This window comes from Neopelma chrysocephalum, unplaced genomic scaffold (genome assembly GCF_003984885.1).
Source record: "Neopelma chrysocephalum unplaced genomic scaffold, ASM398488v2 Primary Assembly neopelma1_70, whole genome shotgun sequence".
In the NCBI taxonomy this organism is placed as follows: Eukaryota; Metazoa; Chordata; class Aves; order Passeriformes; family Pipridae; genus Neopelma; species Neopelma chrysocephalum.
The window spans coordinates 4,951,151-5,239,508 of record NW_020897730.1 but is presented as its reverse complement, the minus strand read 5'-3'; the positions used below and the strand labels follow the sequence as shown (position 1 = coordinate 5,239,508).

The 288,358-nt window shown below is 40.5% G+C and overlaps 4 protein-coding genes and 2 long non-coding RNA genes across 21 annotated transcripts in view; 1 reads left to right on the top strand and 5 right to left on the bottom strand.

Annotated features, from left to right (window-relative positions):
- Positions 1 to 26,841, bottom strand: part of CUL3 (cullin 3) — a 56,625-nt gene extending 29,784 nt beyond the window's left edge. The window contains exons 1-3 of the mRNA XM_027686269.1: positions 26,708 to 26,841; positions 8,101 to 8,298; positions 1 to 15 (exon numbers count right to left, since the gene is read on the bottom strand). The exon at positions 1 to 15 is cut by the window's left edge and continues 99 nt beyond it. Of these exons, the coding sequence (XP_027542070.1) occupies positions 1 to 15; positions 8,101 to 8,298; positions 26,708 to 26,773 (279 nt within the window). The 5' untranslated portion in view covers positions 26,774 to 26,841. The remainder of the gene's footprint in view (positions 16 to 8,100; positions 8,299 to 26,707) is intronic.
- Positions 26,842 to 36,386: 9,545 nt separating this feature from the next.
- On the bottom strand, positions 36,387 to 48,022 carry LOC113969090. The gene is made up of 4 exons (XR_003534743.1): positions 47,939 to 48,022; positions 43,928 to 44,092; positions 39,665 to 39,790; positions 36,387 to 37,325 (listed from the first exon to the last, which is right to left on the bottom strand). It is a non-coding gene; the product is annotated as an uncharacterized LOC113969090 (long non-coding RNA).
- Positions 48,023 to 49,601: 1,579 nt separating this feature from the next.
- Positions 49,602 to 65,332, top strand: LOC113969087 (guanylate cyclase soluble subunit beta-2-like). Of its 3 annotated transcripts, XM_027686266.1 has the most exons (16): positions 49,602 to 49,644; positions 50,375 to 50,448; positions 51,367 to 51,461; positions 51,641 to 51,801; positions 52,189 to 52,288; positions 53,414 to 53,634; positions 53,717 to 53,822; positions 55,462 to 55,565; positions 56,679 to 56,895; positions 58,468 to 58,788; positions 59,511 to 59,659; positions 61,881 to 62,027; positions 62,314 to 62,468; positions 63,969 to 64,183; positions 64,272 to 64,394; positions 65,132 to 65,332. In XM_027686266.1, exons 1-16 carry the CDS (start codon positions 49,642 to 49,644, stop codon positions 65,281 to 65,283), a joined length of 2,343 nt encoding a protein of 780 aa, XP_027542067.1. In that variant the 5' UTR covers positions 49,602 to 49,641; the 3' UTR covers positions 65,284 to 65,332. The 3 variants fall into 3 exon arrangements, with proteins under 3 accessions (XP_027542067.1, XP_027542068.1, XP_027542069.1); XM_027686267.1 differs by lacking the exons at positions 49,602 to 49,644; positions 50,375 to 50,448; positions 51,641 to 51,801 and having other exon boundaries at positions 51,394 to 51,461; XM_027686268.1 differs by lacking the exons at positions 49,602 to 49,644; positions 50,375 to 50,448; positions 51,367 to 51,461; positions 51,641 to 51,801 and adding an exon at positions 51,820 to 51,829.
- LOC113969089 lies at positions 50,860 to 58,535 on the bottom strand. Of its 2 annotated transcripts, XR_003534741.1 has the most exons (7): positions 58,449 to 58,535; positions 57,663 to 57,747; positions 57,540 to 57,570; positions 56,722 to 56,838; positions 55,922 to 56,067; positions 53,234 to 53,351; positions 50,860 to 51,447 (listed from the first exon to the last, which is right to left on the bottom strand). It is a non-coding gene; the product is annotated as an uncharacterized LOC113969089 (long non-coding RNA). The 2 variants fall into 2 exon arrangements; XR_003534742.1 differs by lacking the exon at positions 57,663 to 57,747 and having other exon boundaries at positions 58,449 to 58,500.
- Positions 65,333 to 69,763: 4,431 nt separating the features above from the next.
- Positions 69,764 to 75,064, bottom strand: LOC113968972 (putative coiled-coil domain-containing protein 195). The gene is made up of 3 exons (XM_027685983.1): positions 74,723 to 75,064; positions 73,069 to 73,330; positions 69,764 to 70,231 (listed from the first exon to the last, which is right to left on the bottom strand). Exons 1-3 carry the CDS (start codon positions 74,985 to 74,987, stop codon positions 70,099 to 70,101), a joined length of 660 nt encoding a protein of 219 aa, XP_027541784.1. The 5' UTR covers positions 74,988 to 75,064; the 3' UTR covers positions 69,764 to 70,098.
- A 12,471-nt stretch (positions 75,065 to 87,535) lies between these two features.
- DOCK10 (dedicator of cytokinesis 10) lies at positions 87,536 to 210,247 on the bottom strand. 13 transcript variants are annotated; one of them, XM_027686079.1, is made up of 57 exons: positions 210,033 to 210,244; positions 177,746 to 177,865; positions 170,417 to 170,506; positions 161,971 to 162,053; positions 157,921 to 157,993; positions 157,458 to 157,592; positions 157,064 to 157,198; positions 152,533 to 152,716; positions 150,841 to 150,926; positions 149,846 to 149,929; positions 148,650 to 148,805; positions 146,942 to 147,163; positions 146,057 to 146,179; positions 145,359 to 145,441; positions 139,622 to 139,744; positions 138,220 to 138,299; positions 136,974 to 137,161; positions 136,281 to 136,346; positions 135,342 to 135,434; positions 133,357 to 133,480; positions 133,083 to 133,204; positions 132,320 to 132,406; positions 131,698 to 131,790; positions 129,567 to 129,685; positions 126,651 to 126,720; positions 123,464 to 123,577; positions 122,179 to 122,250; positions 121,620 to 121,766; positions 120,481 to 120,564; positions 117,736 to 117,832; positions 117,112 to 117,156; positions 116,509 to 116,684; positions 116,277 to 116,393; positions 115,167 to 115,278; positions 114,330 to 114,451; positions 114,130 to 114,244; positions 113,896 to 113,962; positions 113,095 to 113,142; positions 112,332 to 112,433; positions 111,425 to 111,549; positions 110,926 to 111,038; positions 110,087 to 110,224; positions 108,347 to 108,529; positions 107,711 to 107,821; positions 106,494 to 106,709; positions 105,728 to 105,785; positions 105,308 to 105,406; positions 103,567 to 103,673; positions 103,018 to 103,140; positions 101,972 to 102,085; positions 101,257 to 101,262; positions 95,959 to 96,105; positions 95,267 to 95,477; positions 92,262 to 92,452; positions 91,492 to 91,592; positions 91,007 to 91,145; positions 87,536 to 88,254 (listed from the first exon to the last, which is right to left on the bottom strand). In XM_027686079.1, exons 1-57 carry the CDS (start codon positions 210,195 to 210,197, stop codon positions 88,135 to 88,137), a joined length of 6,624 nt encoding a protein of 2,207 aa, XP_027541880.1. In that variant the 5' UTR covers positions 210,198 to 210,244; the 3' UTR covers positions 87,536 to 88,134. The 13 variants fall into 13 exon arrangements, with proteins under 13 accessions (XP_027541880.1, XP_027541883.1, XP_027541881.1 ...); XM_027686082.1 differs by lacking the exon at positions 210,033 to 210,244 and adding an exon at positions 189,259 to 189,438; XM_027686074.1 differs by lacking the exon at positions 87,536 to 88,254 and adding an exon at positions 88,292 to 89,094 and having other exon boundaries at positions 114,330 to 114,424; positions 210,033 to 210,247.
- Positions 210,248 to 288,358: the final 78,111 nt, after the last annotated feature.

Here is a 288,358-nt window from a genome sequence, read left to right as displayed (position 1 = left end):
CACATCTTCTCGCACCTGAAGCAAAAAAAATAATACATTGCCATAAACTCAAGTCAGTTTCTCCTGCAGCATTTAAATCTTAACAAATTTAGCTTCAGCACAAATTTCCTTGCTCCTCTATGAACTTGAATACTGTGAACAACTTCTTGCTTTCCCTGGGTCCTGACCATTCCTATCTTGTACTTCCACTTTTCTGTGGAAAAATATGACTTCACACATGTAAGAAAAATCAGACTAAAACCAAGAAGAACAAAATAAACATGGGTATTAAATTTCAAAGGAATTCCTGAAATCTCAAATGTTACAAGTATTTTTTTACAACTCTTCAAAGGTTTTATCTCCTATGTTATAGTGTTTAAAGTAATGCTAACTTTACTATCACAAGTAATTTCAGAATACTGGGTAGTAGCAGTCAATATTACAAACAGGAACAAGTACAGGTGGAAAATTGGCCATGATGACATTCAGAGAGACAAATTGAGATAGCATAAAGTTACAGCAAACAACCATCACTTGGTAAAGACCAGATTCTTACACTGACAGTCCATACTCTCCAACAATGAGAAAAAAAAGTCATCTTTGTTTATACAAATGTATTTGCTCATTGATTCATCTGTCTCAACTTCAGACTTTATGCCTCTTTGCCACTACTACTCCTGCTAATAAAAAAAGAGTATCCAGTTTCATATTTTGATTTTATGCAGCAGAAATATACTACAGTGCTCAAGTTTTAAACTCATGTAAAGGAGAAACCCATGGGAATGTAAAAAAATTATTCCAGAGTTAACAAAATGCAGGAATTGATTTTTGACATAACATGAAGAATATATTCTGCCCTCGTTGTAACCCGACAGAATGTATTCTCACATTTACAGATCTGCACTTATGGTTGGGTGAGTGCAAATTTCAGCACAGAGAATTCAAAGAGAAAAATAAAAGACACACAGCAAGCAGCCACAAGCTGCACCAACATCACATTCAACCACCTGAGAGACTTCATTCTGTTAAAGTTTTATGAAGTTATTAGGCCAAACCAGCATAACAAGGAATTCTGTCTGCCACACTACTATATATATACTCCATAAACTTAGATAAGCAAACCAGAGACAGAGCATGGCACATCACACAGACACAATGGTCTCTTCTCAAGAACCTCTGGAAGCTTATCCCAACAATATTGACCTTGTTCCTGAATCTAGGCAATATATTTATCTGTAGGTTGTTCAAAGCTTTCTGAAATCTTCAAACACCCACTCTGCAGACCTGAGCAAGGCCTCTCCTTTTTACTTTTGGAAAACATGATATGTAGTTATAAGCACTGCTTAGCTGCCTCATTCTTTCTGATCACGATCATCATTTACCCTTTGGTCTCCCAGATGTGTGCTCTGTTAACATCCAATCTATGTAGTTTTTAGCCAGAACATAAATATGCATTAAAAACTTCAGCAGACATACTTGTGAAGAGTATCAGAACCTATCAGAACAAGAGAAACACATGTGACATGGTTGCTTTCACTTCTTTGGCCAGTATGTCATAACATCGAAAACATTGTTTGGTAGATCACCCGCACAGCTAAAATTTACCAAAGCATGACTGGCTTTTAAGCACAGATAACCAGGGACACTACCTTTATGACACTTTTTTCCGAACAACAAAGAGTCAGTGTGCCTTTGTGATTGCACAAATCCATCACACTAATGCTACTGGGCCAGCCAGTGCCAAATCCCGCACCAACTGGGAGCAAAAGGGGGTTCTTGCCACCAGGTAGCAGTGATGAATTGCTTCCAAGCAGACACCTGAACACTCAACAGCAGTGCCACCTCTGCTCCATACAGAATATTATGTGGCTTTCTGGAAATGTGTTTTAAAGTCAGGAATGGGTGCTGTACAACAGAACTACTTTAAGAGTATCTCTTCTCAGTGACATCCTCCAAGGTTTATTTTAAGCTGCAGAAAGGTTTGGGAAGCTGTTCTTTTAGTTGCTACGAAAACCACCCAAATTATTGCTTACAGCAGCTGTCTAGTTAATAAGTGCTCAAAACATTCCTTGTATAGCCCATGAATACAACAATGTTACAGGAAAACTACTATAACACACATAACATCTTAGCTATGCAAAGATGCAGAGTCAAACCACCTCGATAGAATAAATGATTTGAAGTAAAAAAACCTGGATATCCACACTCTTCTACAAGAGAAGACAGCCCTTCAGAGAAACAGCTGCTACTCTTCCAAAGCCTTAGGAAAATCTCAGTCTCAAAGATTTTTATCAGCAGAATGTTACTATGAATTAGTGAAGCTTGTAGTGATTTCTATGACAATATTTGCAGCTATACAGTAAATTGGCAAGGGAAGTCAGTTTAAATAGGAATGTCCATATAAAGACTTATTTGAAAATAAATTAGCCGCTTCATAATCTATGTAAGGTCTTCTTATAGTTGCAAGGATGAAATTCAGTGTACAACTTCAGGCTCAACTGCATTTTGATACAGATCTTCAGGAAATACAGAACCCTCCCCCCACTCTCTTAAGAATAGTTGGCAGAAGCTTTCAATACCTTTAAATAACTCTTTATCAAGTGTACACAAAGCAGACTTATGGCCTAGTATTTTCTCTCTTACAGTGCCTGGCCTGATGCAGCAGCACAAATAGTTCAATTATGTAATTTCCACTACTGTAAGGACAGCCAAAACCTTCTATGGGGAGCAGCAGGAGAGAACAGCACTTTCTGAACTAAGGTCTCAAGCCTTCAAAACTTTTATTATGGAGTTTCTTTACCTTCTACAAAAATCCAAGTAGTCTAAAAGACCATTCTAAAATCTTAAGAGTCCCAAGTAAGATAACAGATTAACTATGACTTTACCAGAAATGTCTGTTCATCCCTGCAGCTGCTATCCTACTGCTGAAAGAAAAAAAAACAACCCAACACTGAAGAATACTGATGATTCTGAACTGCTACTTACTTTCTGGCAATTCCCTCACATTCTTTTGCCCTCTATATAATAGTAGACTTGCAAAAGATCATCTGAAAACACCATTAAGAAAATATAAAGGCAGATAACACTTCATACATTGTCAGTCAGGCTTACAGTACAACCTAATGCTCAATGGGTAATTCACCTCCTACACAACTTCTTGTGTCATTCCTCCCTATTCACTGATGTTATGAAAATAATTTCAAATTCACTGTAGGAGATGCCTCTCTTATCTCTCCCCTTCTCTCTGTGACACCACAATAGCAAATTTTAAAGCTTGCAAAGGATCCCAGACATAACTTTGAGTCCCAGAGCAGACATGTTTCCTTCTGCACCAGCATCCCACACAATTCCTTCTGCATTTAACACTGCCACAGAGACCAGCTCTGTGCCCTCCCCAAAAAACGCTTTCTTGCATGCTTGCCTGTATTATTATTCTGAAATAGCAGGTACTGTCCCTACCAAACTCCACCAGCTGTATCAATTCTGGCACAGCAGCAGAGATGTTTGGTAAGAGCAAGACATATTGCAGGACATGAGGATACCCCAAGCACCTCTTTCTTTTCAGAAATGCTCTAGTGTCTCCCCAAATGAGCATATTTCAGTCCATTTAAGTTTAGGACAGTCCTTTACATCTCTGAATCTGATGTACACTGCACAGAAAAATCAACAAGACTGTACTGGGCTTGGCCAACAAATCACTGAACTCCTTTGTCACACACACACAGTTTATAGAATGTTTATGGTATGTTGCATGTCATGGGTTTAGATTTCACTAGACTATGATGTGTGCATAAAAATCATAGAATGGCTTCGGTTGGAAGGGACCTTAAAGACCATCTCGTTCCAAACCCTCTGCCATGGGCAGGGACACCTTTCACTAGACCAAGTTGCTCAGACCCCCATCTAACCTGGCCTTGAACACTTCCAGGGATGGGGAATCCACAGCTTCTCTGGGCAACCTATGCCAGTGTCTCACCAGCCTCACAGTAAAGAATTTCTTCCTAATATCTTATCTAAACCTACTCTCTTTCAGTCTGAAGCCATTATCTCTTGTCCTGTCACTACATGTCCTGTAGTGTAAAAAGTTCCTCTCCATCTTTCTTGTAGGCCCTCTGCAGGTACTGAAGGTCACAATTAGGTCACCCCAAAGCCTTCTCGAGGGTACATACAATTCCTTTGTCTGTGTCATTAATGAAGATATTAAATAACCCTGGTCCCAATATGGACCCTGAGGGACACCACTTGTCATTGATGTCCATCAGCACTCTGAGCCAGCGACTGCAACCCTCTGGATACAACTGTCCAACCAATTTCTTATCCATATAACAGTCCACTCATCAAATCCATCTCTATCTAATTTAGAGAGGATGTTGTGGGAGATCATGTCAAAGGCTTTACAGAGGTCCAGAGAAATTATATCTGTAACCCTTCCCTTGTCCACCAAGGTAGTCACTCCATCATAGAAGGCCACAGGGTTGGCCAGGCAAGACCTGCCCTTGGTGAAGCCATGCTGGTTGTCCCAAATCACCTCCCTGTCATCCATGTACCTTAGCATAGCTCTTAGGAGGACCTGTTCTATGATCTTCCTGGACACAAAGGCGAGGCTGACAGGTTGGTAGTTCCCAGGGTCCTCATTTATACCCTTTTTAGAGATGGGTACAATGTCTCCCCTTTTCCAGCCACCTGGGACTCCACCTGACTGCCATGACTTCTCAAGTATCAGGAAGAGTGGCCTGACAACTACATCAGCCACTTCCCTCAGGACTCAGGATGCATCTCATCAGGTCCCATAGACTTATGTATAAAAGGAACTTCAAGAATATTATCCTGTAAACTTTTTAACATTGAGATTTTTGTTTATTGTAACACAAGTGATGTTGCTCATTGTCAAATGGTTTAGAGAACTGTAAATTAAGCTCTGTTTAAAAAAAAACATTTAACATTTGTATGAAGAAGAAACAAACTAGATTTGAGAGCTGTGAAGGAAGACCGTCCACATCAAGTTACAAGACTACCAATGGGCAAGAAAGGGAGAAATCAGTGATGTACCTGATAAACAGGAATTAAATACTTGAATTAAGATGAAAGGCTTCAGTACTTTCAAAATTCAACTGTATTTTTAAATAGGTCTACTTGTACCCTACTTAAATAATGATGTCAATACACAGGTAAAGACAAGTTTTAGCATGTCCTTACCTCGTAGTAAAAACAGGGTAGTTCAGGACAGCTGACTCCTCTCAATGATGCAGAGTACCTGCCTTTCTATTGCCCTCATCATGAAGCCAGAACCTGGTGATTAGTACTTACAAGCCATTAGGGTGTGCGAGTTCAAAACCAAGTACACTTGACAGTAACTTGCTTGCTGGAATGTACCTTGTATTGATTCCATCTGCACCTATCATTTTATTTACAGTTAAACAGGCTGTAAGGACAGTACACTGTGTTACGTCCTGTTGTTGAGAAGTTAAATGCTTATAAGAAAAGTATTTGGTTTCTAATTAAAATGCTGAATAAGCACAACTTTCTACTAATGGTTAAATAAGCATACAGTGTAAATACAGCTCCTAACCATGCCTCACCAACAATACAAGCCTGTGCTTTCCAAGCTTTAAAGCTATTTGTAAAAACATCTGAACATACATGTTGCCTCTACCCAGTCTCTTCATCTATTCTAAATTAACCAGCATGACAGGAATACCACAGGAATGTAGCTTTTTTGTAAAAAGATAATCAGCAGATGTCGACAGCAAAGGACAATAATGTTTCAAGGATTCCAGCAATTTCAAATTTGTGTTTGGCTCCTCAGCAGTGCTCCCTGAATTGAGTGCAGTTCTTCAGTAAAAACTGACTCACTTCTGCACATTTTTATTTTTATAGAAGTTATGAAATTTAATGAACATTTCAGTTGGCAAAATCTCCCTCTCCTAAATTCTAGCATTCACCATTGAGTCTCTGAATAGAAGTTTACAAAGACTTGTGATGAGAGGATTTATTGTTTATTAGGTACTTAAAATTTAACAGAGAATTGCCCTTGGGAAGAAACAGTGAACAGAAAAGATTATTCTAAATTTTCTGTGACAAAGTGTGAGGTTAAACAAAACTTTTTTTAATCTATCTTACCACAAGTACTAATGGCACAAATATAAGATGTCATTATAGAACGGATCCTATTCTTAGTAAACAATGCACTATTTTTCCATACTTCCATCTATAACTACCTCAACATAATATCCCTAAGTAAATACTCAAAAGGGACAAGAAGTAGCTTTGAGCCTACAGAAGTTTTCTTTATTGTTCAGAAATTTTTGGCAAAAGTCACTTTTTTTTTTTTTAAAGTCTGTTCCTGGGATTATTTAATTTATAGGACAGCATCATCAGAATAATTTAGCCTTTTAAACTTTACAACAATTAACTACTAAAACTCAGTAGTTAGCCTTTTTATCATGGCTAACTATGGTCATCTATGTTTATGATACCCATACACACGGTTATAATTTGCTGAATCACACTAAAGATCAGAATACTAGGTCATTGGAAAAGACTTTTTTTTAAAGCATAAGATATGATAGTATTAAGTGTCAGAAAGGCACTGGTCTACACTGCTATTTGTGCAGTCCTCTCAGCCAGTGCAGTGAAAGTACAAACTCAGGATCTTCTGCTCTTTTGTTAATTTTCCACAATCAGCACTTCAGAATAATTTATTTTGCAAATTGATAATTTTTAATATGCAAAATAGCTAGGAACTAAGACAAGAAGTTGCAGAATACCTAGTAACAAAGCAGCTCCCCTCAAATTAAACCAGGATAAACTAAAGCCTAGGAATAATAAAAATTTAGTGTCATATTATCACATACAGACTGTAAACATAGGCATATAAAGGCACAAAAAGTCTCAGACATTTGCCACATTTTATATGAATAGTACAGATTATGCATGCACAGATTATGAAAAAAGAAGAGTTTGAGAGTCACAGATGTGCTACAATTATAGAAAAGAGCCATAAATTATCCAGCCACTTCATACAGGATGTGTCCTCTCGTGCAACAGTAAAAAAGTCCATGTTAGAAGCAGTTTTAGAGTATACTAGTTCAGAGCACACCTTTGAAACGAAGATTTTAGAAAGAAAATAACACATTTCAGTAACTCCAGTTGGAACGTACAAAAAACTCCCAAGAATTCTGCATTATTTAGACATAAACCTCGCATCCATTCCCTGTAATTCAGCCATAAATAATCATCCAACACACATGATGGTGTACGACTTTGCTTTTCAGATGTTGTAAAAACAGCCAGTATATGAGATCAGAGTGATATGGAGCAAGGCAGGCATCTCTCCAGACTTGGAATTCCTATTATCCCTAAATATTACATGGACTCCTAAAAAGTGTGTTTTAACTTCTTTCAATTACATACTTATTAAATCAATTCTAAACTCTTCTCTCAAAGACAGGAGAGGTGGTTCCATGGTTTAACAGGAGACCTAAAGAGTCCTTTTCTCCGACGATACCTCTTCAGAAACAAGAAGTTTCTGCATGTCATTTTGACCGAATTACATGGTTTTGCAAGGGCCAAAATGATAGAATACAGACTACTCAGGACTTTTGTTGTTGCTGAGCTGATGTTTTTGAACAGTGCCTACTGCCTCTTTAAATAGCATAATCCTAGCACAGCTCTCTCATTAACTTGTGAATTAGTTCATTAGCCCATAACAAACAGGTTCTTACGCTGGTATTTATTTTGTTCCACAAATGAAAAAACTGACTCAAAACCAACCCAAAATTTGGCCTAAGAAAATCACAAAATGCCACCAAAAAGGCCACAAACCTTAAAAAAAAAAAAAAGATCTCCAGCTCTCAACAGTTATTCTTCAACAAAAGTTGTTTCCTGTTATACACTTTCACACACTTTCTATGGTCTGTCCTCCATTAGTAACTCACAAAAAACAGTACCTGGAACATGAAGTCATTTGAGCTGGGTGTTAGCTCTATGCTACTGTTTCTGAGAGAAGCTACACAATTGCAACACAAGGCAACATAACAGTTAGATTTTTTTTGTCCTTTAAATAACTGTTCAGAATTCTTTCCTATAAGATACTTCATTTTAATTAATAAAATGACAAACCTTGTTTATTAGATGCTCAGTGACCACTTCTCTTAGTCCAGTGTAGAGTTTTTCACCATGTTTATGTAACACCATTGTATATGCATTCCTATACAGCTCCTCAAAACTGAGACCGCTATTGTTCTTACGCTGGATCTCTTGGATTGCATTTTTCAGAAGATCCCAAATGCTGTTCACATATTTCTCATCCATAGTCATCTGTAAAAATAAAACAATATGTTATTGTTTAGAATCAAAAAAGAATATAGATAATAGAAGGTAATTGTTCTGCCACATCTTGTTGATTTTATTATCACAAGGTTTCTCAAGCTTTATTAAAATAGTGTTTATGAAACTAGCAAGGATTTAAAGAAATAGTTACGAAAATTGTAATTTGTTAAAGTTTAATGCTTTTTTCTTTCAGAGCTGCAAATCCACAGAACCCAACTCCAGAGTCTTTTTAGCTGGAAAGGCAGGTATTCATGGACATGAGTCTCTTCCCTACTTTTCCTCCACAGTGCTAACAATGATGGATGGTTAACTCTCATCCCATATTACATGTTACTTGGTGCCTCCTAAATTGTACTGCAACACTAATCTGCTTCACCAGACCCCAAATGAACCTGTACGATAACAGATAATATCTGACACAGAGTTAGCAAACTTAGTCATCAGCTTGATCCAACTAGGTGCTTCAAAATATGATAGATAAAACAGTGTCTGGGATTGCAAGTAAGTGTAGCAAAAAATTATCAGATGTCAGTATTGCTTAAAGTTTTTGAGTCAGTTTGGTTTAGTTTATACAAAAACAGGAACTGAGTTAGCATTTTACATCTAAAGAAAAAGGATGAAGAGTGATGAGAAAAAAAGCTGCTATTCCCACAGTTACTGCGGAAAAAGAAAATATCCCCCACACCAATCTACCAATATCCCAGATACCAGTCTACCAATAACGTCAAAGTAGCCTTTAAAATAAGAGCTAAAGTAGTGAAAGAGTAAATAATAATGGTATGACATTACAGAGGAAAATCATGACCAGCTGTAATCTACCTCTCCTTCCCCTTCCACTCAAGAACCACTAATAGAAGAAAAATATGGAAAACTAGATTTGACTGCATTTGTAATCAAACACAATTAGCAGAACTTTTTTCATAACAAGTATATTTTTACACGTATTTTCAAAATATCATATCAACTTCTCTAGGCATTACAAATAAAAGTACAGCTCATAATAAAGAGAAGCCATTCATTGCCTTGGGAGGGAATGGGCTGCTGAACAAAATCAAAACAAGACACACAACACACAGCCTTCCATCCTGCTTGTCTTCTGGACTTTTGGTTAAATACAAAGATTTTAATGATAAAAATAATCCTATCACTACTTTTTCCACTTCTCTGATACCAGATCCACTAGACTACTCAACTCTATGTACCTAAAACTTGAGATATGGTGTTAGATATCCAAAAATTCTTAGCTCCCCATCTCCCAAAAGTAAAGCCTCAAAGTAACGGAGGAATGGTGGATGGAATGCCATGTGTCCCTCCACACTTTTTGCTTATTCTGCTATGTGTAATACTGAAAGGTCAGTAATTCTGTTTTTAATTTGCATTTGCTACATTGGTGCCTCTTCAGGGAAATTATTTTCTAAAGCCTTCCTGAACCATCAATTTTACAAGTACTGATAATGAAGGCAAGCATTTAGATTTGCAGACAGCAATCCAAGTAAAAGCTTTTCAGCCTTCTTTTCAAAAAAAATGAGGTTTTGTTTTCAAACAAAGCATAGACTCAAACCAACACCTCCCAATGTCCTTTCCTCCCCTTGCTAATCAAGAATCTCCAAGCCAACACGACCTTTTTATCTCGACTGCAATTTAATTGCACACTGTATTTTAAAAAAGGTGTGATCTGTATAAACCCGGCAAATCACCGGGTGCTCCTTCGCAGAGATGTTACAGCACTGCTGCTTCTGGGTTGGTCACAGTGAACATCTGTGTGTAAAAGATAAAGCGGCACTTTTGATAACTCAGATCTGTTCAGGAAAAAACTAAAAGTAAACTGTTTAATTCTTCTACTTTTAATCCAAATGCTATAAAAACAAAGGAAAGACTGTAATGTTATTTGCTCCAAACTCACTGAATACAAACATGAACATAGAGCTTTCTGTCACTTAACAACTGACACACCACAAGCTGCTCTGCTCTGGAAGCACAAGAAAGGTCCATAAAAGGTAATTTTAAGGAGTACACACCTCCAGGGGATAAATATACAGAAATATTTGAAAAAGTATTATATACTTATTACCTTTCAGGATTAAGCATGAAGGACTCTGCTTTTCAGTGCAGCTTCCTATTCTGCTGATGACTTAGATCAACATATGTGAGGTTTTATGGGAACAGGTCTGCTCAAGTTCTAGGATATCAAGTTAGAAGAGCACTGTCTTCCAAAAAAGCTCTAGCACAGCTGGCTTGTTTGCAGCAGTGTTTTCTAACAAAGCAAAGACTCCTAACACTTTAAATAATTCCATTCTATTTGGCAGTAAGTCACTGCAGTAAAGTTTGAGCAAAAATGTATTATTTCCTCTCCACTGCTGAAAAATTGTGTAGCAATTGAACAGAAGAGGTCTTCCTGTATTCTCAAAGGTACCTAAGATTTGCAATGACTAAATCTACCCTTGGATTATTTAAGTCACAGGTTCACCTCTTTTCATTCCCTTTCCTTAAGTCAGGCTTGTATGGAGATTTAAAATCCAAACAACTAACCAATAAATACGTTTTTGGTACTACTCGAATACTTTGCCATTTTTCAAAATTCTGTACAAAAGCATCTCTGAAAACACTATTAGAGAACTGTGACTCAACAGGGAAAATTTATGCAACTCTCTGGATCCCTACTCTATGAGTGATAGACTTCCACAACTATGAATACAGAATCAGAGCCCTGCTGTTTTTCCATGTTCATTCCCAGATTTCTTTTAATGTCTATATTTTAAAAGTGAACTCCACATTTTTAATACAGTTGCCTTGCTCATGTCATGTATTGTTGCAGATTTAGCAGAACCCAGATTGCTGCTTCTGCTGGTGCTTTGAAAAAAAACACACAGGTCTGGAAAGGCTTTCAGAAGCAAAATCCCATTAACTTCAGTAGTGTCTACACCCAGATTCACCAAGATAGTAAGAAGCCAGTGTCCAAATAGAGGAAATGTGTTAATGTACTCCTGCTTATCTGAACATTACCTTTCTTGGGGAATGGGAGAGAGACCAAGTCTGTTATTGGCAGGAGAGAGAGCTGTTTATAAGAAGCCGCTAGTTGGAAAACTTCCACAAACCGCTGCCCAAATGCTAATGATTCAAAGATGCAACTCAAACACAAACATCTGAACTCAGAGCACAGCACAAGTACATCTTGAGGAAATTAGACTAAAATGTCAGTGTACATGAAAGTGCAATCATTTCACCAAAAAAAAAAAGTCTGCAAAGGACTCAAAAGGTCCTTTATTCCACAGTGCTGCCATAGTGCAGGATCAGACACTTTCAAGCCCCTTCCTTTAACAGTGTTTGTCTATCATATTGAAAATCACCAAGGCCAAATAAACAACCACTGCCAGCACTCTATTGCCATTATCACCCAAAAGGCAGGTAAAGCTGGTAACAGTCCTGAATAGACTTCTCAGTGTCTCCCTCCCAGAAGCTGACACTACAGGCACCTGTTTGAGTAACTTACTGGCATCAATCACAACAGAACAACTCAATTCTAGGAGTTTTCTGATTAACATACAACTTCATACAAAATATTATCACCCTCCTTCTAGTCATGTAGGTCAAAGAGAAGTGCAACATCCTGTCCCTAGGGAGCAGGAACAACCCCATGTGTTAAGACCTGCTGAGGCCAACTGGCTGGAAAGCAGATTTGGCAGAAAAGAATCCAGAGCACTTGACAGACATCAAATTGAAGATGAACCAATAGGCCTCTGAGGCAAAGAAGATTAATGGTATTGTGGGCTGCATTTGGAGGAGTGTTGCCAGTAGGTCAAGGGCTCTGTGCAGCACTGGAGAGACACGTGGAGTACTGCGTCCAGTTCAAGGCTCCCTCCCCAGTACAAGAGAGACATGAACATGCTGGAGAGAGTCCAGTGAAGGGCCACTAACCACCCTCTGGAGTACCTCTCACATGAGGAAAGGCTGGGAAAGACAGCCTAGGGAAACCCTGCAGGGATCAAATCAGTGCATACAAAAGCCAGTGGGAGGGTGCACTGAAGAGGGAGGGAACCAGCCTCTTTTTGCAGAGGTGCCCTGTGACAGGACCAGGGAACAAACTGAAACAGGAGATTCCCCCTGAACATCAGGAAAACTTTATTGTGAGGGTGACCCAAGCACTGGCACAGAGCTCAGAGAGGCTGTGGAGTCTCCATCCTTGGACATGGATTCAAAAGCCGTCTGGATACAGTCCTGAGCAACCAGGTCTAGGTGACCCTGCTTAAGCTGTGGGGCTGGACAAGGTGACTGAAGTGGCTTCCAACCTCAATCCCTGTGTGATCTGGTGATACACGTTACAGCTGTACACTGAGGAAGCCGGAAAACCAGGGCTCCTTGAGTAAATTGACCTTTAAAAACTGCCAGTACCAGTCTTCCAAAGGAAATGCATTGAGGGATAACAAAGGTGAGCAACAAAATACTTGTGGTCCCCAGTGGAACCAGGCATTTGTTCCCTGGCTTATACCAACTACAGTCAAAGAACAACACTAAAACTCCCAGACTCACAAAAATCCAACAGATCTACTGCTAGAAATCCTTTGCATAGAAATAAATGCTTTGGAGTGTAATTTCCATTCTGTACACTTTAACTTTTACAGCAGTTCCGTTTGGATGCAACTTCATTTCATGTTCTTGTCAGTTGATCATTTCACCCTTAACACTACAGAGCTTGCTCCTCTTACTTATATAACCATGCTCCAAGTGCTGTGAACTGCAAGGAAGAGTTACGGGGTAAACTGCTAAGAGCCTGCTAGAAGGTTTACGCCAACTTACTTTTACTGAAAGCAGCTATTTAGTCTTCTTACCAAGAGGTGGTTAAGAAAGAAGTGAGGAAGAAGTAAATAGATGTCCCACAGAATCCCTGTAGGAGTATCCACAGAGGTTTACCCATCAGCAGAAACAGGAGACATACGAACTAGTACTCTCAAGACTAGTGACCACAGACAGCTTCTTACCCTTCTTGAAGAAGAAATTTCTAGACAAATTCTATGAAGTTCCCACAAAGATCTCAGACCAGACAGGCCATTGTTAATTCTCAGAGGTTCTAAACAGACTGTCAACACATTTGCAGGACATTTTTACTTTCAAAAAAGTCACAAACACCACTACTCACTTTTTCTACAGAGTATCTGCAGTGTTTATCACCATTCTACACACTACGAGGTAAAACATGTCGATCCGAAAGGGATTACTTTTACAGAACAAAGTTTCTCAAAGTTTTCAAAAAATGCAACCATCTGCCTCATTCCTTTCCATGACATCATTTACAGGTCTAACACCACAGAGCACTGGAATGAGAACCAACAGAAATTACAGAATGCAGGTGTTTACCCTCTCTACCTTGAAGGAAGTGAGTAGATACCAACAATTATAGTTAGTCAGCAGTGCTGGGAGTAAACATTTGCACCTAATAATTGCAGCCTATTCTCACTCCCCCTGTTCCCATCCCTCAGCAGACAAAATGAGCAGGGTCTGATTGTCATCTAAAGCTGCCACCACGAGGTCCTGACCCACAGTCCAAGAGGCAAGGAAGACTCCCACCAATGGTCTTCAGTTCCACTGCAAGACAGGGCATTCATCAAGATGGTATTAAATAGTCTGTTACACAATAACTCAGCATCCTTAGCCCGTATCCTTCATTCTGAATGAGATTTGGCTGAGGTTATCCAGAAAAGGGCAAGAGCAGCCCATTTCCTGCCTCAGAATCTAATCACTACTTGAATTTTTATAAACCCTTTGAATATTGTTAATTTAAAAGACAAGAATTTACAGTGACAGAGATATATTGTCTAGCGTTTGCTCCAAGAATATCTCTGAAAATGGCATATTAAGATATGGAACTACATATTCTTCAACTACAGGGCAGATAAAATGTATTTCTATTAATGACAAATGAAGAGCTCAATATTAACACTTTTCTGAAGTTTTCATCACTGTGTAAAAACGAGCATATCTGGAAGATGTTGGCTCACAATCTCTTGCTCTCACATTGGCTACACACACTTTCTCACAAATAAAAACAACCCATCTCTGAACAACTAAAAACATCAGGCACAAAGTTCCTCAATAGCCTTGTCTGAACAGGTTGACCGTTACACACCAAAACATGACTGGAAACTAAGAGAAGGAGCATGAAGAAAGTAAGGGTCACATTGTCTCACTGCTGTTCTCCTGCATCTGGGCTATTACTTCACTTTGGACATCTGTTGAAAGAGTCACAGGGAAGTCAGAGAAATGTGCTACCAAAACTAGCCCTATTAAGTAGGCTTTGCTCCTAGGTGACCTTCAGCAAGCAATCGAAGATGACAATACAGTGTTATCCACATCTCCTAAGGAGTGTCAGGAAATGCCTATTACACTATTACAGTCCCTCAGAGGGTGTGTAGTGGGGGAGGATCTATACCTACAGATTCCCCTGACACCTGCCAGTTATCATTTACAAGATTAAATATTGGCACCATTTTTAGGATCTGTGTTTTCTTCTTCACTCATCCCTTGATATTCAAGCCTTACCCGTGTTTGGGTAGGCAAACACTACACTAAACTTCTCCAAATTCCTCCTGCAAGGAAAACTCATGGCACCGTGTTCCTTCCAGGCTCAGAAGATGAGCTGAGCAACCAGTGCTGAGAGTAATCCCCTAAAGGCCAAGGGAAGAATCAAGTTTAGTCTCACCCTCAAAGAGGCTCGAGTCTCTGCAGGGAGGGCTCTATGACAATACTCTACCACTAACAGAAATACAAGAATTGTAATATCCAATTCTCCTTCCCAGGTTTACTCAGCAGAAGCAAGCAGAACATGCATTTAAATCAAAAAGGAATTCTTTCTGTCAACTGAAACATCTAAGAGCTGTAGGATTTTAGGTAAAACACTTTCCTTATCCACTTTGCTTGAATGGGCTCTGCAGCACCAAAAAGCTACTGGGCTAGCACGGGGTGGGGTGGATGGGTTAAGTGAACTAAAAAGTGATTGCTCCTTAAAAGAAAGAGTTGTACCTCCTGCACAAGGATTCACAGATTTGGTTTACCTCCATGGCATTGTCTCAGAGCATGCTGGTCTCATCACAAAACAAGTGCTGCTTTGGGTGGAAGCTTGAAGAGGAATGGAATTGGTTGGTTGGTCTAAAGCTTTATAGCAAACTGTAATATGTTCCAAAAGCTTCCTTTTTCAAGTAAACTTAAATCCCAGAAAAAAAAGATTTGTTCCTCCTCTCAAAAGGTAACACTTGCCTGCATTATAGGTAGGCCTGACAGGAGTTTCACTACACAACAGCAATTTAACAGCCTATACGAAAAGTTTAAAACAAGTCTTTAATAGAAAACGTCACACTGCAGCAATAGTTTTGACATGTTTACATGACAACTGAACAAATTTAAGGATCAGATATTAATTTATCTTTCCTATTACAGGAACCAATTCAGAAGAATGATCCTGAACTCATCTTGAACTGTCAACACACCTCTCTTACTCTAGATTTCAACTTCTGTTTAATACAGTTTCTTCGCTTTTCCCAAATGCCCCTCCTCAACTTCAGTCTTGCAAATATGTGGAACATAATTTGCTAAAAGGGAAAAAATGAGAAAAACAACTCCTCCCAAACACCTGCTTCATCTGAACTGTGACTATGAACTATGTAAATCTGAGCAGCCATCTCTTACAGATAAACACAAGGTAAAAAAATAATCTAAAGGTTTTTGTTTCATTTCTTTAAAAAACAAAAAAAAAACAGTCTGAAGAGGCAAACAAATAAACATAAAGGTACACAGTGGTGATTCTGTGAACATAAACAACTTTCCTCTTACAGACCTTCGCACACTTCCCCAACACTAACTCATACTAAGTGTTTGTGACTACTAATGAGGAACTACAAACTCAGTTACACTATCCAAAAATCAACTTACGGGTTTAATTTGCAACTTATGATGCTCAATTTACAAAATGCACCTTCAGTCATTGATATAAAGAACTCTCAATAATACAGACAAAAGCAGAATATTACTTGTCTGAGTGGGTCAATGAAAAATGAATGCTAGCTCATTAATCTCATTTTTCATCCAGTTTGTATATGGATTTACAGAGTCTTTAAGTTTCTGTATAAAAACTGTATCAGCTAGTTAAGTAACAACATGGCATATTCAGTCAGTAAACACTGCATCTACAATCACTTATACAAAGCTTAACAGTCTTTTACACACTCATCTGTCTTACTAATTATTTTCCGCAGGACCTAAGTGCCTTGAAATACACCTGTGCTTTAGTCAGCAAGGACTGACGGATGTTGTCCTCCAACAGGGTTGGATACTGAGGAAAAGCAAAGAAAACACACCAAAATTAACTTCTTCTCAACAAACTTTCTAAGGTGCTACTAATTACACTAGAGACTTTATTCCACAGTTGCAAGCTTTGCCCAAAGAGGATTGCAAAACAGGATTTAATAAAATACAGAAATCCAAGTTTTTAAATTACCTCTTCTTCCCCAGCATCTGTGGACAAATCCAAATGCCTTTCCAAATATCAGAAGACATCAGGTGTAAAATTAGCAAATCCCCCCTGCCATCATGCAAGCTTCTCCCCATTCTGACATTACAGTATGAAAGTTGTTTTTAAAAAAGTTGTATTTAACAGACAACAATTAACTGGTTTTGTTCAAGCTTCTAGAAGAACTGAACTGGTAAGAGGCTAAATATAGGAAGTTCTAGTTCAAAAGATAGTTGTCACTGCCATAGAATGGAAGTGCTTATACAGCCAAAATAGCAACATTGCCTGTATTATTAACCAAGGTTCTTTTAAAAACATTCAATGACATTTCTACAGTGTTCATTACTATGGCACCTGAAAATGGAGGAGGATTATAAAGCACCCATAATGAAACTACTTATTTCCTGAGAACACTTCAAACTAACAATAGTAAAGAAGAACTGTCTATACTGCTGAAACCTCTCTTACTTATTTGGAAACTGTTAGAGCTGAAGTCTAGATCTAAGTTTACAGTTCAAAAAGTCTGATCTTTCACGTTTAGCTTTGCAAATTAACAAAGTCATTTTCAGACGTGAAGTTAGTTCTTGGTTTATTTCAGTATATGTACTGAACACTTACGGTGCAAATTACATGTGTGGGGGAAAAAAGAGTGTATTGGGCCAGGATTGCTTAACTCAAGAAAAGCCTATTCTGAATGACACAGAGGAATAAACACAAGGATTTTACACCAAAAATCTACCAACTCCCTCTCTCCTGCCCCAAAAGAATAAAAATTAGTATCAGTATTTTGAAAACTAATGAGAATTTCACAGTCTTCTTGATTCACTTTAGAAGTAGTAATCCTAAATCAACTTTCCTCAAATTAAAGCAATGGGACAAAAAGAAAAAAAAAAAGAAGAAAACCACCAAAAAAGGCTAATGTAACAGCAGGAAATATGTTCCTGAAAGTAATACCATAGCTTTGTTTCTATCCTAAACAAAGTTGGTATTAAAAGAAAATATTTGAACCTAATTAGAAAAGCAGAATATGGAACAAAGAAAAGCTGAATTTCTGGGAGTGAATCACCCCTCCCATATGTCAGTAGGATCCTGGAGGTTTAGAAGGCATGGGGAGGGACAGGTAGTTCTGCACTTGAACAGATCAGCTGTTTGTCTGTGGCTGTCAGACAGGCTTTTATCAAAGGTGAAATGACAGACAGTGGGAACAGTGACACAAAATTTTATAAATTACTCGGCATACCTTTCCCCTTTTACAAACAGAGCCAAATCCTAAACATTTCATTCAAGTAATTTAGCATTCCACTGCAATAAAAGCTTGTAACAGCCAAGGACATGCTTTTCAAAATCTGAGGACTATGTGACTACAAGCAAACTACCACAGAGTACATTCAACTGCAAATTTCCTCAAAGCAGCTTACTCGGGATCACGGGCCATGTGCCGGCTCTTACGCTGCAGGAAGAAGGTGGCTCAGTCCTCTTCCACTGGAACTACTTCCAATTTACTAAAGACTGAAAGCAGAAAGGGAAGTTGTTTGCTTATCTATAACCTAACAAGATTTACTAGCTGAAAATTGCTGAAAATCTCAAATTTCAATGGGATTTAGGTCCCTGACTCTCTTAATTTCCTTTTACAACAGTGTGGGACTTCAGCATTCCAGGTGATGTGCAGGAGGTTGTCTTGAAAGTGCCATAACTGACAATGGGTCACTGTCAGCAGAAGCAGCATCATTACACCCCAGACAACTACTCATATCATTCCAAACTGTAAACCAAGAGAAATATTTACTTTTGTTGTTGTTTTTTGGGTTTTTTTTTAGCCCAGTCAAAATAGCTTGAAACTTTGATTCAGTATGTGATCATATGTCTATTAGTTTTAAGACCATCACCTAATAAACACTACAAAGCAAAATTAAAAAGCCTTAATTTAATAAGGAAAAAAATCATGAGGTTTTTTTAGCAAATCTTTTTTATTGATGACTTGTACAATATTAACATTATAATAACCTTAAAGAACAAGAGAGATGCTGCACGTCTCAATCCCAGCTAAGAACTGCCAGAGTGCTGCTCTGCACATCCATGCCTTCTGTGGATGGCACAAAGTCTCCTCAGGGGTATCATCTCTCCAAGTGAAAAAATCCATTAGTTCATTAACTTTCCAGCCTTGATGACCTGAATTCAGAAAGCTTCCCTGAACCACAAATGGCCCATTCCTTGCTTACCCAACACTCCATGCAAATCCCACAAGAATTATTTCTGGGTTTTTTCAATTACCCTACAAGTTAGCTCAGTATTTTACAATTGTTTAAAAATCAACACTAAAGAGGAAATCAGTGAAATACACATGAACTTATACAGACTATAAACACATTTCCTGTAGTCATTTCAAAACAAGGAACACAATGAACGACTTGAGGGGGATGAAGGAAGAAAGGGGGATGGTGGGGCTGAAGGACCTTCAGAGGCTTTGGGGAGTTTGTGACAACTCCTCCTCCATAATAACAACAGCATAACAATTTGAGAACTTGCACAGGAATAGAAAAATAAAATTTAATGGTAGTCAGAGGCCAACAGAGGATAATTTTTTCCCCCTTCAGCTTACTTCAGTGAGGGGAAGGAAGATACACTTAATAAATCACTTACAGATTTACAGATAATCAATACCCCTGCATTCTGACAATAACCTCTCTCGGGGGGATTTTTGCACCACAGTGCAAACACCATGACTGGATGCACAGATTAGCAGTGCCTGGAACACTAAGACTAACACTGAAACGACTGCAATAGAAAAAATTCAGAGCTACATAGGAAATTAAAGCCATATATATAATATAAAAAAAAAAACCAAAAAGAAAAGGCCCACTCAGATGCTACCAACACTTTAAAAACAAAAGTAGTGTAAAAGTAAAAAGTATTTATTTCAATAAAGATTCTTCACATACAAAATGTAAGACACACAATCTATACTCAGACTACACAGTCTAAGAAATTAACATATGAATTTTGTATTGTATAATTTTGCCCAATTTCATAGCATTCACATGTATAATTATTGTCTTCATTTATGTTTATTACCATTAGCATTAAACAAAAATTGGCATTTCCACAAATGCATCTCATCCATAACCATAAACAAATAAAGCAAGTTATTTGTGCACATTTTGCATAGTATTATACCTTATTTAAACTACACGCAAAGCAGTTTCAGCCCTCAAACACTAATTTTACACACAGCTAATTAAAGAATTTAGGCCACTCCACTGCAAACACCATCCAAATGTAAGTGTTTATTACAGTTTTGTCCTCCTTGCTGTACTCAGGTGCTAAATGCACTTTTTTTCTTCCCTAAAACATTAAAAATGTCAATATGGAGGTTCTTTTGTTAAGTCATCTAACAGTATTTACTTATGCTGAGATGCCAGTACTTGTCTCCTTTACAAAGGAGACATTAGTGATTTAAAAATTCTGCTAGCTTTAACTGACCTTCAGAAAAATAAAACAACCCTGTGATTAAAAGCACAGTTTGGCCATGGTGTAGTTTTCTACTACACCACTTTCATGCTCTATGTTTCCACAAAACCTGACTCAGACTGAAAAACACGAGCTTACTTCTCTAGAGCTGTTCTTCCGCTAGTGCAGCTACTGGAAATCAGAGATAAAATCCAGTGATCATATGCACAAGGTCAAGAACCTATTTTAGACTGTAACACAATCACTGTGAGTTTTATGAATGGACTCAATCAAACTATCTTAAGAAAAATCTGTCCCAGTCTATCACAAAATGTTTTCACCACATACAGAGAGACTATCTGACACTGCACATCAGTCATGGTGATGAAAGTCTAAAAGCACCTGCACTAAGACTACCTGCCCTACAGATCAAAGCCAAAGGCTTTACAATACCTGCTTGAAATTGTGAAAAATGGGGTCACTTATGCTGTGTATACCTGCCCAGAACAGATTAAAGGAAAAATTATTAACTTGTATAGAAAAAAGTCTGTTTTTATGTTACATACTATTATTATAACTATTCATGTAGAATATTGAAAATTCTTTATCAGTTTTACAGCAACTCTCAAAGTTCTTTTACCTACCACTACCAGGGAAAAACAGTAATTCCTGTTTAATAATCCATTACTATACAACACAAGAGTGAAGGGATGGAGATGCCTAATGAAGCCATTTGAAAAAGCTCAGATTGAATTAACCAGCAACAAAATCTCAACAGAACACTACTGGCATTAGCTTTATACTCCTGCACAAAAATCAAGCAAATTTCAAATAAAGGCAAGATCCATAAATGGCAGTACTCTTTCCAGTACCACACAGAGGCACTTGCTCAAAACTCTAGACCAACGGGAACACTCATTGCTCAGAACTTCAGACCCAGTTAACACGGAAAACCAAGAAAAATTGCAACTGAAACCTGAACATCTACAGAACTCAGGAATTCTGAGATTAGGTTAGACAAAAACTAAAAGGTTATATGCACAGTGTTACAAAACCCCCAACCAAACAAAAACCTACCTACGACTACTCAAAGAATAGTTGGAATTAGTGCTATCACCCCTTAAAAATTGTAAATGTATTATTAGGACATGCTCACCACATTTCATTAAAGAAAAAGAAATCTGTGAAAACTGGAAGGACTTAATAAGATTAACTGTCCAGTAAACAGCAAGTATTTCTATACTTTTCTTAATTTGCACCAAAACAACACTTTCTTCCTTTGAATAAGATAAGCAGTGCTTTAGTTTTTTTGTTTATTTCTAGGTTTTAAGTCTACTAAAATTTTAGTTGTGAATATTAACTTATTATTACTGTGAACACTGCATGGGTTAATAGCTAACATGCTCTTAGAAATATATTTGATAATATAAAGCCATCAAGATTCACAAGCCAACCACGTAAAACATGGAGTTAACTAAGTGATCTTGCAGAACTTGGTGGTTCATATTATTTTATTCAGACCTGAAAAAGCCTGCAGTAAACCATCCCCTAATTCCATCCTTGTCCCACCCTCCATGCATCTCCATTCCCTCACCAACACAGCATGAATGCTCTAGGGGTTATAAGCCAAAGCAGAAATACACGTACTGCTTACATAACTCGAATGCTTAAAAATTTAACCACAGTTCAATGTTTTTTTTATGGTCTATCTGCTCTAAGATGCTCAAGGTGGACAAAATTTACATCAACTTCTGGAACTGACAGATCTGCACACTACAGGTTGAAGCATAAATTTAACAAACCTCGTCTTCAACTTGCATCACCAATTCCCCAAGACTCAAAACAAACCACGGCAGCAGCCAGCACTCCCTGAGAAGAAAAAAAGCCTTCTGCCTACACAAAGCCTAGAACAAGTGGCTGTTAGATCCCAGGAGAAAGGAACACTGGCAATGAAAATATGAGTCTTAATACTTCCTCATGGAAGAGCTGGAATTATTTACTTCTAAGTTTACATAACTTTCTTGGAGGAAGAACATGAATTGATAAACGGAACTGAAGGAAAGGGAAGGCTGCCTGTCTTTCTGCACAAGATCCAACAAAATGAGAATTTTCTTGGGCACAAGTATTTCAAATAAAATTAGTCAATGAAGCTTATATATATATAAGCTTATATATATATATATATATATATATATATATATAAAGACTCCTTCTATCACAAGTGCATGTGTAGAATCTCCCCAAATGATGTCCAGAATTCACACTGTAACCATGTAGCACTGAGGCACCAAAATAGTTCTGAGGACTGGCAAAACACTACTTTGTAGTAGTACTCCAGAGAAGAAAGACAGCTCTGCAGGAAAGCAAAATTATTGAAAGCACTCAAAAAACCCCCTCCAACTATAATGATCAAACCCTACATTGGGTCATGCTGGTTTTCAGAAGGATCTGTCCAACCAATTTTATGGTGACACCTGCATTGAGAGAAGAATGAGTTCTTGCAAAAAAAAGTTCATTCAATGCAGCTTAATGTTACTTAAATTTTGAAAATTAATTCCTCAAATGCTTTCTGAATTCTCACATACTGTTTATTTCTGTTAGAAATGTGGATTTTTTTTTACTTTCTACAACTTTTCCATTAAAGCACATTTAAGGCTACTATCTTCCACTAGCTAACCAGTCACAGCAAAAGAGCTCAAATACACTTGCAGGAAACATAATTTATACATGTTAGATCTCCCTTACAGAAATCATATCTCTCCAAGTTTTAACTGCAAATCTAGCATTCTCTGGCAACACTTCTCACAGATCAAATATATCACCTTAAAATTAGATTTGCAGCAAGCTTGTTTGAGAGCTTTGAAGGTATTCCTCTAGGCAGTAGTAATGGGCTCACTGAGAGTTAAGCAGTGAGAGCCAATCTGAGACCCTGAGAGTACTTTAAACTAAACCAGGGAAGAAAACAACCCCCTACACTTCTCCAAAACAAGTTCAATTAATTCATATTTTGTAGGAATATCAAACCTGCATTTTGTGTAATGCACATACTGTGTATTGAGTAGACTACTGCACTCTTCCAAATAATTAAAAAAACCCCAACTTACTAATTATAGTCAACTCACATCACAGACAATTACTCAACATTTCAGAAATTATTTTGTTATTTTTAGCATCTGTATTCATATCTGCTGCATGTTTATGAATCTGAAACAACAGGGTTTGAACACTGCTTAAAAAAAAGGAACCTACAGTCACTAAAAAGCCCTCTTACACTGTTCCATCTCCTGCTTTACCACCACCCTGAATGCTCTCTGGATAGACCTTAGATATGGAACAGCTATATTTTATGAAGGTGTTAAAAGTACCAGAAGTGGTTATTGAAAGTAGCACACTGGAAGTCTTCTGTGGTGGTACATAAGGATACTTAAGCTTAATCTCATGAGTTTGCTCTACTTAATATAAAGTAAACTTTCATAAAAATGTAGTTTTATTACACTTCCCAAGTTTGAAATAGGCTCAAGTCTGAAGTCTCAGAGAATGCATTCTCATTTGGACTCCTTCTGATGCAACGATTATCACTGCCTTTAAGTCACAAAGAACAAGAGAACACAAGAAAGTTCTTTTAAGTAAGACAGTTTATAAATTAGAAAAAATGCATTTTTTTTCCTATTACGAACAGAAAAACAGAAAACTGTTTTTCTCAACTACTTTTGTTTACTGTACAACCCACTTCAGCAAAACAGTGCACACCATGTCACTGCCCTTGAGGTAAGAAAAAGCACCATCACAGCACATACCAGGAGCAAGTATTAAGAGACACTTGGGATGGCAGATAATCTGTCACCAATTACCAGAAATAACAAAGAAGAAATGTAGAATAAAACTAATTCCAAGGTATTAGGATCTCTAGGTAGAACACTCCTGGTTTTCCAATGTTTTGGTCAATTTCTACTTAATTTCTAGTAAGGTAGGAAAAGTGAACTTTAGTAATATTTTGCAAAGTACTATTTCTCCTTTCCTTTAGTTACTGTAAAATATAACAATAATAGAAGTATGAAAGATACTACAAAATATAAAATATTAAAGGAAAAAAAAACTACATGGAGGAAGTTACCCTAATATTGCTATGCTCCAGGAACATTAACTCTCCAATTTGGCTTCTTGTAGCTTAATGTAATAGTAAATAGCTACCTCCCATGCAAGCAGCAAACTAATCTAAAACAGGTAGACCTCCTGAGGAAAGATGATCAATAAGAAGACAAATTGAAGCAGCCTACAAAGTCACCTCTGGAAGTACTTTTAATTCAGAACCAAAGCACAGAACTACCAAATTTGGGATAAAAGAGTGAAGAAGCTGCTGTAGGAATAGTACATTTTCTAAATATGGACTCTACCCCCCACAAAAATGCTCCTTGCTGATACGAATTTATATCTCCCTACAGTCACTGGCACCATTCACAGGACCAAAGCTCTACAACCACTTAGGCCTCCCCAAAATTTGCAATAGGATCTTTACATGAACTAAAGCTACAGACTTCTGCAATTAGGGCAGGTAAACCCCTCCAAATCTCTCAACAAAGTACACGCTTCTTTTCTGTAAACACTTGATCAACACACACTTGTAGCAAATGTGGGTAGAGCCCTTCCCAAATCTTCATTCCTGAAGCCCAGCCATGATGATCAACAGCACTGTCAACAAAATGTCTCAGAACAGAAAATCTATTGGACAGAACACCTGTGAAGTTGCTCTCAACAAATGTCACCAAACAGTTGTAGGCCTTGATGACCAGTTACTTACTGAATTATTTTAGGAAGGAAACATTTTTTTTTTTAAAGTTTTAACCTAGATATTCTTTAAGCAACTGAAAAGAAAGACAATGCTAGTAAAAACAGTTTCAGATGAAAAAAACTGATTCCAATGTTTAACTTTATGTAAGAACAGGGGTCCCTCAGAGCATTCTTCACCTTCCCAAAACAAATTTCATATGCTCACATACAAAAGTGGTGAAAAACACAAACCTAACTTTATCCCATTGTTAAGTCTGCCTTTGTTGGCTGACTCATAGCTACATATTCACAGTTGGAATACATGAATCTGTTTATCAAATTAAAAGACTGATATCTTTTGGTGCAGTTTGTTATAAAACATACACATTGGGTTTGCTATGGTTTATTTTTGTACAGGTTTTTCTACTGCTTGCTAGTAAAACCCTGGCTACATTGCAGCAAGTCTTTTTCTTTATTTCTATAAGCTAACATGTCTTAACAAAATTGACATTCTTGGAAAAGGCTATTTAAAGGAATAAATGAGATCTAGAGATCAAAAACTCTCATCAGCTAAAATTCCTAATTTCTTAGCCCACTTTTTTCTTTTTACTTTTCCCACTAAATGCAACTGTCAGTGATTAAAAGTAGAGAAAATAGTAAAACAGTGTAACTCAGATTGCTATGATTAAGCTGGCTGCTGAGAATATAAAGAAATCTCTCAATTTCATCAGCAAGGGTTTTGATGAAGCAAATATATTGATATATTCCTTGCCAGTGAAGTGAGATAAACAGGTATGTCCAGTTCCTTTATAAAGGCAAGGCACATTAGTTCTACACCACTGCCTACTGGGATCAGACGCAGCACTGAGAAGTTAACACTAAACCTTAAAAGCCAGAGACTCGACTAAGTGTCTTCTTTATAACACACACTCCACTGAACACATACACACTTCCTGGCCATCCTCTGGCAGGCTGAAGCTTTTCTGTTTCTCTTGTTCTGCAACACCATTACTTGTGCTGTAGTTGTTACTCTGTTGTAAGCTTTAATTGAAACAACTGTCAAAACACAGCCAGCTACGGCACTTTAAATTAATAATCTGGCTCCTTCCCCTCTGTAACTCAAAGGGAAGGCACGCTCTCGGCTCTGCCGAACCTGCAACGAAGTTACCTATGCCTACATGTTTATAGTAGCACCTTCCGAACCAGCTGGCACTGTGCCACCTAAATCTTATAATCATACGACTTATAGCCTCTTTTACGGAGCGAAAAGCGAAATAAATTTTCTCGAAAAGGAAACTCTGCAGAAGACATAAATAAATACTCCCCCCGCCCCTCTTCCCCCTTCCGGGGCTAACTAATTTTGTTGATGTAGGCGTATATAACCTTCGGCTCCTTCTTGGAGGCCTTTTCCTTGAAAACAAAGAAACCCAGCTCCCCCCCTCCCCCCCAACCCGTACGTGGATTTTCATAATTGATTTGTTTGATGAGGGGGGCGATAATCGCGGGGGCCAGTTCCTCCCGCCTCCCGCTGGAGGAGCTCCCCCGAGGGGCAGCTCCCGCACCTCTCCCGGGGTGCCGCGGCCGCTGACAGCTCCCCCCGCCGCGCTCGCACCCGCACGGCCCCGCTGGCGGGGCGGCGGGGCCTGCGGAGGCCGCCCGCCGCGGCCCGGGGTGCCCGGTACTCACGGGGAAGGCTCGGATCCGCATCTTGGTGTCCTTCCGGCTGCCCGTCCCCTTGCTCAGGTTCGACATCTTCGGGCCCGGCGGCGCCTCCCGCGCGGGGCGGCAGCGCCGGGGGACTCGCGGCGGGGCGGCGGGCCCGGGCGCGGGGCCGGGGCTGCGGGGGGGAAAGGCCGCCGGCGACCTTCGGTGCGGGCGCGGCCCCCGGGGGTGCCGGGCCGGGCCGGGCGGGGGCGGCGGCGGCGCGGGCCCCTCGCTCCGCTGGCGGCGCTTCCCTTCAGCCTCCGCCGCGATGGCGGACAAACATCGCTCACTGCGCAGGGTCGGGCGCCCCCCCCGCTTCCCTTCGCTTCCTTCCCTTCTCTTCCTTCCCTTCCTCTCCTTCCCTTCCCGTCCTTCCCTCCCCTCCCACCGCCCGGCGCGCTCGGATCCGGCCGCGGCGGGGCGGGGGCGGCGGGAGGGCCGGGGGCGGGGGGAGGCCTCCGCGCCGCTCTCGCGAGGCTTCCGCCGCTCTCGCGAGACGTTCCCCCCCTTCCTCAGGCGGGCTGTCGGGGCGGGGAGGGCGGGGAAGGTACGCGCGCGGGGAGGGCGCCGCTGATTGGCGGGAAGCGGCGCCGCGCGGGGAGGGGCGGGGCCGAGGGCGGCGGGCGGCCCGGCCCGGGAGGGTCGGCGGGGACGGGAGTGCCCGGGGCGGTCGTGAGGGGGGAATGTCCCGCCCCGGCGGTGTCACGGAGCCGTGGCCTCGCAGAGTCACACAGTCATAGAGACATCGAGGTTGGAACAGACCTTTGGGATCATCCAGTCCAGCCGTCCACACTGTAACAACCCCTAAGCCACTAAACCACGTGACCCAGCTCCAGATCCAGATGCCTCTTACAGATTCACAGAATCGATTACGTTGGAAAAGACCTCTGAGATCATCGAGTCCAACCTTTGACCTAACACCACCTTATCTAGTAGACCATGGCACTGAAAGCCACATCCAGTCTCTAATTCTTAAACACCTCCAGGGATGGTGACTCCACCACCTCCCTGGGCAGCCAGTTCCAACGCCCAACCACTCTCTCTGTAAAGAACTTCTTAGAAGTGCCACATCCAGTCTCTTCTTAAACACCTCCAGGGATGGCGACTCCACCACCTCCCTGGGCAAATTTTTCCAACGCCCGACCAATATCCCACTTGTTGGACTTGTGGCAGGTGTTTTATGAGGTTTAAAGTGCAGGTTTTGGCATTGACAGGGAAGCCTCAGATGGGCCTTGCAGCCGCAAACGGGACACAGCCCCAGGTGGGCAGCGCCTGCCCTGTGCCCGGCACCCGGCGGTAACCTGGCTGGGCACTGCTGGAAAGGGAACAGCAGACCCTTCCTGTTCCTTGCCCTTGGAAGTCTCCCGGTCCCTGTGAATCATGTCAGCAGCAGGCGGGTCCCGCCGCAGGGTGCCGTGTTGCAAGGCAGGTGTATGTATTGATGCTCCGTGTTCACAGGGTGCCGTGTTGCAAGGCAGGTGTACTTATTGATGCTCCGTGTCTGTGTTGCAGCACATGCCTGAGAAATGACGGTGCCACCTGAGGCAACACTTACATATGCCCAGAGTTAAATATAGGTCGTTCAGCAAAGGGCAGTTGCTTTAGAAGGGAAGAATGTTTAGAAAATGTCACATTCTGCAAGTTAGGAGCGTGGCACCTCTGAAAGTTAGGCTGGTAGGCCAGAAAAAAATCTAGATCCCAGATGCCAGGGGACTGACTGAAAAGTTAGTGGATTTTGAAAATGACATCTGGGTCAAAACATGTCTTGCTCAAGATTCCCCAGAGGAAGTGCGTGGCATAGCCAGGAAGAGAATTTCTTTCTGGTGACTCTTAAACTGGACTCTGAATACCAGGGCATCGTGTGATGTACGTTTTTCATCCAGCTCCATGTACCTCCATCATTGTTGTTTTCCTTCAGGTCCCTGTACACCACACATGCCTTCAGGGAACAGATGCAACACACCTTCTCTGAGCTAGTTTACCTTCTGTAACAGTAATGTCACCGGTTTTGTCTCTTTGAGGTTTTTTACAAACACTTCCCATTGGGACGATATGTGTTCATAAATGACATATTTTTTAATCTCCTGATCAAAATTAGGCACATACGCCTAGAGTAGGTGTTATATAACAGCAACACAATAAACAACGATTGCAACATGACTATGCAATAGGAACCAGTCCTTTTCAAAATTACAGTATAGTCAAAATGCAGATGAAACAAAGATGAGATGAGAAGGGAAAGATTGCCAGTTGTTAATATGAAGAATATGGCTTACACATTGTCTCAATATAATTTCAATCTCATTTCTCCTTCTAAGTACTTCCTTTGCCAAATGAGGACAACCTCTTATGCTAGTATTTTTTTTTCCATTCCATGACAGTTAAGATCAAGTCATTTGAAAAGGTTTAACTTTGACTCTTGCAAAAACAGTTTGCAGAACTAAAGTAAAAGTCAATCTGTATTGAAACACAGAGTTTTCATTTTGAAAATGTTATAAGAGTACCTTTCAACAAATTTAGTGCTGTTTCAAAACCCAAAACTTTCCCCACAAACCATTTCTGAGGAACTGGCATTTCTTCTTTCAAGAAAGAAGAAAAAGAACTTTTACTGTACCCATTACTGCAGATTGCTCTAGATTAACTTCTCTAATTACTGCTTCTATGTTTCCTGATATTGGCCTTATGCTTATGGCAGCCCTGGACCATCAGCCTCTTGCCTTCTGTTCATCTAAGTTGCTTTTAATGCACATTTATATCTTAAAGTGGAAAACTGCTGACTCACGCTCAGACATTGTTCAGTCCAGCACACTCAACAAAAAATAAAATTGTTCTCCTACTAAGTGATGTCAATTCTCATGTCAAATAGCTTTATTTTACGTGTGAGTGTGTAGCTATCACCCACTAGCACAAGTATAATGATAGTTCTAACTTTATTACTGAAAGCAGAATTTCCAGTCTGAGGCTTCTTTTTGTGCAGCTTTATGACCCAGTGGGTCACACCTGCTATCCACAAATTCCTCTGTAGCTCCTCCTTTCATGTCTGAGGTCTGTTCTGTGACTGTCCAAGGTGGAGACAATCACTATTTTTTTAGTGCAAATTTTCTATTTCCATACATAATATACAGAATGAGGTTTCACTAAAAATTAGACTTTGAGCTTACACAGAGAACTAATTAAATGCTTCTTAAGTGCTTATAATGTTAATTCCAGGTGGGTCCAAGCCAGAAGGAAGGCAGGCCTGTGGAGGAGGACAGACTAGCATAAGAAGAGTTAGCCACCCTAGGGCTTAACTGGGTCATCCCAACTATCTCCCATACATCTCATGCCCTTCTGGTAGTCCAGCCACGAGGTAACGGTTCTTGTGCACAGTAGTGGTCACCCCTGTTGGAAAGTTCATATCTGTGCATTGCAGCAGCCTTAAACCCACCCTGTACCAACCACAACAACATGCAGAGTTGTGAAGAACCCCAAAATAACTTGCACTGTGCAGAGAAGAGCTCAGCAGTATCCAATGCAGTCATTTACTGTTTGTTTTTATTTTTTCCTGAGGTCCTATCAGTCCTCTGATTTTAGATACTGATGATATCCCTAAATAACAGTGGACATTGCTCAGGTGCCTGCCAATCCACACAAAATATCTCCCCCTGAATGACATCACCATCTCTGCCAGCAGAAGAAGGATGGTCCTTTACATTGACATGTGTACCTTGAAGGTTACAGCAAATCTTTAATTATTTAAACACTGGGTTTATAACCTGATTTACACCTTAATATAAAATCTTAATCACGTGAAAATATATAATCTTAATCATGTGAAGGGCGTCAGAAATTTTAGAAGAATGTAAAGTGCACATTACATTAAAATCAATCTAAATTTACATTTTTATAATCAGGCCCTTAAAAGCTTTAAGAACCTTTAAAAGAACATAGCTCTTGTTTAACTTTCAGAAAAACGTGCTCTATATCCCTAAAGGAATATGATTTCAAATGGTGACGTTTTGCTTGATAAGGCTTAATTGTGCTTCACCAAAGCCAGGAATAATTTTTTTTTTAAAGTAACCATCCTTTCTAAGGAATCATACATACATATTCTCAGGCCTTTCTTACATATTTCCTCACCCCTGCAACCATCAGTGATGTTTGACCATTGAAATACAAAAGCCTAAAAAAAAAAAAGGTATTTCTATCACAGCAGGAAACAGACTGACCACATCCTGGTCTGCAGAGCACCTAAATGCCTGACTGCAAACACAGGGGTGAGCATTTTAGGGGTTGAACTCACTGTAAGCACCCCACCCCCCCCCAAAAAAAAAAGAAGCTAAATAACCTTTACTTATGTGGTGGGAAAACAGTGAGATCCCTCTCTGTAAAGCCCAGAATTCAGGGGAGAGGGGGGAGGGAGGGGCCTCCACTCTTTATTTTTTTGCCTTTTTTTTTAATGTAAGTGCCTGCATCACTTTGCATATGATGGTTGCTTTGAGATTTGCATGACTGATATGTGACACAGTAACCGTATGTATAAGACAGTTCCTTCACTTTCCCATGTTACTAATTTGGGAGGTTCAGTAAACAAACCATTCTCTTCATCACAATTCCTGCAATCTGAAGAGAAATGTGTGTGTGTATATATATATATACACACACACACACACAAATATATATATACACTTTTTTTTTTTAACATTTATTTTTTTAACAACACAGAGATGCACACCAGCAAAAGAAGCATATAATGAAAGAAGCACAGAGCAGCTTTTAACAGATCATATTGAGGATTCTGCCAAAAGCAGAATTTTACTCCAAGTCACTGAAAGAACAAAAAAAGCTCAGGACAACCAGATAAATGTATACTTTTAGTACCTTAATTCCTCCCCTGCAAATCAAAACGCACTTGTACTGACTGTACAAGTTTCATAGATTTCAAGAGGTACAAGGACAATGGGGTCCTGTAAAAACAGGATCAATATTCAGAAACATGATTTACCAGGACACTATTACGAAGAAACAGAATGATTTCAAGGCGTAGTGATTCACATAATTCCTATCCATTTAGAAACTTTTTCTTTTCTTTCCTATATGTCCTGGATGAAGAAAAAGCTTGTTTTTATTTTCCTCTGTCACCGCTTCAGAGGATTAGGCAGAGGTATAATTCACCATAATAAAGCTACCTGAATATAGGTAGATCTGTAAGTTTGGAATTGTTGTTTTGTTTTGGGGTTTTTCCTCATTTCTTCCTTCTATGGAAATAACAAATACACCATTTTATTTGCTTTAAAAAGGAGCATAGTTGGGTTTTATTTTGTGTTTGGTTTGGGGTCTTTTTTGACATGTTGGAGGCAGCAGGGGTGGCTGAGAGGCCTGGAGGTGCAGTGAAAGGCAGTGGAGTGGCAAGACAAGAAGGAAAACAAGCAGCATAAAGTTATTTGCTTGCTCCCTCATGGAAGCTTGTTGCCTGGAACATGTGGCTGGGCTGTGTTTAAATTTAATTTCTGTTGCATTTAAATGTCACCACAAACAGAGTAAATGCTGAAATATGACAGTCTAAACAGCTCAACAGCTTCAAAATTAAACCAGACTAAATTACTTTCAAATATTTTTGCGAGCAGGAAGAAAAAGAGATGTTGAGGTACTGTCTCAACACTATTATCTCTCTTACTGACCTGACTTACAGACAAAACCCTTGCTGATGGGCACAGCTTAACCTAGGCTCTCCCTCAGAGCTCTGTATCGCTTTCCATCCCACCAGCCAACCCAACAGCAGGCTCCTCCACCACCGGTTGCACAAGATCTGCCTCCAGCACCAGCAGACTCAGAGTGGACTGTTTACAGGCAGCGTGCTGAGGACTGGCAGGAGAGATGATGAGGTTGCTGTAATGAGCACATCATGTAGTGGCACATTTCAAAAACAGGTCTAACCAGACAATGCACATCATAATAACCAAAATTAATGCTGTCCAACCAGCACTGGCTTCCCTTTCAGTACCTGACCCACTTCAAGATTGTTGGAATAATACTGAAGTTCTTAGCAAAGTCAAGCCTCAGTTCAAGTGCAAACTCACATCTCTAATGTGTCTTTGACAGTGATCTTGCACAACGTGACTGCAAATGACACAAGCAATGGCCTGTAATTCACCTGCACTGCAGCTTCTCTTATAGCAGCAACTGCTGTAAGAACTGTACCATCAGCTTCTTTCACACCCTGCCTTGGTCTCTGTCAAACAGGGACTAGAGCAGTACATTGTAGCTGTATGAATACCTGTGACCTCACTACACTGTGACTGCTACAACAGGGGAGGCTCTCACATCAAGAACAGGCAGACTCTTAGGTTACAGCCTCATTTTCTAGCTTTGAAACCACTGCTTCACTGTCAAGTGGAGAGTTTAAACAGGTTTCAGTAGTGTGACAGGAGATCTGGCTGGAACAAACCTTTTGTTCAAGGCTCACATTAGAAAAAAAAATCATGGTACAGTAGTTTTAACCAACAGTGAAAGCTGCAGTGGTGTGGTTAGACAAATAGTTCAGGTTCAGAAGTTTTTTTATCGCATCACAACAACCTGCTCTTAGAGGTGAACGCGTGGGTACCTATTGTGTCAGAAGATAGCCTCAAAGAGCCAGATGCTTCAAAACACTCAAGGCAAATTTTCAGGAAAAAAAAACAAAAATAGTTTCTGTCACAAATCATGGAAGAAAATATTGTGCACTGACCCAAGTAAAAGCTAAAATGCTGCACCAGTACCATCATATTACACCAACACCTACCAAAAGGTTAGTGTTGTTTGGTAACCCAGAAGGTTAGGGGTCACCCGGTTTTGGTGTATAAAGCACCCACATGGGAAAGTGTTTTCTAAGAGTACTGCCATTCCAATCAAGTAGGAAAAGACAGCCCAACAAATTGGTTGGAAACTGAAGCAAGATCAAAAACAATGCAGCACCAAAGATAATTATTCCTTACAACTATTTATCTACATATGTGACAGATCCTTCATTATTTAACCTGTCAAATGAAGCTTAGTAACTTGCAAAATACCAAGTCAGAGTCCAAATGGGGTGAGTTTATTCAGGACTAGCCAGTAATGCCACGTTCTTCCAGAAGCTCTGGATTTACTGAGGCACTCCAGTAGCAGTACCATCAGCAGCTCTTGGCACCATCTGCAGATGTGGGTGGGTAATGTAGCCTTTTGGGAGCATTCACCTGCTGCTTTGCTGTGGCACACACAGTGCTGGTGGAGAATGTCTGAGACAGCTGACAAATTTTTATTCTTATGAGATCTAGTGTCTAACTACCAATTTAGTTTCTGTGGGACTGGAGGAAGTTGCTTTGATGATTGAGAGAGAAACACATTTCACATTTTTCATGGTTACACTCACCAGAGATTACTTTATTTGTGGCTGTTAGTGACTTTCACGCCTCAGCTATTTTGACGTTTCCTGTTTGCTAAGTGACAGAGAATTGCTTGCCTTGCATACTTAAAACACATGATGTTTTGGCCTTTTCACATCTAAGTAAAAACTCTAGGTTTCCCACACAGGAGTTTTTTTTCTTCTAGAATATATGCATTGTTTCAAAAATTACTTCTGCACAGGACAAGCCTCTTGCCAGATGTAGTTTGCATCCTTTCCAGGTCCTTTACACTGCCATAGAAAGCCTTGCACAGCAAAGTGACTAATTTTCAGTCTCGGGTCAGGTATTTAGTGGAGAAGCAGCTGTGCCAGTTATAGATGTGACCAACATCCAGGCGTTTGTCATTGCTCCACAGCAGCTGTACAGTCAGCCCCGTGGCAGAGGATAAAGGGCTGTGTAAAAAAATTGGTGCTTAAATTCCAGTGGAATGTCAGGTGGGTAAACTCACATCACTCCTACCAGCACTTACTAACCTGATGCCTCTGCACTGAAACACATGATGAGTGCCCAGATGATTTATTCTGACATCTAAGCTGTACCAGGAAAAGGGTAATTTCCAGTGTATGGCTGGGAATGGACATCTTCAAGTGCCACAAAGCCATTTCTACAACGACCATGTGACTGTAGCCTCAGAAAACAGTCATTATTTTACAGACAGCTGGTAAACATCCTCTTCCAGACCTGGTTCTGCAGGCTAAAGATGCCAGGCATCTGGATGGACATTCCCAGAAACCAAGGCTCTCCCTGTAGCTCACTAAATTGGAATTGTTCTACTCTTTTCCTAATCTGCCTGAGACAAAGCATACTGGTTAGTGCAAGCCTGCCTTTGTCAGCCGTTTGATCTGACCCAGCAGAACTCGCCTGAAACAGAGGAGTGTGCATTTATTCCCTGGATACACCTTTTGGGCAGAGTTGTGCATGTGGTAACTCCTGGCTATGGTGGTAACTCCTGGCTATGGTGAAAATGCAAAACCAGAGGTAGAGAGAGCAAGACTTTCAGCAGTAAAAGGGGTTTGCAAAATGGTAATGGCACACAACTACCAAGTAGTCAAGCAAGTTGCATAGTACAAATGCCCATTTTTTTAGTTCTGCTTAAAAAATGTGAAACATCCATGAAAAACACAAGTGTCCTTCAGCCTTTAAACAGCTCTCAAATCACAATGTTGAGTTCAATGCAAAAAGTGATCTTTTAACAGATTTTATACCATGACAATAAATTCAGACAAGATGCCTCTTCGAACCATGAGATTATTGCTACTATCTTTACTACCCTGTTATCTAAGAGCCAACAAACAGTACTTATATCTGGCACTAGACAAGCACAAAAAAATAAATAAAAAGGCTTGCAAATGATGCAGGAAAGGCAGGTTATGGGGAAGGTGTGGTGGGAAGGAAGGTGTGTTTTCAGGAACAGGATTATGGTTCTTGGACTTTCAGTCTGAAAGGAGACCTAAAGCAAATGAGGGAAAACCCCAAAAAGATCACATGCCAGATATCTTGAACCTGGTGTGATCATCCATGAGAACCCCTATGTATGCATATACCTCTCAAGTCCAGTGGGCTTGGCAAAGCAGGCCCACGTGTGCTGAGCTTGGCTTTTTTAAGTCATGACATGGATGCAAGGTAAAAGCAAACTGTTGATGCCAATGAGTTATTTGTTTGACCTTCAGGAAATACCTAAATAAAGAATGTCCTTGGTGAGAGGATAATAATTGGTAGCACAGACCCACTCCCATGAAATGGCTACAGTTTCTCAAGAGATTAAAAGACAAAATGCAGAAAAAAAACATGGATGAAGAGCTACATACACTAGAATAAAAATCTTTATGCAAGACTATTTTTCCAGGATGGATGGATCAGATGTATGGCAAAATCTTCCTAATGCGAATGCAGTGTATTAAGAAAAGTTCATTGCTACAGATGTACTTTACACAAGCCTGCTGTGCTGATAAAAACAAAACCAAAAACAAAACAAAAAAAACAACTGAGAAAACAGTGACACCTTTTCCAGGCGATACTCATGTTGGCAATCACATTCCTTGGTGTCTCTCTCTGACCCAGATTCTTTCTAGGGATTGAAATCAGCTGTGGTCAAAACGTAAGGTTTATTTGGCTCCAGCTTCATGGCTAGGGGATGTTTTATTCATGTCATTACTAAAATCACTACTTCCATTTAAAATGCTGTCAGACAGCCTGCAGATTCTGCCCATATAGCACAAGCAAAGCAATATTCCTCAAATGAGCTGCATTGCACATAGCACTCTTGAAAATCAATTTTTATTGCACATACCATTGATATTTCTTAATTTGAGCAAACAGAAAGTTCAATACCACTATAAAAAAAATCTGAATCTGTAAAACACTTCTGTTTCAATACAGAGAGAGAATACGAGTAGTAATTTTAAGACAGGCAATAAGAATTATTTCTGGAATCTAATTATCTTCTTCTCAGTTCAATGGGATTCTGCCAATGTCTTGCTGTGAGTGGAGGAATAAAAGAAAAAAAATCCTACAAACTGCTCAACTATAATCTCCCTCACCAACTTTTTTGGTTCTTCTAATTGAGAAATTATAACAACTAGGGATAGGTACATGTTATTATAAGAAACCTTTTGCGTTCTGTAATATGGATTCAGTTGTATGCTTCATTATTTTCTATTGGTTTCATGAGTGTAGTATAAAAAAAAAACACAAAAAGGAGGTGAAAATACCAAACAAACCAAATATTCTGGCATTTTTCAAATTATACAATTGTAGTTTTTGGTCAATACTGCTTGAAATTTCCTTCCATTTTCCTTTAAAGGCTATTACAAGGGACATTTCTGATGTCTCCAGTAGCAGGACAACTGTACATATGCACATATATTGGAAACACTTCCCACTCATTTGCCTGTGAAAAAAGAGTTTATTCCTAAAGCTCCAGCCCCTGTTCCCTGAGTCACTGGCAAACATTTCCTCCAAGTTGAAGAGGGGCAGCAGCAGGGCCAGTCCCCTGCTGGAAAGGCTGTTGGAGGAGCACCAGGGCAGCAGCATCCATGGTCACTGACTCGCTGGGAGGCAGCAGGGCTTCCTCTCCTGACACCCCTCACCCTGAGCCTTGAGTCCTCACAGTGGGAGGCAATGGCAGAGGGGTCCAGCTCCCCTGTCTCCCAGCAGCAGCTTAGCAGAGGAAGGGCCACCTTTACTTCCTCTTGGCCCTGGGCAAAGGTATACAAAGGTACTGAGCAGGATTTTTTTTTTTTCCTTTCATTTTCTTGAGCATAATCTTTGATCTACGCACCCAGAGTTCCCCCCAAAAAGGCTGGTGTTCTTTTGTGACCTTGCCATCAATCCACATGCCTTTAAGAAGGCTCTTAATTAACTTGCAAGGGTTTGGGTTCACCTTAGCTGAAGACCTTCAAGAATTCCCCTCCTCAAAGACTTTCTGCTTTTTAAATCAAGTAGGCATCTTAGCAGAACAGGAATTTAACAATCGTGTGCATTACTGAAGTGCATGTGGGATGACTGTGAACTGCAAACCTTGCCTCCAGTACCAGGTTGTTCAGAAAAATATAAATAAGTAAATTCTAGGGTTGTCCTGAGGTGTTTTGGAGATTACAGGAGCAACACTTGTGCTATTTTAGCCATTTTGGTGTTGAAACGCTATCACAGTTTAGCAGCTCCTAGACATTAGGCAACAGTTCAGCAAACCTCTCTTAGTTTGCAGATTTCTTAAAACCAGGAATGCCAAAGAGTTTTCCTCTGCCAAATTAGGCAAAGTCAGCCAAATGGAAAGGTGTAAATCCTGTTCTCTTGTGTCCCCAGCGTCTCTTGCCATTCTCAGGGCCTGGCAGAGATGGAAGTTGACTGCTATTAGCAACTGTAAAGAGCAGGAGGCATAATGCCAGCTTCTAAATTAAACAAACAAAAATCCTTTTCTTGTTAGCTTTTAAAGACATGTATATTTCTTTCACACCTAGTGCTCAATACATGATCTTATTTAAGTGAGTAGTTGGAAAAGTACCAAAGACTTATACATACTTAGATTGGCAAAGAAACCCCTGCATTTTTGAATGCAGGATTTATGAAGACATCCCCCACTCCATCTCTGGGCCAGCTGGACTATTAGGAGTTGGGAAGATTTTTGACCAGAGTGGAAAGTCCTAAAAATCATTGCATAAGCCCCATCAATCAGCCCAATGCTGGGCCAGTGGCCCTAGCAGAAACACGTCTAAAGAATTTTTTGATTAGTTAAAATGGTGAGTCATTTAATTGTAGATTTTCACTCAGGGAGAGTGGCATGTGTTTGGGATTTTTTTGGTTTGGTTTGGTTGGTGGTTTTTTTTGGTTTTGTTTTTGTTGGTTTTTTTTTTTTAATTTAATTTTTATCTAATGCTGCTTTCACATTTCAGAACTACTCTGACTTCTAGGATTTATCCCAATTAACAGACATCCCTTATTCAAATACATCTGTTACTCTTAAGAATATATTACAAACACTTTTTCACCATGGGTTAGAGAACACATATACAAATGCACTTCTGAAAGGGACAGAAATGATTAAAAGTTACTTGTTTACTGGAGTTTTGTGTAATGGTGCATCATATACAGGAGCTGTGGTATTACCACACACACTTGGGTAAATACCAAATAAATTTACCACACAGTAAATACAGTGCTGGGCTGTTGAAAGAGTGACATGCAGTGCTTACTAACAAGAAAACATATACAGTTACCTATGAGAGCAAAATGCTAGGATATTCCAGAGTTGCTTTCTTTCCTACACTTTCCCGTTGTAAGAATGCATCCAGAAAGAAGAGACGTGCAACAAAGTCTGGCTCAGCATACCTTCTGCCAAACTCCTAAAAAACTCATGTGATCTGAAGAGGGCTAAATGGCTGAAAAAAAAACATGTGATGAAACAGGTGCAATTCTTTCCATAGGGAACAACATTAATTTTCTAGTCACATGTTTCCAGAGCCCAAACCATTAACACTTTCTATCTCTCTCGTTGTGTCCTCTTCCATGTCTCTTTTCCCTAGATATTCATCACCAAAAAAACCCCAAGCAAGCCAACCTTCCCTGCACAGAAAGCTATACCACACCAATTAGTCCTGTACATAACTCTGCCAAGCTCTTTCCATGCATCTCAGCATTAGATTATGACATTATTTTTAGGATTTTTCCTTGTGATTGAAGCTCTTTGCACCAGCAGAGACTCCCTGCTCCTGGGTGAGCTGCCCCAGCCATAAAGGTCTGTGAAACTGCTGCAGCACTGAATGCAAACCAGAGCAAGGCAGGAGGCTCTCCTTGCTGCAAAGGTGCTACTGTACCAGATGTCTTTAAAATATATATATATGTGTATATACACCCCCTCCCACATACACATGTATGTATAAATTTATTCTCACTAGGGAGTTTTAGTTTGCTTACCAACAATACATAGCTTAAGAACTACCTCCTCATTCATACATATTACTGAGACATATCTTGAGGAAGCCTTCCAAACTTGAAAGTTCAACATTTAATTAAAAATTAATATGCCTTTCAGGCCTACTTGCTTGTGGAATCCATTGGAGCCCTGTTGCTGCATGTGGTGAGGTGGTGCCAAGCTGGCTGTCAGATGCACACAGTGCTTGATCAGACTCAACTGCTGACAGGAGCTTCATCCAAGGTCTTGTATCTGCAGCCATAAGGAAAAAAGATGTCTACTTTAGGTTGGGAGGAATTTAACCATTAGAGCAGGATTTTTACTCACTGTGTTTTCTTCTCAGTATTACACAGCGGGTGGAATACAGAGGATTTTGCTCTGCATTTTAATGAAGATCTGTGGCAATGGTAGAAATTTTCATTCAAGGATTTCCCAGGCCTACAAGAATGATTTGGCTTGAAGGATTGTGTGTCCAAACACAGAGATTACCCAATACAATTTGTACTTTACTGGTGCTCATTAGTCCCAGTCCTATGAATCAAGAGCTCTATTGGGTAATCTTAATTATATTTTGGTGACATGCATGGATTCAAAAGATTCTTCAGGATTAATTTGAGTACAAAGTGGTACTGGATGGCAAATCAAGAGCTCTGCATCATTTTCCCTTTCTAAAAGATTGTGCAAGGAATATTTGCAACTTGCAAGAAGACACAGGAATTACAGGAACAATCCTTAACATTGGATGGATTTTCAGACAGTCATTCCATAAGCAGTACTTCTCAGAAGAGCCCAAAGATCAGGGAGCTTGCATGACAGCAGTGACCTTTCTGCTCAGTGCCAGTCACTGTTTTGGCATCAGAATATTCCATTGCTATTCCCACCTCTTTTCCCCAAAGCATGGGAACCAAGGCATATAGCTGAGGATGTTAGCCAACATTAGAAAAACAGCCTCAAAAGATATAAATATGTCTTATTCAATTAAAAATTCTCTCACTTTAGGCATAGAAGCAGGCAATGATATCTTCTCTTTGATCCCATCGAAGAGATCACTCTTTCATGTGCGAAAAGAGGTGTTGCCTGAGAACCCCAGCAAGCTCCACACATAAAACTGCATTAGAAATTTTGGTAGTTGGATGTTGCCAAAGGGCAAAACAGGGAATGAAGCTGTTGGCTTATGGGCAGCAAATGGAAGTCTGGTAAGTGGCGGAAGCCCATGTAAGTCAGAGTCTGTCATCTCAATGACCAATCCTTTGAATGACTTGTCATTATAGATTTGGGTTGGCTTTACCTGTGATGTTCCTTCCTGCATCTCTGCTTTCATCTGCGGTTCAGATTATAGTAACTAGCCCATACATGTTACTGGACAGCAGGATTATTGTTGTTTTTGATGTATTACACCATCAGGCAAGCTGTTGGGACAGAACAGCTGTACAAGTTGGAGCTAGCCTCCTCCCAATTAGCTGCTTGGTCGTTCTGCTTCTCAGTTAGAAACTCACATGTCTCCAGCTTTGCATTTCTACTTGCTTATTTCAGCTAACAAAAGAGGGTCCAGAGCACAGATCTGATGGTCAGCAGCTCTGGAGTTACATGCTGGATCATCTCCCCTATTCCCCATTGAACTGCTCTTCTGTTTTCCCTTCAGAAAATGTGGACACCACCTGCATTACAAGTACCACTTGTGCAGGGCTTTGAAGAGGGGTTACAGCATACTCTGGTAACTGATGCTGACTTCATACAGTGTCCAGGCCCATCAAGCAAAATAAATTACCATTTTAAAACTAACTCACAAATTAGTTTTATTCTGTTTCTCACAAACACTGCCACTGGCAAAGTACCATTAGGATGCCTGGTCCTTTGGGCTCCTCACCAGCCTGGCAGTCTTTCCTATCAGCTCACACCCACTGCATGCTGTGATGACCACGCTGTGCAGCACAGATTTTCCACTCAGGGCTCACTTAGAGCTGGTTTGTGTGCATTGCAGTGCTTCAAAAACACCTAACTTTACTTTTCCCACTCTGTTATAGTACAGAAAAGAAGGGAGAAAAGAAAGGAAGAAACTAGCCAAGCAGCAAGAAAGAAGGTGAGCAAAGCCCCAGCACGCTCCTTGAGGGGCTGCAGGCACTGCTGTGCATCAGCAGGGAGGACAAAGTGCTCCAGCAGCAGTGTGATCCTGCACGCTTTGGAACGGTTCCATCCACACAAACAAATTGCAGGGTGCTCTCTGGCCGCACAGACAAAATGCAGGGTGCTGCTGAATCCATGTTATTCCATGCAGCCAGAGGTAGCATTGCACTTTTGAGCTGTAGTTCCTATTGCAGTGCAGCTCCCGTTTTACATGTGCATGTACGCATCATCCCACTTCACTGATTCCGCAGCCAGGTCCCACCATTCAGTCTTGTTTCCCCTGCCCCGCTCCATGAAAGACCAGGATTTGGATTTCCCTGCTTTCAGCAGTGAATGCATCACTGATCATCGTGATCAGGAAAAAAGAGGAGCAAAGCTGGCATTCACACAGCACTAAGGTGTGAGCTGTACTTGCAAACCATTTTTTAAAAGGCCAATGATGCCTGGATTTGGGAAGCTTTCTGCTATGTCCATTGTGAGGACAATGCCAGTTTCTCAGTGTGTGACAAATCTACACTGGAGCATGGGACACACACTAATTAACTGGTTCTGATCCTACTGGTGGCCTAGAGATGAGCTCAAGCAATTTATCCTGCTTCTTAGACAGCTTTTACACTCTTTGTCAAGTTTATTGTAACTACAACTAAACTGCTTCATCTATCTGGGGCAGAACTAGTTCAAGCAGACTAGACAGGGGTGCAGATACACATTCTTATTCTAAACAAAATAGCCTTCCAACAAATAATTCATCTTAAAATAAGAGAGACGTTTATTCTCTAGCCTTACTCAAAGACACACTATATAAAACCAGTTTTAATGAAACCAAGAGGTTCAAGTCAAGAAGGGAAAACACTGGTATTGGCAAAAGAAGTTCTCAGAGGAAAAAACAATCTCAAGGGAAATCAATCTCAAATAGATGTAGCTCCACAATTAACATTAAAACCCTCAAAATCTCAATTTTAGTTTATCTAGTATTTATATCAGTGCAAAGCCAAGCACAAATCCAAAACCAGAATAAAGACTGCTACTGTCCCTGAATTAATCCATAAGAGCTATTAGATAGCCACAGCAGAGGTCAGAAAGGTGCAGAGCATTTTCAGTAGCTAGCCTGACCTAGTAAGACTTTTTTTTTTTTACTATTGGTATTTTACAGAAAGGTATTTTCTGTTCCTGAGGATTAGTGTAATCAGCCACAGAAGAAGTCAGACCAACAATTTAAATACTGCAGTGAATCTTTTTAAACATCTAATGCTGACTGGTTTGGCTATATTGTTTTGAGCTGGGGGAGATGGGGAGGACTTTCCTGAATTACAATATAATTTCACTCTATAGAAATACACAGTGAAATCAGAATACACAATAAACATCAGAAAGTGCATCCTCAGGTTTTCTTGGTAGTGTGGAGCTTGGCTCTTCTCTCTGCACACCATTTCAACACTCTGGGCCTTTCAAGTTTGTTCATTTTTGACTGGATGGAAGGGGGTGGTTTAAGGCTGAAAGGAAAATTATGAGGATTTTGGGGTAATCCTCTGAAAGGATTCTCCAGGGTGACAGCCACTCCCCCATCATACGATGCAGCTACCCTCCAAGTACAAATGTCTGGCTAGTCAGGTGCTGGTTAGATCATCAGCAACACCTCCAGTTTCGAAAGGAGAGATCAAAAAGGAGATTGCAGGTGTAGGCAGAGACACAGGAAACACGGGGCTACCTCCAACTACCTCTTACTACTTGCTATCAGCTAGTCTGTATCTGAGTTTCTTATCCCAGCAGCTCACCCTATACCACAGACAGGTGGGTCACTTTAATTCTCCAGTTAAGCCCTTACCCCTTGTACAGCCCATTACAAAAAATAAAGCTGCTCTAACAGTCAAAAAGCACCTATCACCTTCCTCACTCCCAATCACAGTGTTTCTCCCTGTGCAGGAGGAATAGGAACCTTCATCCCACTGTGCCTCTAAAGACCAACGGGCTCACACTGGGCACAGAAGCAAGCATTTCGTACCTTCAGTCTTCCTCTTCCTTTCTCTTCACTAGAATCTAAATTTCTTCCTTAGAACTCTCATTCTTTTAACTCATCAGCCATCCTGCCTTAAACATGTATAAACTCCTTGTTAACAGCCCTTCTACTTGACAAATCAGCCGTTTCCTTAGAGTTCCTTAGCTGCCTCTCTCAGTCCTTTGGAACTCTCTTGTATTACTATCACAGATTTCCACTTAAATTTTCCAGCAGAGTTTACTACTCCCTATTTAGGATTCCCTATTTACCTTCAAAACTTTACTTCTCTTGCTTAAGCAAGGGAAATTATTTTGTATACTTCCTCCTCTTCCCAAAGTGCATCGCTGTTGAAGCTCAGGTCCAGTTCTTCTTGGGGATCATGGGAGCTGTAGTCCTCTGAAAACTCAGACCTAAAGGTGTAGAAGACTTTGTCCCTAATGACAAAAAAGGATATTAAACTTCACCTTTGCACAGAATGGATCCAAGTATTTTTCAGTCAAAGTTATTACATGGGATATAGCTCACAGATTCAGCTGAAACGAGGAAAGCCAGAGTAAACATGTATTTGCTAATAATAGTGTGTGAAATCTGAACATGCTGTATAATTAGAACTATTCCAAAATATTACTTGGAGGAGTAAAAGCAACAAGGAAGCTGAATGTAACATCTGAAGCACCAACAGAGCATCGGTGGTAGGTGGTTTGGTGGGAAAGGGTAGCCAAGGAGAAAGCTACTGGAAGACAGAGCTGTTTGATTGGAACAAGGCTGGATGTGATAGAGGCTGGGGCATAAAGTAAAGTAAAACCATCAACATATTTAATAAGATTTGCAATTTAACAGTTACAGGTCTTAATACCTGTGGCCACAGGAAACCTGGGTCCACCTCTTAAGCACTCCACCAGATATTTAATATAAAGTGATGGAGAATAGCTGGATTATCATTTCCAAAACTAAAGGAGCAACATCTCACAATACAAAAGCCAAATAAAGCTAGAGACAGCATTTACCATTTGTTACTTTGACATTATCAGGGATGTGCTGCTAAATTGCTTTGGGTTCTTGAACTGGGCCCTTCGAGTTTTCTAAGTTGCAGAGCAGATGATAGGTGACATGAATATTATGGGTAAGGCCCTCTCTTTAAAGCACAGGGGAGGGATGCTGCTGGGATGGAAGGGAAATACACCACAGACACTCAGATACCACCTTGTTTAACAGCATGGCCTGCACAGGCTGGTACTATGCTATTTCTTCACTTGACACAAACACCTTAACATTTGCAGTTACTTTTCCAAAGGAACAAGATGCCAGAAAGTGACCAAACAGCTCCATATGCTAATGTGTTCAAGCTACATGGCTCGGAGTACAATACAGATGCCATAGCATAGCACCAAAGATTGATGAGCCTTGGCTTTTACCCATTTTTGCATTATTCTTGATTGCATTCTTGCAGTCTCCTGGATAACTATGCCGTCTGTGAGCTGCAGCAGAAACGAGCCTGGCCCCAGGCAGCTGAGACAAATGATTCTTTGTAGCTCATGGCAATGATGTTAAAGCTGGAACAAATTTCATTAACTAGCAATCAGAGGGCGAAAATACAAGTAATGAGCAATTTTCTGTGTAGAAAGCAAAGATATTGGATGCTAGCTCCTGAAAATAAGTAGCAATACAAGAGGCAAGCTGAAGAAAATACCCAGAGGAACACGCATCAAGACTTTAACCAGAAAGTTTCATGCGAATATACCTCCAGGGCCAGTTTTTCGTTTGCACGAGACATATTTTCATGGCTGCAGCCCTGACTCCCCCCAGCTTGGAGGAATGCCTGGGAAGGGAAGCATCAGGGCGGATCACACAATGGGAGAATAGAGCTCCATGGCAGCACACGTGGAAAGGCGAGGGAGAGGGAATGATGCCAAAGACTATCCAGCTCTCAGAGCAAATCCTTCACTTCTTCAGTTCCATCCCCATCAGTGTGCTGTGAATAGGTTTTGGACCTGAGCTGGTGACTTTTCCCGTCAGTTCGGCAAAAACAATTTAAATATTATTGACCTGGCCTCCCATCTCCAGCTCGGCTTAACAGATAAGCAGAGGAGCTGGGATTTTGAAAGCTTTCTTGAGGGTAAAGCCTGTACTAGCACAGTTTCACTGCTGTTTAGTCTACATTAATGTTATTTAAATTTCGCCCAGGGTCTTTAATAAGAATTCAAATATAACTGTTGGGGGTTTTAAATATGTATTTTGAAAATTGGAGCCATCCAAACTATGCAGGGCAGAACATCTCCTGTGTTTATTTTTAATCCTAATCTAGGCTCTGCATCAGCTGTCTTCATGGTTTGGTAGCGTGAAGTACTGGAAGCCTACCAATACACATATATATATATATAAAACTTCCTTTTTGGTTCCTATTGGTGGAAGGACAGATTCTTTTTCGCTTTGAGTCTCTAAAAAGTCACTGTGCAGGTTAATTCAAGACAAATGTGAACACATGATATCTGAACAACGGATGTAAGGCTCTGTTTGAAGGAAGTATGCTGAAAAGGCCTGCGTCCTTAGGGGTCTTCTGTAGGAGAGAGTGCTGGCAACCACTTGGAGAAAGGATTCTGTTACTGCTGTGGTATTTTGGGCTCCAGACTGCAATGTTTAGAATGTGCTCTGCTCAGACGGTTGTGGGAGCAGCCCCTCCACCATGGTAACTAACATATGGCTTTGCATTGTTGATAATGATCACACAACAGAGAAACAGAAGAAAAAGGAGGATGGCCTTGCATAGACAGACCATGACGGTCTATGACTGCATTCTCCAAGGCTGTAACCAGAAGCTATAAATTGCTATATTGCATATTTTCACTTCTCATCTAATTGAAAAAGCAGTGTATACAGTTTTGCAGATGGCCCATTTATTTTGCTGAACTACCCAGAGCTCAAGGATGCTGTTTAGAACTGGGTACAAGCACAACAAAAGGCCAGGGGAAATGGGATCTTGATATAATTAATTGTCAGGTATGGATGAGTATCTTTTTTGCAAGGCCACAGCACTACCTTTCCAAATTAATGAATCTTTTGCCACAAAGGCAGAAAAATATAAGGCAGCTTGCTCACAAACTGCCAGGAAGTTTGCAGAATTTTACAGCAGCACAGTCCTTAGCCTGCTGTTTGGACATCCCTCCTAAGCACTGAATGCTGAGTGGGTTATGGGAGGAAGGATAGGCTATGTGCAGGTGAAGCCCATGGAGGACTTTTCAGCCATACTACACCTGAAGGTATCATGTGCCCTCACAAGAGGAGAGGGACCAGAGGAATTCCAGCACACAGTTCTCTCTGAACCTATTCCCATTCACCCCATATGCCTTGGGAAGCAAGAAACCCTCTGAAACTAAAGCCATCCTGCTCCAACCTCTCCTTTACATACCCAAATATACCTGCTCTGCTGCAGTAGGTGGCAATTTGTGTCAATGCCAGATGACTGCAACAAGGTCCAGTATAGTCTGGGAGATGTGAATGCACTGCACCAAGGGAGACCACGAACATCATCACCAGAGCACAGCAACAGACTGGAAAGGGGAGGATTGTTGTCTTCATTTTACACAGAGTGGGCTGAGATACAGGAACATGTTGGGTCTTCTGTCTTTGGTTAAAGACTGGTAATTATACACAGACATAGCTGCTGATCTGAAAATTCTAGGAAGTATTCCATTGTGCCAAAGGAATAAAGAATTTTTAAAGAGTCACACCAGAAGTGTATTATGATTTTTTTTCTCTCTTGCTTTCTGTTCTTTTACTTGGAAGACTTCTGTTATCCACCTAGAGATGACAGAGGTAGCCAAGGGCACATGAAGGACCATGGACTATGAAGAGTGAGCAGCCTCATGATGCACACTAACAATCCTTGCTCAAAGATTCTTTATCCAAATTTGTCTCATAATGACAAACAGACCTGAAAAGACAATTCACTTAGCAAAGAAGGGCAAAACCAATAATAAATTCAATTCCAGTATGAATTACAATATAGATATAGCTTACAGGTACCAATGTACATTTTGGATAGCTTATCTGAATTGCATCTCCAAACCTTTCTGATAGCAGCTAATCTTTGTTATTAAAATCACTGGATTGCTTATTTAGGTGTCATGCATACAATAAGAAAAAGAAAAGTACTAGAAAAATACTAAAGTACTAGAAGAGAAGATAGTAAAGTTCTTACTGTAATTGCAAATCCCTCCAGTGACTCATATTTTATTTATGTATAAGAGAAATTAATTTCTACATTGAGGCAATAAGCATACCCATAGGATTCTTAGATGATGTGGTGTTTATTCCCCTTAGGTACTGCCAGCCAAGTGAGCGATGGAGATGGGACTGTGGGTCCAGGACCACCTCTTGCTCTGCAGCACATGTGGGTGCTCCTTAGAACCACTGTAGGGACAGAAAACCAGGAGATAGGTCAGCTGTTGTGCTGGCCAATGCTAGCTCCAACAGGTGTATGTTTAAATAAATATTTGATATTGTCCAGGAAATACAGAGGGATTTGCGTATATGTTTCTGTGCTAAACTAGTCCTCTACACACAGCTGTGGGAATACAGCAGGGCACAGACTTCTGTTAGTTCTCTTCCCTAGGCCTGGCTGCAACCAGGTTTTGGCTAAAGAGACAGCTTTTGAGAAGAGGTTTATTATCTGTGAGGTCACAGGAGAGTCACCAATGTGTGTGGGACAGAAAAAGTGAGAGGAGTGTAGCGGAGGCTGTGGGATGGCAGGGACAGCACAGGACTGGTGGAAGGGCTGTGATCACTAAAAAAGCAGCACCCGTGCCTGGTGTAGGACTTAGACTCAGGTTTTTGATGTCCCTGCTGAACATGTACAGCACTGGAGGACTGAGCAATCACAGACAGAGCCATGAGCACAATGCCTTGGAATCACCACACCAAGAGAAAAACCTTCCCTGCCAGACTGGCACAGAGCCCTAGCTCAGTACACAGTCCCCTGTAGTGTCCCACAGCCACTGCACCAAACAGCAGACGAGGTGGGTGACACAGGGCTTCCACCACCCACAGGGATGCCTGTCCCAGTCTGGCTGACAGAGGACAGAAGCTCATCTTTATCAAGGGGAGAGGGTTTTTCCCCAAATAGTTGTCCTCTCAGGACTCACTCTCAAAGGTGACCTACAAACAATTCTTCCAAAAATAAACCTAGGAAATGAGGTAACTCTGCCAAGCACTAAACCCCATGAATTCATTGCACCTAACACCAATCACTGTGTTCTTTTAACATCCCTGATGCTGTCCTTTCCTCTTGGGCAGGCTGGGCAGCTGCAGACACAGCCTGGATGCTGGCAGTCGCATGCAGAGAGCTTCATGTCCTGCTCCTTGTCAGGCCTACGGTAGCAACTAGCAACGCAAGGCTGAGTCAAATGGAAGATTCTGCTTCTTTCTACAAGCCTCCTGTCCTTGGGCAACGGTGCCTATTGCCTCCCCCATTGCTGCTCCTGCTCTGCTAGAGCAGTCCTAAGAAAGCCTTGGCAAGAAACCTTCTCTGTTCCTTTTACTCTCCCGGCTCCTTGCCCCAGCGGGGTTTCAGGAGGTTGGGATCCGGTGATCCAGCCGGGTCTGGTCGCACCACATCCTGGCAGGGCGCGCTGCATCCTCCAGCAGCGGGAACCGGGATGGGGGAACAGCCGTGACCTGCCGTCGTGCCGGCGATGCCACGGCATCGGGATGCTTCTTGGCAGCGCCCGAAATTCCTGACACACCGGCAGCTGCGGAAACCGCGCGTTTTCTGCGGGAAAACAGTCAGACCCGTGGGGGGTGCGGGGGGCACCCGGCACCGCACCAACCGGGGCGCTCCGAGCGCCGGCGGCGCGTCTGTGCCCGCGGCCAGCGGGTGTCACCGCCCCGGTGAGCGCGGCGGGGCCGGGCCTGGCCGGGCCACCCCCCCGGACCGGCAGCGGCGGCGAGAACGGACCGGCGGCGGAGGGGCCGCGGCGGCGAAAGGATGGTGAGCGGGGCCGGGGGGCGGCGGGCGAGCCGGGGCGGACAGACAGCGCCTGCCGGGGACAGACAGACAGACAGGCAGCTCCTGTTGGGGACCGTCAGCTCCGGCCGGGGATAGACAAGACAGTCAGACAGGCAGCTAATGCCGGGCATGGAAAGACAGACAGGCAGCTCCTGCTGCGGATGGACAGACAGACAGACGGGCAGCCTCTGTCCGTCGCTGCCGCTGGCTGAGCGCCCGCTGCCGCGGGCAGGGTGCTGCTGACCAGCGGACCTCGGGGGATTCGGAGCACATCACCCTTGGGCTGCTGCTGCGCTGACAGGGCTAGTCGGGGATATTTCAGCATTTCCCCGCCATCTCCAGCGCGGGGTCTGTCTCTGCTAACGCAGAACAGCAGCCAGGGCACAGCCACCTCGCCCGCGGGTGCGGCAGCCGTGCGTGGCTGCTGTGCCCTCCTCGGGCTGCATCCACGGCACAGCGCATCACTGACCTGCGGGAGCCCCCGGGTCCTTCTCCGCAAAACAGGATGGACTGTTGGCTCTGTTTTGGTGAATGCTTGTGAAATGCTGAGGTAAAGGCTGTGCTGTTTACTGAAAGATATAATGGCTGTCAAACATTATTACTTTATGTTTTGCAATATGAAATTAGCGGTGGAATCTGGAATAGGTGGCACATTGGGGAAGCATTTAAAAAATCAGTATGTATTTTCCATTTCATGTGTTTGTGTTTACAGTATGGATTTATAAACACATGCCTGAAGTCTTTGGTGGTTGAAAAGTATGGTGAAGAAACATGGGAAAAATTAAGGTAATGTGTTCCCAATAATTGTAGTGCATTGAAAGAAAACACTTAGGAATTCAGCATCAGGGGATTATAATTTCCCATATGTAAATGGCAGCTGATGTGTATCTCAAGTAATTATTAGAAGTAACTAGCAGGGCAAAAGCAAGAGTTTCTTGCCTTGTAACACTTCATACTCTGATACTAATTTGTCCCAATTAATTTGTCATATCAGATAATTAAAGATGACATTTACTCTTATAGACAATCGTGCAATAGACTCACTAGCTCACTGTGACAATATTGAGAAGTAATTACACTGAAAAGATGTCATCCTTGATATAAAGTCAGTTTAATTCCAGTACTTTCAGAAACACAGCGAAATCATAGAATCACAGATCATCTTGTTCCAACCTCCCCACCACGGACAGGGAAGCATCCACTAGACCAGGTTGCTCAAAGCCCATCCAACCTGTCCACTTCTGCTTTTGCCTTTACTTTATGAACTATATGGTATTTTCCAATATATAAAGACATATAAATGATACTTAAATACATACATATATTAATCTTTGAAGCTAATATTAAAAAAAAAATACACCAGACACTTTGTGGAGCTGAACAGAAGACAAACTAAGACTCTGGTTGCTCAAGTACCCCACAGTACGATTCCTGAATCCTTGAAAGAGTTTACTGCTACACCATAACATAAAATAGCAGAAATGGAGGGGTGAACACCACCATTCAGCCATTTTAAAGCAATTTAATTAATTTAAAGCAATTTAATCTTACATCATTATGGGCAGTAGTGTGTTCCACTATAACACTTGAAGGAGATTAAGGAGTGTTCACAGTAAACAGTGCTTAACAAATGCCAGTTGGGTCACCCAAGCATGTTGTATTTACAGCACTGCTGAGGCAGGACTATTGTCTTCTCTGTTGTAGACTGCAGGCTGGAGTCCAGGATTCTTTCTTGACTTTTGAGGTTTACAAAGATGAGATCACAATGCAGCTTGTCGACAAAGCCTGCAAAGTATTAGGTATGTGTCACCATGCTGCAAAAACAAACTGTCCTGGCTCAGGCCTGACACTGCAGCCCAGGTTTAGTCTCCTGTGCCCTTTGGAATGCCCTCCCTACGTTGCAAATATTCTGCCTTCGCTCTTAGTCCACCTGACAGCATTTCCAAGCCTTTCTTATTAGGTATCTTTGTTTTGCCAGGTGTTCCTGCTGATTTGGTTCTGAGAGAGTTTGGAAAGTATTTCTTTGAATTCTGTAAGCGCTCAGGCTATGACCACATGCTGAGGACACTGGGTGGAAATCTCTACGAGTTCATAGAGAACCTGGATGCATTGCACAGCTACCTGTCCCTTTCTTACCAGGCAAGTCCAAGTAGTAATTGCTGAGCAGGTATGAATGGACTCTGCCAGAGTTCATAGCACAAGGAACAGCGTCTCAGAGGTGTGAATGAATAATGAAAAAACACACTGTAACATGCTCTCCTGTCTTCTGAAACAGATTGCTCCAAAATGTTAGGGCAATTTTTAAAAGTGCTTGTTTTTTTGAGTAGTCCTCAATGTTAGGTATTATTTAGTACATTGCCTCTAATGCACAGCAGATTTTCCTTCACAGGTGGGAATATTTAATTCTCTGTTTTTCAGCTTATTCATATTATTAAGACATGAATACTTTTGTACAAGTGGAATGCATCAGTATTCTTTATCAGAAAAAGATGCTGAGGCTTTGGTTTTATTTGTTTTTTTCCTCAGGAAATGAATGCACCATCTTTTAGAGTAGAAAAGAATGAAGATGGGTCAATGCATTTACACTACTATTCAGACAGAAGAGGTCTGTGCCATATTGTACCAGGTAACGAGACAAAATTCAGCGTACAGATCAGCTGGTAGTGCACTATATGTACAGAGTAATCATATATTTGCAGATACACTTTGCTCAGATTTCAGAGTCTGTTTTGAGATAAGGACAGGCCATGAAATTGAAGTCCAGTAGAGTTTAGTCTCCAGACACCTGAACTCAGTACTTCCCTACTGCCTGATCTCTCCTAGCTCCCAGTAGCTTCCATCAAAATTTATGACATGACAACCCAGGCCATGAGTGTCCATTCCTGCTGCAGAATTCCCTTCCTGGAAGAAAAATTAAAGTTCATGGTGTGTATTGTGTCTAACTGTTTATTAGTTCTCAGTGACTCATGGTCCTTAAATTACAGTGAAGAAATTACAGAAATTACAGTTGATTTGAAGACATTCATCCACCCTGTAGGATGTGCAATCTGTAAAACTACTACTGAACCCTGCTCAAAACTGAATCTTCTACCAGCATTACAGGAATCTCCACAGTTGTACTTGTGCAAGGGTTAAACAGCTATAGATCTGTAAGAGGTCATCATATTCCTTTCTTTCACAGATGATGCTGAATTTAAAAGTTTATCACAACTTCCCCCTTTATCAAAACTTGTTTCATATTGAAAGCACAGAACTATCTGGAATTTCAAACAGAGCTTTTGATGTCATTGTCCAGTATTTTGCCTAATACTTAGGCAGAAATGAGAGAACTGATTGTACATCTGCATGAAAGACATTTCCTTCCTTTCAAAATAAAATATTCTGCAATGACTGAAATAGATTGTATAGAAGAATCTCTCCAGACCCCCTGCACTTTTTGGGTTAATGGGAATTTCTATTATTGCTCTATGTCTACTTGAACACATTCTTCAGATATCCTGCTGAGCTGCTTCTCCTGAAAATAAGCATTTGTCCTCAGACAAGGCAAAGATACAGTAACTTTAAAGCTTACCTCCTGTGTGCGTATCCTCATCATGGTGGCGATAGTAAGAACGACATACATTGCTTTCTTCTTCCATAGTCCTTTCGAAAAGTGATTTCTGATACAGTGAAATTCCACCATGGACCCCCTGAAAGGGAAAATGAATAGGGTTTGTTCTTGGCAATACCTTGTCTTTTGTTTCCCCTTCAGGAATCATTGGTGCAGCAGCCCTGGATTTTTTTAACATTGAGATTTCAATGAAAATAGTCAATCAAACAGAAGAAGAGGAAAGAACTGGGAAAAAAGAACATATTGTTTTTCTTGTCACTCAAAACCCTGTATTTCCACGCAAGGAAAGAAATGAATTTTCTTCCTCATCTCAATGTCTTGCTGACTCCGAAAAACAAAGTGAGAGCCAACTGCATAAAGAGGTATTTTAATGTTCATTATCAATATATTGTTAAAATATATTTAAAATAAAAATTTAATTTCCCTTTGTATTTATTTCAACAGGACTTTGAAAAAGTCAAGAATACAGTGGGAGACAGAGGAAACTCTGTCTGTCCTGTTAAGAAAAGTCACTGGAAAACATTAAGAGGAATAATCGCATTAGGGAAAGGTGAGAAATTGTTCAGAGGGAACTTGTCATCATTTCTGAGTCTCTTCAGTAAGAAAGTCAGTAAGCCTCCCTATCCCCAACCACCCATCCACTTGGAAGTTACCATTTATATTTCCTCTGTGAATTTTCAAAATGTTTCTGGTTACGTTTCTTTCTGTTAGACATTGATAATCACAGGAAAATTGAAGATAATAAGCATGCTTAGTAATGACAGATACTTAAATGGAATATGACTGTCACTCTTGTCTCTTAAACAGGGCTTTCATCTAAAAAGTATTCTTCTATAAAATGTCATTGTGTGGTGCATTTGATTCTTCCTTTTCATGTCACTTGATTTAAAGATGATGAATTTAAAAGCATGTTTTTAACGTGGTAGATGCTACTCCTTTCCAAAGTTATCAACTGTAGTAAATTCTGAAAGCCAAGTTACTTCCTCCTACCAAAAATCTACTGCTAATCCAGTAATTTCTGTTCATACCTTTATATACTAGATGTTTATATATGTTTATAAAGGGAAAGGATTTTTTCAGTTAGGATCTTCTGATTCCCCAGGAGGAGTGAGAATCCAGCTCAGTATTGCCAAGCTGTCTAGATTCTGGGAGGAGTGAAAAATTGAACCTGGTATCATCTGGTGCAGTGTCACATGCATTACAAGGGCAGATATATTGAGTAAGAAATTAATATATATTTAAAATAAAATTTTAGAATAGCATTATTACTAAAAAAAAAAAAGTTCTTTAGCTATAAATGTGAGAGTTATCAAGAGGCAGACTTTGATAAATGAAAAACTCACATTGACTTCCCCTGAAGCAGTAAGACGTCTAAACCCTGGGTTCTAAATTTGTAATATTTTGCACCAGTCTCCTGAATAACTTGAGAATTATTTTCAGCAGAATTTACTAGAGTAGCTGTCATAGCCACCTTCTGGGGGAAAGAGAGCACTTGAAATAATCATCCTGTTGATTATTGTGGATTACTGGAGAATCCAAGTTTATGCTGTGAAGTTCAAAGGTTTTGGTCCTTCATTCAAAAGATGGACCCATTTGGTTATTTTACCCATTGTATTCCTTTTGCAAAAGTATCTCCTAGTAAACACAACCTACTCTGTAGATTTGTGACCATTTTGAAAAAAATCTCAGGGTAAGTAAAATAGAAACCAAACAGTTATTTGGTCTCTGTGCTGTGGACTGGAGCTCATTGTATGGGAGACTAAAACCCAGATTATGCTGGGTTTTTTCTCTGTAAGTGTTCCTTAGTAGCTAGCAAAGTGTATTAAGTCCATTTCCATGCACATTTTTGTGAGATATAGCTGTGTTATATTGCTACGGCATCTGTAAACTCATAGAGCAGCAACATTTACAGTTGTTCATCTACTCTTATTTTTTCTACATGATTTGATGCATCTAGTGCTCTGTGCTTTTTGTGTGGTTAAGTTTTAAACTCTTAGCCAATTCAAATTAGTTGCTAATCAGCTGTGGATTGAACTGCAGAGCATTTAGCACAGATGTGTGTACATTTCTGGCCCCACATGCTGTTTGCTTTGTCTTCACTCGTTATGATATCGGGGCCTGTCTCACTGAGCTCCAAAAAGTAAAGCAGTGTAGCCTGATTTAAAAAATACACATTTATCTTGTCACAGGTAAGCTCCTGAGAGGATTTGATCCTGTTTATCCCAAGAGCCTCTGGATTGACACAAAAACATTTTGCAATGGACTTCCTTTCCATATGGTTTTTGACAAAGAGGTAGGACAAGCATGTGATAAAGGCCTTTAGTTTGCATAAGCCAAATAGTAATTTCCCTCTGTTCTGACTGTCCTAGAGTGCACTGCTGTGTGTGCTCTGCGTGCAGCATACACTCATTTGTAAGATTTGCAGAAGTGCTCTGTACAGAGACATGCAATAAGCATAACAACTGGATCTGGATCATTTCAGATAGGAATCTCCTTTGGCTTTACTGAGTTTACCATGTCTAAAACAGCTACAGATATGTCAGCAAGGTTTATTGCAGCAGTCTGTCTGTTACCAAATACTGGGAAAAACCAGCTACCTACTAAGTCGAGCGGTGTGCAACCTCATCTAGAACCCAAAAATCCCTTTACCTGCTGAGGGAAGATTGAGTCTCCTCTCCTGGGCACACATACTGTGCCACCCCTTGGCAGGGCTTCCTGTGGCAGGTTTCCAATTAGCTCAGGTTCCCACCAAGCTACAGTTCCTCTTGCTCCCAACTCTGTGGAGAGAATATTTGCTTCAGACAGAAGCAAAGAGAGGAGAAGGTGAGGATAGGACAGCAGAAGAAAGCAGAATACAGCCTCTCTGGGAACATGTTTTGGCATCATGCTGATAGAGATTCCAGAGCACATAATCTGCTTCCTGCTACTGCCCACATTAGACAAAATTCAGATTCTTAAACCTTTCAAGATGTCTGGTCTGCATAATTTAAATAAAATTACTAATGTGCAAAGACAGAAAGTCCTACACCTGTTATTGGTAGCTAGGTCAGAGCTTCAATAACTGCTGACAAGCAGTGCAGGACATTTCTGCAGAAATTAAGAGCTCATGTATGGTCAGCAGGCTAAAAGAGAATAACTAAACCTTTACACACCAATGGTTAAGAGAAAGTAGCCCGTGGCATCCATTAGAAGATTAATATTTGCCAAGGTGTTTTGGTGTCTTGCTATAAAGGACATTCATTCATTTGTAGTAATACACTAACAAGGTAGAAACTTAGCTCAGAAACAAGCCATGTGCTATAGCAAGGCTAAGTGTGTGCACATGTATAAACAGTGATAGGCTGCAGCTTGGTCTGAACCCAACAAGACATGAATTATAACACATGGTCCATACTTGCTTTTTAAGCTCAGAGTGAAGCAAGCTGGGGTGAGCATTCAAAAGATTGTACCTGGCGTTCAGACCATGGGCATCTCCTTGGATCAGTACTTCAGGATCGTTCACCCGGAAGTGCCCTTCACCATCTCCAGCATTCAGAAATTCATCAACAGTCAATTTGTTTTCCAAACTAGAAGAGAGATGATGCCAGAGTCATGGAAACAACGGCCAATGCTAGAGCTGAGAGGTACTTTGCTGTTGTCAATGCATAAGTGTTCATATTAAATCAGGAATTATGCTGAGTTGAACTGATGTCTTTCTGTGTACTCCTGACCTCACATAAGTCCTATAAATAGCCTTTGGGCAGTGAGGAGATTAGATGATTCTGTTTAGAGAAACAGTAGATGCTTGTAGACAAATTCTGCTATTACCTCATCAGATTTTTAAGGCTTTCGGTCAGAAACAACCACTCTGCTCCCATTTGAAAGGCTTAGAAATATGGTGTTTTTCTAATGCTGCAAACCCCACATGTGAATACATGATTAGTTCTTAATTTATGCCTTTGAGAGGAGTTATTTGCTACTGGCTGGGTTTCAAATGTGGACAAAAATAGATTAGTTAGCTGTGCTTTTATTTTTTGTAGTCACATTTTCAGATTCCGATTTCTGTCTTCACACACACCCCCAATGTCATGTAAGAATTTACTGGTTAAAATTATCTTAGCAAAAAAGATAATGTATTTGCTTTATTTTTGCTGCGAGGACTGAGTATGGAATGATCCTCTGCTTCATGTAATTAACTATAATGACATTTGGTTTAAGTGTTCTGTGACCTCAATTTTGCTTCTCTGAACTATGTAATATGTCCTAATTTTCCCTTATCTCCTTTCACCTTTACATAATAAGTGTCAAATCTGGTATTCCTGAGAGTCAGAAAAAAAAATTAAGAGTTTAGGGAGACCTTGAAAAACTGATGCTACCAAAACAAGGAACTTTTAACTGGACACAATTGTACTTTCTCTTATGCTGTAGGGGATTAATTCACATGGTATCTCTGATGTTTCAATCCTCTTAGTTTTCAAGCTGTTCATCCAGTTGCCCTGGGGATGAGATGAGAGAGAAAGAAAGATATAGGAATTCCTAGATTGCTGTTCAGAAACCAATGATACTTGTGAAACAAGTAAAGAATAATAATAATAATAATAATAATAATAATAATAATAATAATAAAAATATTTCAAAATCAAAATCATAATCAAATCTCAACAAAGAAACTCCTACAAAAACTCAATCCCCCACCAAAAATCCCTTCTATATTTCAGGCGTTTTTGTAACTGCTTATTTCCAGCAAGGAAAGTGCCATTGACTTAACTGGGGCACAAGCTACCCACCATGAGATTAAATTTCAGATGTTTCACTTAGTCACTGTGAGTCTCAGTTCCCCTGTGCGTGATTCCGACTGACTGGCTTCAGCAACAGCTCAAGAACTAGGAGGAGAGGAGAGCAGAGCAGAGGGAGAGGAGAAATGTGAACACTGGGGTTCCCCATGAAGAGGAGGGACCTGGAGCATGGTTGGACTCTGCCTAGCAGTGACAATGAGGGAGTGACTGCTTCCTGGGTCCTGACATTTTGTTGCTTGTGTAGTGTAGCTCCTGAACAAGTCCACCTCTAATTCCAGGAAACAAGTTCCTGTGGTGATCCAGACCCTACAAAACCCCACTGTCCTTAGAACTCATCCCCTAAAATTAACACCAGTAATGCTGAGTGTCACGTGACAGTCCATGCTGCTGAAAGCTCTTACCATGGCTTGTCTCCACCAGGGCAGATGATGTGGATGGAGTCCCTGCAGTGCATGCTCTACCTCTGCTCGCCTTTGCTTCGCACTTTGCACGAGCTGGAGGAGCGACAGATGCACATTGCAGACATTGCACCTCACGATGTGACCAGGGATTTGATTCTTCTCAATCAGCAGCGGCTGGCAGAGATGGAGCTCTCTAACCAGCTGGAGAGGAAGAAGGAGGAACTGCGGATACTGTCAAAGCACTTGGAGGAAGAGAAGAAGAAGACTGAAGCTCTGCTCTATGCTATGCTTCCCCAGCACGTGGCCAACCAGCTGAAAGAGGGGAAGCGAGTTGAGGCAGGTGAATGAACAGGATGCATTTGTGGTGTATAATTCATGGATCAGGAGATGGTGACAGAGACACTGGCACAGCCCCTTTGCCACTGCTGTGGAGCACATTCTCTACTTGATGACATTCATAGGTAGAAGGAGGACCACAGATCCTTAATCTTGCTGATAATGAAAAAGTAGACTATTTATTCAAATAAAGCTTTGGAAACTATTTGCCAGATTTTTTCCTTAGGAGGTGAAAGGTGATAGCAGCTGCCCATTCAGTGAACAAAATTCAGTGTTTCAACAGTAATCCAAGATTTTGGTTTTAACATGGATATACAGGGAAACGAGGGCTCAGAAATGAAAGGAATAAAGAAATTGGTCTTTCCTAGAAAATTCTCTAAGTTCCCCCATGTTATCTATAAGCACAGAATCATAATGATTCCCATTGTTATTAAGGATAGCAAGAATATGCCTAAATTCCCTTTAGTAAGCACATACAGGGAGCTAGAGGTAAAGAGCTAAGTATATCCTGTGTGCGATATATTCAAATGCCTGGATTGTTTGAGGTGTGTAATGATTCTTATATTTGATTTACTCTTATATCAACGTTTCTCCATCTCAGAACACTTGTATGAGTATTACAACTGATAGGTCATGTCTTAAAATGACGGTTGCAAACAAGTCTCAAACAGATGTTGTGGTTGTCAAGCCATTACAAGTACTTACCACTGGTCTTTCTGCTCACAGGAGAGTTCCAGGAGTGCACTATATTGTTCAGTGATGTTGTGACCTTTACCAACATCTGTGCCCAATGTGAGCCTATTCAGATAGTTCTCATGTTAAATTCAATGTACCTGCGATTTGACAGACTGACCACAGTGCATGACGTGTACAAGGTATGTACTGACTGATAAAGGCTGTAGAAATAGTCTGGGAAAAAAATTTGTTGTTGTTTTGGTTTTTTGTTTTTAAATGCAATTAAGTCCTCTTCACCCTGGCATGATTTTTTTATAAACCATAAAATACTGCCTATTTGTAGTGGCCACACAAACTAAAAACCAGATGATTAATTATGTTTAAATTTTTTGGACAGGAATGTAAGGTCTGTCATGGTCTAAAATCTCTTTCCACAACAGTTATATCAGAATGGCTGTTCTTTCATACCTCTCTCTCTCTCACCTTTCTCAAATGCCTATCCAACATGACAGGATTATCCTGGTTTATGGACTAATTTGAATAATTTTCCTAGTTCCTTTATTCCAACCTGTTGTAAATAGGTCACTATGTCATTAAGTGTCTCCTTTGGTGGAGACATATAACATTATAAACAATACCCAGATAATACCTAGACCTTTTTTTTTTTTAATTTCATAGAGAACTTCAGCAGTGGTATTGATCTCCTGCTGACCCTAAAGAGCACCAACTAGATCTAGACTATAATACACCTGTGGTCTCCAAACCATGCTGGAAGGATCAGAGCCCTGGTTGACCTAAATTATCAGTGTTATTAACATCTCCAGAATTACCCAGATTTGATGAGCTGAAGAGCAGATCCTAAGTTTCTGTCTGTCCCAAGTACATTAAATATTTAGGAAGGCAGAAATAGTAAAGGGTGAAATCCAAATCTAATTCATTCCTTGTTCAGGCAAGGCACGCAGTTCATCCCACCATAAATTGTACTGGGAAATCAGAGGCATTTCTGCTTCGGCAAGGAAATTGTATTCAATAATTGAAGCATCCAGGATATGGCCCACAGATTTGAGGATAAATTAGCATCGTATTCTGTCTAAATCATCCATCATGAGTAAATGATCTGTCACTATAATAATCTCCTTTTGATGCCTGTATATAACTCCTATTAATATTGAAGGAGGTTACTAGGGTACAGAGGGGGAAGACAAGATTACTATTACAGGGAATTGAGGAATGGAATAGTGAAAGTGATTAAAGAAACTTGGCCCAAGCTTATAAACATCTGAAGTTATGAATAAATCTTCTTAAATTAAATCTCCTACTACAACTGAAAAATAATTAGGGTATCTATTTGCATTAGTAGCTTTTTACAGTTGTTTTTAATTTGTTACAGAAAATTACTGTGGGTTTGGCTATCTTATAGAAGGCATGGAGAGGAACACGTTCTTTGAGACTGATGTAGTGAACAGTTTTAAGTCATTAGGTTGATGAACAACCACAAATATTAAATTATGTTTCCACTGTCCTATTGATGTTCTTTTTTAAGAAATCCAGTTAGTCTAATCTAAAAGTTCTCTTGTTTACTGATGGTAAATGTGACAGTGAAGTCTCGTAAGAGCAGTTTAAAAAATTTCCTTACCGTGTAACAGTCTTCTGCAGCGAATTTTAAACATTTGAGAATTCTGTGTTTCAAACAGGCCTGTCCTACTCCCAGCAAAAATTCTGGTACAGGGACAAAATCCGAAGTGTTTCTCAGGTCCTTTGTCATGCACTTCAAGGAGACTGGATGCCTGAAGGAGGGCGAACCCTTCAACATTTGTCTTGCAGGCTGCAGCTGTTGTTGGAAAACAGCTGGTTGTAAGGAAGGATGCTTCCAAACTGCTTAGCTCACACTGCATTCTCTGACGTCCTGGAGTTTGGAGGTTCCTTAAGTTCATGTGAATCTCTTAATCATCAGCAAATAGTCTCCCTTGCTTTATTGTGACTTTGAAAAAACAAATCTCTCTTAAATAAGAGATATGCTTTCAGCACCAATTGTGAATTAGAGCTAATTAATAGCATTAATCTGTCAGATAACCTGCTGGCTCAGGAGTCTGTGCCTGGGGATAGCCCTTTGTATATAGGTCTGCCCTGGGTAAGAGGAAGGCAAACAGTCTGACACTTGCACAGCAACCCTTACTCCTTAGGGTCTCTCTCACTGATATCTAAAGTGGGTCGAGTAAGCAGGGACACAATGCAATGAAATTTTTAGTGTGGAGTGAAGGAGAGGATCTCTGTCGCAAGGAAACTCACCTGTGCTAAAGCTTTTTGGTGATTGAAACAACTTTTAGGAGAAGGGGGAGTTGGTGCAGACCCTAGCAGCAAAACACTAACCTGAGCAAGATGTACATGGCATGCTCACATGCTTGTCCCTTTCAATTAAAGGTGGAGACAATTGGAGATGCCTATATGGTGGTAGGTGGGGTCCCTGTGCCTGTTCCCACTCACGCTGAGCGAGTTGCTAATTTTGCCTTGGGGATGATAATTGCAGCTAAAGGAGTACAGAACCCAGTTTCTGGAAATCCTATCCAAGTAAGTCGTTAATGCAATGATGCATGTGTGTCTGTCTGCTTTTTGGGTTGGGCTTCTAGTTAATGTATTGCAGCAGGACCTCAAAGAGCTGCTTCTGACTCCTCTGTGACTTTGAACGAGGCCCACATGGGTACATTTTTCATGAGGAGCCTCTCCGTGTGGAAATTAGATATCTTACTGGTGTCCAGTGTTGTGTTGAGATGAACTTTTAGGTGGCTGAATAGCATTAAGAAAGATGTTAAACAACAAGTGACATTTTTGGGGGGTGTTTTATGTCTTTGTAAAGATTCGAGTTGGGATCCATACAGGTCCTGTCTTGGCTGGAGTTGTTGGAGAAAAGATGCCTCGTTATTGCTTGTTTGGAGACACAGTGAATATTGCTTCCCGCATGGAGAGCCACGGTGTCCCGAGTAAAATACATCTGAGCTCCAGTGCCTATCAGTGAGTAACTGTGACAGAAACTTTACCTGTTAAAATCAGTGCTAAAAACCATTGCTTTGACAGCTGCAGTGTAGATGGTGCTGCCTTAGTCACTGATTTAAGCAGGTTATAAAGGAAAATCAATGTTTGTAAAGAGTTTTATTTGTTCTGATTATTCCAGTTGTACTTATATGTGGAGACAGAGATTTGAGAGTCTCCATCCTAGAGAGCAAAATATTAAAAAAGATAATTGTGATAGCTTAGTTGGAAGTCCTGATAAAGTGATGTAGATGCTAAAAAGACAGAACATTTAGAACATTTAATAATAAAAGCTTTAAAATCTATCTAATTGAGCACAATAATTTGTAGCAAAATAGTTTTATTTACACTTACTAAGGATTAACTGCATAAACAACTATCCTCTTCATGCTGTGAGTAATTTACTTTCCTGAAACTCACGTTAGTAAAAATTAAATTTTCAAGAATTTTATGTATGCGTAAAATCTGTATGCAAGGGGGGGGAAGCAAAGACAAACTGCAAAGAAAGGAGTACAACAACATTGTCTCAGGATATCACAGGAATGATATTGGGAAAGCGAGAGCTTAGCTAGCATTGAAATGGGCAAGAAAAGTTCAAAGGCAGTCAGGGGAGCTTCTGCTGTGTTAGCAGAGAAGTATAAATGGAAATGTGGACCTGCTGTGACAGGTGATTTAGAGACAGTGCCCTGAAGAAAGGCTGAGTTACTCAAGGCCTGTCTTGCCTCAGTAGTCACTGATGAGGTCTTCAAGGTCCCTGCACCAGGAGTCAGGGTTCAAGGAGTAGGTGAAGTACCAATATTGGAAGAGGATCAGATCAGGGGTCTTTTGAGAAATCTCAGTCTTTGGAAATGTATGGGAGCAGATGGGATGGGAGGTGATGAGAGAGCTGGGTGATGGCACTGCAGTGCTGCTGACTGTCACCTTTGGAAGGTCAAGACTATCAGCACTGTGGCAACTGAAGAAAGACAGATGTTACAGCTCTATGGAAAAATGGCAAGGAGGACAGGGTGTGAAACTATAGATGATCAGCCTCATGTCAGTCCCAGTGAAAATCAAGTCCTCTTCAATCCATTTTTGGACACATGAAGAAGGCAATTGGGAATAGCAAGTCTTTACGTAAAATAAAGAAGTAGATCATGCTTGACAGATCTGATTGCCTTCTCTGATGAAGTGACAGGAGATAATTCTGTCTAGCTGATATTGGCTGCCTCAGTCCTTAATTTCTATATACTGGTCAATAAGAACCCTCCACCACTGAAGTATTTGGCTTTGTGATTCATTAATTTTTGATCAGGTTGAATATGTTAAAATATAAAAGCACAGCAGGTCTGACTAAGTAGTTGAAACAAACCCTCAGTTGTTCACAAATCAAGACTGTTTTCCCCAAACTGTTGTGATTTCATTACTTAGCTCTTTTAAAATATCAATGTAATTTTTGCTAATCTTGAATTTTCATGTGTCATTTTGTTTCTGATGCTATAGGTGCCTAAAATACAAGAATTTCGAGATTACTGAGAGAGGAGAAATAGAAGTAAAAGGCAAAGGGAAAATGCACACATACTTCCTCATTAGAAATAAAACTGCAACTGAGAATGAGATTATGGGAAGGCCAATGAAAGACTTAGATTCTGGCCATGAATCTGTTCAATCTTTTCAAGAAGGCAGGACTGAAACAATACCAAGTTCTCATCAGCCAGGTAAGATCAACTCCACATATCTTTTCCTCCTTGAACAAATGAATGTTAATACAACACAATTAAATGCCCTTTTCTGTTCTTCTTTCAGTTACTCAGACTCAACCAGAGAAGGACCAGACCCCAACTATTGCAATGAAGTATGTTGATGGCCCCACAGATGCCCAAAACAGCCTCCAAAGAAGAAATCAAAGGAAAATTGCAGATTTAACAGGTAGTTATTTAGTTACCATTTCAGAGACAACAGAACTAGGAAGTAACTGAGGCTTAATCTTGCAGGTTCTTTATATTCCTTTTCTGAATTAACCATTGTTGTTACTCAAGCCAGAAATTCATGCCAACATATACACATTGGTGAAACTAACCCTTCTGCACACTGTTTAGGGTCAAACAAATTTCACCTTTGGAGCAATCCCAGGTGTTAATTGAGCACTAGGGAGAAAGAAGCTGACAGTGCTGTAAAACCCCAGAGCCCTTCTGGCAGTGCAAATAGAACAGATAAATGTTAGACAGCTCTTCTCATGGGCAGACCCAATTGTTCATGTACACATCTTTTCCTAGAAAACATGTAGTTATGGGGAAGCTTATTGAGTCAAGCCTGAGAAAGAATGACCTCAGTCCTCAGGCCAGTCTCCTGCAGGAGTCACAAGGATTTATTGCCATGCTCATGTTCTGTGACCAAAGTTTATCTCCTTTGAAGTAGCTGATACTGAGAGATAACAGATTTGATGCCATAACAGCCTAATCTAATGCAGCAAGTCTTGTAGTTCTGTTTGTGTGTTTTGTGGATTTTATACAGACTAAATATGTTGTCACTAATTACTAGAAAATATTTTACTTCTTTCCCTCCCACCTGCTTAGACATGGTAGTTAATCTAGTATATGATGTGCTGACAAACAGAAAGCTCTATGGTCATTAAAAACTCACACTGCAGGAGTGTTTCCTTTCAGGCAAAACTTGTGATTCCAAAAGCGATGGGAGTCTCCATGGTAACCAGCATGCAGATGATGGTCCCCGTCCTCTAAACCAGGGAAGAGTCAAACCTGCTGCTGAAGAGCCACAGAACAGAAATGTTCGCTCTAATTTTTGCACTTTACTCTAAGTTTTTTAGTTTTACATTAAACAGAAAAAATTTATTATGATTTTGTGCATTTTGCTGCTGTGGGACTGTTTTTTTTATATCCAGCACCATGTGATTTTGTAAAGAAAAAAAAAGAAAAAAAAGAACATTTCATCACAGTTTTCAGTAAAAATAAAACAGTGGAGGTTATTTTTTTTAAACAATCTACACGTGCTGTATAATACTCCCCCTGGAAAGGAAACCCTTGCGAGATGCTTTGAAGATGTATTTTTCAGCTTCTGCCATGTCTTTGAATATCCCTGTGTAAAAAGCACTTTTTGGTATCTGATGCAGCAATCGAGAAAGAGGTGACTCACCCAGCTAGAAATATTCCTACTCAAATGAGCACTTGCTATAAAAGAAACATTTCCTGAAGTGACCATCTGTCTTGACTTCAGCACAGCCAACAACTTCCCCGTGGAAGGTTAGCAGAGTTTGATCTGCATTTTAACTGTGCTAACAGCTTAATCTCTTAACAGGTCTTTTGCTGGGCAAAGGAATTATGCAGTAGAAGTGCAGAATAGATCTAATACAATCTGTATTTTTGCATCCTGAAAGGAAAATAGCATGTACTTCATACCACCCAACAGTAAAAAAAGCATCTGTGACCTTTGAACCAGCCGTCCATGTGTAGGTGGGCGCAGAAGGACGTGTAAATGGTGGAGTTATGCAGCATCAAATTTGTCACAACACTGGAGGACTGCTCAAGGCCTACGCACTATTTGAGACCTTCCGATGAATTTCCAGTTTATTTCTCATTTTGTCAATCCAGCTAAACAAAAATAAAGTTTCAAGACTGCAGAGGGAGCCTGTCAGTGCTGGAATTAATGTTGCTAACATCATTGAGAACAACAGCATTAAAGATCAACATCACTTACCTGGTGTCAGAGGCTGCTCAGCTGAATTACTTCCATGCTGATATATTCTTAGATTATGCCTGATCAGAAATGATGGAGAAAAATTGAAGTTCAGCTGTCAGGGATTTCAGACACAGGAGCAAAAATACAATGGATATAACGGTTGTGGACAATTCAGTGCATCATAAATTGTGCTCTCACTCCTATAAATGGAGCTTGGACTAGGTGGGTGACTTTGACAGGAGATGCATCCTGCACACTGATTTATTACCTTAGGGTGTGGATTCATTGTCTAAGGGTGCCAGCATGAGACCAGTTTGAACTTTGAGCAAGAACTCACTGGAGAAGGTGGTAATGTTGCTCCTCTATAACAGTCTGGAGCATCACATTTCTGCCTCTGTGTCCACGGCAAGAGTGAGGCTCTACCAGGTAGAGGTAAGACTGATGAAAGGCATCTCCTCCTCGTTATAGTATAACAAGATGAAATTTCACCTGGTTAGATTTTTTTTTTTCCAATCTCTGAGACAGTAGCTCCCTAGTCTGGGTGCTCTACAGCTCTGTCTGCTGGAGCAGACCACCAGAGGAGGATGCGTAGAGCGAAACCATCAGTGCTGTTGTCCAAACTATAAGTATTTCAGAGGGTTTTCTAGTGTGGTCCCATGCACTGAATACCTGCTAGCTGTTGGAGCACCTTATAAGCACATCCTCTGACTTAGTTTCATCCAGAAGAGATCCATTTTTGTGCTCTGAGACCACTCTACAATGTGAAACAAAGTAAGGTAAGTGGGTTTGCCCAGGAAATTCACTCAGGAGTATAGTCCTGACTCTGACTGAAATGCTGTTGTAGGCACACCCTCCAACAGGAGCACTTTCCACCATACAGCTGAGCAGCACTGTTCAGGGAGAATGCAGCTTTATGAATGGAAAGCTTTTTTATTTATTTGGATTTTGCTATCTGGGCACTGTTCATTCTTTGGCGAGGGAGAGATCTACTGTAGGTTGATGCTGCATCTAAGGATTGTAATTGTTAAGTTGGGGATCAAAATTTCAAACATTTGACTGTGTGATACCCTCAGACACACAATGTCTGAATTTCATCTTCATCCTCAGTAACTCCTCCCCCCGTTCATGGATTTGTGCTCCTGTATTATGACTGTAGCTTTAAATAGACTTTCCTAAAGACAGATGATACCCAATTTCTCTCTCACAATGACACAAATGTGAAATAACAAATCAGCACCGTCCCACTGATTGAAGTCTAGAACCATCTCTGATGAGAGTCTTTTGTCTCCAGCCTAGAGACATGTTTCACTACTCCTGACTAGTTGTGCCAGTGGAGTGGAGAACATGTCATTTAACAAATGGCAGTGGTGAACTCTGTCATTATTGGCGTTCACTATGGAGATATAAAGCCACTTTAGTCCCAAGCACAAGTGTGACACAGGAGTTTACATCTCTTGGTGGCCAGTGCTAGTCCAGGAGGGACGCACATCTGCATGGCTGAATACCACTGACCACCTCTCTGAGAAAAGGAATTTCTGGTCAGAAATTGTCCAACAAGTCTGGCCATCAGTGAGTAGGGTTTAGTATATATTCTGGGGTTTAATATAGATATATTAAACTACAGAGAAGTTTTAGGTAGAAGCTCAGACCTCCTCTGAACTTGTATGGATCCTCCTGGGAAGAAGAAAGAAAAGGACCACGGTGTAATTGCTGCCAGCATCTCTCTGTCTTTTAACACTGGCTTTGCTTATACCTGCCCTTTTTGCACTGAACCATCTATGGATGTTTCATATTGGAATGTTTTAATTGCCATTGAGTGCTCCATGGTCAGTTACTTCATGCTGTACTGTGGTAAAAATGATGTGCTAAGTGGTTTCTTTGTGGCCTCTGCTACAATCTGGTTCTCCTGGAGATATAGAGCTAGGTCAAATCTGCACAACTGCTTCTAAAAATTAATGTGCCTGTGTATCATCATGTGTTCTTAAATCTGTGGGCACTGCTGAAGACTGCAAAAATATAATTAAAAAATAAATCCATTAATATACCGACTGCTATTTGTCAATGACTACTTTGATTCCTCTCCCTCTTTTCCTTTCCATCTTTTCTGTTCTTTTTTCCCCTTTAAGTGTACAAATGTTTAAGACCATTATACCTCCAATGAGTCTAATTTCTTGACCATACAAAAAGTTGTATCTATTTGTGCAACATCAGCACCCCACTACCACTGACATTGTCACATGCTTACTAGTATGCCTTCTTAGTGTCAGTCACCTACAGTGAACTGACATAAAAAGTGTGGGAGAAGAGAATTCCCAGTATTGCTTCATGGAAGCTGAGGCTTAGAAAAATTAAGAGTTGAAACTTTTGAAAGTTGTCTAAAGCATATGGATTCTAAAATCACGTTAAATCTGGTGTTCAAACATTAATTCTCAAAAACTCGGGTACCTTAAAGTTCCAGGGGCCAGATTCTCAAAGACTGTTTGTTACTTTGTTGAGTGAAATCAACTGGATTTAGATGCTTAACTGAACACATATGCTGTGTCTCCTTCCCGACAATGATGTTTTCTTTAAAACATTTAGAAAACACTGCCCTGTAATGCCTTCTAAAATGGGCTGTTCAGTAAACTTTCCAAACTGGAACCTCGTTTGCTGGAAGTCATTAATTCATTACATCTGATATTACAATGCAACTCTCTATGGACCCAAGCTGAAATAAAAATACACAAATAAAATAGCAGTGAAATTGAAATTATTACTTCAATGGTGAGAATATATTAAAAGTGTAATTGAATATACAAAACATGGTGAATTTCAAAATGAAAAAAAGGAGCACAGATTTTTATACAAATATACAACTTCATGGAAAACCCAGAAGGGATTTTTTTTCCACCAGGTCTCTGCTTTCACTTTAGGAAACTGAAGAGTTGAAGATTAGACAATGAGAAGAAAATCTTCCATAAAGTTATCAGTACAAACTCTTCATGCATTCTCCATACAAAATTCAATCATCGGTTCCATCTGTACATAAAGAAATAGCAATGTGCAGTATTTTGATTCCATAAATACTTGTAATCAAAATAAAATGGGACACTATCTTTACTCATATGATTAAAACTAACAAGCACTGTTCATTTTTACAAGCTATCTCTAGTTCTCTCTCACATTTATTTTGCACCTGTTTGCTGAATTTCTGCTAATGATTTTTGATCCAAGCGGTGCTGAGAAGGCATTCCTGAAAAATTCTGATACTCACAATTCTTCCTATTTTGGCTTGGTGTACAGCCTTTAGTCTCCGTCTGGGTAAACACACCAAGCCAGAAAGAGATTTGTAGTCACATTTTCATACGGAGAGGTACTTATGTTCCCCTGTGCTCCCTTAGAGGTGAACCTCAAATGAACATGAACAGTCATTGCCTAGGTTTGCAGAAATTCAGGGTGACATTAACTGACTCTGTAATGCTTTCTTAACTTTGCTGTATTAGTACTGTGAAGTTTGAAAGTTATACCTACAGAGAAAACCTCACAGGCTCCTTAGTAGCTCTTACTTTGTCATTTGCACCAAATACCTTCCTGTCCACGGAATCAGCAAACACAAGCAGTGACAAAGATTATCCTTTTTGTGACAAACACATCAAAACCAGCTTCAACAGCCTTTTTACATCAGTCCTGAGGTAAGTGGTCCTTGAAATGTGTTGCTCAGAAGCACTGTATGGAGGTATACCTTTGCTTTGTGTGGCTTCATCACAGTGTGATCCAGCCGACTTTGCCATGGCTTCCATTTCCATGCTGAACATCGGGCCGTGACCCGAAACACAGCCTGGGTGATGCTCTGTGGGCATCCTGCCAAAGCATTTTGCAATAGAGGAACCTGACACACAGCTATCATTTAAGGCCAATTTATCTCGGGGAATCAATAGCCCTTTAAAAATTCACTGGCTCACATATCCTTTTCAGCGATGGTCATCAGAGGTTTTGTGCTCTGATTTTCCGGGCTTTTGAGGGAACTTTGCTTTTCAGCACATGGTGACATATCCATTGGTAAGAGAAAAGTGACAGCCTTTACTTTACCCCTGGCGAAAAAAAATGAGAAAGCATTATGAGGATTACAAATGTATAAAACATGCAAAGAAAGTAAAAAAAAAAAACTCCAAGCAAGCCAGCAAGCAAAAGCTAAATGCTTTCAGCCCTTGCATGCTGCATGGAGGCAGGATTTCATGCCATTCACAGGCTTCCCAAAGGACTAAGCACAGTGCTGCCTGCCTGTCTGCTGGAAGCATCCACTTTTTTCCATGGAGTCTCACATCTGTCTATCAGTGCCCAATGTGTGTGTGCAAAGCTGTGTGCACACAGAACCCTGGGGGTGCATATGCACCCCCATGGACCCAGGGGGTCCTCCAATGGCTTTATGTTTATATGCATCAGCACCCAGCTACTGCCAGCAGGTGTGAGAACAGTGGTTTCCAAGTGTGCACATGGTAAATTACACCAGAGGCAGAAACATCTTCCTTTATGTGTCCCAAAACCGGTTGGTTTGGCATGTAAATTGGTTCGGTTTTGCAGAGCTTTGGTTTTCGTTCTGACTGTCCTCTGTGGTGCTTGTCAGCTCACTCAGGCCCTCGAGGAGCACAAGGAAGAAAAATGATGACAATATTAAAATATTTAGGGATGGTTACAGGGCAGAGGACCTCTGTGATTTCCTTGCCCCTTCTCCCCTGAGACCTGTCTCACTGGAAGGTGGAACCACTAAACCTGAACACCCCAGTGGTGACATTTGTACCAAACAGGCCTTGTACCTTTTGTGATTTTACTATAATAGCCCTGAAAACAGTTCTCCTCTTACCCTGCATTCAAATATTTAATGGTTTTTATTTATGAAACACAAGCAGGAATCCCTTGGTACAAATAATGCTTTGGCATATAGGAATTAAAATATTTTAAACAGGCAAATTAGTGATGATTTGTTAGCAGTGTTGTTATTACTTGGATGCAACTGCACTGTATATAAATTCAAGGCGATACTTCTACAGAGTTAATTTTAAAGCAAAAAAATTCAGCATCAAATACAGGATTATAGCCTTGGAGCAAAATGTGAGAAAGTTACAAGAAGAATGGGAAAACCTGACATGAAGCAGCATACTGGGAAGAAAAATGTCATCCCTGTAAAAAATTAACCTTAATAACCTTGCTGAACTCATTGCTAGAAATTATCCTACTAGTGAAAAGCTAACTAAGATTGGTGTCTGTGTTAGACCTTTGGGTATATGATGGAAGCATCCACCACTAAGACTAAAAAAGATATTAGATTTTTTTTGGTGTAAGAAATACAGAGTTTGTGCTCCAGGATATTACGCAGCCTACTGAGGGCATTTGGTAAACAGCTCTTTCTGTAGCCATTTCTTCTCCTAAAGCAGCCAGCAGTGAGAGGACATGAGTCACGGTGCCACAGTCGCTGCTGTTCAGCCTGGCAAGGCAGCTCTAATGGTGGAGATAAAATCATCAGCACCGTCCTGTGGCCGCAGGGTAACCGGTAGGTCCCAAGGCAGTAGATGTAACAGATCTGTGCTGCTATTTTGATTGCTTCGAGAGCTCTTTCCCTCTATGAGCAAGCAGCAGGACTTGCCATTGCCATTCTGCTCCTGCACACTGACCCTGTATTTCCCACCACACACGCCTTCCATGTGAGCTGGCTCAAGGGCAAACCTCTCAGAGTGTTCATGTGCACAGAGTCTTGAGTTTCCCTGAGCTCAGTGGAGTGTACGCAGAAATCCAGAGCTACACGGTCACGGTGCTTTTGAAAATGATATGAGTTCACTGCCAGGGACTAAATTTAGGTGTCTAAATGCTGTAAAACATCTGACCCTGAATCGTCCTTTACTAGAAAACCCAGGTGCCTCTGGAAACTTGGCCTCGTTGTCCCTTGCAGCCTCTCAGCAAGGAGCTGGGCTCTGAGCTGCCTTTGCACAGGGAGTGCAAGGGGCTGGGCACTGGTCTGCTTTGGGGACATATTGCTGAAGGGGGTACAGAATAAAAGCTGTTGTGATGGGCCATGTGGACAGATACAACCACACAGGTGACACAACCGAGTGCAGGTGTACAGCCCACGAGGGTGGCCACTGGAGCCCTTCCCCAGGACATGCACAGGCAGACCCATGGACTTCTCCCTGCTCAAACACATGCTTTGAGGCCATTTGGATTATATTGCTTTTGAACACAGCATGGTCAGGCTAAACCCAGGAATTGACATGGATTCCCAGGGTGGACAGATCAGCAGCAGGAGGTGACTCAGCTATCATATATCACAGTCTCATTACTGCTGCTACTAGCTTTAGTTGTTGTCCTGTGTTGGAAATCTTCTCATCAATGATCAGAGGAGTCAGGGCTTGTCCAGCAGCCGTCTCACTTAATTTAGAAGTCTTGAGACTACTTTTCTCAAAGCTGAAAGCATTAACTTGTAATGCTTCAGTTACAGGGGAAATACAATACAGTACATGAGCCATAGTAATCACACTTCCAAAGGCATAGTTCAGAGTTCCCTGGTGTCTCCACGCTTTTTTTCCCCAAGTTTAAAAATTCCTTTCAAGCTTAGCTTGTCAGAACATCACATCATTCTGCAAAATTCTGCCTGGCTTTAACAGTGTGAAGCTTTCAACTCTTCTCTCTCTCCCTTAGCCTCTCCTTTCTATAGCAAATTTAACCTGCTACCACTGCCAAACTTCATAGATTGCAAGGAGGAGCCGGACAACTTCCCCCAAAGAGGTCTCCAGTCTGCTCAATATACACTGAGTCTATACATACAGTCTGCCCACATACATTCAAACAAAGATTTTGCCGATAACAAACTAAGACCCAGAACAATGTCCATATATGTTGTTAGAGCTGTGATGCTGTGAAGGCAAACCAAGCCTACCTGCACCTATAGACGTGCTCCTGAAACAGCGTCATGTTGCTGGAGTGGCTGTAGGAGAGACAGCTGGACGGTGATTTTTCAAGCCCTTTCTCCTCTTCCCTGATGAGCTGTGCTGCAGCAGGAGGGGCTGGTGGCCAGGCACTGCCTGGCACCTCTGGGAGCCCATTGCTCGAAGGCTTCCTGCTGGTCCGGTGGGACCTGGCACTGGAAGGAGCAGGAGCTGGTGAGGTGGGGGGGTAGCGTCTCACGGTCATGGCAGTATCTGAGAAACAGAGGAAAAAGCAGAGCTGGAAACAGTAATTCAGGTATCCTCAATATATATTTGGAGAATGACTTTTTACATTGGCAGATAGTGACAGAACAAGGGGGAACAGTTTTAAACTAAAAGAGGGGACATTTAGATTGAATGTTAGGAGGAAATTCTTTACTGTGAGGGTGGTGAGACACTGGAAGAGGTTGCCCAGGGAAGTTGTGGATGCCCCATCCCTGAAAGTGTTCAAGGCCAGGTTGCATGGGTCTTTGAGCAACCTGGTCTAGTGTAAGGTGTCCTTGCCCATAGCAGGGGAGTTGGAACCAGATGATCTTTAAGGTCCCTGCCAACCCCAAATATTCTATCATTCTATTTTCAATCACTTTCTTTGGGCTCAAAAAAGCTTTGTATGTGGTGAGGCTGAGAGGCAGAGAAGGCCAGACAGCCCCTTTGGGTCTCTCCCCTAGAAGGCAGCTGAAGAGGAAGAGCTGCAGTTTTCCCACTTGCCAAAACTCCAGACTGCTCTATTCCCAAACTGATGACATCTACGGCCACCAGCAGCCCCGGTTTAAGAGGCCTTCAGGTTGGTAACCTGGCCACTGGGTCAGGGGGCTTGGCAGCAGCCACCTGGCTTCACATCAATCCACTAGTGCCGTTCAGCCTCTCATTTTATTCATTCACACAGATTTGTCTCTGTGAACACTTGTGGGGCCATTTCTCTGATACTTCTCACCAAACAACATTTTGCTCAAATTCCTGATTCCTCCAGAAGTCACAACCAGATTTCTCTAACTGAGGAATATTTCTGTTTTTCTCCTCTGATAAAATTGTGAAGAGAGTGTATTCCTGTATATTGGTCCCTCTCTGTCTCAGCCAGAACTAACTGCAAAACTAAACTGCACATCTGGCATGATGTATGCAGCCAACTCATCATTATTTGTTATTATTTGTAGCATTTTTCTCATCTTTTACTAAGGCAAGAGAGGTTATGGCATGGTTACAACTGTTGGCCCTTTTCTGCCTGGAGCAGACAGGGGACAGGCAGGGTCAGGATTGTCCATGCCTATGAAAACCCAAAGCAGTAAGTCAAATTCCCCTTAAACAAAGAAACACTGAACTCCTTGAGTTGGATCCTTTGTTTGAGCAGCAGTAAAATACTCCACTAAGCTCAGCTTGGGGGATGCAGGTACCACCCTAAAAAGACCACAGAGCAAGACACGCAGTTATGGTGGGTTTAGGTGTGAGCACAGAAGGCCAAAGCACTTTCACGGAGCTGATCAGACAGACAACCAGCAGCTCATCCCTCACTCCCTGCAGACATGTAACAGCCAGGCTGGGAGATCCTGCATGGGAAGCACTCACGGGTGCCATGGACAGCCCCAGACAGCCCCGACTCATTGGTACCTGTCTGCTCCTTTGGTGCTGGAGCAGGACTGGCTGGGATGGTTCCCTGCAGAGATGCTGGAGAGCCAGCAGGTCCTTCCCCATCACTGGCGAGGCTCCTCACATCGCTGTTCCCACCTCCTCTCTCTGCCTCTCTCTCCGGTGGCACAGCCCTCTGCCCGCAGACCTGCAGCTCTCCCTTCAGGGCCCTGTTTTCTCTCTCCAGCTTGTTGATTTGGGAACGCATCTTGCGGATGACCTGGACGAGATGTGCATTGCCCTCCATGGTCCCACGTCACGCAGAAGGCTCCCTGCTCTCCCGCAAAGCGCCTGCCCTGCAGACAGGCAGACCCTGCCCTTAAATCCTCTGGACAATGGGAGTCCCTCCCCGCATGCCCAGCACGGGCCAGATCCGAGCACTGAGAGGGCTGGACCGAGTTGTCAGGTTACTAAGAGAGGGCCCATGATTTATTCATTCGGGGGCTCGAGTTTCAGAGCAGCGCTGGCCTCTTACACCCCGCACAAATCACTGTCAACACGATATTGATGCACCATCGGAAAACCCGCCCGCCCCTTCGCTTGCCTCGGGCTTTGGTTTTCTCCGCGTGGACCAAGGAGGACAGAGCCCATTTATCCAAAAAAGACCAGCGATCGTCTCCACGGCACAGAGGGGGGGTTGTCTTTTGTGGAGCAGTGATTCCTCTCTCCTTTAACACAGGGTAAATTACTCTTTTTTGCTCTTTGCATCTGGAAAAGAATTAGCAATTTCTCACAGGAAAATTAAATTTCCAAATGAAAGCTGATATAGTGCAAGACCCCCACCATTAACAACGTGTGCCAGCAGCAGTGATGGACAAGCAGGTGCACTAAAGCTCTGCTGGAAGGCTGCAGCAGAGCCCAGGCCCTTTCTGGGCACTGAGGGAGGCTCGCTGGAGTGGAGCACCTGCACCAGCATCCCAAGAGTGTAACAAGAGGCAGATCAGGCATGATTCTTGCATTAGAAAGAGAAACACAATCCTCTGTGCTTCTCTCATTGCCTAGTCCCTAAAGCCATCTTTCTGCTGGCAATAAAATGCAAAAACGTGTGGAACATTCTTCCCACTCCCCAAAACTTACTTCAAAATACAAAACTGAGAATGCCAGAAAGTCAGCAGGAAAATAATTTAACACATCTTTTGCTTTGAGGATATTCCCAATACCTCAATAGTGACTCAAGAATATTTTAAAGAGAAGAAAAGACCTTTCAGCTGTGTGCACTTTCCCGCTCTGCTGCTGAAGGCTGGGGGAGGAAAGGAGAACTGTTGTGAGATGCTTTAAAAAAGAGATGACTCAGTTTTACTTTTTCCAGAGGGTGTGCCAGAAGGGCTATCATGAGGAAGCCATTGGGTCTATAAGGAAGTGCTGCTGCCTAGCAGCTACTGGGATGTTGGGAAGAAACTGCTGGAATTGAGAGAAAACCAGAGATGGGAGTGAGGAGCTGTGCCCTGGGGTATATGTCCCCAGGTGGGTAGTGCTCCCTTCTTGGAGCAGCATCCTCAAAAAGTGCTTCATAAGGACAAAGTGGTTCCTGCAAGTCGTGCTGTGCTCCCTCCCCTGCTGACCCACAGCCACATGCTGTGCCTAGCAAGGGGGGGTGGGACTTACTGTACAACCTGCAGGAATACTCACCTATGCTGATTTTTCCAGTGACACAGGCACAAGGCTGGGGATCAGGAGCCATGAGAGTTGCTGGTCACCTCCTGGGAACCTCTCCAGAGGGCTCTGCATAGTTCAGGCTGCATGCAGAGGTGTAAAATGAATGTGAGTTCTCAGAATGCAGATGAAGCTCACAGCACCCACGACCTCTCATGCAATCACTATGCGAGGGGAGGAGCAAATCAGTCTCTGAACATTTTCCTGCCTGATGCTGGACTGGCATGCTGGGCTGTCTGAGCCTGGCATGCCAGCATTAACCTTGGCAGAGCTCCTGGTGGGACGTGGCAGTCCTTGCTTCAGCCCACCCTGATCACATTAGCAAGAGACCTCAGGTTATGCTGAGTTTTTATCTCCCTCCTAGAGAGGTGCATGTTGTTGTGGGCATAACAATATACAGACAGGAAGAAGTAGGCAAAGCTGGGCTTAGAAAAGGGGCTTCACTCAGGCTTCAATAACAGTGTGGGCATCCCTGTGCTGGGGACAATGTGTAGTCACCATTATGGGTCTATTTCTCCAGCAAGCAAATCAGGTACTGGAGCAGCAACAGCACCCAAGTGTAATTATAATATTGCTGCTGATCCTGCATCAGGTTGGTTTGGCTGGGCAGGGGACACTTGCCAACTCAGCAATTAGCTTACCCCTACTGTAGCTGAAGACATCTGCTCCTCTGATCCCATGCCTGCTGCTCCTCTGGAACTGGAGCAGGCACAGACCTTTTGATATAACAGGAACTTCTGAGGAAATGGCTTGTAACCTTGTACAGCTGCTCCTGCTGCAACTCCTGCCCAGGGATGTTTGGGCAGGGGGCCAGATGACTCAGGAGTTTTGGACAAGGGAAACCTGGCAAAGCTACCTTTGCCACTGGGCTGATCGGTGTGTTCCCTGTAAGCAGAAAGAGCTCTGTGAACAGAATCTTGTTTTTGTAAATTCAGTAGGGTCCAAGATGTGTGCTTGCCCTGCCAGCTCCCAGGTCCTGCCACTCCACGTGGCACAGGTGGGAAACATCCTCTATACCTCTTAGCAGTGGCACACTTGCAGGCTGCAGATTTTGGCTGGGTGTATCTTCACTGTGCCTTTCTGTGCCTACTAAAAACATCTATAGCTGTGTGGGTTTTGCTATAAAACACTTCAACTTTAAATAATTTAACAGAAAGGCCAATTTCTCACACCTGAGCTGCTTCAGCAAGCTGTGCATGGTAGGACATAAACCTGGGTAAAATTGTATTCACCCTCAGTCATATCTGAACCTCTCCACTAGAAAGAATAACCAAAGACAGAGTTCCTGGCAGCTGTTGGACTCAAGGAACCCCACAGCAATATCTCTATGTGGCTGCTCGTACATGTGCTCAGTGGACTGTACGAACTGCATACCAAGCAGTACTGCAGCAGAAAACCTGTGAACACAACACAGAAGCCTTCTGGAGCAGCTTCATGCAAAACTGTGGGGAGCTCAAATCTTTATGCTGCCACTGCTTCATATTCTGCAGCTCCCTGCAGAAGGGAAGGGCTGTGATGAGAGTGGAGAAGGTACAGTGTGAGAACTGCCATCAGCAGAAAACAGCACCTGCACAGCCACCGCCAACAGTGAACAGTTTTTATAATTATCTCACTTACCAAATCTTCTGTCTTGCTCCCCTGAGGTTAGAGAGAAAAAAACCAAAAAGGACTCATTGCTACTCTAGTAAGATGATTTTTTCTCAATCAAATCACAACACTTTGTCCTTGAAAAATCAAGAGCAGGTGTATGGACACTTTCTATGACACAGTGGAGCCGGAGGTGTGTCATGCCTCCCAGTGGCAAGGGAGTCCCTGTGGAAAAAGACAGAGCCTTCCTTCTCCAGGGCTAAACCCGATCAACAGAGAGCACAAGTACCAGGCTTCTGCTGCCATAAACATGCACAAAATCAGTGCTGTGACACCCGCACTCTGCACTAGTGCAGCAGGGACTGCTGAGGCTGCCCCTTCCCATCACATGTGCTGAGCAGAGCGTGGCTGGGCTGCCACAGACTTTAGTCTTTAGGAGGAGAAGATGGACAAGATTGAATGTAGCTGGAGGTGGAAAGGCTCTTTCTGTTACTATTTAGTAATAAACAAACACCCTTCCTTTTTGCCTGCAACATACTCCTCCTAACTCACAGATTTCCATCCTGATGGTGCTCTGCTCCCCCTCTGATGCCTCTGCTGCACCTTCACCCCTGCCTGCCACAAGGCACCACATCACATTGGTCCTATGGCATCTTGACTGAGGACCAGCAATGCTGCACTGCATCTCCAGCCTCACTGGGATAGGATGAGGGAGAAGCAGAACAGCCCCTTGGCCCAGACAGGAAATCTTGGGGAAGAGAGATGTCTCACAGCTCCATCATCCTGGCATCAAGCCTGAAGCCCAGATTTATGTCAGGGCTGGAGTCTCCAGGGGAGGTTTGCTGTTATGAATCTTGAATGTCAGCAGCACTGGATTTTTGCATCCTATAAAAAATGACCAAGCAAAAGCATAGCAGCAGCTCTGGTCAAGGTCAACGCCAAACCCTTCCTATAGCCACTGTGCAAGAAATTCCTGTGACCTGAGTCCTTGCTTGGTTTCTGACATGTTTTATGCATCACTGTGGTGCAAAAGAGCCTAATTCTCTTCTGAATTTTACTGTACAACTTAAGGAGGTAAAAAAAGAATATTTCAGTTGATTTAAAAATTAACACAAAAAATGGGTTTTGTGTGCTGATTCATTTTTGCTGATGCACTTCTTATCATTTTGCTCCTGTACATCTGAAAGGACTAAATAGGTCTAATGTCAAAATTTGATCCCATATTGACCTTCTCCTTGTTTAATTCTCAGTGGCTTCTCCATTTTAATGGTAAATTAAGAGGTAAATAGTAAATTTAAGGGGTAAATTTATATCTTTTCCAATTTTCATTTCTCCCTTTTCATTCTTCTCGAAGTTTAGACATTTAGACATTTACATTATCCCTATGCTTTACTTGGCCAGTACTGTTGCTTGAGGTTTAGCATCAGGTTTGAGATTGATGCTCGTATCAAATGTGTTGTCTTCCATGCACTCAAATTTAATAGCTCAAATGTGTTGGGACGTGTCACAGTCTGCAAGGCCCTTGCTCACCTGAGCCCAGCATGCTGGCAGCCACATCAGTATCCCCACAGGTGCTGCTAGGCCAGGTCACAGCTTGTTTTGAATGCATTTCATCTGCAAATGCTCAGCCATGCAAAGAAATGCATCCTTCTTGTGAGGAAAGGATTTGACAGAATAGATTTTGCAGCACAAATTGGAAATGTTCTAATAATTGGAAAAACAGCTCAGCTTCCAAAATTTGCTGGTCATGTCTGTGTTTAATAGTTTCCTAATGTGCCCAGGCCATGGACTCCCCAGTGCCCAGCCTGCCTTCACCCATCCAAGAGGTACATCCCTGTAGGGCCACTGCTCCTTCCTCAGGTCAGTCTGGGCTCCTCTCAGAGCTGAGCTTCCACAGCAAAGGCAGGTACAGAAGCTCATACCAATTTCTGCAGTAGTGCCGCAGGCTTTCACCAAGGCAATCAGCTAACTCACTTACTAGATTCATTCTGGGGCTGTTGGAGCACCCCCAGTTTTAGCTGGGAAAACCTCCCCCTCCTCTGAGCCAGCATCGCTTTGCAGATGAAAGGGGAACCTGGAGGCCCATTTTGGTGCATTCCCACAACTACAGATCCTGAAAAGTATCCATTCTTATTCCAAAAAGTGTGAATTTTGGATCTTACCTATTGCGCAGTTGAAATCTGCTATTCCTAAGCCCCTTCTGAAGTTCAAAGGTGAGCCATGCCAGTGTCAGGGCACCCATGTGGGAGTGTGCCAGTGCTACCATGCCAATGAGCAGGTGCCTGCCCTCCTTGCTTCAGGGTGTTCCCCAGACCCACAGCCCACCTACACGTAGAAGGAAACTCCTTTTTCACCTGTGTAAAAGGGCTGAGACATTGCCCTTGTGTGCAGAGCTCTGTAGGAGCACAGAGCAGCATCCACGAAGCCGCCCAAGCTGAGGGCAAGATGCTCCTGCCCTACTGGCATATCCACGGCCTGGGCTGCAGCCAGCCCCACCACCGGCAAGGGAGCCGCCTTCCTGACCGGCCACCCACGTCTCAACAGAGTGTGAACAGCATCTGACTCATGTCACTTCTGTCCAAAGCTGTTTTCTGAGCAAGCTCGGGCAGCAGAATGAAAATTACCCAGTGGATTGGCAGGACGAGCCTGGAAAGACAATTGCAAGTCTGCATGAATGCTCTGTCCTTGACATTGAAGTGGGAGGAGGAAGTGCAGCAGCACATCAAGTGGGAAGGAGATATGGGGCACAGGGACATGGGCTGCCTTTGGGGCACAGACATGACCAGCAGCATTTGGAGAAGAAGTGGGGAGTGGTGAGGGCAGACCCCCGGCTCACCAACCTCACGTGTAGCTGGGCATGAGAGCCTACAAACCTGGCTGCTTTCTATGCTTGAATGAGACCTTGCCTCACACTCGAGACTAATTAAATGCTCCCTTTTAACCATGTCTGAGCAGTGACTGTTGCTCACAGTGGGTGCAGTGAGACAGTTGTGGAGAACAAGCTGCACAACCTCCCAGAAACAAAACAAGATGGCAAAAATCAGTTATATGTGTAAGGCATTCTCAGGTTTCAAAATCTCATTAGGTAACAATGGCACAAAGTTGTTAATTAGTCTATTAAAAGGTAATTGTTTAACTTGTTAGTGTCTATTAAGCATCCTTTTTCTTTTGCAAGGACCATTTGCCTGACTGTGCCTTAACACCCACATGGATGCAGAAAATCCCACACAAGCCCTCTTAAAAGAAGCCTCTGCTTGCTTTGGTGTCTGCAGGGAGCCAAGCACCTGTGCAACACATTGAGCCTCTTGACTGATGTATACAGCCTCATATCTTATTAGTGCTGCTTTGATTTTGAGCATTGAAGGTTTCTGAAAGGGGTCTGAATTCCAGCAGGGGATGCTCAATACTTTCGAAAAACCAGGCTTAACCTGAACACCGAGATATGTGAGTCATGTCTGAAAACTTTGGCTACAGTTTTGGACTGGGCTGGCAGTGAAGCAAGGCTAGAGAAATGTTTCAAACTTTTCAGAGGGCACTTCAGGGCTTCTTGTTGCATTTCCAAGGCTCTGGGTCTCTGTCCCTTTAAATGGATCCTCAAGTTAGTGTGGAATAATCAGAACGAGTCTCTTTTATGCCAGCTCCCTGCAAGCACAACATATGCTACAGAGTACAAAACCGTGCCTCATGCAAGAGAATCTATAAGCTCAGCTGGAGATTTTCATAACAAGGAGCTTGCAACTGGGCCCACAGTTACCTGCACAGAGCTTGCGATGGCTTTCAAATTAAAACAAGCCCTCACTCATGGGAAAGAGCCTTGTGATTACAGAGCAGCCCCAAGCAGAAAATCCAGCCTAAAATTCAAAATATTAATAATTATTTCTTATTCAGTTTTCTTTTCTCAAGCAAAACACACCATATAAAATGTATGTGAGGATATTTGAATCTCTGTAGCTATATCATGCCATATTTAATCTGTGCAAAAACATCTAAAGCATGACAGAACTATAGGGAACACCACATGGCATTTGCAGGTCACAAAAAGACATCACAAGGCAAGTAACACCCTCACAGCTGTTCTCCAACAAAAATGAGTGATTATAGCTAACTGAAGCAGCATGTGGGGAGCACAGCTTAAAAGGCGCACCTGAAATGCAGTTTCTATAAGCTGGGGGGTAATTAATCAAAAAAAAGGGAAGTGTGCGTTTCTCTGATGCTGTTCAGGGGGAGATGTTCGTACTCTTATGCTGCTCATACTGACAACTTCAAGATGCTTTAGTGAGTAATTAAGAATCACATGAAGAACCTCAGCAACCTGGACAGAAAAGCCAGTAATTATGATTGCACCTTTGCATTACTGAAAATTTTCCAAAAATACCTGTACGTTGTCAGCTTCATGAAAGCGTTACAAGCAACCGTGCACATATCCCATGTGGGCTACGACTCCTGAAGGACTCTCATTACTGAAAGACAGCCACTCATTACTCTGAATCCCACCTCACTGTGCCTCAGAGGTGCTCCTGAAGGCATGGGATGTGGGTGGCTGCCCAGGATTGATCCCAAACCTCTGTTGGGCACAGCTTCCCTCCAGGGGCAGCAGCAACTCCTCCCATAGTGCCATGAGCCAGAACTGCTCAGGTATCAATGTTTTTGCATCTTGAGGCTGTACATATGGAATAGATGTACCACTTACTAAACTAGGAGGCTCTCCAAGGTGAGCTCTCTACCATTCTGCCTTAAAGCCACTCTCTTGCTTGACAATCTAGACACTGCAAGAGCCTTCCCCTAACCCTGCTGGTTTCACTTTACTTTTACTTTTCCCCTCATCTCCAAATACTCCAACATATGCCTGGGAGGTAGGAAAGTTACTTGCTGTTTTCCATAGCTAATATTTCACCAAGGAACTGTGCTGGAGTTTTCCTGAAAAGAATAATAATTTCCTCCACCGGCTGCCCAGCGCCACTCTCTGCAGACTGCAAACAAAGACATGCTAGAAGGCTCCTTGTGGGAGAGCTGTGGGCACCCAGACTGGGGCCTGCATCCTCTGCTGCTGGCCATGAGCCCACCCTGGTCTCGGTGGCCACCTGGCTTCCCACTCCCTCCACACAGGGTGAACCCTGTCCTGTCACAGCCTCTACTCCAAAAATGGTACTGAGTGTCCCTTTCCCTTTTGCTGTACATGCTGCTGCCCGCACCAGGAAGAGGGGTTGGTTTAGCAGCCCCCCTTGCTGGGGTGAGCAGCACTGCCAGGGGCTGCCACAGGGAGGGCACAGCCAGAGGGACCAGCCTCATTTGGAGTAAACCCCAGCACATCCCCGATTTAAGTCATTTTGAAACAAAAGCATCAATTTGGCATTTCCCAAAGTTTCCCCTGCTTTTCCCATCTCAAATTATTCTGTTCAGTTTTCATTAGCAAATAATTTCAGCCATGTTTTCCAGTAAGAGGGATTCTATGTTTGAAGTACAGGGGAGATGGGACCCAGCCCTGAGGGAGGCAGTGGGAATAGAGCTGTGTGGATGGCCACTACACAGGGTTTGTAATGAGGCAGGGGCTAATGATCCTGCTGCCTTGTAATCTAAATGTCCCAGACTTGGCAGCCTGAAAAATGCACTGCTGCAGCACATCTGATCTCTGGGAGGTCCTGACCCACTGTCCCTAACTCGGTGCTCACATTTTGATCTCTCTCATGAGCCGTGTTCTGTGCGGTGCAGGCAGAGTGGCTGTTCCCATCACAGGGTTTACCTGGGAGCCGAAGCCAAGTGGGTTCTCTGCTGTGCAGGAGCTGACCCCAGGCATCTTTGCAACCCAAAAAACCCACAGCAGGTTTTCTCTCTGCTGTTCCACAGTGTGCTCACCAGAGAGGGAGCCCTGCCCCTTCTTGTCAGGATGTATGTACTTGGGACCACTGCAAAATCAAAAGAACCTCAAAGAAAAAAACCAAAAAACCCCCCTGCCCATTCCATGCTGTGGCTGCCAGACAGCCAAGGAGCAGGAAAGAGCAGAAGGAGCAGGAAACCCGTGTGGGGCCAAGAGGTCCATGACAAGTGGTTCCTGCTCGCAAGCAAAAGCAGAGGGGAGGCAGTGATGGGGAAACTAAAGGTTCTTCCTGGTCATGGTCACAGTTCTACATGGGCTTGGCTGTTCCTTGCCTTTTGGATTAATTTTATTTATCTCCATACAATTCTCTTAAATAAGAAACATAGTTTGGGTTTTTCCTTTTCTTTCTTTTTCTACAGCTTTGAATGCTTTCCTCCAAATCCCACTTCTCTGTTCTCATTCAATATTTGATTTTAACATCCTTTGATTTTAACTGCCTAGGTTCAAAGCTTGCTTCATGGCTTTAATTTGCTTGTTGTAAATGTGTGACCCTGATTATTTTTGTGATTATCTAAGTATTATGAGAAAAATCTTTTGCATGCATACCAAACTTGTTAAAAATTGGTAAATGCATTCAAATCAATAGCAGATACTTTAAAGATATCCTTTGTCTTGAAGATTCACCCTCCCATATTACTTACAGCTGACAAACTGAGTAGTCAGTTACCAGTTCAAAAAAATGTTCAAACTGAAGTAAAAGGTACTGCAGCCTGGAGCTTCTCAGCACATGTGGAACAACACTTTTCATGCTGAGATCCAAAAAGCCCCATTTAAAGCTACGTATGGATATAATTTCATTTTTTCCCAGATCCAGGCCTGTGGATGGCCAGCACAGGGGCAGTGTGTCAGGAGTATGAATGGTACAGATCATCTCCCATTTCTCATTTGGATACTATACAAAAATAAAGTTGTAAAAAAATTATTCCTGTTCAGATGAACATTATGTTGCCAGTGTAACATCTCTCCAGTCAATGTTAAGATATAATTACCCTGCAAGGAATGATTCCTATTAAACATTTAATACATCTCCCTCTAATTGAAATTTAAGCCTTTGGTTGTGGTTGGGTGTCACTAAAGATGTGATTAAACATAAAATATGTATAACACTTAACTCCTTTTGGGGTGTTGAGAGAGCTTCCACTAAGTAACAAACATGAATAATTTCTTTTGCACTCTGAAAAGTTTTTAAAGAAGCTCGATTTGAGTCTGACACGGGAAGATCTCCTTCCGCAGATGAAAGGGAATCTTTCACCAGCTTTGCCTGCAGCAGCAGGGGGATGAGCCTCCTCCAGCTGGAGGAATAAGTGTAAGTAAGAATACACTGTGAAACAATTCACTGGAGAAACCCTTGCTCTGAGAACAGCTGACCATGATCTTGTGGCAGCCCTGGACAAAAGGAGTCTCAAAGGGGAGGTCTTGGCAGAAAAAAAAAAGGTGCAGACCTCGTGTAATCCTATGAGTTTGAAAAGCAGCAACTGTATGAAGAGCCTTTTCCTACAGTGCCATAGACAGGGTGGGTGTGGGATTCAGTGCCTACACATCTGACTTCTGCAGTTTGTGTAGCTGAATTTTATCGTGGTAAAGGGCCAAACCCTGTCTTTGTAATGATCCAACAGCCTGACATGCCTCCTGTATTTCTCTCATTCTCTCCCCTCAAACGCTGGGACCATCCATGGTTTGATGCTTTGTTTTCTCTCCCTGCTGCAGCCTTGTTTCAAAGCTAATGTTTTTGCTAATTGCTTTCACCCGACTAAGTTTAAAGTGTTTGAACACAGCAAGAGAGGAAGAGCCATCTGGAACAAGAACCCAGCTACACTCAAGCCTGAGCATCTCTTAACACCGTCAATAAGGTAAGCCCAGAATATGGGCTGGATTTTCAAAACCCAGAGGGGCCTGCAGAGCTGGTTGCTTAAAATAAACCAAACTCAACAGCCCTTGGACTGACACATGAAACTCATTTTGTGTGCAAGCAATTGAGAAAATAATCCAGGGATTTCCTTACCTCTGCTTTACAGACCACAGTTTGGCTTCAGACCAGCCTGGCACCATCCTGCAACATTCCCTTGGTGCAAACCATGCTTTTGCAATCTAGTTATTCCCGAAGATGCCCAACAACAGATGTAGTTGCTCATTTCTTGTGAACGTTAATTAGAGACAGTCTGTCTCCAAATCACCTTGATGGCTTCTGAAGTACCCATCCATAAACACAAATCATCATAAACACATAATAAGTCCAGGGAGACCAACAAACCAGGGGACAAGAGGACTCGATGCCCACTTACCTCTCTGTGCAGTGCATTCCTGCTGTCACCACTGATTGCTGGTTCCTCCCATATATACAAACAAGCAGGTAACTTTATCTAAATCTATATATATGGTACAAAGCAAGTTAAAATTTGGGCTAGAAATCATTCCTTTCAGTAGACTACTGGTTTTGAAGAGTGCAGTGTCCAAAGAGCAGAGCTGGGCTTGTCCAGGTGAGGATGAGCAAGGAGCTCATATCCCTGTTCAGCCACGTGGTTGATGCTGGTGTGCAGAGCACAGGTGAGAACTTGGGCTCTCACCAAGTCCCAGGTGAGGGCTCAGGCTGTCTCTGCACTAATGCTGGAGCAGGGCCATCCCAAACCACAGGGTGCCTGTCCCAACCTCTCCTCTTCATCCCCCATCAGGCAAGGACACCATGTGGGTTTCAACTCTTAGCAAAGATTTCTTCTGTAAACCCCATATCTGCTGACAGTGGGACAGCAGCAAGTGCTGGAAGCACTGGCAAGCAGGCAGAGGCTGGATGATGGCACTTCTACCTTGCACAGAGATGGGGTGAATTCAGATGCCATCCTTGGCTTGGCCTGCAGGGCCAGGGTACAACTTGAGCTGAGATTCATCAGTTGCAAACTGGGGCTGTTATAGGAAAAATCCATTGCGCAGGCTGGAAAGGTAAAAGACCTTTCCCCAAATCTTCGTTCACGAAGATGGGCCATTATTATTATTATTATAGGAAGAGACAGGAGGGCGGAATGAGGAAACGCAGCAGAAAAATCCTCCTGATAACCCCAGGTAGAAAGACATAGCGCAGACCTCTGCCCTGAACAAATACTCGTGAACCTGTGGAGGCCTCTGGGGAGTCACCAGAGTTTCTCCAGGGAAAATGAGCTAAAGAGAAAAAAACCAGCTTAACAGAGTCATGGGGACTGCATGCATAGGAGAGAGGAATCCCAACACATCGGCACAATGAGCAGGGATCCCTGAAAGCAGGGATTTTCTATGAATGAACATGAAAGAGTGTGGGAACACTGAGGTTAAGGGGAACTCCTAAGAGCTGGTAGAACTGCTCCACCTCATCCCAACATGATGCAGAAACCAAAACATCTCACTAGAGGCACACGGTTTCCCAAAGTGTTCTGAGCAAAATCTGGGACTACGAACTTCAAAGGAAAATCAGAGTTTTCTTGGCCTCAAGCAGGAGAACTACATCGAGGCCGTTTCCCAGGGTGGGCTCAGTCTGGGGCTGTGGAAAGAATGTGAAGCCATGTTCTGGAGATGGTCATAAGTGTCCCTATCAGCATCCACGACACAATAGACAACAGGGATGCAGAAAGCATCCTGATCTCCACTGCTCTGGACAGTACTGACATGGGAATCGATGAATGCAGAGATCTTCAAAGAAAAAATTTTATGGACGCTTTTATACACATACACAAATATTTTAATATAATGGTAACTGAAATGTTATCCATATTCTTAGTACTGTCATAATTAACTAAAAAGATATTTTTTAAATTTTGTAAAAATGACATATTTTACACATCTTCTATTTACAATTGCAATATACTTAAATGTTATAAAACATCCACTCTGACCTTTAAAATATATGTATACTAGGACTTAGTATTAGATATATTATAATTTATAGCAAACTTAGGGTTTGCTGAGTACCTATCTGTTCAATGGGAATTCTGTAATCAGCCTGGCTTAATAAAGGCTGCTCAAAACCAAAAAGTGACAACAACATAAAAAATAAGATAGGGAATGTGCAAATATTGGGGCAGGCAATAAAATAAAAAAAATTCTCAAGCTTGCATTTTTAAAAATAACACCGTGAAGACTTCCAATAAATTAAAATCTTAACCCACAAATCCTTTTCCTGGTATTGTCCGTGATCAACTTAATTTTCAGTACTATTAATCTAAAATGAAAAAAAAAACAAACCCAAACAACAAAGAACAAACCCCAACCCTGCCACCCCAGATCTTCCTGAGGCCACATGTTCCCCACGCCGCAGTCAAGCATCAGGATTTGCTGGAGTGGTTGCTGCTGGCACAGACGAGCTGACTCTATGGATGACTCGTGAATACGTGCGCTCCATCCCTTGATGTTTTGTTGAGTCCTCCTTGTATGCAATCTTTTCATAAAAAAAGGAAAAAAAAAAAAAGCAACTATGAGAGAGATCTGAATAGCCTGGTGTCTGAAGTGTCCATTGTCTAACCAAGGATTTCCCACTTTTTATTTATTACACAATGATGCTAAGGATCTGAGAGAGGAAAAGGACTTTTGCCCACTAAATGGAGGCTGCAGTGACAGGGATGACATTCTCTTTGTTGGGGGTAAAATGAGACCGGACTGGGGTGACTGGCTTCTGCCAAGTGGTGCTTTGTGGGGTTCCCTGAACTGCTTTACTCTCACAACTCTCATACAAACACAACTGGGAAGTCACCTACATTTTGCAAACTCACACACAGCATCAACAGCGGAAGAGAAACCTCTCCCCTTCAGAAAGCTCCAGGCGTAACCTTATGCCATCAATCCCCAGCTATCCCTGGGCAGGGCTGTGGGTCAATACCACAGTTATTGCTCGGGCAGACATGACCACTCAGCTCCAGTGCCTGAGACAGCAGCGTGGGCAGCTTTTGCATTGGGAGGTTCTTGTTGAGCTGCCCCACTGGCCTCCCCAAAGTTCACAACTAGAATCCTAAAGAACAGGCCTCTCAACACTGCTCATGGACAACACATCACACATATACCGTGGCACTCGTTTGTTTGTAACTCCCTGAGCAAGGGAGTCATTAGACACGAAACTAAACAAACACACCCAGTAGAAAAACCAGCAAGTGAGGAAAGTACATGACATTAAAAGAAAAAAAATAGATGTAAGAAAAATGAACATACCACTTTTGGCTATAGTATTGAGGGAAATGTTAGACAGGGAAGAAGAGAAGCTGTATAAGCAAGGACCATGACAGAGCTGTCAGAAAAGAAAAACAAAACAAAACAAAAAAGAGAAAAACATATGGTGATGAAAGAGTTTCTGTCTGTAGGTGAGAAACAAAGCTCTCTTGAGTACGACAATGGAAAAGATGGCAAATAGTTCTGCTGTAAAGCACAGAGCACAGTTGCAAGAGAGCCTCAAGCTTTCCAACTGCGAGATAAATATTTCAGCCACAGTTTATAGGATGTGAATTTTCTGAGGCAATGTTTAGCTCAGAAGCAGGGAGTTCATGTGCTCACTGTAAGAGCAGTAGAGTTTTCCCAACAAGCCACGCTGCCACGAAAACTGGGCTGGCACTTCTAAGGCTTCCCCACAGGACTGCAAGTGGTTTTCAGTGTGGACTTTTCAAAATTCAGATGATTTTGGTAAAACAGATGACAATTTTGACTTTTGATGGATGAACTCTTAACTTTACCTATTAGCATTGTTTTGTACAAGTAATTTTGTATCATATAGTATTTTCATTTAAGTGAAGAAAACTCAGAGCTCACTGATATAAATACAAGTATAAGCATTTAATAGAACTCCTCAAATGTTTTATGAATGCTGAAACTCATGGGCTGCTCATGCCTTGTTTGAGTTGAACATCCATCTTCCATTCTTGTGGTGAACAGTAGTTCGCACAGGACATATGTTACTGCCTCTGCACACTGACTGGATGACCAAAATAACTTCCATGGGAGAGGCGTGAACATTGAGCAACAAAAAACATCCTTAATACTTACATACTTAATATAGCAGTGATAAATATTAGTTATGATAAAATCACTGGAATGCTTGAGGTTCACAAATCTTTATACATCTAAACAGGAAGGGAGCACAACTCCCAGAACAGTAACCACCACTGAGCTCGACCCCCATCCTGGCACACACCAAGCCTCCAAGAAATTATGAGCCTTACACCCAGTGAAAAACTTGCTCAGTTCCACAGTAAGTACAACAATGGGTGAAAAATTCAAATCAATCCTTATTATCCTCATATGTGAAGATGAATAATACAGCATGGTATAATGGGGTGCCAATTAAGTGCTAATTAAGACACTTCTGTGAGATGCCATCACTGATACCAGTGGTTAAACCAAGTAACTCTACACAAACAGTGCTTATGGATGCTGTAGGCACCTGGAAATGCAGCATAACTGCTAGAGAGGAACCATTTCTAAGGTGGCCTACACATAAGCATGCAGAGATATAATTAAGCAGCATTTAATTTGCGCTTTAGTATGCAGGATCACTCAATATTTCATGAAAAAAAAAACATAATGAAAAAAAAATCTGCCTAGACACAGCAGTAGAATAGCTGCAAGTGTGCACTGGAGTCCAGTTCAGAATTTTGGGATGCACTTTATATAATGCAGCCATGCGTGCTCATCCTTCTGAAGCCGCTAACAGCTGAAATACATGGCATCTATTTTGATAGTGTACTCAAATATAAAAAAAATTTTAAAATTAACTTTCTTTGAAAGCTAAATATAAATAGAAACTATAAAGATACCTCCTCCAGTTATAAGCTACATCTTAAGAGCAATTTACTGTTTTAATTAAATACATCACAGGACAAAGCAAGCAAAGCATAAAACACTAGTTTAAACTGACTATCTTTCTATGCCTTTCAACCTCAGTCAGCATTTAGCCCCATGAACATTCAACTTTTCAATATGTAGCAATACAGGCAGAAGACAGATCTTTGTTGATCAGATTCATTATGTACAATATAACTGGATTTAAAAAAAGACCGAGGGGAAGAAACAAACAAACAAAAGAGTAAACTGTTTTCTCATTGGGAGGTTTTACTTCTACTATTTCACTCTACAGCTTCCTTTGTCACTAGAAGACACAATCAGCCACGCTCATTCTGCCCAACCAGCACCAAAATAGATGATCTGACCTGTTCATTCATAACTACAGAGAGCTCGCTGAGCATATCCTTATAATGAGACTTCATCTCTCCCTGATACTCAAATTGGTCCTCCTTAATAAGGCGCTCGTTGACATCAAGAGCATGTCCACACGCTTCAGCAAATTGCCTACAAGTACAAAAACACAGAAAACAACCATACAAATTTTGTAATAATGAAAAAAAACTATCTATCTATCCATATACAGACACAATACCATATCTCTTCTCTCCCTTACAAATTACACCTTGTTGGAAGTGAATTTCAGAACTCAATCTCAGATTCAGAGGAACGTAGGTTACAAGGATAGCCCAAAACTTAATGTTTTCTTAGGAATGATTTGTAAGATAGGGTAAATGCAGATGTAAATTAGGCTGGTTCAATTCAGCCTAATTTTTTGTGACACATCTACTCATGCTATATAGAGCATACTATGTGCTATGCAGGGGGTGAAAAGCCTAAAATTAACGTTTACCTGAAGATTTCCTTCAGAAGCTTAACTTGATTATCAGGATATCTCTTAGCATTTGTCTCTTCAAGAAAAGCTCGAGCATAAGCCATTGGTCCAGCATTTACCTGGGGGAAAAATACACAGCTTAGGTACAGGGAACAAGTCATTCCATTGTCATTTCTCTTGTGTTCCAAGGCCTGGGGACTGGCCTCAGGCAACCAAGCCTGTGAGAAGAATATCATCTCACTCCTCTTGTAACCTGGATGGAAGCTGAAGAGTTTTGCTGAAGAAAAGGGAGCTGGTCAACCTCATACAAGCTGTAGATCCCTGCTGGCCTTTGTAAGTTCCCAGCTAGTTAACCATCTAGACAGCTACAGATTTGTTTGAAGACGTTTTAATGAGGGTACCTGAAATACATGTACCTCTCCCCAGTCTCAACTTTCCTAAATTGAAAATGACACAGCCAATCTGAACAAAACTCCCATTAAAGAATCTGCAAGCTTGGCTGTGTGTTGGGCCGTATTCTCAAGTGACATATGATGGTATTTTTAGAAAGGCCTTAACATTTATTTAAAGAAGACTTGACTGAAATAGTTATATTTGCACATATATCCAGCAGTTATCTACACCGGTGGAAAGCTTTCCCTTAGAGCAGGATCCAACAGCACTGGAACACAAGATATGACCAAATATATGAAATAGACAAAACATATCTGAAATTATAATAATCAGCATAAAATTTTAGGTAAAAGCATTGAAAAAAAAGGAGAAAAAAGAAGGCAAATTGTCATTACCTTGACACTGACACTTCCTTGCAGCTTAAGCTGCAGTCGGATCATGTCCACTTCTTCCATTGTGCAAAGCTGGTTGAGCTCTGAGACCTTTTTGGACATCTCATCAATTGCCACTTCGATAGGGTTCAGCTCTGTGCTGGTTTGGCTTATGACTTGAATACGCTTCTTCACGTAAGGAAACAAGTGACTGGCTACTCAAAGGAAAGAAATATATCAGAGAATTCTCCCAACAAGAGAGCATTTAAGAAGGCAAAACAATGAAGTCAAAGGATTAACTTCTGACTTTGCCAAACTCTTCATCAATCCATAAAAAGTAAGTTTTAAACAACAAATGAGTGGAAGTGACACAACAGGTCCAAATTGAATTCTGATGTACATGGTGCTGGAAGAGCATTTCCTTTTGAATTCACCAGTGTTTGCTACCAAGCTCTGTCACAAAGCAGGTGACAAAAGGTTCTCACTGCTGAGACTGTAGAATCCACAAATTTCTTCTTCTGAGCTAAAGCACCAAATTATAAGCCCATACAGAACTTCAAACAGCTCAAAACATCCCATTAAACATGTTTCAAGTTAGAGGCAGGAGCCTCTAGTCTGGTCTAATTGGGTATCACTCACTGTGCTGGTGTTTGCTGGGATAGAGTTAATTTTCTTCACAGTAGCTGGTACTGGGATGTGTTTTGGATTTGTGTTGGAAATAGTGTTGACAACACAGGGATATTTTGGTAATTGCTGAGCAGGCCTTACACAGTGCCTGTGTAAGTGGAGTGGGGGTACACAAGGAATTGGGACAGGACACAGCCACAACAGCTGACCCCACCTTACCCAAAGGATATTCCAGACCATATGGGATCATGTTCAGCATTTGAAGCTGGAGGAAGGAGGAGGGAAGGAAAGAGACATTTGGAGTGACAGCATTTGTCTTCCCAAGTCACTGTTACACGTGATGGAACCCGGCTGTCCTGGGGATGGTTGAACACCTGCCTGCCCACGGGAAGTGTGAATGGATCCCTGGTTTTTCTTTGCTTGCGTGCATGGCTTTTCTTTACCTATTAAACTGTCTTTATCTCAACCCATGAGTTTTTTCACTTTTACACTTCTGATTCTCCCCCATCCACCAGAGGACACTGAGTCAGCAGCTGCGTGGGGCGTAGCTGCAGGTTGAGGTTAAACCATGACACTCACCCACAGATGAATTACCACTAAAACATCATCCTTAAAGTAGTAAGGAGTTACCTTTGATATTAAACCTAAATACTTTTACAAGAGCTGAGAGAGGAGTTATTCATCTTCAAAATTCTTTACTTCCATTCAAAGACTTTCAATGGATCTCAGAGTTTGGCACAGGTACCACTGTGGCACATTAAGTCTAATCTAAGCTAACACTCTGTCCTGGTCACCCTACATGCTTTGGAAGGCCTCCCAAGCTCCATGTATATCCTTCTCCAGTTAGCATCTGCCTTCAGTCAGCTCAGACCTAAATGAGCTCCAGTCTACAGGGTGGTTGTCTCATTGGAGAGCAGGAAACTCAGGACTTCCAGAGCTGGAAGCACAAGTCACAGCCAGGCATGGGAGAGAGCCTGTGAACCAAAGACCTCAGCCAGACTGCACTTGCCCTCTGCCCAGCAGGCTCTGGAGCAGAGATGCTGTGCAGGCTTTGTTCCAGCCACTCAAGCACAATTATGTTCCACTGCTCCTCCAGTCATACTGGTAACCCTCACTTCTCAAACTAAAAGCACATAAGTTTACTTAGGAAACAAGTGAAAATAACATGATTTTATCAAACAGGAGTGGGAAAAAAGAAAAAGAAAAGAAAAGGATGTTTCCTTTAGAGAAAAGCACTGAGGTGAGCCAGAGGGAAAAGCAGGGGAGAAGCAGAGGTCATCAAATTCCTGCTTAATGCCAAAGATGGAGCCAGGCTGAGAGCAGTAGGAGCTGATGACAGCATGTAATAACCCAGGGAAAATAATCTGCTGGAAGAACAACCCTCTCTGTTTTTGCCAGACAGACCATAACAGCTGCACTTTCAAGTCAGTGAAACTACCTGTTTCAATATAGATCTCAAAACACCTACTGCTGCTCAAGCACTTAAAAAACCCACACACAAGCTATTCCTCCTCTCTTCTTCTTACAAGCAAAACTGTGTCATGTTACAAGATAGCTTCAGACATCAGTACCTCTTCCTTGACTTGCCAGAACAAAACTTTTAGGTGACTATGCCTGCACTGTAGGCAGCTTTTTTCACTTTGTCCTTTGGGGGAAGCAGATGCACTGAAGTCAGTGGGGAACTGGATTTTCTGTTGCTTGGGAGCCTTTGCTGTGAACATCAGCCTCTCTGCCCACGGCTGCCCATGAGAACAACGCCTCCACCTCAGACAGTTTCTCTTACATCAAAATTCAGGCATGTCAAGTTTCAGTAGTAGTCTCAAGAAAGATGCTTCTTTAAAAAGAGATTTCAATCATGATAAGAAACTAAAAATATTCAGTTTAATATGACTCAGTAAGAGCAGGCATATCTAGTGCTCCTGACATTCCTGTCTTAAAACACTGATTGAAATCTTACCTCTCACTTAAAAAAAATTCTATATAATGTATCTTACTCCCATTTTGAACAAAAACTTCTATCTGCTAAGTTTTACTCTTCTTAGCAGAACAGACACCCTACTTGTCTTTTCCTTTGACTTGTTTATTATTAAAAGAACAATGGTTCCGAGTGGTAAGCTGCCTCCAGCAGAACCACTCCCAAATTACATCACTGCAAGAACAGTTAAGATGCCAATTATAAGGAAAAATAAGGCAGCTGATGAAACTCCACGAGTTAAAATAACTTTCTCTAGGATGGTCAGCAGGTCTGTAAGAAAGCACATTGCCAACACTGGAAAGATGACTTATCATCCTGTACCACATGCTGTGCCCACTGACTGTACAACACCTGGCACTCGACACGCACTGCTGGGCTTAGCTGGGAAAGGTGTGATGGGAGGCAGGGAGCAGCCAAGCAAACGTACTTGTCAGGATTGTGCGCCTCTTGCACTGCTCCTCCACCCCTCCGTGCTTCTTCCCTGACAGCGTGAACGGCGTTTCAAACACAAAGCGGTTGATGTTGTGGTGCATTTCAAAGTCGGTCTTTCGATCTTCGGCTTCTTTCTCTTCAAAGAAAGGTGTGACATACGTTACCTGGATGTAGGCATATTTTGGATCCAGGTCTTTGGGGTTGACCTGTGTAAAGGTGGCAAACATAATAATGTTCAGTGTGATGAGCTTCCAATGCATCCGTTACATTGCTGATGCTTTTATCTATCATAGCTATACTGATAAAAACTGAGACTTCCAAATGTAATATTCAGATCACAGATGAATACAAAGCTATTTAACCAAGTGGCCCTTAAGAACAGTGGGACCTTTGAATATAGCTATTGACGAAAGTGGATGAAAGCTAAATGAGACAGAAAAAAACCAGCTTCTGCATTGCAGCAAACATCTGGCTGCTCATCTCCTACTGACTGGGAAGCCCTGCTATAACCCTGCTAAAACATTTCCATATAGCACCTGCCACGCTGTAAGGTTATTTTGATCATCAAGCTAGCTCATAGTACTTTACACATACACTCAGTTGACATTCATTTGAAACACAGCTCTCAAAATCTGAACCATCAATACTCAGTTCTCTCCCTTCTGCAAAACTGCATGTCTTTCATACCTTGTTGGAATCCTGGATGATCTTCACATTATCTATTCCAAACTTGTCTGCATAAAGTTTCATCAGCCTTTGAGAGATCTCAGACAAGCCTGTTAATTTGGGTTCTTTATAGATATACTCTTTACCTTCCTCTTCTTCAAAAAAACCCTGTTTGGAAAGAAATGGAAGGATACAGTGAACACAACAGGCAGGGCAAAGCTTAAACAAGGTGCTTACATGAGGAATCAAGGTTGCCTGTATACCCACCAGAGCATCCAGTAGGCTACTTCCAGCACCTAAATTAAAAGCGTACCTCTCTCCAGTCCTAGCAGACACATACCTAGAGGTCTGCATTTATACTGGTCTGCAGCCTCCAAAGTTACCCAGGAAATAACTCCTACACATTTATTCATGTAAGAGACCGAGCTGCTTAAAGAGTAAAGGGCTTTCTTGAGAATGCTGATGTGTGTATGATGACAAAACCCTCATGGATTAAAACTGGACATTTAAAATTCTTTAAATTTGAATCATTTCATTAAAAATTAACTATTTGAGAAGCACTGGTGTTAACAGCACATGAGTATAACAGCTCTCTGTTGGATGCTGAGCCCAGCTGGGTTGTGTGCAGCATGACACACCCAGCACATCCTGTCTGGGAGCCATGTGTGCAGGCTAAGTCTGGGCACTGCTGCCTGTGGCCATGGCATGGGGAGCAACTGGGAACTGGTCTGCATCTCTTCAGAACAGCTGAAGAGGAACTCTGGTGGCATCTTGAAAGGTCATACAGAATTGCAGCATTTTCAGAGACAATTAGTAAATGATTTACATTTGAAAAGAAAAAGAAAAGCAAAAAAGACACATAGACTGTGCTCCTTTGCAAAAAAAAAAAAGTTCAATCTTGTTAAGGTCGTTACTTAATACACTCAATGGACTTGGCAGAGCTTTAATAAAAGGCTGAACAAAAACCTGTCAGGCTTCAGAAGAAATTTACACAGCATTGCATCCCCTGCAGGTGAGACATTCAACTGCCACATGATGAACATGTACATCAACACCCTGTGAGAAGCTCTCTCAGCTGAGCAGAAAGCAGCAGGTGCCCCATTAACAAGGACTGGATTTATCCCAATGCCATGAGCTGCACCAGCCCTCCTCCTAGGATTTCATATGCTGCTGCTGAAATCTGGATGTGTAAGTGGAAAGGCAGATTGCATTAATGATGTCAGACCCAAGGCCCTTTAAACTTAACATGATGTAGCTTGGACAGCTACTTCTACAATATACCTAGGCAAACTGCCATCTGTTGAAAAACAGAGAAGGAGAAATTAATGAAGTCAAGAGATACCTCCAAAATCTCTTTGGAAGGTACTCATGCAAAATCCAGCCATTTCATGTTGAAGTGTGTTTCAACTTTGGCCACTAAAATTATTGACTAGGAAAATCTTCACAAAAATATACTGAATTAAAATAAAATAGCTGTAAATTCCAATGCTTGTTGAACCCCGCCCCTAAACTTTATTTCAATTTGGATTAACAAATAAGTGTATCTGTGGCTTCTCCTCCAGGGAGGACAAGGGGCAATAAAAGGCCAGTGCCAAGAGCACTGTCTGCATTACTGGAAACCAATGACTAATTGCAACAGCAGCTCATCTGACAGTATCTTAATCAGTCTCACAGTCACCTTCTAACATCGCACAACTTTTAACAACATTATCAATTAAACTCCATAGGCATATGAAGAGCTTCACAGGTAATTAGAGAACAAATCTAAAGCTCCAAAGCTGACACCCTATAAACATCTACTGAGCTGGGCAGGCAATTAACTTTCTATTGATTTCACTGAGAAAAGATCTGCAGGATCATAATCTGGTTTCTCATCTTGTTTCCACCCAAGCAAAACTGCTTTATGTGGGAAAACCTCATTAGTTCGATGCAACTCTACTCAGGACTGTTTCTATCAAAAGGCATCTGTTTTCTTTTAGCATTCAGTGTTTTCAACAAAACCCCTCATGTTTTCCAAATTAATCACATAGCAAGCTAGAATATAGTTTATGCTCTTAAACCCTGATTCAGTCTATGTTTGCATGCTGGAACACAATGTTTATATGTAAGTGCCAAATCTCTGTGCTGATGCTTCATGGCACACTAAGATGATATCTGCGTTAATAGTTCTACTTAAAAAAATACCTGAAAACAAACAACTAACAGATTTAGTCTTATCTCTAAATGGAAGAGACATCATTTAAGTACATATTCCCTACAGTATTTCAGCTGACAAGTGACAGGCAGAAGTTAATTGTGAGCTATAAATAATCACGTCTGCCATATGCTATATGTCTGGCAAAGACTATTGAAAGTAAGATTAAATACTTTTCAGAAGCCAAATATCCTCCAATTTCAGGATTTCAAAATATTAAGCAGCTAAGGTTACATTATCGATGCATATCCCTAGATTATTTTCACACTGGCTGGTTTTGCCCTACAAGGACAACGCAGCCTTTCAGATGAAAATTATTACAGCTGAAGGTAATGGAAGGGAGATGACCTCCTGGACAGTAGGTTATTGGTTTCCACTGTGCTCTGATTTCCAGGGAGGCAAGTTGTGACCCAGGGCTATCACTGTGGGAGCTCTGAAAAGGCTCTTCTTCCTCCCCATACACCCCTAGACACAGCCCTTGGTGCTCACAGTAAATCGGACTCTTCTCTGCCCTTTGCTGGAAGAACACACACCATCCCCACAGCTGACATGCTGAGGAAAAGCCTTCTGCTTTACCTGCCAAGAATTAGCATCTAATGGATCCTTCCCCATCTATATCAGCTGAGCACCTCCTCCCACGGTGAGGTGGGAGCATGTTGAGCATGTTGCCCTCCTCGGTAAGGGAAGCTACAGCTGTTCTATCACTTTTGGAAAAGGGGACACATCTTCTGCTCTTCAGACATACACCTGCAGTTCAGCTTAACACTATGAAACTCTGCCCTCCCAACTTCCACAGCTTCTTGCACACACAGGAGAACAAACGCTCAACTCTACCTTAACCTAACACTGCTCTGAAAAACAAGTCTTGAGTGGCTTTGCTTATCAGCACAATAAATTCTCAGCTCTTCAGTATATTTAACAGATTTTTTTTTTTTGGCTTTTAATTCAAGAAAGATGCTGACTTCTCAAACACTCCTCTGTGAATAAAATCATATGTGCTGGCTGGTGTGGTCACTTGGGGGTGCAATGAGATGCTGTCACCAAAGGCCCTTAACAGACTTCACAGCCTAAAACAGCAGCTGCCATGAGATCCAGCTCTCTGAGCTGGCAAATAAAGCTTGCTGGTGAAAACAGTCAACTGCATCCTCTCTGAGGACCACATTAATTCAAACCATCCTTGTGCAGGGTCCCTGCAGCAATAGCAATGCAGCCACCAAATACTGTCTCTGCCTTTGCATGAAGAATTGTTTTTAGGTACAGCTGCACATCTTTTTCCACTAAGAACCCCCAAAACTCTCCCTGCAAACAGTATTTACATTATTCTCTTATCCTGTAATCTGCTTTCTCTGCAGCTTTTGTTTCAGTTAAGGAACAGCAGTGTTCCATTTTTACAAAACGTATGTATGTATATATTTAGTATTGATACAATTGATAAACATGTTTATTGCATAAATGTATATATTTAATAATATTTTTAATGTGAATGTTTTCACATATGTATCTACCCCTGGATGTTTTACAGAATAGTGTATGTGTATGACTGAAAAGGAATCTCATACCTGCACATATCTGCATACTGAGTTTACTTCTGTGGCATTCCCTTTGTAGTGGCCTAAGCAAAGTGATTCATATTGCTTTACATCCATTTAACTGTGTAATACTAGTAAAACCTGCAATTATTAGCTTTTGGGAGAGTGTGCAAAGTCTGCCAGAAGCAGAAAGAAAGGGAATTGCTTTTAGTGTTTTAAATGGATTGGGCACTGAGACTGATCTCAGCATAGAGGCCTGAAATACTCTTGGCAACAGAAGGACCAAAAGATCCCATACTTTCTCACCTGCACAGCTAAAATGAAAGCAAGTGGCACACAGGAAAAAGGGACTGATAGAAATACATACACAAAACCTTCCAAAGGGAAAAAAATATGCAGGCACAACCAGTGTATGGGAACAGTCTGTTGTTCCCTCTGTGGCTCCTTCCAGGTCAAGCTTCATCTGTAGCTCCCATGTGTGCCATGGTGCTTAGTGTACAGGGAAGCCCTCCTTAACCACCTCTCCACACCCACTCCTGTTTATCTTGGTCAATGAGGCACAAGTAACACTGATAGGAATGATCTACCTTTAATTATTTGCCACACACTTCTGTCACTATGTCTCTGCAAGGAGCCATACAGAGCAGTCCCACTTTCTGCCACATAACATCTCTCCTGCAAAGGGCGAGGAGAAAGTTGTGCTTGTTGTACTCAGAGCTCAGTGACCGGGGGCACCAGGGAACAGACGGAGCAACACTCAACTATGACAGTCATATGCTTTAGAGCACTAAGGCTGTTTAAATGAAGTTGCCCTTGTGGCACTGGCAGCTGGAAAATCATTGCACTGTAACAGAGATGTTAATCCAGTTCAGCAGAAGTGCTTCAGCTAAATTACCCCTTGGGAGAGCCACTGTCCCTGGGAAAGCCCTGGCAAGAAGCTGCAAGTAGGAGAGTCACATTTTCCCCTGTGCTGCTCCCAATTTGGAGGAAGATCAGGTATAAGGGAAACTGCCCTTCCTAAGGTGCAGCTCACTTTCTCCTTGCAATTGGCAAGTCCAGCTTTGCTAATCTGTCTCAAGAGCCAGGAGCCACCACTTCCCTCTGACTCTCCATTTGCTTGCTCCTACAAGGGACCACTGGGATCGTGGCTGCAGCCTGCCCAGAGTGCTCCAGTTACCACTGCCATGGATTTCTGACTGACACAACAGCCTTCCTCTTTGGAGCTGTTGCACAGGCCAGGAAAGCAGGCTTGCATTCAAACAGCATTAATGCTACTCCAAGATTTTCAACAGAGAAAGAAGGGGTCCAATCCCACTCCCAGTGAAGGTGAGGGAAACTTCCACTGAGATGAGATAATGCAGCATTGGGCCCCACAGTGCACACACAACATGACAACAGATACAGCTTGGTAATTCAGCTAACTGAACAAACAAAAGTTAGTTTGCAGGATGCAACAATGAATGAAACAACATTATTTCATCTGCCATGAACCAAAGAATTGAGAGCACAGGAAAGTTAATGTTAAATAAGAGTACAGGGAAGGATGAAGGATGTGTGAGGAGAATTAAACAAAACATGCAAAAGAACTAGACTTACCACAGCCTTGAATAAGATCAAAAGGAGAAAAGAGCAAATTTCTGCATTAAAATCTAATTAGCAAACAGAATGATTCACATCAATCTGTTGTTTACACACCTTATTATTTTAGAATACAGGAAATTGTATGCTTGCCAAAACCAGGACTTAAAGGAACATGCTGGATTTCTACACTGGTTTGTAGTGGAAGAAAGCACAAAATAATGCTTCAAGGGTGCTGAAGCACAGTAGAGGGAATAAAACTATTCTACAGTACATTGCACAGGAATAAGAGGTGGTCTGGAAGAAGAAGTCAGTCAGAGAGAAACACAAGGAAACATCTACTACATAGTGCTCTGCTTTAAGCTCTATTAGAGGAGAGCGCCATATATCTAAAAGATGTCTTATCTGGTTTTGTTGATGTTTTAGTTTGAAAAATCCTGCCCTGCCTCAGTCTCAGTTTTGACTGATGAAGTCAAGAACTAAAGCTGACATACAAGTAACTCTGTTCTCCACTACAACACTAAATCCACAGCAGTGTTTTACACAGAGGCAACCGAGTGCTCTCTCTCCTGAGTAAAATCCTGCTGGGAAGTCTGACCCACGAGGCAGTTTCTACCCCTTGATTCACTACCAAGTGCTTGCCTGTTTTGGCCTCCCTGAAATATGTCAGGAACAGAAGAACAGGGCTGAAACCTGGGAATCTGTGGATACAAAAGAACACAAGCTGACTTACCTGCCCGTAAAATGCAACACGGTAATATCGCCCAAAGAGACGTTTCTCAGAGTTCACCACTTCTGCAACCTTCAGGTAAGAGCGGTGGATGTCGTAGTACAGATCAGACAGTCTCTACATCAGGGAACAGGCAGAGGGAGGGAAGGTGAGAGCATGTTTTGGGAAATGCCACTACAGCTCTGCCCAGCCATGGCTTGCCTTAACCAGGTTCCCAAATCTTTGCCAAGATGGCTGTACATGCTAAGGGAATAGTTTAACCTTGTTAGCAGTCACTAAAGATTCATTTCAAGGTTTCTGTCATCTTCTGAGCAGTTTTGTGGCATTGGATGCCTTTGGGTACAGGGTCACACAGGAAGAGAACCATCCCACTACCAGGCAGTGGTACAGACCTACTAAGAGGTCCGAGAACCCAAGGATCAGTCGTGCAGGTGAGAGCAAGGTGCCAACAACTCCAATCAGCTCCCAGTTCCATGCAAAGATATGCTATCCACAATTACCACTAAGCAGCATTTTCCTAGGATAGTGAACCCAAATTTCAGCTAAGTTAAAATATGAGGACCTGTTTACTCAGCATATACCTTATTGCTACCTACTACTTTGGGTTTCTTTAAACTTAAACCCAGAAAAATCAGTACATGAGATGATGACCTGTTTATCCATTATGTATTAAAATTGCCAAGTCAATAAGAAATCAAGAAACACTGAAACTGTGAGGAGATCAGGGAATTAATCAGCAGTTTCTAAACTTAAATACAATGCAAATATGCTCCTGGTTTAAAACCCATGTAAAAAAATCACATCCACTGGCTAAGACAAGAGGTTTGAATTTCTTTTTTTAATTTACTGTTGTATGGATGCTGAAAAGAGGAAGGTAAGATACCAGAGTTTTTTATTTTCTCACAGCACAAAGTATTAAAAGGAGAAATTACAGACAGGAAGAAAGAAAACATTCCTTTTAAAGAAAGCACTCTTTTTTCCCCTAAAAATTTTGATCTTTTCTGTTGCTTTAGGATGATTAAAAAAACGCAAGCCAAACACCAACTTACTTTAAAGTCTCTCTGCTTTTCAAAAACAGCAATGATAGGCTTGTTAACCTCAGCAATAAGCTCATATCGCTCAGACTTCCACAGGTACTCAACACACAGCTCCAGCTGCTCCACAAGAATATTCTGCAATTTCACAAATACAAATAGTTCAATGACTTGACAGTTGGTGGCATTTAATTAATAGCAATGCCGCCAAAGCACATACCCACTACTTCATTTTTATTCTGGAACTTCTTTCTGTAGAAAAAACCCCTGATATAACAGTAACATGAAAATACTTGAATACTTGACATCTCATGCAGAAGAATGGGTTTGCTTTGTGGGCTCTCCCCTGCCCTGACATCCATCTCTGGTACTTCATGTTCTTGTTAGCTAAACACCAGTCCTGGCTGCTTAATACAACAGCTGTGGCATTTCACTCAAAAGCTCTGTACCTTTTAATACTGCGTGAGTACACTCACTGTAATTCGTTGTAACATGCACAGGCATCCACTAGAATTAACACTCTCTGTTAATAAGAACAGGTATATAAATGTTAATGTTGCTGACCTCATTATAGGGAGTATCTTGCATCCCAGAGTCTTCCTTCATAGCACCTTCTTCTTTAATGTTGGGGGTAATGCTCAGAAAAGCAGGCCATCCCATGGAAAATAAGCCTTGAAGGGCAAGTCATAACAAAGCCAATTAATGACTGAATAACCAGATAATTCAAGAAGTTACTGGATGCCATTGAAACAGAGCTGATTTTATTTGACTAGATTAGTTACTTTTTTCACAGCCCAAGTAATGAGAAGCACAAATGAAGCTGACTGAATTTATGACACTATTACACATTTCGTCAATGATATAAATCCACTTGTCCAGGCAAAGGGCAATGATAACATTTTCCTGATGCAATGTTACTCCTCTCTGGCATTCTGGTTCCTGAGCTGTGCAGTGCTGGCTTATGTGTGCAAAGGAATTATCCTCCCAGGCTGAGGCAACACGATTTGTACTTGAAACCTACACTCTGGGACCTGCACTGTCCCCCTGTTGGGTTTTCTAGGGGCACAGTCCCCCAGGATCACCACAGCCCATGGGGACATGGCTGTTCTGGACCACACTGTGCCTCTGCTGGGCTCAAGCTGCTGGTAGCAGAGGTCATGTCCTGCCCAGGGCCAGCAGGGCTGCCACAGCCCCAGCCGAGGAACTCCCTTTTAGAAAGCTCAGGCTGGTGGAAGAAACTGCTGATGGGAAGGCTCACAAGGAATGAAACTGAACTTACATCGAGTATTTGCTAAGCCAAGGCCTCAGTGCAATGGTTGCAGCAGAAACAACTTGCACAGGCATTGCACGTTACAGATCAGGGGAAGTCTGGCCAACTAGGATTTCACTACTGCTCTCGAGCAGAGAAGGTAAACCTGCCAGTGGAGATGAACTCCTGGCACAGTTCATGTTCAATTAAAAAGTAGGAAAATGCTACTATGACACAATTAAAAAAGCTAATCCACACACACTGAGACAGGAGGCTACATCTCCTCTTTCAAGTTTTGAAAATGGTTTAATATGACCCAAGTTCTTCACTCCATCTACTGTAATCTGTTATTCAGGCAAAGTATTTTACCACTACTGAACTACCTCAGAAATACTGCTCTTCACAGAAACCTTTCCTCTAAAAGGATATATTTTTTCATCTTGCCCACAGACAAGTCCAAGTGAAAAACTATGGTCTTTCCAAAACTAACAGTTTTCTCTTCCCCAGATATTTGCCCTTGACCCTAGAAATTGCTCATTGAGGAAATTCCTTGTATCTCGTGCAGAGAATTACTGTGAAATACACATTTCATAAACCATACAGCCATTGGCATAGAAGCATTAAAAAATGTAAGCCTGCACTTTATTTCTCTAATAAGCATCACAGATTTAAAAAAACCTTAAGTTACATATGGATAACCAGATATTAATTCCATCCCCCTGCCCTCCCAGCTCTGGATAGCCAAGGAATTGGACATGGATTTGCATGCTAAACACCAACTGACCCGAGAGGGATTTCTCTTGCCAGTGAAGAGCAAACTGCTCTCATGCTGAAAAAGCCCATAACCAGAGACAATCTGAGCAATCCATCAAACCAGCCAAAGAGCATAAGGAAAGGAACACGTTTCCAACAGTACTTGCTTTCTATTACAGCCTTCAACATGCACTAGAAATAGTTTTGCTTTGGTTGGTATTTTTCCAGATCAGTTGGAGAACAATAGTTTGACTTCCTAGTTATGTTATTTGACCCATAAACAGGCACGGTTAGAGCACTCACTTCCTATATTGTGAGTTGTTAGTAACACATTACTATCAGAGACTTGACCATCATCCAGGAGCATACGTGAGGTACAAATCTTTTCCATTTTCCAGTAACCTATGATAGTGTAAGATGGTATTAGTATAGTGCTACTGGTATGTGTTAATACATGCATATGTAATAAAAACAGACTAACAAGTGAAGCATTCCCTTTTAGCACTAGCTTGCTAAACATTTAATTAACCCTCTTTACACAAAACACACACTTTCACTGTTCCAGTGTTAAGACTAGCATTTATGATATATTTTAAAAATAAAATATTTGGGAAGAATTCAAGCTACTTTAAGAATACTTTACATATAAGGAAGGAAAGCAGGACAGCCAAAACTTATTTTCAAGAATAATGTTTATAGATACATAGTTGGCTTTGATCTTACCTTTTCTCTTCAGGTACTCTGCAATGAGAGCTGCAATATGAATATAGCACATAGCAGCCTGTAAGGAGAGACCAGCATACATGGATATGTTAAAGTGCACTGTATGACTTACAGATTACATGTGATAAAGAGCACATACTTTCACCACTGCCAGGTCTTGATGCAGAAAAGGGAAGAAAAAACTAATCTAACTAAGAAAATAAAGGATTAAATGATGAAATCCTTCTGGAACATTAATTTCACTAGGTGTTTTATGTAAATACAGAGATTTGCTCAAGAAAACCATTAAGATTACTTAATAAATATGATATTCCTGGGTTATGCAGTGAAGTTTTGCATCACCTATTTAGTTTTTGATGAACAGGACAACACATTATAAACAAAGCTTCTTTTCTATGCCATAGTGGGGGAGAAGAAAATCCTTTTATGTAAGTTATTCACTGCTCATAACCCCCTCTACGCTACAGCTGCCATGCCCATTAGGGTTAAACAGCAGAAATGCCAAAGTGACACTGCCCACAGCTTCCCTGTCAGACAGTTCCAAGTCTTGCTCAAGCACATCTGAGGTAGTCATGATCAGGTAAACTGGGATGAGCAAATCACATCTCTGGGTGTTTTTCAAACCTGTATTCCTCTAATTTCAAGTATGCGAGAGATACTGTATGATTCTCTTAAATGACTGCTGTTGTCTGTCTTTCAAAGCCCTTTTCATCAGAACATTTCAGCCTAAAGACAAATGGATTTCCTGTTCATGTATGTACTTTACCTCTGATAAATCTCCATTTCTCGCGTGAATCTTGGCCATGCTTTCAAGCCACGTCCTACGTAACTCAGGTGTGCTGGCATATGAATTTGCTAGGCTGTACTGCAGATCCACAAGCATCTCAGGGTCCTTCTCATGCTCCTTCATCTGAGCTGTGGCCATCAAAACTGTCCTGATGCGTTTGGTCAGATCCTTCACCTCTGCTGGGAAATTAACGTTCTTTGGGACAGATAAGCAACACATCACTAAAACCATCCAAAGAGTCACACGCAGCACCCCTGAATGAGCTAGAGTTCTGCTTATGGAAGACCTTGGTACCTTTCCCTAATTCAGTAGGCTTGGAAGCAGAATCACAGTTCCACAGTACATACACATTGTACACAAATTCTTGATGTTTTCAGACTTGTTTCCCTCCTTTGCTTTGTTTAAAAGTAAAAACATCCAGAAAAAATAAATGAAACTAAATGCTCCCTCCTCTATGTCACACACAGATGAGCATGTCACAGAAGCAGTGTGACTGACTGCAGTGCTGTGAAATCAAAGCTGGACTTTGAAAACAAATACAATTGTTAACTGCATCTTATTAAATGAGACATCAAATTACTTATGCCATTTGTTTATACTAACTTTATTATTAACCTCAGTGGAGCTACCCTAAAGTCACCTTCAGAGAAGAAACAACACCTCCAAAGTACAAAATTCAAAATGCATGTTGACAAACGTTTGGACAGGAATTGCAAGAATTATAAATCAGAATGTTTTTTCAACAATTTTAGTACAGTCAATGATTATAATAGCAGTGGTAACTAATGTAAGTGGTAAGTGCCTTTTTCAGGTTGTGCCTGTTTTTGCTACATGTTTACTGAAGAAAGGAAAGGGACTGTTTGTAGACTAAAAATTGTTTGTCAACTGCAATTGCATTTCGTTAGTCACAATGCAGGACATCTCTGACATCAGGTGAATGAACAAAACAAGCAATAAATAACAAATAATACAATTTTTAAATAAAAATCCTTTTTGTTTGAAGAAAACTATTTTCAGTTATTAAGCTTCTGAGTCACAAGCACTTTCATGAATTTCAGACTGCCTGAGAGAGGCACACTATGAATGCATAAATCACTGGCTAATAAGAGCCAGCAATTTTATTCATTGAAACACTTGCTCCTGTGAAATTGTTGACCTTTTGCAAGAGGGAGTGATCGAAAAAAAATGTTTCTTACTTTCATCTGCTTGTCTCCATTAGCAAAATTATTTATAATTGCAAGTGAATGTTGAAAACGAGATCCGCCAATCCCCGCATCCGCTATCAGCTGGCTCACTGCTTTGATGAGCTGCACAGGGGGAGCAAACACAGGATGCAATTAGCAAAGAAAATCAGAGTTTCAGAACACTTTTTAACCCCTATTTTAGTATCACTTGATATACCAGGCTAGTGCACTGTGATACCTGTCTTAAAAGATAGCATATACAATGGCAAGGACTGTGAATAATCTTTCCAATGTGTGTGACTGCTCACATTTTGCAGAGTAATCGTGTTATTATTGGACTTTACATTTCTGTTCCTGCACTATCAGGATTCCGTTTAGTTTCTTCATCAGCTCTGCTCTCACTGCTGTAAGCAGTGCATGTGAATCAGGAATAGCCATTTATCTGGTGACATGGCCACATTCACAGCTGTTGTCTCTCCCTGGACAGTGCTGAGCAGCCCAAAAAACAGCAGAGAATCCAGTCCAACTTCACACTTGGCAGGAAAATCAAGTTGCCACTGAGAATTGCCTTGCTTCAATGCATAAAAATAATAATGATAAAAACCAGTGCACATCAGTTAAATACTGATGATCTCACACTTTGCTTACCTGTAGATGGGATCTGACTATTGATTTCTGTTTGTTAAATTCAAAGTTCTTTCTCATGAAAAAATAAAGAAGAGCAGATGCTTCTGTCTGAGTCGAACGTGACCTATGGTTACAACACTTCAGGATTTCATAGCAGAGGGAACCACAGAGATCTGCTTGTCCTTGGAAGAATGCTGATGGGAACTATTGAAAAGAAATGTGTGAATATGTTCAGCACTACTCTCAGGCATTGGTGCAGTTATTCTGAGTTAACAATTTTTTCTGTTAAGCTTGCAGTAAAAACAGCTCTCCCACAGTCATTCACACCAGGGTTTAAACTAAACATAATCCCACGTGCAAATTAAGATTAAGTAAGAGGTGCACACAGATTTTCATACAAACACCATATGCCATCGAACTGGCCTCCAGGAAACCCAGACAGCAGCTGGCACACAGCAAGCACAGCAGCAGAGCAGCCTCTCCACAAGGAATGCAGGATGGCTAACCAGGAAAAGCGGGGTGGGGAGTTCTGTGAAAGTTGTTCAGGAGAAGGAAAATACTCTTTGAGTAGAAAACACAATGAACTTCCAGAGGTCGTGTTTGAACAGCAGGAGGCAACAGAAAGTGAAGGATGGCTCTCCAAGCCATACCCACTGTTATCAACAGGGTGAGTGCAACAGAAGATAGAGTGAGGAGAGGTGAAGGACGTACATATTGGCCACAGATCTAAAGTACTTCCCAAGAGGTTCTGCTGCAGAAACCACATGTGATGCCTGTTCCCACAGAACTATGAAGAGAGAATTCAATCCCCAAAGTTATAGGATAAATTTAAAGGGCAATTCTGGATATATATTTATTCTCCCAACGCAGAGAGCTCTTCCGTTCCTAACTGTCTGGTATGTAATTTAAAGCTGTCTGTGGATGGTTTACTTCATGTTTCCCCCATGTCCTCAAGCTGCATTACTAGAAGAAGCATGATTTCCTCCTCCTTTCCCCTGAGATAACCAGAGGGAGGCCACTGATCTACACTCTTGTGATTCATAGGAATATTTAGGAGATGAGGCCAGCCTTGCTTGTTCTCACTTCCCCATAGCAATTGTTATCTGTGTGCTACATTCTGATTAGTTTTAAGAGGATCTCATCTAAGTCTACAACTCGGAAATTGTGCAGCCTTTGCAGTTGGCACCCAGTGCCAAATTGCCCATGATCATTGTAAATGATGGGCAATACATTGTAAAAGTGCAATACAAGCAAAGAAACAGGTTGACACATAAGCATATTTTTGCCCCAAAATCTTCTATGTTTAAAATTATTTGTAAAATATTTGTAAAACTGTTTTAGTTTGGATGAACTTTTGGTTAAGTGTATGGAATATTCTCCTGCTAGTTCCTCTGGGGACAGCAGCAGTCATTCACCACTGGATACTGCAAATCAGGAATCTGCCATGAAGACTGTGGACCTCTAGGGTTTCAAGTTGTCTTCCATAAGTGGTAGAGGCAGGAAAGTCAATGATACAGCCAGATACCATCCATTTACATTAAAATTTCTCTTTCTTAGTAAATTTTTCATTTTCAAAACCAGAACTAATTTTTTCAGATATTGTGAACTTCTTACCATTAATCAGCAATAAAAAAGATCGTCTTTGTCAGAAATAAGTATTAATACAGTGAAATTCAGAACTATTTCAAAGTACCCAATTGCCCCCAAGCTGTACTTGTAACATATTAATAGGCACAACTAACAAGATAAAAACATAGTTACCTTGCCCACAAACAGCCGTAGGGCAGCAAAGACATGCTTGAGAGCTGCTGCTGACTGGTTGATTTGCAAAAAGAGCATGTGTGTGTCAAAGACTTTCTTCATCAACACATTCTGGCAATCAGATTGCTGGAGCTGCCTCTGAAAAGTTCACAGATAGGACATTCTGGTTATTAAAGTGAATGAACAGAAGCAGGATCAGCTGGACTTTACATTGGAGTGGTCCCATGGAGATGCTTTTCTCAATGTGAAAATCTCTGCAGATCGGGCTTTTCCAGCTTACTACAGGCTCTTTCCTTGTAGTTTTTCAAGGACAGCACTTTCTATGCCTGTGGTTTGTACACTGTATTTAAGGGCTGGGTAGCAGACAGGGAACACGGAAATGTAAAAGAACCTGTTTGCTGTCTTGTGGCTGTGAGATCTCCAACAAGTCATCTGGGCTTGCTGAAGCAATCTGAGCAGTTTTTAAAGAAGCAGAGGATCTACCTGCTGACTTGAAGAGATATAGATAATAATCAGCCCGGAAATCTGTTGTCAAAAATCTCTGAAATCTAGTGGGATAACCATGATTCAGAAAAGGTGTTATATTAGTAGATGCATGACAATTTCAAGCAGAGCAGGGTTTTACATAGCCCTGGATATGTGTTCTTCTTCCACATCCTTCTATTCAGTTTGGATACTATGAGTCAACTCTTTCCTAAACTACCTTCACTGAGGACTGGCATATCTTATTTCCCTATCCTGCTGCCCCAGGCATTCCAAGTTTTCTGTGTGCCTGCTTCATTCCACCACATATCCCACATGGCACCAGTTCAAACAGAAAACAAACCAGCAAAATATACCTGGTGATTCAGAGTGTAAAGACACAACAGGTCGAGGATTGTGAGGGACACTTCTGTAGCAATGTTTGCCTCTGTGTCTACATACTGTACAATATCTGTTTCACTGGAGGTACCTGCAACATATAAAAAGCAAGATGACAAGCAATCTTCTAAATGTTGCTAAAGATGATTTAATTCTCAGTCTGGTCATTAAGTATCATCCAGTAGAGATGGGGTTCTAACTGCACATTTAATCAAAGGGGTATTTTGAAGAAAACTGCTTATAGGAGATGAAAGGAGAGGGAATTTGAGCCAACTTTCACTGGCTGCACCAGAGATGTGAGTATATCCTTGCATTGTTTCTGTTCATCCTCAAAGGAGGTGAGAAACCTAATTGAAAAATGGAATAGACAACTTTGATCTCATAATTTTAAGAACCTTCTGCCATAAAAAGGTCTGTATAGAGCCTGATCTAAATCCCACAGAAGTCCAGAGGGAAGTAAATAATTTCTGTACTTACTTGCAGTGCTACTGTCTATCATCTGCAAGAGTTTGGGGTTAGAAAGTGCATTTTTGCCACGGATTATTGGTAACGTTTGAGATCTGTGGTGCTTGTGGCTATCGTGACTTGAAGTAGAATGCATCCTGAAATTGAGAGGTACCATTAAAAACAGAAACAAAGAATATATTATTGTGCCTGTTCCGAATTTTTCCGTGTCAGTTACTGCAGTACTTCTCACAGGCTGAGTTAAACAAACTGATGTAAAATTTTTCAGAGAAACAAAGATGAAGAAAGTCAGTGAGGTGGACAAAACAAACATGTGCTGTGATTTCTTGAGATCACAGGGGACAAAATACGCATTGAGCACTTAAATAGAGCACCAGCTTAAATAGCTGTTTGATGTTTAGAAAACTGTCTTTCGCTGAAGAGAAACTGAGATGAGTTCTGTTAGCTCAGAATATAAGAAAAATACATCCTGCTCGAGAAAGAAATGACACAGCTACTCTGAGGTGAAAAAATTGTGACAAACTGACAATGACAGTAAAAATATGTGTACATATGCATGTGTTCTTTTAATCCTCTTTGATGCAGACAAACATATCATTAATTTATAATGAGAAGTTTAGAACTAAAATACTAATGATTATAATTTTTAAAGGATCTGAGCTGAAAACAACAGCTACTGTTTCTGCAATACTGAAAAAAATTGATAGTAACTAAGAATTCTTCTGAACATAACACTTTAAACAGCAGCTTGTAAGTTGAAGTTAAAGGGACTCATATAGTTTACAGCTTCGGAGGCTCAGAAATATGTTACATGTTTTGTCAGCCTCTTTTTGGTCAATACTGTGGCAGGGTATGAGGGCTGGAGGGTGACAACAAAGGTTTTGTTTTTACACAAGTTAGGAATACAATGTGACATTACCACTGGGAGAGCAGCCCCGATGCCTGGCCAGAGGAGTTTGAACCTTTCAGGGTTCCATTATTCTGGGTGGCCTGAACGAACTTAAAAGCAGCAGCAATTTTCCTGTTAAGAGAAAATAAGTGTTAATCTGTTACAGAACGTGACATTGATTTTTGCTGCGTCCCTGAAGAATAAATGCAGGCCTGACAAAACCTGCCATGGAGCATGAACTGTTTTATCTGGTGACCTTTAACTTTTACACTGTATGACATATAGACCAGTTCACAGTGGTAACATAAAATTAAAAATGAAACATCAACTGAGATAAAGTGTGCATTTCACATTTCACAGCTGAACACAACCCCCTTTTTTGTCAGAGAGTATGGAGAGGCAGAACATTATTTTTTTTATTGCTGTGAAACACTTATCTATGCCCATTAAAACTATTCTTTCCATGACTTGGATAGAAATACAGTGTTCAAAGTTCCCTTGTTTGGCGTATGAACAGAAATACTGTTGAGAATGGCCCAGTATTTTGGGTTATAAATGCAAGAATGGTTATCATATCATTGCATGCAATTCATCTTTTGTAGCAGGTATGCGCTCAGACATCCAGAACACCATTGTTTCCATAAAAGAAAAAATGAAGCATATGTTGGCTTCAGTATAACAAACTGATGATTTCAGAAGAAAATTCATAGATATACTGTTAACCTCATTTAAGTCTAATATAATGCTGTAATATTTAAATACTACAGCATACAGTCTGTAACTAGAGAATTACCTTACGATGTTGCGTTTTCCTAGATATCTGAAATTTTGCAGACAAACCCTGAAAGATAAACCAACACATTTTATGTCTATTAATGGCTTCATACTTATGAAAAATATTACTGAATCTTAGTGCCTCAATGAGACCTGTGGCACATGAACCTGCTAGTAAGCAAAAAGAACAGAATGCAGCAGTTCCCAGCCCAGGGACACACAAGATGTGGCAGCAGTTTGTGTAACCGTGTTCCCTTTCTCCCCAGCTGAAGATTCCTGCTGGGTGAGACGGCAAAGTCAGAGGCAAAGGTTTGGCTGCAGAAGCATTGCTTCTTCACCAGTTGAAGTTAAATAACTCACATGTCAATTACAAGAGGGTGAGAAAATTCCAAAAACAGCTACCTGCAAGGATTCTGCAGTCATGCATAGACTGAATTGAGCAAACCACCCTGGGGATGTGAAAAGCAGGTCATCCTACATTACGTGACTTTTCTTATGGTTTGGAAGTTTTGGGGAGCTAAATATTTTTCTCAAGGGTAGAACAGAATCTCAATCCCAAATGGGAAACTACTACGAGAATATCTCCTAAGAGGAACACTCAAAGCACTACGACCCCTGTTCATGGAAATGGCAACATATTGGAGGATATGGATCATATTAATGTCTCATTATGATTTTGGAAGACTATGGCAAAATAATTTAAGACACAAGAGCTATTTCAGCCTATTCCACTAGGTGGACAAACCCAAAGAGAAATTGTTTGCAGCCATCACTTTAGAATATTCAACATAAAAATCAAACAACTACAAAGTAAACTTACTCTAAAATGCTGAAAAAGTCTGTTATTTCTGAGAATGGTGCTCGCAACCAGTAGGAAATCAGTGCGTCTAAAGGGAGATATAAAAATATATTATGTATCTGTTACAGTGAATTAAACTTGACCCAAAGTCTGTAAAATACACTGATAATTATTTTAATTTAATCTTTGCTTGAATTCAGCATTCACAGTATTTTACAACAATATAAATTAAGCAGTTAGTGCACGTTTTCTTACCTTCTGAAATGGTTTTCATAATGTGAAGGAAACACATAAGAAGGCTTCTGGTTTCAGCTTGATCCAACTTGTCAAAACGAAGAGTTGATCCAATCAAAGACAAAGGTCTCATGATCTGTTGAAGTGACAGCAGAGGGCCTTGTTTAGTATAGTGATAGACTTCCACCTCTAGTAAGCGTTTTCAACATTTGCACATGTACCTTTTCACACGTGTCAGTTCTCTCACTGTTTTTTTCATTGGTACTTGGGTTAGATTCAAGACTTGCTAAGGAAGCTCTGGAGTCAGCATGGTTTGCTGCAGAGATAGCTATTGATGAAAAGGCTGTAAATGAAAGTCATAGCAAACATGCTAAACTAAAACATTTATGGATACAAAAACTAACAAAAAAAATGGAAAACTTAAAATGTGTCACATGCTGGATTGAGACAAGTGCTTTGATCTTCCAACTGCAAAGCTATTGATGGGTATGTTTAGTATTGAAAACATGCAACAAATTGAAGTACAATGATTCAGTTTCCATTTTTCATGGCATTAAAATGGCCTGTTGCATTCTGTCAGGCCTGACCTAAAGCCACAAAAATCAGTGGAAAGATGCCTGAATTCACTTCCCTGAATTTTGAAATGGGGTTTGGAGGAAGTGAACAAAGTAAGTTGTGTTTCTACCCTTCTGTTAAGCCTGGAAAAACTAGGAATATTTGCCTCCAAGAGACAGGATTTTCCAGGAGAAACCTTGGAACTATTCTTAAATCAGGCAGAGACTACAAGAATAAACTCAGGTAAAGGGAATTCTGAAAGCCTGAATACTGGCATCATTCCAAAGCAGGAGAGAAAGTGAAGCAGTGTAAGAACAGTTTCACCAAAGAAATAAAAATCAATCCAGAAACACCTATAGGGAAGAGAAACATTGCATACCATGTTTCCCCCAATATTGTACAAAATGGGTTAATGACATCCTCCATGAATACTAAGCAGAAAGCACGATGGACTGAGATACACAGAAATCTGACTATGTGTGTGTTCAATCTGTTATTTGTACCTGCTATAGAGTTCAGAACATCTTTGGAAAAGGACGTGTCCACAGAGTTTGCATGTTTCATTGCAGTCTGGCTCTGAAATCCTCCAGCTGTGCTCAAGTCATCCCTAGATCCCTGTATTTGAAAGAAACAGAGGAAAGTCCAGGACATGATATCACTCATAACTTTGATAATGACAGCACACCCAGTAGGCTTAGACGCTGAGTTTGAGAACCTACTTTCAGTTGTTTAGACATGACAGCCTCAAAGGATCAAGGCTTGCCATAATATGCCAAATAGTTACTTGCAATATGAAACCCTCTCATAGTGGAATTTGTAAAGGACAGGGCAAGCCTAGCTGTGTTTGCTTCTGAAACACTAACACAGCATTGGGAAAGGAAAATTAATTGCCATTAGCAATGCTCTGATGAAATGGGCTCATTTGCTGGAAGGACTGAAAGACACAACACCCCTGCAGAAACTGGCTTCTAGTTTTTAAAGCAGGGCTATGATTATAACACATCTAAACTTTGAAGAAACAAACAAACATACTCCTCCAGATGCGCAGTTTATATGGACATTTTCTGTGGCAGTAAAGCTGTTTCTGTACCCCTTCCTTCCTTCAGTTACTTGTATGCATTCCCTCTGCCTCCTGCTCATGGTATAGCTCATGGTCCTTCTTTGTAGTGGCTTTGGGTCCACCACGTAACCCTGCAAAGAATCTGTGGGCAATGGGAACTTTTCTTTACATCAAGGTCTCCCAGTCTCCTGCCAAGGGACCTGCCTGAGGTCCCTGACCATCCTCAGCCCCCAGTCTGCAGCAGCAGTGCAAATGCACTGGGACTGGCTGGGGCTCCAAACTTCTAACCTTGAGTTTCCAGCCCTGTGACAGCCAGTGTCCTGGGGCTGTTCCCAGCCCTGCCAGTACAGACTCCCAGAGCCCTGCAGGTGCTCTGCAAATTGAGACTTTCCAAATTAAACTTTGCAGATGCAAATATATCAGCATTTTCAGAACTGCATTCTGTTAGCTAATTTGTGACCAGCATAAACTCTGACCTTTTCTCACTAGACTGACTGGGTTAGACTGGCTCAGTTTGATCATTTCACTGCTCCAAAAAAATCACATGAATTACCTGATTGGAAGTATTGATATTGAAGAGGAACATATCTTTCATGTAAATCCTTGGCATATTGTCCAAAAGCATTCCATAGAGTGGCATGTACAGGTTTGCTATTTGTGCCTGTTTTGCCTGAAAATAAAATATACCACATAATCCTCAAGAAACTACTAAACATATACCAGTGGCTAAATATGTTTAGCTATTGTGTGAACAAGCAAATGAAAAGAATAAACAGTTTCTTTACCGGCTCTGCGTATCGATCATCAAATGAATGCTTTGCCATTAAGTTTTTAAGCACAGCCAGAGCTAAGTGCCTGATATCCTGGTCTTCTTGCAAGGCAAAACCAACCTCCCGCAGCAGGACTCCAATTAGAAAATGTTTACGGCAAAATTCATTAGTCAGTGTGTACTCTGGAATATCTTGGAACAGAACAGACAAGAATGCTTAAATTAATATATAGGTTACATACATCCTCCCTGCCATTTTTCAAATTTTCAATCTACTGTTAAACCTGATTTGACTGCCTCATTCTGTTCCCTGACTTCCCAGAATTAATTAATCTAATATTATTATTTTTCAAAATCATGCAGTCTCTACTATTTATATATAAATTCCCACTTGAGAATCTCAAATGTTTAGCTCATAAGATTACTAATTTTTTGAGGCACAAATTGTTGGTCCCATATCCTAGCTGGAAGGGTTCTAAAAAAACCACAGAGATTGAGAGCAATTCCACTTTTGCAAATGGTAAATAATTTTTGTCTAAATTCTGTGGCAGCAGTCAATGTAAAACTTAAAGCTCTTGATGTACAATTCTGCTCACTTATGCAGTCATTTTGTTCATACCTGATGTTCGATATTCATGTGCTGATTCTGGTGGTGTCACAGTGTCTTCATTTTTCATAAACATAAAAAATAAGTAAAAACAATGCACTTTTTAATTATTAATTGTATTAATTGTAAAAAACATATTTGCTTTGCTTTTGTTTTAAAAATTTGACTCAAATTTGAATTAAGCAGCTTCTACTGTTAAAAAAAGCTGTTTATCAGAACCGAATGCATTTTTTGATGCTACAAACTGAAGTAAAATGGGGACGAGCCCATTGTTTGAGCTTCTTCCCTTTCTGTTGTACCTTTTGAAACTCTTCCCTGGTTCACCACCTCCCATGGCTACTGCAGTAGCCTTACTGATTTAGTAAATCAGTCATCACAAAGAGTCCTGTCAATGCACCTCAAAACTTCCAGCAAGAGCCACCTCCCAACTCCCTCACTGGCCTGTCAGAGGTTGCATTTATTTACAGGCATACTGAAATTAAGTTATTTTTATCACATTGCTTAAGTACCACACCCAAAAAACTGTTTGAGGGTTCAGAGCCTCATGAGAGCATTTGAGAGAGTTAATTATTATCTGCTCTTTGAACCTCCCAATAATTCGCCATCATATAGAAACTCTCCCAGGAGGCACCTTACCAGGAATGTGTGAAGACCGTATGGGCAGGCACAGAGGGATAAAGTGCTCATGATGACAGACTTCTTGCAGAAAGTCAAATTTGAACTGATGTAAAGTCTGAAAATCACAACAGGCAATGCCTCAATTCAGATTAAAACAGGGGAAATGGAGAGACAGAGCTCCACTACTACTTATCTCTACCTCAAACTTCACACTCACACCCAACAATAAAACCTTACTGCTTGTTAGGCCAAGCTGCAGGAATAACATGTGGTTTTCATCTCTGTTATCAAAAGAACTTGTCACAGACAAACAAGCTTTTTGGATTCTTCAACCACGATTTTTCATTGAAGACATACTGATAAACCTAAGCTTGATCCAAACTAAATATTTAAGGTATATTTAAAGCTATGCTGGGTCTTTTGATGACATATACTATAGTATATAATCATAGTGAAGTATCTTCTCCAGTTCACAGAAATTTTGAACCATCATAGTTATGACTTCTCTTTTTATTTTTTTTACTTCCTTTATTTTTTATCCTTTTTTTTTCCCGTCAAATACAAAGTTTCAGCCAAATAGGTCAGATCTAGAACTTACTGACAGTAGTAAAAACTTCCTCTGTTGATACCAGTGAGTTCCAGCTCCAAGGGATTTGGGTAATATATAGTTTTGGTATCTCCTTAGTATCTTTCTCCAAAGAAGCCATCCATGATCTTTTGTTGGAGCCTTACAATTACCTCAAGAATTTATCATTCCTACTATAATGATGTGACACTGGGATATAAAGATAATACATGATACCCAGTAACAAATTTTTATGTCCATCTTCTCAGCTCATTGTTTTCAGTGACAGAAAGCAGTTATTCAGGGCTACCCTGAATGCTCTAGCATTAGAAAGTACTTGTAAAAGTCTTTTAATTTGCACTAAAATTAAATTGCAGCATTTCTGCTGCCACTGTCAGGCTAGGATACCTGAAACATGCACTTTTCAGAGTCTACCAAGTAGTGGATAGCAGGAAATTTTTCCCTGAAATGTTTTCTTGCACTTCATCAGGAACACAGCTGGACATGCTAATGGCAAATAAAGAAGTGAAGCATCTGAAATGTGTTTCCCAAGAGGAACTGTGACATTTTGAGGGAATGAACTAGTTTCTAACGAGGTATTTCAACTTTTGAATAAATATTTCTCAAAACAATCCTTAAATGTCAAAATATGGGGTATCATGAGGGATATTTCTGTGGAACAGAATTACAATTAATTCAAACTTTACTGCTATAGATTGGTACATCAAGAAAATATTCAGGCAACAATACACACTGTCACATTTTCTGAAAAGAGAGGTCAGATTGCAGATTGTCTTTTTGATACATAAACAATCCAGTTAAAGAAGCAAAAGACACACAGAAAGAAATCTTGCAGCACATTTAGAAGACTGACTCTTGCTTCGGCATTGAAATAAAAATGATGCGAGGCCTCTTTCTCCTTGAGGTCAGAAATCTCTGGTTTTATTTTGTGACTATTGTTTTCAAGTGCTACAAAGCCTGTTCCAGCAGTACATCTGTCACAACTCTGCAGTGATTCTGCTTCCAACACCCTGGCAGATGGACCTGGAGGGATTCTGGCAATGCTCACACACTTACTGCCAAGGAGGTGCTAAGTGCTGCTCTGCACACTGATTAATCTCAGGCTTTTCCAATGGCCATTAATGGGCTTTTTTAATTAAACATCTGTTTCTGTGGTTGACTGTATTTAGGGAAGTTTGAAATGTGGAAACAGTTTTCAGATTGCATAATATTATTTACAGAATTATAGACTTTAGGCTATGACATCAATAATTGAGAGACTCCATTCTACATCTGTTCCAGAGATTAGGTGAAAGACCTGAGAGCAGAAGGAAGTTGGTTATAGTAAAAAGCAAAGCAGACCTGAAGTAATCTCACTCTAGCTACAAATGCCCAGATCACCACTAAAGAATTATAATAAGTTGATGGATGAAAGTTTTGTAAGCTTTCTGGGGAAAGATGAGTCATTCAAATTGTATATTTTGAATACATTCTGTTATCTATATATATGCTCTGGTATGGTAGCTCATAAACTCTGACATGGAAGAGAAAAAGCCTTTGACTCATCCTGATGGATGAAGAGCAAAGGAGTCTAGCTGAATAATTTGGGGACCTCTTGCTGTTTGAAATTTATTGTTCAAACTATATCAGTGACTATTGCAGGTATTGTAGAAGAAATTCAGGCTGCAGGGAATTTTCCTCACAGCAAGCACAAACTTATTTGGAGCAGATTTGCCTTCTTGCATCATCAATGAGGTAAGAGCATGGCAGTCATGGTTACAGTCTCACTTGAGTTTACACAATGGTAACTCCTTTCATATGCTCTGACTTCATCCTCCTCCAAGAAAATTAATGCCAACTGCTGCTGATCTTTATGGACCAAACCACAAATGCACTCTCAAGGAATCAAAGCTTAAATTTAGCCTTTAGAATGCTTTGTCCTGAGCAGTCTACAGAGTCTGCTCTTACAGGTCTCAGTGAGCAGTTGTTTGAACATGGCTATTTACTTCCAGAAAAGGGGAATCGGTGGCTTGAAACCAGGAGGTTTTAATCCATGTTTACAGTAAATGTTTTCACTGACTTGAGTTCTGAGCATGCTGAAGTCATGGAATCATAAATAATTACAATATAAAAATATTCTGCTAGTCAGTCACTTCAGAAAAAACAGAAACAAACAAAAAAATAAATCAAAACCATACCTTGCTATCTCCAGCTCCAAACATACTTATGTAATTGTTGACCATCTTGAACACAAATCCACGATCCATAAATGTAAAACAGCGCTAAGAAAGCAGGGAAAAAAAGAATTATTATTTTATAGCCAAAAGGAGCAGTACATGGCCTCACTTACCTGGCTGTTCCCTTTGGGTCACCCACACATTTGAATTGTTTGTGCAGATGAGGTTAGCCTTCAGCAGGGCAAGGAAAATCAGGGAACTGGTGAATCTGCCTTGATTTTTACATTTATTTTCAGTAAAAATAAATTGATCAAACACTTCTTTACTGATTTTTACTGTGTCCACAGACTAAAATAGCCATCACAGTGTACAGTGCACTAGAGGAAGCTCATCTCATGGAAGTCATTCACATATGGCACCACTCCATTGTTAGAGATGGCACGTGATGGGAACTGACCTGAACATCTCTCTCAACAACAGGGCAGTGACTTGTGAGGAATCAGTCCAGCCTCAATACTCATTGCCTGAGCTGTGTTCTCTCTCTGGGACCAAGTACAACACTACTACTACAAGCTCTTCCTGACTGATGGGACTAAATATTGACAGAAGTTGTAAAGGTTTTTGAGGACCCTGTTCTACAGTTACTGACATTTTTAACTTGCAGAGTCAGCCTACCAGATAGAGAATGCAATCTTCAATTCTCTCCCTTTCTGCAGTTCCTGAACTCTGCAAAACTAGAAAAGCCCTGAGCCTTCTGCCACGCATATTCAAACATGGTTCCTCAATTAGGAACAATTAATCCACCCACAGTCAATCAGAGCCATAGCATTTAAAGAAAAAATACCAGCTCAACTCTAACTACAGTTTCATTCCTTACCAAACTTTTTACCCATTTGAACGTAATGTAAGAATCTGTAAAAGCTGAAAACTTCATACACAGAAATGAATTACAATTGCTTTAAAGCAGACTTACATAAAGCTTTTTGCAATCTCAAAGACCCAAGGCCATAGAAAATGAAACAATCCAACACTGAACTTGGAAACTGAGCCATCATTCACTCAGAATTGGTTTTAATCCCTTTGACTGGACTAGAATAGTTTCTAGCTTGCATTAAGTATGGGTAAATAAGTGCACATGCTGTAATGACAAAATATCTCACCTTGAGAAATTTGGCAGTGCTGTAGTTTGCATTCCTGGTTTCTTCGAGAGCATCTTTGTACTTCCAAAGAACATGGTCTGCTAAGATCATCACAAGTGCATCCAGCTCAGCTTGAAATGATTCTGGAAACCTCCGAGTTCGAGAAACCTAAGCAGGGAATAGATCATCAACTTGAGAGTGTATGATGCTGCACATTAAACCTGAAAATACATTCAGGCCAACAATAAAGACATTAAAGCACGGGCCATCCAACATAGAAGAGAAGTATTCCTAGAATTCCATGGATCTATTCTGAGAATGAACTCCAAATAGAAAAACCTGGTCCACAGGAAAGTGGGAAATCTATCCTCAGTTCTTGTACAATCAAGAATAGGTGTGAGCCTAGCAGGTAATATATTTTTTTTTTAGGTAAGCCAAATATTTTACAAAGTATAACAGCATTTATTTTATTGACCAGTCAAGGAGAAAAGTTCAAATATGTGTATTTCCCAGGATTCTGCATTTTATGTTTTCCCTAAGAGAAGGATTGCCTACTTGATGAGATTATGTATATACTTACCTTTGTTTTGTTTGTATCAACCAAGTGCTGTGCCATCGATTTTAAGATAACTGCAAAGAAGAACCAGGAATGCTGTTCAAAAGAAGGAAAAGAGCAAATGAAAAATGATAACCTGAATAAACACTTCATGATGCATTACCATTCCTTACAGATGGATTGCATGTCTCAGTAATGCACAATGATAAAAACTATGTGACAAGTAAATTTAAAAATCTAAGTGTCATGTATTTGAGTAACACTGGATTATGTCCTAAAGAGAGCTGAAACCATCAGCATTTTGTCATTGTGGTTTTGTGCAACAAGGAGCCCCCAGGCACCACTCCTATAATCTTCCCATTCCTATTGAGCACCGTCTTCATGGCTTGTTTGCAGGTAACTGGCAGAAAAGTGTGATGCAGAGAACCTCAGAGAATAAACTGCTTTGTTAGTTTCAGCAGACTGGAATTTGGCACAGAATAAGATGATACTTGTTTAAAACACGAACAGAGTTCTTCAAATATAATTTGTAATAGCGAATAGGTAGGATACAGATATCTGTATCCTCAGATATGTGAGACAAACACACTCAAAAAGCTTACAAATTGCAAAAAACCCCCAACCACCCCTAAACAAACCCAACCACAAATACTTTTGGGTGGCCCAGGTTTCCTGCAGACTAGCATTTCTGCTTCTTCAGCCCACTTTTTGCTATTGCAGTGGCTCAGCACAGGAAATCAGAACTGGTTCTTTTTAAACAAGTGAGCGTATTTTTGCCTCTGGGAATTCCTGAGCTGGACTGGCTAGCTCTTGTACCATAACTGAGAGGCTCAGTGATGGGCCTTACACATGTATGAACTTCTGAGACCTGGTTTGATACGAGAAACCTCAGGAAACCTCAATCATTCTATTTTGGTAACTGTTAATCAAAGGTGATTATGAAAGGAAATTAGATGTAAACATCCTACATACAGATGAATATTTTCCCTGCATCTTTCAAATCAAAAATTAAAACAAAGCATCCTGAGAGTAATTGCCCACATCATACTGTGTAAGAATTAGGTTTCCAACTCAGACTCAGCTGTAACAGACAGAAGGAACTTTTATTATGCAAACCACATTCTGAGAAATGTGTTATGCTGAGAACCTGCAGCAGGTGTGCTAAGTCTGACTGTTGAATCACTGCAGGATGTGGTTTGCACAAAGCTCATACAGGGAAAGGGGAGAGGAGAAAGAAATGAGACAAGTTAGTTTCAGGCAGAAGACCAGTAGTAAAACTATAAATGTGCTAATTCAAGCTATCATTCACCTTTAAAACCTGTTTCACTGTTACTTGTTCATTTGACTTCAGAAGACCAGTCATATTCTTGGACAGCTCCTCATGGACAGTTCTCCCGTCAAATGATTTGGTCCTGAACACGTACTGGAGAAGAAAGGAAAAATAAAAATTATCAAAATGGGCATTACAACAAATATAAAGAAACCTCAGTCACTGATGATAAATTATTTATATACCACCAACAGCTGACAATCTTTGCTGCCAAAATATCTCAACTGAACAGTCCATTCACACGAAGTTTAGTTTCCCTGGCAGTAATGGCACAACACTGCTCCCCTACAAAATCCCAGTTTCAAACACAACTTCCTGTTGATTTCAGCTTAATGTGAATCAAGAGGAAATTTTGCTTAAAATCAACACTTGAATTTATTTTTTTAACAGAGCATAGGATCCTGACATGTCTAAATTGCCTTTCAAGCCAGTTCACCAGGAAAGAAAAGATTAAGCAAGCAAAGGAAGTATGGAGGGTTTTTCACCCACCTAGTCAGGGCCACCTTTCACTTGCTCCTTTCTTCCAGTGGCAACAGCTAGTCAGAGCTGGTAACAACTCTTCATCCTGAAAGGTGTAGAGCACCCACTGGAGCTGACAGAAGGGGAAAACTATACCCCTCTCGGAAACCAAGCCCTCAAGAAAGGAATTTATCTACCGAGTTGCTCGGAACTCATAAATCTACTATGAGTTTTATTCAACATGTTAGGCTAATAATTCAGTACCACTGTGCCTTCCCTTAAGCAAGAGCTCTGACAGTGCATCAGTTGGGATCAAATACCTTTTCAATACAACCAGGTTGGCAAAAGAAAATATCCCTTGAAAATATCTTATTAATATGCAGCCTTGCTTCCATAGCAGATGCTATAGCTTCTCCCTATGCAGTTTGGCACTTCTGGGTCCAGTTACTTAAGTCAGTGTAATTCTGCATTATTACTGCATTGTGAGTCACAATTCTCAACTCACTTATTCCCAAAACAGCATTTGTAAACCAGGTATTTGTTTCCTTACAGATGGAAAAAAAAGAGATTAACACTTATTGGTTTCTGACTGCAGCTGGAAATGGGAAACAGGCTAAATGAACTTATGGTGTAGCTTAATAATCACCTGTAGTTTCAAAGATATTTAGCTGGTCCTTCAGTAGGTGTTTACTGCAATTTTTAAAAGTTATTGAGTAGATGAGGTTTCAATACCCATTTAATTAACTATATTTAAATGTTACATGGGTTATTTATTTTGGAGTCTTAACAGCTCTGCTGGACTTCAGCAGAATTCTTCCGTGCTTAAATTGGAGTACTTGAGACGAAAATTGAACTACTCAGGTGCTGAGGTACATGAATCTATAAACACATACATTCATAAAGTATGAAAGTAAATCCATACCATGGAAATATCAACTAACAGTTGTCAACACTGAAATTGAACTGTTTTCCCATTTAGCAACCTAACTCCTAACCTATTTTCATTATTCTACCCACGAACATGCTAAAGTTTCCAGTTTATCAGGAACGTATTTGCTTTTACTTTATTCCTAAAATTAATTTAAACACCTCCTTCTGAACTTATGTCACATATATTACTCATCATCCACAAATGAAATGTACTTCATGAAAACTACTTGTTACACAGTGAAGCAGGATATCATTACAGCCAGAAGCCCATCATACTGTGTGTCTCCCAAAGCTTCCTTCCATGACTGTGAGGGGTTTCTCATTGCTATCACAACCTCCATTAGTTCTGTCATCACTGACCAGAGCAGGTCAAGAGACAAAGTGATGACAATATCTACTTCAATTCTTCTAACAACCTGCAATTCTCCTCTATGTTGCTATTTGAAATACACAAATAAGTTAATAAACATAATAATCAGAGATTTTACAGCTTTCTCATTACTGATTCATCTAGTATGACTACAACAAAATTTCCCAGCCCTCTCTCCTGCAACTGAAAGTGAGAGAAAACAATAAAGGCAAGTGAAGGGAAAAAATAAGTGTAACACCCTTAAATGCCAATGGATTTTTCTGCCCATGCCAGGAACAGGAGTTAATCTATGCTTCTACTGAAAAACACGCTGCTTCATAAAATTCTCAGCTTATAAAGCTGTTACCCAAATGTACTGATGATGAGAAACTTGCTGGCCAACAGCATTATTCATACTCATTTAATCGATATTCAACTGATACAGAAAACAAGGAGATCATCTTTAAAGAGGCCACTCCTTTGTTATTTTAAGTTATACTACAGCTTGTCCAGAACCAAATTCCCTACACAGAACATAGACATATATATTCTAAATATACTCTATTCTTCAAAACAATAATGGATGAAAAAAGCTGAGTAAACAGGGAAAAGTTACAAGAATCTGAACTCCACAGATGAGAAAAGAATTCATGTACAAGAGCAAATGCAAAAACATGGAATCTTGAAACTAAAATTATGACTTCATAATCAGAAGTTAAAAAGCTATAGGTTCCTAAGAGACATGCAGCCACCTTGCAACCAAGAAAAGCACCAAGAAGTACCTCGTTCATAAAAATTACTACTTTTGGATCCTTTTCAACTGCAATGAGGGCAGCCCTGTACCTACATAATATAGGTGGCCAGATACTTCATAGTGATAAATCTCATCACAGTCAGAAGGAGTGCTGCAAACTACAGGCAAACAGCATTAAATATCTCTAGCTGGTATCTATCTGGCTGAAGTTTCATGATCTTTCATGTAGTTATTTCCCCCTTCCTTCCTTCTCAAACCCTGCATGGTGGGAAATTCTCAGTTTAGCACCATTTCACAAAGACTGGCACTAAGGCTACACTCCTAGAAGGTCAGTGGCAGTGCATTTGCACCAGGTTTTGCTCCTAAAATGTAAGTTCTAGTTATCAGTTGAGTGCACTGCAGCTTCCTGCTCCTGTGCTTGCTCAACTTCGGTGTCTGATGGAAAATAAAGCTGCACCAGGCAGAGGAGACCTGAGCAATCCTTCGTTCTCCTCAAAGGAACAGTTTTTAAGTTAGTTTCCTCACTACAGTCACATAGTCACTAGTGGCAGAAAGTTATGATGCAAATGCAGAAAAAGCTACAAACAAGTACAATTAATAAATAGGAAAAAAGTGCACAAAACCACCAAACCCCTCCAGCCCCCCAATAGTTAACGTTACAACAGCAACCATACCGTCACATAAGAATTGATGCAGTTGTCTAATTGTTCTTCATGGCACTTAGCAACAATGTTTGTAAGAACTCTGCAAGATAAAGAAAGAATAAAAATTGAGCTGTTTTGTGTCATAAGGCAGAGAAAGTCCACCTGGTGCATCACATTGTCCTGTTACTGTAAGCTCAGGTGAAACAGTCCATGAGGGATGTGATCCAAATGATGAACAGCATGCACAGAAACTGTCCACTGGGGAAAAAAAATCAGTCATTCCTTGGGCCCTCCACTTTCACAGATTGTGCTGCTATATATGCATTGGCCAAACAAAATGCACCCAGTTTTAAGGATAATGTACTGTCATCACAACAACAGAAAACGTTAACCAACTAAAGCTTATACACACATTGGATACTTAGGAATAACAAAAATTAGAGTATGTTAGTGAAACAGACAGGCAAGAGCACCTTTCTCTGGGAATGCTACTTGTTAGGTTCTCTCAGATCTTTTTAATTCTGTAAATTCTCTGATATTTTGCATATGATGTCATTGTTCATCAAAAACAAACACAAGCCTGGGCTGAAGCCCAAGCAGGCCCCTCTCCTGCACTGTTTGCTCATATCCTTGGACCCAGTCCCAGCACAAGAGGCTGAGCTAAGCATCCTCTTGTTACTGCACAGCAGGGAGAGGCTGGACACTGGGTGTGACCATAGATGCTTTGGGCATCTGCAGATCAGCTTGGGAATCTGCAACAAGGAAGAAAATTGCCTGGGTCATGCCAGCACTCATTCCCAAAACCTGAGCTCCTACTAACAGCAGACATGGCACTACTTGAGACCAAGCACTTCAGCAAAGTTTCCTCTTCAATTTGTACCTGGGCCATCTTTGTTTGAGATCATCCTGCTTCAGAAAACACAAGTCTGGGCAAGAAGCCTTCTTCAACTCGACCATAATTTCCTTTTGATTATTGGGATCTCATTTTTTCAGGGTACTTAATATAGAAAAGACTCTTTTATAATCCAATTTTTATGTTAAAAGGATGGCTAGGAAACAGTTCATGATACTCAAATGTCAAATATTAGCGAACCATATCTCGAATTGAGGGGTATACATAGTAATTGTGTGACTAAAATAGATTATTAATATGCCTGACTGTGGTCCACATACAAATACCCCTTTTGAGTAGCTTGTTGACTGGAGTGATTCCTGGCAATTATTACTGGAATCAAAAGCTTTATAATTCTCTTTAAGTCAGTATTTTTAATATATCTAATTTCTTGCTGTTAGTAGAAGTAAAACTTGTAGAAAAATGCAAAAGCTATGATAGAATAACTGTGTCCACCTCAATCCTTCAGCCTTTATTCTGCTTTGAAACCGAAATGAGTTCTGGCAAAGATGTGACAGAGAAATGATGACACGACTGGGCCCCCAGACAAGTAAATAACCATAAGAGTATAAAAGGAATAATGTTTTCTGCCCCACACATAAGCCAATCTATGCTCTCATTCTGTTGTTGTTGCTTTTAATAAGTTCAACACAAGCTGCTTCAAGCTATTCAGAACAAAACACACTGTGGGTATATATAGGACACATCAATGAATGACACACACAGCAGACAAGCATATTGCCATTGACATCAGTCCTACCAGCACAAAACCTACCACACATGCAAGCAAAAGACACTGAGGTCCTTCTCCTTTTTGTTTTTGGGCTTGGTTTTTCTCTTTTTTTTTTTTTTGGCCAGGTGGGTGTACAGTCAAAATACGAAGTATGAAAAAATTAACATCATTCCATTTTTCCATCTAATCTTTAAAACTATAGTTTAAACAGCTGCTCCTTCTACAGCATTTTTCTAGTCAGTTAACTGACGTTGAAACTGTAGCCTGGGACAAAAATCTTCATTCTCTCTAGCCTAAACATCAGTTGATTTGTTGGCCACAAAGGGGGCCCAACAAAGCTCTGATGGCCTCTCTCCCTTTAAAACAGCGTGCACTGATGAAATCACACACATTTACCAGGAAAGGTTCTTTTAATCCTAGTACCTAGCTGTTGTTAAACTGGACTTTGCCCTGAAAAATGCCACAATTCTTTGATAAAGCATATTGAAACTCTAGCTTTTCGAGGTTAAGATGGGGAATTCTGCTTCCTTTCTCCTTTAAGTTTTCCTAATTAATCTTTCTTCAGGAACTAATTCTGAAGCACAGTCTGTATACTGACAGCAGATTAGTCTAATAGGGTTGCAGGGACAGTTGTAACTTTTTCCTACAAGTAGTATTGTAGTCCCCATGTTTAGCTACTGGCAGAAGTACAACCAAAACACCATTATGGCCAAAAGTAAATGGAAGGAAACTTTCTGCCCTCCTGCAGAGACCAATAATAATCTCTCTAGTATTTTTTTTCCTCACTATCCTGATTAACAGCATCAATAAAGACAATTTCATTATGTGAGGGGTGAGAGGCTCAGCAAATCATTCCAGTTGTTTGCCCACTCACTGGAAAATGCTTCTATTGCTTTTCAGTTATTGCTGATATATTCTAATTAAAAAATGCCCTGGAACAGTGTGACCTGGTTGTTTTGACTCTGTATTGGATGCAGCAATATGCTAAGCTCTTTCTACGCTGAATGCCACATCCTCAGAACCAAACATAAACCAAAGTTGAAAGCCAGCTTTGTCAGGAAGCACTTAACTCCTTAGAAATGAGACCTTTACCTAAAATTGCCTCTGGGTAGAGAGACGTGTCCACCATGGTCAAGGATTTCCTGGCTGGTATCACAGTCAGCCACATGATACCATGTTCTTCCATGCATTATTTGCAGAGCCCTGTGTTAAAGGGCAAGCAGGCATTCTCACCTACTGAAGTCTAACTGTCATAGAGCAGCTATAGTTGGACTGACATCTACATTTGCATTCTTGAGTGAAGAAAGAAATATTCAGATACCTGGTCACAGCTGTTGTAACTTCATCATCACTATTTTGCACCAGAACCCAGAAGAGTTGATTCAGAACTATAGGAAGAAAATTCATAATTACATGGATCTTCTCAATCCTCAGCAAATTCTGTAAGGGATATAAGAAAGAAAATGAGAGACTTCCAATACAGGTAATGAAAGCTGACAACTGCCATGAAGCTTCCCTGCTTTGGCAGGTAAAGTGCAGTGCATGCACTGGTGTAGCAGTAGGAAAACAGGTCAACTAAGTTGAGAATTGGTTCCCAATGGACTTTGTTTTAAATATGATCATGAACACAACTGTAGGTATTGCCCAAATTTCAGAATTCCAGTATTTTTTTCTACCCTGACTTAAGGGCAAAAGAAGAGAAAAGAGAGAAACCCAAATCAATTCTCTTATTTCACTAAGGATAAGTATCTCAGGGCATTAAAAGAAGTTAATTACTATTTTCAAACACGTGCGTTTCCTATTTTCATGAAAACTCATGTTTTTTAATGCAGAAATCTGATAAACTGAACTTGTTGTGGCTAAAATACTTTTGTTAAAAGCACAGTGGTAAAAAGTAGTATTAACAAGCTAACCTGACTGGACTGACATTATATCTTCTCTATTCAAGAAAGATATTGAGCTTTTAATTAAAAAAACCAAACCCCTCCTTTGAATTTCTCTTAGGTTTTTATTTCAGTCATTTCCAAATCATTCCAGAACTTCTAACAAAGGTATTAGTGATTTATAAACAAAAGCAAAATACTCTGGGGAAGATTACTTAGTGTCTGGTTATATTGTATAGTTGATCCCTTGTTGCATACAAGATTGTATCTGTTTTCTTATAAAAATTATTGAAATTAGGTAAACTGCAAACAGCAAATAAAGAACAGTGCAATTCTGGTAGTTTAGGTAACCAACTTACTGTCTAGAAAGTTGTAAAGCTTTTGTGGATTCCTAAATTTTGTCTAATATGCTCAATGGCTTCTCAGAACTTAATTAAGGACTTCATTCTGTAGAGCTATAATCTCTAAATAACACTGGTGCTTTGATTTGTGAACACACCCCTTAATAATTTCTTTACATCAAGACAGTGTTTGAAAACAAAGCTACTCCTTTCAGGCCTACCTGCATCTACCAACAAAAGTAGTGGCCACCCCTACAGATTTGCCCAGAGAATGAGCATGATTTATTGGAATTTATTCTATATTTATTAAAGCAAAAATCTCTTCCCAAGCAGCTTATATCTGATTAAGGTACACTCAAACAGGAAAATATGAACAATGAAGGAAAGGGGCAAAGCACCTACATGATGGTAACATCTAAACCCCAAAACACCTATTAAATTTTACAGACTGCTAAAAGGAAATATAAAAAAATGTATATGTACGATGTTTCAGAGTCACAGTTCAGAGATGGAACAGTGTCACATCCACCCTTCAGTTTTCTTGTTTATCTGCTTTTTAATGTCCTGTAAGCATATTGGAGAGCAAGAACTCTGAATTTCAGCACTCATGAACAGGCAAAGAATCATGGCCTTACTTTTATGTGCTGCTTTTCTAATTTGCTTGTCATACTCCTCCCTTCTCACAGCTTTTGATCTCTATTGAATACAGGAACATTTTATGCAGCTCTTGCTTATTCGCTTCATCTTTGCAGAAAGGGTATATTCCTTCTGATTTCAGAACTTGACAGGCAACAAGAACCCTTGATTTATACACACAAAATACCCTGAGCAGCCCTTTGGATAGCATCCAGGTTTTTAGAGGAGGTAAGGATAGAATTTATTTAAGGCAAGAGAGGATTAGCAGGAATATTGCAGCTCTACAGGCTATAACTTCTTTTCCCCTTCATTCCTAGAGCAACATTACATTATCCTTTAACAGGATCTGAGGTTTGGCATAGGCTGGATTATCAAAGCTGATGGGGCAGATGCAGCCGTGCTCTAAATGACAATGGATAGGAGGCAGCTCTGTGATCAGAAATGCATCTGTCACATCAAATACATCAAACCAGAGCTGTCACAGACCCACTGCCTCCTGGTGAGCCTGGTTAGAGCTGTGCAGTGATGGATGAGTTGAGAGAAAGCCCTAAATACAGTTGTGTGGTGCACTTCATGCTATAGGTCACTTTACCTTACAAGAATAGACAAAGTTTGAGGTAGGAGGCTGAGACAGATCCTTTTCCCTTTCCTGGCACTGATGGAAAAAGTTATTCAGGTATGGATCCTAAAATGATAAACATTCACATTAATGTGTGTTATAGTGAAGATTAGAATTCAGCATCAGAAATTGATTGCAGCAATCATCTGTGATACCCATGAACAACACACCCATGTCCCCACCACTGAAAGAAAATCAACTTATTTAGTCCAACCCATTGCCCAGCACAGCTTGCTATATACAAATTGTTTCTAGGTGCTTTGACCACTCTTTTTTCAGTGTTGTGAGTGATTATTTTTATCCTCACAATTTAAGGGATTCCAAAGGCCAGAATCTTTTTTCTTTCTGGTGCTCACAATTTATTTTCTTGCTATTTAAATTAATGTTCCACAATTTTTCTGTTGGTATGACCTTAAGCAATTTTTATTTTTCCTTAAAGTGTGTATTCCATCATTGGCATCTCACCCTCTACATTGAAATAACCTTTAAATGTTACAGAAACAAATTCATACAAGATTTTAGAACACCTTTCAGACATTCCTTGCCACTTTTTATTTGTAAGCAGATAATAGAGCTAAGAGGAAGGTTGGCTTACCTGAGTATTTACTGTCGATACAACAAAAGTAGAGACTTTGAAAAGTGGTTTCCCACCATCTACCCATTTTACATCACAGCCGATCTGCTATCAAAACAAAACCAAAAATAATATTTTCCCACCTATTTCCTACTTATTCAAGTTTACATCAACTTCTCAGTGCATAGCTTTGCACATGAGTGCGCATGAACTGTACTGGCTATTGTGCTTTCACAAACACAGAATTATTGCAATACAAACCCACTTTTTAACACAAGCCCAATGCTATCATTCAAGGGACCAGATCACTGCCCCACCCTGTCCTCATGACAATAGTAAAACAAACACAAGGAGGCAGAAATAATCCAAGCTGGGCAGGATCAGCGGGAAAATATGATATCACACCACAAAACTGGAGAATGAATCACAATTGTGGATCACATCAGCTGGAGAATGAATGTCATATGGCTTGAGTTTGGGAGAGAGTTCTTTTTGACCACTCTGATTCACATTTGGGAGAACTTAGGTATAACACCGTAGAATACATAGCTATAAAACACACTTTTCCCATATACACCTGTGAATCAGCAACATATGCCACTCAGTCCACTGCTACATATATTAGTTCCTATACTCAAAGATATGCAAATGAATATTCTAAGACAGATACCCTATTTACTGTTTACACTTCCCAGTAAATGCAAATGGCAATCTGATCTCATGTAAAACACGTCAAAATAAATGCTCTGCACCGTTTGAATAATATGAAAGGATGAATTAATACCTTTCCACTAGTTGGTTCTTGAAGGCTCAAGTAATTGGGAGGCAAACTGCTTGCCACTGGCACGTTGTGTTCTTGGGAAGCTAACTGGGCATCTTTCAACAAAGGAAGCCAAGCATATCCCACTGTGCACAAGAACAAATAAACATGACTCTTTGGAAAAAATGAGCTTCTAAAGTTCAAAGGAAGACAATAATATCCAGCCAAAAATTTTGCAATCCTTATTTGAATGTACATAATTTATATTTATAATCGAAAGTAATTCTACTACAGGTACCTGGTGTTTCCAGAGCCTCTTTCTTTTTGGCATTAGCTTTTGCATTTATGTCACAGGTGACATGATAAAATGAAAACAGAATGTGGTGTTTCTTATGGAGTTGAGTGGGAAGTTCAATTTTCACCTGAAATGTAAAATGTTACACCTCACTTTAGTTTAAAAATTGATTAAACCAGGCATCAGAGATGGGCTAAATGAGTGACATCTCTCTCTATGCAGAGGTCTAAGTACAGCCTGCCTTTACTGGGTAATGTCTGTCCCATGGTAATAAACGTTCTCTTAAGGAAATTTTTTAGGATGATCATCTATCACTTTTACTTTAAACAGCTTTTTTCCACTTTGTCTTGTGGATGAATATTTTTATTTATGATGAAAGAGTGTAATATGAATAAGGACAGAACTAAAGAGTGATAGACCCTGCTTCGAAGTGACCACCTGCACTCCAGCAGTCATAAATAGCCATCACCATGCTCATATTTTCAGGATGACCATCTGAAAACACAAATGACATCTCTGCTACTCCATCATCGTTTCATGGCAAAGACCAAGTAAGAAAGGCTGACAAGAAAATAAACTTTTGTCTATGATTTCTGCTCAGTCTTAAACCCTGTATCACACCATCCATGAATCCCTACCTACTGGATTTGAGGAATTATTAATCTATTTGAATAAAAATACAAAGTAATCAAAAATATTGCTATAGGAACTAATAAAAATGACCCTTTGCCCTTGTGAGCTATAATGAAGTTTATCCAAGCTAAAGTAAGGATTAGAAATTGTTGACAAATGCTTCCAGTGTTGAATCAGCTTATGGGTAAGAATCTAATACCATAAACATACATATGAAATGGGCACTCAGACATGGAGATCAAGACAACTTTTTTCTTAACATACTACATTCTTTTAAAGACTGCACTTGCTGTACTAGGGACATCTAGGACAGGTGCACATCTCTTCCAGCCAAACTGGCTATCAACATCTGAATTCAGCTCTTTGTTCAAGTTGTAAGTAATCTGCCCAAACCAAATGGCTCACCAGCATCACATGAAGGGCACCTTCAGATGTGTTAAACCCCATGACACATCTTGTAAAGGATTTGCAAGGAGTTCAAGATCTTGAAAATGTAATGCTTTAAGTTTCACTCAGTTCCTAAACATGAATCTTACAATTGATACGTCACATGTATTTGTACATTACCTGCTGATCTTGGCTCTGCCATTTTATCAAAGTAAATTTTTACTGAAAAGGGAAGTTTTCCCAAGAAAAATTTGGAAAATGCTGGCTATATATACTATGCTGTTTGCCAGTCTTATCACTACACATAAAGCAGTAGTGGAAAACTCAGGACAGACACATAACGTTCACAGGCCAAACACACTAGTCACTCTAAGGGTGAAATTAAGTTCACTTGCAGAAAGCCTGGGGAATCAATACTTGGTGTTGGTGGAACATAAAGGTGCATGTGTGACTAACATTTGGCAAAGGTCAACATATGAACTCTAGTCTATAGCTCTACCCCCAAAAGCACCAGTTAAATGACTTTCTGCAACCACTACACGTCACTGTACATTCTGTTCAGACCACTGGATCAACAAAAATGCCCCAGTGCAGATCTCATATCTCAGAGAAGGGATTTGTTCTGACACTTGGCTCCACACTTCATCATAATGTTTACTGTTTCCATTAAATTCAGAGATGCAGCTGGACCCCTAATGCAATCCAGACGTGCATTTTAGAGAGCTGGACTGTTCCTAATTAATTCTACAGCATCTTAACTGTACTCAGAACATCTTACAAAAGGAATGATTCACTGAGTTGATTTAAGAAAAGAAAACAAAACGTGAGACTGCATGTCAATCTACATAACACAAGCCCATCCACATACACAAGCAGTTGTAACAGAAGCATTCTTTACAGATATTTTTCTGTCTCATTGGCAAACATAAGGACTGGCAGACATTTAATGAAAGGAAAAGCAGACTGACCTCATCATAGAAATCAGGATTCTGGGAATGATGTAGCACAGAGGTGTAGGCTGATGATGTAAATAATGATCCACCTGGCTTCCCATAAATGCACTGATAAGAGGAACATGCTTTAATTACATTGTGAAGATACTAGTCTTGGTATATCTAATATGCATGCACATTGAAAACAATGTCATGAAAGATTGATCGTTACTTTGATCAAATATTAAAAGGAATGCTTTAAGTGATCAAACCTGGACTTTTTATACATACTTCCAGTAAAAGTCCATTGATTCTGTGAAAATTACCCTAAGCTCAATTAAGCAATGCAGACTCATTAGACTTCTTCCTTGCTGTTATCAGAGTTTTCTGCAAAAACCTTTACAAAAGCTATTTCATGTTTATGCAGTTCAATACACAATACAGTGCCCTTACTGACTTTAATGTTACAAAAGCTATCCCAGTTAACAATCTGCTTTCTGGTAGAGTCTGTCTGGGGGCTCTTGATTACTGAGTAATGGCAATTTTATTAATTGGTGGGGAAACTAGACCACAACTATATCATGCAATAGCCCTTGGCAATAGCAAAAGTTAAGAATTAAGTCTAAGGTCCTTCTAATTTTGTGCTTCACTCTTTTCAATCAAGTGTCCTGAGCTCAGTGAGAACTGTATGATAAATGCTAAACTCTAGAATAAGCAAGCTGCACTGTAAAAAAAAGGTTCATTTTTCTAATATCGTCTTCTTTGCCCTCCACCAGTCAGAAAGCTGGCACTGCAAAGTGCCACTGTAAGCTGGAATCACCATGTCAAGCTGGGATCTAACAGACCCACAGTACAGATGTAGAGGGATGTATGACAACATTCACTCTTTAACTGTTTCCATCAGTGTAGCCCTGGGTTTTATGAGTAATGTCCTCAGAAACAGCGTCCTCTGAATATACTCTTCTTGTAGCTCACCTTCAGTGGTTTTGCTCCTTCCTCATCAGAGCTTTTAAATTCAATGCACACTGTTATATTCCTCGCCTGGAAAGACAGAAATGCATTAAAGCTTAGATCAGAAATGGGATACCCATAAAAACTCAGGCAAACTACAGGGCTGAAATTAGGTCTTTTCAAAATCTAGGATAAACATGCAGATGGTGATCAATATTTATAATGCCTTTAAGTCACAGTGGTGTCACTAGAAATAATATCTCCAAGAAGAACTGACAAAATGCAAGCCAGACCTCAAAATTACTGTGTAGAAGCAGATTATTAAGTGACCAGCACTTACCTATGTCTCGTCCTCAATTATTTTTCAACCACCATGAAAATATAAGTAGTACTCAGGTTTCACTTAAGAACTACAAATATTAGTCAGACTAATTTTATCTGCACACATTATTTCATTAAAATAAAGCCCTTCTGAAAATTGTGAAAAAAGTATTACCACATGATCTCTCTTTGAATCACTGATACAATTTAAAATTAACCCAGATTCAATTAATTAAAATCATACTGTGTTTTATGATTGCAAAACCTGAAAAAGGTGAAAAGCCAAGTGAGTGAAATCACTATTTCCCCCTCTTTTATAAGTACTCCTCCATTCTAACAAAAGCTCATGCAGTACCCTACTACCCACTGTTGGCCTGAATTAGTCACATACTGTACCTTGTTGAAGTGTTTTTGGCTATCATACTTGAGGTGTTTTGGATATATGTATATTTGGTTCTTGTACACTCTGTAAGGTCGAGAATATTTTGTTGATTCCTGCACAAACTCCTCAACTTCCACTGTAGGTTGATACTCCTTTATATTATGAAATGGTTTGATTGGAATAAAGGATGAAGTTACACAGTCTTCAAAAGAACAGAAAAGAGAACCATCACATATTATGTTTGTTTTTACAGTCTTACTACTAAGAATAAGTAATATTGATACGGAACATGTAAAATTCTGCCTTAACTTGCAAGGTACGAGTAGTGATAAGATGCAACAGGTCAAATCATGCCTTAAATTTATATGTTAGCTCAGAACAATTGCAATATATCATCCTTAAATGGTTTATCTCACTTGAGTTAAGCAGTACAGCATTGGAAGCCTCTTTTGACACACACAGTATTTGATGACATTTAATGGCATAACAGCCCAATTGGTATATGAACAGTTTCCACAGAATATACTGAAGTGATGCTGCTTCTAATCAATTTTACAGCTCAGTTAAGTTTTTCTGTTATCTAATAACATAGTAAATAGAATGAAGAAACAAGTAGTGCAGAACTAGATTAAATATATGATGCAATTGGGACACCTGAAATCAGATCAAGAAACAGAAGATGAAAATAAGCACCCCATCACTCAGACTGGGAGAGACTGACAATGGACAGAGAACACTCTCTCTGCCTCTGCCATTAAATCAGTGAGACATTGAAACTTCAGGAAGAACTCAAGGGCTGTTTGAGTAAAAGCAGCTGAGAGGGGTCATCAACTTAGGGATGTCCTGAGCTATTGTTGAGAAAAGCCATTTGACAGCCCTGCATACAGATTCCTTCCTCAAACCCCATTTTACTTCCTTCTGTCAAACTTTACTTCCTTCTAAACTAGCACGGGAGGAAATTGCCCTTTGCAGGGTAATGCAGGCACTCTGCAGCCCAAGCAGGCTGGGGAGAAGCAGCTCTGTGCCATCTAGAGTAGCGTGGTTTCTCTTTCCTCTCTTTCACAGACACTTAAAACAGGTACAAAATAAAACAAACAATGTGTAATTAAATGAAAAAAAAATCAAGAACACTCCTCTGCATACATTTTTCTACTCAACAGGCACTTAGACCAGACCTGTCTCGAGGCAGCAATTATATACAGAAAGCCTATGAAAATGTCCTGTTTAATTACAATAATTAATTTTAAAGTGGAATCATACTTGGATGTTCCAAAGGAACACAATCAACTGCAATCTCCAAGCAGCCAGGTATTGTCTGTATTTTGCTAATCTTCTCTGCTCTGCAAGGACAGAAATGAAAAGATTTTAGAAAATTAGAATAATGGAGGTGAGACTCATCACAGGAATTGATCTAAAATGAAAACCAGACCCTGATTTAAGATATAAATATATATTAAACACATTTTACATACATCTATTGGCTATTAAATTAAAATCAAATGTAACAGCAGAAAAGATATATGATGTTTTGTGGGTTTTTTTCCTTGTTCTCGTTCCTGACTTCTCTTTGCAAGCAATATTATTTTGAAGAAGAGGAAGAAACTGGTGAACCAATCCTTATAGAATTAACTCACCCACTTTTTCTTTCTAAAATCTCAATCAAATGTTCCCTAAAAGGAATTCAATGAACACTGGGAAGAGAGGGGTCCACAGCAACACGACTTCTGCAAGTGCCATGAAAAGGGAACAAGATGTATTCCTTGTGCCCAAGAAATTTGAGAAGTGCCAAAACCATGATGCTAAATTTCTCTTATTAGGAGATGCTTTAGAGAGACAAACACAGCAGTGGTGACTACTAAGGGCAGAGAGAATTTCAGTAAAGCTTCCTGACCAGTAAGATGTCATGGCAAGCTGTGGGCTTGATCCATTCCCTGTAGCTGACATTCAATCTTTATGTGATCTTTTTAATACAAATGGAACAGAAGTTATTTAGATTAATTCATTTTTAGGCACATTTAGAGTAGAAAGGACAAGAAGGAATTCATGGTTCAATTCTCATGTCACTTATCCAGTATAAACATAGGCTCTGCTCTAGGATTAACCTGATTTATACCTGTGTGGAAGACTATCCAGCCAAACTGCTGTTCACTGATTTACACACTGTCAAACATTTGGAGATGGTTTTCCTTTCAATGTCCACTCTTCAGTTTGTCATGGAGACTCAAAAAAACAAAAGCAAGGAGTGGGGAAACCTATAAAGAATGTTTTTAACTTCTCTCTCTCCTTTCCTCTATTTTCTTCATTTTTTTTTTCCCTGAGATAATGTTCCCTTGTTGGTTACTTCACCTGTAGTAAAGTAGGTTACTTTACTTAAAGTAAGTTACTTCTCCCCTGACAGAAGCTAATTTAAGGAAACACTATCTTTAGGTTATCATAGCATTTATTAACATGCCAAATGACGTTTCAGTTTTCCTGGAAAGTCCAACCTAAAGCACCCTTTGGCAGGTAATAGCTTAATGTGAAAAACACTAATTTAAAATAATTTAATATGGCCAGTTTGGCACTCTGTGTTAAATGAAGAAAAAAAAACAGTGAAAATTATTCTGCACTGCTTTATAGAGCTTTTATTCTTTTTTAAAGCAAATTAAACATTTTTCCTTACCTTCTGTATTCTGCTATTAGTTTCATCAAATCTTCCATAGAAATCTTATTACTTTCTTGCCTGAATAAAGGTGAGAATCGGGAGTCTCTGTCAACATTTCCCTGATTATCTTTAAACACTGGTCTGTAAAGAAAGAAAAATGACATGTTGATAAGCACTCACCCATATGTTTGAACATTTGAAACTGTCACGTAATCTTTTAACGAGGTTATGACATGAATTCTTACACAAATTCAAGGGCTCCCTGCAGATCTTCACACAAGGAAGCCCTGCTGAGCTGTATATTTGCAGGAGCACAGACAATTTCAGTTGACTTCCATGTGCAGTCCCAGCCCTGCAAAGACTTGAGACTTGGTTTGATCTCACGTGTTGCAGAGAGTCCCCACTGACCCCAGTGCAGGGGCACTGCTCACAGTCAGGAGTCACTGGGGTTTAGTGCTGGCACAGATCACCATCTAGCTCCCCATCCACCACTCTTCCCCCCTCTTCTGTAGCTTAGTCTCACTTTAGAAAGGAAGTGCACAGCTCCTCACTGGAGGCAGCTCTCTGCTCCCAACTAGCCCTCCATGGGCCTAGCTGCAAGGCTGCCTCCTCCAGCCCAGAGAGACCAGTCCCAGCTGAGAGCCAGGACCCTGCACCTCATGGCACCTCACCGTCCTTCCCACCCATCAAGGACATGACTCCTCACTTCAACAAAGAGCCTGACTCCTCATTTCTAGGAAGCATTTTGAAGAATTCATAACCTCAATAGGTAGCTTTGTCCAAGAAGTTATTATCCAAGGAAAATCATTACAATTTTAAATAAGAGAAATCATAGCAAGCTGTCAATTCCCAACCACCATATCTTACCACATAAAGAAATGCTTTTGCAGAACCAGGTTAGAGACCTCAATGAATGTTCCTATGCATTAATTCTGTCCTGTGCCCTCCAGGAGCAAGACACCAACTCACTGCAGCTTAGCTTTTCTTCACAAAACAGGTTGTGGAGCACCAACTGAATTTTTGGTGAACCAGCTACAAAGTGCCAAATGAAGTGTTAAAAATCTATAACTGAGAACAATAAATATCAGCTGTTGTGTGCACAGGAAAACATTTCCAGATATTTCCATTCCTGCTCATTGATGCTTTCAATATTTAATTAAGACATTCCAGTGCCCTTTGTATATCCCCAAGTATCACACATGCTGGCTGGACTGGTTAATGTAACAGCTATCCAAATTAATGAACCTTGGATTCAACTGTAGTATGAAAAAACATTGCTTAACAAAAGTAAAATGTTCTTGACACTAAGTGCTGTTCTGTGAATCATTTGGCCAATCTTGCTTCCTTAATTTACTTCTCTGTTCCACTGCCAGTGAGAAGAAGAATTGATGCCAGGACAAATTGTTGCCAGATGCAAAATAATGGAGCAAACCTTTGGAAGAGGATGAGTGTAAGTATAAATGCACTGTATCTTAACTTAATTGAGAGAAGCAGCCCTATTTCATTTCTTTGCAACTGTAGAGAATAATCAACTCTCCTCTATCAGATTTTTGCCTCCAGCTATTAGAGGGAAATAAGGTCCACACCAACACACTGTGTCAAAGATCTTAAGTTATTAATGAGAAACCAGACCTAATTTCTGGCAGCCACCACTTACTTCACAAATCCTATCAAACTGCTGTCAAAAAAAAAAAAAGGAAAAGAAAGGAAAAAAAAAGATAAGCTTTAAAAATTATTACAGTCTTGGTGACACTATGATGTTTCTTGGACTCAGCACTGCTTCCACCTCCAGACTAACAGAGAGGACTAAAACATTCGGTGAGTGATTTCCGCTGTGCCACTGGGCTCTGCAGTGTGATGTTGAGCAAGCCCAGGCTCTGCTGGAGCTTATTAACTAATTCCAGGGCAGGCTCTGACACCAAGCAAACCACTGCTGAGCACAGCAGGGTGCAGGGGCACTCACCAAGGAAGGGCTAAGGATGTAAGTGTAAAAGGAAAAAAAAGCTGAAAGTAGCTCACTCCGGATCGGTGGTACTGAGCACTGCCTTTCAGGAGGCTTAAGGACACAGCTTCATGATCTTTAAGGTCTCTTCCAACCCAAAGCATTCCACAGTCATCCACTCCTCCCCTCTGGCCACACTGGTTTGGAGTCAGAAGGGCTTAACAGAGTCATTCTGCCTTCAACCATTGCTCTTCATCATCAGTGCTCCCTGGGTATCATATGCTTTACCTCTAGAACTGTTCCTCATAAGTTCAGCAGTATATTCCAGCCTGAATAATGCCCCCAGGATAAAATTAAGGCCATGAAACCACTACAAAACAGGGAAGTATTTCCATCTCTCCAACTTGCACACAATACTTCATTTATGTAAAATTCTTATTACTACACGAGCAACTTAGATGTCCATGGAAAACAACATAACCCTCCTTAAAAAGCTGTATTATGCACTCAGAGAAGAGTTAGATGACTTTCTGCTGGTCAAACTGTACTGGTGTCTCCATTCCTCGGGTTTGTTAAAGCTGAAGGATTGCCATTACATCTACAGCTAAATAACCACAATCCCATGTTTTGCTAGATCCTTGCATGTGGAGCAAGAGTGCTCCTTGACACAGTGAACATACTGAAAGCATTTGAGAATGGCAACTGTCACACCAAAAAAAAGGAAATGCATTAAAAACTGCTACAGTCCAGGAGTCCAATACTTGTCTAAGACAGTAACGATGCCTTATTGTCAAGCACTTATGTACTAGAGATATTTTAATAAGAAAAATTTCACACAAATAAAATCTTGGAGAGATTCTAAGGGTAGTAATGTAGGGGAAAACAAATTAATAGATTACACTAAAGAAACTGAAACATCATCTCAGTACTTAAAGTGTTTATATGATTCTACTCTTCTGACATTGTTAGCTGATCCACAATCCTAAAAATTCTTTGAGCACAGAAAACCAACACATTGTTCATAATTTAACACCAAAAAAAGTACTTTTGAAGTAGTGGTTTATGATTTGTGGAAAAATTGCTCACCTCCAGGGTTAGACATTCAGTGTGAGATCTGCAGCTACTGGAAATCAATGCAGCCTCACTGCCTTCATTTACATCAACCTACACCAGCTGAGAACCGAATCAGCAGCTGCACAAGCTACTGAAGGATTCAAATATTAGGCTCTAAAACATGACATTTACGAGGGTGGAGAAGGTTTGAAGGAATAAAAGTGTAAAAACTAATCTCAGTGAATGAAACTTCCCCCCACATCTACAATATGCATCTCAGGCACATATTTGCAAACTTTGGCAGTTCTGGCAGGAATATGAGGCTCTGACACACTGTAATTCTAACACATACCGTAATTATACCTGCAAGAGAACACAGACACCAGATCCCACCAGCTCCAATGAGAAATCAGAGAAGAACCCTGAGTCATGCTTTTGAGCAATGCTAGCAAACTGGTGCCACATGAGCTAATTAAGAGTTTCAGTCACATGCACAATACTCAACTGTTAAGATTTTGGCTTGCTGAATGTATACGTAAAAATCACTCTGTGGCCATCTGCAATGCTTTAAAGAAGGGAAAATTTCCACACAAAAACAGGATTGTGGTTAATGCCAGAATGAACTAGCTGGAAAACATATTTCCAAACCAGGGTTTTGCTATTTGTCACAGCCAAACCGTTTTTCCCCTGTAGTGCGATAGCCTCATGTGGAAACTTCTATTTTCAAGCTGTGAAAATAGAAATAGATTTTATAGGGCCAAATTATACTTTTCTTTTACCAAAGTCGGTTCTGAGTAATGTTAATACACAAGCAGATGTAAATGAGTGCGGAATTTGAATTCTCTCAGTGCACCCTAGTTTGACAGGCATTTATGGTGCTATCCACCTCGCAGGGATAGCAGCAGAACTTCACTCATGTCTGTTAAGTCTTCCCTTAGGCAGAGCAAATGCAGACCTGCAGCTACAGTTCTACAGGCAACTAGGGATTGACACCTGGAGAATCCTATAAAAGGAAAATGCTCTTCTTTCAAAGTGAAAAGAAAACTTTTCTGGATTTTATTCTTGGCAAGATTTGCTGAAGGTGTGAAAGAATGTTCTAGACTTCTCCACATGCACGAGTGCCCAGCCAGACCCTGAACTAGTTAAAATCATCGTTGTACCTAAAGATAGCTACAGCGAGGACTGAGCTGCAGGACATCACCACAGACCACAGGCAGGGAGGACAGAGTTAATATGAAGTCTCAAGTCAGTCTGGTGCCAAGCCTGCACCTCTTGACATTTTACAGTCCATTACAAGGTGAAAGTGGCTCTGTCAACCCATCAATATGATTTTGATGAATGGTCCTTTGGCTATACAGCAGTAAATATTTATGAGCATCCTTGAGTTTGCGATGACAGATCAGAACACATTATCTGCCTTTCTTTCAAGCAAGCATGCACTTACCTCTCCTATCTAACTGGATATTGACAAAAAAGTGTGTCAATAAAAAATAAATGAACTCTTCAAATGGCCATACCTCACAGCATGTTTTCCTCTTTGCAATCTAAGCATCATATTATAAAATCATAAGCTTTCCCCCATACACATCATGGGAATCTGTACAATCCTGGTGCTCCACACTCCACACCAGAGGCACACAGAGTTCTCTCTCATAGCCATGGGCGATGCCACAACATGACTTTTTCACCTAGCACTTGCTCTTTCTTTCTGCCTACAACTTCAGGCAGCTCTCCACCTGGCCTGCTACTGTGAGAACAGAAGCCACAGAGGAGAAGGAATGTTTTCACTTGGCAATTGACAGATTTCCTTTTTATAGGGAATATAAAAACTTATAGTCCCTGCTCTATGCATGGCAGAAAGAAGGGAGAGCTGTCACAGGGACACAAAGGAGTGTCTCAGTCAGGGAGCTTTCTCATCCCAGGGCAGCAATAAGTTGAAGAAATTACAGAAGACTGAGAAGGAAAAAAGGGAGAGGAGAGCAAAAGGAATTACATGGAAATTTGAAGGGAGAACAAACAGAAAAAAAGGCATATTTGGTAAAAAGTGATCAAAAGGCACAGGGGTGCCTCAGTCTTGAGGTGAGACCAGCAAGAAATTATACAGGAGGAGAGAGAGGAAGAACAAAAATCCATTACTGTCAGTTCACTGACCTGACATAAAACCCAACTGACCCGCCGAACAAGAAAATACAAGTTCTCCATCACCTACTAACCACGAAAAATGCGAGACTACCTGAACCATAATCCCTCAATATCACCCCTAAGGCACTTCAAATCTTTGGTTAGATTTTTCTTAAAACTTGACAAGCATCATAACCAGAACAGAGTTTCACACCTGTGCGCCTACTTTCTGGGTGGCCACTGCAACTATATTTCAGACCATAATTATCTTTGCAGGAAATTCTTGTGAGAACTGTGACTTTGAAATCTCTTTGGTAATTTTTAGCTCTCAATGAATGTGGAGCTCATGATAAATTGGTATTCTGTCAGCTACCTTTGCTACTCCCTGGCAACTTCACTACATACTTGAAGAAAAGATTCCTCCACGGTAACATTTAATGAGAAAGTAACTGACATTTAGCTGTGAGAAAAATAGGGCAATGAAATAATAAAGCTGCAGGATCTTCTGGGGTCCTGGACCGGACAAAAAGCTTTGCTTAGCTTCAGGCAGAAAAAGTGGAAAAGAACAAAAGGACAGAAGTCCAGGAACAGAATAAGCTATAAGATGCTTATAAAATCATGAAAAGAGCAAATACATACCTCACTGACCAAGCAAATGGCATACGGTATTTCCCCAGCTTGCTGCAGAACTGCTTATTGGATTTTAACACCTTCTGTGCACACTACAAAAAACGAAATGTGAATTATTTCATCAATATCATTCTTACATCTGAAATGCTGCACAGAGTACATCCTGCTACTCCTCTGCTGAAGGGGCTATAGCGTCCCTAAAATAATTTTGCCTGGTACTGTCCACAACAAAGGTTCCGGGTGCACAGCAAACACAACACAAGACGAATATGATGCTGCCGACAAACTAAACCCTGTCACCACTCCCTTAGTCAGAACTGCATTACAGTTGTTGTTCCAGATTTCTGTGATGTACCCAATGCAGGTGCAGTGCCTGCTCTCAGAGACAAACAGGTGCCTACCCCAACTTTGCATGTGTACGAAGTTCCCTAGCTCACAAAAGATTGCTGAAAAAGAATACCTCTCTGCTAAGTCATAACTGGCATAGCAATGTACAATGAATGCATTTGCATGTTGCAGACAAAATGGTCCTTCATTCATTTAGTCAATGGAACTTGGACATTTGCTTTCTGAAGCGTGGGCCTCCTGGGAGCGTGTCCTGTTCAGCAGCCGCACACTGCTGAGATTCATCAGCACAATTTGGAATGCCTTCAGCTTCCAACAGGCTGCAGCTTACAAAGAAGGAAGTGATGTTCCTGTTACATTACCTTAAAAGAATCAGGATTCTTAATGTAAGGTTCAGCACTGCTGGCAATGTTTCCTGTAAGCACCTTTTCTATTTTTGCCACTAGTACGATCTCAGAATGAGGATTACTTATGGAGAAAAGAGCCTGTGGATAAAAGGGGAAACAGTTAAAAAGTTACAGCGATACTGAAGAAACAAAATATTGTCAGTGCTCCCTGTTGATGGAAACAGTAACAACCCAAATTCAGAAGGCATTATTAAGGATTATTATCTCTACATATTCAATACAGCCAGAGAGAAAATAAAATCTTTGTGCTAGTGCTGAAGTAAGTTTGCGCTCATGCAGCACTTTGCAAACAGACTGACTCAAGTCAAAAGGCAGTGTGACCATGTTAGCACTGCCTAAGCTAACTGTTCCTCTTGGACAGTACATAAAAGCTACCCTAAATCAGTCATACCTCAGGGGAATGAAAGGGAGGAAAAAAGGTAATACCTAGTGTTTCAGCATACAGTTTACAACAGTGAGAATGTGGAAGCACTGAGATTAAGGCAGCATCTTGGTGTTGTTTTGAGTTGTGATTTCGTTTGACTGGTTGGGAGAGACCAGCAAATGGTCCCAAAGAGCACAGGAAATATGGGTGGTTTCTTCAAATGAGACACTAACTTCTATCAAATTTTTGATTGTAAATGGTCTTAAAATCTATACAGGGAGCTCAGAAATCAAGCATCTGTATACTTGATATATATGATCTGTATACATCAAGCATCAAGCACTGACACACAAAAAGAATTTTCTTGAAAACAAAAATCACTGGTAGTATACAAAAATTCTCCAATGAAAATGAATACTACAGAACTAAAATAAGTCACATGAGTCACTAAGTCATGCAAGTCACATGTGGAATACCTGTTTTGGGTATTTCAGCCATTCTTCTGGGAACCCTTTGACCTGTGGTTCTTCCATTTCATTTGAGTCTATATTTTCAACTGTGCCATTTTCTAATGAACACGAGGAACCTGAAATCATCTGTCTGACGAGAGGGTGGTTCAAATCCACATGAAAATCAGCAGAGATCTTCCTGCCATCCCTGACATCATACAGTGCCACGCTCACAAAGAAAGGCTCTATCTGGAGAAAATACCAGAAACATAATACAGTGGTAACTAAGAGGATGGGGGTAAAGTCTATCTCTTAATGTGTTTCCGCAACTAGAAAAAAAGAAAGCAAATAAATATTATTTACAAATCATGAGATGCATTAAAAACACAGGCTCACCCCCTCCCCCCAAATTAGTTTCCAGTCATGTGATTTTAGGGGCTTTTAAAGATAGTTTGTTAACAGAGTGCCAGAACAGGAATTGACATCTTTAGAAACATACAGAATCAAAACCAAATGTATTTGTCACAGATAATTAATTATTAGAATAAATTAATAGAGCCCCAGAAAACACATTACAGGATTTTTAAAATGTAGATTCAGAGTCATTATAAAAGAAGGAAGAGTGAGGGTGGGCTTTCCAGGGATCATCAGGAACGAGGCACAAAGATGACAAATGTAAGTAGATGAAAAATGTTTACTGGTTCAACACAAAAGCGTGGGTGTATTATTCTGTGGGAAACACATGTTCCATTTTGCTAGGAAACCAAGAGCATTCAAACCGCTCTGACAGTGCCCACTTATTCTATGGCATAGTACCAGGGAATTCAGTCCTGTGACTGAGAGTAACCTCCAAAGAGCATCCGTGGTTCTGACAGAATACATCAGGCTCAGAATAACACCACCTGAGCTGTCCAGAAATCAGAATCTTAGAACTTTGAAGATAAAAAACAATGTGTAGCAGGTACAACGTTTTATGCCTTTTCAGCCTCTGTACTGAATATTGCATGCCCTTGGTACAGTTACCATGACTTTATTTAAACAGTTATTCCAGCCTGCCAAAAAAAGATATTGATCACAGCATGCTGAATAGGGACTCGCTGTAGAGGTCATCTTCAAATGAAAAACAAACAAATCAACAAACAAATCAATGTCTCATATGTAATATGAAAGTTGAGTTGCCAGGACATTCATGTCTCAAAATTTTCCTGCTTCAGAGGAGAACTAAAAGCTATAGACTGATATCTACATCTCATTTTTCCCTGTCCTTTTATCTTACAGTAAGAATAAGCAAAATTTTCTGGTTTGTCCTGTTTTTAGCAAGACTTTTCCACTAGATGAGCATCCTGTCCTTTCTATTTTGCCTTCTCTCCTGTAATTTAATCTGCTTCATTCCTGGTCTCTGAAAAACAAAAAATCCCCAGTTCACCAGCAACTGATAGGTCTTGGCAGTTTAAACTTGTTTTTCTTATAGCAATTGTTAAGAACCCTCAATGATTTTTAATTCTCCACTGAAATGTAGTTAAAAGTCTGCAATCTAAATCAAAATGTCTAATGAAAAGTTAATCAGTTTCATTATTCAATCCAAAGGGATAGTCAGGGGAGGAGGAGTGGATGCAGTACGTGTGTGTGATACAGGTTTCCCTTCCCCTTCTCTTTCCGAAGTAATAAGTGCACAGAAAGGGAGAAAAAAAAAAGAAGGAAAGAGAAAAATCCCAGGGAAATAAGAAAAGCTTACGTTGGTTGAAGGATCATTTTCATTTTCAGTAACACAGGCCTGGAGATTCAAACTGAGGGATTTGCAAGTTATCAGGATCCTCTTTGCAGGCTTTTCTTCAAATGGCTTTATCACCAAGTTTGTCCCTGGAAACTCCTTTTTCTGAGGATTCAATGCCTGAAATAAGTTGGCCAATTTGTTATACACTGGAAAAGGCATTGTATTCCAAAACTAAGTAAGCTTTTTAAAGGTCTTGACAATCACTGAAGCACCTGAAAACCTCAAAAAGTCACTGCTGGTCTCTTCATATTACTATAGTAAATGAGTGTTATTTCTAACTTATAGATTAGGAAGCAAACCAAAAAGATTGCCTGAGGACATAAATAACGTCAGAGGCAGAATTAGGAATTAAAATTAGGTTTCTTCTAATTTTAGAACAGATTTTTTTCTTGTTTACTTACTGTTTTTAAAACTTTAGCTCTTAATTTCTTCATATAGCCTAAACACCCTCCTATTTTCAGACTCTTAACACCAAATTTTAGAATGAGATTTCAGACCTCTCCCCTCCTTTACCCTTACTTATATAACACACCACTATTTCAATTCAATTAATATTTTTTAATAATGATGTTACAGTTTATTGATAACAGGTTCAAGTTTGAATATATAGTGATCCCATTGTTACTTAAAACCTTTCTTTTCAACTAAAATAAAATTTCCATTTAAATTACATTCAGTGCAAGAAATAATGTTCTTTGAATCCTGACACTAAACATTATGCATACCTTCATCTGTACCTTCCCATTGGTTTTTATATCAATGTATGTTTGTGTAATCAAATTCCATGTAAAGAATAACAGTAAGAACATTGTTCTTGTAACACTGCCAGTCTTAAAGAAGGTTCCAATCCTGTAATATTTTCAGTTTGCTTTAACACTTGCTTTAAGGTAATTCAAAGCTTAGCTCGACTGGACTAGATGACTCCAGAGGTCACTGCCATCCTCAACCACTCTGCAAACAAATATGTGTAGAGTCTATACAGAAATCTTTACGGACTAGAGACAGCTTCCCTCTCCATTCAAAGCTCAAGTCCTGGGTATACCCAGCTGCTTGCTGAACTACAATCCACTCTGGTGACTTAGCTAACCCAGTTAGCTCAGACCACCTGTACTTTAAAAGTTCGAAGAATTTGAAAAAATAAATTAAAAATCGCTTACTGCTATATCAGGATCCAAAGAGAAAAGGTTTAGTCGCTCTGTATTTCGAGAAGCTTTCACTGTTTCTTCTGTTTCTGTGATGTACTGTGGTGACAGATAATAAATTAGTTTTCTGCACAAAAACAGAAATCCATGGAGTTGTTAGACTTCTAAATGAACAATCAATGTTTCACTTGTAACGACACTTCCCACTTCTGCAGCAGTTATCCCAAAGCGCCTTGAAGCACTCTCTTTGTGAAGCAGGGATTTTCAGGCCATGATACTTCTAAGAAATCCCAAAATAGATCAAATAAATAATCCAAGTTCATGCATGTTCATGTATGCTATCCATTGGGTAAAAGGTCAGAATGGTGGATCAGTGCACCAAAATTATTTTAGAGATTTGCAAGTTGAAGGGAAAAAAACCCCAGCAACAAGCCCCACAGAAAAACACTTGTGCCAGGGGAGGGCAGAAGGGGGAGCAGTGAAGCATTTCCAATCTTGCTTTTCATTAAAAAGCTTCTTAGCACTATCAACAATTATCTCACCCACATGAAGCGGTTTATGAGATCCAGAGGACAAAATGCCTCCCCTGACAGTACATGCACCTTTCAATGAAGTTACAGAAGGCAATCAGCAGTTCAGAGCTTGTTTCTTTGCTAGTCACACGGGAAATCTTGACTCTCCAAGGGTCAATCTCTTCTGAAGTGCATTTAAGATGAGCAATATTTCACAGATAACTGCAGGGACCAGACCCTTACTGACTTCACAGGTCTAAACTGAACTTCTCTGTGAAGCACCTCTTTACATCTAGTGAAGATTTTCTCACTTAAACAAAACAATAATTTGTTCAGAAAGAAAATTATTCTGGTCATTTGTTGTATCTCTAACAATAGCAATGGGCTGTGCTATGTTTTTGAACCTTTCACAATATTAATGATCACCTATTGGCAGGCATTTTTCACCTAGGAAGTTCTTTCCACTAAACTTGTAAAGATAAATATAATATCCATTACTTTCGCGAAGTCTGGGTGCAAGGTGTTCTCTGAAGAATCTGTCTCTTCCTGAGAGCAATCATAATTCACAGAAACTTCTGCAGGGTCTTGAAGAGAAGAAAAAAATACACAGATGGTTTTATTATTCTTGCTATTACGGTTTTATTATTCTTGCTATTACCACTGGGTTTAAAAGAAAAAAAGAACCTATTATCATGCTATTTCTTTTCATTCCTTTTAGTCTCATCAGGCTAACAAATGGAAGTGATACTAATGTAAACTTCTGTCCTCCTCAACCCCATTTCCCACTGCTGCTTACTGTAAAACTTAGTCTATGTTCAAGCTTCCAAACAAGAGGCCTGACGCTACTCAGTGAAACATCCAACACATTCATCCATGACAAACATTCATGCCCACAACAAAGACCTTCCTCTCTCAGTCTTTTCCAATGCAACACCCAGGGTTATGTCAACTAAAAGATTTTGGTTTGGGAATGAGAGGGATGCAGTCCTGACTCTGTGAGCTGCAAATCTATGGATCCAGACAACAGCACTATACAGCAAGCCCTGTGCTTTACTCAGCTCACCAGGGACTGCTCTCTTCACGAGGTAGTTCAGCCTCATGTGAGATAAGTCATTACAGCCATTTAGGGCTCTTCTGCCAAGAAAGCCTCATGCCTTTTGACAAGTTAACTCCATAGCACATTCCAGTTGCCTGTTACTAGGGTCTTTTTACCAGTAGAAACTTCTGTTTTCTGTTAGCTTGTGTTTTTGACCTTTTATGCACATATTTCTTCCTGTTTCATTAATATCCCCTGTGGGTGGGATTTTCAAAAGTACTTCTCTGATTCTGAAGTGCAAGACTCTTTTGCCTCCAAGTTATAAAAATGTCTTTGGCTATATGAAGAGCATCCTGTCCTTCCAAAATCAGAACTTATTATAAACATCAGGCTAAGGAGTTCAATTAGTTCTGAACTTCTCTAAGAGTCAGATGCATGTGGATTCAAAGCTTTGACTCAGCTCAGAGCACATGCAGCTCAAATCCGTATTAAGGTTTCAAGTGTTTTCAGTCTTAGAATTTCAGCTGGGGCTCATCCAAACTGAACATGGATTTATTATGTGGAGGAATGAGTTACTGCCACATGAAGAGTACAGTATAACAGAGCATCCAATTCTTTCTTCCACAGTAAAAGCATATTAATATGCAAACTCAAAAAAGCAAGAAATGAAAAGTCAATAAGCTTTCAGGAAAGAGCAATATTCCACAGCTGGGATTATTATTTTTTATAATACTCCAGATTTTTAAAGAAAACAAAATGTTGGAAAAAGAAATAATCTAACCACTCTCCAGCACAAAACTCTTTAAAACCTTCAGACTTCCAGGACAGTAAAACACAAAGTACTAGCAAGATCACTGACAGAAAGGACTAAATTTGAAAAAGAGCTGCATATGCAAAACAGAGCCACGTTGCTCCTGCTGACTCTGTGGGGAGCAGCTTTACCTCCCCTCCAGCCTTTTGAAAATGATCTGTGGGGAGTTAGCTGACATTGTTCAGGGACTGCCAAGACTGGTATTGATTTCTGACGAAGCAGCAGGTACAGAATCCATTACAGACTCAGGCAGTTAAAATGATTCAATACTGATATCTGAAAGTTCAATTTTTTGCATTTGATTAAAAAACCCCCAACAACGCAAGAGACTATTTACTCTTACCAAGTTTCAGATCAGTGAGATCTGCACTTTTCCTCTCCTGAATGGTTCCCTCTGGATTTATTTGCAGGATTTTGTTGAGAGTGAAAATCCAGTCATCCATATCCTGCTCATTTTCAGCTGCCAGCACAAAATATGTGAGGTCATTCATTTTCAACTCAAAGGCATGTTTCCTAAGCCTGTTATTCTGTTGGAACAAAAGGAAAAGAAAAAATAAGCACTAGAACTAATATAAAAATGTACTTAAAAAGGCATCCATAAGATGGACTTGTACATGGCCACTTCTTAAAAATAACATTCAAGCAAACTTCTGTGGCTTTAAAGAAAATCCAAGTAGTGCAATATTAATGCAAGTTTACATCCATTTTTTCTTGGGTCGTTGTGCATATGTGGCCAAACATACATCTTCTATTTAGCCATAGAAAGGGAAGAGTGGACAATACTACAGAAAGGAATACCTCCCAAGTGGAATAATAAAAGACCTTTGAAGGCAAAGTACAGCACTGCTACACAAGTCAAAGCTGTCTGAAGAGAACAGCTCTAAAGAACAAGTCTCCTATACCTTACCAGCACACCAGACTCTCAGAAAGACAAACCAAAGTCATGCAGACATTTGCTCAGTGGGAACAGGACTTTCCAGAAGACAGCAACAAGACAAATTCCTGTACAATAAAAGATTACAATGGGTACTTCCCACCTCTACCTTTGTTTTAGAAGGATTTTAAAAACAACTAAGGAGATCTCAACAATTCTTTACAAAAGGCAAAAGGCGAGGTATAGTACTAGTCAGTCACTGCAATGGTGTCCTTTTCAGGTACAGAACAAGAACACATGCCCAGCATACTGGGAACAGATTGAGTTTGGAGCTCTGTTCTGCATCACCGGATTTTACCTGCAGTAGATGGTTAATCCATTAATTTCTGTCATAAGAATTAACAGGTACTTAGTTACTGAAACAGCTCAATAAAATTAAACAAAGTGATGTGATCTAATACAATGTGCTTCATTCTTCACATTTATCAAATCAGTGAGGCACATATCTCTTAGTCTTTAGGAAGCAGTTGTATCTTTCTCCTTGCTTAAATCTGAAAGAACACTGACACATCCTACCCCCTAATACTTCATTGAACTTTTAAAACCACTGACCATGGACATCACTGCCACCATTTTGATTTCAGTATTCCAGAAAACTGCCACCACTTTGCTGACAGATCTAACATTGGAGTGATGGTGACAAAGGAAAAAAACACTAATAACTGGCCATTTCACTACATTTTATTTTTCTTCATTAACAGTCTCAACATGACAATGGTCTCCTGTAATTCCGCATATTGTAAGTATTTTTCAGTAGGGTCCTATATCAACAAGGTTCTAAGAAGTTTCAAAGCCAGATGGTGAGATGATAGTGATACTTTTATTTAAGAGCAACAGAGGCAAAATCTGATACTGATTAGCAGGGGAGGGGACTGAGAACTCAAGACACTGAAAATCAAGTTCCATGAACATTTTTTTCCAGCAGCAGAGATGATTTAGAAGATTCCTACCCAATCTGTTGCTAATCACTTGCTCCAGTTCTTATATTGCAGGTCATGACCCAGATCAGGAATCAGTTAAGACTGAACTACTTCTTCTGGAGCTACTTGGGTCAACAGAGTCAGACCGATCTTGGCTTTTCAAACCGACCTGGGACTCTGTGTGTGTATATGTGTGCCTGTGTGTTATTTTTCAGTTCTGCTACTGGAAATTCTCTTAATAGGAAATAGTTTTCCTCTTCAGTACTTTATGGAGGTGAATATTCTTTCTGGGATATAAATTTTAGCTCATCAGACACAGGGTAAAAATAGAGTTCGGTTTTGTAGCAATTGGTTCTTGGGTGTTCAGTATTTTTCTTGATCCTGAAATCACTCTAATTCTCCAATCATATGTTCAAACTAATGTAAAGCATGAACTAAAATTTCACTAAAACCTGTTACATATATGAGGTCTTGACCAAGAGCTAGAAGTTGAACAAAACTATGCCAAGAATCTCAGGAGTGGCCATCTTTTAAAGATAGATTATTTGTAAAGTGGATTACGTACACCAGTTTATGCACAGTCTATAAATAAAAATGCTATGTTTCAATTTATCTCCAGAAAGTACAAAGAACATTTAAAATGAATGCATTTACTGTCTATATTATGTACTTCCCCTTATAGCATGGCCAAGATCTTTAAGTCAGGTACTGAAACACTATCAGACATTATCTAATCCAGCAATACATCTCACATGCTGAATTTTGAGAACATCAGGGCAGGAAAACTTCAATATCCACTTTTCCATCTGCACTTCAGACTTCTGGCAAGCAGATGAGATCTACAGCAAAGTCTTTGTTTCAAATCTAAGGTCAACTATTTTCTTCCTGATCAGTTAACAGGAAAAAAATAAGTACCATTTTTCAGTTTGCTCCTCTATAACTCCTTCCATATAGTCTGTGGACCTTGAGGTTGGCCTGTAATCTTCAACACTTAATTTCAAGTTTAAAAATTTCTTCTAGAAGGAAATAATACAAGATTCAAAAAGAAACTATGAATGAGCTATAAATGAAACATCAGGCTAAGTCTAATGCCTGCAGGGTCATTCTTCCAAAATAACAGAATTGTTCTGGGAGCATTTAATATTTTATCTGGAGATGATTTCTCTGGGATGTTTACTACAACTTAGCTATTCAACCTCTCTCAAACAGGAGCTCAAAGTCATTCATAGAGAGTTAAACGATTTATAGTGGTATTAAAACCTATTGAATTAGAACTTTCATGTCACATTTTTTCACTAAATATTCAGTTTTACCTAACTCTTTCTCCACATTGCATGGCCTCCCTGTTTATGGCAGCTCTAAGCCAGGTTTTGGTTTTCAGACCTATGATTCTAAGTTCATCACAGACTTTGATAGCTGATCATATTTAACCTAGTACCCCCTTGGCTAAGACTCTAACTTCCTGCTAGTGAAGATAGCTCATAAATTTGTGCATTCCATATTAAATGTCAATCAAAGAACAACCATGGAAATGAATGTCTGTGGGCGGGCAAGAGGAGAACACACTGTTTAACCAGTTTGGGGCAATTTGGATGAACACTGTAGATTTAGAAGGCAGCTGTCAAAAATTAAGAAGGAGGAAAATTTCAAAGGTTTTTTGAGCTTTTTTCTCAGAGGTTATTCAAAAAGGCCAGAAATCTTGCAGTCAAGACACAACACCACAGCAGAACGGGCACGCACTGGGACAGCATTAAATTTGTAAGTAAAAGCACACTACAGAGATGTTCAGGGCTGGATTAGAGCTCTGGCTGAGACCCCCCCCCTTAAAAGAAAGCAGCAAGCAATCAAGCAGCAAGCGGCAATTTCTAAACAGGATTTCTGTATAAAAATGTCCTCTACAACTTCTGCCACATTTCTAAGTTCCCTGTTAGGGTCTTTCAAGCCAATGGACCGGTACTAGCAAACATCACTGTCTTTCTATGTATTTATCTCCATCCTGTTCTATACCTGGTTGGGAAAAGAAACATCCTTTTGAACTACAACGTGGGAATGGTCATTGCCCACAGAGCTGGGGACTGCTAGGGACTGTGAGCAAGTATTTGTTCCCAGACTGAGTTACTGACTGATAGTTTTTCTTGCTCCAAAGGGATTTGGGGATGAAGGAGAGACTTCACAACCGACAAAACCTTGTGTTTATCAGTGTCTTCCCCTGCATTACCTGAAAGGTGTCTTTCAAAGCAACCCTCAGATCAGCCTGCACTAGCACTGTTACCAATCTTTACTGGTTAAGTAGTAAAGAATAAAATACAGATAAAAAAAGGAATTGCCTTATTCAGTGGCACATTGGATTATATCAATCAATAGTCACACATTATTCAAGGTAACATCTTGTTTAGAATAAAAAAAAGAGAAAATAGGAATATACTAATAGAATTATAGGAAAGGCAGAACAAGATGGAAAAATGTTAGGAACTCAGTCTTAGGGGCAGCAGAAGTAAAAAAAAAAAATGTTTGTGTTAAACATTTCTGGCTATTCATTTTTCCAAGCTACAACAAACAACAAGGTTCTGTCCTACCTGCTGACATTAAGACTCTCTATCACCTCCAAAAGTGATGATCTTCAAAAAGGCTCAGGATACAAGATTAATTTTCCACTTGCCCAACAGCCAATGCTTTGTAACCTGAATCTCTTTACCCCACAATAGGCAAGCATGCTCTTAGTAAGCATAGGGTAAAATCTGACATCTAAGAAAACAATTTCAGTGAAAAGTAGCATTTCACAGTATTTTTTCTCATGTGGGCCATGGATAAAGAGCATAAGCATGATCTGCTACCATAATTCAGCTGTGGTTTTGCAACGTGTCAGTCTGAGCACTTGCATCAATTTAAGGAGCAAAATCAACAGTGCTCTCGTTTCCTGAAGCTGCTAATGAGACACTATTTCATTAATGTGTTCTTCTGCTTGCCTTTTAAAATGTATCAAGACCCCAAACAATACAGTGAAACAAACTGGAACTTACCTGTACGACTCCTGTACAAGAATCCAAGAAAATACATCCCTTTGGCTCCTTTGATATTTTTTCATCTTTATAAAAATTCATAATATATGAGTTATCCGATAACTGTGTCAGCTGGAAATAGCGCTTTTTGAATGACTGAAGTGGTGGGAAAAAAGAAAAATGAAAATTGTTGTGCTGCAAATTATTTTCACTGATACTTTATTGACAGGGTTTAAATAATAGGCAACTCCTGACTGCACTATTTTGCAGACACCACAATATTACTTTACTATCAGTAAAAATAATGTAATCAAACATGAGATATAAACAGCTAAATGACAATGGCAAACAAGTGTGCCTCTGTGGGGGATATAAATCCAAATGGAATAAGGAAAGAATAATGCTGCCTCCTTACCCGAACAGTAATGCTGTTGTTTACAGTGCTGTTGAAATTCCCTTTATAAAGCCATCCAGACTTGTAAACTCCGGCTGCTAATCCTCCTCCTCCTCCACCACCACCACCTTTCGAAGATGAGTGGGATGTTGTATCCTGTATGGAAAAAATGATTAATATTGCATGGACTTGCTTTCTGAATTCTAAGATGAAAGACAACTGTAATGAGTGAATATCTGCTTGACAACAAATCACCCTCTCATTCCTTTTAAAATAAGATATTATTAATATGCCTCCCATGCACAGGATTAAATAAGAGACAAAGCCATTCCATTAATTTCAGAGTAATTTAAAATATGAAATATTTTAGATATTGATATTTAAGATAATGAGCCTCAATTATCATTCTTCATTTGATATTAAAACAATAAATAACTCTTTCCCAGGGAAAAAAAACCAAACCACCAAAAAACAGAATACATACTTCATCCTTATCCACATCTTCATGATCAATTTCAAAGGAATGTGATGGCAGTTTTTCTGGTCTACATTCACTTCTGGGAAGGGAGGAAAAATTTTATTTATTAGAAATAATTGTATACCGTCTATTTGAAGGAGGTAACCATCCCAAGCCCCCATGGCAATGTCAGTACACCTATTGCTATGATCCTACTGTCTCCTTTAAAAATCACTAGTTTTAAAATACAGCTTCTTTCTTAAGCCACATCTATCTTTTTTTTTTCCCCCCAAAACTATGAAGTTGCAACTGTTCTAAACAAATGATGAAATACCAGTTCCTGTTCTCTTCATTGCTTTTCCACCACACTGGACGACAAACCTGAAGCAACTTGCAAAGAGATATCCCATTTAAGGCTGTCAAATGAATGAGACTGAAGTCTTCAATAGCTTTTTCTAAGCAAAAAGAACATTAGAATTTTCATCTTAAAGCTTCTACATAGCTTCATAATTCAGTTACAGATTTGGAAGATCAGAGTAATGAACAATACCTATTTGTCTTCACTTTCCCCATTTCAAAGCCAGTGCTCTCCTGATGTGCCTACCCCACCATAAGTGCACACAGAACACAGGAGAGTTTTATCCTCTCTTCAGTTTGTTCCAGTTTTGCATTTTAATGTAAACAACTGATCAATATTTTGAATAAAAGGAACATTTACAATCTATTGGCACCTTTCACATCCGTAAAAGTGTTAATATTCAGAATATTTGTGATGGAAGTTCACTGCAGGTTTTTTAATGCAACCAAGGACTGCTGTTAAAAATTCTTACACAAACACTCCCTCCCACCTGAAAGAACGCCAAACCAAATATCTCAAGGTAAATCCCAACTTTCACTAAAAAAAAAACATGCAAGCCTTCACATTTTTAAACAAAAATTTCATTGTCTTATTCATTATTCAGAGCTAAAGTGCACTGCAATGCTCTTGGGGTGATGTGTAGGCAGACTGACTGATGCCCTCCGGCCACACAGGGACAGGTAACTTCACCGCACTCCCTGACACTTGTACCAGTATCAGGACAAGTAGTCAGCTATTTAAAAAAAAAACAACAAAACAAATCCCCAACCCTAATCCACTTGATGCTCTTGAGGAGGGAAAGAAGGAGTCAGAAATCTCCTGGATTAGTGGGGTGCTGAGCCTTCACCACACGATACAGCAACTCTGCCCCTCTCTGCTGCTCCGTGTGCAGACAGTGAGCCTGTCCCGTGGAATCACAGCCCTTCCAAAAGTCTGAGTACACTGGGAGTTTCTCTGAAATAAGGAAATCCTTCTGTCCCCTCAGCAGAGCTGTAAAAGACTTAGATAAGGACAGACCACTGCTGCTTCAGGTGTCAGATCTCACTGACCACCCATGAAACATTCATCGACTCAGACCTCTGTGTCATTCTTCACAGAAGATTTTTCCCTTCCTTGGATAGGAATCCTTTTGGGTATGCTTCTCATCATTCTAGGGCAGGCAGATAAAGCATGGTAAGCACAAAATCCTGTTTGGTATACCCTCTTTTTCTCTGCCTACTGCCTCTTTGGACCTATATGAAGATGCAGAATTCCAAGGCACCAGGCCTGAAATATCTACCAAATGTTCCAGGTTTTCTATGAACAACAGCAAAAATTTTGCTAATGACTTCTTCTGTTCCCAGACAGACTGTCACCACAGCACACACTAAGCAACCCCTTTTCTTCCTCTACTCAAGAAGCAAGAACACACCAGCACAAAGCATAAAATATAGTGTAAAAAGAGGTAGTGAGAGTTCACAGAGAGGAATTTAAGGGGTAGAAAGACCTGAGAAAAATCTCCAAGGAGGAACACACTCAGAGAAAAACTAAAGCAATTGCTAAATATTTTGGTCGTGTCATGCCCATGGTGTTGAGCTCTTCCCCGGTGCCACAGCTTCAGTGGAATTGCACCAGGGACACACCGAGTACTCACTGCCTGCCCCAGGTGGTCAGCATCACACTGTAACTGCTTTCCAATCTGAAAGGGTCAGTATTCAGAAAGAATAACTTTGATAAAAATCTGCTACACCATGTAGCCGTTACTTGACATGTTGTATGACTGTCTGAAACAACACAGCATGGCCTCAAGTACAGCCAAGTATGAAGTCCTCCAGCGTTGCTGAAGGTTGCTGAGTCCAGATCGCACGTTATAAGTGGAAAAGCCCCCAGGAGAGTTTAGCACACCCTCAGTGAGTGGAATTACTTTAGCCACAGTTAGATCTGGTATTGCAAATGACGTTCCTTTCTCATGATGGAAAGCTAAACACTTAACAGTCATCCAATGTTCCCCAATACGACTTCCTATAAAGGAATTGATACAAGAATATACTCAGATTTCTGACAGTACAACAGCAGTTTTGCACAAATCAAACAAAACACTGGGAAAACTGGGCATCCAGACCTATCAACAGTGAGATACAATACAATGACAATACAGCCACTTTATTTTTCATGAGATTTAGTCTAGAACACCAAACTTTATAACATGTACATGCAAATCAAGGTCAAAGAGGCTGGGAATGGTATGAAATGAGGTGGACCTCAAATTAGCTCTATTTAAGGTAGGTTAAGCTCAAAAGCCATGGTAACTTTCAGCAAAAAAAATGCAGACACACATGCTATAACTTTGTGTCTGAAATATCAACCACTGTGGTATCCAAATCACTTCTAAGTGCTATGTTGTGATACAAGACACAACAAGATCTTGCTTCATTTTAATCCTCTATGCAAGGGGGAAAAGAAGTGCGATACCACGGTATCCCTGGAGCATGAACTCATGAAAGCAAATCACATTTAAGCACCATATTAAAATAACCTTCACAAAAGAGGATGTATGTAATCAGCTAAAATGTACTTTTGTGCAGAGTAATGCAACCACATCTGTCAAATGCATATTTCATAAGAGTGAAGATGTTTCAGGTTAAGTAGAAAACTGCTGTGCTGCAAACATTTTTCTTGAGCACTAAATGCATTAATTTTCTAAAACAATCAGCACGCTGGGTACTTAAGAAATTGTATGTTTATAATCTCTGATTAGCAAAACTGCTCTTAATGGCTTTTTGTACTACCACATCCACTGTTCATAAAAATACCAACATACAAGAGCAAATGCAGGTCCGAGGGAAGGCTTGAAGCACAAACCCCTCTGAACACAGCATCTAAAGGGGCCATAAGAATCATTTTATCAGTTCCTGAAACAATATAGCTAATACTAGTTTCCATCCAACCCAAGCCTGGAGCACCCATTCCTGTGTTATGCACATGCAAAAAACTTTTTCATCCAGTATGTGATTTTAATGACTCAAATTCCAGGAAAGGAAGCGGTAACACAGCTCGTTTTGGCATTCAGTAATTTTGTTAACTACTCCCTAAAACCGTCCTGAGGGCACATAATACAAACCTGCCAGAAACAGGACCATGGGTAGAAACTCACACATGTAGAAATGAGCACCAGATTCTTAATTTCTTTCCACTTAAGTCAAGGAACTTGTTTTTGCTCCTCCCAACACCATTACACTGATTTTAATGTTCTGCCTCCCAGAGCAGGAGGTAAGCCCACCTACCCCGACACCTGCACATCTCTACAGCCTCATCAGTGCTGCACACACTGCACCCAGTTCTGTACAGTGCAGCTATAAAACACTGAAATCCTACTCGCTGTTACACAGGGTAACTAAAAGGAGAATTAATCCCAGTTAAAGGTGAGTGACATTTATGCATTATTAAGGAAAACGAAAAGCCACCTTTCCCATATCAACTGTGCTTTGAATACGTAAATACGCTTCTAAGGACTTGAATCAGCACTAATAGGGTTTGTTGATACTACTGAATTCTGCAGAGCCTTGAACTTTTGTAAAGGACCTTTTCTTCCCCTTTTTAAAAATGCAAGGCACTAAAAACACAGTAAAACAAGCAGAGCTTATGAGACAAAGGAAAGTGCAAATATGGGCAAAGCTTAGCAAATGACACCAACCTAAGGGGAAAAATAAAAAAAAGGAAGAACTTGTGCTAGATCTTACTGTGGTAAATGTCGAAAGTCTTCTGAATACTGTTCGTATTTGTAGTTCACAACATGCCACTGGGAACTGTAGTATTTACAAGCCTAAAGAAAAGAAACACAAACAACAACAATAAAATTACTACAAGTGTTCAGATTCAAGAAGGCTAGAGAACTAATAAAGATCTCAGGGAGTCCTCTGTGTGAGAGAACATATTCTTCTCTTTTATAGCTGGGTGCACAGTTCTTAAAGGAAAGCCAGAGTCATATGTTTCCATATTTTGAAGCACAATTTCCCTTTTAAATCAAATGGAGGAGGGGGCTGATAGCAATTTAACATGCTTTACTGATTCTCATCTGCTCTCTAGGATGCATCATTAAATTATATACTTACTGCCTTAAGAGACACTATCTAGTTTAGGCCCGACTTCCTTCATGGACATTGATTATACATTTTTTGTTTGCATCCCGTTTCATTACCTAAGTCTTCCATTGTAAATACATTTGCCCTACTCCTTTTATTCCCTGTTGTTGCAGCACAAGCCCTCTACTTCTTGTTCTGACCTTAAGGATTGATCTTTAACCTCTTAATAACACTCAGAAATATATTAATAGGACTATCATTTTTCACCAGTCTCATTTTCCCTTCCACACTGAATTTGCTCAGTCATCTCGTCATCTTTTAGATTTTATTATCTAAATAACTTCTCGTTGGTTTTGCATTCACCTTCGGAAATTGCTCTTAGTACATTAATCTCCCTAAAATAAGGAAAACAGACCTGAACAAAAAAATATACCGAAGGGTTTGGCTATGCTGTCAAATAGACCAGAATAACTGTGCTATTTACTAGATGCAGAACTTTTTTCAGTGCAGCTAAACCCAACATGACATTTTGAAAGGTAACAAGATGCATAAGATATGTACAGTTACTGCTAAGGTACACAACTACAAGAAAAATGACACAATGTCAGAATTTCCAGTGATTCTTCATACAGAGTGTAAATTGCAACCTGGTATTTGTACAGTATACTGAAGAATTTACCCCAGTATTGTATTATTTTCTCCCCACACTCCACCTGAAAATTTGCAGCAGCCCACGTGAGATGGAAAGAAAGAAGGGGAGATACAGCCTACAACGTAACAGCAAAAGTTGTTGCCCAAGACCATAGGGAGAAGGAGGTATGTCAGAAAGGACAAGGGTGGACATCTACAGTAGAGAAAAAAGCAGCAGCATTGAAAGGAATCTGAGGTGGAAACGGGAAAGACAGTCTCACAGAAAGGCATGGGAAAGATGAGACTCCAAGACACAAACAGAATGGATTAAAGGATAAATCAAAGGTATCTAAATGCCAAAAGCTATGCAGAGAGAGTAGAAGAAGAGGCAATAAAGGGACAGGACTCCTTCAAACATGACTATTCCTACTCATCATTCTCAGACTCTTCTGAAGTGCCCATGGGAGTCATTGCTTGCAGAGTGGTCTCTGCCTCAGAGGGACAGAGAGGGGATTATCAGGCTGCTGGAGCAAATCTGGGATGGGCTGAAAACTTAATGGTGGTGCTTTCTAAATTACTTAGCGCTGGTTAACAAATTTCCTTTTTAAGTCTCGTGTAAATTACGCAGAGTAAGCAGCCACAACTTGTTTTAGGAAGCCATCTATGAATTCACAGTCTTCTAGGACATCTTTATTTGGTTTAGAGTATGGAAAAGGCAGCAAGGAAGTGTGTGCACATTTATAGGCACTTCTCTCCCTCAACACTGAACTGAGGAGCTCAGCACAACTAAAGGCAGTAAACATATCCCACGTGGACCTAGTACCTACCTTTTCATCTGACACAAGCCATCATTATCTTATAGGATGCAGAATAAAATGTGACTATTAGACAACATAATCACATATTCTCCAAGAATGGCATTATAATTGACTCACTCTGCACCTGGCAGGGTCAGGCCCAAAGTTAACCCTGACAACCATGTTCCTACTGTACTCCAGTGTTGTTTGCACTTCGCCTTTGAATAAAGAAATAAAAAAACCCCACTAAACCTCAACCTTTCTGTTTTGTGATTCTTCATAAAATGACTTGGTCACTCTTGTATTTGTGTTAAAACTCTGTGATAGTCACCTGGGCTGTAAGAATACTCCTACAAGAGTATTCTACTCTGTTCTACATAAGCCAATGAAAAGCTCATTGACTGTTGTGAGGGTGAGCACAGACCCTCCAATTCACACATCACTCACTTTCTCCTTAGCAAACGTAAACCAACTGAACCTTCTACAGAAAGGACCACTTTTCTCCTGTGGTACTTCCAATACTGAGTATTCTACTTACAGATGCAATTAAAGCCCAGAGAGAATTCTCAATGTGGGCTTTTATTGCAATCATTATAGGCTGATGTGTTCAAAAAAGCAGTTGTAAATTACGTATAGAGCAGGCCACAGTATTTTAGCTTATAACTATAAAGGTTTACTGTGCTCCTCCAAGAAAAAGTTAATCAAAATAAAAATCAAAGGGGACAAAGCAGCACATTCAAGTATCATTCAGTGAAGTCACAGAAGACAAGTCAGCCCAATGCAACAGCTACCACTGTTTTTGAACTAGCTTGGTGTGGGGAAACTAGATCTAGCTCAAGAATTAACACTAAAAAAAGGGTAGAGCACTTTCTCTTCAGAATATCCCAACTCAAAATACTGCTGCTGACTGTACTGACTTAAAAAGATTTTTATAATTGGAAATTATTATTGGAAATGGAATTTTAACAATCAGGAAAAGTATCTGCAAACCTGAATTGAGGAGTAAGAAAAACCTTTCTAGAGGCAGAAATTTCATCAAGAGGCCAGAGCTGGATCCTAATGTTTCTGGCAAAGAGCAGAGGCACCAATGCAGGGGCTGTTGAGCTCAAGTGAACTGTGGGGGAGGAAAAATGTAGATGGAGAAATGGAAGCTTTGGGATGTGGGAGGGTTGGCACACATTTACATGAACTCTGTTAACCAGGCAGGCTGCACAGCCCATTCCCAAGGGCCCTATCAAACTCAGGTCTTTACTTTTTTTTTTCCTTCTTTTTTTTTTCTTGTTGCCCAGAGGGCCTAATTTTTCCTTAGAGAGACAGAAAATCCTGCAAGATTTTTCCACCTGTAACTTCTTAACTCTGGCTCTGGTGATGACAGCATGATGGCTACCACTGGGAAAAAGGCACTAAAAAAGATTTACCCTGCAATGGAAATGAACCTTCCAGAGAGGAAAAAAAAAGAAAAAAAAAAAGAAAAAATATATATAAAAAAAAGGGAATGGGAAGTGAGAGAAATACAAATGAAGCCAACACCTTGACACATCTAAAGGCAACTCCCCTGCTTACATGCTCTCTAAGATAGCACTAGGTATGTAGCCTTCAGAAATAGGGATGAACATATGATAAAAGTAACTGCTGAAACAACTGAGCTTCTTGCAGAGGAACTCCATGCATAGGGCAACTCTGCCCCCTCACTCCCTCTGGAAGAGGGGCTGTTTCTGAGGTAGAAAACAAGAGATATTGAACAGGGCATGGCAAGCCTATGCAAGAGCTTGGAAACAGAAAGCCAAGGCCTTCCAGAGCTGGATGTGGACAGAGTGCCAGAGGAAAAGCTGCAGGATGGCTCTGTGCTCTTCCCATGACATGCCTGGCTCTGCTCATAGAGCCTTCTCAATGCTCCTCCCTCCTCAGACCTCTGCTGTAACAACCAAAGCCAGTGTGCTGGGATTTGGGAAGGTGGAAGGTGGGGTGATCACCCTGGTTTGAAATTCAGCCCTCCACCCAGGCCTACCCCAGATTCCTTATGCCCATGACAAGCATGGCAGCATCACGACGAGCTGCCTCCAACCTGGATCTTCCTTCTGGACCTCTCAAAACTGCTCCCAAAATAACACAGTTCACACATACAGTAAAGTCCAATGACAGAGCCATGTAACAAACCAAAACATTAAAACACGCTATTATTTTAAAGTATCAAACATTTTTAAAAAGTATTTACCTCCTGCGCTATCAAAAGAACGACTATCCTTTAGTAACATATTATGTCCTGACACCACAGCTCTCCCAAGTACTGAAAATTCTTAGATTTTGAAGTTGGGGAAATCTACACTGCAATGAGCAATAACAGAACTTTCTGGGTGACATTTACCAACAGGAGTTCCCATGCAATGCAGATTAGCCTTCAAATCAAAAAGCCCCAGAAATCAACTTTATGGAGACACGACAACTTTCAGAAATTATACAAGGGGCTGTGGTTCTTTTAACATTGTGATTAATAAAACTCATGTTTAATAAGTACTTACAGATCCTATAGACCCAACTTGCAAAATCTCAAATAAAAAATCCTCTAGATGAATGGCAAGGGCTCTACGAGGTTACTACAAGTGACAACTCCCACTTGTGCATCTAGAAAACCCTCACAGGAAAATTCAGAGACATCCATGTGAATACTGTATTATCTTAGACAAACTAACTACATCATTCTTCAAATGAAATTTCAATATTCCTACACTGTTATTCCATTTTAATGTTGTGTTTTTTACCTAGGAAGCTTACTGCTTCTGCCCCTGCACAGCTCCTACACGCTCCTCCTCATCCACGGGGCCAGCCCCTCTGCAAACAGGCTTCCCAAAAACTTTTCCAAGTAGTACCTATCATTTTTAGAAGGATCATCTGGCTTAAACTCATTTCATAAAGGACAGTTGACAGCTAATATTTAGTTACTTTCTGGATTTTTATTTCATACCTACCTAGAATTTCATTCCTATAGATATAGATAGATAGATAGATAGATATATCTCACAACAGCATGTATGTCTGTTCACACGCCCGCATGCTTCCTGAAAATATTGACTTGATGTAAGCCAATATGGGGTTAAATATGCTGCAATTAGGTAGCTTAAGTTCCTCAAACTAAATAATACTTTGAATTGCAAAATGCACTATCCCCTTATATTTCCAAATGAAATGTGGGGAAAATCCAAAGAATTGACATTTGATCTAAATATTCAGGATAAAGAGTTGGGAAAGGTGATATTAGGAATTCCTTCTAAAAGGAAGAATTTTATTTTGTTTCTCGTGGAGTGAATGTTTCTATTTGCCAAAATTATGGACCATGAGGACAATGCTGACTGGCATAAATGCAGCAAATGTGCAGCTGACTCTGTGAGGAGTAAGAAATTTCAGAATTTGGAAGGAAACAGCATGATGAAAGCACAGAATTCAAGGAAGCCAGGAATACTTAAAAAAACCCCAACCCACTGAAGACAATTTTATTCTGGCTTTATAAGTTTCTGGAAACTTCTCTTTTCTTGGAACCTAATTTAGTTCGTCAGGCTCCTCCTGCCTAAGAAAAGTTAAGGTGGAAAAGTCCACAAGAAAAACATCCTAAGACAACTACAGGTATAAGAATAACCAATTCACAAAGTATTACCTTTAAAATATAGCTAATAATTAGGTATAAATTAACAAATGGACTCAGATATTAATCGATCATAAGATGTAAAATATTTATTATCTTTGTAGGCAGAAAATACTTATCAAAGACTGTTTATCACCTTTGTTTTATTTTTTAAATTTTCATATTACAGTTTCAGCAAAACACAGAGATAGATGGTCAGATATCTTAATTTAAAATGAATTCTTCTGCCTTACCCATTGCCATAACATCTGAGTATCTCCAACAGTGAAAGTTTTTAGTTCTTGAGGAATCTAAAAGCAGTATTAAGAAAACTGAATAGACAGCTAGAGGTAAAAGCTTTCACTACAGGTGGACAGCATCAAACACCACCAATACTGAAAGCTTTCCTCAGCAACATCAGCCTCATCTTCCTTCATCTGGCTTGGCAGCTCTTGAGTCCACACACCAATACTGCACAGGCAACTGAGTCATCGTGGCTTCCTTAAGTACTGTTTACAGTCACTTGAGGAAGGGAAATCTGATCAAATTCCCAAGCTGTCTTACATATGGATCTTGGTGAGGGCTGAGGAAAAAAACCCTCATCCTTGGAGGACTCTAGCAATGAAAGATCTAGAGATGGAAGTAAAGCTTTCCTACTGTCACCAGCGAGAAACGAACACCCAGGAAGAGACAGGATTTTAAGGCATTATCACAGACTTTTGACAGCCCTTGTAAACAAGACTGTCTGAAAGCCAACAAAGAATGAGACAGGAGCTCATGGATCTGAGTTCTTGAAATAATTTTAGTACCATGTCTTCACACTGCACCATATGAAGAAAATTATTTATTTTCACCTCCAAGAGCAGACTCTTCCTTTGCAGTTCACCAACTCGCTCCACAACTTTGTGCCTCAACTTGCTAAACCACTGAGATAGTGTAACATAAGTGAACAGTCAGAGACAGTTGTTCCTAAAATGGCTTCAGCAAGATGAAGCTGTACATTGCCTTTGTATATCTTCCCCCTCAGTTTGATTGGGAATTCGGCATTTGATCCTAGATTGTAACAAGTCCAGGTGACCAACAGACAGTCAAGTGTGTACAAGATGGACACTTCCACTGTTCATGATACCATACTATATTTGAAGAAAGAAGAGACTCCTTCAATGAGTAAAGCATTGGCTTTTTCACAGTTCCAAAAAAACCCCAGTGAAGGTCACAAACTCCACTCCTGCACATCCATCCAGGAGTGCTGAACACCCTCCTGGAACACAACAGGCTTCTGCTGGGTCAGTACACATTTGTACAATTGCTGCAGTGGAGCACAGTCACAGGTCTTCACAGAACCCCATGCTCAGTTTTACTTAATTTTGGACTAGAAACCATCCTCTTCCTGGAATTTAATTTATTACATATATACATACATACATATATCTATATATATACGTATATATAGATTTTGGCTTTGTGGCAAAATGGAACATATGCATTACTACTTTAAAACAGGGTCTTTACTGCTCCTATTACATGCACAGGTTTAGTCCTGTAGTACTGGTTTTTTTCCACTGCATTGCTCCTCTCTCCCCTTCCACTTGGCTCATTGGTATTGCAGAGAAAGCTAATAGATGTGCTCAATATGTATTTTACCAGGTTGTCATTAGCAGCCCCTTGGAGGACTCAGCTGTAATGATTCCCAGACTCTGTGTACCAGGTTCCATTTTTAGACCCACCACTTTCTTTGTAAAGCACAATGCTGGCCTTGCAACTTGTGGAACCTTAAAGTAAAAAGCAGACCCCAAAGTGCTGAAAGGGCAGTGAGGCTTCTGAGAAGGTAGATAATTCCATGAGCTATGTTATCTTTTAACCCTGCTGTCAGATTAAGAAAGATGGCAAAGTTCAGGCAATCTGAGCTGGCAGTAAATTGTTATTGCTCTTTTTAGACCTGTTGAAAAGAAATAGAGCCAGCCTGTAAAATGTCACGTTACATACAATTCAACAGCTACATTTCTGCCTAGTCTTGGACTTTATGCTTTCCAATCCCCGTGTTTGTCTGCAACTGACTTTTCCTCTACAAATTTTCTTGCAGTTGTAGCACATATTAAATATTTTTTCAAACCAGAAATTCAGGTGTGAAAAATCCCAATTTGGGAAAGAAAGGTACACATTATGGGCTAATTATAAATGCTTGGAATTAAACTCCTTGTAGAAACTGACTGAAAATTTGGTTTCATAAACCTGTTTTGTTAATGCACATGGTGAGCTATATTTTATATCTGTAGTGAAAGATGGGGAAGGTTCAGGGAGCCATCTAAAGTAGATTCCTCTGAACAGTGTAACCAGCATCTCTAATGTCCTTCAAAGTGATAATACTGGTGACAACCTGACATATTCTTTAGGCAGCAGGATGAGCAATCTTCTCCTACAATCCGAGATCAGGTATGGAAACAATACAACCATAGGGGTTTTTTAAATGTAGAGCAATTATTCACTCCTGGTGGGGCTCTAACTGTCATGGAAGAACTTTTTGTTCAACTTTCTACTGCAAAGGTGGAACAGACTCTAAATACTGACCATAGATATAACCCCCTACACATCCTTCATGGTGCACCTACTCCTCAGATAGCTGTATGTACGCCTCCAAATGAGATATGTACTTTGTAATAACTCTTAAGAGTCTAAACCAGTGCCAATAAGTTATCTTTTTTTTGAAAGATATCAATATTTTCAAAGTGCAAAGAGCATTCAGATCACCAATGATCAGCACTCATGTAAAAGTGCCAACATCAGTATCAGTGAACTATTAGTGACAGGGAATGCAGCTGGAAAACAGTACAGTGACAGCTGATCAGTGCATTTAAAATTTTACTAAATACAAGCATCTCAGAATAGTCAACTGCAGATATGCTGTTAACCCTCCCCCTCCTTCTGGCCTTCAAAATTCAAATATGATTCAAATCACCGAAAGCATATTAAAAGAAAAAAGATGTTAATTATAATCATAGCAAGCCTCCCCCAAACCCTTGGTTTTGTTTAAAATTAAAGGATATACACACTAGATACTTACCTCTCTAACAAATAAATTTTCTGCTTTTTGTTCTGCATCTTCAGGTACAGAAGGATACAATGTCCTGATTTCCAGTGAAACTGTGTCTATCTAGCAATAAACAAAAAATACACAATTTAGTCAAAGTGACAGAACAGCAGTTTTGTCTCATGAAAAGGTTAAGAACCTTGTTATCATGGCTTACATTTTTTCAACTTGTCATGCAGCCAACAACACATGCATACCAACAACTGCAACCCCGCCCACACACACTACTCAATACTATCAACTAAAGCATTAATTACAAGCAAGAGCAGAGTTTGAATAGATTTCTGGGAATAAAATTGTTCCACACAAACTTGCTTCAGTCTCTGAGGTTTCTGATAATAAAAGTCATCAAGTCTTTCTTACATCCTCTCCCAGAAATATATGCCAAATCCAACAGTGATACTTGCGTTCTCCACTTCACTTCTGAACCTCATTCCTTTTAATGAAGGAATGTGGAGACAGAAGTAAAAGCTTTGACTCTTTCGCAAGGAGAAGAGAGGAGCAGAGCCCTCCCAACAACAGGAGGGCCACAGGACAGTTTGATGGTCAGAAAGCAAGGGGAACCAGGCAGCAGCTTCTCAGAGGGACACTTGCACCCATGGGCACAGGCAGCAGGGCAGGGCTGACAGGGGACTCCTGGGACAGCCTGCAGCTTTCTTCCAGGCTCCACAGGAGCTGCACAAATTAGTCCCTTTTTTTGAAAGCAGCTGCTGACTGAGCTGGCTTGTCAGGCCCCACAGCAGGAAACCACACAGAGAAGTGGATCTCCAGAAGTTCTCCACAAGGAGCCAAGCTTCCCTTAATTCCCAGCAGGCCAGCGAGAGGCCAGGGCCACCAGCAATGCTCCTCTGTGTGACCCAGGGCCTCCATGCTGGGGTCAGGCAAAGCAACCACTTTGCAAAAGGCTCACAGGAGGAAGCTTTGGGGTATTTTCAACTAAGCTACAGATCTGTCCCACTTATTTTCTCTGCCATAAGAGGGTAAAACAAACAAAATCAAACCCCGGCAGCCCAGATTATGCTCTCAGTTGCAATGGAGTAACTCTGTCACTCAAGACAGCAAAGGACTGAAACCTAGACAAATCTGACCTCCCAAGCTCATTTTCTCTTCCATTACAGAAAGGCACATGAATTCCAGAAGAAGGCCTATGGCATACAACTGGTTTAATATGAAGAACCACTGCTCACTAATACCATGAAGCAGCTTGCAGTATCTATTGTGCCCCTGGAGGCTCTCCTTCCTATCTTCTCAGTCTAAAAAGTCTCAGGCTAAAAGGTGATGTTTTTCCTCTATAAATTGAAGCACCCAAACTCTACATGACAAGTGCTGGAGATTATTGACTGCATTTTTCCTTAGAGCTTACACAGACCACTCTGATTTCCCCCCCCATTCCTTTCTAAGTGAGTAATTGTGAAAGAAAGGTATGTATCACTGAGGCAGAAATATCATGGGATTCCCCAAACTTTTTGGTTTCATCTGGAGAGCTCAGTATACGTGATTAAAACACTCTGGCTCTCATGAATAACGATAGTGCCTCATAGTCACCAGAAAGTGAAAAAAATCCTGTTCTTCTGAACAAACCAAGCACAGCTTCCTAAGTGTGAGTTCTTGGGTTCCACCCAGCTGCGTTACCAACTCTAAGTGAAGTGATTTACGCAATCATTTAGTCTATGAGTAAAAGAGACAGCAGACGAAGAAGTATGAATTTTCAGGCCACGTTTAGTAACAGATGTCTGAATCCTTGGTTGCTTAGGGACTTCCCAGCAGTACCCACAGGCTCTGGAATGCACCTCATTACTTTTACTTCACACATACGTGACATTTAAAGTCCCGGTTTTTAGGCAGTCACAAGAAGACACAATCCCCGACCACAGCTGAAAACCCACGGGTGTCCCTGTGGTCCATCATATGGAGCTCTTTCCCAGGCTGGGACCCTGCAGCCAGCAGCAGCAGCCACAAAACACGCACACCGTCCTTCCAGCACACACATCACTGCTGAAGATTGGCTGGTGTTCCCAGACTAAGGCAGAGTGGGAGGTCATGGGAGAAGAGACATGTGATGCACTCTGTACCTCACACTGACCCTGTCATGATGGTGAATAAGCTTCAGAGACACCAACAACCTGTCCTGCTCACCCACAGTAAAGTTTATCTACCCCACGTAGAAGATAGTTTCCAGTATCTTTTTCTATAGATAAGACATACAGCAAGTCAACTTTTTTACCTAGTACAACACTTATTGTCAACTGATATCAACACACTGACCAAGACAGCTAACCTTAACCTAATGGGGCCATTGTGCCTCCCTCCTCTTACACAGCCTGTTAAAAAGACTGTAGCTGAACAAGCCTTGTAACCCCACTGTTTTGCCTGTGGTACCTTCGCCCACTGTCCTTAACAAGACCACACTTGAAAGAAAGAAACACAGTCATGCAAACCTGAGAAATCAGGTAACACTGGGCTCGTGCGTTTGTAGACGTTAAAAAAGAACATCACAGGCTTATTTACAAAGATTTGGGACATGGAAAATGTTGTATATTGTTATATTTAACCTTGTGCTAAAAACTACAAAGCACTTCCCTTCTGAGAATTAGTTATGTTTAACCACTTAGCTGCAAAAGGCCACAAAGGCACTTCCTGTTCATACACGATTACTTCCAAAGTTAAATGCTCTTAAAGACTGATCAGGCATAGCATTAATCACCCAAACCTATTTACTTCAGAAAACAACTAAATTTCAGCAACAGACTATGTGCTGCTGAAAGAGTCATCAACAAAATAAAGGATTCCATGTAGAAAATTCAGTATTTATAAACGTGCTGTGAATGCAGCCTAATTTTCTAATGTTTAGGCAATCATAGCAATTTTCTATTCAAACCAGAGGCCAATTACCCAGTCATTTTTGCATGCAAACTAATGAAATAATGCAGGTATCAGCCTAAATATTCAATTCCATAATTCTTCTGAATTATTTTTAATCTATTTTATATAAATATCCTATATCCAACCATGATTTCCGGCATTGCCAGGCTGTCACATTTGCATAAGATGTCGACCCCAGGTGTTGGATGAGTTATAAGGTGCAATTTCACTAAGCACCTTCTATTGCTACATCCACCTTTTACAGTGAAACACAGAAGTTAATATTGCTCCTTATCGACAACTAATTAGGAATAATGTTTTCAGGCAGTGACTAATTCCCAGTGACATGGTGAATTTAGCATTTGAAAATGGAGTTCAAACTCCATTAGCCATTTCAAACATTTTCAGTCTGAATCTATTCTAAATAGCTTTTAGTCTGAAAGTCTGTTACCAGTGGTTAAATCTTTTGACGGATGCATCAACAATGATGGTATTTACTTCCTGCAAAGGCTGCCCTCCTAAGAGAGCTAACCACACACAGGCAGACATGTCCCTCTCTGTTAATGTTTAGATTCAATCTCTCTCTAAAGAAAAGCTGCTCAGCCTCATTTTCATCCAAGTAAACAGATTTACTCAATGTTACAAAACCCTGCAATGAGTTACTCCATTAAATTAAAATGGAGCCTAAGGTGCAACTATGCTGTACAAATACCACTGTGCAGAGGTCCCCTGACAAACTGCTGGTCTGCTGTCCCAGCACAGACCTCACCATGGAGGTACATGTGTGGGGCAAAGCAAAAGGAGAGCAAGCACAGAGCACATTTAAAGGATGGATTTTGCGGCATCACTCCCTAAATCACACTCTGTGTGAGAGAAAAAGCTTGGCCCACAGCTTGCTTTGCTGACTGCATTAGCTGTCTCTACTTAAACAGTTGGAGTGCATCCCTAGAACTGCAGATACCTCTCACTCTCCTGCTCCTGCCAGATGATGTGAACTTGCACGTCAAGAATACCCATATCCCATTAGTCATGAGAGTAAGGAACTCAATTTCTGCTTCTCTAAGAATGAGCAGATACTGCTTGTCACATGGGAAAGTGGGAGCTAATTCATGTGCTACTGAAAATAATCCGTGATCTCACCACTGTAACCCTTCTGATCTCAGAAATAAGTCATGTTTACAGAGGTATTTCCAAGGAGGCTCCAAGGCCTGTGCTTCAAGCTGCCCCTATGGCAAACATGTTGTTTCATGTGAAGAGGCAGTGTCCTTTCTTACTCTTGCTCCCTCCCCTTAAAGATGTATCTGATTCTGTTATGAAGTTCTGTATCCAAATGATCATCTTTTCTCCCTGCACAATAAATATCTAGATAGCAGACGTTTCACAATCTAAAAATTAGGGACATTTTGGCTCTTTCTTGTTCAGAGCTAAAAAAGAAGAAGCCTGGAAACAGTTACACCTGCAGTGATGGCAAGGACCAGCAACAGCACAATTCAGCCCCTCTTCTTCTATGGCCTCTGTGATACTTAGAGGGAACAGGGCACCCAGGTGGGCTTTCAAAAGCCCAGAAGAGTCAGAAGCATATCAGACTGAACTTCATTAGGTTTCGCACTATGCAGGCAAGCTTTGCCATCTTACACCTGGTCCTAAATTTAGGCAATTAATTATTGTTTCTATCACAGGTTCAAAACCAGGCATTTGGCCACACTTCTACACGCAGTTTAAAAAAAGTCTGAGTTCCACTTCTCAAACAGAGATTTAAAAAGAATCAAACATAGGGAGAGAAGAAGGAACAAATTTGCATGACCCAGAGAGTTTAACATGCTTTATACCATACCAAATTGGAGTGCCTATTAAATACTTTCAGCTACCTTTTTAAGACAATTAACTTCTATTTATCAACATACCATTTACACATATTTAGTTACTAAACCTTCACACAAGCAAAGGTATTAGCAAAGGGGTGCTGAGCCTGTTGTCACTAAGGGAGAGTATCAATGATTTTGTGCAAGACTCGAGATCCTGGAGAGATTTGAAAAGAGGGTGCTGAGTGTTCAGTGAACTCCAAAGGATGGTGACATGAAGAAAGGATGAAAAAAATACTTATGAAAGGATACAGCTTTTTTTGCTTGCATATATGACAGTGCTTAGGAGCAGAAGTACAAATGTATGACAATGAAACTGGGCAAGACTAAGATGTGAAAGGTTAAAGGTGAGAGGAAGACCAATTTGAAGGAAGGTGTCACACTTCTTTCATGGCCTCCCTTCTGGAAAACATGTAGAAGAGAACTGAGAAATAGGAATGCCAGACAGCAGCAGTTCCATTTGTCAAGGGAGAGTGTGGCCAGGCTAGGGGAACAGAAGGTGAAGGAAGCACAGTAACCCAATGATGAGGATGTAAAAGTACCAGCATCACTAACAAGCTTGCCTTTTCTATGAGCACAACAGGAAGCCCATCAACTCCGTCTGACTACTACCAACAAGTACAGTGCAAGTGCTGTATCTATGTATTGCTGCAGAAATGTCCACCGGCCATTGTTTCACAGCACAGCAATGGAAGGGAAATTTGTTCACAAAGATGCAGGAAGAGAAGAATAATGAAGCTGAGCTAACATGCTTTTTCTGAAATGGAAACTGAGCTTTGGGCAGGCAGGAGAGTTATAAGGAAGGCATGACCATTTTGCCCATAGGATTTGCTCACTTATGGACCCAAACTGGGGTTGCATCAGCACTGAGCCATGAAGTCTGCAGCAACTGCAGTCATTAGTTAAACAGTGTCCACTGTTTCCTGGGGCATTATCACGTTAAATACCACTCAGAGCCAGCCTGAGCACCTCCTAATTCAGTCAGATGTGGATCTCTTTCTACTCAAATGGCTGACCCAGACTTTTGCACACAGGTGATATTTCAGCAGGACGGAGCAGGCCTATAAATAGAGACTCTGCAACTGGAAAACTTGCCTTGTATGTGAGCTCTGCAGTCCTGTCTGGTGGCAGAGGCTCTTGTTACTGCCGCTGACTTTGACAGAAGATAACAAAGATGAGAGAGATTTATCGCAAGGATATGGACCCTACCTACTACTACCCCTGCTCTTCTGTGAGTACAGGCCACCTCTACCATGCAAGTACCTCTCTCATCTGTCTTAATCTTTTTACTTATTATTTTTTTTAAATTTAAATAGATTATGCCGAATAGTTGCAAAGCATAACACATACAAAACAAAATAGAAGTAGCTACTAAAATCGAGGCAACAACTGCTCAAAACGAAATAAAAGTAAGGCTATGAAAATATACTTGACAGACAGAACTTCAGCAGTAGGATGTGATTCTTTCACTGAGAGGATTTGCTCTGTGGACTTGAGCTCAGTTACTCTAAATCAAAGGGCTCAAGGGCCTTGTGACAGCACACAGTATGTCTAGTCAGCTTTGTAATGCTAAATTTCAATTTCATAAATTGACAAATGTGCAAAATGGATAAAGGAATTAACGATAATGAGGAAATCTATTCTGTTTAGTTTTCTCTCAATCCCATGAGCACATTAACTCAGCTAATGCCACCAAGGAAATAGAGCCATTTAGTAAAACAAAGCAGTTGATTAGATTAAGCTGGCCTCATAGGACAGTAGCAGTGCCATGAGCTGATGGAAAGGGCCCTCACACAGCAGTTACAATTGGTCACAAAATTGAAATGTATTTCCATTAGAGAATGCCTATTCATCAAAACCTAAATATTTGACAAAGATGGGTTGGTTTTGAAGAAGTTACTGTACGATGCCTGCTGCACTTGCCTGGCAATGCATCTCCCCAGCTGCCCAGCAGGCAACCCCTGCCCTCCTGAGTCGCCCCACACTGCCATTGGGAGAGCTGCCCTGGACTTCCAGGTTCTCAATTTTTTTGCAGTTTGGCAGGACAAGCAATAGAGAGCCCAGGATGAGGTCGGGCAGCTCCATGGCTGTGGGGTCTGGGATCCACTGCCTGTCAGTGTCCCACCCATGGGAGCCTTCCTCAGCACCAGGGACTCTAGTGGCCAAATACATCAAAACAGAATGGGATCAGAAGTTACAGATTAAATTAGACTAAATTAGACTATAACAGTAGGGAGAGATTCTAGCACTGGCCAAACTACCACTGTGCTGAGTAAACAGACAAGGATACATTATGGAATAACATGTTTAGTGAGTTCCCAAAATATATTTGGGAACAACCAGGGCTTCGAGCTTTATCTAATCCTGAATAGTAAAGTCACGCATATAGAAATGTCAAAGGAAAAAACCCAACAAAAACAAGTGAATTCAGTGGGAAGAAAGTAAAGCATTATGCATGAATTAAGAAAATATTAGAGAGCCCTTGGACAATTTCTGGCTCTCCCTCTAGCAAAGGAGATAAAATAAATGAACAGATGAACCAAAGGAAAAGAATAACACATATTTGTCTTGTACTTACTGAAAAGTCATCATCAGGGAATAATATCAGATCCTTAAACTGGCTGTTCCCAATACTTTTTTCAATTTCTGTGATAACAGCTTCATAATCCAGAGGCTCCAAAAGTTTGGGTTTTTCCTGCTTTGGAAAAAAAAAAAATCAGGTAAACTCTCTACATCCCAATTTGCCTTCCTCCCCTCTCATAAACTGAGATCTGCTATATTTTTCCTTTTATACACCAAAGCATGAATAATTTCTCTCCTCACCCCAGTCTTCTCAGTTTGTTGTAGCTGAGCTCATGCGAGAGAGTGGAAGTTCGGAAGTTCGGCCAGTTGTAACAGCCTCTCTCCATCTGATAATTCCAGAGCAATCTGTCAGCTCATTACAGAGACTAAACCCACTACATTAACTTACCTGGCATTCTCAGGAATTCTCTGTCTCTTTCCCCGTAAATACATGCAGGCAAATTGACAGATGCAGTTTGAAATGAACATCGATACGACTTTGAGTTAATATGTTTTAGAATAAGAAACCTACTAATTTCTTCACTGTCTCACACAGTCCCACCTTTTGAACTGCTGGTAGCTTGTGAATGCCACCATATTGTTTTAGCTGGTAATAATTGAAGATTATTCTCCTGGAATAAACCATCTGGCATCCACCCCCATGGTCTTTCTTGTCAGAAACAGGAGTATTATCACCGTAATAGTACTCTATTACTGCCTGAAACAGCAGTAAAGTAAGAAACCACCACAGGAAGCACCAAACAAAACTAAAGTCACAATGTCTTGAAATACAACCCAAAAATAGAAAAAGAGAAGCCCGTCTGACATGCTAGAATACATTAAACAAATGAAGTCAAGTATTAGAGTCACAACATTTGCTTAATTTAAAGATGTAAGTATCAGAAAGAGTGAGTAAGGGCAAGAGAACTGTCAGGAGGAATGGATAAGCAGGTGATAAGAGTGAAAAAGGACACTACTGAAAAGCAAATGCAGAAACACTTTTGCTGAACAGTCTTTCAGTCTGATCCAATAGTGGACCTTAAGCAAGTGGTATTTTACCCACTGTTCTTGCACTGGGTTATCCACATTAATATCAATTTTCCCTCCCTCTTCCCTAAATCAAAACCAAGGTGTGTTGAAAAAGAAAGCTTTGACACCTCCATAAAACAAATTTCTCCAAGATAATCTCATGATTTTCCACTGTATTTGATTTTTTATATATACATATATATATGTAAAGGACCATATGTGAATTTTTTATGCATGTATATACATATATAAAATTCACATATGGTCCATTATACATACAATGGTTCAAATATAAAAGTCCTTCTCTCTTTTGACTTTGCTCTAAAGAGTTCCTTTTTTTTCAGTCATCACAGCCATCTCAAGATTTCTCTCCAGCTCTTATAAACAGTTTCCCTTCTATTTCGAGTTCAAGACTCCCTTTGGCATCAAATGCATCTATGAAAAGTTTAATTATGTATCAGTAACTCAACCACACAAATTAGATTAAAACAGTGGGATACACATGTTCCTAGAAGGTTATTCAATTGCTGAGCAGCTGATGCTAGAATCACAGAACAACTCAGATCCTCTGCAGGCCATCCACTCCAATTCCCTGCTCAAAGCATCAAAGCTCCATCAAAGGATGGAGAGACAATTAAAAAACTGAACTGCTCCTTCAACAGTTCAGTCTATTAACTCTCACAGTCCTGCTTATCAGCGTAAGAGTTAATAAACTTCTAAAATCATTAGTGTTTAGCATTCACAGGCCAAAAGCACTATCTACTGATGCCAAGATATTAAAGAATTGTAAAAGACAAGCAAGACCAACACATAATAGTAACAAATAGAACAAATAGTCCCATACAACCTGGCCTTGAACACTTCCAGGGATGGGGCAACTGCAATTTCTCTGGGTAACCTGGGAAGAAACTGCTTTAATGTTTAATTTAGATTCTGTGACATCACACTGGTTGTGTGATGTTCAGGTAAGACAAGGAGCCCTACTAGGACACGTGAGACTTCATATGACACCAGCCACAGCACCTTAAACTGTCTCAAGCAGGTACTTGGCCCTGGTCTGCACCAGTTGACACATGATTATCCAGCCCTGCTCAAGAAGCTCTCAGGTTGAGTAGCTGCCATATTCTTTAGTGAGATTTCAGTCTGTAGTTTGATGACAGTGGTTTCTCACAGGAACTTAATGGGGTCATCTGACCATGTCACCATGCACAGCTTGTTCTTGTTCCCTTTCAAATTATATATAACTCAACGCAGTATCCTTTCAACAGGAGTTTTAGACTCTCCATCATTAAATCTATCATTGTATCTATGTATTAAATATTCTTCTATAAACACAAGCTTCAAGGAGTTGAAACCATGAAGAGAAAACACCAGTGCACCTCTATGCTGTACCACTTATTTTGGTAATGATGCCCAGGTTTGAACAAAGTTCACTCAGTTTAAATTTAGCAGAAAGCAAACTTGTAAGTAGTGCAATTGTTACCTTCAGTAGGAAACCTTATAGCAACCACTTAAAGGAAAACTCAAAGTAAAAGTGAAAATATACATGCACTGACATTTATGAGGCACCAGTGTTTCACTGAGGCATTTTTCCTGTACAGTGGTTTCACTAAAACAAGAACATTTTCTGCAGAAAGTTTGTGACATCACACTGAGAACGCCCCTTTCCCAGAGCTGATACTGTCAGGCTAATGGTTTTGCAACAATATCAACTTTTAATAAGTCAGATATGCCACTGATATCATAAATGTCCACTCTCTCAAAGAAGAGATGTGTCAACACAATATTAGCCTTGGTCAGATGCTTCTTGGAAACATCGTGAATGACAGCTTTCAAAAGTTCAAAAAAATCATTAAATAAACAAATGACATAAATAGACACCTTTCTACTGAAGTCAAAGACCATGGAAGAGCTGGGAAGTCCCAGAAATCTTGGGACTTCTCTTGAAATATGGGGAGATCCCATAAAAAGTTACAGCATTTGCAGGTTCTCTATGGCTGTGGAAACTACCCTTTTTGCAGAACTAAGAGGTATTCCTTCTTCCCCCTGGAAATCCCTGTAAGGTTGGTGTGAACATAGGTACATCTCCTTCAAAATTAATATCACACAGATGTTGGGATGTAGGTGGAGGCAGGGTAAGCAATGCAACATTGCCCTTTCGTTGCTCTTCAGAAACTGGCAATGCTCAGAAAGCCATTCTTGATAGCTGCTGAAACACTCCAGGGGAAAACTTCTCCTTGGCAGCTACAAGGTCATTTACATGAGACAAGAATACAACTCAAGAAAACCCTGAAGCAGAGAAACACAGTAAGTGCATGAACATCAGTGTTCCCACGGCACTAATTCTCTTACTCCCAGTGCTGCAAAGGGCACGATCTGATGGAAACATTTTAACAGATGTTAACAGAGAAGTCTTTTGAGAAAGATTACACATCTGAAATAAATGTAAGTAAGTGTGACATTATCAAATTGACTGCAAAACTTTTCAGCAAAGCACTTCAATATTAATGGTGATGTTTTTCTACTGATGCAATAAAAATTCCTTTCTTCCTTCTATGGTATTACAGCAAAATCCTGTATAAAATGCAATACTGTATTATGCCAACTCCCATAAATCAGAGATGCAAGTAATAGGGCATCCTTGTCAATACAGTGGCTGCAGAGATCATCTAGTCCATTTCCTGCCAACAACAAGCATGGTGGTATAATAAACACAACGCCTCTCTTCATCAATTCTGCATGTTCTTACAGACCATAAGACTAGGTACTGTGGACACTGACTCCATGCTTTGTAGAGCCAGTACTTTGAACTTGGCAAAGCTCAGCACTGCAATGCTTAGTGTTGCAGTTTTGTTGGGAAGTCGCAGCTGGTTATCTCTAGAAGTTTATCTCTAGAAGCTGTGGGATGGCTGCTCAGTTTTCTCCTCACAGGCAGACAGAAGCAGTGATGTTGGGATTAGCAAATTCTGCCTGCAAGCACTAGCAGAGATCTGTAAATGAGTAGGGCTGATTTAATGCTAATTTAATAACCATAGTGCTGCCTCTTCTCAATTTAACTTGTCTGTTCTTTTTGGAAACAGGCCAACTTGGCAATCTGAGCCAAGATCGAATTATGCTGGCTTGGATTTTTATAATGCTTTTTATATTCTCCATCTCAAGTGAGTAATGAATTTAGTTGTGCTGAAACAGTTGTGAATACATCTAGTAAAAAGGCACTCTCTGACTCCTCACCTGCTACAACAATCTCAGCAGTACCATTTACTTCACACTCTGACAGTGTTGAGGCATGTAGTTTTGAATTTTGGTGAGCCAACTTTTCCAAACTCTTTTGGGATACTGAAAAGCTGTTAAATGAACATTGGAGCCAACACCACAGGAGAATAACGTCTATTTAATTTCACACAGTGAATCAGCCCAGATTCCACCATGATATATGGCTTCATTGCCATCATCTTCTGGTCTAGGTACAAAAGCATTATTTTTCCACAGTAGTAATGAGCAAAAATATTCATATAAATGATGTTACAGAATCAGATATGGTACCTGGCTTGCTGCCAGCTGCACAGTCATTGTGCACTGATGCTTGCACCCATCTTCTCTTCATAACTATGTATCATCCTCCTAAAGTCATATTTCTGTGAACACTCCCCAAAGGAGGAAATGACGTAACTGAGACCAATAGTCTCTGGATAGTCATCCCAAGCACTTCCCCATCCTAAAAATAAAGTAGACCAAGTGCTGTGATTTTCTAATGCTTTAACAACATATTATTCTGACAACGAATCCAAAGTATCTAAAATTTATTGAATTTAATATAGATGTTTAAATAAATTCCTTCTCTTCCACATGCCAGAAAGAAAAAAATTAAAGAAACAGATAAACACAAAGAATTTAAGCTGATGGACTTCAGTTACCTGGACTAAAGTACGTCTGTGACAGGAGGATCCACTGCATGTTCTTAAAGAGAGTCAAAAAAATTATGATGGCCAGATTGGTCAAGATCAAGCAAGACTCTGATTTTGTACTTCATCCAAGCTATGGCTTGTCTAAAATTTCAATTCATTCTACTACACATTTGAAATACTGAAATGGGCAGACTTACAAGAGAAAGGGCCACTTACTAAAATAACAGCATTGCCTTCCTTTATTTTTATAGACTTCTTAATATTATTAACCAAACCCAATTCTACTAAAACTCACAGCAGTAAATTAAATTACTTTCCAGGCTGGCATCAATGTGAAGTGCTTTTCACACTTTTTTTGTTCTTCCTTTCCCCAGTTAAATACTCTGTCTCTGACGTAATGTGTCCTTTTATTTTTTTATATGGCTAACTCACAATTATATGTAGTTAATTATATTCCACCAGGGCAAGCCAAATTCAATTGAATATTTCTTTGTCAAACATGTCTGAAATGAAGCTAAAGAGCAACCACGACTCCATGACTTTTGGAGGAGGTGTAGTGTAAATGCTGAATTTAACCCTGTCTTCAGACATACTAGTGACACAGACTGTCCAGCAGCTCTGAGATGTGACACCCACAGATCCTAAATATTCAAGAACATGAAGCTGAGGCTAGAAAACAATTTGGTTTTTATAGAGTCACCAAAACTTTCGCATTTTTGTAGGACCAAGGTATGTCTCTATTCACCATGAGACAACAGAGCAGTTTGGTGCCTGGGGTGGGCACCATGGGAAGGATATCTCCACTGAGTGCACCTTTTCCCCCCCCCCCACCAGAAACCATGGGTGAGCAGCCTGAGACCCAGAGTGCTCCTGGCAGTGGCTCCCATGGCAGCATTTGTACCCAGCGAGCAGAGACAGAGCAGCCACGTGGGGATTATGGTGTCCCCAACACCCTCAAGCAGCTGAGCTGGGAGTGACAGGTCTCACCCACTCAAAATGCTCTCAACCCCTCTCTCCACTCCCAACACAGTCTGCATCGTGTTATAGATTTCCTTTAAGGAAAATAAATTTTGCATTTCAAGCACAGGAGAGGCAATTCAATGTCTGCAAAAGGTATTTGGGCAATGGACAGGGAGGCACAGCCAGAACCAGCAGGCAGATGGTCTCTCCTTTTGATTCAGATCTCCTACTTTTTATTACTGCTTGGCCTATTCTGCGTCTATTCACAGTCAACAAACTCTCTGGCCACATTACAAAGGCTTCCTTTGGCTCAGTGTGATACATAGTCAACAAATTTATTAAAATTAGTGGAACAAAGAAAATTTTTTTTTACATACCCCTCTCTTCCAGCCTAAAATACATTCGCTTGTCAGGTCCAATATGCTTAATTTGTCATGATTTTCAGTAAAACTTGGAGAATTGTATTTGGAAAGAATCCAGTCAGGGCTGCACAGCACAACTGATACACTCTTCAGTGGCAGCAGTGAAGCCAACGTGCCAATAAATTTCATTAAGGGGATTGCCAGTTCCCACACAATTCTGCCACAGAGAAAATAGCAAGGGATTACAAAGAATTCAACCCCCCAATTCCTAGTGATTCAGAAATTGCCAAAACGCTCTAGTACCCATCAGCTCAGGCAGAGCAAAAGCAACGAAACCTGTTGAAGATCCTGCTGGGAATAATGAAAGTGAAAAGTAATTTTCATTCATTAAAACCTCTTTATTCAATGAAAATTCTGACTGACACCAATAAGGGACCTGCGTGACTAAATGATACTTACTTTGTACAAATACAGCTGGGATAGGATGAATCCTAGCTGCCTACATTCCCGTTGTTTCATGGATCAAAATTTATAAAGATCTACATTGTATATTTTCCAGCTTTAAAAGTTACTGTAAGAGAACTCAGTGTGTTAAATATTTGAAAAATTGAAACACCTCGCATCTGGATGAGCTAACTCCGAAAACCTTCATTTTAACTGGGGGGCCAGCTGGAGCCATCGGAGCCTTCAGTGGCACACGTAGCTTCTCCAGCAAGCCGACCAAGGAGCGACCACGGTTACGGCTGCTCAAACCACAGAGATCTGTTCTCAGGCAACTGGGAGTGACCTGCTCTTTCTAATACCTCTTATTTCCCAAGTTAGAATTTATCGTTGCTTTCGTTATGAATTTCAAGAGTTCTAGGCCTCATATCGCTACCCCACTCATGTTAAAACATGCAAGCCACACAGGACTGTTGGTTCAGCAGAGCATCCAGCTAGGGGGACAGAGGGAATGGTTTGTGCTATTCTCTGCTTAATCATAAGCACTTCCTGAATTATGTTTCTCATCCATGATTATGCACCTGACACTGTAGCCTCTCTGTGGTGCTTTCTGAATCTGGAATGTATATGCACGGGCATGTTTATCTTTATTGACTAGCACTTGTCACTTTAGACAGTGGATAAATCTATCAGTACAGTCTGCAGAAAATATTCAAGGTAACAAGACAACAACTTACTTGTCCTCTCTGTTTATGCGGTGTCTGGAAACTCTTTTTAGGAAGGAGATAAACAAGTTTCATTTAATCATACAACTACTAAAATCAGCCCCTGACAAGACCTCTAATAAAACTGCTAAGTTTTAAAATTAAATTTAATCAGTTGGTTTTTCGAAATGTCAAAAATTACAGCTTTTAAATAGTGAGGACTTCTGAAGCCTAGACTAAATATTTGCCCATAGGTCACTTCAGGGGAACAACAAGAAGGTTTTGTAAAGCATCATAAGGTGGTTTTTTTTAAAGTTTAATTTACACAGACCTCTAACCTGGCAACACTCAGTCACTTTCTCTTCCCTTACCTGACCTTAACCAGGAAAATAAAAGTACAGTTTTAGCAACAAAAGGCTTTCTTTGAAGCTACCACACTGAATCTATTCATAAAGAAAGCAAGCAAAAGCCAAAGATGCAATTCACTCCTCTTCATGCAGACATCTGAACAGACAGGTAGGATGTGGTGGAAGGGGATTGGGCAGAAGGGATGGAGCTGTGGGGGAGCAGAGAGCAGTTGTCAACAGAGCTGGAGTGTTCTGCCCAGCCACTTGCCTTGTTAATGATTACTGCACCCCAGGGAAGGAGAAGTACCCTGTCACCACAAAGGGGATGCTGAAGTGAGTCTAGGTCAGCTATTCTGTAAACATGCTTTGCTTCATGTTCACTTTTTTCTAGCACGGTCTCAGGTGGACAGAATCATGGTTGCAAACAGGAACCTTAACAAAACCAGCCTGCAACCTGGATGTACTGGATTTGACCAAAGCTTTTAAGCTTCCAGTATAAAATTTATGTAGACAGCACTTCTGAGTCTGCGCGCGCACACACACACACACATATGTATATACAGTTAACTGCACATATATAGTCATTGTAGTCTCAGGGAAGTCTACATATAAGAAAAGATACTCCCAATTTTTGCCCTTAAGTGGCACTCAGATGACCCTCCTAGCAAAGGTAGAACCCCAGTTCTGACACTACACAGAATTAGTTACAGCAACAGGCAAACAAGTCCCCTCTGTTTGTGTAAACTGGATGAAAAGGGGAGATGGAGCGAACTACCCACGGTCATCTGTGTACAGGCTCAGGGAATGTACAAAAGGAAGGATATGCCGGGTGATCCTACCTCACCTGCTCCTCCATCAGGATCATCCAGCACAAACCTGCTGCTAAAATGGGGTATATTTTACATAATGCTGTACACAGCACAAAATTGTCTTTAAAAACAGTTTTATTTACTTTGAAAATAAAGATTTCTTTTTAGTAGACTTTGTCTTTAGAGTGTATAGGAGAGTTTGTTTTTCAAGGACTGAAGGGAAAGCTCTTATCGTGTTCCGATGCTGAAGACTTTGATCACTATTGCATGTCTGATGAAGTTGCGATGCAGCACACAAGCAAACATCCATTGTACATTTTCAATTCAAACCTAAAATTTAGATGTATGAAGACCTAGACCTGTCTGCTGAGCAAATAGTTTTGAAAAGGGCTCAACCACTTCAGAAGCCCCTGAAGCAAAAACAACCAAGAAAAATGTTTGCATTAGCTCTAAACAAACTTTAGAAAAAATACCATTTGACTTCTAGAGTACTTAGTAATAAGTCACTGCCCCATGGGGCAAAATCTCATGTATGCTGTTCCACTTCATTTTACTCAGTGAATAACCCTCTTTCTCTACCTACACTGTAGTCACTTACCTCTTCACAAGTTATAGACATTTCTCACGCTACATATCTGAGGAAATTATTGTATTTCCACAGAGGCTTTATCTGTAAAAATTGGTATAATCTATACATGGCCATTATAAACTCATCTCTCACCATGACATTAAAATTGTTATTGTTTCCTTGACATCAATTCCCCACCTAATCAATTATCTGGCTACCAAGGCATTTACACGCACAGGATGTAAATGAGAGCAAAATCTGGACAACTACACCAAGCTCAGTCAATAACCTACAATCAATTAAAGCTGATCAGATAATTAGTTTTACAAAAAAAAGGAGTTTCCAGAAAATGATACAGTCCATCTACAGAAAACACAGGTATACATGTAGTATATGAAGAAATGCACTCTCTGAGTAAGGTCCTCATATAGAAAAGCCTTTACAGCTGCAGTGGCAGTAATACCACTTTGAAATCTGCAGCATTGGAGGACTGATGCATGAAGGAGAAACTGGCTGCTGGTTGATAGCAAAAAGTGCCTGTAGGCCAAAGATTTAACATGCTCCAATTATGAAATATTGGGCAGAAAGACACAGATTGCAAGTCACAAAAGTAAAGCCAAGTATGCCTGCAATTCCTAATGGCTAAACAAGCTATTGAGAAATACATTCACAGAATAATGACACAGTGACCCCATCTTATGTCTGGAAAGAACAGAAATCAGCACAGATTCCCCTGAAAAGCTGAGTTATGTCCCAGACACATGGCAGCCATCCACATCAGGGCAAGTGCAGTGCGATCCAAAAGCCTCTGATGAAAAAGGCACATTGCCTATTTCCAATTAAATGCAACAGGCACAGGGTTACAAGCCCTCTAAGTTTTAGGTCAAACTATGATACACTGTTGTGATTTCTAAGAATCAATAAAATTTAAAGGTTCTTTGACACCACTAAATTGAACACTCAGTTTCTGTTATCAGAGGATACAGGCAAAAAGGAACAATTACGTTCCTTTTTATGTGCAGGCAGGCTGCTGGCTTATTGTTACTATCTGGGCTTTATTTCCAGCCATACTTTCCTGTAAGGCTTTAACCACTTCTGGTGAGCACTAATAAAGTATAGTCAATCAGTACATTAATTAAAAAAATCCCTTCTAACCAGGATTTAAGAGGAGAAGTCAAGCTAGCAGCGCCTACCTCCTACCAAAGTCCTGTGAACTGCCAAGGTTAGATGCTTTCAGCAGCATCACCAGCATTCATTCTGAGAGCCCAAGACCATGAAGCTTAAACATGGTATCTTGGACTGTATGCCAATAGTTCAGGGCAGCAGGAACTACACTGCAAAGTAGCCTTGTCAAAAAGATCCACTTCCATGTAAAATACCAGTCCAAAATAGCAGCTCATCACAAGCAAAACCCAAGCACCCTACTAGACGAACCACAAAGTATCTTTGTGACCAAGTGTTACAACTGCAAAGTTCTTTTCCTTCCTATTTAAAAAAGTTAATGAAAATGCTCTTCCTTGGCATATTATCACTGATTCTGTTACACTGGACATGCAGAATAGCCTTGAAAGAGCCCTCAGCATGCACATGCAAACACAGTTTGTAATTGGATGTACAAAACTACAGAAGAAAACTAAACACCTCTTGTGTTGAAGAAAAGGATTCATTGCCTCTTCTTGGGGAAGCCAATAAATGTTTTATTATCTAAAATTTTATGATCTCAAGTTAAGAGAATACACTGAAAACCAATACTTGCCTAAGACTCCCCAACAGCAGGCTCTAAGCATTTTACCTAAAATTATCTGCAGTTTTAGTTTCAGTCAGTAAAGCTTAGGCACAACGCAGTTAATGTGAGCTTCACAGGGGCCCACAGTGGAGTTTCAGGAGGTTCAGTCCTGGCCCAAAGCCATCACTGGCAAAGCTGCCATCTAGCTCATGGGGCAGAACCTTGCTCCAGCTTTCCACCAAGGGTTCTTGGAGCTTTCTCCATTTGCTCCCTGTACTGCAGAAGGACAATGTCTTCCTCCTCTTCCTGGCCTTGAGAGATGCCCATCATAGATCATGAAATCCAAAACAGCACAGAGTAACTTTCTACTCCAGAAGCAGCATTATGGATTTTCATGGAACTACCAGACACTTGCTGTGAGGTGTCAGAGAGTCTATAAGTTTCCCAAAAGCACCTGAGTTCTGTAAATTCCTGAACTCCCTGTGCTTCAGTCTCAGACTCCGGTAATCGCTCTCCAGCATTCAGTACCTCATCACACAGACTGAATGAGACTCGGTCAATCCTACATACACACCGAGAAATGAATCCTACATTTTCCTCTGTGTAGCATGAAGAGTGTTTGACCTGCAATTTCTTGGCAATTTTGCAGAACAGGGGAAAGAAGGGGTTGATACTCACACAGCTTAATCTGTGAATTTCTCCTTGATTCACTCGCCTAATGGTCCTTCTCTTCTTCCGCAGTTCACTGGACTCCTTTCTGAATCTCCCACGAAAGCTCATTGTATCCGTAGGAATTAAAAACCAAACAAATCTCTCTTTAAAAACTATGCTCCTTTAACCTCCTTTCTTCAGCAGCTTCAGCACAACAACTGGAAGCTGCGTACACTGTTCAAGGGGGAAGTATGTCTAAAAGTTACATGCTGTATCCACAGTAACTGAACAGAAAGAAGAAGAAAACCAGCAATAACTCATTTCTTCCTGTGAATAATATTGTGCTATTAAGGCGAGAGTGTCTCATTAAACTGTAAATACACCCAGCCCCCACCTGTAATGCAAATTGAAATAGGAAGTTGTAGAAAAAACACTGCAACTGAAAATCTATCTTTGTCTCAAACACCATCACATCCTTTCTCCTCACCACCCTCCTCTCTGATTCGAAAGCCAAAACAACTGCACTCTTACTTCGTGTGCATCTGTAAGCCAAAAAAAGTCATTCACAGAACAGCCACCTCCTCCTGAGCCCCTTGGTAGCAGACTTCAACCACTGAGCACACAGTGACAGGTTTGTGCTGCCAGGGCCCAGGGCCCATCTCTGCTTTTGGACCAAGGTAGCAGTTCCCCTTTCAAAATGGCATGAAACATCAATAAGAGGAAGCACCCTGCAAATTCCTAAATTTGCAGACAGTTGTAAAAAGTGGAAAATAGAGAAATTTATATGCTGGTATCCAAAATGCATTTTTATCTTGTGGAAACCTGGTTTTAGAAATGCTTGCAACCTGACAACTGAGAACCCGGTTGCTTCACCCTGCTCTCACTTCAGGGGAAAGCAAAGCTGCCTGCTCCCCAGACACCCCACACAGGAGCAATCTCAGCAGCTCTTCCACCCCACTACCCTACACAGCAATCCCAGCAGCTCCTCTCCTCTGCTACCCCACACAGGGGCAATCCCAGCAGCACCTTGACAGGCTAGAAGCCCCTCACTCAGTGCCTCAGAACTGCAGTGGCAATGGGAGCAGTGACATGGTCAATCAAACTATTCTTAATTAAGGTAGGAGACTCACTCTGTGCTTGGCTGTCTGAAGGCTGGTAGGGCATAAAGGTCTTTTAAAACCGAACAAACCCCCTCAGTGCCCACACATGATCATGCACATACACAGAACCTTTTCTTCTTTGTTCCAGCTGAGGATTCATTCTGCTGCAGCAGCAATGCTACACTCCCCTATACACACAGCTTTTATGTGGCATGCATTAGGTTTTTAGTTTTATTTAATATCTGTGTGCATAACTAAGACAAAGTGATAGTTTCTTTGCTTTCTCATTCTGGATTTTTTGCAAATTGGACAATAAGCATCTTTTCCACAGTTTGTTTCAATTAAGTACTCTGAGATCTGCAGCTTTATCCTGAGTGACATTTTCTGTTCTTTTTCTTTCTAACAAATAATTCTGAATTCTATGAACTCTTTCACATGTTTCTCAGCATGAGAAATTTGATTCAGCATTAAATTTGATCCAAAGTAACAAACCTCTGCAGAAGTTCCAAGGATTGTTCCATATGCTGGATTTCTGAGCCAGGAGAACAGTCACACCGAGCCCAGCGTGTCTGACCTGAGCACTATAAAACCACATCGGTCTGATCAGTTTGCTTTCCTCTCCCACAGTTAAAACATGATACAACTTCATGAATTAAAGCCCCATCTCATTGTTATCTTTGTCATTCAGCTTTGCTTTTGAGAAGATCACCTCCTTTAAACTGTTACCAGTCTGCTGTGCGACTGCTTAAGACAGATTTCACTGTACTCCTACTTAGTGGTAAAAACCATCTGTGTCTACCACTAGAAAACAGAAAGGACAACAGAAACCCTTTGCCAAGGTATGCAGACATTTCAAGTGGCTACCAATATAGAACCACAACATTAACCAAGTTGGAATCACCCTTGTTTTTTCTCAAACTACCACACTATCTATACTGGAGTTCCTGGTGCCTCTCATATAACACAGTGAACGTGGCTGCCAAAACGAGAGGCCCTTGCCAGAAGTTAAATTTAACGCTGGAATCATCAGCTCTGCTGGCTTCACTTTAGGCAGGTATCAGTTCCTCTCAGAGGCTCCTTTGCCTATCCACTCCTTGCTGTAACTGGCACACAGAACGAGCAGAGCTCCATCTTTCCGTTCCTTGGGAAGGCTCTCTCCCAGCTTCCTGCCTCCTGCAGCATGGCCTGGCCCCTCCAGGTTGTCCTTTCCACTGAGATAAGGGTCACTAGCACTTCCTGAAACTTTAATGAACTTGTATTACTCCAAAATAATACAAAATATGAACTTAGGTTCAAGTTTCCAGCTGGTCCTTATCCAGTTTACTCCACTGAGTATCTTTTGTCCAAAGGATTTTCATTCCTAATACTATTAATCCTCATTTATTTCCATATCTCTGACAGACAGACTTTTGTGAACAATGCTAAAGGCAGCCAGCACTGCATTTCTCTACACCAAGGCATTAAAAGGTCGAAGCAATGAAATAACAAATAAGCTACAGCATTCACACAGAGATATGAACCAAAGTAATAGTAAACAACTGCAAATAAAGACTCCACTTTCTTAGATCTGTTTTGAATGCAAATCCCTCTACACTTGTAATGGAGAATAACAAAACCATTCAAGTGTCTCAATGTTTTGTCCTGCAGCAGAAGTACAAAGCAAATTTCATTAGCATCAGTGTGACTAAAAGATTTCCTAATTTCTCCTCAAAGACTTCTCTACCTCTTCAGTTAAAGGTACCGAGTAGTTAAGGATGATAATAAAATCAGTTAATAAGAATAAAGCTCCTGTGCTGCTTTTAAATTCAGAATTATTATCTATAAGGTGAGAAGTATTATCCATACCCCAGCCTATTCCAAGAAAACAGGTATTTGGTCACAGGAAAACCACAAGCCTTGCTTTACTTTACATTTGTGAACTGCTGTACCCAATTCATATAGTCAAAATAAGGGTGCTGATGCCTTTCAGAAAACAATAAGTTATGTAAGGTAGTTAATTCAGTGTTTAATTGCCTTCTACTCTGCTGTCTTTTTGGGACATGTTCATCTGCTCCCAGCATTTCTCAGAAACTTATAATATCTAGATAGGAAAAATAGTAACATTTGATATCTCTACTCCAGCTAAGGAATAGTTATGCATTCCTTTTGTTGCAAAGCCACTAGCATAAGTGTTCTGACAGGGGCCACAAGGTATTAAAGAACCTTAAAGTCCCTTTTCCCACATTTCTTCTAGAGCTTCTCATTTCCCTTCTAGATCTATTCACTGTCTTAGATAATTTACTTCAGTTTAAATTGTAATATACAGCAATATGTAAAAAAATTGAACAAAACTAATCCACTTCTACAGTAGGTCATTGGGAAATGTATTTCACTAATGCTTTGCTAGCAGCCACAGAAAGATTAAAAAAAATCAGTTCCTAAAGTGTTTATCTTCAGATAGCATAAAAGACACCCCAAAACATGCTGAATATTTGGGTTGCTGCATAGCAAATACTGAATTCACTGTACTGTACTTCTAAAATAATAAAATCTACCAACTCCAACCAAGAAGGATCGAGAAGTGATGTTTCAGTTGCTCACACAGACATTCCCCTCCCCTTCCTCTCCCCGCCCCCACCAAATTTAGAGCAGAAAAAAAAATCTCATGCAAACATCAAATTCATAGCAAATTTCAGGGAATGAATGCTTCACTTCAGCTCAGGACTTTTATCCAGAAGCAATGGTGACATGTACAAACAGTGCAACTCAAAAACATAGTCTTGACTTATGCCAGTGTATATATAAATAATTGCACACCCAGTCATTACACACCTAATCGTGACTCAGGCCTTTTGCTTCACAAATCTGAGACAGTTTAATGAACAAGCAAGAAAACTTCTTTTGCTGGAACAAGCTGCACCAACTGCCTATTACGCCTATTCTAAAATTACATTCTGAAATGAAACACAAGCATCTCATAACAAGACTTGCTTCATGTATAAACTAAGATCACTGTGATGACAGTGACACTGCCATTCATACAGTCTTTGCAGCATAGACCAGTACTGAGAGATCTGTCCAACACACTTAATGTTTCACCACTTGGCACAGTGCAGATAAGAACCTGCCCACCTCCCTTGAATGACTTGTGGCATTTCCAGCAAGTTAGAGTTCTTGGTAGAACCACAGCAATAAAGTCGTTGAAGAAAAACCAACTGCCCAACACCCAGTCCCTGGGCAGAGACAATCCTGCATTCTGTGACCATGCCATATCACATGGTGGGCAGGCAGCTCTCAGCTCTCAGGGGAGAAGAAAAACAGGGTACCCCGGAGTGGGTCACAAAGAGCCCTTTAGATTTTTGGGGGTTTAATTTTAATTTTTTACATTATTTTTTCAAAACTTGGAGACCTAGCTGGCATACTCAACTTCCGAGGCCAATAATGAGGAGACAACACAGCTCATACCCCACAGCATGCAGGCAGTGCCAGTACACATACTATTGCTGCTTTTTGTACATGCCTCACCTGGTCTTCAGTGCCAATCCCCCAGCAAGTCCCCCATCACTGTCTGTCACACCCTGAACAGGGCAATTCTGCCAGAAGTGAGTTATGTTTGGACAAAGCCAGACACATCAGATCCAGTGTGCCGTCCTTTCCGCCGTCACAGTGCCCGCTAGGAAACTGATTGTACTGAGGGAAAACACACTGAATGTGCTTTTTCAGATATGAGTGCCAAAAATCTACTAATGGGACAGTGAGACTAAAGCTGAGGTGACAATGACTGGACATCACACACTCATCTTACCTGCATCGTCCAGGCATCGGCAATAGCGTGTGCTCTGGGCTGGTTTGTGAGTGTGACTGAAAACTGCACTTCCCAAAAGCTTCATGTTGGACAGGTAAAGCAAATTACTACACTGGACTAGAAAAAGATAGGTGGTTTTTACTAGCACCTAACAAAAACAACAGAAAGTACTAGTGACCTCCATCCCAATCCCTTTGTCAAAGACTGAACATTCTCTCTCTTCCTCCTCCCCCACCAAAAATCAAAAAACAAATTAAACCAAGAGGAGATCGTATTTTGGAATTAAATGCTCAATATTGGTCTGTGCTTTGAAAATGTCCTATAAAAAAAAAAGGAAAAATATGAAACCAAAGCAATGTAAACAGAAAGGTAAAAAAAACTGAGTTAGAAAAACAACATCTGAAGCAACCTTTTGCAAAGCCAGTCTGGTATTGTATCAACTGGAAGCAAATGACATTGTTTTTTGAGAAATACGACTCCACCTATGGCCTAACAACCTAAGCTGATACATCAAGCCTTGCACACAAACACTCCACAAAGCCTTTAGAATAGCTGATGCTTGCTTTTTGCCCACACATCCATACAGCTAGCTGTGACCAGGCAAAGGGCTGGGAATTCATCACAGTTAAAACAACATCAGCACACAAGGTGAGCTCTCCAAGGCAGGGGGACGGTCCCCCTACATAAATATCCATGAAAAGCAGCCCTTATATCTGTCAGAGCTCTGCTAACAGATCTTTCCAGATATCACTCCCTGATGTCAGAGACTCCACCTATGTCAATCCACTTCTTTTCTTCCCAGCTGGACAGTGTGCTGATCTCAGCGATTTCTCCCTGTGTGCCCTCACCTTTGTTTCATGCCCCAGATATTAGTGCACTCATGCAGAACACGTTTGTGAGAGGCTGGTGTATTTCTGTGCCCTGTGTGAAAGGCTAAAACACCCCCTCCAGCTGAACTGGTGGTGACAGGAGCCGTCCCCAGGTCGAACGTGCCAGTCTCTTTGTGCCTTGCCAGAGCAATTCACCCATGGCTGGAGGGGTTCCTGGGGGGGTTGAGGGGAAGGCCTTGGGAGGGCAATCTGGCAGTTCCCAGCCTGATCTCACACAGTGCTCAAGGGCCATTTCATCACCTCAACGTGGCCATGTAAACACTCACAAGAGCTTATTAATAATGTCCACACTCAAAAAGCCATTTACCCCTTTGCTGATTTTACAGCTCCTATGGAATGTCTTGCTGTCCTCCTGTTTGGGAAGCAGGCTTGGCTGATCTAGAAGCAGTCCCTTCCTCCTCCACAGCCTAGGAATGCTGCTTCCCCTGCACACACTGTCCCACTCTCTCTTTGCCACTGCAGTGTTTCTATCAGCTCACCCTTCAAGAACAGCAGCACCATTCCAGCAGCTTCTCAAGCTGGAAATCCATCTGCACCCAACACGAATATAATACGTTCCCTTGCCACAAGGCTGAGAAGGGCCTTGGAGAACCTACTGGAGACAACTCTGAAGCCTCCAGCTATGACCAAATGGCATCACTTAGAGAACACCATGATCACAGCTCTCATGCGTGCGGCTGTTCCTCACCTACCCCACCAGCCCTCTGGAGACAGGAGCCACGGGGGGAGCATGAAGAGCAGGGGCACTGGTACTGCTGTGGTGCTGCCAGCTGGTCCCCTTTGCAAGTGCCAGGGTCCCAGGGGCACAGTGGCACTGCAGACTCACTGAGAGTTCAGCTGAGCTCAGTCACCACAGGCTGCTGTCCTGGCTGGCTTTGCACAGGTTGGGTAGAAATAGGGCTGCACTTACTCTCTCTAAGCAAACAAAACGCTGCTTCTTACGCCAGCAATCAGGTTGGGAGAATAAACTTTCCATTAGCAATGTTGTCCTGCTGATGTGTACAAAAGCAAAATATGCAATTACTTTAATTTCTTCTTTACTTTCATCCATTGGGAAATTTCAAATAAACATTACCCCTTTTGTTTTCATCTACATGGACTGGAATCAGCCCTTGATAACAACACACACAGTGATGAAGGGTCATGAAAGGTGATTAAATAATTTAATCATCTTAATTTACACTATCTCCAGACATGTCAATGCAGCTGTGACTTGGGCTTCTGCTGCATGCTTTTCTGATTGCAATTTTAATCCTTGTTATTCATGTCTATGCTATGCTGCAGAAATGATTTTTCGTTTTCTTTACCAAGAAAAGCTCAGACCAGACATCTGGTTTATAAAGAGAATCCACATTTTCACCCAATTTCCCAGCTGGAATAACTGAAGCAAAAGGAGGTTAGGCAACTCACTCATTTACTCAAGGTCACAATTAACGTCTACAATGACATAATATTGATATAAAATACCCTGGAATCCTCTTCAGTGGTTTTTTGTTTCTTTTTTCTTTCAAGTACTAAAACACACTCCCATCCATACATGTGCAAGCTGACTGTACAACTGTTTTTGTGTTTGATATCACATACTTGTAACATATATTCAATGTCACAGATTCCTGTGAACTCTCTTCTAGTGCCTGTGGGTATCTTAAGCAATTGAGAAAGCAACTCCATGTAATAATTCATCATCTGGATCCTATAACTGAAAGTTAAATAATGGCATTTTGGAAGAGATAAAAAAGCACACAAATTTCAAAGGCAGATAAGCAAGATTACTTTCTTATTTTAGCAAAAAAAAAAAAAAGGAATGAAGTATAAAACCCTGCAAGTCAGATTTACATTACTTAAATTTGGTATGTGGGAAGGAGAAAAAGACAACTTGCATCCCTTTGACATTGCCATTCTCTTTCTGTTTTCCTGGAACACAGAAAACAAAACAGCATAGTGGAACAGACATTGCCAACATCTGAGATGGTATTTCTTACTCTGACACAACTTTCCGTAGGCCCAGAGAATTGTTTCACCTTTCCAGGCCTTTTTAAAAAATTTCTTAATTAAAAACTGCTAATCCTAATTGAGACAGAACAAATACTCAATTTTCAGTATTACCAAAACAAGCAGGTTAAAAAACTCAAGGAAAATACCGAAGTAGCAGTGGTTAGGGTCCCTGGGAGAGCTCTACAGTTTGTGAAAGTCTGTGTAAAGTCATTAAAACTAAATATAACCCAACCCTGGCAAAAAAAGAGATATAATATAATCCATCAAGTTCTACTCCTTCAGTTATCCCAACCTCACAGCAAAGGAATATCCAGTGGGCTGCTGTGGGTCCTGACACACAGACACGGAACCACACGCCAGCAAACCTGCACAGGGACTGTAACCTGCAACAAATGCAAAATAATCCATGGGAGCAGAAGCAACTAAGCCCACATATTTGCCATGTGTAGGAGGCAAGAACGTGCCAAGTGCAATGCTGTTTCAGTAGAAAACAAAGTACAAATGTTCACCTGGATGCCACACTAAATTCCAGTTTATGGAAGCACGGTTGTAACATGTAGGATTTAACCCAGATTTCTGCACCTGTGTGAGTCTACAGATGCTTATGTCAAAGTACAGAACACATCAGCATAACAGTGTTTCTCCTGAATACTCCTTTGGTTTGCACTCATGCAGGTTCCCAGCCTGAGATGGCATCAGCATATTTATTAGTTCTCAAAGACTTGTCTCTCATGAAATTTTTTCAGTCTTCAAACTTACACATTTTGTGGCAAGCAAATCCAGTTCTAATACTAATTCTGTAATTTTTTCCTCACAAACTTGCCCCCTATTAGTTTAATTTGATGATACCTACTTCATCTTGTCTCAATGTTGAAAGAAAAAACTGCTAGCAAAGTCTACGTGCCTCTGACCATTCTTGATTTTTATGGCTTTCATCATATCCCTTCAGTTATTTTTCAGGCCAGTCCAGGCCTAGTCTTTATGTACATATGTAGTCATGGACTAATTTTGCTGATCCTCCTCGCCCTTCTCTGTAATTTTCCAATTCCAGTAAGTCTGTTTCAAATTGTATGAGGTATTAAAGCCCTCCCAAGAAGTTGCTATGGAACTCTTCTATCCAAGGACAGATCAAAAAGCAAAATTTATTTATGATTTCTCAGTGAGCTGGAAAACAGGACCAAAACTATGTAATTCTTAACACAGTAAAGCTGCTCTAAGCTTCCAGGTCCCAGCCTCTGCAAGGCAGAGAGCTGAATCATAGTAATTCCTCTTCTTTCGCCTGCTCTGGATGCTTTTCTCTGATGGGATGAGTGCAAGCCAGTATTCTTCCCCTGGTGTTTCTCCCCACTCCCACATCTTGCTCTTTGTATCCAACACGCAAAGACAATTGTTTGGACCTTCACTCTTGCCTTATCATCAACCTTAAACAGGTCACCAACAACCTGCCTCTGTACCAAGAGGTCTTTTTTAATTTGGAAGTTCTGGGTTTTTTTTTAAATATGGAAATTCTGGAAAGTCCAAAAAATTCCCCTCTTACTGTAGAAATAGCTGGAACATCCTGACTCTTATTTCTACTAAGTGCTGTTTGAGCTGGAAACAAAATAATTTTTCAGGAAATCAGACACTAAGAGGTTAACTTCTGATTTCCTACAAATACACACTATAGCCAGGCATAAACAAGTGCCAGAAAGGGATGTGGATGGGAAATAAAGCAGAGTTTGCTGCAGTTCCTCCTCACTCAGCTCCTTGTTCTGCCTGAAACACTGCAGACACGGTCTGACTCAAGGAACAAATCCTTTTTTGAAAATATTTCCAAGAAATACAGTTGTCTTTTGAATGCAATTTACAAAAGGCAATGTTTAGCCACCAATTCATATTCTTTCTTCAGGCTCATGTAACTTAAAATTGCCTTTTAGTTCGTTTAAAAAAGGAAAATTGGCAAGCACTTAGCATGTACAAAAGCTTTTGGCAGCTTAAAAATACTGTTTAAAGAAACTTCTCAGTGGGAGCTGGTACAAACTTTTATGTCAACTCATATCTCAGACATTTCATTTGGGCAGGTCTGGTTTGGTGCATTCTTCAAGAATTGGCTTTTTCATACAGTGAAAATGCTTCAGAATTACATTTTATTAACCGATATTTACAGTTTCAATTAGATTTGGAGAGGAAGGGCAAAAACATATTGGTACAATTCCAGGTTTGGATTCACTTTTATCTTTTACATAAAAAGCAGAATTAAGCACGTGTCAGCAAACATCTCTATGATTTTCAAATAGTTTTTCAGTTCAAACTGTGTTCATGAGTTTTCTCTATACTCCCATACATTCTGCTAAAATATTTTGCATTTACACAAGAGTTTGAGGAATGAGCATGCTATCTGTCAGAGCTGCTTGGTCAGAGGGTTTCTGAACAAAAGCAGGTGACAGATGCACAAACACTCCAGTCACGAGTCCTTCCCCAACTGACGTCTTTGCTACACTGTCAGCACAAACAAAATCAGGTGCTACAAGGGGCAAATGGTCATCGTGAAGAACCAGATGCATCATGAACAAAAAAACATATTGTGCATCTGAAATACTGGAAAATGTGTTCATTAAAAGTCTGCAAAGAAACAGCGAATGTTTCCAGCTGGATGTATCAGATTCAAGGTTAGGATTACTCTCCTTGTATCTCCGATCCATCTGATGCTCACATTCATCTGGAGGATGTGTTATGGAGCACATGCACAACACCTGGGAGCAGACAGACAACAAGGGACTTGGTTTCTTTCATAACAGGACAGTTAAAAGATGAAAGGAGACCCAACTGCAAGGTTGAAAGGCCAAAAGAACCGGACATTCCTGGCAACAAACAAGCTATTAGGTAACTGCTTAGATCACTGCACCTCCTTAAGGATTGTGCTCTTGCTTAGAACCAAAGAGCTGATGGTGGTCAATATCTAGAAGGACTTGAGCACTGCAAAAGCCAAAAGAGTCACAGCTGGAATGAGCAAAGCCAGGCACAAGTGCCAGCTGGCAGGTGGAGAGACCAAACAGGCAGCTGGATACTCTCTGCCTCATTGCTTCTTCTAGGAGCTCTAGGGAAATGAGAAAAGGCTCCTCAAGCATGTGGGAGAATGGGTTAAAGACAGGGAAAGGGCTAAGGCACTGAAAAGAAAGAAGTGCAGATCAGCTGTGTGAGCACTTCTTATTCTTTACCTTCAAGCCCCAAGTATCCAAAAATAAGAAAGAATAGGCCTAATTCCAAGATTAGTTTCTCTCCAGAACTTCTCTGTAATCCCATTAAGATCAGATCTCCTATAGAGATAGCTGCAATGAATGTTTGCACATAATTTACTAATGGGAGAAACATCTCAAAAGACGACAGTGGAGCATCTGGTTCCAGGAATCTACACTTAAGTAATTAATCTCTTTACTGTTAAGGCTTACCCTCTGAAAGAGCTAATTTTAGCACATAAGTCACAACCTGTGGAAAACATCAAGGTAACACCAAACCCTTACTGAAAAGCCAAAGTTACAAATGATTGGTGGCATGATGTTCAACTCCCAACATCCCAGTTTCAGAGCTAACCACTGACTGATCCAGCAAGGCCACACACATTTTCCACTCTAACTTCATGATCTCTCTTTTTGGGAAGAGAAACACGCAAGCAGCACAGAATTATCCTTCTGATGCACTTTACTGCATGAAGTCAAAACCTTATTCTACTGGATTTGCACACATTTAACTGAGAACTGAATCTGGCCATCTCATCTTCCAGCAAGTATCAATACTAATGAAAAGAAAATGAGCAGAGCAGTTGACAGATGAGAAGTGAGGAAAAACAAACACCAAAGGCACGAAGTATTCCATTCATTTGGTTCCATACACTGTATTCAGAGTGATCCCTGAGGCAGAAAGAAGTCAGACAAACATTACAATAGCTATTTTTCATTGAAAACCACACACAGAGAATCTATTATTTTTTAAGCTAACCACAAATTGGCAATAATTATTAACAGACTGCAATTGTTGAAGTAAGATATTGCACACAATTTCTTTCTGTTTAGACAGAAAATAGCATTTTGTTCTGAAGAGGCACCAAATTAGCAGGACAAAAAAAGCACATTTTTATAGAATATATTTACTTACAGAATTTAAAAATAAGAGTCCTAGCAAAACTGAAATAATTGAGCCCCAGAACAATGAAGGAATCAGTTTCTTTCTAACTAGAAATATGTGCACATATGTACAGCTACCACACCTCGGCATAGGAGATCAGGGCCCGTGGTCTGAGCCAGCTTCAGCTGGATTAGACTTGGAATAGTGCCCTGAGATGATGTCAGACCTTTGCCACCCAAAACATCCTGAAGTATTCATGTGACATGCTTTTTGGTGCTGAATTCTAATCCTTTCCCTACCATGGTATTTCCCACTCCAATCACTAATTCAAGCTGGAAGCCTTCATCATTCAAGGAAGTGATTCAAAATCTAAAAGACCAGGAACTGTTCTTGTCTTTCCTAGACAGTCCATTTTCCTTCATCTTCCTTGGCTCCAAACACTCTAAAGATAACACACCTGTTCCTGTGTTCCTAACACAACAGCACTGCAGTGAACAAGAGTGCAGTTACTTGAGTACTTCAGCAGAGAATTCTTTTTCTTTTTTCCCCTCATGAAAGTAGAGCTGCCAGTTAATACTAGCTGACAAACTGAGATAAGCTGAAGAATTACAAACCAAATTCTGTGTTTGTCCCATTCCCCTTAAGGTACAGGACGTATCACAAGCCAGAACTAGTCTGTATTCATCCACTCGACGACAGTAGTCATCTGATAGTCATGAAGCAGTGCTGCCTTTCATCAAAACCTTGTATGATTCAGGAAATGTAATCTAGAAGTCAGAATCTCTTGAGAGGTTTTAGAAATCAGGTGGCAACCCCCCTGAGATGCACAGACAAAAATAAGAACACCAAAGCTACCCACACCAGGTTTTACAGCACACAGTTAATCACACTTCAGTTTACGCTGCAGATATACTCACAGGATCTACTTCTCAGTTTAGCTTTCTGCCACAGCTGATGGTGGAATGGTTCAGCAGCTGCTATGAAGTGAAATGACTCCTGTTGCCACGTGACCTTGCTTTGCTGCCCAGGGGTTACTGGAGAGGCTATGAAGCAACAAAGACTTTCCACATGCATTAAAACCAAATAATTCTAATAAATGGAAGAGTAGGAAGCATAAAGGCTCAGAGATATATCTCTGTCTCATGAGCAATGAAGCTTTGCATAAGGCTTTTGTCTGAAATGTGCTAAACTGGAATTTTGATTTATTTAAACTAGGTTTAGAACAAGTGTATTAAGATTGCTGTTGTAAAGAAGAAACTTCATGAAAGTGAGAAATATCAGGAACATATCTGTCACACTCCATTCAGATTTCCAATCCACCCTGAAGGGGAATGGAGCGTATTTATGCTGAAGTCAAAGCAGAAGATGGTTTTCCACTTTGGGAAGGAAGAAGTGGAAGAAGGGCAAGGGAGGAGAGTTTAAATTCAGTAGGAAGAGGCATACTCACTGTGAAGCAAAAGCAAAGCTTTTGATAAGAACAAGGGGGGAAGAAAAAGCAGCATCAGAATATTTTGATATGTCAACATAGAACAGTGGTAGCTAGTCCTCAAAAATCAAATACCTGACCAAAGTTTAACAGCAGTGTGACTAATTTCAGTTGAGAAGAAACTGCATTTTCCACCTGATTTCTCTCTCTCATCACTAAACTCTTCCTCTCTTACACACTGCCTTTGCCTCGACAGCTCTCCCTCCTCCCTTTGCCTCTCCCAGCAGCTTTTACTTTGGCAGTACTTTTGGTTGGCCAGCGTTCTCCAAGGGCCCCAGTGTCTTTATGGCTCCCTTCCTCACTCAGCATACCTCTTACAGGGCATAGTTGTTTCCAAGCTAAATCAATATCCCCGTGTTCGTAGCCAAAGGCCTGAAATAGACTCTGGACTCAGACATATGCATTTAAATCCAGTTCAGTGCTACTCAGAGGATTCTGTATTGACAACGGCACAAAAAGTAAAGCCCAGCCCAGCTCTCAATGCAGCAGCCAGCAGTGAGTTAAGGCCAATGAGAGGCAAGGGCTGAAGACTGGCACTAATATAATTTTCTGAAAGGATGAGCTTAATATACTGTGCCTTTGTGCTCTTCTTGAACCAGCTGCAACTGACCCTAATTCAGCCAAAGAGAACAATCTACCAGAGCCTGGGCCAAGGATAGAGCACACATGTTAAGACGACAAGTGCTGCTGCCACCAGGCTGCCACTCACCTTCCCAGCCAGAGTCTCTCCAGCTGCCCTGTGGCACAGGGCAGTGCTCCAGCTGCACATCACCACAGGTGCCCATGCTGGCAATGCAGTGCAAACACCTGAGGTGTGCCAGGGGTGTGCACCAAGCATCACAGGTGGATTTCTGCACCCTTCTGGCTCTACATACTGCCTGTGCTGCCCCAACCAACCTCCTGTGAGCTACAGACAGCAATACCACAGCTAATGGAGATTATGCTCCTCGTAATGGAGCTTGAGCAGCATGGTACAACCCTGCTCCTCAGCCAAGACCCTGCAGTAGGGAGTATCAATGTTCCCAGTCCATTTCTGTAGATATTAACTATCAACCCAATCCACCCACACAGCCAGGTCAGCATAATGCCTGGAGCAGCCACACATCCCAGTACTAAAACCTCACTGTAGGAAGCAAAAGACCAAACTATTTGAACCAATTCATGAGCCTGGAACTACTTGTACAGCCCAAGATGTGGATAAAAACTCATAGAATTACTCTGAAAACAGGCCTAAAGGCTGCTGGTTCCAAATACACATATATATCTTTTATATTTTTGTTCAACACTACACTGTCTACTGACAGCATGAAACAAAATATCTCTACTAAATTCTGTGTGAAATACATTTCAAAGCATTTTCTTGAACTCTTCACAACTTCAAAGATATTATTGTGTTAATTTTAGATGTTCATCCCGTGCCTAGCACTTGTTATTTAAATCCATGTTAATATCTTAATTATTATTCAGAGTTAATCTTTTCTTTATTATTCATTCAAGTATTTAATATTGTGGTAAACACAGGAAAGCAGACAAACATAAATGCAAAATCTATGCTCATGGCTGATTTGGTGTATGAGGGTACCACTGGTACACAGCTCCAGGTTCCTACAACCATAGTTCACACAATCCCAAAATCCTAGACTAAATAGACCACTGGGATTTTTTTCTTAACTCTCCTACCTTCCTCTGTAGGATGATCCAAAGACCAAAATGATCAAGGGAAATATGGAAAGCTTGCATTTGCTACAGCCCATCAGAGCTAGAGCCAAACAGAACTGCAGAGCACTGCAGACAAAACTGGGACAAATCAACCATATGTGTGCATAGTTTTGTTTACATATGTGCTTATGACACAGAGCAGTGTGGCTGCAGTTGGCCAAAGCCTGAAAAACCTGAAATGTGTTTTTTCCTGCTTTTATTGTGTGTATTTGTTTCTCTCTTTGCCTTCTTGGCTTTAATCTAGTGCCACTGCCTTTCTATAGGTCAATTTTCTTCTCTGCCAAGAAGCATTTTGAACACGCACACACATCTTACATTGTGATTTTTGTCAAATGCATAAATCACAAAGCCTTCCCAAAGTACTCCCAAGGACTGTTACTTACAAAGACTTTTCTGCACCTCTTTAATTTATACCCCACTCTTTCAGGTATGCATTGCTTACAAATAAATAGCTTGCTTCTCTCTTTCTTTTTTTTTTTTCTTAAAAAAAAAAAAGAATAAATTGCTCTTATGTAGGAGGATATTTGCACCACTTTATTGCTTTCAGTCCACACTCCTCATAAGCTGTCACAAAAATTTGGTTAACACATTCACAATAATCACATTCCACATACTGTGGTACTACACATGTTGCTGCAACACTAATAAGAACTGAAAGCAATACAAAACACTGCTGCTCAGAGTACTGAAGTCAGATGGAGAAAGTTTGCTCAGTGGAAAAAGGCCATTTTTAATGCCATCTCTTTCTGATCCATATGCATACTTTAAATGTTCCTACAAGTCAAGAATGAAAACAGACCCATGTCTTGGGCTCACTCCCCTCCATATATAAGAAACTACACCTAGAGCCACAGCTGCTGTCTGAACTCGTAAACACCAAACCAAACCCTGCATCTTTCTGAAGAGCAGTGATGGACCCTGTCCCTCCTCTGCTGCTGTGCTGGTGATGGTGCTGAGCCCCTCTGGCCCCACCAGAGCAGAGGAGCTGAGTGGAAGGGCTGGACATCACTGCAGTTAATCACAGGCCTGGTGGGCACTGGGCAAAGAAGTTGCAAAGGTAACAAGAGCAGTGGCAAAAAACGGCTCTGAAGCAGAACTGCATTTTGTGCATCACTTACTACTTTTCCTCTTTACACTCCAAAGTTATTCATTTATTCAAACACAGGCCTGTTTCTGTTCCTGCTGAGGTCAAGCACCAAAGTGGAAGTTAAGGTCAAATAAAGCTACATATGTTTATTTTTGCTTAAAAATGTATTACACATTGAAGCTTCTGACTTAAGCCAAAAGGATATGAATATTTTGAATATTTTTTTGAACTTCACAGCCCTGGGTAGTCTGGCTTTGCAAAGACAATCCTTTCTCCAAGATACTGCAGAGAGAGAAAACCCTTCTCTTCCCAGAGTTGAGCCTCATGCCGGCCTCCAAAAGCCACAGCAAGTCCTCCCCATTTCCGTACACACAGACACATTCCCACCTACAAAAACAGTATGCCATGAGTCAGAGATCTTGCAATTCTGAGAGTTGTCATCCATTGATAGCACTTATATGCACACACTACAGACCTTCAGCAGGGAAAAGCATACAAATGAGGAAATGAGTGCACTGAATTATTTCACATAGAAACAGAAAATTAACACAGATCACGCAACAAAATTAAAGACCACAATTCTGGAGGTAAACTTTAGTACTAGACGATGGAAAACTCTCTGTTTGTTTCTCTTCTGTTGTCTCTACTGCTTTTAGAAGAGTAAAAATCCATTTACAAACTAAGTGGCCTGAGAAGCAGCTTGGGCAGCATTAATGAAGTGAATGAAGTGAATATTGCTATTGCTGCATTCAAATAATATGTCAGCTCAAGTTACAGTATTTTATTCCAAGTGCAAAACATTTTTTACATTTTTATGTGGTTTATTCCAAGGGCAGGAGGGGTGGGGGTGGTGAGGAGGATTATATCCTCAAATACGCTTTGCTCTTATCGCACAAATCTCAGCTGCCACAGTTCATAATAAATCACATGAAAAAAACGAAGAATGACCTACTAGATAAAGCTCAACTTCAAGTCACAAGTTCCAAAGACAGACCATCCTGAATGTTAGTGTCCTCCTTAAAACACCAAACAGTTCCACATAACCCCATGCACTACATTTTCTTCCTCCGGGCATCTTTCTCTTCTCCTTTTTCTTGTAGAAACAGCATGCACAGTCATTTGTATTCACTCTACAAGGGTTTCTAATATCTCAAACCTCACCATCTCACGGACTTATTTTGAAAATCAGCTCTTGCAGACGTGCTCTTAAAGGCACAGAAAACAACAAGGGACTATCAAATGCAGAGTCACTGAACAAATTGATTCAACTTGTATACCATGCTAGAGGTTGTTTGGACACTTATTTTGCATGTCTCTGGCAACACCCAGGATTTCATCCAAGAGAAGATGATACACAATAGAACTTGCCAGAGAATTTTCAGTTTTCCCTTTCAAACAGCTCTCCCAGTTTTGTGGATCCAGGCAAGACAGCCTAGTTCTAAAATGAATGATTTATCTGTCTTGCCCAAGGGTAAAACCAGATTTCTAAACTAACAGACTGAAGAGGAAAAAAATGTCTGTGAATAAAGACATCAATCCTCACTTTCTGCAAGGACTGGAATGCTAGAACTACCTGCTGTGATGCCTAAAGGTTTCATACAGTGATTAGTAGGTGGCCATTAAGCAATAGCTGGAGGCTGTGTGTGGGCCTTCTTCCTTTCTTTTCTTGTGGAGTGCACCCACACCATCTTCTGCTTGGAGTGCTACTGGCAAAAACACAATTCCTAGAAGAATATCCTACAAGGATGTTCCCCTTCAGTGATTAACAAAGCAAAATGGGGCACACCCATAGAGCTGTATACTTAGTACAAGCATTTTGGGGTAGACTTCTGTTATCTCTGACTCAGGGTTGCTTTCTTCATGAAGGCAACACTAAGATGTTACTTTTGCTTCACACAGGACAGGCAAACTTACAAGAACACACAACAGTCTGGTGACTTGAAAAAGCTGTTCGAATAGAAGGCATAGTTTATCTCCTGAAATCAATACCAAATACTAACACTCAGTAGTGAGCATATAGCCAGTGGTACACAAGCTACAAAGAGGAAGACCATTTCATCTGAAGGCACGAAATGACAAAATGCCAGATCCTCAGCTGACAGGAATCAAATGCCGCTGGCAATCACATGTAGGCCTGTCAGTGTGTCTCAGGTATTCTGCATTTTGGGATTTCCTCATCTCTCTTCTTTGAGCACTCCAATTACTCGCTGCCCTTAGACACAAACACTCAGTATCCTGCTGGGATCAGTTTAGCTCTTGGCATCTGCACAATGTGCGTAATGACACTGTGAACTAAACACGCTACATAATTGCCTCCACTGTATTATCCACACATAAACCTCAGTGATCTACAACAGACCAAGGGGAAAAAACGATTCTGCTAGGACCACAACGTGTTTTATTAAGGCCTCCAGCCCTCTCTCACCCTGCTGTTTCAAGTAACATGAGTTCCAGTTGAAAGAGGACCATCCATTCTGCGACAAACTGCTCTAAAGCAGCACTTTCTTCTCAGCCCACTAGGTCTCCCCATCATAACTAAGCCTAACTGCGAAGCTGAATGGCAAATTCATTTAGATTGTTACATAATTAACTGTTTCAAGAAAATGAGGCAAAGTAATAATACACATCCCCCAAAAAAAGATGTGTAAAGAAAGACCATTTCCTCAGATCATCCCCAGCCCAGCAGTTTTCCTCCAAAGCACCTGCCTACACCTACCCCAGCCTTCTGACAGGGTTGAACCATTCATCCTTTTCTTTTCAAAGGGCCTGAGAGGGAGAAAATTATCCCACGAAGCTCCTGGGAAGGGCAGCCTTTTGACAGGACAAACAGCAGTGCATTAACCACTGCTATAGAAAACATAAGCCCCTGTTAGTACAATGGGTGGATGCTTTTTGAGGCCACGAGGGGATCCCTGGAAGCTCACATCCAGCATCAGGTGATAGACCATCTTGACCGGGATGCCTCTCCTTTGGGTATCCCCAGCTCTGCAGGGTGGTGGAAGTTTCCACAGCTCCCTCCACACTGCAGAGTAAAGCATCACTTTCCTGAGAGCCCAGGGGTCTTTGCAGTAGGTCTTGGAAACCTGATCTCCCAGGACTTACCAAAAAAACCCTGTAATTCAAGCTGCTGAAAACTGCTTCTGGGTATGGGGAGGCTGATACAGTGTTTGCTGCCACAACACCCAAGACTACCCTTTTCTTCCATGACTGAAGCAAGTTGCACAGATGATCCATACTCAGACATGCTTCCAGACATTTCTCACTTCATTATGCTTGAAATTACTACCAGGAAGGAGACATTTATCTATTTAAATGCTGTTGAGGTCATTTACTTAACCAATAAGTGAAAAAAAAAAGTTTGTTGTATAGATACAGATACTTTTAGAGCAAAAGGAGCTTAAACATCAGCCTCATGATGATGAAATCCATCCCCTTCCTCATTATGACTGTTAGGCTCCCCCATGCACTGGATAATACCCTCAGCTGATACATAAACCACTGCTGAGATTGGGTCATTACTACTATAGTTGCCATGACTGCACCACACACCTCCGTATGGGCAGCAATGCTCTGTTCAAACCAACTGCTCAGGAAAGCTATTAAATTCTGTAATGCTACCATCACCTCTTTACAACTAAGTTATGGCCCTCTGTGAGAATTGGGTAACAGGGGTGTGCTTTGGACTTCATAAAAATACACTTTACATAGAAAAAACCCAAATCTCTACCGCTTAAATGTGTCCTGACAAAATGGCAAAAATATTATTTTCAGTGTCTTGGTAATATTTTTATCAAGTGAGAGCCACAGAGCAACAAATCATTGCCATCTCAGACGCAAACCACTCCAGGGTTCTGGAAATGTTCACCATATGTGTGTTTGGCAAAGCAGAGCAGTAACTAAGCAGTATTCTTCATTCTGAAAAAGCGATTTACAATGAGGAACAACCCTGTCATTTATTCCTAATAAACCTATAGTGCTTATTATATTCCCACCACATAAAAAATAATAATAAATAAAAATAATCCAATTTAATTCAGAAAGAAAATGACGCTCGAAGACTGAGCCTTTCAAACCCTCTTTCATTAAAGAACAGAGGCAACTCACTAAATTGGAAATAAATGATCCAGCAAACATTTTACTGCTGCAAACTGTTTGAGGCAAAGATACATGGGAGTTTATTTGCATATAACAATACAAATTCCAACTGCATCCTGGGTGCAAGTAAAGTTTTGTTTTGTTTTTCTTGGCTTTTGGGTTTGTTTTTGTTTTTATGATGAACGACTTGGTAAACATTTCCTAAGCTGTCTGCTCTTTGGAATTCTAAGTCTGAAATAAAACACAACCACACTACAGGCTCCAGTGCTGCCTATCTCACAAACAGCAGTAAAACCTACCAACAATTAAACAACAGAATATTTACTTTACATAGAGGTTATGTGCAGCTCACAGCTTCTCCTACAAAGTAACATTTCAGCTATGTTTGACAACAGATAGAGCAAATCTACCAGCAAACTAATCTACAGTGACAAATTGCCTGTCAATGCTCTTTCTCTATGAATACATACAGGAAAAAAATAATCACACAACATCTTTAATAATAATTCTGTCACCTCTCCCTCTTGATTAAAGTATACCATACCATTATGATGAGAGTCCTGGGTCTGCTCATTTCATCATCGCTATCCAGCGGCAGAATTTCATGTGACAACTCCTCTCGTCGTCGTCGCCTGCAGATATGTGGACAGTTCCTCTGTACCACAGAACGAAAGGCTTGGAGCAGAACAATGCTGGCAGCACAACCCATATCTGCATCCTGAAGCCTACAAAATAACTTCTATGTTTATGCTATGTTTGAAAAACAGTGGCTCCTTGTCCCTGAAAACAGCCTACAGTGCAGCTGCAGCCAGCTCGCTCTCCAATCGCTTCCTTGAGCCCTGATCATCTGATCACAACCAAATAGCTTGGATGCAGACAGAGGAAAGATTTGATCCACTGAAACAGAAACACACGCAATATTACGATGCTTTCCTCTCTCTCCCTCCCTCCCTCCCTGCTTCTGAATTCGCATGAGAAAATGTGCTCCCTCTCTTGTACAATCAGCCGCCTCCTCCAATTCCAGTTTCATGGAACTGAAAGTATTAAAATTCCCAGTTCAAAAGAGCCAGCTGTTCACTAAACGCACACAGAGGCATCCACAACAACTGGCAGGATGAGTTTAAATACCCTTTTAAAAAAGTCATATGTAGCAAAACAGCAAATAGCTGGAAAGTTATTAGCTTTCATTATAAGCACTGGTGCTTTTAAAATACTTTGCCTAAGGGTTTTTTACCACAAAAAAAAAAAAAGAACAGAAAAAAAAGAGACATACTTAAGCTCACTGAGGGATTTGGACTGGGTTTTTTTTTCACCATTTCTTGCAATTTTCTGAAGCACAGCAAGTTCGTTTGAGTTGTAAATGTAACAAGTGGTAAAAAAGCAGAAATCTGGTCTGCTTCATCCAGCTCATGCTAAAATAGCCATGGCTTAATGGAACCAGCAGTGTGCAGCTCTGAAATGCCTCTCAACAGTGGGGTTGTTTTGTGTTCCCACATGTGTGCCTTCTGCAGAGTAACACATTTTTACATTTTTACATCTGCACAGAGGGGCTCTGCTGACAGGGTCTGACACTGAACCACACAGCAATGACTTTCTAATAAGAGGAAGAGGAGAGTGTTTTAGTGTGTTATCAGTGGGGATCCAGGCTGGGAGAAGTGCTGCCAGCAGCCAGCACTAAAAACTTGCCTCTCTGGCTCCTGCCTGACAAGTCATTCAAAAAGCAGGCAGGGATGCTCGGCAATCACATGGCTGACCTGGAAACACAGTAAGCGCTAATGGGGGAGAGTGTAAGATAATAGCACAGGAAAGGAAGTTAGCACTAAAAATACCTACAGAAAATGGATTTCTGCTACACATTAGGAAAACTAAGAATTTCCAATAGGGTTTCCAGAGCAGCTGCTTTTAAGCTAATATGTATAACTTTATTACATGTGCACCCAAAACCATATTTACCTTGCATCAAAAGGTTTTGATTTCTAATCAAGGCCATGAGAGTTTTGTCATAAATTCCGATGGCGGCATAAGCAACCTTATAACGTCTGTTAATGAGATATTGGTAAATAATACTCCTCTTCACAATCTCAGTCAGGAATTGCACTGAAAATTTTTCATAGAAGTACTTTTTCTGGGGTTGACTAGAGTTTAATTGCTCAGCAATCTGGCAAAAGACATCATAATTCTAATTAAACCGTTTCCCAGAAAAGGTAAATCCTTTAGATTTGTTCTTTAAAAGAAACAAGCTCATTGCCATAATTTCTTGCCTTTATTTCTTTAGAGCAAACTACCTTGAGTGCATATGGAAAATAACAGCACTGGCAGGCACTGCACAAACTGACCCACAGCCTTGCCAATGCTCCTACCCAGTTCTTCCCCCTCGGATCTCACTGGGCACGGACTTCACACACTTCAGTGATGCATCTGCCTCTCCACCAGCAAACCCTGCAGAGAGGGCCTCGTATCATGCTTGTTTGGTTGACTTTCCTAATGCGATTACAAGAGCACAGTGGCACAGCTGGGTAATTTCTGCACCAAATCAGCAACCCTGCTGCTGCTGCTATTGTTTATGTTTTCATCAGTCCCCTGCCTACTCCAGAAGTGTGACTGACACCTTGGCCACACAAAGGATGCCCTTGCCAGCTAGAAAACATCCATTCCTACCCCAATTCCAGCAGCAGCAATCCCGTCCTGGGTAACATCTGTTGCTGGCTGTTATGGCAACTGCTCTCCCACCTTGGGGGCTGCTAACGCATCTCCCGTCTGTACAGCATCCTCTTTTCCTCACCAGTGCTCAGCTGGGAGAGTTGGCAGGGAATTTTATGAAATTTGGTTTCCATAGCACAGCCCAACACTGTCACATGTGTGCACGCACGTGTGTATGGAATAGCACCCTAGGGCTTGAACCAAAGCTGCACTTTGTTCTCCATGAGGAATCTCATTCATTCCAGTGGTCTTTAGACCAAACTATTGTCTGCCAGTGGCTCAAGTGACTTCATTACAATTATTTGTGGATTAAGCTATTATTAGATACAAGTAGGAATGACACAGTCTTGGCATTTTTTCTCTTTTGAGAGAAAAATGACACTTAGTCCGAAAGCGAGTAAACTAACAAACCAAAGCCAGCTAAAAGTAGCCTCCAGCTCTTGATCAAAATTCAAGAACTGAAAAACAGTTAATGCACAGGGGAAAAGAAACCACCAAAGAGCTAAAAAACCCCTTCTGTTTTAAGGAAATCTCACAGAAGCATGACCTATCATCGGAAAAGAAACCAGAAACTTCCAGCCCACTAAAAATGCCTGGACACACACAGAGCATCAACAGCTTTGTTTTACAAAGGTAGGGATCTCATTAGCATACATTATGCTTATACACCAACTATCAACAGTGTTAGTTACTCTTGCAGTGAAACATCAAGCACTATTTTGTGTTAATTAGCACTTTAATCCAGAAGTAAAATTCAGTGAAATCCTCTGGGAAGCAAAATACTCCTTTGTGCAAGTAACTCCTTAATTCCCCATTAAGAAGAGTTTGGCAGCAATGGTGGGCTAAGGAATATCCACACTGGAAGCCTTCCACTGCCCACTCTCACTCCATTCTTAGTCACCATCATTTTAGCTATGCTAAGGAGCTGTGTAACACCAACATGATGGTTTATGGTAACAGGCTGGGAAGCAGACCAAAGCAGACCACTAAAGGTAACTCAGTGAAGAAAAAAAAACAAAACAAAAACCAAAAAACCCCCCCACAATAATTAGATAGGTAAGATGGTTGTTTTAACCCAGAGGACTTCAGTGACCCAGTCCTTGGCAACTCCAAGGGCTGTGTCTGCATAGCAGCAGAGCTGTGCAGGAACAGAAGTGGGTCACACTTGCCATGTCTTATAAAGTCCATGATAAGAAAGCAGAGTTCAAAGGCATCTGGATCCTCGGGCTAACAGCTATCCATCATCCAGCCTCAGCTTCCACATGAAAGAGATACCAGCTCTGCAGAAGGGCAGCCAGGGCCTGAAGAGGTAAACTTTCTCTAGCAGGAAGTCTGCAGCAGAGAGTAACCCTGCTCTCTTTCAAGCACTGAGTTATTTCTCTTCCTCAATATTCCATATTTCTGTTCCTGCTGCAAGGCTGCAAGGCTTCCTAAAGATGCCACCAAACATTTTCTTACACACCTATTTCACACCTCATTAGCACACTGCATTAAAAGTTGTTTTCCTTTCCACAGCTTGCTTTATTCCATTAGTTTTCCTTTCTCTTTGTGGCATTTGAATTGCTGTGATCTGAATAAACAGGATACAACCTATTGGTATTTTGGTCTTCAGCTGAGGGCTTTAAACAGGAAGGTAGAAAGGCAGCTCTTGGAGGAGTTCCTTTAGTGAGAGAATGACTTTCCAAATTAAACACTGATCCTTCCTTGTAACCCCAAAGGGGGGGTTGCATTCTTCTCAAGAAAGGAGGATGGCTGCAGTTTAGAAGAACCTTTTGCAAAGACTCATCTAAGCTGACATGATGACAATATTTTTTTTTTATCCTCTGGAAAATAAGCCCCCCTCTCCAAGATGTGTTTGCATGACATGTACTGAGAAGCCACACAGAAGCTCTTGCAGTGTGACAATCCTAAAGCAGCAATGACATGGGTGAGCACAGGAGCCATCCACATAAACAGGAACACCCCTGGAACTGTTTACAACAGTGTGTTCAGTCTGGCCCACAAAAGCCTCAAGCCATTAGCAGGAACTAAGACAGCATATCAGTACAAATAACAAGGACTGCACTGTTAGAGGTGATATGGCTCATTCCACCATTGCAAGTTACCAAAGGATGTCCAAGTGTCCAGCTGAGCAAGGTACTCACTGGTGTAAAGTGGGTTTATACAAAGCTGCTGGCACTCCATAGCCAACTCACAGGACCATTCACCTAAACTCCAAGGGGCCAATAAACTGGGAAAACACTGTCCATTCACTGAAAATCTCTCAGAGGTAGCACAGAAACTTGCTATGCGAGCTATTTACCTCACTCAGCTCCACCAGAGATAGCTTGGTGTGGAGCTATCAGTACATCCTGATCAGTACAGCTACCAGTACATCCAGGTGATGTACTGGTACACACAGACATGCACAGCACTCGGTTGAGTCAGAACCCCCTGCAAGCCCTGACCTCTTTAAAGTATGAATCGTTCTTTTGGGAAGGGTAGAGCAAGTCTTTCAGGTTTTCAAGGCTGTCATACATGAGTTACTATTCCACATACAGATGATGATGTGCTATCTCAAAAGCAATGTGGCCAGTGGCTCTCACTCACAGCTCCATGTGTAGACAGTTATAGTAAAACTTCTCTTAAGGTCTGGCCTATTCAAGTAGCAGACAAACATTTGCAGCAGGATACAACAACAAAATTACAGTCTCTCCCTTGATGCAAATGAGGATCACTCATACTTTGGTGAGCTATAGTGCCATCTCTCAGCACTTTAGCATTTTAACATCACCCACATCACCCCTCCAAAAACAAAAAGGGTTGAGACACATTATCTTCTTAGCAAAGGGAATTTTCCTCAAAGACATTGAAGGTCTTTGTCTCCAGTATTTGTTTTCATAAAGGCTTGGAGGCACTTACAAGAAAAGCAGAAGGAAGAAAATGCACCCACGTTTGAAAGTCTCTCTTAATGCTCTGCTACTTAAAAACAAACAGTGGAATCCTAGCCAGCCTCCAAGGAATCAGCATTGAGACCCAGATCAGATGGGTAAAGTATTCCAAGAGGTCTTCATGGCAGTCTGCTTAATGACAGAACGCTCATTAATGGGCCTCATTTCCTTGCACATTTGACGCCTGAGGAAAAATTGTAAGTACATATTACCTGAGTATAAGCTCAGGTCTTTCCATGCACTTTTTCTAATGACTGTAGCCCTAAAGCAGTGTGGTGGATTCCATGTTACAGGGGTATCTCTCACTGCTGGTATCTCTCACAGAAGCAGCATTTCCAACACCACCTCCTGTTCTCTGTCTGCTGCTAGTGGAGGTCTTGAGAACTATAAGAACCTATTTTCAAGGAGCTGCCTGGTCTTCTCTTCCAACGGGCAGGCCCCAAATCTTTCATATCCAGCCCAGTGGCCTACAAGAGGCTGTGCAGTGCTAGGCTGAACCACTGGTACCACGTTTTGAGAAGAAAAAAACAAAAAAAGAAAAAAAAAAGAAAAAAAAGAAAAAAGCTTTAAAGCATACATGGGGATCCTGCATGTATTTCAAAGAAAGCTTAAGCACTCACAGGTGCTAGAAGCCATAAGTAGCATCTGTGCCTTCCACTCATAACATACCCTCTTTCACTCATTTCAAAACATTCATGCACTGTATTTCAAAATGTTGCTGCAAAATGGTTACACATCAGAAAAACTGAGGTCTCAAACAGCAGAGCAGGTGACTAAGAGTAGCAGTACACAGGCTTTGTATTTCTTCAATTTCTACCAGCTGCTCCCTAGTGACCTGGGAAAGCAGGCTTTTGCTGCAGTAACTGGTCAGCACAACTCCTGAATGATCCACAGCTTTTTCATCTTGAAATCGTGTTTCCTTCTCACAAAGTTATCCTTGACCAACACAAACAATTCCTAACGTAATAAGTTACAGTCAGCAAAAATTCACAAATGAGAGTATATGGTTATAACTATACAAGAGGCACTTGAACCATTCAGCCACCTCATTTCTGTCCATCGTACCTTCCAGCAGCAAGTGCTGCTCACACCAGTGCAACAGTCAGAAACATCCCAGCACTGCCACAATCGCTGCAGTGTCACCTGGCTGCAGAGTGCACTGGGCTGCAGAAAGTAGGCATCTGGCACCCTCTAGGGAGTAGTACATGAAAGACCAATTCACAAGTGCTGTTTCCTGACTTTACCTGCTGAAAATGGAAACTATCAGACACGGGATGAAAAAAAAAAAAAAAGAAGTCAGATAACCACAGAAATATGTCTGCATGTGCCAATGCTGCCTTTGTCTTCTCAGTATTTCTTTGCTCTTTCATGTTGATGTCTGGTGGAAAATATTATACAGAAGTTGTGTGGAGGATTCTTAATTACTACCACACTTGTATGTGGCCAAAATACAGAGGTTTTCGCCATTAGATCCCACAGCAGTTTACTGATGGCATCAACAAATTGCAACCACTTGACAAATAAGAAAACAGAGGAAAAATGATAAAAAAGACTGATGAAAGGATTTCCAACAGGCTAATGACAAAAGCTAGTCTAGAATCCCACACGTCTGGAGCTTCAACCCCTAAAGGAGTTTCTCAGAATACTCTCTTTACACAAAAAGTGAAATGAATTTATAACTTGCATATAAATAGTTTTCACATTCTTATTTCCAAGTCAGGTGAAGCACCCTGCTGGTTTTCAAGTAATTCCTCACTTTGACAGGTAGTTTTCTACAATTTCAACCTCTGTGAGATCAGTGGGATTATTCTCAGATTAAATGAAATGGGAGAACTGCAGACCACAGACGGTGATGAAAACCTCCTTATTTCAATGCACTTCAGAGGCTTCTGGACCTAGCACACAATATTCCAAAGAGCAGCTAAGAGCATTGTTGTGGTTTCCTTAAACATGTAACAGGAAAAATAAATATTTGACTTCAAACCAGAAAAAATAACTACTTAACTTACAAAGAAAATGTTTGTTTGTTTTAAAAAAGAACTTTTATTATCCCATAAAACTGGTGGTGAATTACTTGGAGCTACCAAAATTCATCCTTTTTCTGCCACACAGTTAAATAAAAACATAATGCACTAACTCTGTGACGAATTTTCACCATAAGTTACAACTCTGGCTGAGCTGAAACTTTTGAAAGAAAGGTTTTACAAATAAGCCATAAAAAATAGCCACCACCCCATTGTTTCCCAAAAAGAACTAGTAGCAAATTATTACCTTCTTTCAGAAAGATCCACATTCAACTAGCACACAACCCCTCAAACAGCATTATCTGCAGCTGATCCTGTTTCCAGGCAATTTCCGTTTCACTAACCCAATGGAAGAGAGTCTGAAAACCAAAACTGGCATAGAGAAAAAAACTGATGAGGTTTTAAGAGCAAGATGTGGGTTTGGATGAGGTGCTGTTTGTACAGCAATGTTCTCTATGTTAAATGGCCTGAACAGCTCAGTGGTTTAATAAAACACCAATTCTTCAAAATATAACAAAGAGCCTAAAAAAACACTGAAAAACTCTCCCTCACATCCACAAACTTTGGACAAGAGCCATAGAAGCCTGTATGGCTGACACCTCATCTTCAGGATGTCCAACCTATTCTCTACTTCTGTAACAGCCACAGCTTGCCATAATCCAAAACTAGTATTTCTGTTCAAATACAGGCTAAAAATACAAAGCAAGCACAAATACAGAGACTCTGTAGCTACTTTCAAAAAGACCACCTAAATGTGGAGTAAAGTAGAATTTTAGGACTGTGATATCTTGTTAGAAAATGTATTTCTTATTCAAATTTGCCTCCACTCCAAACCAATGACATCTTTCTACTTACAACCCAGCTGAGAACAGATAACAAAAACCAGAACTGCTCCTTAACCAGACCACTTTCAGCCTCTAACTCTTTGAAAAGATACCTCTTTTTCAGGTCACATGAGAGCCTGCAAAGGAAGGTATCTCTTGGCCCACTCCTATCTACTCATATACTCCTTGAGTTTTAAAACAACTCACTTGAGTAGGAAAAAATGGACATCCCTTAAAATTTGAGGTAGGAATTTAAATGAGATAAATGAATTATTTCTTTTAATGTTTTTCTTATTGTTTTAGAAAGAAAAAATTTAATGGTTTACCATCAAGAAAGAGCGGAATCAGGTACTAGACAAATGGGTCAGGCTTCATACACAAATCCTAACAGCTTACACAAGACAGGTATAAACTCAGGCCGTACCAGATAAGCCAGAGAAGCAGAACTGTATTGATTGCAAATTGAGAACTGAAGTGTGGCACTCAGTGGGAGCCTGGATGGCATGTGTTGAGGAATGGCCATCCAGGCTCTATGCCAAGACATAGAGGACACAAAGACCTCACTCTACTGTCTCCTTCACTGGAACCCTGATGTCCTCATACACAGAATTTCAGCAGCTTCACAGACCTGTGGTCTCAGTCTCTACCTGGAGTCACAATAACTTTTTCCCCAGCACATAACTGTGTTTCATGCAGAGATAGTTAACTTTGATGGCACAGTCTCCCATTCTTTAGTATATCAGCATTTAGAATAACTGCCTGGGAGCCAAGCAAATTTTTTACTTGTCTGCATTAAAAATAAAAACAAACCAAAACTCATCATTTTTTTCCCTGTATATGAAGTCAAGGCAGAGAGGTTACATTGGCTCATCTCTTGCCTCCTACTTTTGATATCCTTTATCTCTCTCCCTTCTTCTCTCCCTCAGAAGCCAGACTGACAGGGCAAGAGTAGTATCCAACACCTTCTGCCTCCAAGTCAGATTACACATGTGATAGAGATCACCAGTAATTCCCATCTGGCTCTGCACATGCTGTTCACAGAAGGCTTTTGGATTTTCAAGCCAAGAAAGCCGTCACTAAAATGATGGGCTGTCCCAAGGAGCCAGGAGCTTAGTTGCCTAAAGCATTCCAAAACAATATAATAAATTTTTAATTTAAAATGTCAAATGCCTTGAAGAATTTCTGCTGCAAGCTGGGCAATTCAGCAGGTGAAAATAAAGGAGGAAGAGCTGAAAGCAGAGACCAATGCCAAAATGATCATCAACCACCCATATGACACCAGCATAAGCTGAGTTCAATGTAGTCCTGGATACAATGCAAGGGTGTCATAGAGACTGTGGGATCTCCATCCTTGGAGAGTCTCAACACTTAAGTGGACAGGGGCCGGAGTAACCGCATCTCTCTGGAATTGCTTTGAACAGGGAGCTGGACTTGACAACCTCCATAAGCCCCTACCAAACTAAGTTATTCCATGAGTGTGCAAGAACACAGCTTATTCACCCAAACAAACCAGATCCCAAATCTGTGCCCTGCCTGAGAGAGCCCCAAACACAACCGAAGCAGAAGAGCCACTTAAACCAAAGGCTGACACAAAGACCAGAGCAAGGGACAATAAACTGGCTATTTAGGCCATACAATTTCACTTCACAGAAGGCTCCATTTCTAACCTTACACAGAAATGAACAAAAGAGGCTCCCAATCAGGCTTCTTTCAACTCTAAGTCAGCTGTATAATTCCTGCTTATTATTTCAAGGCAATTTCACTTTGAGGCATATGCAAAGAGTTCAGCCAGAAGCAAGGAACCAAAAGGAACAATCTCATTCAATTTCTGAGCATAAGCTTCTACAGCTGCAAGATGGAAAATTAGGCACAAAATGTGGATAAAGTAAGAAAGGAAATGCAAAGTAAAATTTGTGTGTACAGGGCCCAGCAAAAACTGTGTTGTCTCAGGTGCTGCTCTTCCATAACCCCACTCCCCCAAATAGAGAAGCTGCAGATGTATCCTTTTATCTGTCAGAAAAGATCTCACAGGAAGAATACGGATTATTTCCACCAGCAGTATAATAATGTGGCTTCGGACTCTTTTTTTTTTTCTTATCAGTGCCAAGAATCCAATGGCAGTTTTCTCCAAAATAAAGAAGCTAAGAGTCTGAAAGTTTTTCAGGCTATAAATATTACAGAAGTGCCTTGGGTTTTTTGTTTGTTTGTTTACACATTGCTCAAAAAACCCACCCAAACCTGACAGGTCCAAGCCAAGCAGCTTTTCCCTGTTTGATCATGTCTCCTAACCATGACACTTCTTGGGCTAAAGCACAGGGGGCAAATAATGGATTTCTACATAGAAATCCACCCACACAGAATCCTACTGGCATAAACATCAGCCTTCACATGACAGGTCATTTAATAGGAACGGGATCTGTGAATAGATAGTGCCAGATACTGTAACAGAAGTTATTCTCTTGATTACAATGTGGGGGTTGATTAGCCTCAAAACCTTTCCTTTCTTAGCACATCTAGAAGCTCAGGGAGGCTCATATTCTTCCTGCTCTTACACTGGCCAAAAAGTCCAGGCTCCAAAACAGAGCAGTGAGACCACCCATACAACAGCATGCAAAAGAGACAAGGTCCCTCAGACCAACAGTGCTCAGTGGGATGTCGTGGCCCTTTCAGAAAGGACACACCTGGAGCAACCCACACAGCTCCTCTGCTACCGCTCACACCCTACCTAAGGAAATGCCTGAAAACCACAGCTTTGCCCTTATCACCATGGAAAGGAAAAAGCACCTAAAAAGGCAAAACAAAACAAAAAAACAAACACTAACCAAAAAGCATCCTGCACCTTTTAGAAATAAATATTGCTGTGCTTTTTTCACAGCACAATAATGTGCTCACTGTACCAAACCCAGTAACAGCTATTGTAGCAGCTCATGAGTGACGCTGTGGTGTTCTGTCCCCTGGACAGCTTTTCTGTACAACACGTGGTTTTCATTTCATGTCTCTTGTCAGGATTTCACTCCCTGTCTTTTACTTGACCTCCAGAAGAGAATAAAATCATACAAAATCTAGAACCAACGAACCTGAGTTGCTGGTATCAATTAACATTCACATCCACAAGGCTCTTAATTCAATAAAATACAAAATAAGCAAAACCAGCCCAGTTGTAAGTTGTTTGGCCTGTATTTGTTAAATTCTAACACAGTCTCTATAAACATGTCCTCTGGTTGGTATTTCAGGAAAAAATCTTTAGAAGAATAATATTTTGATTAGTAACATGTGTGTTTTGAAAGAGTAATACTGAAGTCCAAAGGAGATTAAAATATGAGCAGAAATTATGAAATAAATACACATATGTGCAGAGTTTTCATTCTCACTGACTGAAGTGTCTGGTTGCAAGTAATTTGGTTTTATTATTAAAGTCTTATTAGTATCTGTTGTTGACTTTTTTTTAAAAAATAAGTGCAATTTATTAAAAAAAATTCTGTTCTTAGTGAACCATTTTAGAGCATTACTAAAAAGAAAATTACCTAGTATATAACAGAAGTGATGTCATTCTCTATTTTATTATGACCCATCTCAAACAAACTTCCAAGGGATCCAAGTAATTTTAGGTATTACCCAAACATTGACTTCTTCTCTGCTTAGTCTTTCAGGACTTATCTATCAAGCAGGGAATAAAGAACAAATCAGCCAGATAATGCTTTTCAAGAAATCATAGTTATTTACACTCACAATGTATTTATTTCAGGGAAGCAAGCAGTTCCCTGTGTAGAACATGCAATTAGATTTTTAAATAGATGACCAGCTTCCTGAACCACCCCCTCATTCTTCTGCTGACAGCTGGGCATTCAAAAGGGTTATGTTCTTAAGTAACTCCAGCTGAAAAAGTGCAAATGCATATGTAAATTATTTAAATGTTACAGACTACACACACGAACTTTAACCCTAAAGATCATTTTATTGTTCTTTTTTAAGGAATTCAGCACTCTGGCTGTCTATGCTGCCAAACCTTTCATTACAACAAGCAATATCCAAGTGAAAACATGATGATACATCCAGATTCCCTTTAAACATACCCTTTTTACACACCAAGGAAAAACATTCTCAACTTTCTCTTAAAATTCAGATAAAAATTTAAATACAGAGATAGCAACTGTTAATTTCTGAGGACATTTACTCCAATATATAACTAGTGCTCTAATTAAAGTCAGAAGTTAACGATCATTTATCACTGTCTATGTAATGTTACAATTATTTCACAGTAACACGGAGTTGCAGCGAACAGAAGAGTTCTCACCTTGCTGTCATTTATGCTTTCGTCAAGCAGTTGAGCAAATTAGGAACAGTTACATCTAAATAAAGCATATCCACACAACCAAACATACACTGTCAGGGATAAGGACAGACTTGGTTACAATTACTCACTCTCAGTATCAGCGTCTTACTCCTGATGTAGCAATGCTAAATTCAACACGACTGCTCTTCACAAAAGATCAGGCTGGTAATTTACTGAGGAGACTGCTGGGGCAGAGTGCTAGTGGCACGCATAAGGACCAGGGAATGGAAGCCACAGCACTTCCAGAGAGACACCTAGAGATGTCCTTCACCCGGCACAAACTCACCAAGCAGCAGATCTCACCACTCTGGGAAGCAGCACCCTCTGGCTTTCAAATCTCACATATCAGCATCTGGTTTGAAAACACCACGAGCCTTAATGCCAACCCTGAAAGGCTGCTGCACCCTGGTAGGAGGTACTACTCTAACCAAGTAAAGACATCCTGCTGAATCAGGGTTCACATGACTGCCAGCCAAGAGAACAGGCATGGTGAAAGGTTAAGAGAGGTTCACCTCTCTTGGGTTGGAAGGGACCTTGATGCCCTTGGCCTGTGATTGCACTTGCTTGGGGTCTCAAGAGACAAGGATAAAATTCATCACAGGAAAGTAATGGAGAAGATGGATCCATCATCCTATGCCAAATATAAATTTGTCTGGTGATCTGGGAAGCACATTAAATGGCACTACAATTATTATTTGACATTGGAGTGCTGAAGAACCTGGGATCTGCCTATAACACCTGACTTCTGGAAGCTCTGACCTGATCTAGAAAAGCAATCCACACCAGAATGAGCCCATACTTTACAGGTAAATCTGGTTCCACTTCCAAGTTGACAATGCAGATAAAAATCTGAAGACATTAGACTGCAATCAAAAGAATTCCAGGGTAATTCTGTATTTTTTTTTACCAGAACCTGTTCAAGCTATTGAAAGGAATAAAGACATTTGGCTGCTACTGACATTGTCTATATTACTGTAACAACAAACATTGAAGCCCCAGATGGGTTAATATTTATGAGAAAGTCAACAGAACAAACAGAGCAGGAAATAGTGTTTCCTGCCAAACTGTCTAAAAGCAGTTATACCGTTAGCACTTGCACTTTGCTAGCTTATATTCCTGTTATCTTACAGACAAACATGAAAACCCTAAAAAGTCTCCTAAGCTGAACCCATGGTAATATTAACGAGAATGTATTATTCCCCAGTCATGGTTAAATTTTTGTTTATTTTTGTATCCCTATGACAGAGAAAAATATTCTTTAAACTGTCCTTGTTAGCTAATGGCAGCAGGATTTGTTTGGCATACTGGTTATTGGGTACACCTGGAGCTCTGACACAGGCCAAAGAAAGACTATTCTCTTGCCTTATCTTCTTTACCCTATATAACAGCAATTAAATGAATTAAATCATAAGCTGCCTATTATTTCCAGGTATTTTTCTTCTAGAAAGGAAAAAATAAAAAAATTTCCTTAAGAATTAGAGGAGACTGGTGTGCTAATGAGCTCAGCTTTTGGTACTAAAGGCACCCATCTCAACGGAGCTCCCCTTGAGGCACAGTTGCATCGGTACACAAAGTTTTTTTAATCAAAACCTAGCATTTAACTGGACTTAAAAGAGACACACACTCCAAAACATAACACACACATAACCGCCTCACACCCTCCCCCAAAAAACAGCTAAAGAAACAAACAGGAAGATTTCCAAGCAGCTCCAGACATTAGTGATTCAAAGGCTCACCCTTAACAACCACATTTGACAGACAAGGGAAAAGATTATCATCTTCTCCCTAAATATTCCCATTTAGTACCATCTACCTAAGTACTGTAGCATCATACGAAAACATATCTACACCTCTAAATAAATAAAGAGGAAAGGAAGAGGGGAAGAGAGAAGGAAAAGAAAGGGTGGCAAAGAAGGAAACAAGTGAGAGGGAAAAAGGAATTTATTTTCACACATAAGGAAATGAAATTTATTTTCATTTCTTTAGCTTTAATTCCTGTATTTCTTGTATTTTAAATTATTAACAACCACACATAAAAGGACTTCTTGTTTTTGAATGTTTCATCTTTTTAACTGTCAACAGTCAGTTGATGTGTGTCCTTTTGTAAAACTGCAGCTGCTTTTTCTGGGCAAAATGGCAAGGTCGTTTTTGCTGCTATTCCTTGCCAGGGAGCTTCCTCTCATCTCCGCTCCTAAAGCAGAACTGCCTTCACCTCCACACCAGTAACACAACCAAGGCTTACCAGCTGAATTGCAAACTATGCAAGGTGAGTTTAAGCCGTGCTGCTGGGAGCAATGTTAGGTACAGTTACACACTAAGCAGCAACTCACTGTGCATCATACAGGATTCGTACTTCAGCTTTTAAAGCTTCAGTTATAAGTAATTTGCTGACTGCCATTCTTGATCACGGAAAATGTTCCCCCACAATAAAGAAACTCACATTTTCATATCTGAATCCCTGCTGGAACCTTCAGGGTTAGGAATCAGGCTCTTCTGAAATACACACTAGGAAGTAGTGGTAGAAAACAGGAAACCAGAATTGTCAGGGCACAAAGACCAGGCAGAGAGACCCTTATACCTTGTTCTAGCATATCTAAGTAGCCATCAGTGTGGAATTTAAATGACAAGTTATCTCTTCTTAAAACCCCCAAAAAATCAAGCATGTCACATTATTCAAAGGAAACCAATATTAGCCCTGGCAGCTAGCTATTTACCTAAGTCGATTGTAAAATTTATATAAATCTATTGACATATTCACACATCAAGACAGGGAGTTGTCTTCCACACTATACTGAACTGGGAACCATTAGTACAGAAATCCTTTAAGGAAACAGACACAGAAAAGGTTCTTCTTTCAAGCAGAGTAAATGTTATTTGAATTATATTTTACCTAGTGAATTCAACTAGCAATTATCAATACAAACCCATTTGTTCAATGTAAAACATTGCACTAGAGCCAGAAGAGAGGCCTATTAACAAACCCAAAGACTTTCAATTGCCAGTACTGGGGCGAGAGGCATGGCTGGGCAGAACAGCACGGGACAGCTGTTCAGTGAAGAGAAGGAGTAGAGAGATTATCCATTTGAAGAACTTGCAAGGAGCATTCCTGGAAGAAGTGGGTTTTAATGTGGCGTGGATGGCAAGCAAAGATAGGGTGCCTGACAGACAACTGACACACTGTTCCCTGCACAGAGGGGCATTAACAGAGGCTCAGAGACAAGTGGGAGAACGACAAAGTGCAACAAGGACCAAAGATTGTAAGGGGTGAGGGCAGCAAAGCAAGGAGTGGGCAGACCTAGGAATAAAAAAATGAGAGTAAAATAATATTTAATTGCAACATACAGGTCCTGCCTAGTGAATCTGAAGGGTTTTTACTGCAAGAACAACTTTTAAAAAATGAAAAAAACAAAAGGAGATAAACTTCATACCAAGGCAGGTCAGTTTTTGTGTCCCACTGTACTACTGCTTATCCTGCTTAGTGCAACAAAAGAAACTGGTAACATCCACTGGAAACCCCTCAGCAAAGTTTTCCCCTCACCCTTTCTGGAGAAAGGATACACAGAAGGCCAAAAAAATATTTCATTGCCAACATTCACAGCAAGCTGGAACTATCATTGCCACATTAAAAAAAAAAAAAAAAATATCATCCCATCTTCTTCTGTTTCCAAACCAATCAGACTTAAACCACTTGGATTTGGTGTGTTTCACGAGCTTCAATTCTTTTTCAAACTCCACAGAAACACAGTAATGACTGAGTATGCATTTGAAATATAAAAAGACAAAACAGGAGGTTTCTGAGAGACACCTGAAGAAAAGTAATAATCTACTTTGACTGCAAGGGGGTTTTTTGCTTATATTAGGGATTTTCTAATGTTGCTGTTAAACCACAGGTTAGTATTTGACCAGGAAAGAGAATAAGCTAACTTTCTGTTCATGTATCTCCCGCATTTCTGTTTGGTAGGTTCTCCTAACAAACCTGCAAAACAGTTCTCACTGATTCTGCAGAACCAATAGGATAAATTCATGCAGCACTGAAGAGACCAGTATAATTCAATCCTACTTAATGTTGTATGACACATTTTCCACCAGTGCTTGCAATTTTAGCTGCTTAATGGAAGGGTGTCCGCAGAACAGAAGCAGTGCGCAATCACACAGCTCCAAGAGAAAAACAACTGTTACTCATGTAAAAGGCAACTGTTGCCTAATGGAGACTAGAGCTTTGAAACAGGCAGATGCTTTTTAGTAACTTGCTTTTAGACCAGCATTGCTACTGTAATTGCTCTTTATCCACTGCTGGAAGTCCACCTGCTACACATGAATGGAAGGAAAAAAGTTTGCCTATATACTGACAATACAAACATGACAGCTCAGCACATATTTTAGTATGCATTGCAAATATGTGAATACAAAAGATACAGACCACATGATATTCTAGAATAAATATCAAAGTCTGCTCATTACTGCTTTTAATACTTACTCATCATTTCCTTTCTCTCTGCACACAGAATCAGAGGTATGACTCTGGACTTGTTTTACCAAGGTCTCTCCCTGTCAATGCACAGTAGTTCTGTACGATGAACCTTCATGTATTTCATTCCATACAGCTTAAAGTTCAAAGCCATGAAGCAGTTTGATCCCAAGGATGGCCAAATTTAGGCCCCTGAACCACTTTTAAGACTTGAGACCACTTTTGAGGCTTTTCTAACTAACAAAAATAGAAGGAAAAAAAGAAGCCAGGAAAAAAAGGCTGTACACTTCTATCTTCAAAGAGAGACTGAGATTGCTACAAATACCACAAGTTATTTATGGCGTGTGAAATGCAACAGAGGCATTCCTAACAAAAGACATCAAGCCTGGCCTGTGCCATGGTACTTGCACAGCAATCAAGAAAGTTCTTCCACGGGACAGACTCCAAAGATGACTTATTATCTAAACCAGTATAGTCCAATCAATAGCACCCAGGCTCTTCAGACCATCACTTTCACTCACTCTCAACAAGCTCTGAATCCTTTCTCCTGTGCCTACTCAGAGCATGGAAAGGAGTGCTGTATTTGCTTCCAAAGGGGAGAGAACAGGGATATGGAGGACTGGCATCCAGCCCTCCCTCAAACTGCACATGTATTTTGCACAGTATCTGGGTATAACCAGCCTCTTCCTCATCTGTTCTGTTGACTTTTTTGCTTGGACTCTCCCAGGGCTGCCAGACCTTGCACAGGGCTAAGAGGGCAAGAAGGCAGGGGGTGGAGAGAAGGTAAGAAGGAAGCTGCAACAAGTGTCTCACAGAAGAAGAAAGGGATGGAAAAAGTAGTTTCAGACTTTGTTACATGCCACTGTGGTCAGAGGGTGCCACAGCAGTCTTTGCCCTGGCTCTCCTTGTGTCCCTTCTGCCATGCACTTGTTCTGTCATGCACCTTAGGGGACACATCATCTGCACACCGGAGCACCCCAGTGTGCTCACTTTCCTGCCCTGCAGCTGCAGCAAGCACACCACACTGAGGAGCCAGGATGAAGACAATTCCTTCTGCTCCATTGTTCCACAAGGGAGTAGAAGGTCCCAAGCCTCTTCTCCCACCCCACTCCCCAGCAAATAGTTGCACATGTATCAAAATACCCTAGAAACACTTGGATCTGTCTAAAAGTCCAATATAAACCAGATGTAAGAGAGAACAGAGAGAGGGTCTAGGACAGAAAGGAAACAGCAGGGGAACAGCTGATGGGCAGGAGGGAGGGGAACCAGGGAAAGAACCGAGGGCAAGAAAAGCAGGGCTTGTGCCCAGCATCACAGGCCCACAGGGGCAAAGGCCCACACTAATCCCAGCTAGGCTGTCCTTCAGAGCTTTCAAGTGATAAGCATTTTACTGGTCCTATATTGCATTAATTCTAGTCACAGAGGAAACACAGAAAACTGATCAGAAGAAAGGCAAGAAGAAGTAAACCTAGATATTAGAAGAAATACAAAGCAGTTCATAGAAGTGACACAGGAAAACTGCTGGTAACCCTCCACAGCTCTTAAAGGACTCCTCTAACTCATGCAAAATACAAAACTATGGTTTAAACTTTAATGGACAATTTTTTTGGGAGTCAGAGGCATTTGAGTGGGGAGGGCAGGATTTGAAATCCAGTAAAGTTTACAAAGCTCTCAAAATCACCCTAGAGCCTGGCAAAAACTCAGATCACAGGAGAACTTTCTCACACTTTAGAAATGCGTTTTCTTCAAACCATATCAACCTCATCCCCCAAAACAAGAGAAAAGCCTGATCTAGAACAAAGATCACCGAGGAACTTGCACCAAAACACGGTCACATTTAACCCTTAGTTGAGCTTTCAGATGGCTTTTGGAAAAAAGATGTTTCTGGGCCTTGTCTCTGCAGAGCCATTGTGCTTCCTCTGTGGTGACCTTTAAACTTAACCCTAGGAGAAGCAGAGGCATGTGTTATGAGACACCTGAGAGTCCAGAATTTCATTCTTGCCTGTAAATTAGAAGTACACTCCTCAAAATCAGCTGACATAGATCAACCTACTCAAAATTGCCAAAGCAGGTACATCTAGCAGTAAGTGTGCATGGGCAAGCAATGCATTTAGATGATGACGGTTCAAAAACTAAAATCCAAAGATAACAGATTTTCTTTCCTCCTTGCTGTTCTAAACATACTAGTCATTCCAGTTTCAGAGAGAACATTTCTGTACTACTCCTCCTGATAAACAGTAATACATGGAAAAGGAAGCTTTATTTCCCTCTATCATATCCAATTCCATTGCTTTCATTAAACTTCATTATATCTACATCATTTAATTTAGGTCAACATGTCAAAGTAAGCTAGAATCATGTTTGCTTGAAGTCAACAAACATTACTCTCCTACCTGCAGAGTCCTTTTCTTACTCAGTGACAGAATTGCTTTGTACTTCCTCCATACTACATGAAGTCAGAAGCAGGGAACTACACTCAAGTTAAGAAAATCACTACAACGTTGACTAAACTTCTGCACAATGCACATTATACAACTGCACCATAGCAATAGTGGGAAGAAAATCTAGTAGGAAGCTAATTGTTGCTTAATAATGAGTGAATTATTAATTTAAAACATAATACAGTATATCTTTTTCAATTGTTGAGATTTTTTTTTCAGTCTGCAAAGATAAAACCTTGTTTCATGGAGGTAAGAGAAGACTCCTGTTGCAGGGAGGCATCCATTTCCATTTCCCTATATTTGCCTGGGATCCTAATGACAGTAGCTACAGTTGACACTGCTGTTTGCACAGTATGAACAAGCGCATGTCACAAATTTATCAGATTTCCTCATCTGATGTGTTTTTATACAAGCTTAAAGCACATCTATGTTATGTCATCTCAAAACATTACACTGTGTTCCAAAACATGCAGTATTTGGGTTCCAGTTGAAAAGTAACATTACAGTACCCAGGCAAAGAGGCTGGATATTAACTCCCAGAGTACATGCTAGAGAGGAGAGGCCAGGCAGCACCATCCATCCCCAGTGCTCCAAGGGAACGGTCTCCTTGTGTTTGCAAAGCACTGTGTAAAACTGAAGAACAAAGAAGCAACACTGATGTCTTTCCTGCATGCATCATGAAGAAAATACTAGTGAAAGAAATTACGAATAATCTACTTAAAATATACTTAAGCAATGCATTTAGGTTGTGATAATGCACCACTGACATGAAGGAGAAAAAATAATAGACTACTACCTTGTGTGCCCAATGTAAAAAGGAGGACGGGAAGGGAGGGGTGGGAAGTGGGGAAAACAAAAAAAAAGAAAAAAAAAGAGAAGTAGAAGTACAGAAAACCTTCCCAGCTCCGGAAGGCTTCACTGACACACATCACCATTTAGCACTAATGCAGCTCAATACCCTCCTATTACACTGGTATTTGGAGCCTGTTTGTGTTCTGCCCAGAAAGGAACAACGTGAGCTGAAGTCATTTAAACTACACAAGCACACAAAGGGCACGCAGCCTTCAGTTTTCTTATATTTTACAAGAGAGGGAAAAATTTGCCCATGTCAGTAATGAGAACAGTAGGGCAGATTATGAAGCCAGGCAAATTATTCATCTATATGGGGCAGGATAGTCTATGATGTGGATAAATTTCGAGGCAATCTTTCTATGGCTTTTACTATGGATTTATTGCATGATCTTGGGCAGTTAGCTCCTGGTGTTTTGTTTTTCTTATCAACATAAACAGGGATAAAGTTGGCATTTGCTACAATAAGAATACACGGCATAAAACACACAGCAAGTATAATGTAGATTCAGAAAACTATGGTTGAGTTCAGTGAAATGCAGGCAATCCTAAGCTGGAAACATTATGCACACAGCAAGCAAGTCTTCATTATTTGTGTAATAATCACATCTGTGTCACTACTTCATAGGCTTTTGACCTTGTGCTAGAAAAGTTACAAACATGTTTTGACTTCTGGAAGTGACATATGCACTGCAGAACTGCCTTTTATAAACCACAGCAATATTAAACCTTCTCTCTGCATATCCATCCTCTTCCAAAGCCAATACAAGGCTTAATTTTCCAGATTCTCTTCTCTACTCCTGTTCCTTCTCCCTCCCAAGTTCCCTTATTTAACCTTGTAAGCAAAAACAAAAAAGTTAATGCAACTTCTATAAACTGAGAGCATTTTGAGTTACTCAAGCTGACTCACTTCCATAAATTTAAAACAAAGTGTTAGTCAAGTGACAGATGCAAGACAACAGTAAAAACTCTGCTTTTAAATCCAAATGCCTGGGTCTCCCTACCTACTAAATGACTGCCCTGGGTTGCATATTAAGGGCTTTTTTACAGAACTTATTCACCAACCTGACGTATCTTTCTTGCAGCTCTTTTTGTTTCTTTCCTTCGTTTTATTGTCTTCTTCAGTCTCTCTTTCCCCACAAAGTCTTTTCTCTTCTCCCCCATTTTCTGCAATGCTTTTAACTTTATTCTAAACCATTTTCTTCCCTTCTTTGTCTCCACCCTCTCTGAGGCTCTCTTCTCTTATCTCCTTTTCCTCATTTCTGCATCAATTTAATCTGCAGTGCCAGTCTCTGATGAAGTTCCCAGAATTGCTCAGGAGCAGACTTTGCCCCTTTTGTCTGCCTGCAGAGGAGGGAGCCTAGCAGCTGGAGAATGTGCAAGTGATGCATTCTTGCCTGTGCCCTTTGCTTGGTTTGCCCTTACATCTGGGATCCAGCAGCCAGCTGAAAGCGATCAGATCCTTGCCAGGGCCAGAGAAGTGTCCTTGGGATACCCCAGCTGAAAAACAGCTACAAAATTACTCATGAGACACTTCAAAATAATTAAAAAAAAAATTGTAGAGAAGGGAGACTACTTGCAAATAACGTGGGTCTTGTCCTTGACCAGGTAAAGGATATTGCACAGGATATTAACAAAAGATAAATTTTTGAGTGTAGATTCATGAACAGAGTTCACAGGTAAATTTCAAATACAAACATGTTGTTTAATACTTCCACATTGCACTACATTCCCAGAAGGTTGCTAACATTCTAAATATGCCTGGCAAGTTGTCTGCCCTGAACAAACCATAACTTATCTCAAAATAACAGAACTACCAGCTCTAGACTGCAGCTAATATTCCCTTATGCCTGTGTCATGAATAAACCCTCTCCTCTCAACCACTAGAATGGGATAAGGCTTTCTCTGTACCCACATGCTTTTAAGATTCCTTCACCAGGTTATCACCTTGATCTTAACCAAAGAAAACACAAAAATAAGAATGGACCAACATATTAAGAGGTCTGCAGGGAAACACGCAAAAAGACCTGGTAGCTGGTCTGTGAAGACAGTGCATCCACACCTGTGTACAAGCACAGAGTCTATTTTGTATGGAGTGGTGTACTCACTGTCTGTATAAATGCCTTACTTGGGTTAACCCTGGACAGTAGATGTCAGAACATCCTCAGAGGAAAGGGAGCCTTTCACAGCCCAGTGTCTGTCTTTGAAATAGCTCAGTTAACACTGTACCTTGGCAACAGATGAGGTTTTCAGTGTCATTTCTTTCACAACATTAAAGTCCAATTCAAGCACGATCATGCAACAAGAAAAGGCCATGCAACATGGTCCTACAGAGTATGCAGAGTCAAAGCTCTGTTAAGGCAGTGGGTACTCTTTGTGAGACTGGAAACAATACATGACTCTTCTTGAGAGACTACAGTACACCACTGAAGTCACAAACCACTTTATTACCTATACAAAACTAGAAATATACAACTACAAATAGAGACTTTACTATTTGTAAAGAACATGCCACATAAAATACACATTGGAAACTAAGGGAATCTATTCTTTCAGGGAGGAAGCATAGTGGCCCCAGCCAATATAAAAAGGAGAGAAAACCATTTTGCGTGGAAGAGAGAGCCATGTAATCCAGCCTTCCACTCAAGAGAGACTGCCAGTACTCAGCGATCGGACACCACTACTCTCTGTGCTTGGCTGCAGAGCGATGGAAAGAAAACTCTGCCAAAAAAAAGACACGTGGAGCAACAGCCCAATTCCAGACTACTATTAACTTGTTTAACTGTGGAAGAGGGATGAAGAGCAAAACCCACCACAGCTCTTTTATAAAAAGAGTGTCACAATACTTTATGTAAAGGATGAGGACTGCAGCCAGCAGTACTTTGCCAAATTAATTGAGACCTGGAAATAATAGCATAACATGAAGTTTAGTATTAGCTAAGCAGCTAGCAAGCTGATTTCTAGGAGCACTGACTGACCCATCCCCATTTTAAAAACTTCAAGTAAAACATTGCTGCAGTTATAGACATATTAATTTCCCTTTTTTGTGCACAGCTATTCAGCTCTCCTGGGCAGTGGCAGTGAGTGTTCATAAAGCAACTTTCAAACAAGCGTCTTCTATTAGGAGAGACAAAGAATTTCACAACAAAGTTTCAAAATACAATAAATTATTCACCTTCTAGATGATACTGATCTGTTTCACTGGCTAGTTTGGTGAATTGCCATTCCTACTTGAAAGCTTAGCGAGGCGCTTATGGAAACCACCTGAAGTATTGCCACACACCACTAACACCTGTTAGCACCACTCCTTCCACCTGCTGAAGAGTTGGGTAATCAATGTAGAACGTGTCACTTATGCCAAAGCACTGCAGTTATGATACACACGTATATTCCACCCTCAACCTCTGTTTCGCTCTCTATCTTTCAGGGCACTGCAGATACAACACCCAATGGCAAACATTCTTACTTCTGCCAACGCAATTTTTCTGATTATCACACCTTCTTTCAACAAACAGATTTGTGTGCTGAATACTGGCAACTTTACATTTACAAAAATGGCTGCACCATCCCAGTGTCCCATGTGCAAGGCACAGAGGCCAAATATTATGGATCCAAAGGCAACAATCACTGACCAGTACAGAACATCACAGCTCTACATGGCGGCCCCAAAACTGCAAACCTAGTTAGCCAAGATATAATGGTTAATTCTGCTCATTCTTAGCTAATGTAGTATGAAAAGATTTAACCCTGAAGGCAGCTGCTTTGTAATCCATCATGAATCCTCAGCATAAAGTATTTTATAAAACTTTGCCTTTCACAGACAACATTACTGGCAGCCCAAAAAATTATGGTAAAAAGATGGTAACTTCATTAAGTTCCCCAGAGCCATACATATTCAACACAGCAAGCAACCCAGACTTCAGAACCATCGTGCCTGCTGGTGAATAAAACACAACATCTGGAAGTCCCTAAGTGCTCCCACTGAGCGGTATAACTGAAACCAGAATTTTGTCTGGTATCTTCAAATTTTAACTTCAATATCTGTAAAAGACCATCTTTGCAGATCTGACCGCATTTGCCTCAGATATTGAATCAAAAGCCCTGATGAAATCCAGCACCAGTACGTTTCATCACTCAACAGGAAGTCAGACTCTCAGAAGTGGCAGATGATTTTTGTCACCCTACAACTGAAGTCTCGATGTTTTAAAGACAGATTGAATAAAATACAATGCAAATACAGGAGCAGTAATTACATACTATATTCTTAAGTTATCAATATAAGATTTGTTAGAAACACATTAAAACCTCCCCTCTTCTCAAGGGAACCAGACCATCAAATTCAGATTTGCTTCATCAATTTCATTGTTATTCTTCTGCATTCTTGCAGCAGAGACACAGCAGAGTAAAATATACCTCTAACAGAACTTCATTTATAATATTTTAAGACGCAATGAGACAATACAATAGTTTAGCCAGTACATGGACCCTCTTAGGGGACAACTACTCAGCACAGTGTTTGGTAAGAGCCCAAACCAACCATGATGGTTCCTACAAAGTTTCCACCAAAACTTCATCAGCACAGTATATTTGACCGTGGGCCAAATTCTGACCTCTGTGCCCAGAGGGCAGGACCACACAAACCTGTCGGCAGTGCAGTTGAACAGACTTCAGGATTTGACAAGGTATCACATACAAGATTTGTGGGAAGTCAGGAGAAACAAGTAAGTTCTTTTAAGCTTCCACATGCCACAAGTTTGAGAATGCTTTATGAAGACCTTCAAAGCTGACTGCAAAAGCACTTCAAATCCAGTGAGGTAAAGAAAACAACTCACATTTGGTGTACAGATAGGTAGGAACCATGAACTGGCTGCTGTCTCCAAGCACAGCAGTCATTTAACTCTGCTCTTTATTTGTACTGTGTGAGACACCTCAGAAGATGGAAAATGCCCACTAACTTTATGGGAATACAGTTGAAAGTTACTTCCTGTACTTTCAGGCAGAGAATGCATTGCATTTAGGCACTGGGATAAACTTTGGTGAATGATGACCTTTCACTTACAACTTTCTCTCTTTCAGCGTTTTAGTCTATTTCATGAACTGTGTTGCCTGAAAAACTAGAAAAGGAAAATATTTATCTGAATTAAAATGATTCACAGAAATAATATGCTTAATCATCTAAGAAGGAGTCATATATCTCTCCTAACACATAGCTTTAAGTCCAAAGGGAACTTATTATAAAAATGGCTAATAAATGACTCATAAATGCCTAGTGATTTGAAAAGGCTAGTCGATATTTCTCTGTGAACCCAAACAATTTGTCGTCTCTCCCTATCAGCTAAGGACTTACATACAATTGTGCAAAGGGAAGAGAAAATACTGTGGTAACAGTTTACAGCCCTTTTGTGCTATTCCACAGATAGAGAGACACGGGCTGAACGCAACGCGTTTTAAAAACGAACGCTGCTACAGTGTTTCTGTGCCATTTCAGGCTTCCTCCGTGGGGTTTCCAGTGGAAATCACCCGGAGCGCACACGCATCTCAGTAGCGATGGTTACACACGGGCTGTGCAGCACCGATAACTCACGTGACTGGCACACACCGGAGCAGCCGGAGCCTCTGTCCCGGCCCCCGAGCACCGATGCTTGTGCTGGCACCGGCAGTTCGCTCTCCGGGATTCACTGCATCTGCCCCTGCGAAGCGCAGCCAAAGGAGAAGAAAACGGGCGAAGCCGAAGGAGGATGCCGGGCAGCTGGCATTCACCCCCGAGAGGAGCGAGGGCCGCCAGCCGCCGTCCGCAGCATCGGAGCGGGGAGGCTCGGACCGGAGCACCGCAGCACCAGACGAGCGGCTCCGCTGCCGCGGCGCTGCCCGCGGGCTGCTCCGGGCGGGCCGGGGGACCCAGCTCTGCGCCCCCCGCCCCGGGGCTGCCACTGCGCCGCGCCCCTGTCGGCTCCCGAGCGCGCTTCGCACCTGGGCCGGTGCCCGCCGTGCGGTCCCGTCGTGCGGTCCCGCTGCCCGCAATCCCGCCGTGCGGTCCCGTCGTGCGGTCCCGCTGCCCGCAATCCCGCCGGGCGCTCCCCCCGCACTCACCCGCAGCTGCAGCCGCCCGCTGGCGGCGGCGGCGGCCGCGCTGTGCCGCAGCTCCGCCGCCTGCCCCGGCCGCAGGAGGCTCCGCGTGAAGCGCCGCGTCCGCTCGCCGGCCATGGGCGCCGGCAGCCCCGCGCTCCGGCCGCCGCTCCCCGCCCGGGCCGCGGCGCCGTCAGGAAGCGGAACTGGGGGTTTCCCTCCCGCTCCCCCCGCGCGGGGGAGGTGTGCGGGGCGGGGGCCTCCCGCTACCACCGCCGGGATCGCGGACCCTCCCCGGGGGAGCGTCGCGCCCCCGCCGCGCCCGCTGGCCATGTGCGCGGCGGGCCCCGGGACGGCGCCGCGGGGATGGTCCCGTGCCCGCCCCGGCCGCTCCGGGGCGGCTCCGCACCCAGGGGGAGATAGGGGCCCCCGGGGGCAGCTGCGGGGCCGGGGCGGGAGCCTGAGAAGGGCCAGCGCAGGTACCCCTCTCTTCGTACATGTAGTCACTACCAAAGGATGCTCGTTTGGTTCGACAGGGCAAGAGCTAGTCTTGGTGTTAACCACTCGCCAAGGTGGGAACCCCTCCTCATCGTGTGAAACGGGACCCTGGTCGCCAGGTTTCATGAGAAATCAACTCTCTGGTCACACCCATCGTCCTTGTAACTGGTAGGAAGCATCCTCCAAGCAGCAAGGGTTGCTGTAGACACTGCACTGAGTGAGGTTGGATGTCTCCCAGTCCTGCCAGCTGGCGTGGCATGCCTATTTCTTCAGTAGGGAAAACTCAGCCAATTCACAATTAAGTTTAGCCATTTAAGCCCACTGAAGTTACACAATAGTCACAGTTCTGCCCCCCAGCAGAGTGATCACACCTTCTGTTAGTAGGAATACAGCTTTATGCATTAACACCAAGCTGCAATGTGGAAAACACAGGATTGCTGTGAGAGCTGTGTCTTAATGTCTTTGCACAAGAACACTTACATTCTCCTCTGTGGTGCAGAATTTTCCTTATTCAGTTAACACTGGCAGACGTGGGAAAGGAGGCAGCCATGAGAAATCACACATCTGAGTGCATGACAATCCCTGTAAAAAGAAATTGAAATCAAACCTGAAGAACTTCAGCTGTGATCCTTGAAAGGCAATGGTGCTGCACACCTGTTAGAGCAACGTTTCTCATGAAGCTGAAAAGGTGCTAAGACATAACACCCAAGAGGGTCAGTTAACATTTAGTTAGACTGTTGTATTGGGGAATTAAATGTTGCAAGAACTCCCGGCTTATGTCCTTCCCAAGGAGCACGCTGCCTGTTTGGAGGTAGTTGGCTGTAAGACACAGCAGGTGTGATACGAATTCACTACAGCTTCTGCATGGTTCCTAGTACTGTCCTCCAAGTTAACTGAAGATAATAAGGAAGCAGTGATAACATGACATCATAGCCCAGAGTTTAAGTATTCCTCTGCAAAGTAAATATTTCCCTATAAAGTGAATTATCTGAAATGTTAAGTGCCCCAGAATTGGCTTAAAACTATTAAAGACATTATTCTAGACATTTCTGTCATTCAATAGGTGTTATAAGAACTTGGAGATGACATTTGCTTGGAGCTAAAGCTCAGTAAGAAAGTACTACTGGATTGGAAAAGTTTTCTTGCTCTTGAGAAATTTGATGCAAAAAGCCACTGCAAGATGGAAAAGGAGACTCCATTCACTTTGCAAACAATCCATATAAGGCTTATTTTAGGAAAATTCAGTCCGATGTTGCAAAGAAAGAAAAAAGAAGAGTAAGTAGCCTCATTTACTGGGGAAGCATTCTGCCTCAACACAAGGATGTAATTTATGACAAATTTGACTGCCAATTTGTTGCAGACAGCAAAGAAAACACACATTGCATCGGTGAGAAAGAATAAAGAAAATGAATGGTTTCTTCCATTTGATATGTGCATGTACGTTCTGGAAAATGATTTTAAGAAAATCATCACCATAATCCAGGTCAGGAACCTCCGGCCATCCCTGGCTTTGGACACAGTGCTATTACTTGTGCTCAGATGTGGTCAGGTCTGTGGTCAGGCAATAACAGCCTGTGCTCTACAATGCTTCTCCCTTCACATCTACTCATGGGCGAGCTAGGGGTTGAGCGAATATGCAGATCCTTTTGTCAGTGAGCAGTTGGCTGCTGAAATCTGTTAGCAGACATCAAGAAATGAAAGAGCCAGCTGTTTCTACACCACAAACATTTTCAAGGCTGTAGGAAAACAAGAAATATCCACAAATACTGAAATAATGAGCAAAAACGGTGCAGTTGGATTAAATATAAAACATTTTTTAATATCTTCCTCTTAAGTAAACATTCGGTGTTAGTCTGGGAAAGGAGCTCTGTCAAAGACGAGCTGAGTCTGCTGCCTCTCAAATTGTTATACACAGTGCAAAGCACAAATGTTCCAGGATTTTACATGCATGTGGTTGTTTACCAAATAGCTATTATGCAAAAGTAGTTGGTTTGGTTTGTTTCCCAGTTCCTCTTTATTTAAGAAGTTTTTTAGTTTTCACATTTCAGTCAGTTGTAACACAAGGCCACTGTACTTACTGAGAGGCTTTCCATTTGATTTGGAGTACCCCCTAGTGTGGTTTTGCTAAAAAAGTATCTATGCTATAACTATTAGTTCTCCACCTTTAAAAAACTGTTAGCTTGATAAACATGTATTTGGTATTAGTAAAATGGCAACAGAGTTGTAACTTTGTATATTCAGTAAGTCTTGGGCTGGAGACCTGGATTTATAGAAAGAAGTCATTCTTACAACATGAGTTTGAAGTCTATTCTACTTAAGACTGACCCCAAGAGATGGAGGATTGTAGCATCACTGATGGAGAGCAATTTTAGCATAGAATATAATGGCTGGCAGTAACTGTTTGGACTGGGTTTCCAACTGAACTTTTGCTTAAAGTTCAAGAATTGTTAGGAAAAATTTTGTTTCAATACCACTGCTAATCGGAAGCAAAATCTTCCATTTACAGTTGCATTAAATAGCAAGACCATATGAGTTTTCTCTGTTTAGCTCGAGCATGAAAACTATTTTCATTCACAACTGTGTGTGAGCTCGAATAGACAATAGTCACTTTCTCAAAAATGCATTAAAGAATCAGATCCCCCAGTGGTCATTTCCCACAGCCATGTAGAAAAGCAAAACATAGTGCACCTCTGGTTAGGTTTGCTTTAACATGTTTGGTACTTTAACATTTCTAGTACTGCCTTTTGAAGCAGATTACAGAAATGTGTCATTTTATATACCTATACTGGCAAGGTTATCGAGTATATGGTCTTAGCTTTCTAATGCAGAGAACTGATGTCATTATCTGGGAATTCCAGTTCATACCAACAGGTTACTCTCAAGTGTAATGTTTAAATGTTTTACATAAGTTTTCTTTGTCCCTTAAATGGTCATTAGTTTGATTAGTGAAAAAGTAATTGTATTTCTTATTCCCCTAAGCTCATGCACACAAATTTCAAGACAAACATTTTTTTCATTGACATAATATCTTCCCCCTGCTGCTGCCTCTTCTGTTGCTGACCACAACTGCAGTTCTGTCCTATTATCAGCACACAGTAACTGCAAAGTGAAACTAACTGCTGTGGCTTTTTGTTATCTGAGGTGCAAAAAACGGAAATGTACTGTATAATGTAGCTTCATTTTCTCTTGGGCTTTGAAATGTTTCCTGTGTGCAATGAAATGCATCCTCCTGTCCCTATGGCCCTTCTTAGCTTATAGTACAATTTTAAGCGTCACTATCTGCTGATGCAGCTATTTGCAAAACATGGAATTTAGGAACCTCCATTGCTACTGATACCACAAGAAAGTTGACTCTTTTAACATGATTCTAAATGCAAGTGCCTTTTAGATTGGTCCATCAATTTAGAAACTTTTAAGACCTCACTATTCACTTCCCAACTAATTCCCATTTTGTCTGGTTTGTTACAAATGATAGCATTGCACAATATTTAATGATTCTGCTACCTGCAGAACACAACATACAACCCACTCACAGGCACCTGCCCTTTGTAGGATGATTATGATGGCTCTTGAACACAGTTCTGACCAAGGCAGAATGCACCCTCACAGGACTATGGAGGGCTGATACCTGCACTGCATCTGGGTTAATTGACTTCCCTTCATGTAACAGTGGATCTATTTGAAGTTTAATGTGTCACAAAATAATAAAAGAAGGAAATGAAAACATGCAAACACAAAATATCTCACTAAATACTCAAAAACTACTAAAGTAATGATCTTGCAAATGTCTCTGATATCTACACGCGTAGGCCTACTTTACTGCAAAGGTTATACTCAGTAAAAACAGGCTTATATCATGAAGGATATTAGGAGAAATGTTTCCATTCCTTCAGCTAGCCTCTCTCTAAGGGATCAGGTGTGGTGTAGCTGCCCGATAGAAGCATTGTTGGCATCAATAGGGCTATTTTAGCAAGGCACGTAAGAGGGTTACAGGGTGGCTCTAAATATTTCAAACTTCCTGCTAAGATCTACTTTATGTATGCTTTCTATATAAATTTTACTGTTTCTGCTAGGTTTTTAAGGATGTAGGTTCATCATTGAAGAGCTATGACTGACTGAGTGGAACTGTTTTTGTTAACCAATTAACATATGTGTGTCTTTAATGAATCAGGATCAAGTACGTAATTAAGTGTAAACCTCAAACATCGGGCAAACATTGACCCTCTTTATAAAGACTTATTACTAGAAAACACACTGCTTGTAGAAGACAAGCTTTGTAGTTGTTTTACAGGTTCAGCATGGTCAGAATATTTTTCCTCAACTACAAAATACTAAATCTAACATATTTAGTTACATTGCAGGGGCAGAATTCTAGTCCTTTTAGAGTGCTAATTATAAGAAGTTGAGAAGAATAGAACACTGCAGGGGAAAAAAAAATCTGCTATGTTGAAAGACCACCATAGCATTCAAGCACACGATTTGAATGGAAACAATGGATACATATTTATGGTATCTCTGACCAGGTCATGAAATCACACAAGCAGCCAGAAAAATTGAGTATGTCACGTAGATCTGACCTCATTCATGTTTGAACTCCAGACACACTTCTCTCCCATCCTGCATCTCCAAATTTTGTATGACAAGAAGTATTTATTCATCCAAAATGGTTTCTTTTGGGAAACGTGGCTTTGCTTCGTGAATAGGCATAAAATTTACTGACAGTTTTTTTGTGGCACTATTAGACTGCTTTTAAACTTGTATAATGCTAACTGTAAAGAGGGCACTACCTAATGGTTAAGGCAATAGTCTGGACACCTGAGTTGATTCCTATTCTGCAGAATTTATCTTTGTCTGACTTTCCTCTGGAAGATGGGAAAGACTACATCCTCACCATGGATGTAGTTTAAAGGTGTTCAAACATTTAATTCACTAGGTCCAAATGACTAACAAGGCTTTAGGTAAATCTTTGTAAGAACAAAAGGAATTAATACTAATTTAATGATTTAAATAATTTAAAACTGTTTATCAGTCTCATTCAGATCTAGAGTTTCACTAAAAGTTTTCATCTAAATACTGTATTCCATTTTGTGATCAGCTGTGTAATTCCCATTAAATCATTCTCCCAATAAATGATTTCAATACTTTCCCCTTTATTATGGTGCAAGTGTAGGAGCAATACTGTTTATAAGACATTCAAACACTACATTAAGAACAGCATTACAAATACCTAGCTAGAACACAAAAGAATTGTTCTTTTCACTTCAGCTGTGCAAAACTAAACCCTTGAATTTGTGACAGCTGTATTAGCCTCTTAGGAGAAGATTCACACGTATTTAAGCACCTTTATGGAGCAGAAGCATTACTCAGTGATTCACAAGACACTCATCCTGTAAGTGCTCTGGCACCCACAAGACTGCAGATATCTTTAAATTCAGAGTGCTTTTTTTAAGTGTGCAGAAAAGAACAAGTTTGGTGTTTAAACCTTTCAGTCTGCAAAGCTGTTATGAATTCTCAAGCATGGCAGCACTGAGCACTGCAGCCCTTCTAAGACTCATTCTTCACGTCCTCTCTCTGCTGAGTCATTAGGTTCATTTTAGAAATTCTCATAAAATTCTAACATGGAAGCTGCAAGGAAAATCATGTCAAATCAATTTCAAATTTAGCTTAATCACTGGATGACTGATGTGTTCTCCATTTCAAAATATTACTCCATTATCAATTACATTAAACATACATTGCTGAGAGACTCCATTTGGTATGACTGCTACAATGTCATGCATGATTTAATTGCGACACCAACCCATTTGTAAATAGGCTGAGGTCCATTGTCACGAAAAGCAGACATCTATGTCGTATTTTGCATTGGTGAAAGTGCATATAAAAATAAAACTACAGGTCAAGCAGGCTTTTCTGTTTTAAAGTAGAAATTCTACTTCTTCCATGTAGCACTTGACAAGTATGCACCATTAGAGCCATCTCTTTTGTTCAAAAAGTTAAGTATAAAATAACAGAAGCTTAAAATAATTCCTTAGACTATTATCACAGTCTTCATTTAGGAATATTCAGAGCAACTTGAAACTTTTCATAAGAGCTCCACCTGCACATTTTTCACTGTACTTATAGATGATACTAAAGGCAAGATTAACTGTCTTCATGCTATTAATTCTCACTTTTATGTCCCATACCTCCATAGCACATACTCTTCTTCCACAGTAAGCATATTTTACCATTTGTGGAAGTCAACTAGGTCAAGATCCTGACCTTTCCATTTTTAAATGCTGTTTTTCCATGATACTCTATACAAAGTGTACTTGGCATTGAGGGTTGCATTCCAGGAGCCTTCTTTTTCTTTTCTAAACACATAGTCTGCTTGATTTTTCTACTGCCTGAAATGATAAATAGGATAGGTCTCATGACCTCTAAATTTTATTTTAAAATGCATTTGGCCTGCTACCTCACAGGTACAAATTCCCAGTGGAAATGAACTGAGGTGAGACATGAATGCAACCATAATTGAATGGGTAATGCTCTTGGGTGAAAGCTGCATGCTTTGTCATATCTTTCTTTTTCACAAGCAGATGCTGTACAAATGTCTTTTCCTTCATGAAAATGCAGAGCACATAGACTATAAGGTCTATGGTATAAAAATAAACAGCAAAACCAGCCAACCTGTCTTTACCTCTGCCAAACCTCTTGGGCACTGCAAATGCTGCCAACTCCTATGAAAAGGGAGACAATAACCATAACCAAAGAATGAAGCAGGCAATGGAAGTAAGGCAGAAAACCTAGGATATGGTTCAGACATTTTAATAAAGGTTTCAATAGAGCAGAGGTCCAGTTCAGAGCAGCAGGAAGTAATGGCTGAACCTACCACTGCCCACTTCATGTGGTGCTTGCTTGGGATGCAGAAAGATGCCTATAGTGAAGTACTGCTGCCCTGGTGGGAAACAACTGCCCTGGAGACTGGAAATTCTGCATGGCTGAGCAGGAGTGAAAAGGATAGATGTATGGGACGGGATTCAGTACCTTCCTTTGTGGAGGAAAGAATATTTTTTTTTTCTTGCTCCACTTGAGCAAAAAAAATGGAAGAGTAGATGCAAATCTGCCTGCTGGAGTTTGCTGTCAGAGCACTCAGCTTGTGGGAGAGATTGAACAGGGAATGCATCCACCATCTCGCACATCCCTAATTACAACCAGAAACTGCAGCCTGCGGTTTCTGCCTGTATCTTTGCCTTCTCCTCACCATTGAATTCTGCCTGTGCAGGTGAAGGAATTGTCCTCAAATGTCACAGGAAAAGCAGAGACCTTTCCTCTGCTCCCTCTTAGACTGCTGTTCTACCACCATGCCAGAAAAATGACTGGGACCCCACAGCACCAGCCCAAGCCTCCAGGACTATCTGGCTAAGTCACATCAGGCTTCTCTGCCTCCAGTGCAGTCTAGTCCCTGGCACAAACACTCACACACCAGCTCTTAAACCCTGTTCCTCAGAGTAGAAATATGGTCACATCATGTGGTTTTGGGGTAAGTTTTGTTCTCTATTTCTCCTCCTGCCTCTCACACAAAGTGACTGAAACCACTTTTGGTTTAGCTACACGCAGAAATGCTCACAGTGAGACCAAGTCTCCCCACTCGCTTTGCCACCAAAATGCAGAAAAGTTTAAGATGTCTCCCACAGCCCCTCTGTAATCTCATCTGGACACTGCAAAAACACTATTGCCAGAGCTGGTTTAGTTGTGGAAAACACTCAACTGGATGTAATCTGGCGTTCTGTGAAACATCCACAGAGCTAGAACACTCTTGGTCCCACCCCCGCTTCTGAGTCAGAAGAATTGAACAAAGTGCTACACCATAAACATGTGTCAGAAAAAAAATGTAAACAGGCATTCTGAAATCTACTTTCTAGGGTTTATTTTGCCAAAATTTACTGCTTTGTTCTTCCCTTACAGAGGAGCTTGTAAAATAAAAAGGGAGATAATTATATTCCGTCTCCCTCCTATTCAGTCACAAACAGGTAAAATATAAAAAAAAATCTCAACAACTCACAAGGATGCATTGCCAGGAGAAAGAGGGGAAACAGTCGTCACTGAAATATAAACTCTTTGCCTAGAAGATGATTATAACCAATTTATGTAAGCAAAAATCCAGAGTTTAATCTAGTTTCTGTAAGTATAGAACCTGCCACTGTGTCTGATTTTCTTGCACCACATAAAGTTTGTAAACCTTCAAGCAATCACTTGATGTTTACAAACAGCAACAATAGATTGGCAATGGGCTTAATTTTAATTTAAATTTAGATACATAATAAACTAAAAATAATTTTATTTTAAACAAAATTCCTTTTCACCTATCCAGCAATAAGGCCAATTTGAGGTCAAGTTCAGATTGTAACTCATATGGTGTAAATGAAAGCAGCAGGCTGTGTGAGCATATTACACACTGGAGAATCAAATGTCTTCTGATGGATTTCTTGAATTTTTGGGGTGTATGGTAACATCTATAAATAAAAGTTCTTAACAGCAACAGAGTACAAAAATACTAATATTAGAAAGTAATTTGTTATAAAATGAAAGCGCAGATGGGCACCATAGCTACATAACATCTTATGGAGACAGCTACCCATGGAGACCAAGTGAAAATCTGAACAGGAACTTTTGCCAACATCAGACAATGTAAAATAATTCTGCCCCATGGACTGTAACAATGGCAGGTGCCAACATATCTCTCCTTTTTCTGTACTCATAAATAAACGCATTCAACAAGATGGAATAAGAAGTACTCTGCTTAGGGTAACTATATACTTCATGTAATTAGAGAAGAGTGTTAAAACTGGCTTGCAACTGTACTCTGAAGCTGTTTTCAGATTCTTGATTTTAGTCGATAGTAACGGTGTTACCATCGACATGTAGTCGATCACGTTATTGAGACTGACCAAATCTCATTAAAGTTAATAGGACTAAATCCACTAACTTCACTGGACTCTCACATTCCCCGCTGCATAAGCAAAAAGATTCCAACTTACTTACTACTGAAGTGTATTTTCAATATGAGGGACAAACTCTCTCCTGAAATGTACACACATATTCTCATTCCACTTCCACAGATGTTAAAGTGGCAGGGGGGGAAGATGCAGCCATAACATCTAAGAGAAGATTTTTACAATAACTACCACCTCCTTTTATATATATAATACCTTTGCCATCTGTGCAGTAGAACAAAGAGTCCCTCATTTCCCCAGTTGCAGAAAACCAAGTTTAAAAGGAGGCCTTCCCTGTTACCTCCTACAGTGGAAACAGTCATGCAGAATGTTCTTGGTCCACCTTTTGCCCTCATAATAAACCCATTTTGCCTATAATAATAAACAACCTGTTTTTTCAAATTTACTTACTTTACCTTTATTATTAGCTGTGACAGGTCACTGCAGCATCCAGGCCCAAATGAGGTTCCACTACAGACCCACTGTCACTCATGAGTTTATAAGGCAACAAGCTACTGGGAATGACTCATGGGTGGATCAGAGACAAGGAAACAGAAATTCTTCTACCCACGTTTGAAGAGCTGATGGGACAGGAAAACTGGAAACATTTTGGCACTACAAGCTCTACAAGCAGCAGGTACTGTTCAGAGAAGGTATCATTTTCATAAACAACAGTTCTTAAAAGAAGACTACATTCAGAAAGCTGAAAAAAGACACAACTTTAAACAGTAACTCCTAAAGGAGCCCTAAAACCGTCAGAAAATACAAGTATTACAGGCTGCATTAGTGTACTACCTGGGACTTGATACTGCATATGCACACAGGCATTTGCTGTGTATGTATTTCTCCCAGAGCAGCAGGCTTAGTAGCCAGATATGAAAATCTAAAAGTAAGTCTCTAGCATCAGGATCTGCCTACATGGTACACTGTCCAGGTGGCTTTGGCTGCACCTCTGGGCCCATCACAATTAGACTGCTGCTCTGTTTTCTCAGTTGCTCTGTCTTCCTTAAGGTCATTTCTTCAACTTTGGAATAAGATGTTTCTTCCCTGCTCAGCCATAAGATGACAGCAATCTGTGACACTTATTAACACCTTTGAGAGATAATAACAAAAACATCAGGGGCTAACATTAGGATTACTTTTATGACTAAAATGTAATTATTTATGACTAATGGCACGTTAATAATTATAGTTCTCTGAATTCCCAGTTTAACATGCAGGGAGTCCCCGACTGTGTCCTTGAATGTTGCATTACGTGGACCCCAACAGCTTAAAACTTCCAGGCCCACTTTCTCATCAAATCACACTTACAGAGAAAGTGGAATGACGCATGCAAATCAGGCATAACATATGCCATAAACAAAACCATGGATATTACAGTCATTCCCTCCCCATAGGCTCACACTGTAAAGTCCCTCTTTAAAGCTCTCTCCCTACACAGATTTCGCTTTGGGGGGTGACACTCGAGTTTTTGCCAGCTGATTAGTCACAGGTGGGAGAAAAACTCTATCCCTTAAATGGTTTCCCACCTATAGTGAAAGTTACAATTAGATGATTAAATCAGAAAGAAAATTAATAATCCATTAATACTAAAACCCCAATTCACTTGTCATTATTTATTCCATTTTACATTCTCTTTTTACCTCAACGTGCCTCAGATTAGGTAAAGAAGCCTTTGCGTAGAAAAGGCACATATAGTCATAGGGGTCATGAGAGTTCATCTAGTTTACCTTTCTTTTTGGAGGCAGGGCCAAGGATATCTCCAGGGCTTGGTGTTATGTCCCATACCCTTTGCCTTTTTTTCCTCCCTGGACAAAGCTCTCTAGATTTTCTCATCACTTGGAGATTTACCTTTACAGTAACATCACCATCTTGGTGCTCCTATCTAGGTATCAGACACTCCTGTATCTTTCTGCTGCTTACCTGGTTACTCTCCTGTTTCATATTTGGGCACCTAATTTCTCCAAAATGCAATGTTTTGGACCTGGACTGAATGCCAAATGGTGAGTTTCAGACCATTTCTTAAATGTCTCAATATTGTTATTTTCTGAATCAAAGCACTGCAACCCTTCCCTGCGCAGCATCGTCTACAAATGTTAACAGACAATCTTTGTTCTACTCTTACATCAGTAGTGAGGATGTTAATTACAGTTAAGCTGAGGACAGCTTTCTCTTGAAATTTCCTTCTGTTTTAGCCACCCAATTGACGCCTAACCTTTGGACTGTTTTCAACTGGTTGTGTACTCAGCTAATGATGATTTCATCTAGAGTCTGCTGCCTTAGTCTGTTTATAAGAATGTCACGTGGTAACGTGTTGTGAGTGTGCCTTGTATCAGATATAGCATGACCCTGCTCTGGAAGGTCAGCTGGTCTGTCAAAGAAGAAAATTTCACTGCCTGAATGCAAATGCTTTGACAGATCTACTGCTCAGGCAAACTGGGTTACACAGTGCACAGAGAAGAAACAAGATGCAACCCCCCCCCCCCAGATTTATATGCCTCTCCTCTTCTGAGCAATTGCCGGTACCTCTAGTTTTTCATGCCCTCTCTGTCTCAGTTCTTATTTGATTGCTGCACACATCTAAAAGGCAACAGTATTCCAGCTTTCTATTGCTGCAGTCTATTGCTTGAGGTCATATGCTCCCATCTCTCCCATGTCCTCTGCCCAGCCTGTGCCCACGTCCAAGTGCAGCTCCAGAACCCCGCTGCTTTTTAGTGAGATACACAAAGACACACAGTAATAAGGGACTGAAGAATCCCCAGGAAAAGTGGAAAGGTGCTGCAGACTGTAATGTCTTGCTGTGCTGCAGACACTCTGGTCTGTAGGCTGAATATCTCAACCCCATAGACAGAGATTAGGGCTTCATCTTGGGAGAGAGGGATTCATATGAACTCCTGAACAGAAAGCTGAGCTAGGGTTTCCAGCATTTCAGATGCATGCCCTACCCATGGAGCTGCTGGATGAGGCGTGCATGCTCTTTCACTGCTGAGGGATGCTCTCCACAAGAATCATGCCTCAACCTGTCAGGCAGACTTGGAAAGTATCAGACTGTGCTCTGCAGGTGAGTAAGTCAGAAGGATGAAAACTGTGAATCCTAAAAGGGTCTAAGTATTACTTTTGTGCACTGGCACTTAATACTGCCTAAAATGAGAGACTCTGGGGCATCTCAAGAAGCCAAAATGTGATCACTTAGGGCAGTGGTATAAGTTTAGACAGCAGCAGGAGACTAGCAGAGTCAAAGTCTTCTGAATGTTAATTTTGTAGGGAAGTAGCAGTCAGGTATTTCAACTTTAAGCGGTGTTAAATCCCATTGTTGGTCAGTGAGATTTTTACGCTCTGCTGCTTTTGTCTCATTTGCTGAGGGCAAATAAGGGGTAAAAGTCCAGAGTGGAAGCAGAGGCCTGGAGGGGAGAAGAGAGGCACAGGTTCAAAGTAGCAAAATGGGCAGAAACATCTAATCAGTGATGTACCTATCCAAAGTAGCTAAATAAGGAGACAGAGGAATAGACAAAACAATTTCTGTAGAACTGTGTTAAGGAATAGCATCAAGGAACAAACAATACAAGTTTGTTATGTTCCTGTTAAGGTCAAAATCTGTCTGTTTTACAAGGAATATTGAGCATGTCACCTACTGAGACCACCACATACACTTTTCTCCAGTTTGTAGCCAGCACTGTATTTGTCCATGAATGGAAATTACACAGAAGGGCTGAAAGGAGTCTAGCATAGCTCAGCCACTTGAGAGCTAAAGCATTGATCATACCCCTGCTTCAAGTTAACAGGTGTCCAGGTTTCTAGAGATTCTATATTTCTGTGTCTGCCAATTAATGGAACTTAATATACAGGTTGAGGATTTCCATAATAAAAAAGATTCTGTGGAGAGATGAGGGCAATAGGACAACAAAAGGCCTGGAATGAGACAACTTCTATTGACAATGGAGAATTCAGTATTATGATGGAATCATATCAAATACAGAACTCCTACACACTTAAATGCAGGTATGAGATTCTGCACTGCACCACCAAGAGAATGGGGTCTGTTTCCCAAAGAGCTTCTACCATATGATTCTGTATACCTGCACTGTTACCATGTCAGAACACTACATCCAGTCTGTAGAGTCATGGTAGAAGTCAGTGTTTGTACATGTGTTATAGCTCTAAAACATTTAGCTAGAATGTTCCATTACTGTAACATTTCGCTAGTCCTGTATATGGCTCCTGGAAGATCAAGGATTTTATGTCAGAGCCTAAAAAATACACCCCTCTCCCACACACATTGTCTTTACGTGTATATAGGACAGCAACATTCAAGAGTTGTCCTGCTAGCAACACAAACATTGGAGATTAAAGTAAATGCAATATGCTGGAAATAAATACAAGTTTAAGAGTTCTTCCCAGTGAAAGCTTTTCAAATAGAAGTATCATACACTTTAAAATTTTTTTCATTTAAAATTACAAGGAAAAAGTCAGACTTCTTAGAATTTGGAATGTTCTGCAATTATTTATTTCACATTAAACTTGGCATATCATTGGGTAAATTAGCCCTGTTGATATCATCTTACTGCTGAGATGTTTCATGTCTAGTTTTACATTAGATATCACATATTACTCACAGCAGCCCACTTCCTCCCAGTCTTACTTACGAGTATGATTGACTACATTTAGTCTATATTTAACCCTCCATATTGTTTGTTGCCCAACCTATAGATACAACAAGTTGCCTTCCCAGCTTTTCATTAATGTTTTTGAACTTTCTCTGGAGTTCTGAAGCTACATACACATAAACACAAATGCCACATGCACACACACAGCAGAAACATCAGTATTTAAGTCAGAAAATAACACTAACAAGGTGAAAAACAAGTGCTTCAGTGGAGTATCTCCTTTTGACATGGATTGATAAGAAAAAAGAAGTGGGATATTACTTTCCAAATGGTCAATATCAGAATACAATACTTTCAGGTCTGAAGGGAAGAATTGAAGGCAGGAAATTTGGTTTGGGGTTTCAGCCTTGGCATGGATTTTTATTGCAAAAACAATAGTGAATTACTTTGGACAAGATCAAAAATCCAGTTAAAAAAGCAGCTGTACTATTTGACATAGAATACTTTTGCATTCTTGCAGAATGCCAAAATACAAGGATACGTTCACTTTTTTTTTTGGTGCATGTTCTCTTTTCTGTATTTCCAGAGATCTGAATTGGTTTTGTACAATGGTAGGGCTTCACCAAGAGAGAAAAGTTCCTGCTGCTGACAGAATAAGCAAAGGAATGGGAAACATGGATTTGAAATCGCTGAAGAAGGGGAAAAACTTTTCTAATCCACTATTTTCTACACTATCAGTCCAAATGCAAAATACCAAAAGGCAAAATGGTTTAAAGAGGACAATTTAGGACAAGGAATTTGTGAATACCTTTTGCTTAAGAAAAGTGTCTTGGCACAAACACTTAGCCACAGCTGACCTTGTTTCTATGCACTCCATGTGCTCTGAGGAACTTATTATTACACCCATTACCCAATTGAGCAGGGCTGGCTGTGTTGCTCAGATGCTTCAGCAGCAGTTTGGCAGGGTTTGCAGGATCACAACTTTGCACTTCGGTCACCCAAGTCCTACCTGGTTGCATGCTGGGTGGCAAATCGCTTTTTGGGCACTAGTTTTAAATTGCTGTGGTGTTCAGACACAGCTGACGGTCAGCAGACCCTCCAGGAAAGCCCACAGGCTTGGAATTTAACAGGCAGAGTGGTGTCATTTCCTGCCAACTCTTAGTATCCTCCAAACAGACAAAGATTTTAAATTACTTGGCACTCTGTTATCAAGAGAAGAGATGGGAAAGAAACAATGGTCTGTGGTACTACAACTACTTTTTCAGAAAGGCAAACATTAGAACATTTATCTAGAGTCAGTGGCCTAGAAAAATGCATACATCATCTTCTGTGCCAGATTTGCTGCATGTTCTTAAGGAAGGTGTAAGCCATTACCAACAGTCTATCCACAAGCTTTGCGTTTTTAGGACATCTTTGCCTCCCATGAACAATTTGCAGGCATTCTTTTCTTCCACAGACTTAAAGTCCTCCTTATTTCCAAAATGAAATTCCATCCCTCTCTCAGCTCTTCAGTGGAAATCAAAGTACTATATAATTATGCTTGCAAAACATGCAAATCACACTAATTGGGAAAGCTGGGCTGGGTGCAGGGTGGCACAGGGGGGAAAGAGAAGTCCTACTGCTTCAGAAGTGGGAAGGAAGAGACACTTGGCGCAGCTGCAGCCATGGGCTGGCACTACTCTGTGCCTGGTTGTGACCTGGGTGTTCCCATAAGAGCAGTTATTTTATAAGGAAGTGAAGAAAGAAAGAAAAGAATAAAGGCATAAACCATGAATTTTAAGGTCTCTCTTTAACTTCAAAACTCTTATGCCTCACAGAGTACATATTTTACTTCAGATTTGATCCAGCCATTTTCCCCCTTCACAGTCTTAAAATGCTTTCCATATGTTTAACATTCTTCTAATGTATTTTCCATCTATATAATGCATTGTCTATCCTATTTCTATTCAGCCATTTTGTCTAATCAGCAGGACACTCTCTCTGATCCAATAACTAATTTGCCAGCGTTAGGCTCAAACTCCTCTGTTATCTAGGAGTGCTCCTATTACTAAGAGTAATTTGCTAATATACTAAAGGTAGCACTGCAGATGCTGGTGTCCTTGCTTTTGCAATATTAATTACTAAGAATCATATTCCACAATGCTCTAGGTTACAGCTGCCCCAAAACATATGCTTATAATTTCCTCCTGGGTTGAAACTTCTCCAGCATAAATTATTTTCTTGTGATCCCAATCTGTGTAAGTGTTCTGGTGCCCAGGACAGTCTGAAGTATATTGGATTGCATTTGTTTCAATTTAGCAGTCCTTGTTGATTAATAGCTCTTAACTCATCTCCTCACACAATTTCCTCCAAGTATTCAGATAATCCATCTTCCACTGCCAGTGTTAAATTAAAGCATCATCTTCCCTTTAGAGAATATCATGGAGAGGCTCCCACTCCCCAGAACTAATACAGTATTTCATACCTCTGTATCCTAGTTCTTCTTACTCAAGCCATTCACAGCCTATTGAACTTCTATTGTTCCCCTTTGGGAGCTTTTCATCCTCCAGACCATTCTGTGCAGAACAGACACTTGGAGGTCCAAATAGGGAAGTAACTGGTTTACTTTGGTTTGGTTATTGATACCAAAATGAGCAGAGAACATAGGCTCAGACATGTAAGCAGGCAGCAGGGCATGGAAGTACTGTGGGAAGAACAGGACTTTTCAAGCATGTCCTGCCACCCCTTGGCTGCCTTCCAGACCCACAATGATCCTGCAACTACACTCACATGAGCTCTCCCTTTGGAGCACATGGTCTGTAAACCACTTCCTTTATGTTTCCATCCAACTTACTGCTTTCCACACTTAACACGATGCCAGACAGACTTCTTAATATAACCCCTCAGAGAGGTACAGGCTGCTGGCTTCAACTCCTTGAAGGCAGTCTTCAGAAAATGTTATGTGACGTATCTTGAGTGGGCTCAGTGTGTGGGCTGAGCCAAACACCAATTAACAGCAAACCTATCACATCGGGCTCTTCCTAGGAAATCACTGCTGGGCTGACAGCAAGGTCTGATCAGCGGAGGTGATTGGTAAGTCAAAGTGTGCCAGCATTAGGTCTTGAGATGGTGTGGTGGACCTGAATGAAATGCTGAGCACCCTCATCTCTGAGGGAGAGATTATTCCCCCCAATAATCAGGGAAAACTAGTGCAGGTAAGGATCACTGGAAGGAAGTGCCCATGTCCCCTGTCTGGTGCAGAGGCAGACTGTTGCATTCTCCTTTCAGACTAAACTTAAAAAATGCTTCTTCCTTCTTTCTTTTCTGGTGTCTGGTATAGGAACTACAGAAGCATGTTCTCATTCTCTGACTAATGCTGAGTGTGTAGGAACACAAATCAGCTCCAGATCGGGCTCTGCTATTCCAAAGGTCTTCACACGACGGCAGGCGTTACTCAATGACACTGTGATGGATTTAACACGTAAAATTAAACATAGGACAAAGAACTACAGTTAAGATTAGTGATCTGCGTGGCCCTAAAATGAGAAATTTTTTTAGTTCAAATGTGAAAGGCAGAATAAGTTGCCCAGTAGAGTACTTATGAGCTCTCTCTTGAGGTCTGAGGCTTGAACTTGAATGTGACTCAGTAGACTGGTGAAGTCAGAACAGGAGAGCAACGCTTATCTTTTAAGGTTTTCTTCATGCTATTTTTTTTTATCTCAGCTCTTATTCTAGTACACTGGACTAGAAAGCATGAAACTCTCTGGAGTAATTTTCATAGTCTATAATTTGGGAGCTGTTTCAAATGAAGTACACTAGGATAGCTTCTGGGAGACTGTGAGCTTTCCCAGATCCTTTGACTATCACTGACTTAATTTTGAAGAGTAACTGGTGTTCTAGGCTGATCCCCAGAACATGTGATTACCCTCCACTAGCAATGAGTGTGATCAGCTTGGTGACTTGCAAACTGGCATTTAAAGAGACTTACAGAAACACTGGCTGTGTCACTACCTCCCGCCAGACCCTGCCTCTCCCACTGGGCTGTGGCAATGTGATCCCAAGGACTTTCCATGTGTGGCACTAATAATCCACATAATTAGTGGATAATCCACAGCCCAAGACCTACTGACAACCACCACTCTAGAGTCTGGCCTCTCATCAGCTCCTTCCCTTCCCACTAGGGAGAGCCTTGATTCAGGGATGCACTTCAGTCAGGTGCAACATGCAGACAGTATGTAAAGAGAGACACAGCACTGATGCTCTAGTCATTCAAAAACAGACCATAAAGTACAACTACCACGATGTAGATCCAAAGCGCCAAGTCCAGAGTTACCTTTTTCACTTATTTAGTCACCCTTCTTTAACACATTTTCCTTATAATCATGTGCTTCAGCTCCCATCATCCCCTATCAGCACATATAGTTTAATTTTAAAGTTGAATTTGGATATTTCCTCATCTACCTATCATCTTTGTAGAGGTATCTGTGCTAGATCTTTGCTAGACATCCTACTTGTTAGTCTTATCCTAACACTTACCAGTCATATTCTTAATCACTCATCACTTCAGCTGTCCAGCCAGAACAGTTATCTTCTTATCTCTTGCACCAGCTCAGGGTTGGGTTCCCCATTTCTACTAAAACTAACAAGGCTTAGCAGCTATGTGCCTTTGAGAATTCTAGTCTATCTTTGCACAGCTTATGGAGACAAACCACTAACAGAGCACAAAGTAATTGTCATGCTAGAACAAGTAAAACCCCCAGCATCTCGGTATTAAGGTACCTTAGAGAGGAACTCTGCTAACCTTCTATACATATTATCATTCTCAGTAGCTTAATAGAGCAAGTTCCTCCTGCACAGTGAGTGAATGCTTACTAACTGTTATCAAAGCTGATTTTATTAATTGTTCTGCATAAATTCTGACAATTTACTGAAGCTCTGGAAAGAATGTAACAGTGAAGGAAACAATTCTGCATGTTAGTGGCTTTACAATCTGTTCATCCTGCTGTGCTCATCAAACTTGACAGCCATTTTCAGAACCAGTAACTCACTGTAAGTTTGCACTATAGGAAACTTTCAAATATAGAAATGCCAAAATAGAAGAACATTCCCCTCCAAATAATGGTGCCACAAGTGCTGAAAATGGACTGTTTCAATTATTGTAAACCTTGTGCTTGGGTGGGGCTGAGGAGGGATTGCCCAATATGTAGTTCCTCGGAGCATCGGTAGGTTGCAGCAGAGTGTTAAATACAACCTGAAACGAGGGTGTTAAAGGACAGGAGCACCACCGGATACTGCTGTGACAAAATGTGCATGAAGTCAACATGGTGATACAGAGGCATCTGGGAGAATTTTGCTCAACAGACTTGAACAATAAGAAGGTGGGCTTAAAGTTACCATACACCCAGAGCTTGTGCTTTCTTAGGATGCCAAAGTTAGTCTTTGAGACTCATCATCAGCCAGTGACATGATGGGTTGACATCACTGATTTGGAAAAGTGATGTTTCATTTCTGTGGTACCAGCTCTGCAATTTGGTTTTGATTAAGGAAGGGGAATGCTGGGTTTAGACTCTTTTCATTTTAGAGTACCACCGTGAAATCCAACAATTTATGGGAGAAAGAAAATAAGAAAAATAAAAGCAACGGATTAATATGAGACAGTAGATGTATAAAAAGGAAAACAACATAGATAAAACGTAAATTTTGGCAAAGAAAAAACGACATAATCTAGTACTCCAACAATGAAGCCACCATACAGAATTGTTTCTCTCTTGATGATACATTTGGCTATAAGAAAAAACAGTATTTCAATCAAAGCTCCCAGCAGTTATTAGTGGGGTCTCTGTTCCCTTCAATTGTCCTTTTTCTCTAATTTGATTGTAAATAATAACTCCACAGCTGTGTCTTCTGTAACCAGTTCCATGTCTCTAGGTTCCTATATTTAGACTACATACAAGCATGCGCAAAAAGTAACAAAGACATAAAGAGTACTGCTTAGCCTTTAGCAAAATCATACAAAAGAGCTAATGAAGCTCACTCTAATAAGCTTTACTGAATGACCAGCTGTAAACCTTCATTTGTATTCCACAACAGGAATACTTCGTGGTGAGGAGATTGTTACCCTTCCTCTAAAGGTATCGAGTTACTCCAAGTATCACACTTCAGCGAGCAGCAGAGATTTCTCACACACTGAAACTATGCCACTGCAAGAAATGATCCTGTGCAACTGGTCATACAGAGAAATTTCAACTGATAAAATTTTCACTGCTTTTTCTACTTTAAGCCAGACAGCAGGCTACCTAAAAAAATAAACATAACCATGTTGGTACAGATAACAGCATCATGCCCTCCCCTAAAGCCACTGTTTCTGTGCTGTTGTGCTACCAAGGAAGACAGTGGGCAGCAGTTATTCCAGCTGCAAGGGAAACAGTCAAGACTTTGGGAGTCATGCTTCTCTACTATGAAAATATGGAGCCTCTGGCCAACATCATTTTATAGAAACCTTGGCACATCCCCTGTCCCAATAAACAAGTGGTATCCAAGAAGCCATGTACTGGGTTATTCAAGAGTTCACACAGCAGTGTTACAGCACTGACACTTACCTGAAAGCCGGGCAAATACAGAAAGATACAACTTCCTCTAAGAAGCAAATTATACCTGTCCACTAGCTCCTGACAGAGCATGGGTCCAGAGCACACCAAAGGAATGAAGGCAGAGCTGATGGCTGCCTTTTTTCCAACCACCCGAGGGAGCAGCTGTCAGATACAGACATCTGTTCCCAGTGCCAATACAGCAATACCAGGGCATATTTATGTTGTACCATGGAGGGCAGACACACCACAGTTAGCCAGACTTGTTACCTGCAGCTGGCTAGCTGTTTTAGGTGCCAACACAGCAAAAAAAATACATTCAAAAAATGAAGTGAGCTTTGTGGAAGGCCACTAAAATGGTTAGGGGACAGGTGCATTTACTTCCTGTATGTTCTGGAATTGAATGTGGACTGTTTTCTGGAACAACAAGAGGACAATAATTGCTGCATATTTGCACAGACTAACCTCAGTTGTTCAAGTTGGATTCCTGTGTAAGGAAGTTAAGAGACCTAAGCTAACACATTACTAACTTGCTAGTTAGTAATGCATTTTGCAGAGGACAATCCTGGCCAGGAGCCTACCAAGACACTCTGTGCTTATTAAATGCTGAGGCAACATGGGGAAATGAGGTACAAACCCCTTAAATAAGGCAGCTATATTTAGACAGTAGAAGTTGTATTACTGTCCTCCACAATTGGAGCTATTCCAATTGTGCATAACAAGAGTTGGAAAAGAGCCCAGACAGACAGAGTAGAGAATTTACCCCCTCGCCCCCTCCAAGTAACATACTTCTCTGGAATTTTCATCAGCTTCTATGGCAAAAGGTGTATAGTCATGTCCAAGGAGGCTTGGAACAGTGGTTGACTGGAAAGTACCAGTAAGTAAAAGCTTCCATCCACACAGGTAACCTACCAAGCAAATATGTCCTGAGGGAAATATCTAACCACTCTCTTTTGAAACCAGAAAATACTTTTTTTAGGCCTTCTATGTAATTGCTAAGATAACTAATCTGTAATTTCTGTTTCTGATCAAACATTGAACTTTCTTCCTCTGGAAAATGCAGGCTCCTCAAAACTAGAATTTCCCCCTTAAAATAATAGCCTGGTGGAGAGGAACATGGGAGAGAAAGGTTCATATCCCCTTCTGTTTGGGTCAGTGTCCTGAATATGAGTTCACACCATACAGAGGCTCTTATTTGTATCTGTGACATGGCACTTAGCAGCATGATTAAATTCAAGGGTAGATTAAATGGTCCACTTCCACATAGAAACAGGAAAAAAACTACTCTTCTCTGTGAAAGGTTTTTAGTGTGAAAGCTAGCAGGGACAGAAAACACATAACTGGCATTTGAGAGGGAAGTATGAGACCTTTATGAGTCGTGGTCAAACACATCTTGTTACCAGAATTATAAATTCAATGTATTTTTTAAAAGGAAGCTATAATATTAGCAGTAGACTTTACAGAGTCTGCCTCTCTCCTGCTGGAACTGTTTCATTTGGGTATGTAATTAAATATTCACTGAGCCAAAGAGGACTACAAAGAAAGAGAGAATTGTGAACAGGAAAACCAAGGCAGAAAAACTCTTTTCAAAAAAAACATGCTAAAAGACTCATGCAGAATTATGAGAGCATTTAATTTTATTTTTTAGACCAAAGGGTTAGCCTGGCCCTCGGGTCCTCATCTGAAAGCTTTACATTCTTGAAATTCAACAGCCACAAACAAGGTAAAGAAACAAGGGGAGCATGATAAATTTAGTCTTAGTAGAATACTCAGTTCTGGTTACCATAGCAGTATCTATGTTATTTTTCTGGATTTAAACTAGGCAGAGAAGGAACAGCTATCTTCTCTTTCATTTTATATAAGTCTTTAATAATGCTATACTTATTAACATGATTTCATTGTGAATGCTCCCTACACCACATTTCAAACTAAGAATAAAACTGTCCCCAATCCACAGGGTAACTTGAATACAGTAAAGCTAAAACAAACCCACTCCCTTTCATTATGAAAGGCAAAAAATAAAAATATTAATAAACCGACTACAAGAGATGAAAGGGTTTTATTCCATCTCTTTCAAAAATAAATGCTTTATTCAAGATATGCATATTTTCAAATTACATTTTTTCCCTTGATGAATATTCCAGTATGTTTCTCAAAGTCCTGGTTTAGTGAGTATGACAAGATGTTCACACACTTTTCATGGTAAGAAAGAATGCCAAGAATACAGCTGAAGAGGCCAGATCTGTAATATGGTAGGAACAATCTGGGAATTCCGAATTTCTGTCTTGTTTATTGGCAGCCAATACCAGATTTCCAGCAGAAAAGACCTTTCATCCAGAATTAAAACAACTCTGCCATAGCTTCATACTGAGAACAAATTTGTGGCTCGTAGAGGCAACAGTAATTCTTCAAAGGCTCCTCAGTACCCACGTAGATCCTTGGGAAACATGAGGGGTTCAATGATGTTTAATAACTACATGAGTTACAAGGAAGACAGCCTTGTCTGGAGGCCCATGCTGGCCACGTGCCTCTCAGGAGAGACACTGCTGTAGCTCAAGAACAAAGCCTGCATGTTGGCAGGCTAGAAAATGAAAGAGGAGAGTCAGATTCAGAAGAGTGTAGGTCAGAAGCAAGGCTCCAGAAACATAAATCAGATATTTGCCATTAAAATACCAGATAGGAAAAAGGGACTGAAAACCAGTGAACCACATTTCATTCTTAGCTCCAATAATAATTTGGAGTTCTAGCAGTTCACTCCATTTGCCCTGGCAGCTCACTCCCAGTAATAGCAACACCTAGCTTAGGATACCCACTGTTGGAATGTGCCAAGTGCTTTGCAGTGCACATTAATACCACTGTAGTTACTTTCAATACTGGAAAAGTACAGCCTGAGACACAGAAGTGCTTTGCCTTACATATGGGACAAGTTACTAGAGCTTGAGTTCAAGTTTCCTGAGCTGAACCTATGGCTCTCTTCCCTTGGCCTACCTGCTCTGTGGAATTGTTTTGCATGTAGAGAAGGAAGAAAAAATTGGCAATGAGTTAAGCTTCAGTCCCTCCGTCTATATCCACGTTTGTGGGCAATTATGGAACACTGAACTAGAACACACTGTAACAGACTCTCTCCAGGTTCAAAAAGGTAAACTGATGCTCCGTTGTCTGGCACCGAATTCCTTCTCTGCCTCATGCGGGATCAGTGTAATCTAAACCACTGGTACTGAGCTCCCCTGGAGTAAGATGTTCTCCCCCAAGAACCAAACAGTGCAAAGATCCCAAAGACCAGTCCTTGGATGGCCAAAGGACATCTTGGATTCCCTGTTGTTTTGTGCTTGTGAGCACAAAACATACACAAATACATACTTCAAACCAAGCTTGAGGAGAAATAGAATAGGGATTTAAATATTACATTACATTATTTGGGCTGCAGGACACTGAAATAAATCACAAATGCCTCTAAGCAAAACAAATCAAAAGTAGATACTGCAGTCTTTCAACCATAGATAGCTTTTACCCAGGTACTGGCACAAAGTTTCTCCCACTGAGGTCCTCACTGTAGCATTTACCTTCAAAGGGAGATAAAAAATAAAAAAATACATAAAAACTAACAGATCATATACTGCTCTATACATAGTAAAAAACCTCTGTTAAAAAAAAAGTTTTGTAGAGAAACATATTTCTCCAGAAATAGCAGGAAAATTATTAAATATTTTTGTGCTGTGTTAGAGAGAAGGTGTCACACTTGCTCTAATTGTTGCAGCTTCCAGATAAAGCAGTACCTGCAATCCAAAGCTGAAAGTCTGGAAAATGAAGCAGCTGAAAGTCACAGGTCTTGTTCTAAGAGTTATGTGCATATTAGGTGTATATACTGGAAGCTGGCGTACAAATCTTGCTCAAATCATTGACAAAATATATATCACACTTTAAACATACTGGGCCAAATGAACTCTGAGTTTAAGTCCATTTCAATACCTTGTTCAAAACAGTAGATATGGAAGTTATCTGTGATAAATATTAAATTAGGCAATTATTAAGTGTTGTTAAACTCTTTTGCACCCTTTTATTTTGCACCCATATCCTTTGTACCCTTACCCTTTTGCATGCCCAGTCTCCATCTAAGTAAAGTTGCTTCTAATTTGATTTTCCTTTGTATGCTTCATGTACGTAGTAAGTAGTAGAGTAGAGAAGTAAGTAGTAGTAGAGAATTTTGCCACAGAATTCTGTTAAAGTGTGATTTCACAAATTTATATTAAAACCTACTTTTTGCCAATACATTTGATGGTGATTCTTTAAGCCACCTAACCCCTCATTCACAACAGGAGCACTTTTATAGGTGCTCCCATGTGAAACAGAACTAATTTGGTCCTCAAAAATGCAGTTGTGAGAGGCTAGAGGTGGGATTACCCTATATAAGTTCTTCTATGCCCAGTGGGTTAATTTTAGCCTCATTTTTTGTCTTTGCAATAGTCTGCATGATATAAGAAGAGTGTGTTGGGCACTCAGGACTCCAGACTAATACCTGACTTCTAACCACTTGCCCCAAGACAGAATTAATCTTAATTCTTTTCAAGCTACCTTCCTACTCTTCCCCCTCTCGAGACTACTCAAATTCTAAGATCCGTGTTTTCTAGAAAATGTCTATTAGTAAAACAGCGATTAATGATCATCTTGTCCCAAATCCTGCCTTTTGCACACCATCTTCATTTACTTGGGCAAGTATTAGTCAAGTATCTTTGCAAAACTCTAGCACTGCAGTAGCTTGTTGTCTTTTTATCATGTGTTTTGAATTATGAATGTCTGTCAGGATTTTTTGAAAAAAGCCAGTGTTTAGTGTAACTGACAGAACAGACCTGATGATGAACACTTGCTCCATAAAATGGGGCTGCAGCAATCACAAAGGTCAAATTGTAATAAGAAAAATGGGGAAGAAAAATATATTTTTTTCCTGCCTCTTTCTCATCCTGCCTTTCCAACATCACAGAGTGTATGGTTATCACATCTCCTTGCTCTCTGAGAGAAAATGATTTTTTGTTTGATAGCTAAAAGAAAAAAAATATTCTGAAAGAAATTTGATTCAATGTTAAACATTTTAGATGCCAACATTATTTTGGATTCCAATAAAAGGAAGACAGTTAAAACAGTTAATTTCACTCAAAAATAGATGTTTTACTTATAAATGTACAGCCTCATTTACCTTCTGATATTATTTAAACTACACATTCAAATGACATCTCAGATGTTAAAATCAGATCCTTTGTCAGCTCCAGAATGAAACATTAAATCTAACATTTTAATATTCCCATTTCCTTTTCTTAAAGAAAATATTTGCCAAATTTCACAAGCGTAGTTTTGCTTTTCCAGAATTTTTCTGCTTTTTAAAGTATTTATTTAAAAGTTACACCTGGTATGACAACACAAACAACTTTTCATCATGTCAGTGAATATAAATAACTGCAATCAGATCAAACAAACAAAACAAAACAAAATAAAAATGGGAAAGAAAAAAAAGTTTATATTTACTGCTGACCTATCTCAATCCTTGAGTTTTCCTCCCTCTTACAGACCAATCGAACAGCAAAATATAAAGAGCAGCAGCACATGCACCTGAAGACAGTAAAGTTGGTGCAAAGTTTGCAGACATGTTCTGTGTCTGTAAATCTCAGCAACCACTTTGGAAAAGAAGCTGATTTTTAAACTGGTAAGGAAACAGGAGTGATGGTCTTAGAGCAGATGTGGTCTGTAAATCACAATGAGTATTTTTTTAGACATGGCCTTGGTTTCAGAACAGAAACAACATAAATTTCAGGTGAATTTTAAGTTGACATGAAGAAGATGTTTTTCTCTGAGCTCTAAGCTTTTTATTATGACAATTCACCATCTGTAAAATTAAGTCCACTAAATAATTAAAAAACCATAATATTGCCCAGAATGAAACAAAACTTAACATAAGAATATCCAGTGAGGCCCCATCTGTTCAAGAGGAGAATGCTAATGAAGACTGAAAAAGGGAATTGCACTTTTATTTTGGTTTTAGTTGCTCTTTTCATCTATTCATAAATTGCAAATGAGAGAACTGGAATAAACTGCCAGTATAGTACACTCATGTCCAAGACCTCCACAGCCAAGTATCCCACTTCTCCCTATGTGTCTTTCCAGCTCCTAGGAAAACCCTCTTAATATCATTCCCACACTAGTACACTAATACTTTGCAATTTGGCTTCTGGCCCCAATCCCTGTCTCTCAGATGTCTTTATCTGCTCTCCCACCTCAAAGACAGCACATTTTGTAACACTAATTAGGACTGGACTGTGGCAATACAAAAACTGCATCTCCTCTAGGAACTCTTCTATGCCCTAATAACCATTTGTTTGGTAGATTTTGACTGCCCGGCAGGAGCACATGGCATTTGTTGGCACTGGGGCTCTGAACTGAGACACCATGAGGCAACAGTTTCCATACAACACAGTCCTGAAAAGCCCTACTGGAAACAATTTTGTCTCTCTAGAGTGTCTTTCACTACAAGATATTCTCCTTCTTTTCTCTGATGCTCATCTAATGGAAATAAGATTTCTACTGCTCATTAGAAATAATATTTGCATCCAATTCACCTCCACATTTTTATGTCCCATGGCACTGAAATAAAAGGAAATAACTGAAGAATCCAGTGAATATTTCAATTGCATAAGGACACAGAATAAAGGAAAGATGACAAAGCAACAACTTTACACTAACCCTCACTCTCAAGTTTTTCACATTAGTATTAATGCCAAACCTTTCAGTTTAACAAAATATAGGCAGGGAAACAATGAATGGCTGTAAAACTGTGAATTTACATTTAAGAGGGAAGGTTCACAAGTCCTGTGGAGTTGGTGGAGGGCACATTGACTACTGTATAATATCTGATCATCTGAAGATATGCTGTGACCAGCAGCAGGTTTGGGAGTTTCAGCTGCCTGTTCTCCTTTATATTCCTTACTTCTATTGCCTACTTACACTATGACCTGTGCCTGTCGGGAGCTCTCTCTTCCAAGAGGCTCTTAGGCCCAGCACATCGGATTCCAGTCTTGGGGAAATTTGCTAGAGCTTGTTATAACTCAGACTACAATAATAATACGCTGCATTCACAAGATTTTATGTTAATGAAATGGAAAAAGAATTAGGTGCCTGTCTTGATTTTAGCCCATGGCTTTGCCTCAGGCTAAAATGCACGCCAAGTGCGCTTGAACTAATAATGTCATCTCTGTGATTGCTAATGATTTAATTAAATGACTATAGTTACATTCAAATAAATATCTGAATCTCATTTTGTGAAGTACAAAAAATTGTTTTAATTAAACCTGATTACAGAAGTCATCGAAGGAAGCATTCTCTTTAGTACTTCTGCAGTGAAATGGAATCCATTAATCACTTTGATCTCCACATTTGAGATACTACAAAAATAAGTGCCTGTAAAGGAACTGTTGTCATGTTCTATAGAAATACAGCAGTACAAAACCCTATCTTAATGGGAAATTATAGATGAGAAATGAAAGACTACTGAAGCTCAAAATTCCATAGTTCTGTTCCTTCAAAAATATATCTCTCACTATGCATGTGAAATCACTCATATTTTTTTACAGACAATGGTAGATTTTCAGTTTTAGAAGAAAATTAGGAATATTGTTGTGTGTTCTGTGGTTGGACTACTGTTGCTGTGGGAACCACCACACTGAATTTCCATACAGCTGTGTTTATATCCTCAACCAAACAGTAGAATTAAAATAGTTTTCAGCATTTGTATTTAAAAAAAATAAATAAATAGGAAAATTCCATTAGAGTAGAACCTCAGATTCAAATAAACACACTATTCCATCCTGACAATTTGAAATTTTTTCACAGTTAGCAGGTTTTCACCAAAAATAACTGCAACCGAAAATAATTTAATTTCTTTGACATGTTGACCTAAATAGGCTTATTTCAGAAAGCTCAGTTTTCTACCTGGACTGACATGCCTCAGTGTATTAAAGTTACTAGAAAAACATACAGCATGTGTTCTGGAACAGTCTGATTCTGCTGTGGCTGCTTGATTCCTTTTACTGCCATTAGGAGAGTCTGAGGAAAATACAATTTGTAAGATTTTAATACTAAACCATTCCAAACTGGAACATTATAAGGCTTTAGCTTCTGTACAGTCTCTTCCTCCAGGATAATTCCTGAAGACAAAGGCCTAGAAAGCTGCGTACAAGAATTGCTAGTAGGTGAAAGAAAGTATGTTTTATTCAATTATATGTAATGGGTAATTTCTGGGCAACTTACCCAAAAATGTTCAGATCTGGACTGCTACAGCCATGATCTGGCTGTGTACTAAGCATAGCTTGCTTTATGATCACATCATGCTATAGTTTTTATTACCCTGTGATATCCTACTTCCCTGAATTTTGAGTGCTCTTCTCGTGCTGTACATTTTACGGTTTCAGACCTGGAAGATTCACATTTTCCCCAAGTAACTAAAAGCAAATATGCTCCTTTTTCTGGAATTTTGCTAATTTTTATATATATGTTTACAGTTATAAAATTGTATATATACAAAAACACATTTCCACAGTTACAGACCATGGCTAGGTGCTAGATAGCCACACTGCATCTTCAATGTGCACCTCTACAGGTAAGGTCAGCTGTAAGATCTTTATATTTGTAAAAAGTAATAAAAGCAGCTGATGATCTTAGACAAGCTTATTTTTCTGCAGATACAGCCAGGAGAATGTTCTTTCAGAAAAAAAAATAAGAAAGAATGAAGGATTTCCAACATGCTAAAAAATTTGAATATGAAATTTCAAACTTGTGGGACAAGACCTCAGCTGGTACAAATCCCTTCTGTTGACCTTAGTCTAGACAATTCAATTTAGGCTGCTTAAGAATCCAGACCAGGGTTTCCTTCTCTGATTAATAGCTATCAGATGCAGTCTTGCAAAAGGATTGATATGTTCCTACTGTTGTCCCCTTGTTTTTTGTATCTGTCATTTACAATCTACACCGACATATTCCCTCCAACAAAAAGATTCTACTTTAATTTCCTGTACATTGCCTGATTCATCTGGATTATACACAATTGCAGTTATGAAGGCTAAAAAATTGATAATTAGAAAGATTGGTAAGGGAGACTTGTGATGATTACATCTTGAATACTTGTTTTGTGCTCTTTCTACTCTAACTGGGTGTGGGAGTGCATCACCCACTTCCCTTGGGCCACTCTGTGATCTTAGGCATTCTTATTAGGCCTTGGCCTTGATTAATGGCCCCTGGGCAGTTAAGCTCCCCTTGAGTTTATCAGAAACACTGTCTGCACCAGGAACTTCTGTTGCCTAACCAACAAAGGGGACAAGAGATAATCAGTCATCCCTGGATAGCCTTGGAGCATTACTTGCCTGAATCATAGCTCAAGATGAACAATACAATTGTTACTGGACTTCTGAAAAATTCCAGTAATTACTGTATTGGATTATGGCCAGGATGGACATTGACTGATGACTAATGTCAATCATCTTGCAACCCAACAAACAGCAGGGCCAAGTGAGGCTCTCTGAGCTCTCCTGGGCTGTGGCAGCACTCCCCTCTGAGTGGGAAGGCTCTCAGAGCTCATCAACTCTCCCGTCTGCAGTACTGAGAGGGTCAGTGCCAGAAGCTACCAATGGACCCTGGGCTCTGGGTCACCCACTACTGCTTGAGGCTCTACCCTTGCCTGTTGAGAAATGCAAAGGCGTCCAAACTGAGTATTTCACCCAGCTTGAGGTGAGTTTTAAAAGGTACCTTTGTACGCGCACACACACACACACACACACACACATATATAGCCCCTGTGTCTGTGTGTGTGCATGTGTAAATTGACTTAAATGCCTCGTAGTAAGTATAGTGTGAATATTGCCATCTCAGATCTATAGTTACTGCTGTGTTTGTAGTAAATCCTATTGAATCATTTCACAAGTGTTAAATTAGTCACTGAGTAAGGGCTCTTAAATCCTTTAGATACAAACTGTTGACCAAGCTGGAGGCTAAGTCTGGGCTCAGGCTCACTTAGGCTCCATCAGGGGCACAGAAAGCAAGGGGGTCTATTCTGAACTTCGTGACTCAACAGGAGGGCCTCTCACACCCCTTTGCATCCTAACCAATTTGTGTCCCTAACCCTCTGCATCCTTACCCTTTCGCATCCCCTGTCTCTCTAAATCATTCTAAGCAGATTCCAATCCAAATTTCCTTTGCGTGCTTCATCTGTGTAGTAAGTAATAGAGCGAATTGTGCCATCAAACTTTGTTTCATGAAGTTATGTTCACTTTCACAAATTTATATTAAACCTGCTTTTGCTCATACCTTTTATGATGATTCTTTAAGGACCTAAACCACTCATTTGTGATACTGGGTCCCTTTGATAACACTCCTGGCAAACATGTAAGACCTTTCCTAGTATCTAGCTGATACTTATACTAGACAACACATTGTAATCAGACAAAACCCAAAAAAGGAAAAGACTCATTGAGAAACAGAATCAAACCTCTCCAAACATACATCTCCTTCTATGTCTGCCCTACTGACATCACCAAGCGAAGCGGACAGACATGATAGCATGGTAAAATTACATAACATATAATTTTATTTTAGGAATTCCATGTGACCGGATGGCTGCTGTGCATTGAAATAAGAAATGAGATAAAATAACACAAACCAAGAAACCTTCATACAGACAGCATCTTACTGACAAGCTATTTAAACTTTTTCCTGCATTTCACTACTACTCTGTTGCCAGCTGCCTGAACACATGGAAGAAGATGCATTTAGATATTCCAGGGTCCTTCTGCTGACATTTCCATTAGCCTGAATCTCCTCTTGACAAAAGCTTATTAGCCACTTCACCCCCGTCCAACCCAAACTTTAACTTCTGACACTGCTGTGATTCCGAAAATTTTTCCTTTGTTGTTACTCTGCCTTTACACTGAATCTTGTTAATTAAATCATCTTTCTGATATGAAAGAGTACTTTTAAAAATTGCAGGTTTGGCCCTTCCCACCACAGACTGAAAAGCCATATGATGTTTATTAGCATGCAGCATGTGTTACTTTGAGTTGGCTGCGAGGTTGATGGAGTTAACTTGAATGCCATACTGGTATTCACGCTGGCAGATCTCCAGCTCCTCTTTGCCACCTGCAAACCACATCCTCCCTCAAACAGAATGCTCATTTCACCATCCCCTGAGGGAACACCAGCTTCTCAACATATTCCTGTTTTTCTTTATTTTGCAGGTATGGAAGGTGCTCACACACAGAAGCAAGGCCTTTGTAGAGCTTTCCAGATGAGTGACTTTGACCCGTTAAATAGTTTACCCCTCATTTAACTCAGTGCAGACTCTTAGCCCTTTTTAAGTAAGTCCTTTCTGAATTACTTTTCACTATAATTCAGTACAAATAAGGCTACAGGTCTTCATTCAGCTTACACAGGAGAATCAGTGCTTCATCTTGTACTGTAGGTTGAGGGAGTTCTTTAAGAAAATTATGGTTTTGCTGAAAGATACAGATTCAGGTCAGCCAAAGTGACTGCAAATTTGCATTTGCTGAACTGTTGTGAAATTATTGGGGAGAGGGAGTATTAAAAACATTTAGGAAATAAAACTGATGACTGTATGACTTAGTATAGTCTGAAAAACTTTAACAGAGAGAATAGGGAGTATTCCAAACCAACCCTAAGACTCATATTTTAAGGGTTTTCTGTTAATTATCACATGATTTCAGCCCTTAATCTTAGTGGCATTTGTTACAAATTAGTAAAATGGCAGATCAGCTAGAGATGTTGCTGCATTAGAGTTTGGCAAGATTTTGTGTGAATAGGAAAGCAAGAATATTCCCTCTTAGAGGACAGTGGAATAACCTCTATGATTCAATTAGCCTTAACAAAAGAGGTGCCTAGAATTAGGAAGAACTACCTGAATCTTGAGTTTAAACAACTCTGTATAGGCTAGTACTGCACTATCAGGTTAGTGTAACAAGCAATTATAATTATTGGGAGACCAGTCTCTCTATTAAAAGGTCAGGGAAGGAACACTACAGTTTCAGCTATGAATATAATTGGACATTTAATGAAATGTGTCTACCCAGTGCTCTTTTCCTTTTTAACAAATTCATTTTAGAATTAAAATGCAGGACAGCAGTGCACCGAGAGATATTTCTGGGAGAAGGATGACTATTTTATGCTGAGCTGATTTACTTTTTTAAAATCTGACAGTACAATTAATAACCTCTAAGAGTTACAGTAAAAAGCAACGGAAACTAATATTACAAATTATGTACAGTACAACTTAAATTTTGAAAAATGGTGACTACGTTGATCATTCTGTATTTGAATACTCAGATAATCCAAAAAGTTGGAAAGTTCCCACTATTGGTAACTTACTTATCTCACTGAAATCTACTATTTCTAATTTTAGATTTACAAAAGTAGAAGTGGTGTATGCTTCCAGAAGTTAGGTGTGCTGGAGAAGCCTCGGCCATTCTCAAATCTTTAGCAGGAGAATTCTAACACATGAGATTCCTGTCTGCTGCAAACCAGACCTCTGGCAAGACCCTGATACTCAAATAACCAGGCTTCTTAATTAGTATTTACACAAACGTTCTTAAAATTTCTATTCACATCTGAGTCTTTAATCAAATCTAAAGGAAACAAGCATAAATTCTGTGAGCAAAATTAATGATTTACTGTGTCTTAAATTATGTGAGAGGAAAGCTAATTCATCCTTGGAATACAGTGATACATCTTTGCTGGAATTTACCACTTTCAAATGAGAAGGCAGAAACAAAAGAAATTGTTTGATATCTGTTTGAAATATGAGAAACAGAGTGCTGGAATCATTTGTTACCCTAAGTCAATAAAAAATAAAATTTATATGTGGTCTGTATCTAAGGCTAGGCATAACTCCCTCTAAATGGAGAGGAAGGGCTTATACATTTGAGTGCAGATTGCTATATCCCAGATTCAAGGCAAGTTTTTTTTAATAAAGCATGTTCTGTAGTAAGGCTAGTTTCCCATTTTCACTGAGATTCCATTGCTAACATGTATGGTTAGAAAGGGTGAAGAATTGTATCAGTTTCTCACGTGGTAGAAAGAATTATTTTCATATTTTAAAAGTAAAATATTTAAAGCTTGTTTGATCAAAGTTTTCTTGGTGAAGCAGCTATAGTGGATAGTCTGCTACTATCATTTTTACACAGAGATATCCTTGAAATCAGCTCTGAGTTCAACAGGAGTTCCAGGACCTCTAAAAGCCAGTGGTCAGAGCCATCATGTGAGAGGACCCACATGGCTCCATTGGGAGACAGGGACAGGCAGGAGAGATTGGGCAGAACAACAGCAAAAATTCATGCCCAGGGCCAAAGGTAACAGAGCTTGCTGGGGCACCATCAGACACCTCCCAGGCTGCCGATTTGACCCCAGCACACCACAACAGGGTCCTGCAGTGAAGGAAGGTTTCTGCTCTGACTCCAGCCCAAATGGGAAAACACAGTCCGGTTGTAGATCTTCAGTTTTCTGCGAACACACACATAGATGGAGAAGAGAAGGAAAATGCCAACTATAGAAATGGTAACAAAAGAAATGACAACAAAAGAAATGGCTTTTGCATACAAGTTTTAAATGACATCTGCAAATGTTTTTAATCAGGATGACTGAATGATCTTGCTACATCTTCTCTTGAAGGACGCTTTTAAAGTAATCTAATAGTGTAAAATAGTGTTCAACTTTCCTGAACAAGACTAATCTCAAACCTGCCAAATATGTCACTCAATATGCACTCTGTGGAGCCCATAAATATAGTTATGAAAAAAAAAAATCTTATTTTGACCCAGTATTATGAACTCCAGGCTGGATTCAAGAACTGAATCAAATTCCTTTTTTAGCTATTTTCACATACTTTGTGAAGACAGAATAGATTGTCATTCAGCCTAAATTCAGCAATTATGTAATGTGAGACAAAAAACCCCCCAAATCTGTGCTAGATCTGTGCAAAACCTGATTTAGGCCTCTACACTTCATGCTGAAGTGCATTAGTAAGTGTTCCCATGTTCTGAGCTGGGGGTAGAGCTGTAGACTGAATGTTCAGCTAGGAGTTGTTTACTGAGTTAATGGGTGTCTGCTGCTTAATGCTGCCCCTAATTAATTTAAGCCTAACAAAGTGAAATTAATTTGAACTAAATGAAGTGTACTCCTGACTTGGGGCATAAACTTATGACAAATGCCACCTGATACTCAAAACCACCCTAAACAGAAAAGTCTTCACAGAATTACTATAACCTTTCCAAATATACATCATTATTAATAATTGGGAACTGATCCTAACATAAGCTTTCTACATCTATGGGCAGAATTTTCCCACCATCAAGTTAATTTTAATACATTACTTAGGGGTAGACAAGCATTAAAGAATAAATCAGACTGTAAAGTCATATTAAGCTTGAAGCGTAGGAATGAAACATCCGGTTACTCTAGACAGAACAGAAGATTCTCTAGCAGAATTGAAAAGGAGATGGCAGAAGCAAAGAACTCCTAAGTGGCATGGCATAAACCAAGTGAAAGTAAAACACACAAGCGTGTCCTCAAGGATGGGGCCAGGAAGAAAAGTGGAGGACAATTCAGTTCAGCAACGTTTTCCTCTTTTGATCAAAATATGAAAAACAATGAACCACAAAGTTCAACAAATCCCATTCTCCATGACTGCATTACAACATGCTCCCTTCTCCTTTTTCCTTCACTTCTCCCCAGCGCTTAAGTGATCTACTAACTCAGGTTTAGATCCTCTGGGAAGGCAGGACAAAATAATGTCTCAGAGCACAACAACTTTATTCCACCTCTGTTGTTACAAAAGGACAAATAACAAAACCTGTCTTCATATTTGAAACCATAATAATATGGTTATTACCATATTAACCAAGAATGCTACATAAATTAACAAGGGGTCCTTTCAGTTGTAAATACAATGAACCAAAAATTACTGAACAATGCAGAACACAATGGTAAATAAGATGCTTTTCTTGCTGGGAGTGATTGACTCAGTTAATGGATTTTCTTCTGCCTTAACTAAGGCAAAACTCTGTCTGTGATGCATTGAATTATTTTGCATATTGCTATGAAAAAAGAAAGCCTTAAGGGATTGCATTACATAGTGTTATCTAAGGATTTTCTTTTTGTTTCCTGTTTGGAAAAAGAACTAGGATGCCATCCAGTTATCTATCAACAGGATTCCTTGCAGATTTAACATCTGGGGTATAAAAGAATCACAATTTTGTGCATATTTTGGTAAGAGTTTTTGTTTAGGATCATCTTGTATTTGCAGATATAGAGCTGTTTCACATGTACACCAAGAAACCTACCCTACCTAATCTGCGTTTCTAAATTACTGTTATTAAAGTGTATGAAAAAAATGTTGCCCTTTACCTTCTAAAGGAATACAATCACAGTGAACAAAATCTGCATCTGCTGTTGTGGTATGTTAGGAGAGTCAAACAAAAGAAGAAAGTATTAATATTCATTTGTATTTATTTAGCTCATAAAAGAGTCTGACATTGTTAAAGAAAGAGGCGCTGGGCTAATGAAATCTATAAATGGATTTGATGACGTGTGGGAGGAAATCAGCTGGGGCAGTAAAGTAAGGAGAAAGGATTTGGTGTTTGAATCTTTCACAGATGAGAAAATTCCATGTGATGCTGAGAAGAAGGTCTGTATTCTTGCTTTTTTTATTCAGGTTTTTTTTCGGTAAGAAAATTTTGCATATGTTTATAATAACAAGAGATAAACTTTATCTGCTTCTGTAAAAATTGTAGCAGTGTTCTATAATTCTGCACATTAAATCTTGTAGTACCGGCAGCATTTATTTGTTTATTTGATACTGACTGCCATGGTGTAAATGTTAGCTTTCTGGAAACTCACAGAAGGCTCTCACTGGTTTTTGTATGTCCAGGCACAGTCCTTTGGCTGCCTTGTGACATTTGGGGCTCTTACTGCAGCATCATTCAAATCCAAGGTCTCTAGAACCATACAGGCAGAAAATTTTACAATATCTAGATTTTCTTCTTGATCTAGACCCCATACAAGTTTTCTCAGTGCTCTATGATTATATGCATGACATCTGGCCTTTAATGCCTTTATATTTCTAGGAGTCAGATGTCAGGCAGTTTGAATGATTATTTCCTGGTCTCTTGCAGCACCCAATTAAGTTTCATCCCTGACAACCTTTGAAAAGTTGCTCTGTTATGCCTGAACAGAAAGCTCACAATCTCAGGCTCCATTAGAATTCTCTTGTCGAGAGAGTCAGTGGTGTCCTACACAGTCTTCACTTCAGCTGTATTAAAGAAACCTGGAAAGCATCCAGTTCACTTGAAAACCACATTTCACGATTTCCGTTTCTTTATGTTCACTGGCTGCAGCAGAATTGGCCTCCAGCACCAAAGCAAAATACTGCAGTGCTTTTTGATACTAAATTGTTTCATTTACTAATGAAAAATAACTTTAAGGTAAGAAAAATACCCACGTAAGTTTTAAAACTTACGATGGGTTTTAATCTGGTCAGACATTAATTCACTCATATCTTAGTTTTCCTTTTCCCACCTTTTCTCTTCTCTTTGGGTATGACTGTGTATTATCAACCCTTTTAAAGATCAAAATAGCATTAATATTTAAAACTGAAAAACTGGATGTTAAAATTGAAAAATCCACTACTGTTTCTTCGATCACTTAGAAGGAACTGATTCAGTCAAGTTCCACTCAACACGGTTTTGGTACCAAAACCTTTCCTAATTAATACAGACAGACTTTATACAGACTTTTAAAGACAATGCTGAATTTTCTCTGCTTATGCTCCAACCTTGGTGGATAAGAGGCAAATATGAAGTGCTGTGACTTCTGTATCAAAATGTGTGTCTCCACCACTTTTTCTGCCAGAAAAGGAAGCTGCTTTTGCTATCAGTTCTGACTCAAGTCAGTTCCTGACCAATCGGGGGACTGGCAGTAGATGCACCTTTTGACTGCATAGGAACACAGCTCACATGAGACCAGCCAGTGTTTACATCAACATATCTCACACAAATGGATCAGGAACAAATTCAAGTGGAAGAAACATTAGCCATGACTTGGACCCTCAAACATGTCAGTGAGTATTTGACTGGGCCTTTACTCAAGGTATAGAGCACAAGATCCTGGTGACAGGAGTTGCAGGTAACAAATAACCTTCCACTTTTTGACTACCACTGATATGATTTTCATTTGCCTTTGGACACATACGAGATAAGAATCACTTGCAAGAGCAAATGCTTTAAAATTTCAATAGAGAGCTACAGGGATGTAACAAAGGAGAAAAAAATTAACCTTTTAGAACATTATTTTCCACAGGGGTACCTCATGGTCCTTGGCTGCAGCTAGGATACATTTGTTTTTCTGGAAAGGACATGTACTCTGTTGTAGCTGATTACTTTTCCAGATTTATTGACTTTGCTCTACTTACAAAATTATCGTCAGCTCTCTAATGTCCATAACTGGAAGGTAGTTTCTAAATTTTTCATGTCAGATATAAGGCCTTGATTTTCCTCTAAAGCATTCCAAGTGTTTCCCAGTATTTAGGTTTTCATCACTGGTTCTTTATGTCTTCCTAAGAGCAATGGGAAAGTAGAGATAGCAGTAACAGTATTAAAGAGACTTCTAAAAAAAAATCCCTAGCCCCATTGCTATATTCCTTACATACTGGTCAATAATCCTCCCATTGCAGAAGAGAAAGCTGTGTCTCCCTGGAAAACCACAGAGTCCAATCATAAAAGATCTGAATGGAAGGAACATACAAAAATGGGCAAGAATTTCTCAGAACAGCATTGAATCACTGAGCTGGCACCAGAGAACTGACTGAGGCAGGAAGACCCAAGCCTTCAGAAACATTCAGAATTTGGCCCAAACTTCCATTTCCTATATAGTTGGATCTTTTAAAGCATTGATCTGAAGGAATGAGTTTCACCTTCAGTATTTCCTAGCAAGAAACAGAGAGGACAAGAGGCTTTGAATGTCTCTTAGGAAATAATCTCCTCCTTTATACAGCTCCACACAAACATGTACCAGAAAGAGAAACATGGACTGTCTGCTCTTGTCACAGGTTGTGCTCAGAACTGGAGAAAAAATGTTTGCAAGCCCACCTAGCCCTTTAACAGTATTACTGAGCCATCAACATACTGAGCAGTACATGAGATAGTAAAAGAACAACATCAGCTTAAGTTACAGGAACACGGAGAAATCTGTAATAGCACAGACTTATAACTCTGCACCAAGGAGAAACTACTGGGTTAAAATGCTGGACTGCAAATAAATATACAGTCTGTATTTAACACAAGGTAGTCTGGTGCCTCTTGGTACCACAAAGTATCTTCCCTACCATGATAAATTCTAATTAGCTGAATTCTGCCGGTTGCCTCTAATTTATGACCTCATTTGTTCTTACACAAAAACTTGTAATATACCACTTCAGAGAGTCTCCTAGTCCCAGCTCTGCAGATAACATTATATTTAATGTGCAATAACCATGATTCCCATCTGAACCTTGAAATATCAACATCTTAAGAAATTTCTTCTTCCTCTGATTTTTAAGCAAAATTATCTGCTTTGTCTTCCCTAGCTGTAACCCCCACTGTCCCAAACTTCTGTTTCCTGTAATACCACAGTAACCACTACATGTTCCCTGTTTTCATATAATACTACAGTAACCACTACACGCTCCATGTGACATAACATGGCTAAGTCTCCTTCTCCTCAACTGCTTGCTGCTCACAGCTGATGGAACAGCCAGCCAAGAAATCATTTTAAGGCATGTCTACACTGAAGAAATAGGATGCACTTTAGAAAATCCAAAGCTAAGTCTTGAGACCAGAGCCAGTATGTCTATGCATTTGGCAAATGGATTTATTTACTTTTGTCCAGAATGTCTTGGAATGCTTTATTAGGTCTATGCAAATATGAAAAATGATATGCAAACCCAACCTGGCTTGTATCCAGCCTCTTTACATATCTTTGCCTCATGTTTCCTTCCCTTTCTGTTTTTGAGATCCACGCAAGCACAGCCAGTGAGGTCTCTCTTACCCAACCCAATAACCATACAAATCAACCATGACCCTGGCAAAACAAAATGTGTTCTGCAGCTCTAGTTACTTGTTCTGTTGTGCATTATACCTTTTTACCTGTCTCTTTGTCCTGACGTAGTCTTTATCTCGATTTAAGCATGCACTTATATTTGAGAGGTATTAAAGAAAAATTCTAAGGATAGTGTTAATCATTATTACAACAAACACAGTCTATCCCCTGACCTTTATGTATCTCCTGTTCTGGAATGTTTAAATCAATCTGAGAAGATTCGATAGTTCTCAAATTGAAGAAGCTCGGCAAAAATGCAGAATAAGTGTTTCGCTTCAAACAGAAGCACAATTATTATATTTTATGAAACAGTTTAAAAGGCAAAGTGTTGGTGGGACAAAATGTTTTACACTCACTGCTATTATTGCTTTTTAATGTTTTGTATTTTAAAATTCCAGTCCACGTCTTCTTCATTTTTTAATTATTTTGTATTTTTAAATTGCAGCCCATGTGACTTCCTCATTTTTTCCTCAATATGTCAAAATTTTTAATCACTTTCACCCTGAAACAGTGCTCAGAGTGCATGAAAATGCATAATGCCGACAGCCATACTGTCTCCAGCTGTGATCTTGTCAGAACTTATAAGAGAAGTGGGTCTGTACTTGAGTGGCAGGGTCTAAGAGCAGTACAAGTTGTACTGATAAAGCAGTGGGTGACTCTTTTCAGAGGGATGCACTGTGCTCTGTTGCACACTTTTTGCAGATCAGTTGTGCTGCATAGGTTAAATTTGGTCATGCAGGTCAGCAGGCAGAGCATGCCCTCAAAAGACCATCAGTCATACAAAGCTGACCAAAATCTGAGAGTGGCAAGGCCAAGTTCATACCTGAGTACCATGTGTGTTACTGTAGTTAGGAAGCTCTGCTTTCATGGGATTGGAAATCAACCTGTTGGATTGCTTGTAGCCATTAAAATCTCAGAGTATGATTGTTACCCTCAACTTGCTACAAAAGGATGGTAGTCCAGAGGTGCTGAATTCTAATGTGGGCAAATCATCTTGCTAAAGCCTATTACTTTCAGATCACCTTGTTACTGTGCTTGAATACATAAATTGCTAAACTTAATTTACTCGTTTTTTTGCCCATGATTTGTTGCAGAGTGACTTCTGTGCATATCACAGAGTTTGTATAAATCATAAGGTTAAAACTGCAATGAATTTTGGGATACCTGTTGATAAACAATGCTGAAGAACATGAGATATTTATCATTGTTAATATTCACTGGCTTGGCTAATCCATATTCATAAATAACTACTTAAATATGTGAAGCATTAACATATATAGTTTAGATTTGTAATTATCCCTGCAGTTACAGACAAAAACAACATCTCCTTTGCTCTAATACTGCACTAACCCAAGGACAAAAAGGAGAAGGAGACAGGTTGTTGTCCCTCTCCTGTGTTTGGTTTGTAAACAGCTCAAGTGCTGCTCATCACATATGCCACAAAGCCTGTGCACGCAGTGCTGCGATGGATCCTGTCAGTCCCTGAGCTGGGGGTCAAGACTGTGGCCTTCCATGACAAGCATGACTTGCTGTTACTATGCCTTGAATAAAGTATGTGCTAAGAAAGAATTATTTTGTCAGGAATAAAGTTTTGGTAGTTTTGTTTGTTTGTTTGTTTTTAAATTTACACATCTATAATCCAGTGCTTTGGATTTGCAGACAATATTCTGCACTCTAGACATTGTTTCCAATCTTCTCTTTCTGTTACAAAATATGTGAAATCTGGACGAGATGCAAAGAAAGAAGGAAAAAAGATAAATGATTAACAATTTTAATCTGCTTTTGCACAATGACAGATTTTAAATTGCTTCTCAGGAGTGGAGTGACCAGACAGAGGCTGACATAGACTCATGGCTGCAAATATCTACAAAAATGCAAGTTTAGCAACACAAACCCTTATCCCAGCCACAACATTAAAGCTATGAAGTCAGTGTACAAGCTTCCTTGATGTTCCTGCCAGCTGAACACTCTTGAGCAACTAAAATCAGCTTCCTGTGACTGTCAGCTTCACAACAGCCTTTTGTCACAAAAATCAAGCAAAGTTAGCTTAACATTGTACAAAACTGGGCCCAGAATAGTTGGCCCCATATCTTGTGACAGTAAGGCATGTAATATGTCCTGAAAATATAGTTAAACTGTTAGTTATGGAAGTGCCTCTGACATTTTAAATACTCAGTAGCTTTAATTCGTATTAGGGACAAAAAAACCCCCAATCTTTAAATTATATGGCAGTCCTGAAATTAAAGAAATGCCAAAACCAAACAAACCACCAAAACCCTACAAAACCCCAGATTAACTGAAAAAAATGCAATCTGTAGCTCAGTTCTTATGCCAAACTTCAGTCTGAAACATTTTACAGCCAAATGACAAATCCATGAAAACAGAATTTTAAATGAGAACTGTGATGACTGTTAAGGTAAGAATACAAAAGGTTGTTCTGTAACAACTATTGAAATATTCTTTTTTGAACCAATAGTAAAGTATCAAAGATAGTCTATAATAAACATTTTAGACAAGATCTAATAGATAGAAATTTGCATTTAATATTCTAAAGATTCAAAGTCATTGGTTCAAATTCATTCTGGGTGAAACAGATTTCTCCAAAATCACTAGTGATACAGTATTTCCTAAAAATTTTTTGTTTGTGAGGGACTCACCGAGATCTCTCCCTACTTTATTAATGCTGTAAAACTTTCTGTGACTATGATGAGGAAGACTGTGATGTACTCCATATCAATCTTTTAATTTGCCACTGCTTTTTACTGAGGGTTTCAAGGCACATCACAACTGCATTCAAAATGTAAAAATTAAAGGTGGGAAAAATGGACTCAAAAAAGCTGCTGCAGGTTCTAGAACAATTCTGGAAGGCATAGCAAACAACTGAATTGTGCAGGCACTCCAGGACTGGGTATTCTCTCCTCATTCATTCAGGTCTACTAGAGAAAATATTCATCTCTTCTAGGAGACACTTTCACAAGGCAGCAGGCACCCACCAGTGAATGCCAGGCACCTTCCTGAAGTCTTGCTGTTAGAAGATAAATTTATGGCTATTTCCATAATCCCCCCCTGTCTTTTTTATTATTACAACTTCATTTTTTTCCACGGGAAGGAGGATGAAATTCCAGATTTTTTTTCTTATTTTATTCTTCTTCCAAATTTTACTGTCCACTGAGACTGTTCACTCTTTATGATGATGGGTAGAGCAACTGAAGCCTCCTACTATGGACCCAAACCCATAACAGGCAAAAGGCCCATGGCCAGCACAGCTGAAGCAGGAGAGAAGGATGGATGCTACCCTGCCTGACATCTTGTTTGCCATAAATCACAGCAAAATGGTGTATCTTGTCTTCACTCCTCTAATGAACTTTTTTTTTTTTGACTGTGGCTGAACTTTTGACTCTGGTCTTCATCCAAAAATTAAAAACTCTGTACATTTTGACGGTGCACAACCGCTTTTGCAGTGACCCATTGTCGTCATCTTCTGCTCACAGAAGATGCATGCTATTTGCCACAAGAAGACTTTCAATTTAGCTAATTAAAAAAATCAAATGTCACTCATTACTGACAGAAAAGAAAATTCCTAAATGGAAAAGAATATAGGAATCAAAACAGATCAGGAGCTGTATGGAAATAAAGCTCAAATGAAGGTATCCCATTGAGAAAATGAAAAAGGCCTAACTGAGTTATTTCCAGCCCCAAATGCTGAGTGGATTGGACAGGAAATGACAGGCCATATCAGATTAGTTTGGATTCATCTAGGATCCTTTGATAACTGATTTTCTAACCCAAAGAAAGATCTAGACTATCTGGAGTTCAGCAGAGCACCAGATAGGAGGAGTTCATTGGATGAGATGACGAAGGTGAAGACTGAAAAACTAATTGTAAGAGAGCAGGAGAAATGGATAAATAGACGATAACAATGAGATTTATTTGATATTTTCAATGACCTTACCACAAAAATCATACTAATGAAATTTGCCAGTGACACAAATATAGGCTGTATCAGCAACAGAAGACTGGAAAGTTAGACAGAAACAATCAGAGTAATAGAAACAGAGTGAAATTTGGTATCAAAAAACATCAGGTCATAACGGCCCAATAGAAAAACCCAAACCCTACAAATAGGGATATAAAATAGGAGTTCATGAGGACAGAATTGACTGAGAAGTATATGGACATACAATCTGAATGTGAGGTGACAACAAGCTGCCACAGTGACACCTGTGAAAATAACAAAGAGATATCATCACCTACTTCATTAAAAGCACGCGAGTAATGCTTAGGGGAAGAATACACAACATTAAACAGCATTGACTACAATACTGCCTGTAATTTTGCTCAAATGAGGGGGACTGGTGAAGCCTGACTTACTTGTGTTAACAAATGAAAGCTGAGAATGGATAGAAGCCCATTAGTGTCTATAAATACATCGCAGGGATAAATGCCAGGAAGGGGAAAGATCTCTTTGTGTGAAAATAGAAGATGTTGGCACAAGAATAAAGCAGTGTGAGCTTTCCCTGAATAAACTGAAAACTGGATGTCAACAGAAGGTTTTTAAGCAGAGGAATGAGTTTCCGTGAGTAAAAACCTCCCCACAGGCACAGCAGACCTGCTCCCCAGTACTAAGAGCCTGCTGAGCTCCCAGGAAGCAGTGACAGGAGCCTGCAGTGACTGGGAGTGTAACTTCCTCATCTCCAGGATCCTCTCCAGTTTTCTTATTCCTTCAGTGCAGACCTGGTGAAGCCCTTGGAGTTGACGTAATAAGGCAAGATATAATAAGAATCTGCAGACATCTTAGAAGCTGAATGTGTGGTCTCAGAGATTTAGTCTTCTCATTGCACAAGTATTAGCATTAATCTGCCTGGCACATGGAAATAGTTTTGTAAGACTAATAAGAGACGTATTTGCAAGATCTCTGACTCCCTCAGACTTCTGAAATGACAGTATCACAGAACACAGCATTGCTACCCAAATTCTTCCTAATACCTCCTATCTCAATGTTAATAACAGGAACTAAAGCTGGGGCATGTCATGGAGGCTTGCTGACATTGACACAAGGCAGAAAGTTGAGAAATACTTACAGATCTAAAAATAAATCTGAACAGACATAAGACAGCGAACTTTTTCCACAGATCTCTTTGCTTTCACTGTTATTTCTATTTTGAGTGGTCTTTTTATTTTAGAAAAAAAAAGAAAAAACAAAACAAAAACTCACGTGTAAGTGAATGGAAATTTGATAAATGGGAGGAGGAATACTCCAAGCACCACCAAGGACATCCTGCAGTCAGACACTCCCATTCACCTTGCATGTCTGCTTTTGGCTAAATTGCCTTCTGGACACTAAACAATTTCATCTTTTTATTGGAAAAGAAGGTGAGTGGATCTTAATTTTTCAGACACAGATGTATGATACCAGTGCAGTTAGTTCAGTTTGGGGAGCAGATCCTTCCAATCTGCCTTCCTAACCAAAGGAGAGACTTGTTAAACCCTCCCAGTACCCTGTCAGGGGCATCCAGCCCCACAACAACAGCACGGCCATCCTGCAGCCCACCCACCCAGCTGTCCTGTCCCAGCTGAATCAACTCCACCTTTAGTTTGAACCATATCCCAGAAAACACTGTCAGCACTGGAAATCACGCCCTATTGCTCATCTTCATGAAACAAAAGGACTGTAGTGGCTTTTGTTGGAAAGCAGTTGAAAGTTTAAGGAACTATGATTTAAAAGCAAAGCACAGAGCCCAGCAATTTCTGTCAATAATTTGCATAATAATTACAATTTACGATGTTCTTTACAGAGAAAGCTTCAATATAAACAATATTTAGAAAAACAAAGTGTTCATTTGATATGTGATGAGGAGAATTAGGTGTATCACCTGTTTTCAGCTGAAGTATGAAAACTAACATTTTGTAATGCAAATAAGCAGACCTCCACCTCTGCTACATTAACCTTGTAAGGTTTTTGAAGCCAGTAATCTTTTACAAATGAGGTATGAAGAGAACTATTTTTATTGTAGAAGAAACCTGGTCTGTATTATAAAGCAAACATGCTACAAAACCCACTTTATTTTTTCCCAGATAAGAAGGCAGTTGCCCTTGGGAGAGGCAGAGGTGCCTTGCCTGGCACCTCCTGCCCACACTCAGCATGTGGCTCCCACTGCTCCAGGGTGAACCCCCATCCCTCTTGGAGCAATATCCCCAGTCACCACTGAATTTGAGTCCCTCTGATCAGACATCTCACTCTCCCAAAGTCACTGCCACAGCATCTTCCATTGCTCTCCCTGCCTCCTAATCCTTTCTCAGGGATGTCCTTTACAAATTTCCACATGGCCAATAGACTGCAGGCTTAATCCTCTGAACTAGCAGGAAAAACAGCCACTGATGCTCACCCAATCTGCATTTTGCCTGTTCTTCAGGGCATGATGGCAGGCAGCAATGCAGAGGGAAAAGTCATTTTCCTGTGCACTGCCTCTTCCCATTTCTAGACAACCTTTGTTTGTGTAGCAGAGCAAACCGCAGTGCAGACTGTCAGAAGAAAACCACACCAGGGCATTCTTTCAAGGGGACTTTTTTGCTTGGTTTGTTGTTTGCTTAATCAAATAAGCCTAATTCACAGAGAAACTGTCTGTTTGCTATTTGTGTCTGGAAAAACATAAGAATTACAATGTTAACATTTCCAAATGGCAAAAAATGAATTTCAAATAGCTGGCAATGAAAATGCTTGATAAACACATGCTGGCTGAAATTCACTTCTCTTTCACACCCACTATGCCTGAACCCCATATTAACCATATGCTTTTGCAGATTAAGTTTAGTTCTGGCGTAGTTTATAATCTGCTTTGTTACAATGCAGCTGTAATAACCTAAAGTTCCTGAAAATTTAAGCTAAAGGGAAAAAGAGAGCTAACTGTGAGATTTGCAAAATCATGCAAGAGACAGAGCATTTGTTCTGTATAACAAAACACTTCCTACACTTTAGGTAAGTATTTAGTAGTGGCAGTATTTTCCTGTGCATCATGCTGGCTTCAATTTCATTGGTAATTTTGTACCTATATTTATATAAATTCCATGGTTAATATTATAGAAAATTAAATGTCCACAGAAATGAAAGTTTGGTAAAATTTCACATTCAATTTCAGCTTCAGCATGTGGCAAGAATTCTGAATATGTACCTTATTTAGAGAGTTGCTTCATGAAGTTGCTGGTTCTTTTTGAGTTGAGTGACATTGGCCTGCTCTGATCAAGGAGCTGGACCAGATGGTGGCCACATGTCCCTCCTGTTTGTCAACTTGTCAACAGCAACACTAACTTGTTGAATAGTTAGAGCCCAGTGCATTACGATGTATGGGTTATAATTGTAACTCTTAAATCACTGGGCCTCTAAACCACTCAATTCATCAAAGAAAACCATTTTTAAAAATTCTTTTCCCCAAACGTAATTCACAAATTTGAATGCAGCAAATAAATTAATACCACAACCAGGACTGTAACTGGTAGTTTTCATCCTAAGCCCACTTCCACTAGGACTACAAATGGGACACTCTCCTCCAGGCTCTTGGCTGGGGTTTGACTGGTCACCAGCAGAGCCAGTACACTGAGCGCTGCAGCAGAGCCTCCTGTCAGCACGAGGCTCTGTCCTAACACAGTCTGGACATCCATAGAGGAAAAGAAGCCTCTACTCCAGAGACCTTTCCATTTTAACCCAGAAATAGACAGCCCACATGTAAATAGATAAATCATATCTGTAGAGTCCTGACAACCTTCACTGCTAGCTTTTAAAATAATTTTCCTGATTCAATTCCCCATGACTCAATCTCTGCTCTCACAATGAGAACATCTTTCTGGCCCGTTGCTTTTGAAGGCAGAAGGAAAAGAGTAAACCTTTTCTCCCTCCTCCCCTTCCCTAAAACATACTTGTGAATTTTTTGATTGAACATTCTTTTTTTGAAAAATGAAGGTTTGTCAAAACAGAAAAGTTTTGAGGAGCAGTGTCAATTTTCTTGACTCTTCGAACCTCAATTTCTTGCCAGTTCAGCTTCTCACAGGCTGAGAAGTGCCAGGGTCTTAGAAGGTGTGGCTGAATCAGTCTCACCGAAATCTGTTGAACTCTGAGCTGCTTCTTAGCCCACTAGACAAGAAGCCAAAGCAGTGAGGTGCAAAGCGAAGCTGGACAATGGAATTTAGCCACTTTTGCTCTACTCCCATTAGATAAAAATGTCTGTTTCCAGGAAATTGAGTAAGATTCACTTTGATGTAGAAAGATTTTTTGGTTTTCTCTTTGTACATGGAAATCCCAACACGTCAAGATCTGTCATCATATAAGCAAACATGTAAAGTTATGAAAATGTGATCTTCTAGCTGTCTACTCCTGAAGGAAGAAGGCAATAGGAGACCATTTGTTTGAGAAGTCTCTACGTACAGACTGTGCTCTTCAAGCACACTTCCCTTCTGCCCGGACAGAAAAATCTCAAAGCATTTATGAGGTCTGTAGGTCTAATTTTCCTGCCTTTAAACAGAGACTGCTGCTGACATAATAATCTTTCAACAGAATGTTTTTCTATTAAAGTTTTTTTCTCAAATGTGCAGTATCCCTTCTCTACATACCTGAATAAAATAACAAATAATTCACCTAGGATGGCATTGTCAATACACCAACATTTTTGACATCATCAGGACAGATTTCTACAGGCATTACAGCATAACTTTGTTCTGAATTAATTTCCAAATGTAAGTGTACCACACACATGGCAGCCTCAGTTGACCACAGGAAACATCCCATCACAAAGTGGGTAACATCCATAGGCAAAACCTAGCTAAAGCCATTTTGTCCCCTCTGCACCAGAGGCTGGACCAGCTAATTTGCACAACTGGCTTACCTGAACATTCAAAAAGGGACCTGGGCTGAGGGAAGATGCCCTGCCAAGCTCCTATTTGCCTCCCTGCCAGCACAGCTATTATTTCTCATATTGTTTCTGTTACAATAACATCTAAGTTAGAACTCCAGTCCTTGATGGAGACCCCACTGTTACCTGTAATGTGTGCACAAGCACACAGCAAAGACCAGTCCCCTTGTTGCAATGGAGCCTTGCTTCTGAGCTTGAAGCAAACAGACAAACACAGGTTTTCCCTCTTATATTGATGGTAGCTCCCTGCTGACAAACACAGAATCCCAGGAATTTAAGGTCAGATCCTGTAGCTGTTTTTACTAAGATAAGGGGCAAATTGACTGTGTAGGAAGGTCAAAGACAGACAGCAAGCAAGGAAAAAGAAGTAAGATGATGGCATTCCTGCTTATGAACTGAAAGGGATTTCTCAGCACTTCCACAAGTATCAGGATAGTTCTAAATACTTGCAGGAAACAAATAATGTGACAAATTGTTCACGAATCACTGTGCACTGCAGTCAGTCAGCTCTACCAAATGCAATGCCATGTACATCCCTAGTGGGAGCTTCAGATTCACTTCTTGAGTCTGACGGTTTCTATTCACAATATTATAAAGCAAGATACCTAGAAGGTCTTTTGATGTGATTAGAAAGGAGATGCAGAGAGAGCTGAGCGTGAAAGAATGACCAACCCCATGCTATTTATTTAGTATTGTTACTTTAAAAGATTTTTTGGACGTGCTGTCAAAGCTGATCCAGAAAAAAACTGTCTTGAGCACTCCTGAAATTGGCTAAGTGACAAGAACAACTGATAGCAAGGAAAAAGCTTTCAAAGGATCAGAAGTATTCAGGAATAGAATAAATAATCTATTTTCAGGACTGTTTTAGACAGTAATATTTGTATCTAGACTGGTACAAATACCTCTACCATATACAGAGCTTTTCACTGAGAGACCTGTTTTTGTTTAAATAGGATTATGAAGTATATTTGATGTTCTATTACTGTGTGCTACCCAAGGCCTTTGCAACCACAGAGACAGTCAATATTTCCACCTGATTACAGCATATGAAAGTTGCCTGAAAGAAGCAGTTTTCTGGCAACGAGCTCTGTGAAAATGGAGTCTGGAATCTGCACCAAACATCTGAGTTTATTAAAAAAAACCCAAAGCATAAGGCTGCATACAATACAGGGAAATACTGGTCACACTGTGTCAAGAGTTGGTTTAATCCAGCAAGTACGGAATTAAATTACATCAGCATCTTCCCAAGTTAAAGGAACAAGTGTCATCAGTATGGAGCAGAGCACTGAAACAGGAGTGACTAGGAATTGGAAGGAAAACTGGTACTCCACTACCCAGCCAGTAATTCAGTGGACAATACCAGATGATACAACAGCCCATGGCATTTCGCCTTTATTTTGTCAGTTTGGATCTATCTCAGATCAGCAGTGGCCAGGAACAGTTGCTGCTTCAATATCAGTCTGAACTTCCCTGTCTACTTAGCATGAAAATAGTGATCCTGTGAACACCCAAACTGCTGAAGGGTTTTCCAAGTAAACAGTATTAGCCAAAACACCCCACAAAACAAAAGTGCTTCTATTTTCTTCCTCAGAAAATACAGTTTTGTTGGAAGTTCTATAAGTTTATATTCTGACATTACTAGTTTGAAGCATTCAACCTTACAGAGATACATTTCAAATTATTAAAAAAATTATTACATAGCTCCAAAATCATATTTTTATGAAAGGAATATTTTCTTTCTTTCCATAGAAAAGAAAGCCATACGACAAATAAAAAACAAGTGTGAATTTAAAACTTTCAGAATATCACAGAGATGTTTTGTCAGCGGTAAAAATGCAGAAATTTCAGTCTATCCCAGGCAAGGTAGGTTGTCTGTGATATGACATCATTGCCAGATGCACTCAGTGTCTTGGATGGCAGTCAGGTTTGAATAAGTACGAACTGAAAATGTTATAGTCTTTGGTATTCCTTCATCTCCTTACAGGTCAAAACTGAGACCTGCACTGCCATTTCACAGGCAGTTATCTGCTTTGTGACTGAAGAGAGGATTTTGTTCTCTGAGATTATCAGTTGGGCACCTTTACAGGCAACAAACTAAAAACACCAACAAAACCCAACCACACAGCCTAATCTTCTTATCAAGGGCATTGACAAAGTGAAACAAAAGTCTAGCAGCTCTCCAATGGTTAGTTTTGAAGTAGGCATGGGTAACTTAGAGTTTGATTTATGGGAATCTTGATGCAAATTATGAACTTATTTTTGCAGTTCAGCAATACCTGCAAGCAGTGAGGCCGGGTAGGGGCAGCTGACGCTGCTCTGCTCTAGCCCCGTCCCCGGACCGTGCAGTGCAGCCTCCGCAGCCACACAGCACCTGAACTGCTGGCACAGACACAGGCAGGCAGACTTGACGTGGATTTTGTTTGGCAATTGAAAGAGTTGACATCTAGTCACGATGACACTTGTTTCTTGCACTTGCTGAACCGCACAGAACTTCATTAGACTCCAACCTCCACGGCTGACCCGAGTCTATCCTGCAATTGAGCAGGGCGGCTGCAGAGGGTGCAGACACGTAGTTATCTTCCTTACCTTGTGTGAGCAGCACAAGGATGACACACAGCCCTGCTCAGCACAACTTACTGCCCAAATCCCTCTGGGAATCAGACCTTTAGTACCTAATCCACTGAATTGAACTAGGCTGAGCATGACTGCACAGGAATCATTGCAGGGTATACATATTTAGTATTAACTTGTTTTGCTTTAGACTTGAAGACTGAAAACAATGCTAGAGGGTGCCTTCTTTATTCCCAAAGAACAAAAAAAACACCTCATTCATAAAATTTAAGTTCTGATCATAATTTTTTTCAAATAGATATAGAAGCTATTACAGTAATTTTGACACTTTCAAGTTTTATTTTAAAATTTATTCTTCCAAGAGTGGTAATTTTTCTTAATGTTAGTTTATATTTTCTTTCAAAAATATTCTGCCCTTGTTGCTGAGAGAGGAATGCTAGCTGATAGTACAGAGAAATTGTTGCCTCCAGACAAATTGGCATTTGTCATTCAAGCAGAAAAACAAATTAAGTGCAACATTTAGGCACTCTGCATTAGGTTGTTAGAAAAAAAAAATCAACTAAGGGAACACAAATGTTGAGTCAACTATTGACTGTAAAAACAGAATAAATAAGAATTTCACTAGTACTTATATATCCGTGTAATTCACTGTGTACTCAAAAGTATGAAGGCTTTTAGTAGTTTTGTTGGAACCAGCAATCAAATTTACATTTTTTGGATAGAAATATGTGGCCTTGGAAAATCCTAAAAACTACACCCATCCTTCTAATATTTCAATGTGGTATTTAAAACAACTGTTAGTAGTATTATTACTATTAAGAATTTTTAAACATGGTTATGATTTTTTGCAACAGTGTGGAGGACTACATCACTGCTTTACCTTGCCTTCCAAGAATGTGTTTCTTCCTAAAGGATTCAAGGGTTCTTACACATTTTAAGATGCAGAAAGCA

What these genes read in the sequence shown, in the direction of transcription:
- LOC113969087 (XM_027686266.1), top strand. An exon ending in TTTCTGGAAATCCTATCCAA is followed by an intron (nt 62,028 to 62,313) that starts GTAAGTCGTTAA and finishes GTCTTTGTAAAG; the next exon opens with ATTCGAGTTGGGATCCATAC. An exon ending in GAAAATTGCAGATTTAACAG is followed by an intron (nt 64,395 to 65,131) that starts GTAGTTATTTAG and finishes GTTTCCTTTCAG; the next exon opens with GCAAAACTTGTGATTCCAAA.
- LOC113968972 (XM_027685983.1), bottom strand. Translation starts at nt 74,987, where the DNA reads ATGGAGGGCAATGCACATCTCGTCCAGGTCATCCGCAAGATGCGTTCC. An exon ending in AGCACCAAAGGAGCAGACAG is followed by an intron (nt 73,331 to 74,722) that starts GTACCAATGAGT and finishes TCTGTTTCTCAG; the next exon opens with ATACTGCCATGACCGTGAGA. An exon ending in GAGCACGTCTATAGGTGCAG is followed by an intron (nt 70,232 to 73,068) that starts GTAGGCTTGGTT and finishes TTTTTTCGCCAG; the next exon opens with GGGTAAAGTAAAGGCTGTCA.
- DOCK10 (XM_027686070.1), bottom strand. Translation starts at nt 210,197, where the DNA reads ATGGGTTGTGCTGCCAGCATTGTTCTGCTCCAAGCCTTTCGTTCTGTG. An exon ending in GATAGACAGTAGCACTGCAA is followed by an intron (nt 111,039 to 111,424) that starts GTAAGTACAGAA and finishes TATATGTTGCAG; the next exon opens with GTACCTCCAGTGAAACAGAT. An exon ending in AAAAGCAGAGAGACTTTAAA is followed by an intron (nt 102,086 to 103,017) that starts GTAAGTTGGTGT and finishes TCCCTGATGTAG; the next exon opens with AGACTGTCTGATCTGTACTA.